The sequence below is a fragment of the Esox lucius genome, chromosome 8 (genome assembly GCF_011004845.1).
Source record: "Esox lucius isolate fEsoLuc1 chromosome 8, fEsoLuc1.pri, whole genome shotgun sequence".
In the NCBI taxonomy this organism is placed as follows: domain Eukaryota; kingdom Metazoa; phylum Chordata; class Actinopteri; order Esociformes; family Esocidae; genus Esox; species Esox lucius.
Genome location: NC_047576.1, coordinates 18,096,553 through 18,384,910, shown reverse-complemented (window position 1 = coordinate 18,384,910; position 288,358 = coordinate 18,096,553). Strand labels below are relative to the sequence as shown.

Genomic DNA, 288,358 nt, shown 5'->3' with positions numbered 1-288,358 from the left:
AAACTCGGGATCTGATGGTGCCTTTTGGATTCACGCCTTCTTTGACACATCCTTATAATCAAATTGTGCACCTATGTGGGTATGGTTTATACATTGGATTAAACAACGTCATATATAGTTTTACATCCTAAATTTTCATGATCTTATCATCTGTGTAACTCGTATTTTGTACGAACTATTTCTAGGCGTCAAGCATATCAAGCCATTACCATGACGATCGATTAAATAATGTTAATATTTTAAAGCGTTTGATAAAATGTTGAAGTGGATCAATTCAATACAATTATTTCATTTATTTTTCATCATGTGTTATTTCATGATGGCCTGCAGAAAACTAAACATTATACATGTTCTCTCTACTAAGCTTTAGCATTACACATTATTGTATGTTTATATGTAATATATAAACTTAATTACAAAAGCATTAAATATGGTTAGTATTTAGGGTACCCATGTGTTTGTGTTTATTAGATATTTGTTGTTAATTTAATACATATCTTTATGTATCAACTTACTTTGTTCAGGATCCTCACGGTTTATATAACATATTAGGGCACATCATAATTTCTTAAACTCAAATAGACTACTTATTAATTGGGCAATTCACCAGTACCGAGATTATTACATTGAATGTCAAAAAATGTAGGTTAATGTCGTCTCTATTAGGTAGCCTAATTAAAGGTGCAGATAACAGCAGCGGGGAAACAGATGGCATTTGCTTACTGTGATTTAGTAGGTAAACAATGAGCAGTGAGCCGCAGGTCCCCATGCTGAAAACGCAGCGCCTAAAAGGGCGCGGAGCAGAGTGGAACATGCACCTCTGTGGTGATCAAAAAAATATATATTTATAATATGCTCTGGGTTATAGAAGTAAACCACAGTTTTTGGTTTGGTAAATTGTTTTGAAATTAACAGTCCTATCATGTAAATATAAACCGACATCTGTCAGAATAAAATGTATATTGTATCCCATGTAACCAAGGATTGAAAGGTTTGCTGGATCGGTATTTGATGTTTGCATCAGTCCTTATTCAAAATTATAAATTGAATAGTTTGAACTCTGAATGCTTATTGGTTTGGGTGAATGCTTGGTATAAGACCCAGACCACTGTATGGCTGTGACATCACTTCACCTTTTACTGATCTAATTAGTAACCCATTGATAACAGCAAAAATGTAACTCAGAGGTTTCTGGTATATTGGTAATATTCCCCAGCTAAGGGCTGTATCCCTCTCCGATGAATCCACAACCAATAATTTCTAACTTCACACTTAAACTATTCACTTCACCACTACCAAAGCACCCCCTGACCTTCACATTGCCTCCACCATGCTCAACAGATGGCGTCAAGCCCTCCTCCAGCATCTTTGGTCTGTGTTTCACAAATGTACTTCTATGTTATCTGAGCACCTCAAACTTAGATGTGTCTGTCCATAACACTTTTTCCCAGTCTTCTTCTCTCCAGTGTCTGTGTTCTTTTGCCCATCTTAATCTTTTTTTTTTTTTAATTGGCTCCTCTGAGATATGGCTTTTTCTTTGCCACTCTGCCTAGAAGGCCCGCATCCCAGAGTCACCTCTTTGCTGTGGATGTTGAGACTGGTGTTTTGTGGGTATTATTTAATGAAGCTGCCAGTTGAGGACCTGTGATAGCTTCTGTTTCTCAAACTAGACATTTTAATGTATTTTTCCACTTGCTCGGTTGTGCACTGGGACCTCCAACTCAATTATATTGGTTAGAGTCAGTTTGCGCTGTTCTGTGAAGGGAGTAGCGCACAACGTTATACAAGACTTTCAGTTACTTGTCAGTTTTTCTCATTGAATAGCTCTCATTTCTCAGAACAAGAATAGGCTGATAAGTTTCAGAAGAAGGTTTTTTGTTTCTGTCCATTATTAGCCTGTAATCAAACTCACAATTGCTAATGCTCAAGGCCATTTTTATTGCTTGTTTAATCAGCACAACACTTTTCAGCTGTGCTAACAATTGCAAAAGGGTTTTCTAATGATCAATTAGTCTTTTATGAAAGTCTTGGATTAGGAAACACAACGTGCCATGGGAACACAGGACTGATGGTTGCTTATAATGGGCCTCTGTACACCAACATATATATTCTATTTCCAGCTATAATAGTCATTTACAACATTAACAATGTTCACACTGTATTTCTGATCAATTTGATGTTATTTTAATGGACTAAAACATTTCTAAGTGACCCCAAACGTTTGAATGGTTTTGTATGTCTTCTGAACATTTCAGGGTAGATTTGGCTTAATGTAAATGGGGCAGGGTGAAATAATCTTTCAAAAAGAGGTGAGGGGGGCTGTGGTAACAATACAAATGTAGATGTAGGCTAGAATACAAAAAGTTGTGACAGCAATTTTATTTGAATAACATTTCTGCAAAATGTAAATACAATTATAGATTTATATTTGCAATGACAACCCCTCATGCTCACAAAGCTGTGTGATAAGTTGAAAACGTGCACACTGTTCCTTGCCCTTTCAGAATATAATTTACTGCATTAGGCAAACTGGGCTAGACAGTTGGCTAGCTTGCTTGTTTGGTTTGTTATACATTTAGTTATTTTCATGAACTGAAGTTTAATCTCAGTAGAACAACAAAAGTCCATAGTCACAGGGTTTCAAAACATTTGAGAATATCAAAAATGTGTGCAGATAATTTTCAGGCCGCTACTAAGCAAAAGCTAACTTGAGCCACCCAACATTTGATTATAATTTATTTTTATTTGACACATTAAATAGTGTTAGTTATTGGACAAAGACCCAAACAAAGCGTCATTTCATAGATACAGTGTTTTGTGGACCAACAGACTGAAGATTGACTCATAGAAAGTAGCATGCTAACAATGTTGCAGAGGCTTGGGGACAATTCTAAATGTTCCAGTGCAGCACATGAAGTTGAAAATGTCACATCAAAAGCTAGCTAGCTAACTAGCTGTTGCAGAGATAAACCTTCACACCTGCAGCGTCAATGCGCTCGTGTACACCGGAAGTAAATGTATATTGGAATGTTGCGCTAGCCTTCCATCGTTGCATTGCTGAGCGTATTTTGTGTTGTACTACTTGAATTACAAAACATATCCAGGAATGCATATACAAGTTTGAGGATTGAGTCCTTGTTTACACCTACAGAGTCAAGCCTCAAATCTTACAGTAAGTACTGTCGCTAGGGGCAGTAGTACATGCATTTAGATGTTAATCTGGGATGGTGAGCGATTGTAAACGCCACTGAATCAGAATCCAATGCTTTTGAGTTTGTCGGAATTGATAAAACGTGCTTACTTTGGTGTTAACTACAGTATAACTATTATCCTCTTAAACTTTACCCTAAACTACTTTCATTGACGATTTACTTGTGGAATCCCTGGAGAGACATAAGAGTAATGACGACATAAAAGGTGGTCAACCAACATCCAACACAGAGTTCGTTCCCTTGGTCTATGCAAAACCCTACAAAATTGTTGTAAACAGCTGTTTTATAGTCTAGACTGGCTCTTAGCAGTATAAAGAAATGCCCAAAATTTGAGGCTTGAAATAACGTATTTCTCGTGTGATTGTTTTGAAGTTTAGGTTAAAGTTTAAGAGGATAATCATTTTACTGTAGTTATCTCTTGAAGTTTGTTTTGACAATAACATTGAAGGCTCAAAGTAGGCTACGTGGAAGCGATAAAAACAGCTTTCACTGCTAGTAAAAAACAGACTTCATGGCTAGTATGTTAGCCCTCTCAAGCTAGCTCAAACTAGGTCCTCAGTTTTATGGGATATTGTTGACAGTAGTGAATTGTGGATAATTTATTAGATATGAGAATCGGTTTAATATATTTTTTTAAAACACGTTTTTAAAGTTTAAGCTAACCAGGTGGTGACAACTAAGGCGTAGTAGACACTTGTTTAAAACAGTAGCATGCTTTGGTAAGTTAACTAATTTTACAGAACCTTAATGTATTAAACTTTTTGGTTATTACATTTGGTTAATAGTAGGCAATCCTATAAGCATGTGGTTTAAGTCTAAAATAAAATGGGCTGAAACATGGAACAACATCTAGAGAAGCATCAAGCAGGCCTATATTACCATAAAATATTATAATCTGGATTCTCTCATGGTTTCCAATTAAATGCTGAAGCGCAATTAAAAGTGACTGTGGACATTTAAGAAGTTCAACATTCTTTGAACAGTTCATTAGGCCTATGCATCAAAAGCCGAACCGAGGCTTTTATTTCTTTAAGAAAGGATACAAATGACGGGTTTTACACCTTTTTACATGGCCACAAAAGGAATGCTTGACCCAACATATGTAGCAGCATGCTTCTGCTCCCGCTGCACCCTGGAGAGGTATTATAGCGACCTCATTCGCTGTTTTACCACGGCTGGACCCGGATTGCCTCCTGGGGTCTACGACTGAAATCACATGCAGGTCGTTCTTGCATTATGGGGGTATTTGTACAGGGCATTTCGGAAATAATTAATAAATGTACTTGACTAATTGAAATATAGTTTAAGAATATGGTATCTTATTATGGTAACAATTGTGCATGGGTGGTTTACCCTAAGTGAGACATTTTAGGTGTTCCTAAATTAGGACTTTTTTTAAATCGATGGCACACAATTCTTCAGAAATGATTTACTATATCTAGATTATCTAAATTGATTTACACCAACACACAATATAAACACTGACCAATGGAAGATATGACATATCCTACTAAAAGGGCGTGATTCCTACCCACTTTGCATTCATTTCTTGAATCACTTTGTGGCAAATGCTTTGTAAAAATACTTTTATATATTAATTCATTTTTTTAATAGCTCTCCCCCGGATAATCTTTAATTATGAATATGGAAACACCAATAGCAGAAAACCTAGAAAATAATTGTATTGATTTATACAGATTGAATACATTTGTCCACTCTTGCTTTCAGAAAAAAATCTCTAAATCTTAAGTCACCTCTACACTTCAATGAGACAAGCCATTTTCTATTCCCCAATTTTAACAATGTATAGAAATAGCCTATATGTTTTGTAGCATTTTCGCTTATTAGACAACTGTAATATTTAAATACAACCTTAACAAAACAAAAAACGTGATGTTTAAAAAGATGTTACAAAGCCAAGGTACAGCCTTAACCACCGCAATTCAAGAATGACCCATAGTCTTTTGCAATTGACACAGGTTGGAGTAGCTGTTACACGAGGGTATTTGCCTACGTAAGCGGCACAGTGTTTGGGAATACCAAACAAGTGCGTGTATACGCTTCATCTGCTCACGGAGTGCTCATTATGTTGTTAACCTCTATGGCTCTTCCTTTGACGATGGAGATGAAGAGAATGGTGGCATTTTCCCAATTATTGAGAGTAGTTCCAGAAGAAACGCTTGAGCTCTTTCCTCACCCTTGAGGCACTGCACAGCACGCATTTCCAAGAAGGGATAACACCAACATTGCGTATATTAAGTTCTCACTGACAAACATTTTACTTACCTCTGAGTGCGGGCAGGCAACCTCTAAAGTCACACGGACTTTAATAGACTAGACGTTTATTTTGCCCTTATGGCTGGTTGGCACTGCAGAGGAAACGGGCTATCGTTCTTCAGTCTTAAGGATATAAATCTGTTTCATTCAATACATGTATCAAACAGATTTTCTTAGCGCTACATCCACCAACACAAATAGGACAGTGCGCTTAATATCAACATAATTATTGACGCTAATACAGTTCTCTTTCATTATTTAAAAAAATATCTGGTATATTTTCTCACCTTAAAATATATAATGATAAAGGCAGTATTAAGACAACTCTAAGCTCATTTTTAATTAAGAACAACCAAATAATACAATAAAATTTTCACCAAACTTTTCATACATATGGAATTGCATAACATGTTTATATAAAGTAATTACATTTACATTCCATTTTGCACTTTTATTTTGACTTGATTATCTAACATTTTCCCATCAAACTGACCTTTAGAGAATCTTTGGTGAATCTATATATTTTGAACTAGTTTGTTTAATAAAAACATTGAGAAAGATTATGTGAAGAGTGTATGGTGATACTGTGATCAGACTCGAACGCACAACTCCAAGAGTCATGCTCTTGCAAACTGAGTCAAAGGACCATTACTATACATATAGTAAGGACCGTACAGTACATTATTACAATACAGGTGGGTGATGTCTGAATGCCATGAGCGTTAACCATCCTTATTCAGTGTTGGATTCATCATGCCAAACGGTTTATACCCAGGTGGATGAACAATTAGGGTATTTGTTGCGATGTCAGTGAGAACCGAAGGACACATTCATAGGACACGTTTTATGCAAACTACTGTGTAACAAATCTTTTTAATTTCTTTCGTTTATTGCAGTCCCGATATGGTAATAGCCTATTATAATACTTTTGATCAATAATAGAATAAAAACAATATAAACATTTAAAGAACCATATTATACCATGTACCTTGCATTTTTTGTATATTGAGAGGTTAAAACAGCTACATTGAGAAAATATCAAAAGTTTGTGTTTTTGTGATTAAAACGATGTACTAAATTTCGCAGTAAATATATATTTTGAACAATTGGTTGTGTTTAAAGATTGTCTGTAAACAACTTAACTGTAAGGGTTTGAATGCATTACATATGTGATTTTATATTCACTACGTATTTATATAGTAGACTTAATACAATTACATTCAACTAATGTAATATACAGCTATTCTGCGCAACCAGTTTTTACAAGTCAACAGTTTTAGTAGTAGTGTGTATACGTGTGCGCGAGCGTTTGTGTGTTAGATCCGCACAGCCAATTAAAATGCAGACTCTATCCTTCCACATCTGCCTCTTTTGCAAACGAATGGCACAGAAAAGAAGGTAGCCCATGAATGGTCGTTCATTGAGATCACAGATGGAGTATGGGTTTTTGCTAGAAATTTGAGAAACACCATTGTCCCCAATCAAAACTCAATGTGTTCGCCTACAATGGTCTGGGCTTTGAGCTCTACAGATTCAATTGGCCTTGTTTTTTAAACTTGAAGTGTTCAGTACAAAGACTGGCCCCCTAAATGTCACAACCGCGCTGGTTCCAAGTGTGGCTCTCCTCAACATGGTGTTTAAAAGAAAAAGAACACAATTATGAAGCAATAATTACTCTGCTTCACTTAGCACGCCACTACTCCTATTCAAAACCCTTTAGCCCTGTTTAATGCGTCAGACCTATTCCAGATCATTCAAATGCCACAAGTTCATTTTCTCCCTTTTAAAAAAAAAAGCCTATAAATGGATTTCTGAATCTTTAAATAAATGAATGTTCCATTTATTTGCAATTTTAGTCAGCTCAATTAAAACGTTTGTTTAATCCACACAACAGTCAAATAAGCGTTTAGTTCACTGAGCCTAAAAGAAAACACTCACCTGTAGTGGTTATAGTCAAGTCGCGGACTTTCATAATAACCAGGCCTACGTTACAGGTCATTCGGAAAGTATTCAGACCCTTTGACCTCATTCACATTTTAATACGTTACTGGGTTTTTTGATATATTGAAGTTAAAATGTGAAGAAAGTTAAGTGTCCAAATAATAACCGGTCATGTTAGGCTGCTACAGGATGTAAAGCAACAATACTCTTCTAGTAAAGTTCTAGTAATAGCTAAAATGCAAAGGTGTAAAAGTATTTGTCTGTATTCACCAGGTGAGGGAAGTTTCTAATTAAGACCTAAATCACCAGGTAAATGGAGTTCATTTAGGAGCCCAACGCGGAGTTTTGCTATAGTGTGTAGAAAATTGTGTCCAAACGGTATCAAGTTTCTGTGTATTTGTCACTTATAGCCTACCGTTTTTCCCGCAATTGACCACCGCGTGGTAGATCTGGAATATGCGGGTATAAATTCAAACGCTATGGAAATTATTATGCAAACTAACATAAGTCTAGTTTTTTATTCTCTCTCATAATGTAAACAAGCCCTTAATTTGGAACTTACCTCACCTGGTGAAAACAGCCAAGTACTGGTCAACACTAGGGAAGTACTTTTACTTTGTACCTTTTACACTTCTGCTTAAAACGCTCTAGTTTCTCATGAAGCCAGTTATTGGGGAATCAGACAGATATGGGCAGCATGGTTGGCTATTCATACCGTGATAAATCGCAAGCAGGAAAATGGAACATCAAGTCTTACATTATTAGGCTAATGGAATAATTGCTTCTTTAAATGTTTTCTTGGCATCATATAAGATCTTGTGATGGAGCCTGTGGGGTTGCATTAAAAACGGAATCAAAAAAGAACGTGGACTGATTTAGAAAGCCACCTACAGTCCATATAAACTATGAAACGATAATCGGGAAATCATTATTTTAAACGTAGGCTACTGTTTCTGATTCAAAGTTTGTACATCGTCTGGTTGCAAATATAAATAATCTAAAAAAGTTACATTTGGTTAACAAAACCACAATTACAGTCAGCGTTAAATATTGACCTACCAGGAGGAGATTGCAATAAAAAAACATTCGAACATGTTATTTTTGTCTATTGCCTAGCAAACATTTAATGTCGAACTCAAATGTTTAATTTTAACTAAATAAACATGTCTAAACAAAATTTATCTCGAGTAAAATTAACGATCAACAATAATAAAATGATAACTCTTAATTTCCATTGTGGTGTTCGTCACTATGTTGTGCTGTTCAGCTACATGTGTTTGATATTTCAGCTAGGCTAAATTATACTTTTTCAACATTGACATAAAATAACTATTTTAACTAATAACTTATCTATTTTGGGGAATGAACATTAATTATACTTGAGGTATACAATACGTCATTGATTAGAAAAGCTGTCCCCTAATCTTATTGACGCTTTTGATGACCCATCCTCCACCTCCCTACACTCAGTGTCCCACGCACAAGCACTTTCGCTCTATCTCTGTCTCTATGTACTTGCGTGGGTGTTTGCGTGTTTTTCACACACACACACACACACACACACACACACACACACACACACACACACACACACACACACACACACACACACACACACACACACTCTCACACACACACACACACACACACACACACACACACACAGAACAAGAAGCCCAGAGAGAAATGAGCCCCCTTTTGTGCCCAACAGTTTAAGCTGCATAGATTCAGTTTCTTTGGCGCTCATCGAGTGCCAACGTCTCTGAGAAAGTAAACTTTGAGTGACCCTCCAGGTTAGTTTAGTCTGGGATCCTACCATAGCTGGGTGAGTGGATTTAAAAAGCGGGATGCTATGGTATCACAGCTTACTTCAAAGCGGAGATCACTTGCGTCAGGAATTCTGTCCCCTCACCAGGGGGCAACATTCTTGACCCTGGAAGACTGGTTAAACATTATTGAACGCTTCCCTTTTGTTAGGAAAGAATGAAGTCACCACCTGATGTTGCCACCAGTGAATCTGTGTCACATGAAGCCTGAGAACAAGTCCATTGTCACAGCCACATTTTCAAAATGTGATGTTTAGCAGTGGTGGCATTAGTTAAAGATAAGACCGTGATTGACAGCCACCAAGGTCAAGACTGATTGAGACATCCTAAGGTTTACCAAGATGCCAAAAAAACTGTGTCCATCTCCTGGAAGTTCAATTTAACAGACATCCCTTCAATGAAATTCACCAACCCGCTGTTTAATGGGACGTTATATTGTTGCACTGGGTAAAATGACACGTTTTTAGAATTATTCAGCAAAAAACGTTTGTCGTTCATTGAGGTTGCTTTCAGGTATACATTGTATACAATGTTTTGTGTGTTCGTTTTAATGTATAATCTCTAACTTTTATTATTTTTATTACTGCTATCATATTTTCTATTTGTTGTGGTTTTGTTAACCAGTTCGAAATTAATCATGCTTTTCAAATTAGGTTGGGATACGGACACATTGCAACGGTAAAAAAATAAAAAAAATAAAACATACGCATACAGTGGAAATAATGTAGAGATAATTATTAGTGGTCATGTAACCACGTACTTATTGCAAAACAGTACAGTTAAGACCTACCAAAATTAGATGACATGTTCGAACAAGTTGAGTATAATAATATCCAAATTACATTTCCGACTGAAACATCATCATTAGTTGCAGCTGTACAAATTATACGCCCAAGTAAATTAGAGAATCATTCCACGATTGAAACTGTAATCACACATCAGATGAGTTGCACATTCCACATAGCTCCCTGGGGACAAAGGCCTGACAAGGATACATCCGTCTCTTGCTTAAGAGCACCCAGTTCTTGTTCAAGGAAATCATTACCTTCCAGTAAATTCTTATGTCTTAAGCTCTGTTGAGAATAACCATAGGTATACTACTATAGTAGGGTGCCACTAGATCCAATATAAAGCTAACTTGGAAGTGCCCACTTCTTACCCGCAAGTTCCTAAAATCTAAGATGTGCAGGGCTGCATCTCACCTGAAGATTAAGTTCTTCAGGGAAGTTCGTAGCTTTGACAGTTCTGTTTTGCCAGTGTATAAGAATCAGTTTTCATATACATGTAAACCCTGATCATTAAATTAGGACTAAAATACTGCGAGTGTCTGGGCATAGTATGTTACTTACAGTGTGTGTGGTGTCTAGTCAGGCAGTGAAGGGGAAACGACAGTGATGCACGCTCAGCTGTCTCACCATGCCGGCGCACACATCAGTCTGGGGAAGTCTGACTGAATGAACAGATTAAACATTCAAATTCCTTGCGTGAGAACCAAGAAAGCGCTGGGAATGTTGTAGAGGGCTGCAACAGAGTGGGGATATTGTCTCTCCACTTAGAGGTCAAATGCACATTATATGGCATGAAGTATTTCTGCATATGCTGGGTTTTCTCACCATCCCATTTTAGCAACGACCCAGCGCCTTTTCTCCTGTCTGATGCACACTGCATGAGCTCCTGTTCCACCTTAATGACTGACCTGCCAACCAAATAAGAGTGCCAGAAATACACAATCTATTCTGGTCATTTCATTAGAGGCATGCATTGAGATCACTAATCCTGATTCCTGAAACCTGCCTCTTTGATAAAAGAATGGGTCCTAAGCGAACAGGAGGGTTCTACTGTTCGGCCCACTGTGCCGGCTAAAACTTTGCCTTTTGCTGTAAAAAGAACGCCATTACAGATGGAGAGATAAGCCTATAAGCTCGTAGCTGAATGAGAAAATTAGCCTTTGTGGCAGATAATACCAGAAGATGTCTGGAAAATATTGCCTTAAAAAAACAAGAGGTTTCATTCAGTTGGGGACTGGCTTTCAATACCCGCTATCAAACTTACATTTTTCGTAAAACAAAAAATATTGGTTTAAGAAGCGCACGTGAATAGTTTCCATATACCAATAAAAAAAATCAGGTTGTGTTGCCATAGCATTTAAAGCTCTGAAGATAGTTGCACCTGGGCTTTAACCAAACAGTTCACAAACAAGCCTACAGCTCCATGAAGGTAATGTGGATAGGCCTACGCTTGATATTGATTTCACTTGTCAAACGGCTACTAAACATCAATAATGTGGCCAGAGACAGACCCCTGATTATTATTTGAACCGCGCACGTCACGAAGAACTCACTAAGAAGACTAAAAAGCTCAAAACCTAACTGTAGCCTAAAAAACTGTATGCATGTTTTGTATTTTGAGAATAACAGGACCTTAATAATTGTTTCCAGTTTTTGGATGGTTATAATTTATACATAAATTTCCACCTCAATTGATTGCATAATTAACTTTACTGAACAAAATCTCCTGTTAAAACTGAGAATGGAAAGTGTGTAACAAGGTCGAAAACCCTATCAGGAAATGGACACTGGCCGTTAACCATATTTATGGCAAAGACATTGTTACCGAAAAGCTAATATGCCTACTGACGGTTGATCCTAAGAAAAAAATTGTCCGTTCTCTTTGAGAAGTGCACCATAAAACATAAACTAATAATACGTTTCATTACATTCCGTTATAAAGTAAATGTTTAACTTTAAAATAAAACAGAAAATAGCGAACGTCTCTTAAATAGGCTACATTTAACAGGGCTGACAATAAACATAACTCAGCAATAAATCCCATTATTACAGGGAAAGGAAGCTTGTGTGCAACAAGGAGTAGCCTGAGAAAATGTCCAAAGGGTAGCTTGACCAAATTATTTGACTAATAGATGACAATTTCCTTTACTTAAGGAGTTTAGCAATTGTTTATTTCTATTCAAAAGCAAATGCATTGAGTTCTCCATGGCTGTGCAAATTCTGATATATTTTTTGTTGTCCAATCAGATAATGTGAAAAAAATCATTGAGAAAAAAAAGACCAGAATTGGTCAACATGTCTAAAAAAAAAAGTCCATGTGGTCTTTATTAAAAGGCCACTTCATTTATAGGAACATAATGTCTGCACACATCTACTTGTGTGCAGACATTTAATCTACTTGTCTACATCTACTTAATGTTTTCATATTAGATAATATAACTGGTGGTCAATCATAAACTAGGTCACTAGGAACACTGACCTTCATCCAAACTTGTTTCTTCCGAATCTCTCAAATGTTTAAACTAAGCAAATTCAGGCTGCATAGCGGCATGTAGTCTTCAACCACCCCAGAAAGGTTGACCAGGTCTACAGTACCTTATTTTCCCCTGCCCGGTATTGTTAGCTAATGGAGATAAGCATGCTACACACATGCAAAGTCAAACACATAACCTACTATTCATAAATTATATTCTTTACATAAAAATGGTCCATAGACTACAGGCCAATAGACAATGCATGTCTTAAATAATTTAACAGTTTTAATGTGAAATAAAACATAAGCTGATGTTGTGGTCTCTTCGACAAATCCCAGTCATAATGACTCAGGTGAAAATTAAGGAATCGCCAAAGGTGTAAAAATAAACCTCAAAATACAAAGTAATGACAGATTTACTAAATGATTAGCCTATCCATCTTTCCACCACAGCTCCTCAAAACATCCCAGTCAAATCTGTATTAGTATTACTTAAATTGGTAAAGTCACACAATTAAGGCCACAATAATGACAACACAACTGAAAATGATGCGTGTGTGCCCAAGTGCATGTTTCAAGAGAGTGCTGGCTCAGACAGATGTATGTTCATATATATTTTATATAATGTATATCAAACTAAAACAAATACAGCATCAAACTTAAAAAGGATCAAGAAAAATAAAGGGACAGTTGGGTGTGGAGCATTTTGAAATTAAAAACCAGGGCTGGTTGAAGCAGAGCAGGAACATCAAGCCTTTTCTTGCTGCTCCTGGGGGGTCCATTATAGGCTGAGGGAGGGGGTGGGCAATGAGGTTAGGGGCCGAATGCAGGTGGAGATGAGATAGTCCAGCGTCCTCCAGGAAATGTCTCTTTGCTTTTTTTAAATTTCTTATTCAAACACAAAAACATGTCTAAAAAGGCAGCTGTACTGTAGTGGGAAGTCCTTGTCCACGATGCTGTTCTTCTACTCAAGAGTTTCTTTTTATATTATACTGTAAGAGTGTGGGCAGAGAAAACCAGAACACGCAATTAAGTTTGTGATGTGGTGGAGAGGTGTTTGGCTATGTGCTTGTGGGAGCATCTCTGCACATAGGAGCACACTAGGCATTCTTGCACCTTGTACAGGCTGAGAAGCATCAGTGTGTGGGGGGACGGGGATATTTTAAGGGTGGTTGTGTGGGAGTTGTGTATTGTATGTTGTGTACTGTGTGTGTTTGAGAGTTCACAAGTGTGTGAGGGTGGGCTGTATCTGCAGACCGACTGGGACCATGCTAGGGTGTTTCACTACTTGTCCAGCCTGTCCCATCACCACACATGGCAAGGCCAGTCAGTCCTACTCTTTAGCTTCCAGAAAAAGGGTCTCCTGAGGGAAAAGTTTGGCCTCCAGTAAAGATGAGTCTGGGTCTAGCTGGGTGATCTGTAGAGGAGAAACGACAACGAGGAAACCATGAGGCCACATTCAAACAGGATACATGACAGTCAATCCACAGTCATGACTGGGGTCAGCAGATAGCCTAGCATTTAATGCATCTGACCGGTAACTGAAAGTTTGCTGGATCAAATCTCAAAGTGATCTGTTGTTCTACCGTTGAACTTAATTCAGCCAGAAATCACCACGTTTTAGTTGAACCATTTATTAGAACATGCAAAACAATTTATACCGGTCTTGGCGTCACATGATCATGTATACGATACTACTAATAACGATATCCACACCATAATATCATTAATAGCAATCCCTTAGGCAATGAGCAAGGTTGCAGTACTGATCCCCCCATGAAAAGGAAACACACAACCAAACAGGTGGAGGCGGGTGTTGGGTGGGTTTGCACCAGCATGGTAGTAGACCAGCACACAGACTGAGTGAGTAACCTGATGATTAAATGGTCAGTATGAAATCTGATATTGTGATTGGTGTGATCCCAGGCGTCAGCAAATACGTCGCTGACCAATGACCACTCAGGTTTCCTGTCTGAACTGGCTATGCTAATTTTCTCCTGTAAGTTGCTCTGGGTATGTGTGTTTATTGATTGACTAAAATGTAAAAAAAGAAAAAAGTATATTCTAGCTTGAGTTTCCTTTAGCCTGTGTTACCTTCAGCTGCAGAATGGAGAAGTATTACAATGCAAAGTATAAATAACCAACCAGTCCAATTCTGAATCTTTATACACTTCAACACTACTACCTTGCGATGCAAAAAGTCAATGTCCAACATGCAAACAGTACCGGAAAAGTGTTAGCACAGCCAGCTTGTGGGTTATGTCACAGAGGCAGTAATGCAATCATCTATTCCGGTGGCCAGTGCTATGTTTCCCACAGATCCATCTAATATCTGGTTTTGTGAAACGTCCATCAACATGAAACTGCTGGGGAGTCAACAACCTGCCTTGAACAACGTGTTACAACGAATGAACTTTCACTATTGAACGAATGACCTAACAAAACAATGTCAGGTAAATGGTCATGTTCAAGAGCCGCATATACAGTATCAGTACAGCGTCAAGGTATTAAACATTCAAATCCAGGTTGAGCGCAGAGCGAGACAGTGATAATGCTGTGCCATCTATAATTCAGCTAATTTCGTTAGCTCTGTTGACACATGGGTAACCCATGTTGTTTAACATGAGGCGACCTTGCCTCCTCGCTTTTGAGGGTTAATCACCGGGGGTCTCTTGTTACATAGGCCCCTGGTCGTCCCCTTCCCCACACCTGGGCCCTCTGTCTGTTTTGACGTGGGGACCAGTCCAGGGCTTATCTGCTGCCTGTGGTGACAACCTCTGATTAGACCTCCTATTATGATCACTGGGGTGGTAATTAACTAGCAGGCCTCAGACAGCCCGCGTAGGAAGGTCAGAGTTCGCCTCACAGTGATGAGACCATCCCAACAAAGACGGATTAGGAGGAGAAAACACCTCTAGATAATGCCATGGCTGAGGGACCTTTGACGAGGCTGAAACATGAGCACTGACACCAAGTCAAACGCCCTCCACCCCTGTCCAACTAGAGTCGGATCTATGACTTTCTGGATAGATCTCTATCCATCACTGCTATGTTTGGGGGAGCAAGCAGTTGTACATTGACATACATGGGTCCCTGTATGCATGGTACAGGCAGCTGATCACACATTTATTAGGAAAGACATGCTTAAAGGGTCGGCGTACTAAACTAAAATGAATGAAACATTATCAACCAACACATACAGTAGCATTTGATATTACTTGATTCACTCCATTCCTGACATTTAATGAGTCATCTTCCCCAGGCTCCTGTCATGCATGTTGACGTGCTGTGCCAACAGCCAGATCCAACACTCTAACATGACATCTCATTGGCTTTTGTTCTAACACAGACACGGTAATAAACAATCCTTTCCTCAAAACAAATCATTTTCAAATGAGTCATTTTTCCAATACCCATTTAGTCATCGAAACCTAACCTTCAGGAGAGCTAGATAAAGTAGCTCATTTCAAAGCTTTGACGCCAGGGGTTCAAAAGAGGAGCAATAATTAATCCGCAAATACAGTCACTCCCAGAGGAATTGGGGGGGGGGGGGGTTGTCACACCAACAGATGCACTTTGACTTCATATCACCCTCATTTCATGTGTTATTTGCGCTCCTCGCTCCTAAGCTTGACTGGAGGGCATTGGGTCACACAGGGAGGGGGTGTCATGTCGAACCTGTGCAACGCATCACGGTGAGACAAAAGGAAGATGGCGTGCCACTAACAGATTACATCCCAGCGGGTGGACGCCTTCTTCCCACCTTCTTGCTCAATATGAAAAAAATGGCAGCTATGCAAATGAACCTGGCAGGCTGTTATGATACCACAGCGTCAGGTATAAGTAAATGAGGGCTAAGCGAGCCGCGGCTGGGTGCGAGCGCGAAGGTTAGCGTGTGCAGAGACTGAAGAGCATCTGACAAAAAGAGAAAGCAGAGAAACAAGATGCCACAATGACACAGGAGACCAGCACCATCGCTGATTGTTTACATTGTTATCCAATTAACAGACCATAAGCATTGAGGCGTCTGTCAACAAACAAAGCTGTTGTTTTTCCTCTCCACGCTGCATCGTGATACCCTTTCCATATTCTCACTGGTCTGGCTCACCCTAGACCCCATGAATTCCCCCCCCCCCTGACTGAGACACACAGCAGCGAGGTAGAGACTGACAATACAGTGTTATTTGTGATATGGCTAATAAAAGCATATTCTAAATGAACTGTTTGATTTGTGAAAATGCTAAATCAATGAATTTGTACTGTATGACATGTAACCCTAATTATTCTTATAATTTTCTCTGGACCATGAGTGTCTGTTTAATGATTAAAATGTAAAATATTTAGATTGACAATTCAAATTCTAAGGACTACAAGTGACTGGCTCTAAATCCAATGGGGAAAAGGAAGGAATTTGCAACGGCTGCATGGCATCAGACACTGGAAAAACAGTTGGAAATTAAAATGCATGTTCTATAACTTCATAGAAAACCCAGTTAATTCCAAGGAGAACAGACAGCGATAACATGGTTGTGTGGTTAAGTGGCCTGAAAAATACTGCTTAGCAGGGACGAGATAAAGATGAGTCTCCCACTGCTTTTATGAAAACATGTATTTACTGATGTTAAAATGTTCGAGTTCGAGCACTGTAGTAATGGGCACTCACTAAAATGTTGCTTAACTTATTAGGGTGTTTTCACATATAGTTCTCTTTAAAATAACTGATCCCAGTCCACTTCCAACTGAACTCTGGAATTAAAAAAAGAACAGTTGTCTTTGTATTCACACTGCCCTTGCCTCAAAATGAGAACTCAAGATTTGTTGGTATACTTCACCTCCTCTTTGCATTCACTAAACATTTGCTACAATTTCTACCCATTCACATTAAAACTCAGGTGAAATTTATGGTAGATCCAAAGGGTCAAAATGGGCTTAGTGCAGTTGCCTTGAGAGGTGGTCTAAGTTTGGTCCGTTTCAGGGGCTGTTTTAAGGGGTCTGGGTTCCTTTGAAATGTTCACAAGGCACAAAAATGTAAGTGAGCCGCACCGAGTCCTCAGATTGGCTGAAAGTGTGAAAACACCCTTAGTCTATTTTTATTCTTAGCATTTAACCCACTGACAGTGTCAAGAAAAAGGCAGGTGATGCCTAAGGGAAGAGAGACAGGTGGTCAGGGAGGAGAGAATTAGAAGGGACCTGTCAGTTTCTTACAGGATTCATTTCAGAAGACTAAAAGAGAAACTGCAATATGCATTTTGTGTAAAACTGAAAACTCAAGTGTTCAGCAAGTAACCTTTCATTATAAATTTAAAGTAAAAAAAAAAGTGTGGCTGTCAATCTTAAGTTAATGTTTGCAATTAATTCAAAATGCTAAGCACCGCACATTTTCTTGTCACCATAAACACGTTTTTCTTTTTTGAGCCTAAGAATCATCCATAGCCAGTGCTTGACTTGAGAGAGTTTACATTATTTTACAACAGCGTACCATTAACTTTGTAGGCGCTTGACCTGAGTGGTTCACAGGTACAAATGAATGCCAGTAGGCATTGTAAACTGTGTTTACATGCAACAAAACCCTCTCTCTCCTTACATCCCCCAAAACCATCTACCTACAAAAAACCAGTGAACAACCAGGTGCCCCCCCCCCGAGCAAAGCATTAACGTCATCGCCAGTCCGGTTTCCGCCAAAAGATATTCTAATTGTGGAACAGGAATGCTGTGCATAAATGACAGGTTTCTCATTATAATTTTATAGATCAACATCTCTAGCCACCTTGACCACGTTATGCATTTCATCACATTTGGGAATCATTTAATGAAGACAAGTATTTGGTTGTGGGCAATCATCCATCAGGAACACTTGTGTTAGCAGGCCACCTGAACCCCACTCTAACCCCAGTTCAGCCTAAAAATCAAAAGGTCAATACTTTGAAAAGCTGAGGTGTGATACAGTGTTGGATCAAATGCCTGCACATCCAACTGCTCTGTGTGATTTAAATGGGCTAAAAATAAATGCTGCACTTATCATGGTAATTTGAAGCGAGAAATTAAAGGGCAGTGACAATTTGGTCTAATGGACTGACTTGGAACAAGCCAGCTCCTGCACTTATTTAATTTCAAGACAAACACTGTCCATAATTTACAATTTAAAAAAATTATGTATTTAACATAATGCACAGCTTTTTAAGACCAAATTTGAACAAATTCTAAAATTGAAAATAATCATGATTAATGACAGAAGACAATTATTTTAATCATATGACAGCACCATACAAAAGTAATAGAAAACCGCAATTACTAGAACCAAAACTCCAAAAAGCACTAATCACTTGTATTTTAGTACAGATAAACCAGGTGTGGTACATAACTACATAACTAATCTGTTGTGGGTACTTCTAAGAGGGTTTGGAAGATTCCTTTATAATCCGTTGAAGCAGTGTTTTCTCGTGTGCTTGATGATGTTGATGGCAGATAATCCTTTAACCCTTTCACGCACTCATCCTAACAGGCCTCACACAGTGGCCAAACAAACACCGAGCACAACGAGATACCACCTTGCTAGAGAGATGTACTATTGTGGTCAATGTCAAACTAGTGATCACCCACTTGGTATAACCCTGAATAGGCTATGAGCAGCACTAATAGATATTCAAGCTCAACAAGGACGAATATGGTTCAGTGCATTAACACCAAGATCTTGTTGTATCCCACAGGAAACATTGTAGACCTACCATTGAACAGACATTTCACACTCTGATTATATATATATATATAGGAAGTATATATTGGAAGGATTGGATTTCTAGATTTGATTTAACATGAATGAAAATCTTTAATTTAGGAATATTTCATCCTGTGTCTGAGAGTCTGATATCACATCTCACAACATTAGGTATTAACTCCCTGTCACTGTCTTTCATGTTATGATTTCAACATGTTTACCATAACACGATTAACACTTAAGCTGACGTTAAAATAAATACTCCAAATCACCTCATTATTATGAAAAAAACCCCAAACATTTGATATCTTGAGAGGTAAGTGAAAAAATAAACGGTCAGTTTTCAACATAATCCAACGTGCAGCTGAAATAACGCATTTTTAAAGAAGCAATTTAGGTTCTATGTTAATTAAAACCAAATAACTTGTCTGTTTTAAAGTTGTGTTGTCAAGTGTTTATTTGGCCAATTACAAAAGCAGTGGGAGATCATTACGGGCTTCCAGGAACGATGACAACACGTGGAGAATGGGCGTGAACAGCCCACTTCAAAGCAAGCCGCTTCCAGACTTGAAGAGAGTGGGATGGATGGCAGGAGGGTAAAGGGAGGGAATGAGGTTCCACAGGGGAACAGGCCCGGAGCTTTTAACTTCTCTGGATGAGGGAGACAATCTGCTCTCACAAGTCTCCTGTATGCTGCCTAGAGCAAAACCAATGCAAAGACAGAAACATACAGTGCCTACAGAGGGAGAGTGACTACACGATTAATGCGGTGCAGTGGGTCTATGAGAGCTACTTGAACTAGAGCTTTATATACAGTGCTTTTGGATATTATGCATGTCCATTCACTTTCTCCACATTTTGTTGTGTTATATATTTAATTTATCATTGATTAAATATTTGCAGAAAGGTACTAAAAGACTGAAAAGAGCATAAGCATTCAGACCTTTTATTCACTACTTTGTAGAAGCTCCAATGGCAGTGATCATAGCTTTGAGTCTTCTTTGGTGTGCCTCTACCACCTTGGCACACCTGTATTTGGGAAGTTTGTCACATTCATCCTAGTACAGTAGAGTTCCTTTCAAGCTGGCAGATTGGATGGGGAGCATCGGTGAATTGCCCACAGATGTTCAATGGGATTCTAGTTCGGGGTTTGGCTGGGCCAATGAAGGACATTCACACACACTTGTGCCAAAGCCACTTCAGCATTATCACTTTGTCATAAAATTGTGTGTAGGTTGATGGCAAAAAGTATTTAATGAAGTCTGTAACAACACGATGTGGAGAAAGTAAAGTGGTCTGAATACTTTCTGGAGGCCCTGTATGGCCCATGAAGCTATAAGCCAACATGCAGTAATAAAGGTGGAAGATGATATTGGGGAAAGTTTCCTTGGAAGAGAACCCATTTGGAAGTCTTATCAATGAACTGCAATTGTTCTTCCTGTGCACCACTGTTTCAGATTAGAACCTAACCAAGAGGTGTAGATGTGATGTCTGTTGGACACAAGGATCATTTTCATTGCACTGTTTATTTTACATTCAGTTTTGTCTAAACTGTTCTAGCCTATGGTACTCTTCCAGCATTTCATTTGAAGAAACCTGGAACATCAATTATGGTGAGGTGAAACCTGGTGGAAAGTACAGTATCGCAATCTGAAGAAAAATATCCTGTGCAGACTGTTTGGGTGTCTAAAATCTCTTGGGAAGACTGAGCTGATTTAACACACGCTTGGAACAACTAAGTACCTGGACAAGATATGTATATACCGGTTCCAGCAAGTATTAACAGAAGGGGTAACAAACACCAAAACAAAAACGTTCAATAACTGACAACGCAGCCAAACAAAAGAAAAGTAATAAAGTCAGAAAGGTGTTTTCCCTTTCTCCTAATCATCCGCTTAATTGCTTTCTTATTGCTGGCAATTACCTTGAGTAGTCGCACATGGGAAGGAGAGATGGAGTTAAAAAATGTGTGGTGTATTAAAAATGCAATAGTGGTACATCCGCTAATCCAGGCAGAGCAACAGTGGGAGCGTGTGGAGGAGATGGAGGCTCCTTTTTAATTAGAGAGGAGAGCTGGGGGATTAGATGGACTGGGCACTGTGTTCAGATGTACAAACACACACTGGCACAGTCTGCTAGTCTGTGCACCAAATGGCAATTCAATAAAGTTATGCGCTCAGGATCTAAAACGCGTTTTGGTTGCATATGCGACCAGGAGTAATATTTTTGGTGCAATTTGCCTTAGGGTTTGTGTTGTAGTGATAAGGATTAGCTATAATTTGGTCTACCGAGTGCTACAGAGAAGAAAAAAGTGGGTGCAGATCTGTGCCACCATTACTGAAGCGGAAAATGTATTTCCCTAATTCAGGGTATTCAATTAAAATGTAACATGGTCCAGTCACCAAAATGTCCTCAACATCAAAGGTCCAAACCATCATAATGAGCTGGGAGTTTTCCGTGCCCTCACCTGACTTTGCTGCATTGGTTTCCTCAAAATATCTGCCTTGTTTCATAGTGCCGCTTAACATTTCTGCTTTTTATAATTGCCACTGTCTCAGAAGAATTAAGACAGACTGATCTGGCAATTCTGCAGGAGGAATAAAGGCATTTATCTGTCTATTAATCTTTGAAAGCTCAATTTTCAGTGTCGACTTTCCTAACTTTTGAGTAAGACATAGCTGCTGTCGTTCTGTCATCTTTCGTTTGTGCTTTTGCTACTGTGGTGAACATAGCTTTATATTAAATCGTAAATAATCATTTTCTTTCATTGGCTGAATTGCAATAGTGATTGAAATGAAGCAAGGGATTGAACAATACAATTGTCTAGACCCGCCCATGTCCCATGAGATGTCTAAACTGTGCCCGAAGTGGAAAAATATAGAAGCTCCGTCAATATTATTAATTTATGACAAATTTGGAGATGTCCGGATCGAACCATCGTTTGGTCTAGACCTGGACCAGGGTCTGCTAATTGGTGATAACTGCTCTAGTTGAACAAGGCCAAAATATCTGTCCTATATTAGCGGTGCACATTTTAGATCTCTGTGTAGCAGGATCATTAGCACGGCATTTGAAGTTCTGTCATGTTGCTTATTTTCTAGGGCATAACATGTGCCTTAGTTCTCACAGGAGTTGCTAAAATACCATGATTGCAGTGGACAGCTTAACACTACGAAAGAGGGCCTTAAAGTGCAGCGGTATCGTGAAAGTCTGTGTATATCAGTCATGTTACCTACATATTACTTTGTAAAGCACAACATGTCCTTCAAAAGAAGCTACAATTCATATATGGTGGCAAGCAATGATCAATCTTTTTAACTCTTTTACTAAATTGCATCTGGTGGCCCCAGCTTGAGTTATGGGCACCAATGCTACCAATCATTTTATTTTATTTATGTAGAGCCTTGAGGAAACTACTGAAGAATAGTGCAAGATGGAGGGAATAATAAAAAAAACAGCAATGAACTCCCCTCTCTTCTGTTTTTTGCCTAATGTCCATCCAAAAATCCTTTCAATGTTTGCTCTCTGCCAGAAACACTTGCTTACTTTCTTTGATTTTAATTCTCAAGACAAAACTATGAATCTTTGGATTTTTAAGTACGCATGAAAGTTGTGATTAGAGCATGTATATTCTTGAATAGATTAATGTGTGTGTGCTTGTCTGCGCGTACTGTGCTTGTGTGTTGTGAGCTAGCGAGAGATAAGTGTTTTTACCACTAAGTTCCCCAAAGACAGGGATGGCAAGCTGCCTGGACACGCCTGCAACACGCACAACCACCCACCCACACAAACACACCCATCCCCACACAAACACACCCATCCCCACACAAACACAACCACCCACCCACACAAACACAACCACCCGCCAGCATGCACCTTGATTTTGTTTCCGGCACTCCAATTAAACAGGTAGTTAAAACAACGCTCATTAGCTACCTGCCACAGCCCAGAGCATGGTCAGCAGCTCCAATTACTGAAACCAGAACTCTGGTGTGTTACATGGAGAAACTGCTGTAAGAGGACACTGCTGACTGTATCCTTAGTAGCTGTTTTGTGCACACGTGCAGGCTCTTAATTAATATTCACCAAATGATAAATGCACTTGTGGATAGATAAAAACACTCAGACGTGCGTGCGCACACATTTCTCATTAGCCCACCATGGCTTTTAATTATGCAGCCATCCCCTAACTATCCGAACAGTCACACTCTTTGGGCACTGGGGATTGAGATGAGCAACAAACGCGAGCCACTTGGTGGGGGTGAGCCAATTATTACTGTGGATTCCTCCTGCGGAGATGCTACATAATGATTTGGGGATCGCTGAGTGGGGCTGCTGAGTTTCTGATGACTGCTCAGCGCAAAGCGAGTTAACACCTGGACACACGCAAAGAAAGCTAAACATAGGGGGTTAAATTAACATGGTTTGACTGCATATTTGTTAGCAAAGGCAGCTTCCAATGTATGCATTCATGGGTTATGTCTTGTGAACATTTCCTTTCTCTGGGCTGTGCTCACGTTTCTGCGGGGGAAGGTGGTGAGCAGTTTGAAGTCGTCCAACGGGTAACCCTTGGAGGCCACAAAGTCAAACAGGACCTGCAGCTTGGTGCTGCCCAGGAAGCGGCGCACCAGAAACTCTCCGCTGGGGGTTCGGATACGCAGCTTGCTAATTAGCTCTCCTCCCTCTTCTGCAGGCTCTGGTGGCAGGGCGTGCTCCAATGAGAGGCGGATGGCCTAGACAAATGGAAAAGGGACAAAGAAAGCAGAGAACAGAAGGGGGTGATTATTCAGTCAGACAATGACATTATTTTAAGGTGCAAATTATGTCCTTGATACGTCTACATACACTCTGATATGAATGACATGGATTTATTCTGTTACTGTCTGGTAACAATACATAGTGCAAAAAAAATAACTGGAAATGTGAAAATGTCATTTAACAAGTCAACATATGTACTTATTGGTATGTAAAAAGTATTTCATTATTTGAACTGCTTCTCCAAAGCATGTAAGATAGTCTTAACGTGTCCTTCATGAAGAAAAAAAAGGAAAATGCTAACTCTTGCAGAGGTAAACGAGCTAACTGCCCAGAATGAAAAGAGGCTTTCCTCATCAACATTAATCAGGTCTCCAGTGTCACAGAGCAAGACCTGCTGCTCCCCAGGGCCCTTTACCTCCAGCTTGTTGTTCCTGTTTTGACAGTGGGTAGCATATGCTGTGACAACACATGGCAGCTTTATTTACAGACCATAATGCAATTATATTTCATAAAAGTGTACAACAGTAGCTCATTAGCAGCTCCGGGCTTTGAGCAGGCGCGTGCCGGAGGCGATCCCTCAGGTAGGGGCCTGGTAAAACAGCCCCCACCCCACCCCTGGGGCCCCTCCGCGGCTCACGGCACTATGGCGTCACTGAAACCGCACGCCTCAACTCAGGGCCCTGCTACGCACAAAGAGCACTTCGGAGCATCGCCCACAGAAAACAAACACCACCACAACGGGGGGGGGGGGGGGGGGGGGGGCAGAGATGGCAAGTAGCTGTGCACCTGACAGTAGCTGCATGGGGCCCATGCTACCGGTAAATAATGACATCACCGCCCCTCCCCCTATGTTACTACCTCTTCTTTTCATCTCCCTACAGGCACAAAGACACAAAATCACAGAAGGCATTCCCTCTTTGTGTGTGTTACTACTGCAGGGTTTGTTTTCCTGTGCTGCCTGCGGGGGCATTGTGGAGGGCAGGCAAGGCAGGAGATGTTGGGGCTGACTGGAGAGCCTGGTCTGTGGATACAGAGCAGGTTGGGATTGCCACATAAGTGGATGGGTGAAAGGCAGGTACCTTGGCTGGGCTCCAGGTGCAGGACACCCTGCCGGCCTTGTTTACTCACACAGGTTTTGGAACCGTGACTGGTGAACGGCACACAGCACTGAATGGTTGGGACAGCTGCTGCCCTTCTTACACAGCATACAGACACACAGGCTCCGTTGAATATCTCCCATCTTTCTACCTGACCGATCCAGCAACAGCAGCAGCAGCGGGTGAAAGAGCGAAACAATCTGGAAATAGTTGTGTTTCTAAAGGGATAGTTGACTCAAACAATGCAATTTTATTGGTTTCATTAGCACACAAGTAGTAATACCATTCCATTTGAACAGTCAAGTTCAGATCACTGAGGACAGAGCAAGAACTTCCAGTTGGTGGTTTGCAATACTAAAAGACTGCTTTTCACTTAACAATCCCACTAGCCCTGTTTGATTATATCCTGCGTTTTTGTAAGGTCAGGGGATATTCTTGAAGTTCTGACAAACTGTGGTAATTTTTTTTCAAATCAAGCTTTATGTAAATATTCAGGACTTGTGAAAGCCTGTCTGGCGTACACAACCAGGGCATACACACTAAGACCTCTTTGTACCTCGCTACTCAAGTGATAATGGTTGCAATATATAGAAAGTGGACAAAAAACAAACAAAAAAACTAATTCTATAACAATATCAAGGACCTAATAAGAGTAGGGCCAGCCTTTGCCTTCAGTACAGCTCCAAACCGGTCCTGAACTGTGTGTAGTGGAATAGTGCACCATTCAAGAAAAGCCTCCAGTTCTTTAGGAGATAAAGGCCAAAATCTAGAACGAGCTCTGCTTTACAGAACGTCCCATTAAGGCTCATTGATGTTCAGATCTGGTGATTGGGGAGGCCATGAAAGCCATTCCTTTGATGTCATCCTGGTGTTCATTCAAACTCTTGAATTGGTTCAGGAGTGTGTGTGGAGGCATTAACATCATGGAATACAGAAACATCATGAACACTGTTTGCACCACAGAGTGCATCTAGTCCTGTAAAATGGTCTCATTTACCTTGGTCGTTATATAACCATGCAGAGGAATCATCGGACCTAGGAGTACACATTCACCACTTTTTCATTATCAATACAGATTCAAAATACTGAACTCTGAGTATCTGCTGATACCGAGTACTGATTGGATACTCCCATGTGCTATGATTGCAAGAACTGTTTGACATGACTGAAGTCTTTATTAAAGAAAAATTCACAATATTTAAGAACAACATCAAATCGTATTCAAATTTGTTCAAATACACTTCATGAACACTCCAAGATAGAGTAACGAATTTGTGGAAATTCTATAACAATGCAGTATGGGATAATGAATACTTATTGGAAAAATAATACACTGCAAAGAAAACTAGGCATGTGGCAAACAGCCAAATTTCCTTTATGTTTATACAGACAATTTCTTATCAGAATGTTTTGAATCATAATATTCTATTTGAATTGGCATGTTAAGCTTGTTATCATTCAATCACATTTTAAAGTGATGTATTCTCAATTGGCCTGGCTTTTTCTAGCATCAGCTGGCTTTGGCCAACTTCACTAGCTGGCGTTAGTTGGCTGGGGTTAACTAGTTAGCTTAAGCTTCTCTACTGTCAACCCTTGAAACACTTGCTTCGGAAAATTCGCAACTTCTAGTTTTACAAGTGGTTTCAATTATAAAGTGGTTACAGACTGCAAACATTAGAGAGGTTGTGGAGTTCACTACGCACAGCATGGGTTTATGGCACATTGTTAGGACAATCTGTTTTGGGGCATCGGCTTAATACATAGACTTGCCATCACCGATCACATTTTTTGCCAGTATTGGACACATTTTCAACACCAGTATCGATACCTAATCGGACCGTATGATTCCCACAAGATGGCTGCCCAATATTTAACAGTTGGCAGCAGACATTGTGAAGACATCCTTTAGCTTTCTCTAAACTTAAACCCGTCTAGATGTAGGAAGGAAGAGTATTCCGATCAGTACTCGGTTTCGGCAGATACTCAGAGTTCAGTATTTGGAATCTGTATCCACAATGAAAAAGTGGTAATTGTGCACCCCTGGGCCCGATGATTCCTCAGCATGGTTAAATCATCAGACCATAGAACTTTTCCCCCCCAGTACTTAGGGGTCCAGGTTGTGTGCTCCATACACCAAGTGATGATTCTTTGTGCAATGACTTTGGATTCCAGCAGATTCCATTTTATTTTACGGCACTGCTGTAAATTCCAATTTTGTGAAGCTCACAATGTATAGTTTTTGTTGAGACAGGGTTATATGATTGAATGATTGATTGAATTCTTTGGTAATTTCAGAGATTGTATTTTAGGGAACTAAGCAACTGTCCTGGTAAGTGTCTTTCTTCCCCTGTTAGTCAGCTTTGACTTGCGACCATCATTCCTATTTGTACATGTTCGGCATGGCTTTCATGATTGTTTTTGTGGTCACCTTGACAAGTTGAATACTATTACAATGTTTGTGACCGATGCACCTGCATTTAAGACATTCACTATTTGGTCTAAAAGGGGGGGCGGTGATGTCATTGAAAACTAAAATATCAAAGCGCTTACTGTTCTTTTTTAGCTGACACATGCTAATCGGCAGTCAACCTAATGATATGGCCATTTCAAAGTAACAGTCTTTTCCATGTGGTGTTTCCACTATTTTGTCCACACACTAATGTGTGGATGTGTCAGTGGTTTATAACTAGTAGTCTTTCTTACGGGTTGTTTGTCCGAGTCTCTCCAGTTGAGGAGAGTGGGGGCACCCCTCTTGTCCCTGAGGTTTCATTACTGACTCCACCAGTGTCTCCCAGTCTCCTTGCTCATCATTAAACACACCACATGCCCTACTATCTGCCGCACTTGACCGGGCAACCACCTAAGCAGCCAAACGCATCCACGGACCAGGTGACAATATACCAGGGAATATCAGGGTAAAAAGCTTTTGCTTTTAGATGCCACAAAAAGTTAAGTCTGTCTGATATAAAAGAAAAGGATGTGGTGTTTAATGCATGTAAACAACAGAGGGGCCATTATGGGATATCATATTTCAGAATATCTACACTGTTGCATACAAGTAGGGTCTGCTGGGCGGAGATGAAACCATGGCAATGGGTGAGAGGAATACAGTGATATAATTAAGACCGGATAGACAGGGCTTTTGTCCCGGGCTGTTTAACTAATGTGACAAATCATCTCAGCTAGCTGGTTCACCTGATCCCTGGTGTTTGCTGCTGAGTAAACAGCCAATCAGCTAGCTAAAAGGAGCTATAACCACAGCATCCACCAATGATTTTGCACTGCCATAATTGTTTTTCTTTGTCCGGGTGTGCTTTGTGCTGCCCCTTTTGTTCACTTGGTTTCAATATGAGCTTGTGTGTTGTACGGCATTTAAAAAGGACAATAACGTCTCTGTATGACAAGCTTAACAGGGATAGGCCTTACTGTACACACTGGAGATTTGCACATGTCTCTGTCTCTCTAGCCCCGCCGCGGGTATCATGTGTTAGCATACACTCCATAAATAACAAAAACATCTACATTTCCAACATGCAGCAAGACGACAAATCATATATATACATACACACACACACACACACACACATATATATATATATATACACACACACATATACACAGTGGCTTTGGAAAGTATTTAGACCCTTTCACTACCCTTGCATTAAGTCGTTATACACCTAATTTATATTTCATTACATTCATTTTTAACCGTCAACCTACACACAATTCCCCATAATTACAAAGCGAAAACACGTTTTTAGAAAGGTGTGCCAATTTATCAAAACACCTCATGTACATTGGCATTCAGACCAATGACCGTCCAAATTGAGTTCAGATGCCTAATTTGGCTTATGTTCATTCTTGAGAAGGCTCAAAAAGTTGATTGGAGTTCAGCCATGGCAAATTCAAATGATTGGACATGATTTAAAAAGACACAGCTGTAAGGTCCTAGACTTCTCTAGGGTTGGGTATAGTTTCAATTTCATCGATTCCAATTCCGATTCAGACTCTGCTTATCGAATCCCGGTTCTGATTCCATTATTTTTGGGAGAGAAGAAATACAACATATTTCAAGAATAGACTTTTATTCTTTGCACATTTAGGCTATAATCTGTCAATTGTGACAGGATTCAGGAGGGTTTCTTTTTTACCTTAATATATAATAAATATTTCTTATAAGGAATGACCAACAAAAACAATTAAAACCCAAAATGATTTAAATAATTGAAAAATATAACCTAAACGAAGGAGATTCAACTGTAGCGAACAGATGTACAGCAACCCCTTCACCACATATCTTCCACTATCTCCTTGCTCATCGTCCCCTTCATGGGTAAATGAAAATATTTTCTAGAGGGGGGTCAATGGGGTTGAACCGGAGGTTTAATGGTGCTCTCTGAACTTGTATCTAAGAAAAATATAAGAATAATTTGCAGACATAATTCCTTTACCCTCAATATGAAAGGCTTATGAGAATGGAGAGAGAATGGAGCTGAGGGACATATTGTTGTCTAGCTAAGTTACTGTGATAAGCGGGCTTTCTAGTTTTAAAGAAAGAAATTACAAGCAAGCTGGGTAGGTGACATTAATTTACCCACAGACCAGTTGGTAGGTTATATATCTCTTCTGAGCCTGGGTCCTCTATAGGTTTCTTCTTAAATGTTGGCATTCTTAGGGAGTTTTTCCTAGCCAGTGAAATTCAAAACTACTGTTATTTATTGTTTTGTAAAAGCACTTTGTGACATCTGCTGATGTAACAAGGGCTTTATAAATTATAAAAATATATTTATTTATATATTTATTGAATTTATAATATAATAATTATATATATTCATGGATACCAAGCTAGCTTTGTATCCATGAACATTAGTATAGTATGCTCAGTTTAGCTAGCTAGCTAAGTTAGCGTGCAACAGTCAGTATCCTCCATGTTGGCTAGCTCAATGTGGTTGCAATTGATGTCTAAGTAACAATAAGTTGATATGCTAAATTTGAGGATTAAAACTATTAGGCCTGAATGCCAACTGCTATGTCTGGTGAAAACAAAGTACCGCTCATAAACTGGCTAATACAATCCTCATGTTGAAGCATGGTGGTGGGAGGAACATGCTGTCAGAAAATCTTCCCAGCAACAGTAACTGGGAGAATGATCCTAGAAGACATACACTCTACATATACTCTACACACAGAAACATACCAGCTACTATTAGGAATTATAACAAAATTCCTAATGCAGGGGCCGCCAGCCGTTTGGGGCATGACAGCTACTTTAAATCAACCGAACCATGTTCATATCCACGGGCCACATTATTCCCTCCCCTGATTTTCCCTAGATCCTTAGTCAACAAGAGAAAGAACTGGAGGTTTTCTGTTGATATAGTGTACCTGGTCAAATAAGGATTCATAAACTACTCAAAAAAAATTGTTGATTCTTATGAACATTTTCTCAAATTATATAATTTCTTCAAAACCAACTGTTTTGAGATGTTTTTGTGGATTTGTCTATATTAGTATTACAAATATTTAGCCAGCAAAATGAAATGGATGTCAATTTCAATCACTCAATTACATTAGAAAAAAAATATAGCTTTTGCGTGTAATTGTCCTTTAATAGTAAATCCGTCCCAATTGCACTTGCACTAGCAAGGTCTGTCTTTGATGAATCCTTATTCTTCTTATGCAGTCATTTTATACAAATAAGTCAAATAAGATGTACCTACAAGAACAATTAAGATTTACTTACTCATTATACACTCCTGCAAGGCGACATGTGTTTTCAGTGTTACAGCATTATCTAAGTTGGACATTATTGTTAAAATAAAACAAAAATTGTGAAATTAGACATGATTCATGTTCTTACCTCTTTCTCATCATCTGCTTCTTTCTGGATCTGTTGCAGACGAAGCTGTTCTGCCTGCTCTCTCTCTTGGGCTTCTCTCTGAAACAAGAGAAATCCATTTGTCTACATCCAGCCCTATTGGTTTTTAGTTTGCCACCAAAAAAAAGTCAAAATGTATCCTCAAAAACCCTCCAATATTGAAATAAGAATGGATCCATGTCATTGTTTTATAGGTGTTTGAGAGAATGGCAAACCTTTTTACGGTCAGCCTCTAAAGACAGCTGGTAGGCCTCATCCTGCTCCCTCTTCACCATTTCCCTGGCTTCACGTTCATCCTGGATAGAGAAGAGACCATGTCAGAAAGACTACAAAGACTATGAAGTTGTGAGGTTAACAATAAAACCAATGACAATGAGAAACACCTAGAGGAAGAACAAAGTTGCTTCCTCGATCTCCCACATGTAATATTGTGCTGGGTTGATATGCTGTGATATGGAGCAGAACTCAATGCTTTCTGGGGTTCGGCAGACAAGGCTGGAAAGAGTAGCATGGTGGGAGAAGGGAATCTATTTGGGCCTTGACTTCTTTAACAGACCTCATGGCTCTTTTCTTCCCCTCAGATTTCCTGTTTGTACATAGGCAGACGGATGCCTTTCTACACGCTGGGTCCAAGAGGCTTTCTAAAGCATGGGGACAAGAACGGTTTCCATTGTGTCAGCACAGGCATTTGTTTTGGAGCTTGGGAGACTACGTTTTCTTTTCTGAACAGGGACTATGTGCCGGCGATGTGAAAAGGTGAAGCTATTGAGGGATTTGTACGCCGGGCAGGGGGGAGTGGTCAGTGGTTGCATTGAAGTCTGAAAATGAAAAGGATACACTTTCCTTTATCCTAAAAAAAGATATATGTCCTTGAACAGACACGAGGCTGCACATGCATAGTAGCCTTGGAGGATGACAAAAGAATAAAAGGTCACTTATCGTTAAGTGCATTTGCCCCAAGTCACGCGATAACGGCTACTGTAATGTACTTGGTTCTATAAATCAAACAATTACTCATACACTGAAATAACATGGAACAAACAATATAAACAATGCTTTTACCGTTTTGTTACCACACACAATGCACAGGGACACTGTAAACAGACATGCAGTAGGGACTCCTTGCCTTCCTTTACCCAGTATTGTCTTAAACAAAACAACAACTTACTATCAGGTATTAAAAGAGGTCAAAGTAAAACACTAAAAAGCATTAGCTAAATAGTAATGCCCAGGTATTTCCTGCTACTGATGCAAACATAATTGGCTGTGAAAAGTCAATAGCTATGGCCTAACTAAACAGATAGACAGGGTGTGTCTGAGGCTGTCAAGTTCGTTTGAATCTGTGTGAAAGTATCTTTTTGGCTCGACTGCTCTCTACCCACCTCCCGGGCACGTCAGTCAGTCAGAGTGGAATGCCACTGATGTTGGCAGATGTCTGCGGTGTCTGGGCTGGTCCTCAGAGGACCGAGGAAGTGGGAGCAGGGACAGCCACAGACAGTGTATGCACCGGAGTTTAGAGCAGTCTGGGGTTATTGCGATATGCTAGTGGGAGACCATTGTAAACACATAGACAGAGAGTCACCCTGAGTCAGCCTTTGCAACGAGACACTGGGCCACAGGTTCAGAGGCTTGGGAGACCTCAGCCGAAAGAAAATCTCTTCATGAACTCTTCAGTCCACATGGCAAAGGACAAACTGACCATTTATCACCCATGGATAGGTGATAAAAATATTTTGTAACCAAGTCAATGGCGTGACACTCATTAGATATCCAGGGGCAGTTTTTCCAGTGATCTAGAAACATTTCTATGTCACAAGGTGTCTTTGACATTTCGCACATATACTAACCTGTAACTTGCAAAGAAAGAGGGTGGAGTTCTGAATACATATAGCCAAGAATGTCATCTCTGAACAATGCTCTGAACAATATCTTGTTTTAGGTGAACGAAGATTAACTGTACAATTATCTGACCAACAGCATGACTAATATTGGCTAACTGGACCTACAAAAATGTAGGATAAAAGTTACAAAATTAGCATTTTAGTGAAGCGACATAGCAAGTCGTGTCACATCAAATGTTTGAAAAACATGATTAACACCAGGATTGACAAGTTCACTTCACAGCAGAGATGGGACAGGGTCTGACATTTGCAGGATGTGGTAGCAGATTCCTGTGGTTATTAATCACTCCGGTACATTACCCCCTTCATGGTAATTTGTTCTACTGATTTGTGAAATTATCACTTCACATTTCCCTCAGTCCCGTCAGACTTGTGTAATTATCCCAACCAGTGACTATGAGGGAGCAGGATCGCTTATCAAGATGCCAATTCAGTCAGAAAATGCTTTGTCAAGTACAGAAACAGTCTTTCCCCTTTATGTCCCTAATTGGTGATTTGTACTCACATTTGTATATCAATAAGCCAAGATAGAAATATAGCAATTAGAATTTTTGACCCATGTATGCATCTCAACAAAATTGTAATTGAAATGAAATACATACATTAAATGCAATACATTATTATTTTGGCATTTTTGTAAAAGTCAGACAAAATAAATGTTCAGTGCTGCAGCGATCTAAGTCATTACTCTGCAGTACAGCAGTGTCACAGTGGCAAGGTATTCGCATATTGGTTGTAGTATACCAGCAAGGCCTGGTGGATCAGCACTGGGTGGAATTAAAGTGTTGACTGGCATGTCTGACAGAAAGACATGGTTTCAGGACTCCAGACAGATTCCATTCAAGTCAAGCACGGACTATGGATGGTTCTGAGGCTCAAAAAAGAAAAATGTGTAAACAGCGACCCAACAAAATTGACAGCGTTAAGCATTTCAAATTAAATGCAAGTGTTAATACAGAGCTTTACAGTGTTTAAAAAAAGGGAATAGCTACCTGAAAATTCCCATCTCTACTATTAAGTGGTTGAAACCAGCTAAAGCTGTGGGGAACCTGGTTGGAAGAGGATATAAGTGGATTTTCTCCACAATCACAGTGAGGTGGATATTCTGAAAGAAAAAAAAATCTTGGGATCACAATTTCTTGACAATTACAATTAAACCTCACCTCCATGCCAACAACGTATTTGGAGAGCTTGCCAGAAAAAAGCCTCTATTTTCATCCAAAAAACATGATCTGGAGTTGGATAAATTTCATTAGAATTTGACTGATTAAAGCTGGATTCTATAGTTAGATGTCTTCATGAGAATAGAGATTTATGTTAAGGCAAGATGTTAAAAGTTTGATGACATGTAATGTTACTTCTGCAGTTCATCACAATTTTGCAATGGCCATCCCAGTCCCTGACCTTAACCCCATTAAAAACCTCTCAGGTGATATGATGACAGCTCGAAGGACTACGAAAAATCTGTACAGTTTCTGCATAGAAGAATTGCCTTCAATCCCCTGCTACGTTCTTCTACCTCACCTGACATTATAATAAAAGATTGTTGAATTTACAAGTGGAGGAAAAAGTACTAAAGTACTAAATGTTTACCTGTATTAAAGGCTAGATCTCTCTCTTATTGAGTGTAAGATTAAGGTGATAAATACTGCTGGGTATCAGCATTGCTCTCCGGATTTGATTTCGATTCATAAGGTCCCGATTCAATTTGATTTCGATTAAATTATATATACTTATAATTACAATACTCCTTATAAGAGAGATTCTTAAGGTATTTATCCTCTAGCCTATATAACATGGTAGATTACTATAGATTAACGCTAAACATTGATGACCAGGCCCAAGGCCTTCTTTTTTTTGCAAAAAATATTAATAATTAAAAAGTACTTTTATAAGCTACCATGAAATAAAGAGAAATTAGCTGAGGCTCGGACTTGTCTTTCTAAACTGTGCAAGTCCAGAAGAGAACTTTAATAAAAATAAGTTTAAATGATCTGTAATATCATAGAGGTCTGCTGGGTCAGTCTGTCCTGTCTTGATCTTAGCTACAACACTACCCCCACAACCAATGTACTCTTATAATCTTCACCCAGCAAAGTCACAAGAGAACTTGGCACCCCTCAGTCTGGTTCCTCTCTAGGTTCCTTCCTAATTTTGGAATGATCTGAATTTGCGATTTCAGATCACCCTTACAAGTATCACAATAACATTCATTTGGCTGTATACTCAAAATGTTTGGGTTTAAAATGAAACAGTGCTATGAGTTTTAAGTAGATAGCCTCAGCATTTGAGGTTATTTGCCTTATCTGTCCAGAAGACACTTCCCAGAACTCGGCAGGCTGTTTTTGACAAAATGTAACATAGCTGGCCTGTATTTATTTTTTTTAAAGGTAAATTAGTCGTTTGCACCTAACCTATGTAGAGCTGGTTAAGCATTCTGTGGATGGGAGTGGCTGACAGATCTATGACTATGTTGTGGGGAGTGCTGCAGATCTTTTTCTTTCTTCATAATAGTGAGCATGTGCAGTCTCATTATGGCTTGCATGACTTTCATTGACACCCATTTGGTCCTCGAGTTGACACACACCAATAGCAGACTCCAAAAGTAAAGCCTAGAAGGAAGACTAGACATCAGTATATATTATGCCTGCACAAATGATGTGACCGAAGATACCCAACTAAACACAAACATGTTGTCCCAACACTTTTGGTGCCCTGAAATGTCACCATGGGTGACAAATTAATGGAAAACCAAAGTTAGTGTCTCAATAAGGTGTTGTGCCAAAACAAGCCACCAGAACAGCTTGAACAAGTCTATGCCAAGGTTCAATCTATGCAGGTTTTCCCTTAATGTCATCTGGTTTTCCCTTAATGTCACCTGGTTTTCTGGTTTACCCTTAATGTCACCTGGTTTTCTGGTTTACCCTTAATGTCATCCGTCTGCATGAAAACAAACACCCTCATACAAAAGCTGAATCTACACCCTAATATGATAGTCATTGTTTGATTTAGAATTCAAACTCATGTGTACAGCCTAAAAAAACAATTCTTTCGGTACCAATAACTACTGAGGACAGACAGTATTGACATTTTCAGCATTCAGTAAAATGAAATAAAAGGTGTAGCAACCATCAACTGAATAAGAACATTTCAGTTCATGTCCAAATCTGTCAATGACTACAATAGCAAGGTAATTAACCAAGCTTCTTCCAATGAAAACTGTCACTTAATGATTCACAGTTCTCTAGACCTGCTGCACTGTCCAGTGGGTCTCAGGCATGACATAAGGTGGGGTGACATGTGCAAATAGCGTACATACTTCTTGTTGCTTACTGCTCCAAAGGATTTATGTTTAAAGGCTACGCCTAATTGGAATCCCAGTTACAGACAGAAGTGTCAACACTAATCTGCTCACCTAGAGTTAGCTAGCCCTCTGGCAGTAACAAGAACAACACTAATTTCATACATTTCCCAAGACATGGATGCTGTAACAAAACTAATTAACCACTTAAAGGCCACTAAACTAGTATTGATAAAAACCCAATATGATTCCTCTTTACACATTTCTCTTATGACCTACAGTAGAGGTATGAGAATGACTGTTCTGAGAAGTACTTGACAATCTTCAGGAAATAATCTACTAATCTGTTAAAAAGAGGCTACTTCAGGTGTCTCATACAGACAATAACCAGTTGGTGACTATATTATTCTCTATCCCACAAAGAGTGAATGGTTTAAAAATAAGTGAAACTGTAAAGTTCCTTTCCCGTGGCACGTTTGGCATGTTGGTCTGAGCCTGCTGCGTGTCAGTTTGTGCTCCTCCTTCACTTAATTCGTCCCTACTGCCTAAAATAGTTTAAAGACACAAATAAAAGGCAGTTCTCTGTATTCACTCAGAACACATACACCACACCATATGATTGGATCAACGTTATGATCTAACATACACCCCCCCCACACACATTCTGACCTGTTTAAATGGTCACAGACAACCCCAGAAAAATACCTTTCTTTGGTATTTGATGTTGAGTAAATATCTGTCCACGAGTTGTGACAGAAAAAAACAACATTCATAAGGTCAGGTGAAAGTCTTTGACAGAGAAAGATCCCAGCCATACTGTCACCAGAATCCTGTCCTCACATGAAAGAACACAGCCTTTCTTCTCGAGAGAGGAGTTTGAAATGTGTTTGTCGACTTTCTATTGGATTAAAGAGGCAATGGACAGAGCAGGGTGAAAGAGAAGAGTTTGTATCGTGCTTTCATTGTGAAGACCATAGGCACAGTCAACTAAAACAAAATGGGAGGGATATTAATTGTGCTTACGACCCCTGGCCCCAGACGAAAGGGCCTCTCAGATGTATGTATTCTTTGCTTTGGTGCTAATCAGAGCTGGTGGCAGTCACAATGCATTCCGATTTGTCTCAGCATGTCCCTGTTTAGCTCCCCAGCAAACTATGGCATAACTCTATGAGAACGGTTCAAATGGCACAATAATTGGCCACCTGTGAAGAAACAAATTGTGATATATTTTTCATGTCTATGGCCTAATCATAGCTTACATTTCAAACATCTACTCCACAGGAAGACTGCGTTCCTGTGAGCTGTCAGAGTGCCTCAACCATACCTCATCCTTGATATCCTCTTGCTGCTGTGCTGTGAAGATTTCCATTGCACCCATTAGCCTCATCATCAACTCGTCCACCGTTGTGTTGCCTTCAAAAAAAAGTTTAAATAATTATCGTTTAAGAAATAAAAAATGCATTATAGGATGTTTTTCCTCTCCAGTAACAGAACTACATAAAAAAATTTTTTAAATTATAAAGTAATCTGAAAACATTTTATGGCCGTTCCTAAAGACTTGTTTCAACCAAAATGTGACAATTGTTTAACCTGTTTACATTTTCTTGTGCCTTTATGCAGGTATTACCTTGAATAACGTTTAAAACCTCATTTGACGTCCTCTTTCCCATGACAATAAGGAGCAGAGGAAACTGATCAGTCTTGTATGTCCGAATGGTCTGTGCCACCACGCTCCCAAAGTGCCTCGTGCACATGGTGAGTAGTCTGGGAGAGAAAAAGATGGGACAGACATTTTTCACACAAACGTCACTTGAAAGTAGTACACAGCTTTGAGCATTAAAGACTCCAAAAACCAATTCTACCTTTTTCTTCCAGGAGACGACCCTGTCTTAATAGGAGCGGGAGGCAAATTAGTATTCCCCACCAGAGGTAAGAAATTGATAGGGCAGAGAGGATTTTTTTTTCCATTACAAAGACAGAACTTTAAATTAACATTTCACCAGAATGAAAAAGGGTAGCAGGCAGGCCCTCTGAGCTTACCGTAAATGTCATAATATTAATGATTTGCTCTGGAGTGAATGCAAATATAGATTGGCTTTTTTCCCGCCTTTTAATAAGATCTGCTTTAATAACGAGAAGAAAACTGGAATGGGTGTAGGAAGAGGTCAGAAAAAAAAAATAGGTATGGAGTGAGCGGTCTGATCGGCGGTGCTACTCATTAATCATGAATTCAAAGTTAAGAGAGCTAGTTGCGTTACCTACTTTCCCAAACATGGAATAGGATAGTGGCCGACTCTGTGCTTAACACGGGAAGCAAGAGGACCAACTGGAGATTGGCATTCCGGGAAAATATTAGGTATTTTCAACCACAATCCTTAAACCTAACATTACTCTAACCCCAAATCAACACCAAATAGCTTGTGCAGTTGCTGATGGGTTCTGACCAGTCTTTTGTACACTCTGCTGCGGTTAGGGAAAGGGCTCCTCTGCCTGATGTTCAGATGATGTCCTTTCTGTAGATTGGGCCATGAAAAGGCCTAACCACAGCCAAGCCAAAACAATGAACAGGGGTAATTCTAACCTTTCAAAGAGGACTTTAGAACAATTGCCAGGGTTACTGAGAAACCCAATCTTAATTCCTTTTTTAAACACAAGACAGCCTCCATGGGTCCAATCGTACACCTCGGCAGTCAATACAAAACAGAAATGCTGTCTCAAGGGAACCAGAAAATCTGCACACAAATAATTCAACGGCTTCCAAACACTCCTAAAATATTTTTAAAAAACTCTCAAGTAAACCAAAACAGTAGATTTTTTTTTTTGCTGCACAATAACTAGGTACAGATACAGCATCACAAATTAAGGGTGAAAATCCTGTCTGAGGCTCAGGAAGTAAAAATGTAACAGAGAACAGGAGTTGAGAAGTTCATTGCGGTCTCTTTCAGCCATAACATATTTGTAAAGAATGTAACCTATAACTTAGCACAGCATCCTTAAGGGATTTTTCTTTTTTACTACTGGAAACATCTGGTCCTTATGCATCAGACTATGGCTGGTTTGGTAATGAGTGACAAGTTCTAATTCAGCAAACTCTCTTCCTCTCAGCACAGGCAAATGTTAAATGTTTCCCTGCACTGTCAGGTTCACTTCTTTACGTTTAAAGTCATGCGTGAGATGTTGAGAGACTGCTGCAAGCGCATATCCACTCCGTTAAGCATCCAACAAGCTCTCGGGCGTGCATTAGCCAACCATGTGGAATAGGAACCGGATATTATTCACAGAAAACAGATACTTTATGTGCAGGCATGTTCAGAATGGAAAATAGCATTTCTCATGAGATTCTCATTTTCTGAAAGCACAGGAAAGATGAAAAAAATAACATTCTTCATGTGAAGGAGATGTACTTTTTGGGAGCGCTCAGTTTTTGGTCCATTTCTACATCTACAGCTCCGGAAAACATTAAGAGACGACTGCACCTTTTTCTTTCCTTTCCAAAAATTTTCCACACATTTTTTTTTTCCTCACTCAAAACCTTCCTTTTCGACTTTTTCAAAAAAGTTGCAGTGGTTTAAAAATCTTCCGGAGCTGTATCTGGTGTTTACTGAAGTGTTTATTCTCAATTCACAGTCTCTAATACACTTGTAAGAAACAGAAAACAGATCAAACAATGATCACACAATTGTAACTATACCTTATATTACCGAATATAATAACTGTGTAGCATTCCTATAAGACTAAAACACAACATCACTGAATAAATGTGTGAGGAATCATTTACAAAATTTTACCTGTGAAACAAAATCTTTGCTGTGCCATTATGCATTATTTCAGTGTAATTTAATTTACGTGGATATGTTGTTTCAAAATTGTTAGTATTTTGAAAAACGGACAGTGAACACTTTTTGGATCAGGTGTTGCTAACAAACTTTAGTATAGCCTACTTATTTTTGCTAGTGGTGTGCTGTTCAATAACCTGCAAGTGAAACATGAAAGCAAAACATCCATGAAAGATGTACAGTTTCAAGCATGTTTTTCATAAGTCCAATATTTGCTGTGCATTAGAGCTTCATTGTTTGTGGTATTTTCATCAATATTTCCCATGGGTGACAATTACATTGACATGTTTTCAGCGGATCTGGTAAGCATAATTAATCATTCAGCAAAAAGGACTGTGAGAATACAGGGGCAAACAAACAAATTTTACGCTATATGGGGCACTAGGAGTTCAACTTAATAGCCACTGTGACTCATGCCAATCACCAGTCACTCAGGATCAACCTAAGAGCGTGAGAATGTGTGAATAACGTGCGCGTGCGTTAAAGCGAGTAGGAGTGCACATTATGAAAAGCTCCAGATGTTGCCGGTCTTTAATCTGCAATAAAAAGGCTCAGCTGGGGCAAAAAGCAAGAAGCAAAGGAAGAAGGGGAGCGGAATGAGAGAAGGAATATCGTTAAAGAAAAAGAAAGGAAAAAAAAAAAAGAAGTGAGGTCAGTGTCTGAGCACCCCCCCCAAACAGTCTTTCTTAAACGCCTCCTACCAGGGGGTGGGCTTAGCCCTGAAGTCTAGTGGAAGGAAAATCTGGGGCCTGCCCCGGAGCAAGAGGCTGCTGCTGGGCCCCAATCAAACCTCCATCTGGCTACCGGCCGGGCTGCTCTCCTCCTCCCTACGGCAGAAAAATCATCACACCTGGGCTTCCTGAGCCATTCTTTCTCTTGGTTAGAAGAGGGGCAATGCTGAATTTTGGGGTCAATAGTTGAGGGCTTGAGAGGGCAGTTGGTTAATGCTGAACACTAGGAGTCACATACCAGGACAGTCACCACACAGGTGGAGAATTAGGAGTCGCAAACTGCTGTGAAAACTGACAAGTTGTGGGATTGTGGAGGAGGTAATTGACAAAATAGACATTCTCCCTGGCGAAGCTTCATAGGAGCCTTTTTCCCCCAACTGACCCCTCCATTGAGTGAGATTAGTGAAGACTGCCCAATCGGCGCCTCATACCACAAACAACTGCTTTTGTAAGCATACAACCCCCCGCATGAAGAGGCTTGAGTTAAAGAGAATGAGAGTGGTGTGTGTGTGTGTGTGTGTGGTGAGGGGGTTTGTTCTCAGCTATTAAGATGTCATCTGTTTCTCAGACAATCTTTGAAACTCCGTTGTTTTCAGGTCTACTGTGGTAGAGTCTTGACAGAAGGGCTTTGAGCGCTCTGACATACCTGGCTTTGTTAGCTTCTCTAGTGACATCCCAGGCCCATGCGATGAAGTTCTGGCTTAGATAGGACACTATGGACTCTGCGCACATCATCTGGGAGCAGAACACGTTGCTGAGCACGCTCTCGTCGTTGTGGAGGTAGATGGCCAGCAGTTTTCTCTGTGGAGAATGAAGTACAGGTGTGGTTTTATTTTTATAAGCTGCATGGGGATTGAGAAGCCAACGGCCCAGCCCCTGGAACACCAGAGGCTTTGCTAGACAGACCCCAAGGAAGGTGGATAGAGATCTCAGTTATCTTTACTTTGAAGGGAAATATTTCTCAAAAGAAGTCTGCAAGTGAAGACACAGAAATCCAATACGCAGGGAGTAAAGCTTTGGGCGTTGAGAAAAACAAATTATTTTACACCATATTCCAAAGGCCTTCTCTTGCCTGCTCAGGTAAGCACCAGGAGGTAGACAATATTGAAGCTCAAAATTCAAGTAGTCTGACACTATCATGCGAGCAACAGATTTGCAGGCCTCAATGGCAACTAATTAAAAAAGCAAACATAAAAGGTTCTCTTGGATGATTTAGGCAATAAAGCCTTCTAAATTACAGAACTTTCTCTCAACTTTCTTTCTGACCCCAATGTTCTGGTGGGGGCGGGTGGTGGTTTCAGGAGTTATACACCCAAAAGGAAAATCCTTACAGGCAGAAAAGTGAGGGAAAGTAAAAGAAAGTTGTGGTGTGGCCTGTGCAGAAAAGGAGAGAGTGAGCACTGCTGTGTTTGCTCAGCGATTAGAGGTTTAGAATAAGCTCCCGGGTTCCTAGCGGGAAGGAGCTTGGGACTCATTCAGCGGCCCAATTGAACGCCCTGAAAAGATTAAACACTCATGCTGAGAAGACAAGCAAATGCAGCCTTGAGAGGAGAGGTTCCCCCCCACCTTATACCCTCAATCTCCTAAAAAAAATACTAAATGAGATACGCACACACCCTCACTCACACTAGTCTATGTATCTGCACATACTAGCACAGCCGCGCACAGCCAACATCTCGTCGCCCTGCAACTTTTAGAAAGGCCTAAGTGGATATATAACACTGATTACCGATTCCCGCTTTTGACCTAAACCGGGTTGTTCCCCCCAAGTCTCTCACCACGTCCCCTATCTTATTTCGCGTTTCATCTTTTGTAGTGCTTTTCTAAGTTGGGGACAAATCACCTGTAAAACCAAATTACTAGGTTCAACATAGACTAGAAAGTGACCCGAAAGGCCTTCTTTATGTAGTGGGGTCCTCCCACCTGTTCACAACTCAGGAGGAGGAGTGTGAAGAAGCTCGGGAACACCAATCCATTCTGTGAGTTAGCCTTTAGGCGTCTTCACAGAGCGTCATTCCAGTGTATGGGCTTGAACTGTCCATCTCCTGGCAAAGTCTACAGCCACGTGAAACAGGCAGCCGTTGGGCAAGGACCAGAACGGGGTCAGGATGCATCCTGATGGTTTGTGTCCAGTCTGGACTGTATGAATATCTTCAACATGAGCAGGATCTCTCCTACGCTGTCAGTTGAATACTGACAGACAACTGACAGACGCGGGGCGTTGGAGAACAGCTCACAACTCTTCTTCAACCACACAACCCAGACGAGAGTTGTAATAATGCAACATGACACCAGTGAAAAAACAAACAAACGGGAATTTGTTTTGTTAGTACATGTCCTAAGAAAGGAAAGTAAATATACACCTGACTGATAAACTCGGCCCGTGATAAATATAAGGCAATATTATCATCTTTAATAGCCTCTCATTTTCATTAGTCTCATTCAGTTTATGTATTTGTGTTGTGGGAGGGCGTTTTTTTTTTTTTAATTACAGCTAGTGTCAGGGAGCGGAGGAACTGGGTGAAAGTGATCATCCATAGCAGCCTCAAGAAAAGCAAACACTTCAAAATGAAGAGCTCAAATTACTGCTCGTCTGACCCCATGTACCAAGGACATGCCTTCAGATCAATGCTTTAACAGATGGTGGGTACATGATTGAACTAATTGAAAACATTATTTTGGGTTCTTTGTTCAATTAAGTTAAATTGTATTTAAAGCCATTCATATTTAGAGACATAACTAGGAAAAATGTGTGAATACAATAGCATTAAATGGCAGACTTAATTAAAATATGAATCCTGAGTCTTTACACACAAAATATCATCATGAAGTAAATTGAAATATCCTTCTTTGCTTCAGTTCCCCCACCTGGAACTGTACTAATAGAAACAAATGTAAAAATATATTTGTATTGAGACCTACATATGAAATAGCCAGGGCAGGGTGGGGCGGAAAGAAATGTGTAGGTTCATTTCCCTGTCTGAGGTATCGATATCTCCTCTCCCCTCTCTTCATTGCTCTTTTGCTAAACTATGGGGGATTTAGGCGGATACTAGAGTGTGATAAAACCCTCACCCCGACACTGCTATGAATTTTGATGTGTGTCTTTGTGCAAGCGGGAGAGCGGGGTTACTCCAATTAACCGCACCGTTAAGGGGATTTGAGGGGGTGCACTGGCAATGATGGGTGGCCTGTCTGAAGGGCCTTACCACTGATCCCCTGGAGGGCTCAGCGGCCCAAAGCATTTTCATTAAGGCTGGATTGAGGCGCATCTCCCCCTCCAGAAACACTTAATCAAATGTAGTGTTTTACTTAGTGATTATCCCACCAGCCTTTGAGAGTGAGACAGATTCCTCTGCAAAAGCTCTCCCGGGTCCTCTCCTCCTTTCGAACACCTAATATATTATGCAGCAATGACAAGACCAAGTAGCAATGACAAGACCAAGTAGCAATGACAAGACCAAGTAGCAATGACAAGAAAAAGATTTTAGACCAGGGTGGTGGTGGTTGGGGAGAGGACTCCCAGTGGTCACAAAAGCACGAGTAAGATTTGTGTTTCTCCATTCTCTCATCAGGTGGTCAGCTGCATGTGTCCCTTCATATTTATTTTTCATTGACACAGTGTACAGTCTCTGGCTGCACCAAAGAGCGCTCCGTAGAGAGAGGGGCCATATTGTGCTGGCTTATGGAAAGGGATATCAGCTGGTAGGCAGACGAGAGGCCAACGAAGCATTCGCCTCATGGTCTAAACCCCCCCCCCCCCCCCCAAACATCTTGATGTGTTCTCCCATACTAATAAGAAGGTAATCCACACAAGCTGTCAGTTGATACAAGCCTCCACGGAAAATATGAAGAGAAAAAAAAAATAGGGGCTAGAAATAGGCGTCAGCAGTCCTGATGAAAAATAAGGTTTATGATTAGAATCAAACAGTCGCTCTTAGGGAACAAGTTCCAACGTACGATGTCAACCTTTAAGTTCATAAAGAAAAATGAATAAGCATAGACAATGGTTGTGTAGTATAAGGCCCTGTGGGGGCACACTAGGAACACCATATTGTTACTCACATCTCTAGCTTTGCCATAGAAGGCCTCTTGAGCTGCCGCCTCCAAACTCCCAATGAAGAACACCGGATGACATTCCCCATACCTGCGAAAAAGAACCCAAAGAACCCAATCCATGACTGTTTTCCTTACGAGAAGAATCCCCTTCAATGGCAACGATTACATAAAAACGTACCTTGTTGAAAATTCGGCAGTAAAGTGCAGTAAGGCATCTCCTTCATTTTCACTGTTCTCAGGCACTGCAGAGAGAGACAGTCAAATTAATTAGCAGTTAAACACAAACTAAATCGAGTGTTAGCGTCAAGCCAAGCAAGGTGCGTACTCATAGGGGCTTTCCGACATCCTGTAGAAGACCCCATTCCGAACATCTCTGACTCGTCAACTCCAAATTCCGATGCATCCTCAAAGTCGTCACCTTCACTGTCACTCACCATGTGGACATCTGCACACTACAAACACATTTACTTTAGTGTTGTTGACATATCAACAAACAATATCTAAAAAGGCCAAATGTGTGTTTGTTTTTGTGTGTGTGTGTGTGTTTCTCAACCTCCTCGGTGGGCTCTTGGTTGTTGGCTGGTGAGGACCTACGACACACACTTAGGTGATGGCAGGGGTAGCTTATTCCAGAGGCAGCTAATGTCATCTGTGGATATAAAAGAAAAATATAAACTCTCTATGCATAAACATTTGAACTAATAAAAAAAATAACAAGGAGCACAGATACAGATGGAAGACTTTACTGTCACACAGTCACATAGCATATCATTCCTTCTGCACAGGTCAGCTTCAGTCTGTTACAGTGCAGTAGCCACGCACCAAAACTGAAGCTGGAGTTGTGCATGAGAGCTAAGCCCTTTCCGTTATTGCTGCAATTGACCCACTAAGCTGTCTAGTTTCTTGATCTATGCATTTCCCTGAGCAAACAATCAACTTTCGCTTTGAACCTTTATAGGGTAAAATAAATACTGCACAGAATTTGATTCACTGCAATGATCAGACCAAATCAAAGTTTGTCAGCCTGTTAAGGGGAAGCACAAAAAATCCAAAAATAAAAATTCATCGAATTATAGACTCTGGAAATGCCACCAACAGCAACCAATCCAAATATTTTTTAACACGAGGTCATCATGACTTTTATGTGGGTTTGGATTTCAAAACTTGATCCATTTGAATGGTAATAAATGAGGCAGAGACTGACCGGCTCACACTACACAGTGCCTTGGACGTGTCCACCTAGGACTCTTGGCCTACGGCCCTGTGCCTGTGGAATCACTTGGGTCTGCCATGATTCTGTTTCGCCTTGTATGCGCCCACTCAGCATTAATATTGAATAATCCAAAACCTATTCACACAAATGCTGTCCTGCAATGTGTTGTTTGAAAAACCCGTTTTGCTAAATTAATTGCTCTGAAACTTTGCGAGAAAGACACACGCTGGTAATAGGTAGTTACATTTATAAAAAGAAAATGGCACAGTAGCCCAAATGTTGCCATTCACTAGTGACATAAGCTGACTTAGCTAATGTGGCCTGCTTCTTCAATGTCTTCAAGCTTTTACTTGCTGGCTTCACTAGGAACAAACTGATGGAAATGTGTTAGTTGGTAAATTTAAGCACTGAAACAGCAAGTTGCAGGTTTTGATTTATTTATGATAGTTAAATAAAGTAAAGTAGTGACAGTTTACTGATGAAATTGTGGACAACATTCTCTGCAAGCAGCCCAGAACATAATCAGCAGTAGCAGCTGACATGGTCTGGAGTCCACATAAAGAAATACTGCACCAATCCTTAACTAAATGTAAAGTTGCATGACGAAAAACAATAAAATCTAAATGCCACAGTGACTGAAGAGGGACAGGCAGAAATGGCCATTGCTAAGGTGCTCTAGAAGTGTCTCTGCAACAGGATTTTGCAATGCAAATGCAGAGCTCTATTGGAAATTAATATTTACCATTCTGTTGAACTGAAATGTATTCAGGAAAAGATCATGAAGAATCTCTGTTCAGCCCACCATAAAAGCTTTTTTTTATTAAAGCATTACAAAACACACCAGAGAGGAATAGAATCAGAACATGACCACAATAGAAGCACATCAATAACAATATCAAAAATCAGGAATTTAAGCATTACGGTTAGAAACCTAGCATAAACAATTACCATTCAGCAACACTGTTTTAGTCAGTTCATAATCAACAACAGAAAGCCAGGTTACAGTTAAGAATAGAGTAAAAATTTAAATGTACCTACGGGTTCAACGCTTTAAAAAGTTGTGGCATTAACTGAAGGTTTAAACCAAATGCAGTGATTGACACATGGACAGATAAAAGGGAGAGTCCCGGGCCGCCAACAGCATGGGATGGTAATCTTTGCTATTGTCAGGTGCTCTAACCAACAAAGGCCAGCTGGTAATTGTTGAATCAGGAGCCGATTACATGCAACGGCAATTGAGTTTCAAAAGCAGAGTGAATGCTGGAGTTTTCCACATCTCTTTTAAAGTGATTCAGCCAAAGAACAGTGTAACCACTAGACCTCATCCGACACATGATTTGTAGGGCAGCTAAAAGCAGAACAGCATATCCAAATATTGTAGATTCTCACTTGCTATAGCAGTTTCAATGCAGCAAAAGGCATGGGAAACATGCAGGACAGCCAATAAAAGCAGCAGCAAAGTCAGTTAAGTCATGTTACCATCAGATTGTGCCATTTTACAAAACAGCCTTCCCACGTGGCCTTGCAAGTTCGATGGCCCACACATACTGACATGACAGATTGTGTTTCTTGTCTTTCACAACTAATTAAAAGCAAATGTACTTTACAGAAAGAGGCCCAGATTGCAATGACTGGGACAGCTGAAGAGTACTGGAACACCTAGGAAGAACACTTAGCAGAATTGCCTCACATTGTTCATGTAACAAAAAATATCCTACGACTAATTCCGTAGCGGGTTAATTGTTTGATAGTACAATATTACAGTACATATAGTACATATTTTTCTTACTAGCCAAGTTGCCACTACCAATTTAAATGTAATTGAATGGAAATCTGTATATTGAGTCAGGAAGACACACTGTCGGCATGAAAGAGAACACTGCCAAACAGCGCTCCATAGACAGCCAAGTGATGTTGGAAAATGATCGGCACAGGGGTTTGAGAGGCTAGCCCATTGAGCAGAACGGAGATGAGGCCTTTGAGATGTAGAGGAATGCCCTGCTCTTTTCTTTCACCTCTCCAATAGAGTGGCAATCAAACGTGAGAATTTAACAACGGCTGAGCGGACCCCCTTGACAATAAGAGGCTTTCCTCCTTCAATGCCCTAATGTGTGTATAAATAAAGTTTATCACTTCCCCTGTCAACAGGGGATCTTGAGAGGAGGGATGAAATGTTTGCCGAACAACAGAAAGAGAAAGTTGAGCGCGTCCAAGCCAGGCTCCAACCAATGCCTCTTCCACTGATGCTGCGGGACAAGTGCAGCTACCCGGTTGTGGCGGAACGCCGAGGGGCACAGGGGAGAGGTTAACAATCCATCCCCCCCTTAAACCACTGACCTTCTCCTCCATCCACACACAAAGAACAAGCTCCTCTTTTTTGGATTCTTTTAATTAACACTTGCATTGAAGCTTCTAAGCATCAGGGAGCAATGCAAGGAAAGAATTCTCTCCCTCTCCGTCCCACCCCCCCCTTCGCTGCCTCTCTTTCTTTCCCTCTCTCGCTCTTTCTCTTTCTGTTTCTTTTTTTGTCAGGCAGTGTTTGGATTAGGTCTCTGGCTGTGAGTGTGAGATAATTACCACTGACAGCTGCACTGACGGCACCCAGAGCCCCAATACCACCTTGTTCAACAACTCTTTGATGAACAGGGATAACAGAGCTCGAGAAAGAGAAAATAAAGATGGAGGAGTAGGGAAGAAAAGAATAAAGACGCCCCACCCTAAACACCTGTTGGTCCCTTTCAGGTTCCTCCTTGCCTGCTGCAGATACGTCAATCCTGATTAGAATCAGGGGTCTTGCACCAAGTGTGTTCGGTTCACTCAGGCAACTCTGTGATCACCGGCTTCTCCACAGAAAGTCACAATAGGGTTAGGGTTAGGTTAGGCATTGGGAAGAGATGAAGTGCCTGGACAACAGAGGGAGACATTGGGAAGAGATGAAGTGCTTGGACAACAGAGGGAGACATTGGGAAGAGATGAAGTGCCTGGACAACAGAGGGAGACATGTGGACCAGAGACAGCAGCCCAGGCCTCTGAATCCACCTTATTTTTATTAAAAGTACTAAATGCATTGATATTTTAGAAATTAGTAAATTACTCATTATGATTTCCCCCAAAACATTCTGAAATGGCACAAGAACACCTGTCTGTGATTCTGTTCGTGTGCCTTGTGATACTGTTCTATAAGCTGCAATGATGCTACTGAAAATGTTGGTATAAATTAAAATATACATATAACAAGAAAATATGCATAAATATAATTAAAAACATTTCCTGGTAGACTGGCAAGAACAACCTTGTGGCCTCTGGATGTAAGAATAGTTATGCGCTTATAACATCCATTTATGTATTTATTTTTTTAGAAATGTGAATTAAAAATAAGTTGCCATTAAAACAATTAACCCTAAATTTGAGGACAAACCGAAGATGTTGATCTTGGGACGTTTTGACTTCAGACATCCCCACTGGGAAGCAGGTAGTATGACTGTTAGAACCTGACCAGTAACCAAATGGTTGCTAGATAGTACTTCCACAATAAAATATGCCATTCTGCTCTTATGGATAAACCATTTGCATGCACAGTTTCCTTATTACTTGGGACTTGACAGTTCCCAGTTCTGCTATCCTCGGGTGGGCGGGGGGGTGATTATAAGCAGGAGATGGATAGTTTGAGCCTACACAGTCTTCCCTCCGCGGAGCGTATGTCTTTTTCACTGGCCATCCTGAATGTCATAGGAAGACGGCAATAACACAGGGGGCTCTGTCTCAGCTTATCACTGAGCCCTGTCGCTACGGCAACCAGCAGGCCTCAATAAGGCAGCATGGGCCTGTCAACCAGAGAATCCATTAAAAGCCCGGAGGCGAGGAGCCGGGCTCGGAGCCCTTGGAGTGGCTGCATTAATACATTAGCAAACACCATGAAACACTGGATAAATGTCAGCAATTATGGCGGCAGCGCAAAAAAAAGAAATGGATTCTAATAAGGATGTCCGGCTTTCTGTCAATCACTCCCACAGGTGTGGGATCGCCCTGTCAATCAGAATGGCCACCCTCTCAATCCCCATGACAGCAATTGTGATAAATCTTTTGTACGGTTCCTGAGCTCTTATAAGTCGCTCTGTATACACAAGTCTGCTAAATCACTAAAATGTATCAGGCACCCTAGATAATACATCTAAATGAGTATCACCCTCCTGTTACTGGGGACAAGTAGGTTGCATGTCTGCAAAAATATACCTTCCTTCATCAAAATACTGGACTGAATAACATTGCCAATCTAACTGGTTTTTTAATTTTTATTCCTGCAATGTTTTCAACCAAATGTAACGCTTACCTTTTGAGGATGAATACACAATTAAGGCACAGTATCAGGGAGGTGCAGCACCGAAACAAAAAACAAGTTCTCCCACAGATGTGCTCTTAACCAATTTGTTTTCATACTGTAGAAAGAGCCATCAGAACCACCCTTGAGGTTCTACATTGCTTAGTGTCAGGCACAATTATAAAACAGCAGTAGGTAAATAAGGTAATTAATTAGCTCATCTATAATTAGAGAAATCAAAGCTTTGAAGCAATGTTTTTAACCTCCTCAAGGATATAAATGAAAGTGGGTCTTGGTAATTGGTTGCCAAATGAATGTGTGTATTCAAGGGGCTAGCAAAGTACCCAGCTGAGCTTGAGAACTCACCTTTAATTCGGCAGAGCTGCTCCAGCAGAGTAGAACTGCTGTGCCATCACCATTATAAGGAATGTTATCTAACAACAGTAGGTCTTAATCTCAGGTCTTTAATTATAAAATGGTCTAGTGGAAAACTAGTAATAAAGCCTCTCCGTTTAAACAATATTCATCTCGAAAATGTAAAATGATAACAGTGTAAAAGCACATTCTCACACCGAAACTATAAGTGAGTACTCAGGCTGAGAATAATGAAAGCTGAGCCTTGTAGTCATTCATTCTGACTCCTTGAAAATGTCATTTTAAGCCATGGCCGACCATGTTTATTGGTACAAATCCCCTGAGATGAGGCAGGGTTAATAAGATATGCAATGAAACAGCTCGACTGGCATGAAAGGGCTTTTTCTGTAATGCACAGAGACATTTCAATAAGGATCTGGGCTAGAAGGCCATTATTGCAGTCAATGCCTTTAATATCTCCACCCAGGAAACATAGGAGCAGTGAGAAACCTCAGCTAGGCTATGGCCAGGCACAAGATGATGACATACAGCCATTTTCTGTTCATCCACAAGCTACCACGGAGCGTTGGTCAAGCCAAAGTTCATGGATAAAACAGTCACACTCATATTCTGGAATACTGAGTTCAAAGGGCTGTGGGCGAAAAGTGATATTGGACAATTTACAGGACAGACTTGGCTAGAATGATAGGGAGGATAACAATGAACCACATGTGAGTGCTTTTGACTACTGTGCTTACTTTAAGGCACACAGATGAAACAATTTGCAAAGAAGAGCAAGTAGACATTTTTGTCGGCCTTTCAGGAAAAAATTGTTGCATTTGCTTTTGTAAGAGAGCAACCAAGCACATCTTAAATCACAATTTAAAAGGTGAAGTTCTACATAGAACAACATTAAACAATCGCATTTGGTACATTTGCCATTGATTGCAACGCATTGTGAAAATGCCTGGGCAGATAGAACAGACGGTGGTGTGGGAGCACGCGCAGGAATAGACCCGCAGGAAGGAACGCACTATCCATCCTTCCACCTGGCTAGAGTTCACAGGTTGCCAAGAAACCACAAGAAGTAGGAGCAGTAGTAGAGCGCGAGAACACAAGGCAACCGAACGGATCCATGAACCCCCCCAAACCAAGACAGGATTGGATTCCCAATGACATAGCTAACTGCAAGGCAGTGACTTCACCGCTGCGACATTCAAGGAAACAAAAATGTCCAACAAAATTATAGTTTGAACTTTGAAGTATCAACTACAAGCAGAAAACAAGCGAAAAAAAGGCCACACGCAAACATGGGAACTTACCATTTAAAAACAAAACAAGAACAAAGTGTGGGTACTGTTCATTCCATTTGTTGAATATAATATTTTAATATAGACTGGAAACAAAAGATAATGAAGACTGAGTTGCCAGGTACCAACAATAATTTAAAGAACAGTTTTTTAATCAGCTGAACAAAACTTGTCCTACTACATTAAAACATAGGAAAAAGAAATATCCTTATTTTAGTTATGTGCTGGAAAAGCTAAACCTAGTGATTATATAGGCAACAACATATTGCTATAAGATCTAATAAAACCACAACAGCAAAGATACAATTGAAGACTAACAAAATGCGTGCATTTCGGGGGGGATGGGGGATTCTCAGGGCTCAGTGTGAGGGACGCTTCTGATCACTGACTAAGTTCAGCTGAATGGCTGGGATGCGTGACCCCAGGCTGGAGAGGTCAGTGACACTCAATAATGTGAGCTTTAATGTCCACAGATAGAAGGACACGGGGGGACCGTCTTTGACATCTTAATTAGTTTCAACATCTTACTTTTAGACTGGACAGATGGTTTTAGCATTGACAATGCTGAACAGTTACTCTTAATTTGGATTCAATACATATTGTTAAAATAATAGGCTTCGGTCCAACCTTCGTTGAATAGTTTAACAAGGTCTTGAACCTTCTTAAATCATGACACCGATACGGAACAGATATGGAACTACAAGTCAAATAGGCCAGTCAGAAGACCATTCCTTCTCTACTAGCAAAAGGTGTTGAGAGGATATTGCTCTGGTTGAAAAGACCTGCAAAAGGGCCAGAGAAAACATACAGAGTGGTTCCCACACCCAAGTATGAGAGAGACGCGTTTCTGTTCTTTACCGAATCGTCAGATGCCGTAGCAGGCCAGCCCTCCCACTGTTGGTGCCGCACAGGGATGTTTGTCAGGTCTGAAACATTCCTCTTCACCTGGAAGAGATGACAACAGCAAACCATTAGGACATAAACCGTTTCTCAATCATCAAACATGAATGAACTGAACCCTTTTATGAAAATCTGAAAGAAAATTATTCCAACTGCAAATAGACTACCAGACTAGACAAATCAACAGTAAATGCATTATGAAAAAAACAAGAAACGGTGTGTGTCATTGACATGGCTTAGATTGTTCATTTTACACAACTACTTTACAGGGGACAGGGCGACAACCGCACACTACAGCGTCATTGGGAATAACAAAGATGGAAGAGGGAAGGCACAGGGCATTAGGCAGAGAATGAGCCCTGTGTTAACGGCATTCCGAGGATGCCTCACTTAATGCCCAAGTACAACAGAACCACGCTCTGAAATGAACAGTATTTCTCTTCTCCCATTCATGCGCGGTGTATCTGCACTTAATAACATTCCGTGCTTTTAAACAGTTAGCAGCGTCCCAGAGGGCCATGGTCCGCCATCCCAACCCTGTTGGTTTAAAGCCCAACGCCAGCCTGATGTGCGGAGGGCGAGGGTGATCAAAGCAGGTGTCGTCTGAGTGCGCCGGCCGCGAGATTCTAGTGAATTAGGCCTGCAGAATGCACTACCCTGCGGGGCCAGATACTGATGCTGAGCAAACGAGCCATTGTAGTAGAAAGCTCCCTCCACACACAACCAAATCCTACCTCGGACACTCAGAGAGGGCGATGTATCCTTGGCGAGACGGAGGTCTCGTGCCCATAGAGGTGGAAAGTCGAAGAACGTTACAAAAACAGAGGATGTCAACTGAAGCATGGAGAGCTGGTCTGGAGGGAGTGAGTCAACCGTCACATTCAAACAAGGCTATATGCAATTTCCAAAAACTGCAAATATCAAGCTGGCCTGAACCAAAAGGTTTATGAGGTAAATTACAGTCCAAAATCTACTACCATTTCAGCAATGACTGAGTACCACCTTCCCAACTGGAACACTTATCCACGTGGGATACAAGTTAACAGTTCTTTGTTGGAAAGGTTACATGGTAATAAGCAGACGTGCCTAAAACTGCCTTCTGAAAGTATACACACCAGATATGGCTAACATAGGATGACAATATTCAAACCGGTTTTGCCCCTCTCTGAAGCAGGACAATGGTCTCAGACACACACATGTGCACAGTGCCTTCCTTTATGAAGTGGAGTGGGGTCAGGCCGGGTGGCCAGTGTTATTACAGACTGTAATATCTGTGTTTGACCAGAGGACTACAGGGATTTCTCCTCCAAGCGATGACCGCCAGGTAGGCGCAAACACTAGCGCCCAGCTGTAATGAAGCGTTTCCAGGCAGAGGTTAAGGCAACCTCAGAGAAACAACAAACTAAAGGCCAGACAGAGGTCCAGCTGAGCTCCAGATTGCGACCATTTAGCAGCATTTTGCTAATCTTGTACATTGGCTGTGAAAGTTAAATTTTTTTATGTTTTCATTTAAGTCACTAAAGCCTCTGCTCGGCAAGTTTTTCTTGAGCCTACCTCTTTGAATGAAGACTCACTTCATCTCCTCCTCAACAGTTCCAGATTTTTAAAAAATGTAACACTTATGGGGGGGGGGGTATGCAGAATATGCATTGACTGTTGCGAGTGCAGTCCTCATTTGGGTAGTCGAGCAGCTTAACACTTCAAAAAATATATATATATTTAAAGGGGCACTGTGTAGAATCCAGCCCCTGATGTTTACAAGACCGAATTAAAACAAAAAGATAACTTGTCCCCTACTCTTCACTTACCTAACAAAACCAAGCTAGTCCAGGGTGAGGGAGAAAGTACGTGTCTGTCAAGCGTATGAGGAGACTACATATCAATGCAAACGGATAACCAGAATGATGAGAAAGTTTCATCTAACTTAAATCTCATTGATGCCTTCCGGTTAATAATGCCTGGACGTTATGCTAAAAGTGTTTTAATCTGACCTATGGCGGATTTAAATACAGTTCACAATACAGTGGTTGATACAATCAATGTGTTTTATATTTGTAATTAATTTGCTTATTTTATTTTTCCCTTTGGTTTTATGGACTTTTTCATGTTGACCAGTGGCAAAACCTAATTAAACACAACTGCATTTCATGTGGCTGGCAAAATAAAATCTGAAATAGTCCAAGGGCAGTGACTATTTGAGAGCTACTATACAACTCTGGAAAAAATTAAGAAACAATTGCACCTTTTTCTTTCCTTTCCAGAAAGTTGAAAGGTAAGGTTTTGAGTGAGAATTGTTAATAGAAACAATAGAATTGTTCAATTGGTAGTGGTTTTTTAATTTCAACCCTTCTGTTCCTCACTCAAAACCTTCCTTTTCGACTTTTTTGGAAAGGAAAGAAAAAGGTGCAGTGGTCTCTTAATTTTTTCCAGAGCTGTATGTTGTAGCATAGACAAATCGAATGAGAACAGTACTCACAATACAGGATGTGCATTTTGCACACTCCTTATATTAATAGAATAGAAAACATTCTGATTGCAAAACGAATTTTAAAAATGACTTAACATTAAAAAAGTAACAGTAATAGCTGCTTCCGAAAGTTATTTTGTAAAACATTTTTACAATGTAGGCCAAATTCAAATAAAATTAATAAAGAAGAAATAATGATTAATACTAGTGGTATCAAACAATTATAGTACTTACTCTAGATTTACTGCTATTTTCTGTTTAAAAAGCAGTGCATTGTTAAAAACATACTGTGTTTTAGAGTAAACTATGGACAGTGCTTAACTTGTAATTAAATACACGCAGAAGCGGTCTCTTTCGGCCCATTGGACCAGGTTTTGTCACCACCCAAACATTTCAGATTTTGCTAGTAGTATATGTTGGGCGGAAAAGCTAATAGCGGCAACTTTAAAATGACCAATACCCAGCTGCAGAAAAACAGTTAGGGCAGGTACCGCACTCCAGACAACTACTGCTCAAGTCACGCACTAAGATATTTCTGAGGTTCAAAAAAGAAGTGGCAACAGCGATAACATTCCATAACGCAACCAATTTTTACCAAATAATTGATTCATACATTTTTTTCTCAATTGAATGCTGAATATATTGGGTGCAACCAACATTTTGAACTGTTTAACCCAACTGAAAAATAGTACTTGCACAAATACCAAGAGGGAAAACACAGGATTGTCATAGCAACCTAACCAGGCCTACTCTATCAGGTCAGCTCAATATAGTACTTTTACCCTTTGTTCATTAGCTCACATATTTCACAAGTTTCAAAACAATATGCTAAAGTTTTCTGAAGCCGCTATAATGAGGGTTCAACCTATCACATTGCATTCCACATATTTTGATATGAACACAGAGGAGAAAAAAAAAAGGATAAAAAACGAATCAAAAGTTTCATGATATGGAGTTGATAAGATAATGACATCACGGTTTAAACAAAGCATCTTTAAACAAGGGGAAAGTTGGGAAAAAAGAGAATTGACAATTAGGCTAATCATGTTTGCTTATAGTGGCCATCTTGGTTAATTCTCTCTGAAGCTGCCCTAAAATATATATCAACATAAGATCAGGATTACTTTTGCTATTGATATCTGGCTAAATGGAGCCAAAATTAACTATTCATGATGGTTTAATTCCATCTCTATGTACTAGTCTTATGCCTCGCATTCAGATCTAATGAAAACCCCAATTGGCCAAAACAGGAAACAAGTAGTGCTTTCAACAAAGCAACCCACCACTACTTTTGCTGACCAAGACAATATTAAAATCTACTTTTCAAATACAAAAACATCTGATTACCAGTAAGGCCAATAATATGATACACTGAAAGCAGTGTTGTCTAATGCTGCCCCCTGTCTGCAATTGAACTGTACTCCCTCTCTAATAGCAGCTTTATTTCCTATTTTATTAGGAACTCAACTAGATTCTGCTCCACTCTCTTCCAATCTAACAGATTATAGTACACTGGCTTTACCAGATACAGTATAACATTTGGAAAATGTGTAACATTAAAATGTAAACATGTATGCCTAATAATCAGAGAGCTCTGCCCATAACGGTAATAGCAGGAAAATGGATTCAGACAATGAATTAATATAGTTGGAGAACAATGCTTTGAGGGGGTGTCATTTTGCATTATCCCATTTTATCAGGAAATTGATTGACAAATTATCCACAGTAATTATACATTTTTAAATTAAAGTTTTAATAACATACAGAAATCCCCTTTCCTGCTGTTAGGGCTAAGAGCAGCATGTACTCCATATCACAGTAGTGGGCAGATATACACAGAAACATTAATGATCCAATCATTCTAAATGCCAAGTAGTAGTAATCCGTGGCTGGAACCGAATCAAAGAGAAGAAAGGGTTGCCGTTAAACAGTCACAAGCTCCCCAGCACCAGATGCCTTTCATTCAGTCTCTACCCTCTCCATCTCTCCTTCTTTCTTTTTTGTCCTCCGTTGATCTATCCAGCTGCGGAGTGGAAAACGGCAAGAGGCTGCAGAAATCCCCCGGACAACTCGTCTGGTCACGGACACTCCAGACCCATCGGGCCACCCCTATTCTACCCGCCACTTTCCTGGCAAACATTTGCTCTGCGGCTTAGCGTACCCCCACATTTTGGCTGGGAATGCCAATCAGAGCCCAAGCCCTGAGGCCGAACTGTGGTGAGCAGGAGAGGGGAGCAGTTCCATGGGAGCCACAAGGCAAAGCCAGAGCTTTTGGCAAAGACAAACAAGAGGACAGGACTCTCGCTCCATTGATATGCACAAGCAGAGACCATCGAGTAGTCTTCGACTAAGACAAAAGAGGATGAGGGGGGAAAAAGACGGTTTGCAGTGGGCTCCATATGTGGCGATGTAGGGAACAGAATGCGAGAAATGGGGGGCTGCGTCTACGAGTGTGGTGTTGCTTCTTTGTTGCATTCTTATTTGGTCTTTTACATCCAATGAATGCAATCCCTTATGTTAGATCTTTCATTCAGCCAAGTAAATGAATAGGCAACTAAAACGATATAGTTCCCAGCACTGCTCGTTTTAAGAGTTTGTGTGGTTTGAGAAAGTATTCGGGAATCCCTTTGATGCTCTCCAGGCCAAATGCAGTTTTCCACCTGTGGCTAGCACACTTGTTTTTTGAACCATCATCTGCATTCTGCTTCAACCTTTACACATTTATGGCAACAAAAAGAGAGTGTACATGTGCCGCTGACTAAACAGTAAATATGTGCCCAACACGCAGTCAACCATTGATAGACGTATGGGGGACAGAATGCCTAAAGACAAGCATGCGTTAAGGACACCGAGGCCCGTTTGAATCTGCTTTGTCCCCTCTCCGGCTCCCCCACCAAGCTACCAACTCTTCCTTCGTGCTTTTCCCCCCTCCCCGCCCCCTCTTCACAACGGGGACCCCTCCCCAGTGTTTGTAATCCCAGCAGAAACACTTAAGGTTCACAGTGGGCGCTCATCAAAACCATCTGCCTGAGGAAGGGGAGAAGGACGCCCCCTGCTCCACTGCTGCTGTAATAATCTCTTCAATTAGCACCATTACAAACCCGTCAAGTGCGGCTGATTACAGTAATGGTGACCAGCGCCATACACGCGGCGGTAAAGGAGCGCGGGGGACGCCGGGGCCCATGAAACCAATGACTGGTACACACGCAGCGCCACACAACAATACTGTCGGCCTGTCTGGAGCCAGGCTAATTATAAAGGACGAAACCATAACCAGTCACTGGTCTGGAGCAGGGCTAATTATAAAGGACGAAACCATAACCAGTCACTGGTCTGGAGCAGGGCTAATTATAAAGGACGAAACCATAACCAGTCACTGGTCTGGAGCAGGGCTAATTATAAAGGACGAAACCATAACCAGTCACTGGTCTGGAGCAGGGCTAATTATAAAGGACGAAACCATAACCAGTCACTGGTCTGGAGCAGGGCTAATTATAAAGGACGAAACCATAACCAGTCACTGGTCTGGAGCAGGGCTAATTATAAAGGACGAAACCATAACCAGTCACTGGTCTGGAGCAGGGCTAATTATAAAGGACGAAACCATAACCAGTCACTGGTCTGGAGCAGGGCTAATTATAAAGGACGAAACCATAACCAGTCACTGGTCTGGAGCAGGGCTAATTATAAAGGACGAAACCATAACCAGTCACTGGTCTGGAGCAGGGCTAATTATAAAGGACGAAACCATAACCAGTCACTGGTCTGGAGCAGGGCTAATTATAAAGGACGAAACCATAACCAGTCACTGGTCTGGAGCAGGGCTAATTATAAAGGACGAAACCATAACCAGTCACTGGTCTGGAGCAGGGCTAATTATAAAGGACGAAACCATAACCAGTCACTGGTCTGGAGCAGGGCTAATTATAAAGGACGAAACCATAACCAGTCACTGGTCTGGAGCAGGGCTAATTATAAAGGACGAAACCATAACCAGTCACTGGTCTGGAGCAGGGCTAATTATAAAGGAGGAAATCATAACCAGTCACTGGGGCTTTAGCATCACCATTCACCGGCAGTGGAAACAGCGCCAGACATTCGCAGAATAATGTGAAGAACAATAATTTTACATTTATCGATCAGGGTTGCTTCCGAGCCTTGTTCTGTCAGGGGCCGGGGCAGTTTCAACATTTTAACTTGGTGCCTTACAAATCAAACTTTCACTAAGGCAACTCCTAGAGTGCACTTTGTAGCCCATGTTATTTGTTGGAGAGGAGGGGTTCCAGTGACATTTTCATTCCATGAGGAGCTTATAACATTTATGCTGGACCCCACTACCTGTTGTGAATAATTAATGGAGACGTTTCAGATGACACTCACACTCACTCAAACGTGAGATGAACAAGAGGGTGAGGAGAATCCTTATAAGGTCTTCGTCTTCTGAGCTATATTCAGCAAAAAACGTCCAGAGAGTAGAGGATGGAGTGCTGGAGATCGGTCAGACGAGGATGGAGCGTTCCAGCCACCCAAGGACCGAGGTGCAGCTGAAACTGTTCTAAAGGGGCAAACGGGCAGCCGGGGCCCATTATGAATATTTCATCTGCTACCGAACCCAGTGTTTGGTTTCATATAGAGGAAAATGAGCAGCCCCCCCGTTCCCTGCCCCCACGGTCACCCCCTCAACACAAACACATTTCTACCCAATGTTGTCTTCAAATGCCAAATTGTCCTCAGAGCAAACAGCTTTCGGCGATTAGACAGTCTCTGGCTGTGTGGACCTGATGGATAGATAATCTTGGGGAGGAAATAAAATAATATCTAACCCTCTGTTGAGGTGGAGCAGTCAGAAAATTGCAGCACAGCTGTGTGTGAACAATTGTGCGGGAACCTGGGAACATTGGTGGTGAATATTGACATATGCTTTCCCACTGAAGCAACAGGGGCCAAACATCTGGATTGTAGTCATTGTTTAGAAGAACTGTACAATTAACTGGAATATATGCTTTCCTACTTAGTTATGGCAGTATGTTCAATAAGGACATATTTCAATATGTGAAACCTTACAACCATAGCTTGAAGCCCTTCTGCTACATACTGGATTTCATGCGACCGAATAAGACCCACCTCCTGTATGGTCCTGCTGCCAGGGAAGTTGAGACTGTAGTCTCTCTGGGCTTCACGGTGGTTGATGACGAGCAGAAAGTTCTGATTTAACGACTCCTGAAGAACACTAGAGAGGGAAGAATAAAAATCAATTAAAAAAAACACAGCAACGTCACAGTCAAGCAGGGAACAAGCCGAGACTAGTCAGATATTTAGCCCTGCCGTGAGGCGTCTCCCTGCCTCTCCCCCTGGTCCCCACACGCCCCGCCCCTGTCTCTGTCCAGACAGGCCTGGCTTGGTGCTGGATCCCACTGCTTCCTGACCTGGCGGGGGGGGGGGGGGGGGTCAGTACACAGGGTCACAGCAGTCACATCACAGAACTTGGTCACGGCCCCCTCAGCATGTGGCCAGTCTGGGAGTCAAGGGCGCGTACTGATATGCCAGAGGGTCTTTCGTCAGTTTATTCTACTGCATGTCAGGTTATTTCAATTTTATTATCCAGTATTTAAGCTTTTCTGATAGACATTCAGGAAAGACAGCAGAGATTCTTTCGAGCAGTGGGCAGGATTCAAAACCATGCTACAGCATTGCATGTGCAGTGGATGAAGCCACTTCGAACATCAGCCCACCCTTGGCCAATGGCAGTGTTATTTTTTGGGGGTCAGTTGGAAGTTTCCGGGTTCTAGAATGCCGCTTGAAGCGACAATATATAAACTCTCTCTTCAAAGAGATTCAAGAGTTGGCAGCTTCACTTATAATAAATGTTGAGGTTAAGTAGCAGTTTGAGCAAACGTTCTGCCCGCGTTCGTGAATATGAATTGGTAGCTTAGCCCAGGCCATGCAGTTAATCATAGCTCAATTGAAGCAAAAGAGGAGAGTCAGAATTAATATGTAGCGCACGCATTAATTTTGCAATCACTGCCTTAATCTGCATAGATCTGGACGAGCTTATGTTAACAGAAGCTCAAATTTACTGTAATGACAGCGTATTTACATTGACTAAAACTACGAAATCAATATGTAAATGTAATGTTTGTTGTAGCTAACTAGGATGATTGGAAATATGTGGTGTGGAAAGACCCGATGCATATGTAATGGGCTGAACAGAGAGGAAAGTGGCAAGAACAGAGATTCACACAAAGGCGGCTCTAGCTAATATCACTATGATTTGTTTGGAAACAGTCCTGATTGTTGCTGGCAGACTGAACAGCAGAAAGGGGGGATATAAATGGGTAGATGAGTTGTAGCATTCCCATAAGCTATTGTGAAGATGGCAATAATATTATGTGGACTTACGGCTTTGCACAGTAAACACTTTGAACAGGAGCGCACTGTGTGGCCCATACTGGGAGACATTTATCTCTTCTGCAACTTAGCTTCCTACAATTGGTTTTGCTATAAAACCTATGGTAGAGGATCTTATAGTGAGGGCGGGGGGGGGGTCATGCGTTTTCATCGGCTGCTGCTGCCCTCACATGAAAGAAACTGGCCCCAGTCTATGGTCCTCTCAGGGGTACTTGACACGTCATGAGCTACTCTGAGTAAAATGTCACTTAACTTTATAGACAGAAAATAAACCGTTTTCCTGGAGGGAAGTCTCAACAGATTGGTTTCATTTTGAGATAAGCCGCATTGAGGGTCCCCAAGCACAGAGCAGACACACAGACCTTATTAAACTAGCCCTGAGAGACAGCAGTGGAGAGAGAGAGAGAGAGAGAGAGAGAGAGAGAGAGAGAGAGAGAGACACTTTTCCCAAAGCACTTCTGTAAAATGCACTGTTTTGCCCTTTTTATGTTTGTTTTTTCAAGCCATTTGGACCACTGAAAAAGTTCATTAACAAAAATATGCAGACTCATTTGGGACGTTATCGTCTAAAAAGGGGAAGCTAAAGCCAAACACACTTACATAATACGTCCACATTCTGCATCGCTACAAAAAATAAATAATCATCAGTAGTCTAATTTGTGTCTCAGGTCCAATCAGCACACTGATTGTTAAATTTCCATTGTTTTCTTTTTGTGCCAAGCCAGCATCCGCAGCATTAGTTTCTCAGAGGGGATGAGAGACTGGGAATAAAGGGGGGCGAAAAATAAACACCCAAAGCTTAATTTTAATTTTACATTCTGAGTTCAAATTAGAATCACCTTCAATAAACATACTTCCCGGAAGCAACAGAAAAAGATGAGTCGTGTTAAAATATTCATCACCCTACATTATTTATGCAAGAGATTAGCGCTTTCTATATCCTCCTGTATTCACTGTCAGTCAACACAGACACTCGGGAACATTCGTTTGGCTTCAGAGTGGATCTCTGTAACTACATTTGAGGAGGGAGAGCTTGTCTGAAATCACCAAAGCCCCCCAATTTATTTATAATCAAACAGAAGATTCAAATGAGGGGGGGCTGGTTATATGGAGAACTATTTGAAGAGTCTGTTTGGTTTAGGTGTGCAGAGATGTGCTATGAAGTAATTGCCTACTGTGGCTTTTATTTGTTAAGTTAGCTTTTATTTTCAGAATCGGCTCCCAATGATGACACTCAGATATGTGAATTAAATCAAAGGTAAAGCAATCTGTTTTAAACTCAAGCAAGGAGTAGATTAAATATGGGCGTAAGTACTCCAGGCACAGTCATGCACACACTAAGTAGTTCCTAAATACTGATGGCCTATAACTAGATTCTCAACAGACGTGTCTAGGGTATCTGCCTTACAAAATAAAACTAATATGCCAGACTTAATTTGAACAGCTATAATAGCAGGTGTAAAGTGTTCATAAAATTAAATGTATACTTCAACAAATACTTTCTGCAACCGCACTACATTCAACTTAGAGCTGAATGTATTAGCAGAGCAATTTAACAGATGTTGCCATCTCAAAAAGTGAGCTTGCCAACATTCTTCATCAAGAAGAATGTCAATCTGTACTTGAACAAGACAGTTAACCCTAACTGCTCCCAGGGCAGCAGCCTGCCCCACTCCAATGGGAGGGTTTAAAGCAGAACTACAACACAGGTTTGCAACTGACTAAAAGAGTATGAGTAATATGGAATTATGGACCATATAGTCATGTCGTTCCCTTGCCCCATAACAGTATTTATGAGTTAGCATGAAATATTGTTCCATGTGGTATAAAACATGGCCCATGCTGGTAAGACACATTCTGCCCAGGTAAGTTTCGTATTTTGGGGAATTTTAACACAGCGAACGGTAGAGTGACGTGGAATGGGAGGAATAGACTAGGAGCTTGGTGACTGCGCTGCAAACGGCGGTTATTTTTAAATGTTGCGGTGCTAACAGCTTGCCTGCCCTCTACGCAGGAGGCCTGCTCCTCTGAGCGCTGCGATCTGTCACCCTGTTCCAGTGGCAAAAAATGACAACAGGATCGCCACACGCCACCGCCAACTCCCCGCTACTCCAACCAAAATAGTTTACGCAGGATAATGGGGTCCCGACTCGAGAACTCCCGAGAATTAAAGCAGTTAAGAAACGAGAACGTCTCGCCAATTGAAAAACCAAGCGGTGTGCTCAGTTCAGCCAGAGAAGGGGTTCTTTACTTACTGGTTGTCAGAGCAGCACAGCCCATGGCAGCAGTGCGATATCAGTCCCCTACACGTCTGTGATATGTTACAAAACTCCACCCGCATGAGGCACTGCAATACTTGACCCATGCCTGTAAAGTGCCTGCTGTTGTGTGTCCTGTTCATTGGGCTCTGAGGGGGAAACGCGGAAGGGGTGGGGAAGATTACACGGGTTGTATTTCGGCCGCAGCCCTCTTGGCCGACGCCACAGCGGTGTAGTCGGAGAAGCTTTTCATAATGGATGACCGTGCAACGTGTCACTCTACACAGCAACCCCACTGGGCCTGACGGCATCCCTAATCAACACAGATCATTAACCAGACACGGCCCCTCCTGTTACAGGGCACCACAGACACACATCCACAGACACTAAGGAGCATCAACAAATTACAGAGACATTTTGTCTTCTAGCCTTTACCCACTGTGTTCATTCTCTACGTTTGGATAAACCTGAAAAGTTTCTTGCTAAAGTATGCTTGAATAAATAATATGAAATAGGTGCCTCAATATACCAAATCCGGACAAGTCTTATAAGTTGAGAGGAAAACTGGTGAGCATTATCTCAATGAATGGAACATCCTGATTAGAATGAACGTCAACTGTCTGATACAGATGAAAAATCTGATCAGACACAAAATCAGCTCTTGTGATGGGATTATAGCTCAATGATGAGTAGTTTGGCATTTTGGAATGAAAGGTCACGAAAACCTCTTTGGATGCAGAAAGCTTGGCAGAACGACCTTCAAGAGTGGCTTAATAGATCCCCCCATCATTGAATAAAATGTATTTATAGCTATTACATAAGCAAAAGACGGTTCTCCTATTTGGACAGGAAGTGAACTTTTTCGGAAACAGAATAAGGCTCTGAAATGGCTACAAACAGAGCAATGAAAGTCCTTATTTACACTACACAGACTATTGCAGTAGCCTTTCGTTTCAAATGTCAGAATAAATGACAAAACCTCCTGCGCACAAGACTCAAATATCTTTGCAAATATTCAAATCTAATGGACAATATTCATGGGGTGGTATATACTGTGCTCCAGAAACAATTTAATCATCACTAAGGGTATAGTGCCACCTGGTGTTCAGAAAGCATGAAAAGGATATGGTGGCAGTGTTGCGCCAGTGAGGAAAGGCAGGAATCATGCTGCAGAAACATGAACATGGCGAGTGCCATTAGTTACCTGTTTTGGCTGGTGCTGGCTGAGGGTGCGATGTCTGGGGTCAGCACGTACAGGCTATTGTTCTTGGGCAGGTGCAAACTTCGCAGAACAGTCTGCAGACACAGGGACAAACCAACAATGAACACACAGTTAGATGCTCCATCTGTTCACACAAAATGGGTGTGGGTGACATTTGTGAAACCTCATACGGTGTGTTACAAAAAGGAAATAAAAAGTTTGCCAAGAGATTGTGTAAACGTGCTTAATTTCAAGAGGCAAGACATTACAGAAACCTGGGGTGTAGATTTAGGGGAGGGTGACGACCCCCCCCCCCCCCCATACACAATACAAACCCACGCCCTTGACTGAAACAATTATTTTGAGCGTAATCCTCACACTGTCTGAGACGTCTCCAGATTTCCAACCCTTAAGCTGCATTTTTGATACAGGGACCTGAAGCTCTGTCTCAAGAATCTGTTTGATTTCCCCTACAACAAGAAAAAGAAGAAACAGTTGCTACAATATGAAGCAATGGAAGTTCAACATTTCACCATAAGATGGCAGTACAACAAAAGGTGTGATATCTAAAAATGAAATTCCGGCTATAATTTATTGTGATGTAAATTTGAACTACATCCCTCATTATACTTAGAAGTGACAACACCGAGTTCTCAGTAACAACCATATTTCCGGTGAAAACAGAAAGGGTGTGTGGTTTGTTGGCCCATGGAGTCTCAGTACATGATAAGATGTGTGTGGTGAGTGTTCTCTCACCAACTGCGCTGCCCTCTTCAACAACAACTTCAACCGTGCGCTGGCGGTACTCCACCCGGAAGTTGAGCATGCGCGACTGCCGCTCAACAATGTGTCGGGAGGGAAGGACAGGGCAGAATGCCGAGGAGGAGGGAGAGGAGGAGGAAGATGAGGAAGAAGCTGGTGGAACTGCTGCTGTCTCGGCTGCTGCTTGGCTGTGAGGCCCAAAGGTGTTGGCTTGGGACGCCTCGCTGGAGAAGTTGCTGTGGGTTGAGATGAGTCAGATGAAGCATGACGAACATGAGAAAGCATGCTGTAAAGCAGATAATTGTATTGGAATGTACAGTCTGTGTAAAACAATGAAATCAAAAAACTGAAAAACACCTTGTTGGTGTTAGACCACATACTGTGCATGCAATTAATTATCATCTACAACACACTGTTAATGTTTGTCTGCCAAGAGACTATAGAGAAGGGCTATTCAACTCCAATCCTGTAGGGCCAAAACACTTGTGGTTTGCTGGTTTTCAGACCTGAGAAAATTATGTTATTACAAACCAGGTGACTTAACCCCCTCAACATAATATTCTAAAGAGGAAAATGTTTTTAGGGGGCCTAACCACAAATCTAACCCTTTTCGGGGGAAAACATCACTAGTTGGGCATTTGAAACGGACAAGAAAGAAAATGGACTCGTTACTTCAGCCATGATACGTTCAGTTCTGTTCCCTTCATTGACTAAATGGACATGTTCAACTGCTTGTCTATACAGGCAGCATAGCTACCGACACTGAAACACAGATTTAACGATACAGCACTAGAAAATGGAGTCAACACTATTAGCCTTGAAAACGAGGCTCTCTGGAATTTGAGGTGTATGTGGGTACACGACAGTGTTCACATTTAGAAATGAGTCCTAATACAAAGCCAGAGCAGAAAATAAAGAGTTTGAGTGATACATATTCATGATGGTAATTTTGGCAATAGTGAAATGCTTTTGCACTGCCATGCCTTTACAGACCTGAAAGACACCAGATGGTTGTGTAGTGTATTTTGGCAATGTTTTGAAGCATCCGATGATGCTTCAAAACATGAGCAGTATATGGTTCAGGTCGCCATTAAAAAAGCCAAACCTCAGAAAATGAACTTCAACAACTCTATGATGCTCCAACACTAAGTGGAAAATAAGGTAAATAACATTCTAGATGGTGAAAATGATAGAATAGCCTACACAGTTACCCTATATGCAAATAAAGTTTGTCCAAAACTAGTGAATGAATGCATATACAACTGAGGAGTTTATGCTGGCAAATCAGAGGTCTACTCAGATTAATCGCTTTAATAGTATTCAACCTAACAATTCAATCACAGAAAAGTTGCTTATTACCCTACAGAATAAAAAATACATTTGGAAAGAAAACTACTCATATTACAAAGAATGAAAGATAATGTCATAGAAATCTTGAAACACTGGGCGGTTAGTTTATATGTAAGAAAAACAATAATATTCTGCAATTTGAACGGCTACATAACCTCAACAATTCCAAGCTCAATACATTCTGGTAATCCTTGATGGACAGCATTATTCAAACATCATCTCTGATTTTACAAGACATTATTTCAAGCCAATTTTTGTACAGCCTGAGTCATGCCTGTTGCTTCTCTGTGGTCAGACAGTTTCAAGAAGAGCTGCACACAAACATTGAAATACCACGAAATCCAGTGTGAAAACAAGCAATACCCAAAACCCCCTTCTAAAGCATAAACAAGAGCTGCTCAGCAGCAATACAAACAGTTTCAGAGTCAGCGTAAACTGGCTTTACGGCCTGAATAATATGGGCCGGGCCCAACAGACGCGGAATTGTCTGCCCCGGGGCAAAATCTGTCTTTTTTTGCTGCAGAGGCTAGAGACACAAAACGTCTTTTTTTTCCTCAGCCCCTCTCTCCCTCTCCATGTCTAGGCCCTGAATTCCCCGGAGCCCCCGTCCCACATGGCAGTAAATAATGTATTTTCTCTCCCAACCAGGACAAAGGCGCTTCTCTTTTCCTCAGGGGGTCAGCGCATATCGCACTGGGAGAGTGAGCAGGGTGCCAGGGTCTTGCACAAAGGCTGTATTTATCCCACCTGATTACAATACCAAAAGGTTAAAAACGTTGGGGTTCTGAGGGCATGGAGGAAATCGTTACAGGATGAACTCAATGCTTAACCGTAAGGGCATTAAAACAACAAACATCATATCATATGCAGAACCCAGAGGTTAGGTTTGGATTAAGCACAGCAGAGAAAAATGCTTGCAAACAAAGGTGAGAGATGGAGACTGAATGGCAGGTGGAACATACTGCGATCATGGAGAGCAGATATTTCCTGTTGGCAATAAGCAAGGGTCAAACCCTCAAAGGCAGCATGACCAAATAAATGTCCATCAGAGATCTGCAAATCATATAATTGATTAGATAAATGATGACGATAACTGATGTTAAATAAAATACATTGGAAAACCAATGCAGAATGTTTTTCACATCCTGTGTGCAAACCTGGAGTCACTTTTATGCACATGCATCATAGATGTTGTTGGTGTGGTTGAGAACGGCATATTTTAGACAATATTACAAGATCCAGAGCCTACAGGTTCTGTTCTCACTCATCCTGAAAGGCACTCATCTGGTGTTGCAGGTCTAAACAATTCCCTGTCATTGTGTTGCAGCAAAAAAATCCAATCAAGGTCCAGGGTTGAATATCCCTGATGTAAACCAATGCAGTTTAGTGAGCAATTCCTATCCATTCATGAGACTATATTTCGAAGGTCTTATGAACAGGCTCTGAAGCTGCTGTGGTACAGCCCCACCTGTTGTCAACAGAAAGAACTGAAACATTTTTATTTCTCAAAGATTACTTCCTATAATTTGTTATCTATGAACATAGCATCTTCCTAAATTGCATATCATTTGTGTTAGGGTTTTATTTCATGTTCATTGGTCCCTGCTTTGCTGCTTCAGACTGAGTTCTGCCGATTCGAATTCACAGTAGTAGGCCATAGGCTAAGCGTGAATGTGGGGCTAGCCCCTCTCTCACAATGCAATGTACAATGTACGTGTGAAAATATTAATAAGCATGCTCAAAATGTTAGTTTGATCAATGTAGATCACACAAATTTGATGCCAAGGGGGGCTGACAGGCGGTAGCCCCACTACAGCGTCATTTTTTATTTCAGACCTGATTGGCTGTTTGTCTGGCGCCAACATTAGTCACCAAGAAGAGCGAGGAGGGTAGGTCGTCTTAGCTAGCTTGATAGATCACAAACACAAAATAACTTGAGAAAATGAATAGTGGATTTCATACTCGAGCACCGGTTTGAAACCCCTTAATTTGGAGGAGAAACTTGAAGTAAAGCAACTTGGCACCCATCAGCCACGGGATACTGTCATCAATCAAACTTGCTGGTGAAAAGTAACCGCAGGTTTAACGTGGAGTGGTTTTTGAAGAAAAAGTGGCTAACGGTTAGCATACAAAAAAAAGCACTTCTGTTTTCCATGCCTGATATTTGGTGGAGATGGTACTTGGTCGAGGACGGGTTACAAAGATTTGAAAGATCTTTCTGAGAGGATTGCAAATCATGAAAGCAGCGAAAGTCATCTGAACAATGCTGTGAAGTTGGGCTGTGACATTTACCCTTCCAAGTACACCCAAGTTGACAGTGCATACAGGCGCTCCATTGAGCAGCATAAACAGGTGGAGGAAAACAGGTACGTTCTCAGTTGGATCATAACGTATTAAACTGTGTGTAAAATGTGAAACTGTACTGCGAGGGCATGACAAGTAAGTGGACTTCCTGAATCCTGGAATATTCAGATGCATTTTCGAGACTGGAGGTACTGATCCGAAAAGGACAAGATCCCGGATACAGGCGGCCGAAATGAGCTTTCTCCGCAGGGTGGCTGGGCGATCCCTTAGAGATAGGGTCCTCCACATCGAGAGGGGTCAGCTGAGGTGGCTTGGGCATCTGTTTCGGATGGGAGGAAACCCCGGGGAAGTTCTAGGATACGCTGGAGGGACTATGTCTCCCGGCTGGCCTGGGAATGCCTCGGTGTCCACCCGGAAGAGCTGGAGGAAGTGCCTAGGGAGAGGGAAGTCTGGGCATCTCTGCTTAGACTGCTGCCCCCACGACCCGGCCCCGGATAAGCGGAAAGAAAATGATTATGATAATTTTTGAGACTGTGTGAGGGCGATTCGAGACTTCAGAGGCACCATGATGCTCAGCCCATCTTCAAAGGGACATCTAGCACTGTACAAAATTAACTGTTAGACTATGTATGAAGTGTACAGGGAGGAGATAGCCGAGCAAGTGGACGAGACATCATTTGTTGCCATACAGGCAACTGATTTCTCCTGTAAAGCACAAATGGTGGTTGTGTTGCGATACGTTGCCTGACAATACAGTGACAGAGAGGTTTTTGGAGTCTGTGGAAGTCAAAGATAAAACTGGACTGAACTTTAAAAGTAGAACTTTCAATGCAGTTTGGGAAAACCTCAAACTCCAGGGCTGAGCCTTTCTGCAGCTGCTGGATTTTTTCCCCCTTCCTTATGCCAGAAGTTGCCAGAACTCTGCAAAAAGCATCAATGCATGTGGGATTAGCAGTTCTCTCACCCGTTTCAAGGAGAATGTCTAGAATATGCGGAAGCAAACTGATGAATGGGCTGCCACCATTCACAATGGAACAGACGAGCCAGGGCGACGAGTAACCAACACAGCGCCGGTGATGGAGGCATGTGACACAGTCAGGTGGAGCAGAGAACAACCCAGAGGAGGCTTTTGCTGAGACCGTCACTTTGCTGAAAATGATCATAACACTTATGACGACATCCGAGTCAGAGAGGAACTTTTCCACCTTGAAGAGGGTAAAAACCTTCACTCGCAATACCATGGGACAGCCGTGACTCAACGCCTTGGTCATGTTGTCCATTGAAAGCCAGCTGATTCAGCAGCTATATGACTTATTTCCCAAAGTCATTGAAAAGTTTGCCCATAGGAAGAACTGCCGTAATAATAAACAATTATCGCGATCTAAGCCAGATCACACCAATCTTTTTCCACAATATTTTGATTCCAAAATCATGTTTCCATTCTGACTAAGGGATTTTTACGCCAATGTTATAAACTCCTCAACAAATACCACACCAATTAAGTCCACTTGCGTGGCGAGCAAGTGGTTTGTGGGGCAATGTGAGGGATCCGAGAGGCAAAGATCATTACGCAAATCAACGCGCCTATCACTGGGGTCTGACCAATCACAGGATTTTGTGTAGGTGGTCGTGAAATGCTTTCCGTTCAATTAAAAGAACAGATAACTCCACAATTCAAGTTCAATTGTTTGCTTTTGCGGTCCTAAAAAATGAAAAACATTTAGTAGCACTGATGGGATTCCCAGAGCTGTACGACTGCAAGCTATTTTACTACAGAGACGCAAACAAAGAAAATGCAGCATGAAGACAGGTGGCCAAAATGGTGTTTCTGGTGCCAATATTAGATAGCTAGCTACTTTAGCTGACTGGTGGCTACTTAAGTCTAGTAAGCTGGTTTGCAAGCTGGCATTACAGGTTGTCAGATTAACATCAAGGAGGCATAAGTATTAAAATGTCTATTCCAATTTTAACTATTGTAATAAGATGACTTTCCTTCATACAAATGTGCTATGCTCAAACCTTGATACATAGCTTTACAGTACCTGCTGTTATGGCACTAGCACGGCCACAGATGCTCAAAAGCGAAGCACGAAGCACTCTGTTCTCGCAAACAGTGAGAAGGTACCGAATGTACCGGGTGGGGGTCAATCTGCATTTTGGCTTATCGCTTGATTCACTCATCGCTAGCCGCTTGTGGGCATGAATACTGTTATGCATCAATGCCGGGAATTCAAGTTTACTAGCTCCTGTACAGCTAGCTAGTTAGTACAGTTACATAGTAGTAGTAGTAGTAGTAGTAGTAGTAGTAGTAGTAGTAGTAGTAGTAGTAGTAGTAGTAGTAGTAGTAGTAGTAGTAGTAGTAGTAGTAGTAGTAGGTCAATCCACATAAACAATTATTATGTTTATGTAACTCAAAATTGCTCTATATGCTTTAGCAGCTGCTGAAGCTACTACTATTAATAGTGTTGTAGGAGCTGGCTATGTAGCTAATGTTTGCCTATTTGATTAATACGTAGCTTCATAATATCAAATGAAATGTCTTCCCGTTAATTAGTAGTATTCCCAACCAATTATATGATACATTTTTTGTCCATTTTGCTAGAAGAAAGATTGTACGGTAGCAACTAAAGGGAATGGAAAAGGGAACCAGCGGAAAAGTGTACCGATAACGCCTTCTCTGATAGGCTGTTGCCCATCGCAGGCAAGCAAAATTCGTCTCACGGGAACATTCACACAAATTTCAACAGTTCTGCGGAAAGTAATAGACACAGATTGTTTAGAGAAAATGATTTGCTTCTTAATTTCAGTATGTTTAGTAAGTCCAGAAATATTTGGACACCGACACAATTTTCATAATTTTGGCTCTGTACACACCACAACAATGGATTTGAAATGAAACAACCGAGATGCAATTGAAGTGCAGACTTGCAGCTTTAATTCAAGGGGTTGAACAAAAATATATTGGACTCAAGGAGTAAAAAAAAAAAAAGTTAGCGGATTACAAATACTTTGAAAACATAACTATTGGATTACTTCAATTGAAAAAGATTAGGTGGGTGAAATAATGACATGTTGAATGTTTGAGTTAATTATTTAATGTTATAAAAACAGTTATTTGAACCAAAATATGAATTGCGTGCCTTAGTTGTGTGTGACATCATCATGCGCGCAAAGGGGGACGCGCATAACCTGTTTAGTGACGGAGGAAGTGCTAGTTAAAATGTCTCCGGTTTTGGTTGGTTGGATGGCTGGTAAAAACAGAGTATATCTTCGATAATATTAACAGAGTCATATAAAATCTTATTTAGTTATCTACTCGACACATAATTCTCAGATCAATGATTGGCAATAGGCCTACCTCTCATTTTCAAGTTTCAAGGTTTGTCTGTCAAATGCACCGAACAACACAGCCATGACGAGTTAAACCGTATAACTTTTACAGGAATTGTTTAATAGATTAGGCATCTATTTGTTAGATACCTGTAACATGGCGCTGCCTTCAAGATAAAACATTATATTGAATTTACTACGACTTTTGAGGAAGCACTCTGCCAAATGATGATTATTTGCATTTGACGTGGCCACATCAACTGTGTCCATACAGGTAAGGCCATGTGAGTCTTCTTGATTTGCATCTCTGAACATTTTGTTCATTAGTTATCATTGGCTGCTGATGTAATTTCCTTTAAAAGGAACCCTGACTATTAAAATACATAGGCCTAAATATGCTACAATTGCTCTCTCCTACAAAAAAAAACTGTTCGAAACACAAAGTATTTTCGTTATTTAAAAAATCCTCACATTGTATTACAGAATTTGAACTACGAAGGCAGCCATTATTTTTTGCGTGCAAAATGCATTCTGGGTCGATGACGTGTAATGGTTGTGTTCAGATTGAGAGGTGAGCTAATGGTGTTAAATTTAACTGTAGCAACAGCCGAAAAGTGAATATAATGCCACATTGTGCAGTGTTTGGTTGTAGTCTCCAGTCCAAAGGCAACAAGGGGAGTGATGTAAGCTGCTAGTGGACGAGTACAACTCCCTAAAGACCTACTGTCAAAACGTAGCTGTTACGTTGGAAAAACACTAGACGCAGCGCAGCTGGTACAACCTTTACACGTCACTACCTAGAATGCATTGAGACATACATAAACATGGCGGCCTACGAGTGAACGGATTTTCAGCGTTTTTTAACAAAAACATTGAGTGTTTTTGTACCACCTTTTTAAAAAAAAAACAACAATGTCATTACCCTTTGAGTAATTGCCATTTATTTATCAACAATGTTTTGAAGCAATTAAAAACATTAATAAAACACAACAGAACAGGCTTGAGCATCAATAGATTTTGGGTTATGTTCAGATAAAAAGTCAGATTCTGGAAGATCGAAGTTTATTGGATTAATTGGAATGACTGAATATCTGACTGTCCTTTAGCGTGTAGAGATGTAGCCCAATCATAGTGAAGTAAAAAGCAATGATTTAGAAACCCATTTCCAAATGCTCTGTACACAACCCATATGGTACAATGCAAATTCCGTTTTTGGCCAGCTACAGTGGGGAGAAAAAGCATTTGATACACTGACGATTTTGCAGGTTTTCCAACTTAAAAACTACAAAGCTCTACATGCTTTGAATCATAGGTACACTTCAAATGTGAGTGACAGAATCTAAAACAAAAATCCAGAAAATCACACTGATTTTTTCATTATGAATTTGCATTTTATTGCATGACATAAGTAATTGATCACCTACCAACCAGTAAGAATTGCGGCTCTCACAGACCTGTTAGTTCTTCCTTTACGAAGCCCTCCTGTTCTCCACTCATTACCTGTATTAACTGCACCTGTTTGAACTCGTTACCTGTATAAAAGACACCTGTCCACACACTCAATCAAACAGACTCCAACCTCTCCACAACAGCCAAGACCAGAGAGCTGTGTAAGGACATCAGGGATAAAATTGTAGACCTGCACAAGGCTGGGATGGGCTACAGAACAATAGGCAAGCAGTTGAGAAGGCAACAACTGTTGGCACAATTATGAGAAAATGGAAGAAGTTCAAGATGACGGTCAATCTCCCTCGGTCTGGGGCTCCATGCAAGATCTCACCTCGTGGGGCATCAATGATCATGAGGAAGGTGAGTGATCAGCCCAGAACTACACGGCAGGACCTGGTCAATGACCCGAAGAGAGCTGGGACCACAGTCACAAAGAAAACCATTAGTAACACTACACCGTCATGGATTAAAATCCTGCAGCGCACGCAAGCTCCCCCTGCTCAAGCCAGTGCATGTCCAGGCCCATCTGAAGTTAGCCAATAACCATCTGGATGATCCAGAGGAGGAATGGGAGAAGGTCAGGTGGTCTGATGAAACAAAAATAGAGCTTTTTGATCTAAACTCCACTCTCAACGAACCGAAACACACCGCCAGGGCAACGAAGAAGTAAGAAGCATCTCAAGGTCCTGGAGTGGCCTACCCAGTCTCCAGACCTGAACCCATTAGAAAATCTTTGGAGGGAGCTGAAAGTCTGTATTGCCCAGCGACAGCCCCGAAACCTGAAGGATCTGGAGAAGGTCTGTATGGAGGAGTGCGCCAAAATCCCTGCTGCAGTGTGTGCAAACCTGGTCAAGAACTACAGGAAATGTATGATCTCTGTCATTGCAAACAAAGGTTTCTCTATCAAATATTAAGTTCTGCTTTTCTGATGTATCAAATGTCATGCAATAAAATGCAAATTAATTACTTAAAAATCATACAATGTGACTTACGGGATTTTTGTTCTAGATTTCGTCACTCACAGTTGAAGTGTACCTATGATAATTACAGACCTCTACATGCTTTGTAAGTGGGAAAACCTGCAAAATCGGCAGTGTATCAAATACTTGTTCTCCCCACTGTATGTAAACTCTAACACTGACTGATCCTGCAAAGGGTGTTCAGTTGATTATAGGCTATTCCTATTTGTTTTCCAATGCCTTTTAATATGAAAGTATCTAGTTACGTTACTGATTACAAATGTGGACCGGTAACTTGTAACTAACAGATTACATTTAAAAAGTAACCTACCCAACCCTGTTTGTCAAGAATCCTTTGCAGGCAATGACTGCTTGAAGTCTGGAACGCATGGACATCAACTGCTGGATTTTCTCCTTTGTGATGCTTTATCAGACCTTTTTCTGCAGCTGTCTTCAGTGGTTTTGTCTTCAACAAGTGAAATGTATGCTCGATCGGATTGAGATCAGGTGATTGACTAGGCCAATGCAAAATATTCACCTTCTTTGCCTTAAACTCCTGGGTTGCTTTCACAGTATGTTTTGCGTCAACTTCTTGAGAAATGCCATCCTTGTCAAAATGTCGACAGTTCAACAATTTGTTCTCACCCCTAGTTTACACCATGTGGTGAACCCTCTGTATTTGCTCTCATGCAGTCTTCTCTTTATGGTAGATAATGATATGCCTAACTCCTGGAGAGTGTTCTTCACTTGGCTGGATGTTGTGAAGGGGTTTTTCTTTACCATGCAAAGAATCTTATGATCATCCACCACTGTTGCTTCTCTAGGTGCACTAGAGAAGCAACAGCAAGACAACCCCCAAAAGGGGGATGGTTTTTCAGGTGGTGGCCACACACAATTGCTTTCTCCTTTTCCACCATGGCTGATTCTTCACTCGTTTTGCTAGTGTCTTTGTTAATACTGGTAGCATGAGGCGGTACCTGCAGCCCATTCAGTTTGCACAGGCAGCCCAGCTCTTCCTGGATGGCACATCCATACTTGCCTTCGCTTGAAGGTTTGCTGTGTCTCCTAGTACAGTCTCTAGAGCATGGAGGAGATACCAGGAAATGGGCTGCTACATGAGGAGAGATGGACAGGGCCACAGAAGGGCATCAACCCAACAGCAGGATCAATATCTGCTCATTTGGGTGAGGAGGAATAGGAGGAGCACTGCCAGAACCCTACAAAAGGGCTATTGGTGAGCATGTTTCTCACCAAACTGTCAGAAACAGACTCCATGAAGGTGGCATGAGGGCCCAACGACCTCTAGAGGGACCGTTGCTCACAGCCCAGCACCATGCAGATCGATTGGCATTCGCCAGAGAACACATCGTGCTGGACAATGCCCATCCTCATGTGGCCAGAGTGTGTAGGTAGTTCCTGGATGACAAAGGCATTGATGCCATTGACTGGCCCTCACGTTCCCCAGACCTGAATCCAATTAAGAAGTTCTGAGACGTTATGTATCAATGTGTCAGACCCCACCAAGTAGCGCCACAGACTGTCCAGGAGCTCACTGATGATCTGATCCAGGTCTGGGAGGAGATCCCCCAGGACAACATCCGCTGTGTCATCAGGAGCATGCCCAGACATTGTCGGGAGTCCATACAAGCACGTGGGGGCCATACACACTACTGAGTCACATTAAGAGTTGCTGTAATGAAATTCACACAAGTTGGAACAGCATGTGATTTCAAATGTTTACATTTATTTTTGGTGTGAGTTTGATCCTGTCCTCAATCGGTGGGTGACTGTTGTTACTTCATTTTGTTCTCAACAAATTATAATGTACAGCAAAGATTTTGAACTTTAATATATTTTCATTCATCAACACCCGATGTGCGAATTCAGTGTTCCATAAATTTTTTTGAGCAGTGTATATAGCCTAGCTAGCCTTCTGGAAAGACAATGTTGTGTTGATGCAAAAACAGACAATGGCTTGTTGGTTTGCCATGCATGTTAGTGGACATTTCTCCGTAGCCTGATCTCATCATGAATTCTGTTTAGACCTAAAAGGATAGTTCGTCCAAAAATCCTATTTCGGTGACAGTCCCTTTACTACCAGTTGGTCCTTCAGGCACAGAGTCATTTTTTAAAAACAATCCATTATTCAGATCTTTCTCAGTCAGCAATTAGCATTATTAGCATAATTCAAATTAATGAATGTAAACCATACGTACCTTCATTGCAAAGCTATATTGCAAGTGGAAAACTACTCTAAAACACCCCAAACTAAGCGGTGTTGTTTACCTCAAAGAACATGACAACAATATAGTTTTGTTCACAATTATATCCACCCACGCAATTGTTCGTAAAGAGTATATACACAGTAAATGAAAGTTAGTATTCGCTAGCTAGAAAGCATATTACATATTTTGTCTTTGATATTTACGGACAGTCACCTTGGCGACGGTGAACATGTTAAACCCCAACCCATGCCCAGAATAAACAGAGGATATAGCAATCAGAAGTATTACTTACAATCAGTCTTGTTCTTACGAGTTGAACTAGGTAAAACAAAATGCATTCACCTTTAGCCCTCTTCTAAGTGAACGGGGGCCATGATCCTCCGTATTAAAATGTTTTTTGCAAAAATGTGTTTGCCCTGTTGGCGAAGTTGATCCATTGATTCTCCCACAATATGACTCGGGAGAGGCATTGTCCCAAATGCAGAGCGGATAGAATTTAATTAACTCAAGATCCACAAGCAGGCAAACATGCAGGCAGAAGTTGACATGGCACACAACATCTACATAGTAAGAATTAAGAAACATATAAAGCAAAAATATAGCAAAAAATAGCAATAACATACAATATATAAGTGGAAACTAGCATGTTGAGGTTAAAGTTCATGCTCACCTCAATGACATCACTACCGAAGAACAGAAGCTGGGTATAGTGGCTATCGGAAATAGTTTGCTAGTGCCAGTTCGAATTCAGCCAATTCTGACGGCGGCGTCGTCAGTGTGCAGTTTTTTCTTTTAAAGCGACAGATTACTGAATGTAGTTTTAAAGTGTTTTGGAGTAGCTTTCCGCTTGCAATGCAGCTTTGCAATAAAGGTACAAACCATTTCCATTAATTAATTTGGACAATGCTATAACGCTAATTACAGACTGGGACAGAGCTTAATAATGGATCATTTGGGAAAAAAATGACACTATAGGCCTTCTGGAAAATTTGTTGGGAAGTGAAATTTCTGAGAAATATGATTTTTGGATGAACTATCCCTTTAAGCACTGAAAAAGCCAAAGTGCCATGCATTTGTAGATTATATAATAACTGTGTTACTACTACTTTTCCTGCTTTTGAGTTTTCACACTCGCAATTATTTACACAAAAACAACAAAATAAGGAGTTCCAAGTCCATGTCAGAGGGCAAATCACATCAAAAGACCATTCTTTTTGTGGTCTGGAAGAAAATAGGGACTAAATGTTAGAGTAGCTTTAAAAGCAGTTAAGCAGCTAAATCAGTTTAACATCTGGTTCCAGGCAAAAAAAAATACAGTACAGTTTTTAAATACTGTGCATTCACATGAATTATCATTCAAAACTCAAACAAAAATAATGTAAACCTAAGCTATAGATAGCCTCCCACACACAGGTCACATACAAGTGCAAGAACACCCAAAATGGCCACACATCATGCAACCGGAAAAAGGCTAACATCTAAAAAGGCATTCCTGGTCTAAACTTAAAGTGGGAACATTTAAACATCTACTTCTGGAGGCCAACAGGCAGCACAGACATGAGACAAGACATGGAGCACGCCTAAATAAGTAGGTGAGTGTATATGAAACAAATGTATCAGTAATGCAACATCCCTAAACATTACCTCAAAACATTACCCATGCACACATTACTACACATTATACTGACAAAAGAAAAACAACAAAATATGAATTTACTAGAAATATGGACTTGCCAAATAATTTACAAAGAAAAATAAATAGCACACAATCTTCATGAACAACAGAGTCAGCTTTGTCACAATTGCGGGTCTGGAACTATCATTTTACATCTAGTGCGCAAAGAGTATGTTGGTAAAGCAACGGTTCTAAACCGCTGATTCCATTTCAAAGAAATAGCTATTAGTGTATTGGTTAGAGCACTGAGCCTGTAACCAAATGGTTGCCAAACAACTTAACAGGGAAAAAAACATGTTGTCCCCTTGAGTAAGGCACTTAATCCATAAACTTTCCTGTTAGCCTCTACGGATAAAAGTGCCAGCTAAACAACTAGTTTGCAAAAATGAAAAATAAATAAATGACTTACATATGCTAAGTTCTACATGCAGACATATTACTAGAAAGAAAACTACCAGATAACATCAGGTTTGCCAGTTAAAGCAAATATAGGCAAAACTAGGGTGAGATAAGGTCCATGATTAGATAGCCGTAGGCTTGCATTTTTCTTGACACAATGTAATGTGCTTTCAGAATTGTTCAGCGAGCTACTCTTGCAATCAAATGTTTAGAGACCCCCAAGGTTGAAAAAAAACAGTTGTTCTACAGCATGCATCTAGATGGCACTACATGTCTATTCAACGTGAAGCAGGGCGCAGGCTTTGGGCTAAGAGAAGGACTCCAGCTGGCTTTGGTCACCTCAATGGAGCCGTTTACTGAGGAGGAGTGCCATCCTACGAGAGCAGTCTGGTGCCAGCCACTTAGTATACGGGCTGGCTGCAAGTCACGCTGCCAGGCTCCATTCATAATTATGCATGCCCTTAAGAAAGCCATGTTCTCATACCCAAAGTCTTCACAAAGTAAAAAAAAAAAAAAAAGAAAAAAAAAGTTTAACCGAATGTGCCCAGCTTGAATGTGTTGTTCTTCAGCTCAATGTATTCATGAGTGCTGACCGACCGTTGAGCAAAAACGTGGGCCACAATGCCTTTTAGAGACTTTCTTCTCTGTTAGTAACTGTTTTAATTCCAGCTTTTGGCAAGACATTCCACTAAATTTAAATTTTCAAATGTTGCATCTTTTGCACATAGATTTATAACATTCTTGCTTTTGTTACTCAAAAAACTGTACTCAAAAAATACCAAATAATATTGCAGCTTAATCTGTGAAATTCATCTTCCTACCAATTTCAATTTAAAGACATGGCAAGCCTACAACCTCCTCACTTTGGGTATCACCTCAATCTCCAACTACCACCTAAGATTGGTCTTTAACCTGATTGCACTGACCAGCAATGGGCCAGAGGTTTGGTTGTTTGATTTACAGCTACTTTGGTGTTGCAATCTTGAGTGAGAAATTAGATCCACAGCCTCTATTAGATCCACAGCCTTGATCTCTACAATAATTGCAGTTTGCACAGGAGAAGGTACGAGAACACATTTCCAAAACAGCACTTCCTAACTCAAGAAGACCGTGTAAGATATCCATGAAACTGATTGATATCAAATGGTTACAATGCATAAAGCTACTGCAAGGCTGATTCACCAGTAAACAAACATTATACTATATATAACCTTCCCAAACCTGACTATGATCTGAAGCAGAATGCATTTGCAGAATAATCGTGGTCTTTTATGTTGTAGTATCATGAAAAGATAAGTGCCAAAATGTGCTTTCATGGTAAATTATATGAGTCCCTATGACATTTCCTATGATATCATTTTAAGCAGAATTTCATACAAAAGCAAAACAAGGTTTTCATGGCCTTTACATCAACTGTGCTCAGAGGAAGTACATTAAGACATTGTTCTGTAGTTTGAAGCAGTTGGCCACAATGTACTTTTCTGAGAATGTTTTAATATAAGGACAGGGTACAGCTTGAGAAAAATGTAAATTGTTAATCATTTTCAGGCAGTCCTGTTTCAATGAGAAATACTTGATTTAGCATCCATAGTTTGTGTGAATTTGACTGCGGCAATTAATTGTAATTGTAATTTTTTCTTAGGTTAAAATCTTACTAGGCAATATGATCTAAACAGAGCAGAGTAGGGGATATAGAGAAAGGCAAAATTTTTACATCAATTACTAAATGTGCACAGCAAAAACTTAATTGACTCAACTTTAAATGTAATTTCTGGCATATTACCTTTGCAAGATCCCATTCTCTTGTGGTATGACTCCATTTATAGCCGCCTGTAAAGAGATTTAAAAAAAAAATACAGAATAAAATATTGTGCTGCAACTTATAACATAAATGAAGGCATGCATGTTCCATCTTCAAAGACAGTAATGCATTTGTCCTCTTGCTCAGTTGCGCACCGGGGCCTCCCACTCCTCTTTCTATTCTGGTTAGAGCCAGTATGCAGGGATTTTCCAGCAAATAAAACTCAAAGGCGGCTGCCTTCCCAAAATCACGCACCGCCACTGTTTGTCAGCATGGTAAAACATAATTTTGCGCTCATACGCTAAAAAGCCTACAAGTTATATACTGCAGCGAATGTGACCATAAGAGGAAACCTTTTCATATTGTCAGTGTTGCCAGACGTGTAGGTTTCCCCAACAACTGTGCTATTTTTAATGGGCTTGGACGGGTCGATTTACAGGTAAGGTTGTAAAGATATAGCGTTTGTGCAGATTTCATGGTTTACTGTCAATGATCTGGCAAACTTGCATACCGGTCCTGACATTGCGGAGATGAGTAACATCGGTTTGTGAGACAGACAAAGATGACTGGTGAAAAGACAATTAGATTAGGGATTGTTGGCGACTGTCCAACAACATTTGATATGCAATATAAGGCGTAAAAATATACAATTAACATATTTAAGTCGCTAACAATATAAATATATTGATATGTAAAGAATAGATTTATTGCTTGGTTTTTCATTGCTATTGCATTAGGGAGGACATTGTAGTGTGCATTAGCTGCTCAAGTGGACATGGAAAACAGTAATTTTTTTTTTTAAGTGGCCAGTTATTATATGAAGTCTATCACAGAGGGGCGTCTGGTAGTGCGCAGGGTAGTGGGGGTTGGGGCACCGCCTTTGACTAATATCAGGTATTCGCAGTTCTGTGAAGGGTGTAGTGACATTCAGTTTCTTGGCAATTTCACACATAGAACAGCCTTAATTTCCCAGAACAAGAATGGACTGATGAGTTTCAGAAGAAAGAAAATATTAGCAAACAATACAAAATAGGAACACAGGATTGATTTTGCTGATAAGGGGCCTATGGAGAAATTCCATGAAAAAATCTGCAGTTTCCAGCTACAACAGTCATTTACAACTTTAACAATGTCTACACTGTATTTTTGATAAACATGATGTTATTTTAATGGACAAAAAATGTCCATTATTTCATAAAAAAGGAAAAATACAAGTGTCCCCAAACCCTTGAACAGTAGTGTATATGCATGGATGCTTTTTCATTAATCAAATTTGGACCACGCAAAGGGAATGTAGTGCAAGCTACTGTATAGGCACTAGTACCCAAGCGATATGACACGGATTACAATCGCATGGGAACAGATCATTGATAAGAGGGCAAACATGCCTTGGAGAAAATGAGCTGATCCTTTTTAGGGGAACGGTCGAGAATTGTGAGAGCAGCAAGAGGACAATGCTTGACGCGAGCAGTTTTGACCAATTGTTAGGCAAACTATGGAAAAGAGGGCTATAGAACACAAATGTCCAGCAGCATTTCAAAAACGATACTGAATGTACTGGAAACAAAGGATATTAACAGGTGTGAATGTGTGAGTAACGGTCAAAAATAACTAACTATCATTGTGATTTTATTTTTGTTTTGTTCAAAAAAGCTGTGTAGGTGGGTGAAGCCACAAGTCCAAGAGGCAATGACTGACTCTTTTAAACACTTGTTCGCTGTCCTGTCCTAGCACACAGGGCTCTTTTGTCAATTCTGCTCAACCTAACAGCACCAAAAAAGAACTGAAAGTCATCACATTTACAGGTACGTCTAACCGCTTCTTAGGCTCTGCTTACTTGCTTTGAATAGCAGCCTGCAAAATGAAGAGCTCCCAACTAAAAGCCCACACCCATTCAACACGCACTTCACAATAAAGGGTTACATAATTGAAAAAACAGAAAACCAATCCACAAAAGATACCTTTCATAACCTTCACATCACACCTGACAAGAGACATTCTTTATGGCCAGCTTAAAGCCAATACCCGAAATGCAGGGAAACAGTGCCACTATTCGCAACATACAGTTTTGGTATCTGCAACATTTGTTCATTCAAAATGGAATTACAGTAATTATAAAGCACCAGTGCTTAGAGCTGTAATGCAACATAATTAGGCATAGCCTAGTCAGGTTCAACATTTAGACTAAGCCTTTGTCAAAGTTATGAGCAAAATATTTGGAAGTAAGGTCTTCCGTTTCATATACAAATGTCTTAATTTCCTACCTAAACATACATGACAATATTAGATTTTCTTTTGATAAGTTATGGCAGACGATATATAAAAACAAATTCCCAATTCTGTGGAAATTAAGCTAAATCCTCCAAAATATACCATATATTTCTGGACAAAACAGTTTCACTGACATTGCCAATATCGAATGTGCATGCTCAGTGACTGCATTGGTTATCACCTATGATCTACAGACTTAATTAGATGAATTCTCAATGCAACATGACCTTCCCAATGCCAAGTACATTTTATTTAAAACATAGGCTATTGTTTGGGCCTCAAGTGCGCTGATATTGAGCCTATCCAGGCTGGAAAACATTAGGAACACAGATTTTAAGAAAACTGTTGGCTACATTATAACTACAAAAAAAGGTTGTTCTTCATAAACAGCTTAGATTTATAGCTTGTGGTGATTTTTACACCAAAATAAATAATAAGAGTAAACTAAATGGGTCAGTCAAACTGACTTGCTAATATTATCAGAATAAATCTAGACCAATAGCTGGCTAACATATTTCAAACACAGCATATAATTGTACACAAGCTAGTGATTGATAAGTAAAGAAAGACCAATGTGTACAGTACAGGTAATTAGGTTTAAAACAATGCGCACAATAATAAAGCCATTAACACTCGCCTTCTGTTTTCAGCTATAATCTTTGCAGCGTTCTTTAAAATCTCTTTACAAAGTATTTTTTAAAATCTTTTCTCAGCCCAGCCATAGACAACAGCATTCCTCCATTTCCAATATTACAAAAATACAAGCATTAGGCATAGTCATAATATTCTCATAAAAAAGCTGTTTCAGTCTATATCACAGTTACAATTATAGTACACTAAGCTAGCCAACCACCCCTGTTCCCCCAAGCAAAAGCTAATGTGGATAATTACAGTAACATAATTTACTTGTTCACAAACAAGGTCCAAAGTAAAGGTCAAAACATCCGATACCTAGGCGAACTATATCTGTGAAATACTTAACCGATGCCCAGGGGATCTACCACATTTTGGTGAAATAAATATCCAACCTGAGGTCTAATATACGGTTGGTCCTGTGGTACCCCTAAAGTTGTCCTGTGGTATCTGTTATCAAGACATTCACAGCAGATTGGACTTGCTTGTCCAGCCCAACTCACAGATGCTCAAACGGATTGAGAACTGGGGAATTTGGAGGCAAGGGCAACACCATGAACTCTTCATCATGTTCCTCAAACCATTCCCAAACAATGTGTGCATTGTGGCAGGGCATATTATCCTGCTGAAAGAAGCCACTGCCATCGGGGAATACCATTGCCATGAAGGGGTGTACCTGGTCTGCAATGATGTTTAGGTAGGCAGCACGTGTCAAATTGATGTCCACATGAATCCCAGGGACAGTACACCTTCAGTAGACTTCTGTTGGTTTTGACCAGACAGGATAACCTTTGTTGCCCTTGCGCATCGATTAGACTTGGGCATCCAAAACCTGTCGCCAGTTTGTCCCTCTGACCACTGTGGGTGGGTAGTCACCCCGGCTGACTGGGAGCACCCCACAAGCCCTGGTGTTGCAGAGATACTCTGACCCAGTCGCCTGGCCATAACAATATGGCCCTTGTCAAAGTCGCTCAGGTCTTTACTCCTGCCTATTTCTCCTGCATCCAACTAGTTTATTATGATAACTGATTGCTCACTTACCATGTAATCTACCCTTGACATGAGATGATCAATGTTATTTGCTCAACCTGTGAGTGATCAATATTTTGGCTCATCACGGCATGTCAGATGAGAGAATCTAAAATGTATCCGGATCAAATTAATCAGAATGACAGAAAATGACTTATTTTGGTGCAAGCGGTCACATTGTTTGGCAGTATATGTTTATGCTTCACATGGAATTTCAGTTATGGCTTTACTGCTCTAGTACATTAGTGGGCCTGTACATAAATGTCTATAAAAGCAAATAGGATGTCTGAAAGTAGGCTGGAATAATTATATGAATGGCCCTACAGGGCTGCAGTCTGTGTTTTACATTTTTTGTGATTGTGAGTAATACATAGCAAAACTATAGCCACCACAGCAATAAACTTTTTAGTTAGACACTTATGTAGATAAACAGTTGTAATTACACTGTTCTTAAGGTTATTGAGCTCCTGGTGCTATTGTATTAATGAGCAACTTACAACACAATGTCCTCACAGACAGAGCAAGCCAATGAATACAGCCCACTATGCAGACCAGCCATGCGAGCAGCTTCAGCGTGTGTATGGTCTTCAGTAGAGGAAAGGGAGTGTTCAATTCTGTGTGCTTTACCTTAGCTTACCAAAGTGGATTGTTGAAAAATTTGTTTACAGCCAGAAACTTCCCAGAGCCAGCATTAGTTTTTTTTATTGTTTTGATTACGTCTGCGGTGGTTTTTAATGTAACCATTGATTAGATAGTAGCTATGAGCTTGTATTGTCTGATAACTGTGAGACTTATTACAGTTTGCTGGGGGAACAGTGACAATGGTAAGTACTTCAATAGTTTAACAGCTACAGAAAAAAGGGTCAGAGATCTTTAAGAAACCCCTGGACTAGTCAATAGGCTGACCGGGTGCATGTTTGATCATTTCAATGGCAACAATAAAAAGTTGATACATCCATTTAAAAGGATATAATTGAGTAATGTTCATATAACCAAGAATACTGATGAACTTACCACTAAATCCCAATTATTGAGTTCTAAAAGAGTGATAGCCTCTGCAATGTTGTCAATGCCAGTGCAAGCCTGTCAGAAAAAAAGAAACAGAGGATAAAACACACAGACAAATAGGAAGTGTAAATGAGCTGCTATGAGGCTGACTGAGCACCAGAGTTGTGGGTTTAATCACTGCATTAGGTACATGCAATATGCTGATATGTGACACTGGACATGTAGTACTATAGCCTAAATCCCTTGGATAAAAGTCTCCAGAAAGAAAACTAATATTACTGATTCTTCTGGACAACTTTTTATAAACTGATCAGCACTGGCAAATGTGTTCATGGCATTATGAAGGGCTGGGGGAACAACAGTATCAATATTATACAACATATCAGGAGATAGTATCACAATTATTTCCCCACAACATTATATCAATACACCATACATTTTTATTAACGCCAAGAATACATTTTTATTAACACCAAATACACCAAAAATTTGGCATTGGCAGGTGGAATATCTCTCTAGCCACGCTGGCAGGAGGTCACATAGTGCTCTACTCACTTGCTTTTATGGGATAGAAAAATACTCTGAAGTTGAGTATTTGCAAGCTGTGATTTATATCACAAGAAATCTACCATCAATGCCTGCAAAGTATTTCTGAGGTTTAGTTTAATGGCGGTACTATTTCAACTATGCGCAGCAATGGCATCAACTATGTGCACACTGTACTGTAGCCTACTGGAGTAGAGCACTTAAAGATTCATTCCCAGTGAAATATTTTATACTGTAAAATCTCCTCAAGTAAGAGTGTCTTGGTTATTTACATAGATTTGTCCACATCTGGTGAGTTTTCAATGACAGTTTGAGTTGAAACTGCTAATGAGGACATTCAATTACTAACAGTAGTCAGATTCAAGCTAAGGATTAGCAGCGCAAAACGTTCACACACGGATGAAAACAGTTTTTTCCATTAACACAGTACCCTCCTTTCTGTAATATTTTGGCTTTAACTCCCAGGTCGGTTTCAAAATTGAACAGTAATATGTTAATTTTTACAAGTTATACTTTCATTCTTTAGGGATCATTAAACAGCATATGCATCTATTTTGTGTTTTATAGTGCGACGTCCTAATTAAAATGTTAATCACATTATTGAAGGTTTCATTTACATATTGGCTGCTATTTGTTCAATAACTGCAATTGATAAAGGTTTTTAACTAGCTGGAGGCCTCCCTTCAAATGTGTGTGATGAACACTATTCATAATTGTTCATCTGCACAAGTAAAAGTTTTGAATTAAATCAACTGACTAAATTAAGTCAGTTAATTAAATTAGGTGAAGTGTAGTGAAGTTTTGCAATGTTTTTCCTTATGTGTATGATAAGCAATGACAAAAAGGAATTGAGAAAATTATAATCAATCGCACTATATCACAATACTGAATATATAACCAACAAAGAATTGCAATATCAACACTTCATGTCCCAAGTATCAAGATGATATTACATTGTGAGATCCCAGATAATTCCCAACCCTAGTATTGAGATTGGTTTTATAGCAAATTTACAAACAGCGCCACGTTATGCTAGAGATACACTGACATTAGCTTTGCTTCAGTAGTAGTGTTTCACCAGAGCACAATTCTTTCAATGAACATCTGTTAATGATATGAAGAGTTGATGCGACTTCAAAAAGCTAAAAAAATAGCAATTATAATGAAGTCAAAATGTAGTGAAGGATTATTATATAAACTACAGCATGTATTTAACATTTCGGTTCTAAATGTAGATGTAAATCCTTTATAGAATTAGACTAGAAGGCCTTTGATTTTTGTTTGGATAGGGTCCATAGTCAAATTCCAATTAATGGTTGGATGCAGGTAAGAGGTTTTAATATTTATACATAACCAGAACAACCGGAATTCAAGTTTTCCAATTCGCCTGTTTTGGATGAAGAACATAAATTCCACATACGTGCATTTCTAATACTCAAAACAGAGTAACAGTTTAACTGAAAATATATATTTTTTTCAATCTTTAATCCTATTTTCATAATGTTCCTTGAAGAACTGTCTGGGGGGAAAAAAGATTTATTGACTATATGAATATCTATTATTACAGGTATCCTATATATTAACACCTCAAGTGATATGATTGAGATTTTTCTATTACTTCGCTTAAAGTAACAAACCAAAGAAAATACTATATTCTGAAACTAATTTACCAGATTTCAATCTTACCTTTATAAAATCAACCAAAGGATGTGTTTCGGAAAAGCATTTATAAAATTTTGATTTAATTTGTTGCCAAATGCTTACACGCGTATCTGACAACCTGTTAGCCTTGTCTCATTCGTAAAAGTCCAACAAATTGCGATAAATTACCTACATAAATCAGCTACCAATACTAGTTTCACAAGCCTTCACAATACTGTTTACCATGTATCAACTAACCTGGCCTAACATTAATTAATTTAAAGCTAAAATAATGTGGTCAATCATTCAGTATTTCAGTGCCATGGGTGATTATATTTTAATTGCCTGATCACATTTTCAGTGATGTACTGTACAGACATTGATTCGATGTCCTACAGTTTTTTTTGTGGCCTTGTTGTTATTCAACCTGGAAGTTATCATGATGAGGTTTCATTTTTACGTTAACTAGCTAGCTTGCCAAATACATTTACCTACTTGACTAATCATCACCAAGTTGCATATTGTCAACCATATTCCAAATCCAGTTTTCAAACACTAACTATATTTACAGAGCTTAGAAACAAAGCAAAAAGTCTGAGTGATGTCATTTGCCAGCCGTTTTAATAGTGACCATGCAAGTTAGCTGGCTATCTAGCTAGCTATCTAGCTAGCTAAGCCAACACACATTAAACAACTGTGTCAGTATTTTTTTTTTTACAATTAATAATGTCTACATGGGCATCGACCGAATATCACCAAGCTAACTAGCCCGTTGATAATTAATTTAACGTTTGAATAGGCACTGTACTGGAGCTATGTACAGTAGGGGTTCAGCTTTGTTGTTAGCTTACGCTAGCTATGGGCTACCTAGCAACTAGCTAGCGTAGAGGGTAGCTTATTGACGTATGTATAGACTATAGAAAGCTACCCATGGCATAGTTACATACGGTACTATTATTTTGATAGCTGGCTAGCCAGTCAGTCAGTTAACCTCCAATATACATTTAGGGACTGACACCCGTACGAAATTATTTTCAACACTGTATATTTACAGTGCCGAACACCGGTCTTGCGTCTTAATGATTAAAAAAAACTTATTGATACGCGGGCAGTGCAGTGGTGCATACTAGATGGTTTGGACGTTCTTTAGCAAGGTTAGCTATCTAGCTACATTCAGTAACTACCCTAATGTGTTTGCCATGTCTCCTGGAGAAACTCAGCACTGTTGATAAACACTGCCAATTGATATGTTATGAAATATTTAACAAAATGCTAAATATACTAACTACATTACAACCTGAGGAAACTGGAAACCCACCTGAAAGTCAGCCAGAATAATTTCTCTGTCCATGTTGCTATCGGAGGCCATCGCAGTGACTGACTACACGCTATTCTTCTTCTACCGTTTGCTTTGCTTTCTCGCCTCACTCACTCAAGCAAAGGGTGACTAAGATATCATGTAAATATTGTCCTAAGTAAACAAACAAAAAACACAGTAAATTCAAGACATTAATATGCGGCAGGTTCGTATGGTGCAAAAGCCGCCTGGGTTGGGTTGTAGAGCTTAATGATTTTCAATTCTCTGTTATCGTCACTTTTTCAGGTCAGTATTCACGTCTATATCTTCGATTTACGGCAATTGCAAAGTGAGGTTTGTTCATTTTGCCGCAATGTTCAGAACGTTGCAGATAGAAGTGTAGCGAGCGAACGACGCTGTAAATATTTTGTCGGACTTAAAATAGCAGATTGCCAGTTGAATAATTAAATATTATGCACATTCTTGTCAGTTTCAAAAAATCTACCACTCTTTGTCACCATGTCAATTATTGCCAATGCAGACAGGAGAGATGACAGGTCAGGTCCAGAATGATTTCAATCCACTTTCACTGACGAAAATATTAGAGGAGTTGAACTTTTCACAGGCCAATGGAAGCGTTACACCAACTAGAATACATAGCCTGCATGGATGACCAATTTATTTTGACGGCCCTTAAAATGAGAATCGGTTTATTGCACAGAGCTTCCCGGGAAACTTAGACCTCATCTTTCTACAACGAGTTTAGAAGTTGCACATTTCAGAGTTCCCAAGTTCCAAGTGGTTGTGATGGAATCAGGGGACTGGAGAGCCCACAATGAGCAGCAAATTCTGGGAAAATAAAGACAAGGATTGCACTCCTTCAAATAGTGAATGGGTTTCTAATTCCCAAACAAACTCAATTCCCTTCTTCCTCCACTCCCCCCTCAGCCCTCCAATGCCACATGGCCATTTGGACTAAATGTGTCCCAATTGCCGGGATAGCGAAAAAGGATCAAAATTGTCGGGTTCATCTAGCTTCCATGAGTGATGTGGAATTCCATAAGGTACCGGGTTATAGTTCATACCCTACCGTTCAGAAGTTTGGGGTCACTTAGAAATTGTCCTTGTTTTTTAAAGAAAAGCCTTTTTTGTCCATTAAAATAACATAAAACAAATTGATGCAAATACAGTATAGACATTGTTAATGTTGTAAATTACTACTGTAGCTGGAAACGGCAGATTTTCAATGTAATATCTACACTTACCTAAAGGATTATTAGGAACACCATACTAATACTGTGTTTGACCCCCTTTCGCCTTCAGAACTGCCTTCATTCTACGTGGCATTGATTCAACAAGGTGCTGAAAGCATTCTTTAGAAATGTTGGCCCATATTGATAGGATAGCATCTTGCAGTTGATGGAGATTTGTGGGATGCACATCCAGGGAACGAAGATGCTCTATTGGGTTGAAATCTGGTGACTGTGGGGGCCATTTCAGTACAGTGAACTCAATGTCATGTTCAAGAAACCAATTTGAAATGATTCGAGCTTTGTGACATGATGCATTATCCTGCTGGAAGTAGCCATCAGAGGATGGGTACATGGGGGTCATAAAGGGATGGACATGGTCAGAAAAAATGCTCAGGTAGGCCGTGGCATTTAAACGATGCCCAATTGGCACTAAGGGGCCTAAAGTGTGCCAAGAAAACATCCCCCACACCATCAAACCAACACCACCAGCCTGCACAGTGGTAACAAGGAATGATGGATCTATGTTCTCACTCTGTTTACGCCAAATTCTGACTCTACCATCTGAATGTCTCAACAGAAATCGAGACTCATCAGACCAGGCAACATTCTTCCAGTCTTCAACTGTCCAATTTTGGTGAGCTCGTGCAAATTCTAGCCTCTTTTTCCTATTTGTAGTGGAGATGAGTGGTACCCGGTGGGGTCTTCTGCTGCTGTAGCCCATCCGCCTCAAGGTTGTGCGTGTTGTGGCTTCACAAATGCTGCATACCTCGGTTGTAACGAGTGGTTATTTCAGTCAAAGTTGCTCTTCTATCAGCTAGAATCAGTTGGCCCATTCTCCTCTGACCTCTAACATCAACAAGGCATTTTCGCCCACAGGACTGCCGCATACTGGATGTTTTTCCCTTTTCACACCATTCTTTGTAAACCCTAGAAATGGTTGTGCGTGAAATTCCCAGTAACTGAGCAGATTGTGAAATACTCAGACCGGCCCGTCTGACACCAACAACCATGCCACGCTCAAAATTTCTTAAATCACCTTTCTTTCCCATTCTGACATTCAGTTTGGAGTTCAGGAGATTGCCTTGACCAGGACCACACCCCTACATGCATTGACGCAACTGCCATGTGATTGGCTGATTAGATAATTGCATTAATGAGAAATTGAACAGGTGTTCCTAATAATCCTATAGGTGAGTGTATATAGGCTTACAGAGGCCCATTATCAGCAACCATCACTCCTGTCTGTGTGTGTGTGTGTGTGTGTGTGTGTGTGTGTGTGTGTGTGTGTGTGTGTGTGTGTGTGTGTGTGTGTGTGTGTGTGTGTGTGTGTGTGTGTGTGTGTGTGTGTGTGTGTGTGTGTGTGTGTGTGTGTGTGTGTCTGTCTGTCTGTGTGTGATGGCCAGGTATAGTTTACCATCGGGTGTGAGCACTGGGATTGTTTGTGGCCCTCTCCCCTGCTTTGAGGGTCACACCTTCCTGGATCATGCAGGAGATGTAGCCTGAAATTCATCAACACACACAGACTGCCATTAAAGATGATGGAGGACACTCAGGAAATGGGAGGAAGACTGAGTGCAATTGAGTTCAATCAATGTTGTTGGCTTTGGATTTGTGTTCTCCTAAGAGCATGGGAACTAGCAAGAATGTCCTGGTTGAGCAAGCAGTATGATAAACAACCAGTATTGGATTGGATAAAATATGTCTTAATCTTTTTCTATACTGCATTTATTGTGGAGTTTTTACAATGAGGCAATGACATAACCGCAATAAAAGTTTAGTATAAATAACTAACAAGAAAATACTTTTACAGAGGTAAATATGTTGTTCTTGCTAGCATGTTTATATAGAAAACATTTAAGATTTTGAAGTTGGGATAGCCTGAACATGCAAAGAATACTGTTGGTTTAGTGTCTTCAGGTTGAAATTGTCAGAGGGTGTCAGGTTTGGGGACCACACGATTTCGTCTCTGCTCTTTGCGGATGATGTTGTTGTGTTGGCCCCTTCAAGCCAGGACCTTCGGCATGCACTTGGACGGTTTGCAGCCGAGAGTGAAGCGGTGGGGATGAAAATCAGTACCTCCAAATCCGAGGCCATGGTCCTCAGTCGGAAAAGGGTGGCTTGCCCACTTCAGGTTGGTGGAGAGTGCCTGCCTCAAGTGGAGGAGTTTAAGTATCTAGGGGTCCTGTTCACGAGTGAGGGAAGGATGGAACGGGAGATTGACAGACGGATCGGTGCACCTTCTGCAGTAATGCGGTCAATGTATCGGTCTGTCGTGGTGAAGAAAGAGCTGAGCCTCAAGGCGAAGCTCTCGATTTACCGGTCAATCTACGTTCCTACTCTCACCTATGGTCATGAGCTTTGGGTCATGACCGAAAGAACAAGATCCCGGATACAGGCGGCCGAAATGAGCTTTCTCCGCAGGGTGGCTGGGCGATCCCTTAGAGATAGGGTGAGAAGCTTGGTCACCCGGGAGGAGCTCAGAGTAGAGCCGCTGCTCCTCCACATCGAGAGGGGTCAGCTGAGGTGGCTTGGACATCTGTTTCGGATGCCTCCGGAACGCCTTCCTGGGAAGGTGTTCCGGTCCCGTCCCACCGGGAGGAGACCCCGGGGAAGACCTAGGACACGCTGGAGGGACTATGTCTCCCGGCCGGCCTGGGAACGCCTCGGTGTCCCCCCGGAAGAGCTGGAGGAAGTGTCTGGGGAGAGGGAAGTCTGGGCATCCCTGCTTAGACTGCTGCCCCCGCGACCCGGCCCCGGATAAGCGGAAGAAGATGATGATGATGATGAGGTTGAAATTGTCAAGAGAAACGGTTGATGGATTCATGTATGCTAATTATGCTTATTAAAATAGTCAAAGTTGGCCAATATTTTAGTTTTAAGATAGGGATAGTCTAAAACTTGAGCAGTTCAATAGATACTATAGTCAGGTAATGTATTTGTATTATTATTATTAATTAATATAGTCTTAATTGATACATGTTTATAAGAATTTTTATCATTGGATAACCTGAACAGCTGAAACAGAGAGGGTATTGTGTTTCAAGCTATATTGGTTCGAAGGTTACTATTAATGGATTAATTTATTCATCTTACAGCAGGATGAAAGATCTATTATTATTAGAAATAGAGCATTGTCTATTTCTAATAATAATAATATATTTAATTTAAAGCAGCTTTCAAGGAAACCAAAGACACTGTAAAACAGTGTTCTTCAACCCTGCTCCTGGACACCCCCTTGCCCTGCATGTTTTAGATCTCTCCCTGCCCTAACATACAGTGGATATAAAAAGTCTACACACCCCTGTTAAAATGCCAGGTTTTTGTGATGTAAAAGAATGATACAAAGATAAATCATGTCAGAACTTTTTCCACTTGTAATGTGACCTATAATGTGAACAATTCAATTTAAAAGTGAAATCTTTGAGGGGGAAAAATGAAAAATAAAAACATTACATTAACATGGTTGCATAAGTGTGCACACCTTCTTATAACTGGGGATGTGGCTGTGTTCAGAATTAAACAATCACATTCAAAAAATGCTATATAGAAGTCATTACACACCTGGCATCATTTAAAGTTACTCTGATTAATCACAAATAAAGTTTAGCTGTTCTAGTAGGATTCTTAGTTGCAACTAGGTTCTGCAGCTCTCTGAGATGCAACTAGGTTCTTAGTTGCATCTCAGAGCAAAAACCTTGGTCCACAGAGAGCTTCCAAAGCATCAGAGGGATCTCATTGTTGAAAGATATCAGTCATTCCAAAGCAGATATACCATGGAACACAGTGAAGACAGTCATCATCAAGTGGAGAAAATATGGTACAGCAGAGACATTACCAAGAACTGGACGTCCCTCTGAAATGTCTGAAAAGGCGAGAAGAAAAAAACATTAAGTCCATCAAGGGCACGTGGGAAAATGTGTTATGGTCTGATGAAACCAAGGTTGAACTTTTTGGCCATAATTCCAAAAGGTATGTTTGGCACAAAAACAACACTCCACATCACCCAAAGTACACCATACCCACAGTGAAGCATGGTGGTGACAGCATCATGCTTTGTAGCTGTATGTCTTCAGCCGGTATAAGGGCCTTAGTCAGGGTGGAGGGAATTATGAACAGTTCCAAATACCAGGCAATTTTGGCACAAAACCTTCAGGAGTCTGTAAGAAAGCTGAAGATGGAGTTCACCTTTCAGCACGACAACGACCCAAAGCACACATCCAAATCCACAATAGCATGGCTTCACCACAAGAAGATTAACGTTTTGGAATGGCCCAGCCAGTGCCCAGACCTGAATCCAGTTGAACATCTGTGGGTGATCTGAAGAAGGCTGTGCACAGGAGATGTCCTCGCAATCTGACAGATTTGGAGTGCTTTTGCAAAGAAGAGTGGAACATATTGCCACATCAAGATGTGCCATGCTAATAGACTCCTACCCAAAAAGACTGAGTGCTGTAATAAAATCAAAAGGTGCTTCAACAAAGTAGTAGTTTAAGGGTGTGTACACTTATGCAACCAAGTTATTGTGAGTTTTTTATTTTTCCCCCTCGAAGATTTCAGTTTGTTTTTCAATTGAATTGTTCACGTTATAGGTCACATTAAAGGTGGAAAATGTTCTGACATGATTTATCTTTGTCTCATTCTTTTACATCACAAGAACCTGGCATTTTACAGGGGTGTGTAGACTTTTTATATCCACTGAAGGACTTGAAGAGCTGATCATTTGAATCAGGAGTGACAGAGCAGGGACAGATCTAAAACATGAAGGGCGGGGGACGCCCAGGAGCAGGCTTGAGAAATAGTGCATAAAAAAATATTAAAATAAAAAAGATGCAGCAAACAATTCAAATGTTCATATTTTTCGTAGGAAATGGGGTGTTACTTTAACCACAATTGTTGAGGAGTTCACCTTTCTAACTCAACCATTAATGCAACTACACTTTAATAATTGATCTACTGAAATCTATGAATATGTTAAAGTAAAAATGTGTTTTTCCATCTATATTAGTATTAGTAATTTTATAAGATGGCCTGTTGGTGTAGTGGTGTTGCTGTAAATGGTTAGCTAACTGATAGGGATTATAGATTCAACATCCCTTTGAACCTCTTTCATGTCATGCTGTGTCAGTGCCACAGAGTTTCATGCATCAAAATATGTTTTTCCCACTCATCTACATACCATACCCCTCACATTAAAGGGAAACTTAAGTGAAAAAAAGAATACACACTACATAAAAAATACAAAAGCTCTGTTAAGTTCCAAGGGGAGTGTTGATGGAGAGCAATCTTCAAGTCATTACACACATTTTCAATTGGATTTAGGTTGAGGCTCTCACTGGACCACTCAAGAATAATAACCTTTTCAATGGTCACCAATCCTGTTCCCGGAGAGCTCCTTTCGTATATGTTTCACTCCACACACAAACACTTTAAGCTGGTGTAGTTTCCTGTTTCCTTTGGGAAGTTTGGGAAACAATGCTTGTGTCATAGAAATTGTTTTCAAATACACTGCACAGTAGAACACCAAGTCAATTAAACATCAGGGATATCAATCTGTCCAGTTAGGATGCATAAGCAATTGTGAATCAATGTCACCTGTTTCAGTGCAAATGAAAGTGACAACAGGTGCACTGGAGAGGCAACAGCAAGACAACCCCTAAAAAGGGAATGGTTTTGCAGGTGGTGGCCACAAACAATTGCTCTCTCCTTATCCTTCCTGACTGATTCTTCTATAGTTTTTTGTTTTGTTAGGGTCCGTGTCACTACTGGTTGCATGAGGAGGCACCTGCAGCCCATTCAGGTTCCACAGGCAGCCCAGCTCCTCTAGGATGGCACATCCAAACGTGCTGTCGCAAGAAGGTTTGCTGTGTCTCTCAGTACAGTTTCAAGAGCATGGAGGAGATACTAGGAGACAGGCCGTTACATGAGGAGAGCTGGACAGGGCTGTAGGAGGGCATCAACCCAGCAGCTGGACTGGTATCTGCTCATTTGTGTGAGGAGGAACAGGAGGAGCACTGACAGAGCCCTACAAAATGACCTCCAGCGGGCTACTCGTGTGCATGTCAGAAACAGACTCCATGAGGGTGGCATGAGGGCCCAATGTCCTCTAGTGGGAACGTTATGTTGCCTGCAACATCATCCAGCATGACCAGTTTGGCGGTGGGTCAGTATTGGTTTTGGGAGGCATATCCTTGGATGGTCGCACAGACCTCCATGTGTTTGCCAACAGTACCCTGACTGATTTTAGGTACCGGGATGAAATCCTCAGACCCATCGTCAGACCTTACACTGGTGCAGTGGGCCCTGGGTTCCTCCTCGTGCAGGACAATGCCAGGCCTCATGTTGCCAGAGTGTGTAGGCAGTTCCTGGTTGATGAAGGTATTGATGCCATAGACTGGCACTCATGTTCCCCAGACCTGAATCCAATTGAGAACCTCTGTTATGTATTGGTGCATCCAACACCACCAAGTAGCGCCACAGACTGTCCAGGAGCTCACTGATGCCCTGATCCAGGTCTGGGAGGAGATCCCCCAGGACACCCTTCCGTCGTATCATCAGGAGCATGCCCAGATGTGGTCGGGAGTCCATACAGGCACATGGGGGTCATACACACTACTGAGTCACATTATGAGTTGCCGTGATGAAATTCATACATGTTGGAACAGCCTGTGATTTCAATTGTTTACTTAGATTTTCGTTGTGAGTTTGAATCCACACCTCAATCGGTTGGTGATTTTGGTTTGCACTGACCGTTGTTACTTCATTATTTTATTTTTTTAAATTAGGAATTAGTGCAGATGCAAACATTTGTGAACCCCAAGTTGCATTTGTTGAATCAAGTTTTAAAGTATATCAGGTGGGTAAATAATTGGGTACCAAATGAACCAATCAAAGGAGGGATCTGTACGAAAGAGTTTAGACAGGACTTGGATAGAGACAAGAAACATAGTCGGTGTGGTGTTATTGATACAATTTAATGTAAAACACATCATGCCAAAAGGAAAGAAGATCTGAGGCCATCAGGATGAGTGTAGTGAGAGCATGTCAGTCTGTGGAAGACTAACCAACCATCTCAACCAGATTTGAGCTCTATCAGTCCAAAATGCCTAGATACAGTGTTTAGCTGTGGTATACTGGCAATATTCCACAAATCACTGAGGTGCTTTATTACTATTATGAACCAACACAACAGTCTCATATACCATGGCTATCAGCCCATTAGCATTTAGGATTCAAAGCAACCGCTAAATAATCTTACATAAAAATATATAAATGGAGAAATATTGCCATATTATGGTATTCATAAATGTATTATAACTATTAATAGATCAATTAATACATAGTAGATAAATAGTATGAAGTTGGGAGGGTGAAGTCCTAAGGTAGTATTGTTTTTGTCCAATCAGAAATGCCTGAAATCTCTATAGCAATGCAGTCCAAAATAATAATAACATAATATCATTACATAATAGCAAAATTCTTCTCAAGAATCACATAGGCCTACTATAGCAATCACATAAGGCAAATGGTAATGGAGAAAGCTAACAATAGGTAGCTAACAAACAACATCTTTTAATCCAAATTTCAAGTAGTTACATATTATAGTAATGCCAGAAATATTCTCAAACTAAACTGCACAAATATCCATGTGAGGGATTCTTGCAGCCAACTGAAAACGTATAACAGTAACTTTCGGTGTACATTCGGTTACCATGGAAACACGAGTTCTCCTCAGTATCCAAAATAAAATACAGTTAGATCAATCATTTATTTAAAATGTAATTATGTTTAACAAATATAACAGGCTTTAATACAAATCTGTAATTGACCTTCGAATCCCGAGTCGAATGAAGCATGATGGCCACGAATCTCGGGTTGGTGTGATATATTATGTGAAATGCCGACTCTATCCGAATTTATATGACAAGATCACAAGATGGTGATAATAATAATAGATCATTATAATAGCAATAGCTTTTGGTTCTAGACGTATTTGAGCTTGCATCTCTCTTTTCCGTATGTCCTGTTGGAGCTCCGGCCTACTGAACTTACAACACTGATTCAGTTGGCAGTTTTTCAAGGTTCAAGTAGCTTATTTACAGCGAATTAAATGGAGATATGCGATCCAATAGAGTGTTGTGAAAGAATTGGAAAAATATTACGTTTATCGTCAATTATTCATGTGAAGCATTAAATGGGCAACCAATGATTAATAGGCTACAGCTTCTGTTGTTTTGGTTGTATGCCGTCATTAAAATAGCTTGCTATTGCTTACCTAAATGGCTAGGATATATCATTTCTAACTATTCATCTGTTCATTTCCACGTTTGTAAACTAGATTTTTGGTGGCTAGTTTATAACCCTTAAGATAATGTAACTTAGAAGGGTGAGCTGCTATTTTGAAAGGCAAGGAAATGTTAGCCTTGATTTTAGCCAATGACAGACATTCCACGTTTAGCTCCACCCACAAGAAGAAAATCGAAATATCAAGTCGTTTTATAGTTTATGTGGGGAAAAAAGAAAAAACAAAATAACCAGTCAAAATCCGTTTTGGTAAAAAAACGAAATAACGGATTAACAAGCGTGTTTCTTGTTTCTGCTTGATTCGTTTTGATGGGACAAGGAATTATACTCACGTACGCGGATCATTGACTACATAGCGCAAGATCTAACGTTAACCACGGAGTTTCTGAGGTGTTTCGGTGGGGTGAACGTTAGATCTTGCACTCCGTAGTTTATTCCCTATTTTGATGATCACGGTTTTAGGTCCCGCCCTCCTCCCGCTAAATTCCGTATTTCAAAAGTTAGTGATGTCAAGAACAGCGGTTTTCCCTCTAAAGGCTACTGTCTGCCAGTGCCAAATAATCTAATGAGTGAACTTATTCAACAAATAATGGCGAGGGGTAAGAAGCGGTTGCAGCTTGGATAATGTTATTTGAGGCTACCCTATACATTTTAGTCGAGGTAGAAAATAGTGTAGAATGTATAAATGTAACTGTAAGCTAGGCTACGTACTACACTGACTATTAGGCTATACACCTACCCATCAAATGCTTATTTCGGGGTGAACTTGAAATGACGCTAAGCACTCTAAACTTCGAGCTGTGATTTATTTAATTTATATACCTACCTTAGCCAGTTTAGTAGCCTAACCATTTGCTGAAGTGCTCAGCGGAAAAATAGATACTTTTTTAAATCATTGTTACAGCGCCCGTTCTGAACAAAAACGCGCATAATGAACTAAAAAGGACGACGTCCAGACCGTGTATAATGATTTGAAATCGGGCGGGAAGTTTAGGGTACATAAACTCTGAACAGCTGTCTCTTCAAATGTCATTGGATAGCTATTGTTAGAATTATTACTCATCCTGGGACTGGTAGAGAGTAAGTTGGCATTCAGACGCACATTCAAGTCCTATTCGAAACCAGTCTTCGTGGATACAGTTGCAGAAAATAAGTAACGTTTTTGGGAGCATCAGACCAGCCTTTTTGACAGTTGCATCTAGCCTGTGTTGTCCGTCCCAAGGTGAAGTGCTGTTGAAAGGCGTCTGAATTGCCTAATTATATGAATTTTTACTCATGGTCGATGTTGACACTGAATGCGAGTTGTAGCAATGTGTTCGAGGTATAGCCTATAAACCCTTCTCACGTTTGAAAACAGAATAGGATCATATATGATGGGATTTAGCTACCTAGTTATTGCAGAGTTTGATAAAATCGCCTGGAGTAACGCGGCTGTATGAATTTACAATTTCCTTGAAATGTAGCCTATTTTAGAATCTAAAACGTTGTTGGCTGCACGTAGACAAGTATAAGTAATTCAGCTCTTCGGGCTGAATGACTAGAATTGGTGTAATATAAATACAATATTTAAGGAACGTGATGAAGACAGTAGAGTAGCCAACATTTGATTTGCAAATGGCGTGACATCCCTGTTTTCCGTGCTGATGCAAGTTGTTACAGTGGGATGGTGTTAGAAGAGGCGGACCCTGGCAGTGGCGCAAAATACCCAGCAAACAGGGGGACGTCCTAAGGACATTCTTGATAGCTTCCGTTTTGTCCCTTAAAATGTTTTATTGCTTTAATGATCGTCCTGTACTTTCCCAGGGCATCGTTAAAGACTATGTCTGGGCCTTTTTTCAGGACATTATCAAGACAATCTTGACAAACTTGCAAACAAAATAGTCCCACGGATGTTGCTAAGGACGTTTTTAGGAAATTCTTGGAACATTGTTTCATAGTCCCCTAAAGGTTCAGTCTAGTTCACAACTGGTCCCAAGGAGATCCCGGAGGAGATTTTGAAGACATTCGTGAGACGTGTCTTGGTCACAGATTTTTTGTGTGTGACAGTCTCAGGTGTCTTAAAACAAGAAATTAAATGATACGGGTAGGGGTATGCTTTTGAGCAAAAAACATGTAATTATCTTTGCTCATTGACAGTCTGATTACATTTGTCATCACTACTGACTTTTTTATGACCCCACATGGGATTTGAACTCAAATCCTCTCAATTGTTTGTATCCTGTCCCAAAGTTTGTAGAATTTCCCTATACTTGAATTACCTAAAATGCATCTTATCTGCAGTTAGTGAAATAAATCCAACTGCACTGCTATTTTCGTAATCTGATTTTTTCATCAATGATTAAACTTTAATTTAAATATCTTAGCTATATTGTTGCTGCCAAGGCGATATTAGAAAAACGTCCACGTGTTAAAAAGTCCTTCCATAAAAAGTAAAAGAAAGGTCGTTGTCTATGTCAAAACGTTCTGAGGACTTCTTGGGACCATTTATGATGTTGTTGGGACTTCCTTATGACTTATGTATGTTTCCTGGGTATTTACTACACTTTCGCTGTTAAGTTGCGTGTCTCACAACCAACACTTAACCTACCATCAAAATCGTCCACACCTAAATGCTACCTTAGAGTCAACGTTTTTAAGCGGAATCGTTTAAACGTTTTTAATTGTTTTGTCCACCAAGAATGGCTGGAGAGGCAAACATACTGAGCAGTGCGTCAGCAAGAGGAGACTTAGCAGACGTTGAGATGTTATTACAGAACGGAACAGATGTTAATGAAAACAATGTATTTGGCAGGACACCGTTACAGGTTGGTTATGCATTTTCTTTTACGAACGTGTACTTCTTTAATCACTGTTTAGTCTGTTTTATGGATATTGACTAAAACTAATACATCTTAGCAAATTTGTGAATTATTATAATGTGAGCTATATCACCGTGCTTTTTTGACAAATGTGGTAAAAGTCACCGGAACCTGCAATTTCTATAACAATTCAAAGTTTTATAACAATTCATAATATAAGTAGGCCTAGGCCTATTCTTGCTGCAGCTGATTTTCAACGAATAGCCCAGGGCTATGTTGGATGTAATCGATTTTTGCATGATTTATGAATCTGAGGGCATCAAAGTGCCTTAATTTAGATATTTTTCACCGCTGATCTGATGATCAAAATAACGGTTAGTGAAACCTCAAAATATGTTGACCAAAAAATATCATATACATGATCATTTATCGGACATGATTAATCTCGAAAAACATACTTAAACAACTGCAATGCAATAGACTGTATGAGTATTTGACACATTCTTTAAACTAGGCCTCATAGTAGAGCAGACTCTTGTCTTGATGAGGATGTTCAGTCTGGTATAAACACGTGTCCATCATTGAGTCCTGTGGTTACATTCTGATTTAGCTTAATAAACATACTATGTAGGCCTATAAATACAATTTGGTCCTGTAGAATGTTGGCGCATAATTTCAATTAGGTACTGTAGACTGGAAAGGCATCTGAGAGGTGTCTTTGTCAATGAAGAAAATAACGTGCATTTTTTAAAAATATGATGCCAACATCTATAATAAGCGTTGACACTCCTCTCTTCCAAATGGGAAAAAAATATTTTAGAATAGATTCCATATCTAAAGGAATGATAGATTTGCTAAGAGGTACCATAGCTCGGTACAACAGAGTCGTTGGAAGTATGGAAATATATCCAGCCATTACAATAATTCGCTTTGCATGCGTCTGATAAAATCACTACAATTTAAAGTGTTCGGATGTTTATCAAAAGGTAGGTAATTATAGGTAGTAGATTAATATATTTGTAAAATGATGAACTCGCTATGGCTGAAATTGTGTTGCGGTTTTTTATCGTTTCCTATTTATTTTCCAGTATTGTCTACGTCTTTGCATGTAAATTGTGGTTTAATTTAGCTGTGCTTTCTACCACATCAAATTTGTTTATAAATATAAATATTACAATAACATATATATTTTTCATTTTATTTTACAGGTGATGAAACTTGGTAACCCAGCCATCGCGGCAGCGCTCCTGAAGGCAAACGCAAATCCAAACGTCCGTGATCAAGTCAAAGGTCTCACAGTCTGTCATGACGCTGCACGTGATGGGTACGCTGATACTCTTCGCGTATTGGTGGATCATGGGGCAGATGTCAATCTCCTGGACCACGATGGTAATCTGCCATTGCATCTTGCGGCAAGAGAAGGCCATCTTGAAGTTGTTCAGATACTTTTTTGTATTACGATGGACGTGGAAAGACGCAACTCCGAAGGCCACACACCTTATGATTTGGCAAATTTGAACCATAGAGAATCCATTGCGCAATACATTCAGACGCACATTAATTTATAAGTATACAGTACATAAAACAGTGTTGACTAGGATTGCATTCTACAGGAGAAAGGGGGAGAACATAATCTACCTCTCTGATTACAATGTGTTTGGATGTTCTTCAGACATGATATCCTCAATAGGCCTATCATGAACTCAGGGGAGTTATATTTCCTATAGTCAGATTCCATGGTCTAATTGCACAGGATTGGGCTCCAGTATGCTACATTTCGGAATTAATGTGACCAGACCACATTGAACAATCATTTGAATCCATTTAGCCTATTGTGTAGCCTAATTATGTAAGGCCCTAAACATTATACTAATAACTCAACATTTCGAACTGCAACTGAATTATACATTTGAATAATGCATTCTGGCGAAATAATGGGTACCATCTGATTTGATTGAAATTATTCTTATTTGAGATGCGTGTTTAATCATTAAATTACATTCAAATTAAATGAGGAACATACTATTTACTTGAAAACCGTTCAGGCTGTAACAAATAGGCTAAATAGAAGACAATATAGCCCAGAAGCTTACGCTTGTGCATCACATGTATTATTTATTTTCTCTTGCTATTTTGACATCTCCTGTCCATCCAGAGCATTGGTCATAAATTACGAATTGATGGTAGCCAGGAGGTTTGGCTATTCTCTTCGATTTTTATTGCACTTGTAAATAATGAAATAATAGCTTACATTTTGTAACTACTGTGAAATCATGCGCTTGCTAATAACACTGTGGATTTACTTAGTACCAAAGACAGGCACTGACAACATAGATCAGCATTATCCTAGGCCTACCTACGTAAGCCTACCTTTGTTAATTTTTTTCTGATTGGATTTTAGTTTCTTCGTTTTAATGTATTGTCGTCTGTTTAAGAAAATTCTAATCAATGTTATGTCGTGTCTTCTCATTGATGATACAAATGTATACATTTTCCCCAATAATTAGACTTTTAGATTCTATATATTTTAGTCCTACTGTCATAACCAAAGCACCATGACTGGCCCATGCAATATTGACTTCACTCGCATTCAATGAAAATTAGGTATTTTCCTCTGCTTCACTCTATCTCTCACTTTCAGTTTTAATCAGAGACTCCATTGATATGGTTTAGGTTATATCATAAATAAAGGGTGTTGTAATTCAACCAGAGTATCAAATAAAATTATCCACCCACATTTAAATGAAAAAAAGTATTTTGATTACCCTATTCAAACTGATAAAATTATCAATATATTGCAGCAGGCCTCAAAATTATAGTAAGTTACTTATGCTCATTACACACGTGGGATCACGTTATTTGATATGACAATGAAATCCTGGTATTTACACATTTTACAGGACTTAAAACATCCAATATACGATTGCATAAAAGTCTAATGGAAACAAAATAATAATAATAATGATAAGATTCTGGATTTCAAAAGTTCCTATGGAGTTTATTTTTTTTCTTCAGAATTGATAAGAATCTGGTAGATACCAACATTAGCATTAATGGGTTCTGTCTTTCAGATTGCTGTTGGATTTACATTTGTGTTCACATACATGTTTCTTTTCAATATTTTATAGGATATCTTATCTCATATATCTGTTTAAATAAATGTATTTTCAGAAGTGTACAAAAACCGCGTGCCCTTTGTTCCAATTTAGTGTGCTTCAGTCTAGTAGGATTGAGACATTTCTAAATGACGAGTAATATCTGCAGGAGTGTATAGGCTATACTCACCACCCAACTTTTTTTCAACGTGATGTGGGTAATATTTTCAAATGTGGGTAATATTTGGTCTAGAGTCTTCTATAAGATGAAAACCTTTATTTATGAACTCCAAAACATGTCCAGAAATGTGTTGACCTAAAAGGTTACAACTGCCTTTTCAACCACTTGAAAGAATGAAATATAATGTCCGATATGTTGTATTTATACAACAACTTAATGCTTTGCATATGACCTGGATATTTATGGAAATAACATTAAAAGGACAGCGGATGAAGATGAGATGTGACATTAAAAGGACAGACATCATTATCAATGCTGTTTAAGATACTGCACAGATTATTAGAGAAATTATGAATATCTCTACCCCAGTAAGCATACACATGTCAAAATTACCCTCTAAACCCCAATGCATTGACATTACTCAAAACCTTTGAGGAAACCACTCTTAGAGATAATTTATTGTCATGTTTTTGAGAGTGAATTGTATTGTACTACCCTTGGTGGTATCTTTTTAATGACAGAGACGTGGCTGCTCAATTCGATTTCAGTCCTATGGCCCGCTACAAGAGATATTTTAGGTAAATGTTATTATTACTAAGTCTTAACGACAGTACATAAAATATCTTAAGGATAGTTTTTTATCTAACTTTGCATAATACAAGCCCACATCAGGGGCCTCATTAGTCAAATATTACGTAAAAATGACCTACATTCGTTTTTTCCCGGTGATAAATACCATAGCGATCTGCAATACCTTTGCTGTGTGCATTTTAAAAATGCACACATTAATCATTCAATATCAAAATCATTCCTGTGAGTAATATAACACGCCATAGGTTGCATAAAATACAACAACAGAAACCAATCTCTGATTTGTCGGAGATTGAGTTTGATAGAGAAACAGGTGCTATAATGTGACATGTTGAGGGAATTACAGTATTCATTTTTGGATCGCTCTGTAATGGCTCGCATCACCAGTAAAAATGAATACTTCGCTCAAGAGATGACAATCAGTATAATTCAAGTATCTTTAGCATTGTGAAATTGTGTTATTCTAATGAATATATTCAGCAATCACGAGTAGGCCTCCCATCCTAACTGCTCCCTTTTGTAGCCTAATTTCATCATTATTGTTACGTATGAACGAGTCATGCGTTCCACCTTACCATCTGCAAATTAAGAGAGTGGAATGCTCTGCTTTGATGTCGTTCTGGGTGCCGTTTATTCCTTTGATCGTTTTATAAAGTTCTTAATGTAAAATAAAATTATGAGATGCCAGATAACATCCTGCAGAAGTGTTCATTGACAATGGTAGATGGCACCGACATGACCACCATAATTGCATTGGTTACCTTTGTTTGCCTCTGCTATATACTGGATAGGCAAACAAAGGTAACCAAAGCATTTGTCCAGGATATATATACCGCAAATACGATATCTGCTGTGCCAGTATTTTCATTTCCTTAAGAAATGTCCAATCTTTTTCCAGAAATGTGCTCTCTAAACTACAGCTTAGGGCAAATATTAAATCGGAGCAACAGCCAACTCCCATTCGATTTCTCATAATCTGAGTCTGTTCAATTATTGAAGTGGCTATAATCTAAAAAAAAAAAAAGACAGTACTTTAGTAGGGAAATGATCATAAATCTACAAATAAACGGTCGTGGTCAAATTACATGAAACACCGTTGCATGAATTCACAATGAAAAAAAAATATTTACATCGAAACTTTAGGCCTAATGATTTTGAAACATATTTTCCTATAAACTACTCTGCGTTCGTTTTGACAAGCATTTCCCACCAATTGGTACTCGGTATGCATGGTCATGGCTGTGCGTAAATTTACATTCTAAAAGCATTCTAAAGCAAAAGTTCATATTGGTAAATCACACACTTTGCTAAGAAATTATTGCTTTGTGTGTAGCCACCTTTAATAAATTAGCATCCTGGCCTCCAACAAAGTCATTATTTAACGATGTTATTTATGCATTTTATATTTTATTAGATGGATACAGTCGTGGCCGCGGGAAAATGTTTCGAGCAGAGGCTGCTGTGAAATTTAAGTGATACAGAAGACGCACGGTAGACGCGTGCCTGGACGGCCGACGCTTGATCGAGGAACACAGGCCGAGGACTTCGATAGAGTATTGGAAAGTTAGATTTTTTGCTGAGCAAGTAGGGCCCAGATTCAAATCCATGATATGTACATGTGCACTAGACCGCATGTAAATATCATGCCTGGCATCTTAGACCACTTGGAAAATATGGTTGCAGAATTCCTGTAACCTTCCTTGATGTACAATAGTCTAGTATTTCTGCTTACCCTCACGTTTCCAACTAAAGCTACCAAAAATCATGCCTTCCTCTGACCTTGATTCTTTACTGAAGATGAGCATGTTTCTTACTAAGTTAATTCTATACGCAAAGGGGCATGTTCATTTGAGTAATATATTTCAGTGCTTTTGGCTATGACATACATCGCAAGTCATTTAGCAAATGCTCTTATTCTTTTTGGAATGATTTAATATAATGAAAAAACCAAAAACTATAAATTTTTTAAGTTAACCAGCTGGCTAACTTATTCATCCAGCTTCATAGTAGAGTGTCCTGGGGTTAAACGCCTCCATGGATTACACGCCCCACAAAATGATTTTGACATACATTTATCCTATTCTTTGTAATTAAGAAAACATTGTCATGTGATGTGATGAAGTTAGACCTCTAAACTGATTTTTGATATGTCAGTAGGAAGACCTTAGGCTAAGTAATCCAAAATTGTGATAACAAAAAATCCACAAAAATGATAATACCTTTTTATAGCAATCCTGTTTTTTGTGGCGATCATGTTTGGTGCTAAATGCCCCCTCTCCTTTGGGGCAAAATGCCCTGGGGTGTATTTTTCCTCAGAATATATTGGTAAAATATAACAAAAAATGTGCTGAAATAAAACAAAAGTTCAGGATTTAGCCTAATATAAGTTGTTTTTAGTTTAATAGCTTGTTTACTGAGCATATATTAACATTTAATATAATAGGCCTATCAAATGGCACTGACATTGAATGAATATCTCATTATTATTGATTTAATGTTTTTTAATCTAATGCTTTCCTATGGTTAAAGAAACAAATTTAAGAATAGTCATCAGAATTTATTTGAAATTGTAATAAATGTTATACACAGGTTTTTTTTTTAGTTTTGTTAACTCACTTAAATACTGCTATCAAGATATATTTTATTCAGTGGTATAGATTACATTGATAGAATGATTTTCCACCTAAATATGGAATAAATCTTAATAAAAAAAAAACAGGAGGCATTTAACCCCATAGGGAGGGGCATTTCATCCTGATAGTGGTGTAAAATGCCCCATGTACATAGATTGGCATTTGATTAAATGAAGTTGCAATAAAATAGAATAATTCCGCCCAAAACCCTTTTTTCTAAATGTATTTGTCCGACTATAGTCAATATGTTCATATGAAATCTGACCAAACATTGCTTTTTTTAAGGCAGAAAAAACAGATTTCCCTTAAGGGGGGCATTTTCTATATACCTAATATGTTTGTTGTTACGTTATCTAAAAAATTCTTTATGAACATTGTGGCAGGCATAAAATACAGTTGAACGTTAATATTTGAAACTGTGCTGTCCGTCACACCACTATTGTGTATATTCTTACAATGTTAGTATTTTAATTGCCATGTCAATAGTCTCTTGAACTGAACTGAACCACTGAGAGAACACAAACTCTGTGTGATTTCCTAATAGGGCTGTCTAAGTTGCCCTGTGACCCACTGCGCGTAGTGTCAATATACATCCACACATCCCTGACATACTGTTGGTGCAACTCCTGGTCTTTTTACACCGCTGGGAATAGGGGATTCAAAATTATTTCAACATGAAGAAAGAATCTGGAGAGGCTTATTTCTGTGTCCTCGCCAACTATTGGTACATGACCTTAAACTACACTGGCATTTTAATATTGAATCTTTCTCATAGATACAGTGAAATTTTACTTGTTAACTATTAAGTGGTCATCCATGACATCCTGTTTTTCTGGGCTATAAGTGGTGACACAGGCTAAATTCCCTCATCATGGGAAAGGGCAGAGGACACAAAACTGAAATGAGATTAAAGGTTGTTGAATCAGGCAATGGCCAAAAAAGATAGGTACACACTTGAAAATATCCATCTCCACTATTTGGGCAGTAATTAAGAAATGTAAAACTATTGGAGCTGTGATGAACCAGGCATGTTTGAAGTAGCCAAAAATTATTTAAAGATTACACGTTGAGAATTGAAGAAGTTAATTACATCTGGGGGTCGAATCCCCAAAACTATTACATTTGATGCCACCCCCATGCCATGCCGAGTTATTCAGAAGGGCAGCATTTATGTCCATGCTAGAAGGGCCAGACACTGGTTGATGTTTTTCATTTATGGCTGCAATGCAAAAACGTTACTTGGAAGAACAGCATTTACCAGCTGTGAAAAAGACCTTGGTCTCAGTAGATTTCTCTGCATAAAGGTAAAATAAAACAGAAGGGTTGTAACAACATATTTGTTTTACGACAAAATGATTCAACTATTATTATATGGCATAGTATTTTTTTTGGTGGGGGTTCCTTTCGGTTTGAGCCAACTATGACCGGGTGAAAGTAGTTCTTAACTAATTTGTGAAGGTAATAAAGCAGTCAAGTCCAAAACCCACACTCAACCCAGCATGGAACAGCAGCCTGTTTGGACTACTGCAGTACTATCTTCATGAAGGACATTCGTGTAGCAGATACATTTTTATTGTGTAAACCAGAGGTTCTCAAACTAGGGGTCACAACTCCATGTGGGGTCACCTGATATGAAAAAGGGGTCCTGGGAGAATGTTTTAAAACTGACTCTCATGGTTTCAAATAAAAAAAATAAAGATTATATAATTTTTCTTCACATGGTTGGGGTTGTGAGAATTTTTAGATATCGAAATGGGGGCGACGGCCAAAAAAGTAAACAAACGAAAGTCCTAATTGTCACATGCTACCTTCCCGAGGTTAGGTGGTCCACTTTCCTGAGATACTCCCCGTGGCGACTGACTCACTCAGTGTATTGGAGTGTAATGAGCGGTGACATATGAAATGTGGTCCTGCTCCATGCTCCATGCATACAAACAGAATAAGAATTGTTGTTGGGAAGCAACTAAAAACCTCATGTTGGCACTGAAACAATCCTACTTTCACCATAAACAGGACTTTGACAGAGAATGCCATGTTAAACAACATTGTGAGTTTGTAAACCTTCCAGGTCAGTGAAAGCCTTCCAGGTCAGAGGTTGTTGGTTCTAATCCCAACGCTGATGAAAAAGATGTGGTTCTGACCAAGACACAGGTTCTTGCTGGGAGTCTAGCACAATACTATTAGCCTGAAGCAAGTTTTCCTTTTAGGGACTAATAACATTTGTCTCTCCATGTATTTGAAATCACCATCATTAGAAACCATTGGAGTCCAGGGATGTACCATTCATCCACTGTGGTTAAATACAATCTGCTGTGTGTCTTATACAGCTCTGGAAAAAATTAAGAGACCATTGCACCTTTTTCTCTCCTTTCCAAAAAAGTTGAAAAGGAAAGTTTTGAGTGAGGAACAGAAGCGTTCAAGTTGCAGTGGTCTCTTTATTTTAACCCTTCTGTTCCTTACTCAAAACTTTCCTTAACAACTTTTTTGGAAAGGAAAGAAAAAGGTGCAGTGGTCTCTTAATTTGTTCCAGAGCTGTATGTAAAGCAAATGTCTTTTTTCTATTACATTTTGAGTCCACATTGTTTCTTGATCTAATGGAGATATTAGTTGTGGTCTGGCAATGGAGGCAGATTGTCATATTACCTCCCTCTACTGGACAGATGTTCAATTACAAGTTAAAAATGTGCTGGTTGGCTTAGTATCTTCTGGAAATGTAGGAACATCTAAAAACAGCACAGACTGCTTGTGTTGGGAGGGTTTGCAAGCCAGAATACATTTTTGGCTCAAATCTGTTTCAAAGAACCCATGAAATGAATCACATGTTCAATAGCATAGTTTCATTTAATATTTGCCAATAGTACATATGTATACATAACAAAGAAAATTCTCACAGGGATCCACACAAACACACTTTACATGCCTTACATACTGTATATCTGATGGTATTGCTGTGCACATCTCCAATGTATGTTGTTGGAGGCTGCAGATAACAGGAAGTGCACAATTACATTGTTGATTTACAATTTCCATTATTTTAGCCTCTTCAAAAGTAATGGGCAATGGGTCCTTCATTGTCCATGTCTGGCCTCTATATCAGCTAAAGTTGGTCTCATGCCAGCCTAGGAGCCAATCAACAACCATCGTTTTAGACCTAAGGCAGTAGACCTCCACATTGAATGGAGATTCAAAAAATAAGTAAAAGTACTGTGCAAAAACTAGTGCCCCTCCCCATTCTCTCTATAACAAAAATAGAGACCAGTCTTACTATGGCAACATATGTGCAAAGAGCATAGGCCTGCCTTCCAATTATTACTAGTCCTCTGAATGACAAAGAGATTAATTGTCTGGAATGAGGGCTAGACTGAGTAATAAGTTACTACATCCTTTGTGAAGTAGATAATGTACCCCACCTCCAAAAATAGATTAACATGTCACTTGTGCTTTCACAGTAATATACAGGAAATTCAAATATCCCCCCAAATGAAATCAGCTTTTGAGAGTTTCGTATCTCAAATACGTTTTGATAAAATTATATCTCATAGTAATCATTTAGCATGAAGCTGACTTGCCCCCAAAGAAATACAAATGTTTCCCTAAAAACACAAAATAATTGGACATGACAAAAACCATAAACATTATTTTAACAACTTTTTGCTAAACTAATTGTGCTGATTAAATGGTAGTTAACCGACCTTGGCATGTGAAGATAATACATTAAGGATGTCTTTCTAGATTTAAGTATGAAAATCCATAAAGTCTTTAAAAAAAAGAAAGAGCATTATTTACAAGCAGAATAAGGTAATACATACAGTTAAGCCCAAAAGTATTCATTCCCATGCCAAATTTTGAGCCATAGTGAATTTTTATTTGACCAATAGGTTTCTTCTGGCTGCAAATGACCTCAGCGCGTGACAAAACACAGCAAGACATTGTGCTGGAGACAAATTAATAACGTAACCATTTCTGTTTTAACCATGACTTGCCGTTGACTAGTAACTGACTAGAGAACTGCTGTTCAGCTGTTCTCAGTTTATAGGTAATTAGAATGCTCTCTCATGGTGGAAATTACAAGACTATTTTAAATGGTATAGAAACTTGCATTATCGCAAAAAATTTGCTACAAATTGAAGGGGTATGTATAATGTTGGAAATAGTTACGTTATTCATTTGTATCTCCAGCACAATCTCTTAGTGTGTTTTGTCACTTGTTTGTCATTTTCAGCCAAAATAGAAATTCACTATGGTTCAAAAGTCACAGAAATACACTCTGCTGTACTAAAATCAAAGTTGGCGTGGTGGTTAGCTTTGATATTCAAACTCTTTGCACAACAATCCATTTATTATTCTGATCTAATAAATAAACTCAAGGGCGTTTAACTAAATGTAGGCATTTTAAAATAACTCAATGACTCCAGTGTGTATGCTTTAGTGTAGGATATGGATTACAAGACTAGGAATTAGGTGACGGTGATAGTTGAATATACTGGTATGGAACACAATGTGCAATCTAAAAAGTGGTAAACAAGAGCAGTAAAGATGGAATATGAATATGTTTAGGAGGCCTAATACTTGGAAATAATGCAGACCCGAAACCTTGTCATCCAATATCACTTTTGAACTGATCCATCATTAGTCTAAGAAACTAATTAAGTATGAAGTCAACTTCAGGCAAACTGATCCAAGGGTCACTGTGTAAAAAAAAATAAAAAATAATATGTGTTGCAGATACTGAACGGGGTGAAATTTGCATTTATTTTAAACCACTTGAGAGCATAATAATGCTAATCTCTTCCACTAAAACTTGAACAAAAGCACAGGTTCTTCTGGCTTGTGTGTATTACAGTCTGCTCATCTGCATTTGTAAATATAATCTACTGAGCCCTTAGGATGACTCAAAGAACAGACGTTGAGTTGAACACAATGTTGAGGGAATGGGCTTTGGTTGATATCAAAGTGTGGATGGAAGGTGACGTGTTACGCTAAGAACCTCCTCTTGATCACCATTATCCAAAGTCCTTCCCTAGCCTGACATATCCTGTCCAGCAGGCTTGGCCAGTGGGTCCCAGCAGAGTTCTTGGTTAGTCATCCAACCACCTTTGGCGAACCATTACCACCACGTGGCCCTAAAAAGCTCCCCGGTGATGCAAGTGCTGTCATCTGGGCTTGCAGGTGCTAAGTGTGTGTGTGTGTGTGTGTGTGTGGGGGGGGGTGTTAAGTCAGAACAGTGACAAGCAGGGAGGATGTTGTAGAGGGCCGTTGGCGTTCCTCAATTGGTTTCGTAGGAGGAGAGCAGAGCAGCATCCACAGGCTCCATGCAGGAGGGACAGGTGAAGGAGCGCATCAGCCAGTCGTCTATACAGTCCATGTGGTAGATGTGCATGCAGGGCAGGAACCGGATGGGGTCCCCGTACACGAAGTCCATCATGCAGATCACACACCTGCATGGATGGGGATTCAAAAATCTTTGTGTTATGTGGGATTTTCTAATCGGTTATAAATGGTCCTCCAAAATGATTTTTAATAACCACTTTTAATACTAAACTGTTAATCATGAAGGAAATACAAAATAAATTGTATTTAAGTGTCTGAAATACTTTTTATATTTTATGTACTATTCAAAGCTACTTTAATTATACTAATTTTGCTTTTTATGTTTTATATGTGAGCAAATGTCAAGAAGCTCTAATTATTTGTATCTGTTGATTGGTATTCATTCATTGCAAATCAATATTCACCCGGAAGTGAAATGCAGATTACGCAGACACCTAATGGTCATTCAGCAAGAGGCCATGATTCAACATTAAAAATGTTTTTCATGTTGTGTTTGAGTGCATTCACTGTTGGTAATACTCACTCTCTGATTTTCTTCTCAGAGCTGTCACTTCCTGCATCATACACTCCCTTGGGGAGGTGGTGGATGAGGCCAATGCGCTGGGCAATGCGGACCTGCTCGTCCTCGGTCAGCTGGCTGGCTAGACGGGCCTGACCCGGCGTGGGGTGGTAGACTGGCAGGTGGAGCTGTTCCTGCAAGGCCACAGCGGCATAGCAATGACAGTTAACAGAGATAGAGTCACCTGTGCAATGAAAAAGGGGCTTTCCTGAACAGGGTTTATGTGCAAGGAAGAAATTCTGGTGTGAAGGGTATACAGGGGTAAACAGAGCCACAAGCTGTGGGTAGCGCTGTGCAAATTCCTAGAACAAAGGCCAGATTAGAGTAAAGCACCCACATTGCCCAATCACTAGTTTCATAACATTCAAAGGGTGTACTGGAACAGCAGCTTGTTTGTTGTGTACAGTGCAATGCCTTATTGCCATTACAACATTTTCACATTTAAAACTACCAGGTTAGAGACCCTAATGATGAAACAGCAATGCCCATTTGCAATATGCTTATTGCCCTCACCCCAGTTGAAAGGCTGACCGACTCAAAAATAAAAATCTCGCTAGGTAATTTCTCCAACTTGGTAAGTGACAGAGGGCAGTGTCCTGTGTTCTGACCTAAAAAGAATGTTGTCTCACTCTGGCACACAGTGCGTTAGGGGCAACTGGGAGACTCAGGTTTCCCTGTCTTGATTAAAAACACATATCAACCTTGATTGATAGATATACCCATACCATCTAAGAACTTAACCACTACATCAGAAGTGGTTTGAAATGACAGATCCAGCAGGTGGCAATCTTTCCCAAGTCTTTCAGTCCAAAAAGGGAAGACATGGGTATTTTCAATTCAATCACTGGAACTGAGAAAAAGCTGTTACCCATGTGTGAAGGTAACTTGGTGATTTCTATCAGACTTCATTGGGTTGTGGTTGAATGGCAACTCACAGTCTAAATATACACTCACCTAAAGGATTATTAGGAACACCATACTAATACTGTGTTTGACCCCCTTTCGCCTTCAGAACTGCCTTCATTCTACGTGGCATTGATTCAACAAGGTGCTGAAAGCATTCTTTAGAAATGTTGGCCCATATTGATAGGATAGTATCTTGCAGGTGATGAAGATTTGTGGGATGCACATCCAGGGCACGAAGCTCCCGTTCCACCACATCCCAAAGATGCTCTATTGGGTTGAGATCTGGTGACTGTGGGGGCCATTTCAGTACAGTGAACTCATTGTCATGTTCAAGAAACCAATGCTCAGGTAGGCTGTGGCATTTAAACGATGCCCAATTGGCACTAAGGGGCCTAAAGTGGGCCAAGAAAACATCCCCCACACCATTACACCACGACCACCAGCCTGCACAGTGGTAACAAGGCATGATGGATCCATGTTCTCATTCTGTTTACGCCAAATTCTGACTCTACCATCTGAATGTCTCAACAGAAATCGAGACTCATCAGACCAGGCAACATTCTTCCAGTCATCAACTGTCCAATTTTGGTGAGCTCGTGCAAATTGTAGCTTCTTTTTCCTATTTGTAGTGGAGATGAGAGGTACCAGGTGGGGTCTTCTGCTGTTGTAGCCCATCCGCCTCAAGGTTGTGCGTGTTGTGGCTTCACAAATGCTTTGCTGCATACCTCGGTTGTAACGAGTGGTTATTTCAGTCAAAGTTTCTCTTCTATCAGCTTGAATCAGTCGGCCCATTTTCCTCTGACCTCTAGCATCAACAAGGCATTTTCGCCCACAGGACTGCCGCATACTGGATGTTTTTCCCTTTTCACACCATTCTTTGTAAACCCTAGAAATGGTTGTGCGTGAAAATCCCAGTAACTGAGCAGATTGTGAAATACTCAGACCGGCCCGTCTGGCACCAACAACCATGCCACGCTCAAAATTGCTTAAATCATGTTTCTTTCCCATTCTGACATTCAGTTTGGAGTTCAGGAGATTGTCTTGACCAAGACCACACCCCTAAATGCATTGAAGCAACTGCCATGTGATTGGTTGATTAGATAATTGCATTCATGAGAAATTGAACAGGTGTTCCTAATAATCCTTTAGGTGAGTGTATATGCTGCACCCGACACCAATCCTCATCATGATCTAGAGAATGGAAACGTATAGAGTCAGCGATTCTTCACTGGTCTACAATAGTAAATACATTGGACATTTTATTATGACTCAATACGATAAACATTATTTTTCTTTTTACAAATTTGTCTATGTACTTAAACTGAATGATAAGTTTTCTGCACACTACATTAAGGAGCAACACCTTTTTTCTAAGCAATTAGAAAGGCAGACAGCATTTTCTAAGAATACACTGTACTACATCGGCAGTCTTTTCCTTTTTTTTCTGGCACACATTCTAAAGACCTCAATTAATGTGTTTGCAGATTAATATAGCAAGCATTGCAACACAGAAATTAATCCCTGTAGTAAGACCAGGGAATCTAAAGCTGGAGAGAATGCTACTTGCCCTAAATAGATGTTATTTAAAGTGACAACCTCTCCAGACTAATACTGAATATACCCTAGCATTTAGAAATAAGAGAAACAATCCTATTCCCAATCACGTTGGAAGAGATCATGTTAATCGAATACCATTCCATTTCGAAGGTTCCACTAATTACACCTAACTAGTAAGAAAGTAGGCCTGTTATGTTTCATGTTTCTACTAGTATTTATGTGAATACACAAGATATCACACATTCAATTAAACCATGGTTCCCTCCCAACAAGGCAACATTATAAATAAATAAGGACACAGTGGTAATAAAGATATTAGTGTGAATAAAGGATGCAAAAATAGTAAAATATGGAGTAAAATATATCAGCATATCAGGTAAGGAAATAAAGATGTTTAAAATGTGCAGTAGTAAACACTAAGTCTAAAAATGAATGAAAAGTAAAAAGGAGCCTAGTAGCAACAGTTAGGAAGTTTGTGTGGGTGGTCAGGCAGTCCAGTGTCGATCAGCCTAACGGCTGGCATATAGAAGCTGTTTTTGGGTATTCCTGTCATGAAACAGAAAGAATCAACACATTGAGTTTCAATGCTATCCATCTGTTAGCGGATCACAACAACAGTCTAAACTAGAGCCTGGTTGTAGGATCTGGGACAGGCTACAATGCACATCATGTGATGTGTGGTCAGACGTTCACTCAGACAGACAATCTCTGCGGTGTATGTCTGAGTGAAAAAAATGTTGATGGGATAATGGCAAGGCATGGATGACTGGAAACAAATAAGCACATTATTTGCCAAAACATTAGAGCAGGCTGAAAGCAGTACTTAAAACATCCGAACATGTTCCAACCTCAGACTGCAATTCTCTTGGAATCTGTTTAAGCATGAGTGATTAAGGGATCACAGTACTACATGGCCTTATACTATAAGGTTGAAATTACATTGTGAAATGGTGAACATTTTGAAAAGAAAGCTTGGAATTTCAGCCTGTCAGGGTGGGATGGTACTTCAGGCTATTTGCATGTCACAAGGCTGAATGTGCATGGAAATCTCTTAACTTTCTTTACAATAAATGATGAATATATAAAATTATCAACTAAAACAAATCATAAAATATAGGTCTGCGCAAGCAAGATATGGGTTGAGAGTCAAATAAAATGACAGGATATCAATTTTCAACCCTGCAGTATCTTCTCCCCACCCACAGGCAGACAGAAAATGAAAGTGTAAGTGTCTTCTCACCTCCACGAGGTCTGGTGTGAGGCAGCTGCATCTGTGTTGGGGCAGCACTGGGGTCAAAAGGTCAAAGTGCAACAATCCACACTCTATGCACCTGGGGGGGGGCAGCTGGGACGTGACAGCTTGGCCGCTCGTTAGGAAATCCTTGGGGTTATGAAGGGGGCAGGAACAGGACACGGTCCTTCTCCCTGTTGTCCCGTTTCACTCAGAAAGTCTGTCCGGAACGGACACCCTTCAATTAACTAATCAGCTAGCAAGCCGCTGTTATCCGATTTAGGGCCTCTCAAGACCGAAACAAGACTCAAGTGCCTGTGGCACTTAGTGTTATTAAAAAGCAGGGCAGTAATCACATCCTCTTCATGAGGGTAAAGTGGACAGACTCGGCACCCACTGAGAGAGAGTGAGAGCAGAGAGAGAGCAGAGAGAGAGCAGAGAGAGAATACTAAGCCACCACACAGTTCTGTGTGCACTTCCAAGCCCCAAGGCAGCCAGGCACTTAGCAGACAAAACAGGCTGCTGGCATGTCTCCACAGAGAGAGGAGACAGGCACACAGACAGACAGTGAGAGAATTGCGAGTTGGGATGTGAGAGAGCAAATGGGAGAGAATTGGCATGAGAACGGGCTTGGGCCTGTGGCCGTCCCAACCACCCTCTCCCACCTCCCTTCTGCTCATGCAAACACGCCTTTCATCCCACAGTTTGAATTCCAGGCTGTGCGCCCGTAACCCCAACACTCCCCCAGTGGCTTCCCCCAGGGGGACGAACAATGACAGGCTGCCCATCTGCCCTGTCTGGAGTCATGGCGCTGGAGCACGACTCCCGGAGAGGCACTGCAACTGCGTGACAAGCGGCTCTCTCCACCCTTTTTCGGGAACAAACTAAACGGAGCGGATAAGTCCGAGCCCCTGCTGAACACTCACTTCTCTTCGGCCTGCTTTTCAACAGTAGTGTCATCAGCGAAGCCAAGGGCAAAGTGCTGCTTTCAAAATGAATCCTCCTGTGGAAGAGGCATGAATCAGGCCTGCCACAGTTAGTAGCATGACTTGCAATATCCCCTTCCGAAAACAACGCCGCGAACTGCAGCCCGCTCGCTGTACTAGACAATATGTCGGGGGGGGGGGGGGGGCAGAGTGCAACCGTGGCATTAGTTGAGTATGACCTAAGCGTCCTGTAGTGTAGCATGCACTCTGGTAGCACACACCAGGGGAGGGGGGAAACCAACACTGGATGCCGTGTTGAGTTATCTTACAGAGGCTTGCAAACAGATAGGTCCTATCACGAGTCTGTCAGAATAGCTAGATGTCACATCATAATCCACATAAGAACGAATACTGCCATGGAAACGTTTGTATTGCTTGCACCCGATTTCAAAGTTAACCCCACTCAAGCCACCCGACCGGTGGTCATTCACACACACAACAGGGAGTGCGAAGCTCTTGGTTAGGTCGTAGATCGAACAGCCAGTCAGAGCCGAACACAGTCATAGATTAGTAGCAGGCGGTACCAGAGCACACAGCGGGACCTCTGAAGCAGGAACAGTAAACACAACACTGTCAGCTGGCCGCCTTCTTGGTCAAGGCTGGCAAAGGCCTGTTTGTTTGTCCTTGCTGCTGCCGGAGTTAGCGTGTCACAGTTATATATATGCATAATCTGGGAAGGTTGTTGTCATGTTTTTATATGAGACAGAGTGACTCATGAACAGGCCCCATATTTAGTCAGTACAGTGTTGGCCTGTGAGATCACTGTACTGTATCACTGAAGAGAATTGTTTCCATCAAAGCACAAGTAAGACAATTTAGCATTGCATTTTCACTGGTAGAAAAAAAATAACTTACTACAAAAAATACAATTGGTTACTTTATTTTAAATCAACAACAGGTTTTTTTATTCATAATAAAAAATCTGTATATATACACATGTACATAAACATATCCAAAAACAGTACACTTTTCCAAAGCAGTAGTGGTAGTTCCACAGAACATATTGAACAAGGTTACATCAATATGATGGTTGTGGTGTCACTTTTTATTATCTTTACCCCATTTTCCCCAATTCTGTTTGGTCAAATTCAGGATAATGCCCTTGCATCATCACAACAAACCCACATCAAGTGTGCGAGAGTCCAGGTTCATGACTTGGGTCCTCTGTTGTACATTTCCCCAAGCAATTTTGCTTCTCAGACTACTTACTCAACCAGAAAGCTTTCGGTGAAACCTGCCCACTTGAGGATGACACTTTCCCCAGCCACAAAGAATGAGATTTTATTTTAGCAGATGTGTCATGGTTTTGTAACTCAAAACCGGTTTCATGACTATCGCCACTGTTCATTTCACTATCGCCATGGCTTAGCGAAGTCAGCATCTATCCCACTCGAAGCTACGTTTGTTATTCATATTACTTTATCTTTGCTTTTCCCTTACTCTTTCCCTCAGACAGCAGGTCTGACAGCTCATTAGAGAGCACCTCCAAAGCAAACTTTTCCTTTTCCTGGTCCAAAATAAGCTTGCAGGCACCAAGCAAAAAAAGAAAAACGCTGACAAGACGTCCAATCACCGGAGCAGTGTCTGTGAAATACTGCATGTTCTCACCTCCTTCATGCCTCAACAGCCTTTTTCCTTCAGTTCCCTCTGGGACTCATGACATCTCTGAGGGGAGATTTGGTGTTCGTTTTCCGTCTAGGGGCAGCACATGCTGAAAGTGAGTTTTAGACCAGACTCTTCCCTCCAACCCTGGCACACACAGCCAGGGACAGGCCATTTCATGTCAGAGAGGTGTTCGATCCAATGAGGTCAGACTTGAAAACAAACTGACAACAGGATAATGGCCTTTGTGCTAGGCTGAACGTGATCAATAAAGCAAGGTCTCTGCTCCATTACTGGTTAAGGAAGAAAAAAGACCCATGGATGAGTCATGACAGGGAAGCTAAAATGGTGGGTCCTGCTGCTCAGCCCAGGCCTATCCCGGGGTTCCACAGAGATGCCCCCTCCCACCCACTAACAAGTACAGGTAGTTATCTGCTTTGGCCCAGTCGGATGAGTCAGCAGCACTCTCGCCAGCTGCTTTCCAAATATCTGCCTGCTCCGCACACCCTTTTCTCTCCCGACGGCCCCCACAGAGTGACAGTGGGGGAAGGCCATTTACCTCTGCTCATGCCGCAACGAAGGACCACAGAAACCCAATCTCCAATAAACAGCTCTTATGAGCTGGTTTTCAAGGTGGACCGGTTGGTCTTGTTTAGTGCTTCCCACTGCAGTTTTTTTGTTGTTGTTGTGATGCCCACTTTCTGATTATGGACTGCTTTAGCTGCAGGGCAACAGGGCATGTTCCAGAGAATTGAGGTTTGAGATGGGCGTCCTCCATCGTACATTATCACTGTTCTGCTTCTTATTACACAGCTCACTCAAATGCACCCCTCAGCAAACAACCAATAGTCAGTGGAGCGTGATGAGACATGCCAGTTGGGTCTGATTTCCACGTGTCCACCCATGGCAGCAATAAGCCCATTTATGTTACTCTCTGCTGAACCCCTTCTGGCACTTGAACTCATGTGCACCACTCTGGGTCCCAAAAGCAAATGTTTTTGTGAATGAGTTACCTGTTGTCACTAAAAGCACTGAAGTTTCCAGTGTTGGGTAGAGGTCTAGATAAAAATAAAAAGTGTATATTGAGAGTATAGCCCTTTCCATCACAGAAGTTAAGATTAATCATTGCATTAGCCAGACACGTTCTGATATTACAGAAAGGCCATTACCAAGAGTCATTATGACCCTGTGTGATAACATTTGAAGATATTTTAAGCGTTGTAAGAGACACTTAAATCCAATTTAATTTCCTGTTTGCGTTTCAAGCATCCTAAAATTAGCTGCATACAGCACGTTTGGGAACTCACCTTTGGTATTCTCATAAATATCGTGGTTTAAAAGTTGCCTAGGAAGAGATCATTGCTGTGCCTAGAAACGACCAAGGAGGCACACTGCTGTGCATTGAAAGCCAGTGTACAGCAGTTGAAAGAAACCAGTAAATTAGTTTAGCAAAGCACTCCACTGTGCCACAACTATTATATCTATTCAATTCGAGCTCCCATAATTCAATGTCTCAATTGTTCTTAAGATGTGTTACCACAGCCAGGGCTTATCTGTGAATCTTGGCAACATATGACTAATGGTTTGATTGTTACAGACATTTGCGATCACAAAGTAAAGATTATGCAGGAGGACATAAGAAATGAAGACTTGCAGCTCCGAGGCTGTCCAAACAAACCAGGGGCGGGTCTCTTTTAAAGAGAAAATACTATTGAAAACTTTTACCCAAGGCAAGCGTGTAGATTTTAAATAATGTGCACCCTAAAGCAGGTTTCTGGCCATCCTTTGTTTAAACCATTGTTCAAACAAACCTCATAACATTGAAATATCCAACAAGAGCCTCAGCTGTTTAACCAGGATATTGCACAACGCTGCCTCCTATTCAATCGGTTACAGGAAAATCAACTCCAGACGGTTAAATTGCAGCCCTTTCTATTCCTTCCCCATTCTGGACCTAAGGATAGACTCTTTAGGAATTCTGAAAAGATGAACGAGGCTTCTGGTGGTTTTTATTTTAGGGGTTTTTACATTAGATATTTGGTGCGGGTAAATCTGCATTTCTGTGCTAGTGTAAAAAGAAAATGCTTACGTTTGTATAATCAAAGGGCGTCATATGCCATTGCCTTGGTATTTAAACTGTTCAATGGTTTTTCGACATCTTTGTATTTAGGTGACATAAAAACATGACTTCTTTATTCAGTTCTGCACTCAGCGTTAACATCATAGGGAGGAAAGCTTTCTACCTGTTGGTTGGTAATTGTTTTGAATGTCAATATGTAAAGCAGAAAGACATACTCTTAAAAGAGAACATCACTATTATATAATGATGGTTTTGATTTCAGTATTTGTATATTTTTCTTTGTAAAGCACACTGAATGTATGAATTGTGCTATATAAATAAACTTGCTTGCGTGCTACAAAGATTGCTCACCTTAAAAGATGTCTCAGAAGAGATCCATAGTTCAGTTCTTTTAAGAGCCATTACAATTATTAGCCACCACTACCCAAAAAATATTTGAAAGTAATGGGACAGTGTAATAATAAATCAAAAAGAAAAATGCATTGATGTTACTTAAAGCAAAAACAGACTATTGTTATTGAGCAGTGTCTGAAGTGAGCAGAAGTGTGCAGTGGTTGTTTAAAGAAAACCAAACAATGGATGAACAGTTTCTCTTGGCCCACAGACTACTTTCAGGGTTAAGGCGTTGAAATAATTCAACATCAAGATTTAAAAGACCGCATCAACAACATCAATTTGCCCACTAAAAGGGTTAACAGCTGCAGAGAAGCATATCCAATGGCATTTAACGCCAAGAGTCCTGAAGAAATGTTTTACCTGCGCATTACAGATTTCTTGACTTCTCTTCAATGCGAGTAGAGGAAGCAATACAGACTTCTTCCTTGTGGTGTCTCAAGGAGGAGCAAACATAGCTACTGAGTAGTAAGTAAACATTTATTTTGCTATCCTGACAAAATGTAACATTGAACAACACCTCCAAGACTGAGAAATAGAAAATGTATAGAAATGTCTCAGTTCAGTCAATTTAATGTAGATTGCTGGAGAAAATAAACAGATCCGTTAGGGTAAGGTATGCCTTCTCATTGATTGTAATGTGTCTATTAGGAACACCTGTTCAATTTCTCATTAATGCAATTATCTAATCAACCAATCACATGGCAGTTGCCTCAATGCATTTAGGGGTGTGGTCCTGGTCAAGACAATCTCCTGAACTCCAAACTGAATGTCAGAATGGAAAGGAAGGTGATTTAAGCAATTTTGAGCATGGCATGGTTGTTGGTGCCAGACGGGCCGGTCTGAGTATTTCACGATCTGCTCAGTTAATGGGATTTTCACACACAACCATTTCTAGGGTTTACAAAGAATGGTGTGAAAAGGGAAAAACATCCAGTATGTGGCAGTCCTGTGGGCGAAAATGCCTTGTTGATGCTAGAGGTCAGAGGAGAATGGGCCGACTGATTCAAGCTGATAGAAGAGCAACTTTGACTGAAATAATCACTCGTTACAACCGAGGTATGCAGCAAAGCATTTGTGAAGCCACAACATGCACAACCTTGAGGCAGATGGGCTACAACAGCAGAAGACCCCACCGGGTACCACTCATCTCCACTACAAATATGAAAAAGAGGCCATCATGCCTTGTTACCACTGTGCAGGCTGGTGGTGGTGGTGTAATGGTGTGGGGGATGTTTTCTTGGCACACTTTAGGCCCCTTAGTGCCAATTGGGCATGGTTTAAATGCCACGGCCTACCTGAGCATTGTTTCTGACCATGTCCATCCCTTTATGACCACCATGTACCCATCCTCTGATGGCTACTTCCAGCAGGATGATGCACCATGTCACAAAGCTAGAATAATTTCAAATTGGTTTCTTGAACATGACAATGAGTTCACTGTACTGAAATGGCCCCCACAGTCACCAGATCTCAACCCAATAGAGCATATTTGGGATGTGGTGGAACGGGAGCTTCGTGCCCTGGATGTGCATCCCACAAATCTCCATCAATTGCAAGATGCTATCCTATCAATATGGGCCAACATTTCTAAAGAATGCTTTCAGCACCTTGTTGAATCAATGCCACGTAGAATTAAGGCAGTTCTGAAGGCAAAAGGGGGTCAAACACGGTATTTTTATGGTGTTCCTAATAATCCTTTAGGTGAGTGTATGTCTCTAACATTTCAATTTTGGAGATCCTGCTGGCCAAAGAATTCCACAGAGGCGGTTAAAGCCCTGTCAATTGTGGTAGATGACACCCATGGCAATGAGAGCCTTACTGAAAGAGTTGAGATCTGGATCTCCAGTTCTGTGCAGAAATCCTCACATTTTAGATAGGGCATTAACCTGTTAACACTCATTACTTCCAAGCTAACAACTTGCACGACATGAATGGCTTACAGAGTAATAATTTTTTTTGAGTACAGTAAAGTTGATGACTAGCAATAAAATAATCTTGTGCCATTTTCTAAAAAAGAACAGCTAACAGCTGCTGTGTTTTCCCTTGAACAGTAGGCTATAAACTAGGGCTGCAACAACTAATCGATAAACCGAAAACGTCAATAATAAAAATTGTTGGCAACGAACATCATCATCGATTAATTGAGTCTGTATCAAACATAGCAAAACATTAGGAAAGATGGCAGAGGCTACAGCAGAGGGAAGTCACCTACGACGTAAAACTTCAAAAGTATGTGACCACTTTAAAGAATTCTACGAAACCCTTTGTTGCCAAATTTGCAAAGCAGAGCTCTCATTGAACCGGAGCATGACTGCATTTAAAGAGAAGACAATTTCCATTAACAGTATCAGTCAAAACACTCAACCAGCTTCATGATATCCTGGAATGCTTTTCCAACAGCCTTGAAAATGATATAATGATAACCCTTTAGTTTTTGCACATGTTCTTATTTGTTTTAGAACTACAGCCTACAATTGTTTAAATGAAGGCATCGTAAAAACACTGAAAACTTTTGTTTTAAATAAAACACTTGCATTTAATTCTGGAATTTATATATTTTTTTCAATCCGATTAATCCAAGCAGTAATCAACAGATTAATCGATTATCAAAATAGTTGTTAGTTGCAGCCTGACTATAAACGACATTCCAGGTCTGGAGAATGAACAGCTTCAGACTCTTTTTGCTGTATCAATACTAAGTTGTTCTCATTACATGCATTGCTACATTGGCACTTGTGTCCCTAGTCCCTTGTAATGGGTTATTATGGTGCTGCCATCTATAATGTAGAAAGCTTGAAGTCTGACCGAAATTAAGCTGCAGCTACAGTATAAACTTGTGATCATAAATATAACAAATCGAGATACAAAGGGGTATAACAGTACTATTTCAACGTTAGTTTATAAGGACAGCAAGTTTATGGTTGTGTGGGGCAGTGATACACAATGAAAGGCGGTGTGTAAAGTTATCTGCATACAGGCAATATCCACTGGCCATATTCCAAAGTAATTATTATGGCTGACTGTTTACATTAACATACCAAAAACAAATGGCTGGCAAGCAAGCAAACTCCTTGTTTTCACTTCGGGCAACCACCTGGCAGTTCCACGTAAAGTAATAGTTGCTTGGCATAACGAATCGTGATAAACGAGTAGAGGTATTTAAATACTAAATAACTATTAAAGTAGCTGACCTTAGCAGACAGTACCACGTAAAATAACAACAGTTATCACACTGAACACTGAAAAACAAGTAGAGGTATTTAAATACTACAGACAACACTGCAAAGGCAGCTGACCTTACCAGAAAACTATTCAGCTAGTACTGTACGCAACATTATTAGTTAGCTAGCTAATTCGGGTGACCTACCTGGTACGGCGGTGGGGGTTCCTGATCTGGATCTGCCCCGTCACCAAAACTAGCTCTATCCGATTGTGATTCATGAAGCAAGGAAATATCATCCGAGGTTGGTGATTTTAGGCAATTTCCCATCTCCTCATCAAACTCCTTTTGTCGCTTTGCAACGTCAATGGACCTATTTCTCTAACCTTTCAGTAGATATGTGCACCGTATGCAAATCAATGCTGTTGGCTTCTACACATTACAAATGATCTAACAAGCCACGAGAGCTGTAATGTTCAATAAAAACAAAACATCACCACACAAAGAGCCTGGCTAGCCAGCTAGCTGTTTGACACCCTCACGCTGAAGAACATATGTCTAATGGTGATTTAAGTTGTTCTCCAGCTAGCTAACTAAAACACCTCTCACAAACACCTGTTCTAAGTTGTAATTTAACAGTGCTAAAACTCTAATTATTAATGTTCAAAAACCGAATTCTCCTTTTCAGATTGAAGACCAGAAAAGGGACTTCCCAGCCTTAACAAACGATGGCAACATTAAACTCCGCCCCGCGATTAACAGGCCAATCAACTGATTTCTGTTTTGAGGAAGCTCTCCTCTGTCTCACCAATCATATTGGTGTTAAAATGATGTCACTTGAGGTGCGTTTAGATTGCTTGAACGTTTAAAGACTCAAGCTTTGTCAACATTTAACATGAATTACAATGTAATAAGTATGTATGGTCATGGCCAAAAGTATTGATATCCCTCTCCAAAAGTAAGCTGAAATGTACCTTCACTTTATTTCACTGTTAATATTTACCTCCACTTTATTTCACAGTTAATATTACAGAAGCTTGATTAAGAAGCTAATATATCTTTTGAAATCATAAAAATAAACAGAAATCACGTTAATCAAATGTCAATATTTAATAGTAAAGCCTTTGGCCAAAATAACTGCAATCAAGAACTTCCTACAGCCATGGATGAGCTTGCTGCACTTCTTTACTGACAGTTTGACCCACTCTTTTGCAAACTGCTCAATTTCTCCCAGAGTTGAAAGGTGCCACCCAGCCGTTGTTTCCTAATCTCTCCATAGGTTTTGATGGGATTTAAATATGAACGTATTGATGACCACTTTAGAACAGTCCGCCTTTTTCCCCTGAACTATTCCTGGGTGCTTTTTGAAGAGTGTTTGAGGTAATTGTCCCCCGGAATATCCATTACCTTTTTCAGAGACTCAGGTTTCTGACACTGGGTTTGAAATTGCAGGGTTTTGTTGGCAAACTGCAAAAGCAGCCAGGTTCTCCTGGGTCTCCTCCCGTACAAACCCTTTCACTGAGTTGGCGACGGTGATGTGCAAGTTAAAATTGTTGTACCTCTGAATTTTACCTTTTAGAATTTCTCAGTCGAATAATCTCAGATTTAATAAATTAGCCAACAGCTAATTGCTTTAGAATTGGGGTGTTGGTCCTGCTGCAAGGAGAACTGCAGTCCAAGTGAGCCAGTTGCTTTTTTCGCTTGGATCACTCTGGTTCCTGTTCACCCAAATACCCTTTCCAGAAGTCTGCAGGCTATGTTTTGGTATTTTTTAAGACGTGCATTTTTTGAGGCTAACTAATATTTTTGCACTTCACAGTTTTGCCTCTGTTGGTCAGCTGCTGAAAAATTCTGCAAATGGTAGTGTCTGACACATTTGTGTGTACCTCCTGCAGTGTTCCTGGTCTATTGGACAGTTCTTTGTCCTTTTTTCTTTATTATGGTGAGTATTCTTTGGTAATCCTCTATTGGGGTCCTCTTTGGTCTTAGCAGTTGATTTTGGCATCCCTAATGTTTTGGCTATGTCTCTGATTGATTTGTTTTGATTTATCTGCATCATGATGCCTTAAATTGAAACTTGTTTGGTCCTTGTGGTTTCAGACAGCAGCAACTACTTAATAACAAAAATCTGTGAAACCAATTATCCAAATATTTTTATTACCATACAAGACATGCTGATAGTTCTGAATGGTTCATCTGATATGTACATTGGATATAAAAAGTATACACACCCCTGTTAAAAGGCCAGGTGTTTGTGATGTAAAAGAATGAGACAAAGATAAATCAAGTCAGAACTTTTTCCACTTTTAATGTGACCTACAATGTGAACAATTCAATTGAAAAACAAACTGAATTATTCAGGGGGAAAAATTAAAAATAAAAACCTGGTTGCATAAGTGTGCACACCCTCTTATAACTGGGGATGTGGTTGTGTTCAGAATTAACCAATCACATTCAAACTCATGTTAAATAGAAGTCATTACACACCTGCCATCATTTCAAGTGACTCTGATTAATCACAAATAAAGTTCAGCTGTTCTAGTAGCCTTTTCCTGACATTTGCTTAGTTGCATCTCAGAGCAAAAGCCATGATCTGCAGAAAGCTTCCAAAGCATCAGAGGGATCTCATTGTTGAAAGATATCAGTCAGGAGAAGGGTAACAATTTTTTTTCAAAGCATTAGATATACCATGGAACACAGTAAAGACAGTCATCATCAAGTGGAGAAAATATAGCACAACAGAGACATTACCAATAACTGGACATCCCTCCCATATTTATGATAAGACAAGAAGAAAACTGGTCAGGGAGGCTTCCAAGAAGCCCACTGAAACATTAAAGGAACTGCAGGATTTTCTGGCAAGTACTGGCTGTGTTCTACATGTGACAACAATCTCCCGTATTCTTCATATGAATGGGCTATGGGGTAGGGTGGCAAGACAGAAGCCTTTTCTTACAAAGATAAACGTCCAAGCCTGGCTGAAGTTTGCAAAAACAAACATCAAGTCTCCGATTCCCACAAGCATGTGTGAAAATGTGTCATGGTCTGATGAAATCAAGGTTGAACCTTTTGGCCATAATTCCAAAAGGTATTTTTGGTGCAAAAACAACACTGCACATCACCCAAGAACACCATACCCACAGTGAAGCATGGTGGTGGCAGCATCATACTTTGGAGCTGTTTTTCTTCAGCTGGAACCGGGGCCTTATGAACAGTTCCAAATACCAGGCAATTTTGCACAAAACCTTCAGGTGTCCATTAGAAAGCTGAAGATGAAGAGGAAGTTCACCTTTCAGCAAGACAACAACCCAAAGCACACATCCAAATCCACAAAAGCATGTCTTCACCAGAAGAAGATTAATGTTTTGGAATGGCCCAGCCAGAGCCCAGACCTGAATATAATTGAACATCTGTGGGGTGATCTGAAGAGGGCTGTGCAAAGGAGATGTCCTTGCAATCTGACAGATTTGGAGCGCTTTTGCAAAGAAGAGTGGGTAAATATTGCCACGTCAAGATGTGCCATGTAATACATTCAAAAGGTGCTTCAACAAAGTATTAGTTTAAGGATGTGCACACTTATGCAACCAGGATATTTTGAGTTTTTTATTTTTCCCCCTCAAAGATTTCAGTTTTTTTTTATTGAATTGTTCATGTTATAGGTCACATTAAAGGTGGAAAAGTTCTGACGTGATTTATCTTATTTTACATCACAACAACCTGGCATTTAAACAGGGGTGTGTAGACTTTTTATATCCACTGTTTGTAAATATCTTTAAATTATAGCAGTGCCGGCTCTAGCCTTTTGGAGTACTCAGCTAAAACATATTTACCACAGTTTAAATCATTATGGACTACGCTCTTTTCTAACCATTTAATTTAGGTACATTTCAGCTCTATTTTATTGTACAAAATAAAAAATATGGAAACCATTAAAGACTGATGTCATCATTCTACATACACAATCTTGAGGAAATCTCAAGTATCTTTCATGAGATGATTGTTTTGATTTTGAGTATTATTTTACATACAAACATACACTGATCGGCCATAACATTATGACCACCTGCCTAATATTGTGTAGGTCCCCCTTTTGCCGCCAAAACAGTCCTGACCCGTTGAGGCATGGACTACACAAAACCTCTGAAGGTGTGCTGTGGTATCTGGCACCAAGATGTTAGCAGCAGATCCTTTAAGTCCTGTAAGTTACGAGGTGGGGCCTCCATGGATCGGACCTGTTTGTCCAGCACATCACACAGATGCTCGATTGGATTGAGATCTGAGAGTCCAAGTCAACACAATGAACTCGTTCTTCAAACCATTCCTGATACATTTTTGTTTTGTGGCAGGGCGTATTATCCCGCTGAGAGAGGCCAATGCCATCAGGGATTACCGTTGCCATGAAAGGGTGCACATGGTCTGCAACAAGGCTCAGGTAGGTGGTACGTGTCAAAGTAACATCCACATGAATGGCAGGACCCAAGGTTTCCCAGCAGAACATTGCCCAAAAGATCACACTGCCTCCGCCAGCTTGCCTCCTTCCCATAGTGCATCCTGGTGCCATGTGTTCTCCAGGTAAGCGACGCACACACACCCAGCCATCCACGTGATGTAAAACGAAACGTGATTCCTCAGACCAGGCCACCTACTTCCATTGTTCCATGGTCCAGTTCTGATGCTCACATGCCCATTGTAGGTGCTTTCAGCAGTGGTACAGGGGTCAGCATGGGCACACTGACTGGTCTGCGGCTACACAGCCCCATACACAACAAACTGTGATGCACTTTGTGTTCTGACACCTTCCTATCAGTACCAGCATGGAGTATCTACATAGGTCCACTATTAGCAACCACCACTCCTGTGTTCCAATGGCACGTTATATTTGCTAATCCAAGTTAGAAAACCCTTTTGCAATTATGTTAGCATATCTGAAAACTGTTTTGCTGATTAAAGAACCAATACATTTTCAGTATTTTCAGCATCAGTGTTTGTGGGTTTAATTACAGACTCAAAATGGCCAGAAACAAATAACTTTCTTCTGAAACTCATCAGTCTATTCCTGTTCTGAGAAATGAAGACTATTCCATGCAAGAAATTGTCAAGAAACTGAAGATCTCATACACCGCTGTGTACTACTCTCTTCACAGAACAGCATAAGCTGGTTCTAACCAGAGTAGAAAGAGAAATGGGAGGCCTCAGTGCACAACTGAGCAAGAGGACGAATACATAAGGTGTCTAGTTTGAGAAGCCGACGCCAGTCACAGATCCTCAAGAGGCGACTCCGGGAAGCTGGCCTTCTAGGCAGAGTTCTTTCTCACTCCAGTGTCTGTGTTCTTTTGCCCATCTTAATCTTTTCTTTTTATTAGCCAGTCTGAGATACGTCTTTTTCTTTGTAACTCCGCCTAGAAGGCCAGCATCCAGGAGTCTCCTCTTCACTGTTGACATTGACACTGGTATTTTGTGGGCACTATTTAATGAAGCTGCCAGTTGGCGACTTGTGATGTGTCTGTTTCTGGCCTCCGATACACATCACTCAAAGGGGTTCTGCATCTTTACACACTGCTCATCCAGCCAGGTAGTCGCCAGCACATAGAATCCGTCACGATGACACTGTTGTACTGTGAGGCATTGAAGCAACTCTGAGTTTTTAAAAATGTCAAATATCGAGGAAAATCAATCCTGACACACCATATGGGTCATTGCTGGAGGCAGATATGTTCTGCATGAGGAAAACTCTAATTACATTAAAATAATCCCTATGTCACTAATGGTGAATGGAAATAAGGGTTTAGTGAGACTGCTCATAACAGAAACCACCTATAGGGAAACTGGTGCTTTTCTTGTTTAACTAAGTTACACGTTTCTTTATGCTTATCTTATTCCAAAAGGAAACATCTTTTGCTGGACTTATTTGATCATTCAAATCAAAGAAGAGTCCAGTGATCTTCTTCATTTCGAACCCAATGATAACCATAATCTACTATTTGATCATTTTATCTTAAATGAAAAAACAAATACAATATGTACAGGTCCAGGAATTTCAATCTGCTCAGTAGCCATGCTCCACATGATATGCTGACCAAAACATCACAGTGCCAATAAGATTGGTTGTACACTTTATATCAGTAAATTCAAAACAACAACAAAACATGAACATGTCTGATAATCATTTGAACATCCCAAAATAAGATAATCTCTCCATATAAAAAAAAATCTATTTAAATATTTCCTCAACCCTTTAGAAAACTCTACATTGACTCCTGGTCAATTTCTTTCACCCCAAAGCTTATTCTAAGTATTAACACAAACACTCTAATTACAATATTTAAACTGAACACAATTCTAATGTTTGGGTTTAGATACTAATTTTTTTGTAAATGGAGTTTAAATAATCATAGAACATGTAAAAACCAATTTGTTTTATTACAAATTACATACACTGTTTTTAGCTAAATTATTACACAGGAACATAACTATTCAATGTACAACAACTCCCTGTAAGCCATTCTTGTAATTGTTGATGTTGGAACTGTATATTTATATATAGAAGGCTCTAGTGGTTGTCAACATTTCACTCACTACATATGGAACTGGCAGCCTGGCGTTCCTGTGTCAAAGACTAGTTTGTCTGAGCTCAAGTACTGTTGGATTGCATCCATGTGAAGAGAAAAAGGAAGGATTTTGCCTTTCTAAAAGACACATTCATCTGTCCACTTAAAACGGGACAATTCTGTAAAAGGCGCCATTACAGTTAATAAATTAAACACAGGAAAATTCACCCCCTACCATCACACTTGTATTCCTGCAACGTGAGTTTGCATGGCTGGACAATTTTACTTTGTGCAAATGACTGTAGGCACAATTTCCCAAATTCTTGGTAGGACTGGTCATGCAGTCCTTCACAGAAATTGCTCGAGTTGATCCAATGTGCCAAAACTTCACTTGAAATGTTCAGTGTGAAGAAAGGAAGGAAAAATTTAAATATATGTCTAGAACCAGTAGAAGAAGCACATAAAGAAGTTAGAGCAGGACCTTATCTGCCATTATATACGCTCAATCCAAGACAGACATTGTCCAAGATTGGCCACAGTGCTTTTAGTAAAGTAGCCATCAACTGCTCAGATATGTTACATAACCCCTCATGACGTATTTGTCAGCAAATGTATTTATGCTAGCGAGTGAGAACGTTCCGTATGGGTGTCTAATCACAGGTTTTCGCAGTTGACTGATAAGACCCTGTTCATCTCCATTCACCAGTGTGCTGTTCTATATTGCATCCCTATTTTATTTGTCTTAGTAAACACTAGTGTCTGTACGCTTCAAACCTTTCAGTATACAGTTTGTGTAGTGTTGCGTATCTTTCTGAAAGCTCGATGTCTGGCCACTCAAAGGCAGTCCAGATTGATGTCTTGCTTGCTGCTGGTTGTGGATGGTCCTTGCTACAATGGGTTATGCACTGTGACGTCTGGACATTGTCCCTGTTTTCTGGCCCCTACCAGCTAGGGGCTGGACGGGATGGTGTTTATCCCATTCTCGCCTGTGCCCTTGGCCTTATGCAAAGCAGCCTGGATACGGAAGTGTGTCCTCGATTCCATGGAGTAGTTTTTGTAATTTTGCCTGTGAATATTGGGAGACAGAACAGAATAATTAAAAGGGTTGATAATTATGCTGAATGTACAAACTCGATTCCAAAAAAGTTGGGACACTGTACAACTGTGAATAAAAACAGAATGCAATGATGTGGAAGTTTCAAATTTCAATATTATATTCAGAATACAAATTAGATGACATATCAAATGTTTAAACTGAGAAAATGTATCACTTTAAGGGAAAAATAAGTTGATTTTAAATTTCATGGCATCAACACATTTCAAAAAATTTGGGACAAGGCCATGTTTACCACTGTGTGGCATCCCCTCTTCTTTTTATAACAGACTGCAAACGTCTGGGGACTGAGGAGACAAGTTGCTCAAGTTTATGAATAGGAATGTTGTCCCATTCTTGTCTAATACAGGCTTTTAGTTGTTCAATTGTCTTAGGTCTTCTTTGTAGCATCTTCCTCTTTATGATGTGCCAAATGTTTTCTATGGGTGAAAGATCTGGACTGCAGGCTGGCTATTTCAGTACCCGGATCCTTCTTCTATGCAGCCATGACATTGTAATTCATGCAGTATGTGGTCTGGCATTGTCATGTTGGAAAATGCAAGGTCTTCCCTGAAAGAGACAACATCTGGATGGGAGCATATGTTGTTCTAGAACTTGGATATAACTGTCAGCATTGATGGTGCCTCTCCATATGTGTAGGCTGCCCATGCCACACGCACTCATGCAACCCCATACCATCAGAGATACAGGCTTCTGAACTGAGCGCTGATAACAACTTGGGTTGTCCTTGTCCTCTTTAGTCCGGATGACATAGCGTCCCAGTTTTCCAAAATGAACTTAAAATTTTGATTCGTCTGACCACAGAACACTTTTCCACTTTGCCACAGTCCATTTTAAATTATCCTTGGCCCAGAGAGTTTTAGCCGGCATAGAGTTTTAGCCGGCAACGGCGAATGGCACGGTGGATTGTGTTCACCGACAATGTTTTCTGGAAGTATTCCTGAGCCCATGTTGTGATTTCCATTACAGTATCATTCCTGTATGTGATGCAGTGCCATCTGAGGGCCCGAAGATCACGGGCATCCAGTTTGGTTTTCCAGCCTTGACCCTTACGCACAGAGATTGTTCCAGATTCTCTGAATCTTTGGATGATATTATGCACTGAAGATGATGATAAATTCAAACCCTCTGCCCATCTTGACTTCTGAGAGACACTGCCACTCTGAGAGGCTCTTTTTATACCCAATCATGTTGCCAATTGACATAATAAGTTGCAAATTGGTCCTCCAGCTGTTCCTTATCTGTACATTTAACTTTTCCGGCCTCTTATTGCTACCTGTCCCAACTTTTTTAGAATGTGTAGCTCTCATTAAATCCAAAATGAGCCAGTATTTGGCATGACATTACAAAATGTCTCACTTTCAACATTCGATATGTTATCTATATTCTATTGTGAATTAAATATACATTTATGAGATTTCTAAATTATTGCATTCCTTTTTTACTCACAATTTGTACAGTGTCCCAACTTTTTTGGAATCTGATTTGTATATCTGCATAGAAGTCTTGAAAAGTGATTTTACTGATTTGCATGTTTGTAAATGATGCGTTACCACTAGACCAATACCTGCACAGGTTGAAACATGTCACCAAACTACTATATTGGGATTAGTAAAGATAATGATTTTGTGTATTGATCAAGACACTCACTTGGCTGTCTCCAGGAGTTTGATGCCCTCCTCCTTCCTTCCTTGTTCCAAACACAGCAGACCGTGCTCCAGCAGTGCATTGGGAACCAAGTAGTGGTCAAACTTGATCTGTGTTTCACTGACAAGAGTTAAAATACACAAGAAATCAGGATTTAAACCAGAAGGGGCCTAAGGAAGTATTTGCTCAGCTTATAAGGAGTATTGAACGAGTAGGTCTCTACTACTGTAATATCAGGGAAAGTTCACTATGTGTGGAGACAGCTGAGTGATTTTCTTTGTGGTCTACTTATTGCCCTGGCACAGCAGAGGGGGCTCCACAAAATAAAACTGGTCGGTTGAAAAGCACAAAAGTAGCCTAAAGCAAGCCGTTCTCTCAGTTTGCATACCAGAGGTGATGGAGGAATTGTGTGCCAGAATGCCTCCAAAAAGGGGGAGTGGACCATTTATCCACTGGTTTTGGTATGTGCTGAATGTGTGTGTGTGGTGCTCACTTGCAGAGGACAAGGGTGAAGTAGTGTTCAGCCTCTTCCTGGTGTCCCAGGTGCTTCAGACACAGACCCCTAAGAAGGCTCACCAGGCACTGGTCATCTATGGAGAACTCTGTCCCTGAACCATACAACATACAATCCTCAGTCTCAAAAGTATTCACCCACCTTGGACTTCTCTAAAAAAAATGTGTGCTACAACATGAAATCAAAATGGATTTAATTATGAGTTTTTGCCACTGATCAACACATAAAAGTCCATTTATGTCCATTAGTGAAATCTTGTTCTAAATTAATTTTATAATATAAAACAGAAAATAACTGATTGCATAAGTATTCACCTCCTCTGCTAAGACATCTGAATAAGCTCTGGTGCAACCAATTGTCTTTAGAAGTTATGTAATTAGATGAATGGAGTCAATGCAATGAAGGTGTTTCACACGAACTCCAAACCAAAACTACATCATGAAGATGATAGGAACATTCAAAGCAAATCCAGCATAAGGTTTCTCAAAAGCACGAATGAGCGGGATATTAGAAGGTATTGAATACGGCACAACAATAAGTCTCTCCTAAACAGGCCATCTTCAAAAGTATCCAGGCGAGAAGGGCATTACTCAGGGAGGCCCGCAAGAGGCCTGCGGGAACTGTAAAGGAGTTCCAGTCTTCCACGGCTGAGCTGGGAGACCCTATGCTGTGCATACTGCAACAAAAGCCCTGGTGCTTCAGCAAACTGGCCTTTATGGGAGAGTGGCCAAAAAAAACAACTCAGATCTTGGCTAGTTAGCCAGACGGCATGTGGGAGACTCTGAGAACAAGTAAAACATGATTCAATGGTCTGATGACACCGGAATACAGCTTTTCAGCCTTAACTCTAATTGCTATGTTTGGCGCAAGCCCAGTCAAAGCTCAGACCTCAATGCAACTGAAAATATGTGAAAAGAGTTAAAAATTGCTGTTCACCAAAACTCCTCATCCAACTTGACAGAGCTTGAGCAGTTTTTGTGTGTCCAGATGTGCAAAGCTGGTAGAGATTTATCCATCAAGAGTCATGGGTGTAAATGCTGCCAAAGGTGCCTCTATCAAATATTAACAAAAAAAGGGGGTGAATACTAATGTAATCAATTATTTCCTGTATTATAATTAATTTAGAAAAATGTGTAGATGTAATTTTTAACATTCACATTAGAAACCTTTTGGCATTGATCAGTGGCAAACACTGATTAAATCTTTTTAGAGGGCAAAATAAGTCCAAGGGGGATGAATACCTTTGAGAGATACTGTATATTTCTGCACTATTGCAATAACAACACAATAAAACAGCTGATCTAAGTTCAGTTGTTCATGATATTCCAAAATTCATTTGTAGAGGCAATGTGAACTCTCCAGGAGAGGTTTGTGTTACTTGGACTACTGTCGAGCTTCACTTGTGCATCATCCAGTGTTTTCAGCATGCCCTCCGTCAGGTCTTTGTGTTTTCCTATGACTGTATAACCATTCCAGATGTACATCATCTCCTGCAAAGGACAGACATGGCCACAGGATCTCACAAAAATCCCCATTCTTACAGTAGAACTATTATATTGTCTGATACAGCACAGCTGTCAGGATTTAGGAATCAAACCAGCCTGTTATTAATATCTGATACACGACAGATTTCAGCCAATCAGCATTAACAGCTGAAACCACCTGGTTTATAATACCCTATAATTACACTGAAGTATCAAGTCAGATCCTCCTTCTCCTTTTCAAGTAATTGTGCTGTACTGACCAGCGGAGGTGCAGGTAGTGTTATAGGGTTCTCAGACAGGTAGCGACGAGCTTTTCGGATTGCAAACTTCTCAGTTGGCAAAGACTTTCCAGCTATTTTCTGCTTAAGCCCATGTACCTGCCTGGAATAGATAAATAATAGATCATATAATATATTAAGATGACCAGGTAGAAAACATTTTACAAAGCACAAAGCATCAAGGTTTGTTCGGTTGTGGATACCTACCTGAACAGCATAACCTCGCACTCCCCGAACGGTTGGCATTCCTCCTTGGTCAGCATGCTGAGGTAGGCACCCTTCATATATGCATACGTTGCCTGGAGGGAAATGTGCAAGTGCTAAAACTGTAGGCATCAACATACAGTAAATGTGGCCCTCGAGAGACAATGTACACATTAAAAGTGTATAACATGCAAATCTACATTCTGTTCTGACTTAGTCGCTTGTCCCAGCAATACATTATTAATTATTCGCTGCCACCTCTACCAATATGTACATGGACCTAAAGAACCTTTACTTGAACACAACAGTTAAAGTATCCTAAAAGGCATTCACTTTAAGTTATATTCTTCAAGAAACCATGGTTAAATACTATGAAATATCATTAACATATAACTGCAAACACGTATGTAGCAACTGCAGATTGCCCCTTTCAAGTTAATCACGGTCATATTCCTTATTTTAAAAAGATGTTGCCAATTGTATCTCTTTACTGATGTTGCCAATCTCTTTACTGGATTTCCTAATAAAACATTCGGTTCTACAGTGCCTACGAATTAACAAACACAGTAAATATCAGGATGTCCCACCTTGGACCAGGCATTCTCTTTGCTGAGCAGATCAGCGTAGAAGTAGGCCATTTTCCAATGCCGCTTGTATGTGAAACACCACATCAGCTCCCAGTAGCACATGTGATGGAACTGCTTCCACTGCTGCTGTGCTTCACAGCACTCTTCAAAGCGCTCTATAGCCTGGTACACGCACACCCATACATCCACACACACACACACACCCACACACGTGTGAATACTGTTCAAATGCAACTCAAAACTAAATCTGAATACATGTGACAGCTGGCTTGGTTTGTTGTTAAAACATAGAATAACATTCTTAGAATGATTGATCCACACTCACAGCATCCAGGTTTCCTTTGATAACTTCAATTCGACCAGCGAAGAATAAGAAGATCGACCCCTAAAAACAACACAAGCACATTTGAACCAATCAGCATTCAGGGCTCAAACCACCCGGTTTAAACTTGTCATTATATTACGGTTTTCAGCCAATCATCAGCCAGGCCCTGAAACACCCTGTTTTTAATGCCCACCCATTTCACTAAAACAACAGAACTGAAATATGATTGTAGTGTTCTGCTAAAGATGCAGACTAAGGTTCTCTCTGACCTTAGGATAATGTTTGAGATAGGGCTGAAGGAGTTTCTCTGCATCCTCCACATCTCCCTCCCCAGTGCCTACAAGTCATGGGGAGTAAAAGACACATTTAATTCGAGGCTAGTTTAATGCACTGATGGAAAAAAAATCACCCTTTCCCGTAGAAGGGACCACTGACTAGAATGTGTCTAGGCTACAGGGCTCGCCAGCAGATGGAAACGTCTGACTGATAACCAGGGTTGTGGATAAATGTGTAATTTCTTAAATGTATTCAATTTAAACATCATATTTGAATTGGTCAGACTCTTGGCTCAGTTTAGAATTGACCCAAACCCTGGTGGTAATGTCTGATAACGTTCGCCTCTCTCTCACCCAGGATGAAGCTCATGAAGGTGTGGTAGCAGAGCAGCAGCATGTTACACAGGAAGGACCTGAAGGTTTGACCTGCTGAGCCCTCGGTCAGCTGCTGCAGTCCAAACTCCTGCCAACACAAACAGCACAAAGTCCATCCAGTCCAGCCCGGTATCTCACACACATCATCTCAGGGCCACCAAGGAAAACAGTGGGAGGCTTGTACCTTATTGCCAGAGAAACCTACAAACTCCAGCAGCCTGAGGGTCCGAGTGGGTAACATGGAGATCATCTGTAAACAGAACGGGAAACGCAGGAGTGCGGAGGGACAAGGAGATGAGATTACATGTTGGTCCAATCAGGGCAATAGCATGCATTGCATTACACTGAGTTGCTTTCTATCCAATCTCAGGTGGGCAAAACTTTTTTTTTAATTAAGGTTTTGGTTTAAAAAAAACAACACTCCAGACCACACACAAACTTAAAAAAACTAGATAACATGAATACAGTATAGTGTAGCAATTAATTTGATAATAACTGCCCACATTACTTTTGACCAATATCAAATAAGGTCCTGGGTGGTACTGTGTGGTACTTAAATTCTGATGTGGTGCTTGACCCAAAATGACATGAAACAGTTCCCTCACCAAGTTGAAAGCTCCCACTCCAAGCTTGACCCCGCCTTGAAAATGCCCATGGTTGTCACCACTAACATATGTTGAAGATTGGAGGATCATATGAAGCTCTCTGAAATACAGATGTTTATTCTTTATAACAAACTAGGTGCTTTGAACACTAACTTTTGATTGGCTGAAAGTTGTGGTATCTTTTTTGGAAACAGCTGCATTGGTAACAGGCTTATAATACAATGTAATGTAATACAATGTAATGTAGCACAGGGTTTGTGGTATATAGTCAATATACCATTCCTAAGGGCTGTGTATAGGAACTCAGATGAGTTGTACATAAGTACAGCTTTTAGTTGTGGTATATTGTCCATTGTTTCTTAATGCTTGAAAATAGTTGAAGAATATAGGGAATACTCTATGAATCCCATGCATAACATCAAGGGTACTCACTTATATGTCTGGTAGCTATTCCTAACTTTTATTCCTCCCTTGATGAAACTTATCATGTTCTCATCCTACAGAGAAAATTGATAAATAGAACGTTAAACATTTAAGGATAACCTATATTTTAAATAAAGTCAAAATCTAGATGACTGCAACAGAGATGGTGAGTTTTAGTGGTTGATGTCATAGTAGTGACCTGAAGGAAGGTGAGTGCTGCCCTCTGTAGGAGACATTCTGCATAGCACACTTCAGCATGGAGTTCCTCTGAGTTGAAAAGGACAGCACAATTATCTCCTGACACACTAAAACCATTAAAACAGCTGACGGCTGCACAATAAACCCACACAAAATAAACACACATTAAATTGTATTCTCAGATAATGAACAACCATAATAGCTTGTAGCAAGGTGTAAAAGATTAACATCTCTCAAAAACAGACATTATACAGTTTTATAGTGGCATTTTATATCACCCTAATGGCTGGTGTGAGAAAAGGCCTGTGGCAAAACATTGGCTGTGTTTTAAAATGCGTACTTGTTGACAAAAAGTTGGTTCCTCAATTAAATATACAAGACTAATCTAACCATACTAACCTTCTGTGAAGTTTCTGTTTGTAAAGGTTGACTTTTTGCGGAACCTGGCAGAGAATACATAACCTCATTTTACTTTATTACAGACTAATTGTTTGATGAGACAGACAGACGAGTTGGTTCACAACAATCAAATCAGCCTGTGGATATGCAAGCCAAGATTCAACACACTGTAGCTGTTGAATACTTAAAAACAAAATTCAGGACAGACATTGACAGTAAGTGTTGCTAACTTGGATCAGGTTTCAGTAAAAGGAATTATTTTATTTTAATTCAATTCTGCCGTATAATAAATTGTGTATAGAGTACCACTGCATATCTGTGATTTATGGAGTAATTCTAAACATCTGGTTAACATTGTATTTGCATAGCCATCCTAAATTCATGCTAATCGGTATGGTCTATGTCATAGGGTTTCCCTCCCCCCTCAGGGTGTCAAATGGTGAGGCCAACCCAGTCCAGTCTGGGAGATTGTGTGTGTGTTAATGTGTGCATGTTCATGTTTGTGCCCTCTTTAGGATAAACATGTTTCACACTCAAACATCAAGGCTCTGTGTTACAGGCAGCTCTGAAATTCCACCAGACAACGAGAACTGAAAGGACCCATTAAGCATCTCTTCTGGGATTATCTCACAGAACATGGAGCTCACCAGCCACCTCTGATCTCCAAAACTTACCAGAGCCAAATGGATTTCCCATGTACATAGTTGTTCTTCATAGAATTAGTTAAAAATGTCTTATTTTGTAACAAAAAATATTTAAAATGTGTGCAGTGAATAATGTATGCAAGTCACTATAGATAACACCACATTCTGAATTACAATAAAAAAAGTCCAATGAACTATTAACAGATGTACAATTCATCAAGTTGTTAAATTTCACTGGTATAATTGGATTCCTCGTTTTATGATTGCACAGCTTTGATAGTGCCTCAAATAACCAGACTTTTACACAAGCCTTACCGCTGACAGACTCCCTGAGCCTCCTTCATGGTGTTTCCTGCTGCTAGGATGTGTTCCGGGTCAAATGTCATCATGGCCTGCATCTCCAGTATGGTGGCGTATGTGAGCGCGTGGTACATGCTGTCTTTTGTTCTATGAAGAAAAAGACAGCACAGAAATACTCAGCTCTGTCTTTAGTGCCTTCAGGACATCTCTCAGACTCCTTCACTACACTTGTGCCTTTCTAAATCATGTGATTTGAATTATAAATGAAGTCTATAACACAACAAAATGTGGAGAGAGTAAAGGCTCTGTATTATTGTTGTCTTCTCATAATCCAAATACTTTGCACATAAAAAAGTCCACAAAAAGTACTGCCATAGTACTGCTTTCAAAGTATTAGTGTATGATAATCTCCATTCACTATGCATTATATTTTATGTATTTTCCAAACTCTCTTCGCTTAAAGTGACAATATGTCCCCGAATTTAACATTGTGGCTTTAACATTCCACAGGCAGAACTGCTGGTCTGACTGGTTCCCAGCAGGCTCAGCCACAGAAACATTGAAAGGCTTGTCCCTAACTGGTGTGACAGAAGTCTCTTCACGGGAATGTGGCATGCCTGCATGGTTAACATTTCACAGCCACTTCACTGCCATTGATCACAAGTCACGAGTCCTCTAGAAAAAAAACATCACTTCCAATGAGGATGGGTTTGTCACAAGTGAAGATGGGGAGGGGTTCACCACTCTGTGAAAAACTGCGTGGGCAAATAGTGCAACAATTGAAGAATAATGTTTCTCATTTACAACTGCAAAGAGTTTGTGGATCACTGCGATTAAAAACAGACACGATTCTGTAGTGAAAATCACTGCATGGGCTCAGGAACACTTCCTTAAAACAATTGTCTGTGAACACAGTAAGTCGTTGCATCCACAAATGCAAGTTAAAACGCTGCCATGCAAAGAAGAAACCATATATAAAAAGATCCAAAACCGCTGCCTCCTTCTCTGGGCCCAAGCTCATTTAAGATGAACTGAGGCAAAGTGGAAAACTGTCCTGTGGTCTGAAGAATCAAAATGTTTAATTATTTTGGGGAATCATGGACGCCGCGTGGGACCATCCCGCTTCTTATCAGCACAGTTCATAAGTCAGCATCTGCGATGGTATGGGGGTGCATTAGCGCACATGGCATGGGTGACTTGCATATCTGTGAACGCACCATTAATGCTGAACAATATACACAGGTTTTGGAGCAACATAGGCTGTAATCCAGACGACATCTTTTTCAGGGAAGGCCTTGCTTTTTTCAGCAAGACAATGCCAAACCACATTCTGCACATATCACAACAGCATGGCTCCATAGTAAAATAGTCTGGGTACCAAATTATCCTGCCTGCAGTCCAGCCCTGTCACCAATTCAAAACAATTGGCACATTATGTAACAAAAATACGACAAAGGAGAACCTGAGCTGTTGAGCAGCTGATATCCTATGTCAAGCAAGAATGGGAATACATTTCACTTTCAAAACTACAGCAATTGGTCTCCTCAGTTCCCAAACGAGTATTACTATAAGAAGTAACGCAACACAGTGGTAAACATGCCTCTGTCCCAAATCGTTTGAAACGTGTTGCTGCCATCAAATTCAAACAATACTATTTCTCAGTTTCAACATTTTATATTTTGTTTTTGTACTATTTTTCAATTAAATACAGGCATAAATGGTTTGCACATTATTGCGATTTGTTTTTATTAGCATTGTATACACTTTTTTTAAAAACAGGGTTGTATTAGCCAAACAATGACGTTGTATTGGTTACCTTAATGTGACCCACTTTCACAGGTGTACTGTACATGTAAACTATATCATCAAATGTACGTCACTCTAAATACCATACAAATGTATTTAAGGGGAGACAAGCGCACTTGTGTACAGGAGAAAAATCTGCATATAAAAAACAGGACATGAATTGATTGGATGTTTGTGACTGCTGTGTGCCTTCTGCCTTGTTGACTGTTATGAAGAGGCCGGTGCAGTAACTACAACAGGCTAATCACCATCACGGTCAAATCTAATTTAATGTCCTGGAAAGATAAACAAGCCAGCCAGAGGAAAAAGCTGCTCAATTTCTACAAGCACATTCCATTTCTCTGTATATTCTTGAAATATATTTCTAGAGGTAATGGAGCCATGGTTGCTAATGACACTGCACTGTTTGTCAAAATGTTTGTTTCTCATAACTAGTGTTGCACAGTATTGCAGAAGCAAAAGCCATTCCCTCACCTTTCAATATACATGTGGTATGTACACAATCAATCCTCCCATCCACGCCCAGTATAAGGCATGCATTCAGTCATCAGGAATGAGGTGGAACTTCTACATACATGATTGGGACAGGATACTTACGTAAAGTCTACTTCTGCCAATTCTACATGGTTTAATTCACTAGCTGGCTATTTTGATGTCAACCAACTTAATTTTCTTCTTTCAAATCCAATGTTTGCATCATAATGTAGAGTGAGGTGAAAAAGAATTGTATTCACACCACTCATCGTGATGAATAAACACTCTCATTAATGATACATATTTTATTATTTTATATTACAATCATTTTGGGTAAACTTGGGTAAATCTGTAGATCTGTAGAGTTACTGTAGCTGACCCACTTATCTAGAGAAATGGATCTCCCACTTATGATAAGTGCAATGGGTTCTTTAGTGACTACAGTGAGTTGGGACACCTGTTTAATGTCCCATCCAAAGTACGGCACCCAAAGCAGGGCAATGTCCCCTTCACTGCCTGGGGCCAGTGATCTTTAGACAAAAGGGAAGAGCGCCCCCTGCTGGCCCTCCAACATCACTTCCAGCAGCATCTGGCCTCCCATCCAGGGACTGACCAGGGCCGACCCTGATCAGTTTCAGAGGCAAGGCAGCAGAAGGATGCAGGGTGTTATGCTGCTGTCAAGATGACCTATAGATAGTCATACTATCAACAAACTTTTCTGCTGATAAGCAAATGTTTGCTAAGGTTAAAGTTAGGTTTAGAATATGGTTTGGGTTAGTTGTCTAAATGTTACAGATAATCTGTAGGTACTCTTTAGAGCATACATATACAGATACAATCTTGCCGCTCTGTGTTCTGTGCCACAGAGATTCTAGAATATACCTGGGCCAGCTTGCTGCGTCAGAACGACAGCCTGAAGGAAGGAGAGGAAAGGAGAGGTAGAGCCACTGCTATTTAAGCACCAAAGGCTTACTCTACAGGTTTTTCATAGATTTTCTCTTATCAGCGTTCTCTGACACAATGCTGTGTAAACCTATTTTCAACAATGCATTAGGTAATATTAGACACAACGACACTGGTGATGTGTCAACTTTCCTCAAAGGTTATGTTTCAATGCCAAACAAAGGAAGGAATTGAAATTCCTTTACCTTTGTTCTGCCTACATAGCAAGTCAGTCTACTTTTACTAGCCAGGTCTCACTCCAGGGTGACGGCTGACATAATATGCCAAGCCTTGGTTGGTGAGGGCCAGAGGTCAGTGTGAAGGGAGACATAGAAAGTCCATCCACTGGGAGCAAAAACGTCCTTAATATTATATGTGAACACACGTGTTCAGAACTAAACCTGGAAAATAACAAGGAAACTGAGCAGGACTGTCCATAGTAAGGTCAACTGTATATTCAATGAGTTGGATGATATATGAAAGATATGCTAGGGACAGTCAAAGAAAAAACAGAAACTTTGGAGTGGCAGATTGAGAAAATATCAACTGTTATCTTTACAAGAAAGGAGAGAAATTTACAGAAAATAACAGGAAACCTGATGATGGTGTTTGAACACAATACCTTGTGGGTGTCAAAGGGGAGAGCTTATCTATTTATTATTTTAATGACCACAGAGAGTACAGTGAAGCGGCACACCAGCCTGGCAGCCAGGTTATAGGAAAGAGTTGGCAAAAGCTTTATCTGATCAGGTAACCTGGAGAGCATCAGTCAGCGAACATTGGCAGCAACACATGCAAATAACCAGTGTCCAGGTCTCTCACCTGCATCGAAGCCTAGAGAGGGCATCCTCAAAGTCATTCCTCAGGAACAGGTCAAGCGCTGCCATGCAGTCCTCCAAGTCCAAAGACAGGTCCGTCTTCTGGGACCTGAGGTACCAACAAAAAGTTAGTTTAGTATTTGTTTGAGCCGCCATTAGCCCCTGCCTGGGCAGCCAATGCTCCATCTAGCTGGGGAAGAGCGATAGGCGAAGGGCTTTCCAATTATGTATGATACATATTGATCTTAGCTAGTATCCACAACTAATGTAGGAAAAACATATTTGAAATGACAGAATTTTCTTAAACTAGTACATCATTATACCTCTGACATGAATGAGGTTTTTAATGTTCATTGAAAGAAGCTGATTATTGCCACCACGTTGGAACAAGATGTGTTTGATTATCTTATGAATGAACCAGGAAATAAATCTGTTTTGTTTTCATCTCCAGAACTAGGTGAATTGTCTAAAAGCCAAATACAGAACTGCAGTCTATAGAGCAGCATGACACAGCTTAAACTACAAAGGAGCACTTCGTTAGTCATCTACAGTCGTGAATATCTTTTCAAAAGAGCCACGTCACTTGTTCTCTCTCACAGGGAGCTCTGCTGCAGTGCCCCTGTTCTGTTTCTAGTGGGAGGGCTAGAGGAACACACACAACCTCCAAATGTTCTGTATGCAATGCATGATACTGGCCCACTTTTTCACACAGCCTGAAATGACTTCATACATGGCTTTCATTGTTCTTCTACTTATCTCAATGTTACCTGACAACCCTTCTAGATTAGTTATTCTCTGTAATGTCTCCTCAGTGAGTAGGTTTCTTAATTTGTTCTGTATCAAAGACAATTTGTTAAAATGGTTGATTTAATCCAAATAATTATTACAAAGCTGGAGTTATCTTAATCCCAAATGAACCAATCTCGATCTAAACAATAGAATATTTGTATGCACTTTCATTGATTAAAATGTTAGTTGCTGTTTTACAGCATATGTTAACTGGTAGGCAGTTTTGAAGCCATTTGTGCTCTTGTTGGTAAGATTAATAGAAAACACACAGGGTCCAAAGTCATACCCAGACAGAATACTAGGCTGATGGCTATGCAGATCAACAAACTGTAAACCGCTATGATTCTTGCTCAATGATGGTAACAAATCTATTCGCAAATTGGGATCACATCCACAATATTATAAAGTGACGCGCCAAAGCATTACTATCAGAATTCATATCAGCTACTAGCTTTGAAAGTAGTGCTCATAAGCCAAAATGGTTTCCCGTTTCATTTTACTAGGCCATTAAATATTTTGCATCCAGCATGAAATATTATAAAAACTGTCCCATTTGTATGTTACGAATAAAGTTTATAAAATATGTTAATACATTAAAACAAACTTAATCTTTAAGCCAAACAATAGAGTGGGATCTGGACAACTGAGTAGAATCTCTACAATAAGGGTGACTGACTGTCCATCCTTGACATTCCTAAAGATCAGCCATACAGAAGACCTCTTTATGCTGGAACATTGTTGAAATCTCTTAAACTATAATGAAGCTCTTAGGGTCCATAGGGAACAACAGTCCTGTATTTCCTCCCCTTCACAGGCTAATGACATAGGGATGACCATACCATCCTTCCAGCCCAATGACCACAAGCAGGCCTGTCACTTGCTGCTTAATAAAACAGTCACAATGTCACTGCCACACAAACGGTCTAGAGCAAGGGTGTCCAATTTTGACCCAGGGGCAGCATTCAGTCTTAAATTAAAACGTGTTTGATCAAATAATCCTTTATCCGTAGCTTGGGGAATGTTCGATAATCCCTGACCGTCTGTGTTTTATTTGCAGTGACTATGAGCGGGTTGGACAGACTGGACTAAAGAGTTTGAATGTAGGCCCGTTAGGTTGATATCACCACACACCGAGTCTCCTTCACATACAAATATACATGTGTGTATTCAATTAGTTATACTAAGGTACAGTACAAATACTGTGACAAATTAGGTGTTCTTAAATACATTTCAAAGGTCCATGAAGATGAATGCCTACTAGCACTGTTGCTGCTACAATCTAAAAAGTTAATATTGGTCCAGTTTCTAATCGGTAGCTAAAATCAGCCCACCACTTTTAATACAATTAGTTATTCCTTATTGAATTAACCAAAACCTGCTGACTTTCATCAGAAAATTGAATTGACTGGCATGTTTGAAAGTCAGTTTAGTGGTTTATCAAAGCCAATGATAAAAAAAAAGTGTCCAGCAGAAAGTACAGACAGAAACTAGACAGTATACGAATACTTGCTCAAGAAATATTGCTAAAGCCCAACATGTAATTTAAAACTGACGTATTATGGCCAATGTCTAATTTGTAATAAACTTATTAAGAACGTTAACCACAAATTAGAGGTCTGTCTAAAAGAATTGTTGTGATAATGTAAAAACAATGAAATGTTTTGTTCATGAAATGGTTGAGCATAGTATACACAGCATACATTGTCCATAATTCATTAATTGAAGTCAACAACTCTGCAATGCCGGTTTGTTCTGGGGGGCAACTTCCACAAGAGATCATTACTTTGAGAGATACTCAAACTCGCACATGCTCACTTGGAGGAGAACACACGCAGATGAGCAAAAGCACTCAGCCACAGTGATAAAACACTGATTTATCTGCATTCCTCATTGAAGTACTGAAGGCTGAGTTAAAGAAAGACAAACAAAGACATACTGCAGTAGAAGAAGCTGCACCTCTACTCAATGAAAACATGAGACAAAAGATGAGATGGATGTTCTATAACGTGTCCACTTTTTCCGGATACCTTTCACATAAGAGCACGCTATTGTTTCAGTTATACTCCGAAAGCTACTTCACTAAATAAAACATACTCACTACAATAGGCTTTATGTGGTTTTCCCACCTAGCTATTTCAAGATGAATGCTCTTAAGTCATTTGCTAAAATCACTAAACTGTATGTAATTTTGGAAAAATTACTTACAGTAATTACAGTATACCACACACACACACACACACACACTAAACCTCATACGCAGTATCTGTCGAAACACTACACCACGCAGCCGCATCTAGACAAACCTTACCCGTTTGACAGAGATTCAGCCTCTTCTGACATTTTCATCTGGCAGAGTGTTAGAGGGAGGTAGAGAGAGAGACAGCAAACGCAGAGGGGAACTGACTATGTCTCGGGCCTTTCCAGATGCGCAGCGTAACACTCCCCTTCAAGCGGCAGCAGAATCAGCAGCCAGCCAGGCAGGCAGAAGAGGAGAGAAAGAACCCAGCCCTTAATAAGATCAGGATGACTATCACACATTGGGAAACTAAACATCTTCCAACACCTAACACTCCGCCTCCATACATACATACGTTCGTGCATACACACACACACACACACACACACACGCACACACACACACACGCACACACACACACACGCACACACACAAGCACAGTCCTTCAACTCTCCTCCTCTTGTCCCGCCTCTTCTCATCATCACGCTCACGCTACACACTGCAGTCTTGTCTCTGATTGGCTGATGCATTAGCAGGGCTGGACTAACTGCTGTGAACTCCAGTTATATGACAAAAATGAGAAAAAAAACCCACACAGAAATCCACTCGCCACGACAGATAGGTGGAACCCCGTGTGCTGCTTCAGCTGACAACGATAGGCTAGTGCAATTCGGACAATCTGAGAAAAACAGCAGAGCTAGATATCTGAGTGCCTTAAAGAGAGAAGTACAAAATCCAACCGGTAACATTCCCGAAGAAAGATGCATTTACTGCAGTGGGTCAGGCTGACTGCTGTAGCAGAAGTGGCAAAGACGCGCTGCCCCCGATTACAGTCAGGAGTCAGGGTAACAGAGATGAGAACTACTGAGACAAGGTAAAGTCACCACAGTCAGTCAGCCTGTAAGTGAGTCATCCAAACGGAAAAAGCCAGTCACTTATCATAAGGTCTGTTTTTTGGTTATAGAGGAACATTTATCGTGAACATGGTAAATCTGTCCAAGACACGAACAAGCAGGTGAACTCAGGGGAGGAGTTCTTGACAACATCAACTGTACAGTGGCACCCAGTAGTTAAAAAAACACACACCCTCAGTCAATGTTAGTTTGTTTCCCTGCAGCAGGGAAACAGCAGACCAGCGCATCTGAGATGTTAAACATTGCCCCCATTATACATCACATCACTGCATCTTCTCATGTGTCAGTGATCATTCTACTTTAATCATCAAGTAAAGCCAGAGTTGACAACAGTACACAATGAGATTGTGTGTTATTTAGGTGTCCTGTTTGCTTGTTACTTTGACACCAAAATGTAATCAGTTGAAGTCTGAAGTCTGTAAAACATACATTCTCGGCACTAGGGCAGCATGAAGGGTTAAAATTCAGTCAAGAAACTTTTTGGGCTCCTGCTTTTTTTGATTCAGGGGAACTAACATAGATGTTTGTTATTAATGATAAAGAGAAAGCAATTCATTTTAGGAACCATGGGTTGAAAACCGGGGTCAATTCCGGGAAATGTTTCACGTTCTCTTTTCAAAGAGAACTGAATTCATTATAACACACCTACTGTAGTGACCTTTTAAGGTACTTCAGATTATCACATGTCTGACATTATCTCTGGTACACTTTGCGGCCGTGCCTAAAAAACGACTAGGCTTGTATAATAAAAAAATACAATGAACACGTTAAACATATTGGAGAACTTCAAAATCCCTCTGTAAAATTCAGAAAGAGTTTTTGTTCTGCATTGGTGAAAACATATCAGTTGTGAAAAAAGTTATAGTTGGAAAAGTTGCTTTGTTTATTGAAAATAATGCTTTTATTTATTTTATTCTTATTTATAAGATACTTACATCAATAATTCAGAAAAGCACTCTGAAAGTGTGGACAATACGGATGCTGGTACAGTCTACGTGTCTCTGGTTGTTTAAGATATTGGGAAAGGTTCCCTGTTTTACTACCCTCAGTATTCAATTTATGCTTTTTCTATTGGTCTTCATAGCAACTCCTGGCAGGCTTGGAAGTGTAGAAGATTGAGTGATTTGTCCTCCAAAGCATTTCTCATTCTGATTTTTATCACAACGGCAAATGAACGTGCAAAGAATTATCTGGCATCTTTACTTGGAGGAGAATGCATTCCCTGGCCAACAACAACAATGATTAAACTAAAGTTTGACAGGGAGATTCAGTCTACTCTGACACAACACCGGAAAGTGCTGAGCCAATTTGTTCCACCCAATGCCAATAACCTGGGAATTTATGGTGAACTGCACTTGTTTTAAAAGCAATTTGACATATACTGACCAAAGATAGCATAGCACAAGGAAATACAGATTACATTAAAAAATAACCCAAATGCCTAAGAAATGTAGACACTTCCAAATGGCCAAACCATCCCTCCATTTCTATAATGCATCTGGCAAAATTATCTTCAGATTTTCTCTTTAAGCTGGAAATGTCTAATGAAGACAGTAAGATGGTGTGGTCACAACAACAGCCAACCTTCTCGCATGCACTGATTAGAATTAAAAGATCATATGCTGAGGAATGGTGTGAGTCAATGACATGAAATTATATTGCGTTGGGTTAGCGAGAACGAAGACTGGCCCTAGTCATGGTGCCTCCCAGGAGCCCAACCAGAGATAAGATTATAGCCAGCTTCAATGAAATGTTTTCTCTGAATTATTGATACGTTGAACAGCAGGAAATAATGATGTCGTCGCCTCCCCACTGACCGCAAACTGTCAATACCCCTCCCTCAAACTACTCAACCCTCTACAGTATATCACCCAGCCACTGACCCTAAAACTTACGTTTCCGACGGTTCTGTTGAGTTGAGTGCATCTTTGTCTGGTAGCTGTAACCTGAAACAGTGGAGGCAAAATGTAGGCCACATAGACAAAAAAAGTGTTGGTAGCAATTTGAACAAGACATTATGTGTAACATAATAGTGTAAACCATAGAAATCCTGACACAACAAAGTATTTTCATTGTAGAGGCAGATTAGCCAAAACGGATTGATCACAATCAGTCATAACATCTATAAATATAATTCAATTGACCTGCTGTAAAACATCCCTAAAGAACCAAAGTCGAATTAACATAATTTCCAAATAACTAAAGTTTAGAAAACTTACGTGACATCTGTGAGCATGGAATCAAGTTCTGGTCTGTTTATGACAGACAACCTAGAAGCAAAACCATGCTGTTATGAATGACTGTATGAATCCAATCTCATTTCATACATTGTCATAATAAAGCGAAATCCACGTCACTGTCATCCATGAAAACTCACAGTTCAGGGGAACCATTGGGGTCGGCTGAGATTTCTTCCACCTGCAAGGTGTCCCTAGGGTCAACATGAAACAGACAGCTTAGTAAGAAATCTAGAGAATGTTTTTCATAACCCAAATTTGAGATCTACAATGCTCATTTCTTTCCTCTTATTTAGATTATATTTCAGTAAATTGGTCTGCCCACTGTATGTCACTTTTTATTGAGCATAAAAAGTGAATTTTTCTTATCAATATTACCTGAGAGGGAGTGGTAGCTGTCCTTGTACATATAACTCATTCCAGAATAACTACAATTGGGACTACATGTGTAATTAGATAAAGCTTGTCAGTAAGTAGCTTATGTCAGGGTTTCACAAATGATTTCGCTTGTTGGCACGATGATCCTCACAGCAGAGAAAATGCTCCTTTTTAACCTTAATTTCCATAAAGCTTATTTTGCCAGCAATTTCCTTTTTTTAATATGGTTAAAGATAGTTGAAAAGGAAAATGTAGTAGGAAAAGGCAACTGCCAATACATATTTGTTACTATGTTCTTACACAAATATTTCTTTATCGTTTTACTGGGTTGGGAAACCCTGCCCTAGATAATACTTTTACACGATTCCTACAATCTGCTTCAAAAATGTAAAACAAACGTAAGCCAAATACATTATTCAAATACGTTTTTTGCATCTTGAATCAGAATCAGAATTGTTAGGCTACACTCATCAGTAATGAAAACCGTTGAGATTATTTAAGACGGTGGCAATCTAGGTTTCCACATGGGCTATGAATATCTGTGACAACAAATACAATATATTCTATGCTACTACAGGCTGTAAAGCGAGGTTTAAAAACTTTGCTTTGCCTATTCATTGCCAACACGTGAATTTTACATTTGTTTTACTTACCCTTTGCTGTCATTTTTCTTCACACTTCGTCTCCAACCAGTTATGAAACTCATTCCACTGTGCTGAAATACAGTTAACGTACAGAATATCCAGCGAAAGTGTAGAGCCTGATAATCTTTACGTGGACATACGGTTTTACCTGGGCGCAGGTGATAATGGCCGTGTCCAGCGAGATTTTGAAAAAATGAGGAAGTACAGTAGTTATATTTGTCTTCGTTTCTCTTCTGACGGAGTTCGACCTACGCAAAAGTGAGACCTGCATTAGTCCCCTCCTGAATTTCAGTGTCCACGCCTTTAAGGTACCAACTGTTTTCCTAATGTAATTTTATGCAAATAAGCTACTGCCATTCCAAGTAAAATGTGCAAGTTTCTCAATTTTAATAATAACAAATGGAACAGTTAGAAGTGTTGATTAAATAATTACATAATTTATATGGGCGGATTTTTACCACGATATTTTGAAACAAGGCAGATATACAAAACGGTAAACATACAAAACGTACATTTTTAACAGACTTTGTTAAATAGTTTAATTAAAAATTTTAAATGCTACGTTGCAGAATTTAAAGTGGATTGACTTTTGTTTACCAGGCACTGGCAATTCCCTCTGGGTTTGGGCTCAGGACTTACATAGATTTGACAGACAAAAAGCCTAGTTATCCTACAATGTAGCCTCCACGGGTTGCTTCTGACCCTGAATTCTGATTGGCTTAAAGCAGTGGCATATGTAAGAAATAAGATGCAAAGGGTTGTGGACAAGATACCAAAGTTAAGAGCTGTACTTAGGCATGGTGCATCAGGGAGTGCCTGCACACAACACTTACCTGTGGCACGGTCTCATATACCACAGCTATCCGCCATTAAGCTTTCAAACCAACCGGTAATCAATAAGGCATGAGGGTGTGTAGTATATGGCCAATATACATTGGACATGACAAAGGACAGCTAAGAAACAGCTCTTAACTGTGGTGTATCGGCCACATGCAACACCCACTTGCGCCATATTGCTTAACTATAGCATTAACATACAGACAACCTGATTTTCCCCTAGCTGACCATTGCCTGCACCGGCACTGACCAAGGAGTAATGAGAAAGGCAGGAGGGTGAGCTCATCCATGGCGGTCAGCAAACTGTCAAACTTCTGTCCTGTAACCCTGAGAGCCTCCAACGGTGTCGTGATGACGTGGTACAGTAAGTGGATTTCAAACTGTCCCAAAAGTTTTCCAGAACCTTCTGAAATATATTTTATTTCATAGGTAGACTGAACATATACTGTAGATGCATGCCAATCGCAGTACACACATAATCTACGAGTGGCATAAACTAATGCACAAACACACAGACAGACACAACACAGTACAGGACCTAAATCCATAACCCTAACCTAAGCCTCTTAAACAAGACTATGCTAAGCATCCCCTGAGGCGTGGTGAGATTTGGCGGTATGGCCTCAGGGCTACACTAACCTTAAAACATTACCCCTAAAACAGAAAGCATTTCTAAAAGGAAGTGCCGGACACAAGTTCCTCACTTGTGTGTTTCTTCAGTTATTATACGTGTGGACATTGGGTACTCACAATTCTACCATTGCAAACTCAACAAGCAAATGTTATGGTATGCCATGGTCATCACAATACATTAATAATCTATCAGTGACCAGTCACTACTCCAAAAATGGATACCAGTCATTTGTACAGAAAGTTTCACTGTACCATAAAGTATTGTCTTTGCAAAACCATTTTCAGAAGTGCAGATAGCTTGACTGCTGTTTGCAAACATATACTGGCTTGACCACATTTCTTAACATTTACTGTGCATTTGTAAAGTATTAAGACGCCTTCACTTTTTTCCCCACATTTTGCTGTTACTGCCTTATTCTCAAAGGGAATAACTTTTTTGTTTTTATCGATATACATATAATAACCTATAATGTCCAAGCAAAACAGTTTTTTTAAGAAACAAGCTTATGTATTAAAAAGCAAACACCTGATTATGTAAGGTCCCACAGCTGACAATACAACTCAAAGTAAATACCAAGCGATGGGGTTGAAGATCTGGGGATGGGTACCAAAACATATCTGCAGCATTAAAGGTCCCCAATAACAGTGGCCTTGATCATTTCTAAATGAAAGTAGTTTGAAACTGCCCACACTCCCCATAGATCCGGCCGCCCTGCCAATCTGAATGATTGTGGGTGAAGGATCTTGGTCAGGGTAGAGACCAAGAATCTGATGGTCATTCTGACAGAGCTCCTGTGTGGAGATGGGAGAACCTTCCAGAAGGGCAAGTCTCTCTGCACTAATCAGGCCTTTATGGTAGAGTGGATAGACGAAGGACACTCCTGAGTAAAAAAGCATGACATGCAGTATGAAGAACTATGAAAGGATGATGAAATGTATTCTTTGGTCTGATGAGACCAAAATCTAACTGTTAGGCCTGAATGCCAAGCACTAGTTCTGGTGAAAACAAGGTACATAACCTGGCTAATACCTCTATACAGTGAACCTGAAAAATGTTATTTCCCTGGCACTCCCCATCCAATTTGACAGAGGTTAACAGGACCTATAAGGAAGAATGGGAAAAACTGATTAAATCCAATTGGGCAAAGCTGACATACCCAAGAAAACTTAACATACTGAACATAGGGTCTGAACACTTATGTACATTAGGTATTTCTTTGTCATTATAGGGCTTTGTGTGTGGATTTGTGGTCCAAATATTTTTTCATCAACTATAAATTAGGATTATAACAACTAAATATGGAGACAGTGAAAGAGACAGAAATTACCAAAGACACTGCATACCATTTGAAGGAATATAGACCTTTTCGTATAGTGGTCACTTTTGTTAAGCATGCACTCGTCGAAATTCAAGGGTGAGAATTCTACTTTATTTGAAATTATCACAGTAAGTGTTACCTCTTGGCTGTTCAAATCATTCTCACTGTAAACATGGTTGCTAGCTGGTCTATACCTTGAAGGGCTTGTCTACCTAGCACAGATCACATTTCCGCAAGAACCCAATGCCAACAGGTCAATGTTAACATTTTACATTCCTGGGGTTGGCAGAGCATGACCTACAGAGCCAGCATCTAAACACAGATTTTTTCGGTTGTTCTCATTATCTAGACACATTTAACTTCCAATGAAACATATATTCAAATAATTCCACACAACTCTTTTAGGGTTATCATCTGGTATATCCTCATTGTTGATGCTATTTTTACCTCTTAAATCTGCAATGCACACTTCGGTCTTCTTCCAGGGAGATTTAATAAAGCTTCAGTTGGTTTTAACTTCTTAATTATTGCCCTGATTGTGGAGATAGGGATTTTCAGATGCATAGCTATTTTATCTTAGACATTGCCTAATTTATGAAGTAAGGACAGCCTTTGGTCTTATTTAATTTCAGTTTTCTCTAAATTTCTCCATGTCAATAAAGGACTTTTCATGTGTCACCTCATATTTATACCCCACTGAAAGAAGAACTAATTTGATGTCATCCTACGGTTGTTCAGTGACATTTGAATGAGTTGACGGTCATCTCGGTCAGTTGACAGTCATTTTCACCCTCTGCCAGTCTTTAGCGTTGTTATCTCCAATGTCTGTTGCTTGAGCTTGTTCTTATGAACCGCCGTCTTTGGTATTTTCAGGATGGAAGCAACCGGACGCTAACTGTATCCCTCTGCCAGTAAAGCCAGAATTGAACCCTTCTTTTCCTCATTCAAAGCTTTTCTTTTCAACTATTTTGTCATGCTGAATAGTTATTTTTAACTATCCTGTAGATGTCTTAATGGTGTAGATTAAGATGTTTATAGAAATTTACTTCAGACAGATGGTATGGTATTGTGTCCCCCCCATTAGGGTGACTAATATTGCTTAACTGGACACTCAACCACATCATTGGAATACTGCATTTAGTATTTTTTTATTACGATCCCAATAATTAGCTAATAACAAAAGCAGCAGCTTATCTTCCTGATGCCCACAGTCTAGGTCTAATCTAGGTTGATTGACACTCATCCTGACAAGTATTTTAAGAGTATTATTTGAAATGTTTATATTATCCTGTATTAATATTAAAATGTTGCATTTAGCATATTGTGACCAAATACTTACAGGTAGAAAAAGGCCTACAATTAGCTGTTTTTAAATAGCCTGGAAAGTAAATAGCCTGGACATACAAAAGTGGTTTCGGATTTGAAATTTGAGAAGCATATACAAATTAAATGATATTCAAAAGTTCTGATCTCCTTCAAATACTGCACAATGGTGAAGAAACAGCACTATACAAAAAGAAATGTCTTAACTAACCAAAGTGGTCATTTATAAACATCTCTGCTGATGAACATAAACAAACCTGGCAAAAAAAGCAGGAAAGGGTTCAGGAGTTGGGCATTGGTCAGAAAACAGTCAGCTCACCTCATCTACGACAGACCCACCATTCCCTTGTAACTGTACTTTCACAGTAAAGCTTTCTTGATTAATGAAATCCTTATTCTATTTTAAATTGGAAACAAAACAACATTGCTATGTATTTCTTCAAGGTAACATTCTAGTCACATTTCACCCACCCACCAGCAAGCCATTTCTGCCTCGAATTGCTCACAGAACCAGATTCTGTAAAGTAAAACTGCCAACTTACAGAACTTCACTGACAGAAAAACAGACTTTGTACAGAACAAAGGATATTTTCCTTTGTCAGTTTTATGACTCTGAAAAGCAGTTATTCACTGTGGTATCACCTCAGTGTAACAACATAAAACAAGATGCTTAGCATCACAATGCGATAATGTGCAGCAACAGCCATTTGCTTAAAAAAAACTACTGATAGCTGTATTTAATTAAAGCTAGATGTGTTGAAAATATAAAGCATACATATATATATATATATATATATATATATATATATATATATATATATATATATACACACATTAGAAAATATGACATTGGGGGGTGACACATTTTCCTGAGGAAGTTGTGCCCAACATTATAATCTGTACCTGTTGGATTTAAGTGGAGAGAACATTCCTTAATGCTGAAGACATGGCTAACCCATTGCAGCTGTAAACAGGTAAGAAAGGTGTCATTTCGTTTAAGATTTTCATGACATTTAGAACCAATTTACAGTTTCAATCAAAAGTATTGGCACTGTTGCACATCATTAAGAAATATTAGAAAATGTTGGTGTTTTTATACAAATATTTTGGTATCCACATACTATATGAATTAGTTTGGTTTGCAGTTAAACAGAAAATATAAATCTGAATAAATTACTGAATCTTAGGTTATTAAGAAATCCTAAAAATGCCACACCATATTATTGGCACCTTTAGGAAGTCATCAGAAATAATTACAATTCAAACAAGTGGTTGTCCTTTACTTCAGAATTAAACAGAAGTGTAAGATGCCTGTGAAAATAACTAATCCAGCCAGTTTGAATTGAGAAAAATACTTATTCTCCTGTTTTGTGTACCGCAATGAGCATGGAGAAAAAATATATCCTAATTGTCTGAGGAGGAAAGACAATATTGTAAATAAACATGGGCAGAGACCTTGATGTTCCTGTTCCATTGTACATTCGTTCTCAAGAAGTTTAAGGACCATTCCACTGTAGCCAACCATCCTGAATGTGGCTGCAAGAGAAAACCAGTGGAGTGTTCTGAAAAAAGTAGCGTGGGACATCCTTTAAATCTGGGAGAACTACTGTAGAGCATATGTCATAAGAGTGGGTAAAACTGCAAGCACAGGTGTAGAATGTTTATCCATGGCTATAAGAAGCACTTCATTGCAGATTTGGCAGTTTGGATTTAGAAGCAAAGGTTCTGCAATACTAGTGAAATAAATAATTATGTTAACAAATACATTTGTGCATTTTGACACATTTAAATGAGTAATTCCAAGACAGTGCAAGGGTGCCAATACTTTGGTCACAGCTGTACAAATGCCAGCTATTCTAGTAGGGATGTTCTTCACACAAGTATTTCACCCAGGCTGTATCCAGTTTCTTGTTAATAATTCATTCTTTATATGCTTTTTCAGCTTAAAATACAGTTTTTTTCCCTGTACAACCAACCTGTTTCCAGATTTGTGACATCGCATCTGTGTACAGAACATTACTTCATGAACCCAATAGATCTTCACAAACTGTATCAGTGGGTAGCGTAAATTATATTTCAAGACAATGAAAAGCGGGCTACACTTGACACTACATGCAGAGGTATGGATGTAAACTGACAGAAATAGTGGTTTTACTGTTTTTGTTCTTTTTAGCACCTGTACAACCCTCAGCACTGCAATAAGACTTAACAGAGATTATTAGGAGGAGGTCAAGAAAGGTTAATGGTCAGACTTAGATGTTACACGTTTTTTTTAACAAGATGGTTATTATTTTTCCTTCAAATACTGAGCATGCAAGTCTTTTTTCACTGCCTGTTTGGCAAAGATAAACACACAGATGAAAGTTCATAGAAAAGGTGAACGACCTATAATAAATTGTGGGATTAGAAAAATATACAGGGAAAAAAACTGCTTTCGGGAATATGGGGTCCTGGGTCCTTTGCTAAGGGCTGTCAGGTCCCTGTACGACCGAAGCAGGAGCTTGGTCCGCATTGCCGGCAGTAAGTCAGACTTGTTCCCTGTGCATGTTGGACTCCGGCAGGGCTGCCCTTTGTCACCGGTTCTGTTCGTAATTTTTATGGACAGAATTTCTAGGCGCAGCCAGGGGCCGGAGGGTGTCAGGTTTGGGGACCACACGATTTCGTCTCTGCTCTTTGCGGATGATGTTGTCGTGTTGGCCCCTTCAAGCCAGGACCTCCAGCATGCACTTGGACGGTTTGCAGCCGAGTGTGAAGCGGTGGGGATGAAAATCAGTACCTCCAAATCCGAGGCCATGGTCATCAGTCGGAAAAGAGTGGCTTGCCCACTTCAGGTTGGTGGAGAGTGCCTGCCTCAAGTGGAGGAGTTTAAGTATCTAGGGGTCCTGTTCACGAGTGAGGGAAGGATGGAACGGGAGATTGACAGACGGATCGGTGCAGCTTCTGCAGTAATGCGGTCGATGTATCGGTCTGTCGTGGTGAAGAAAGAGCTGAGCCGTAAGGCGAAGCTCTCGATTTACCGGTCAATCTACGTTCCTACTCTCACCTATGGTCATGAGCTTTGGGTCATGACCGAAAGGACAAGATCCCGGATACAGGCGGCCGAAATGAGCTTTCTCCGCAGGGTGGCTGGGCGATCCCTTAGAGATAGGGTGAGAAGCTCGGTCACCCGGGAGGAGCTCAGAGTAGAGCCGCTGCTCCTCCACATCGAGAGGGGTCAGCTGAGGTGGCTTGGGCATCTGTTTCGGATGCCTCCGGAACGCCTTCCTGGGAAGGTGTTCCGGTCCCGTCCCACCGGGAAGAGACCCCGGGGAAGACCTAGGACACGCTGGAGGGACTATGTCTCCCGGCTGGCCTGGGAACGCCTCGGTGTCCCCCCGGAAGAGCTGGAGGAAGTGTCTGGGGAGAGGGAAGTCTGGGCATCCCTGCTTAGACTGCTGCCCCCGCGACCCGGCCCCGGATTAAGCGGAAGATGATGCGATGCGATGCGATTAGAAAAATATGCAAAACTTCTGTAGATGTCTGACACCCTGGATTAAGGTACCCTATTATTTGATGCCTACAATTATCATCATAAAATGGCTACTCAGTTTGGCGAATTCTGACATGCACTACAGGAACGCAGGATCAATAAGTTAGCCAGCTAACTTTAATAAACAAACAGAAATATCTCCTGATTTTCTAGTTTATTTCAGAAAGCTGAATTTCAATATGATTTTGGTTTAACATTCTATTATCTATCATGCCAATTTTAAGTTGAATATTTTTTTTTATTTTTTTTTTAAAGCTGTCTAACTATCTAGCTTACCTCTCAGGTGATCTCTATTCATATCCATACACAGACACTAACAAGACCCCAGCTCTGACATGGAAGCCAATCAAGAATTTGGATACTACTATGGATAAAAGCTTTGGATATATAACTGAAATGTAAATGACAGATTAATCACAATTTAGCTTTGGCTTATACCTTGATGAATTACTCTTTTAGTAACTTGATAGAAGTTAATTATTACCCAATCATCATCATCATTCCCCCATAACAAAATGAAATAATAAAATCGGGAGTCTGAAGAACAGGTAATATCCATTTTGTGTATGCCATTTTTATATTTTATAACTTTGAATCTTTGACATTCAATCTCTGGGATTTTTTTTTTTGAAACCATAAGTGCTGAATATTATCTGTCTAGGTGTGAGCAAGCATCTACAAGACCCTTGCAAATGAAGGCAGACCTTTTGCAGTTTGTTCGGTGTGGTCAAGGCATCAACAGAACCATTACATCTATACTTGACAATCTCTGTCTATTTACTGTACCAGGACGGCTACTGAAGTCAGAGGACATCATAGTTCCACTCCCACAACTCAACCAAACACCAAAATATTAGGATTTATTAAATAGACAAACTTGAAAAATGCCTATGAGTGAAACAAGATTAAGTGGTGGAGGGAGACTGGCGGAGGCCAATACTCCAACTCTCTTAATTGGGTCCAAGTGGCAGGCCATTTAGTTCAATTCTCCCACCACTTCCCCCTTCATTTGGTGCTGGCTGGGGTCACGCAGAGTATCCAGGATTGTTTCAGGAAAACTCTGACTTGCTTAGGGCGATGGCCAGCTCCAGATCCTCTTGCTCCTGTTGAGTTAGTCTGGCCAGGCGCTCCTTTTCCTCCCGCTCACTCTCCCTCTTCGCCCACTCAATCATGTCCTCCTCAGTGTGGTACTGCTGCTTAACACCACATCAAAACACACATGCATAGACACACAGCACAGCCTGGTCAGAACCCCTTAAGAGATACAGAAAAATGCTATTCTACACACCTACAAACACACATTTTTATCTATTCCTGTTGGGACAATTATTCATATTTACAATTCTATTTTTCCTCAAACCCTAAAAACAACCCCAATTGTAAATGTACCTTCAACTTAATCAAGACTGGCGACATGTGGCTTGTTGCACAGGTTCATAAAAACATGATTATACACACAATGCGCTGCATCAAGCCAGATCCCTGCGCTGTATTTAGCCAGGTCCCTGCACAAGCCTGCTATAATGTGTTGATTTTGGAAATAAATCTAATGTGTTTGCTCCAGATCAATTATTTGGGCTGGGATTGAGTAGCCAGAATTGAGTAATGGCTGTAATGCATGTCTGCATCTAACAGGGATAAACACATTCATAGGTCAATGTCAGTAGCAACACAGATCATGCAAATATCTACACAGCTGGATGCCACAACCTGGTATGTTAGTTTATAATACTTAAGACAACAGACATTATACAGTGACAAGCATGCATGGCTTTGCAGTGTCTGATCTATACCAATGTAAAGGATCATTTAATTTATTTTCCAACTTAAAAGGTTCCTCAGCCTGAAAATACTGTAGCATATGACTCAAGAGAAACTGTTATCAAGGGTACCGTTTTCTATAAGCAATCCATTGCAAACATCAGCTAATTTTAGCCACGCCAGCAGAAAATTAAGTACTGAGTATGTGTAAGCATGTTTTACAAAAACCCCAAAACAGTTGAAATACTCTCTTTGGTGTAGAGAGTTACTTAGTTACGATTTGTTAAAAAGTAAAAAAAACTATTCATGCTCAGACTGTCAAACATTGCCATGGCAGTTTAAAGAAAACAAAACCATGAATTCTAGTTTCTCTGGACCCAATGACAACCTTCAGGAAGAGGAAGCACTGAACATCAAGTTGGAAAAAAGTGAAATTGTATAGTAGTGCCACGTTGACCGCTGAATGTGTATCACTGAAAGGTCAAAAAAGCAGATGCCGGAGGGGTTCTAGAGAGGGAGATCCTGTCCAGCCAGGCATGGAGAACAACCATGACATTATGAGTATTTCAGGTTTTCTAAGACCTTTTTCACTTATAGTGTTGACTGTCAAGGTGAAGTTCCATTCAAAACACGTGGCTATTTCTACTGGTATGAGCATAAGGTCAATCAAACTGTAATTCCTGTTTAGCCCCTGGCTTTGCGCAGTTGAAGTGATACATTGAGAGTTAAACGCATTTATCACTGGAAATAGCCAGGTGTTTTGATATTGATTCGTTTTTTTGTTGAGATGAATGCCAACAATTTCAAGGGAAAAATGAAATATGCCATTAAGGAAGATTGGCAATGGTCATTATTGAAGGGTGTTGGATCTGGCCCATATATCAATCATGAGTTTTGCCTTTAAGGAGGGCAAAACTGAAGTGTACTAGAGTAAACTTCAGTAACTGAACCAAATGTGATGTAGGCTGTGTATAGTTATTTCATACAAATGTTGATCCTCTAACTTGTGTATGTCAGTAGATCTGTCGAAGCAGATTCGTTATTCACATGGATTATAAAATGCCTGGTAAGTGATGGAACATGGCAATAAATAACTGGGGAATGCTTAAAAAAAAGATTGTAACATTTTACCTGCATCAAAGACAAATTAAACCAAACATTTTTTTCATTTTAGTTTCAATAGTCATTGATGCATGGAGTAAACAAGTAAAACCCACAAGAAAAACCCCTTTTTACTCTTATTCTTACCAGGTAAATTGCCTGAAAACACATTCTCATCCCAGCAACAACCTGGCAGCAAACCTTAAGAGACAGAGCGAAAAATTCCTAGCTTGCAAAAAAGGATTTGACCAAGCAACCATTTGGTTACTCTCCAGATGCCTGATAGACTACTTGCCATCCATAAATGCTTACGAGGGGTTGGTCAAACTAGGTCTGTGAATTCAAAACAATGCGATTGTTGATTTTCCACAGGATAATTCAATCCCGGATTCAACTGCACCAGTTGCGCCGTCATCATATGCTAACAGCAGCAATGTTTGCCAAATCAAACAGATGGAACCCAGAGATGGAGATGTACCCTTCATTAGACTGATTTAATTCCCTCTCAGTGAGGTCATCTGTGCCGACTGGGGCCAAGGGTGAATGGTGGCATGAAGAGTGATTCCGGTCAGAGAGAGACAGTGATGCAGGAGGCAATTGGGGGGGGGGGGGGTCATTGGGAGCCAGCCAATCAATCACGAGGAGACGATTAGTACGGGCAGGGGTCATGCGGGGTGAAGTCAGAGGAAGTCAAAGCTTTTATCCGTCCTGTGGTTGAGCTAGATGTACTAATCACGAAAGCCAAAGCGAGCCACCTAGCCTTTCCATCCAAAGCCAACTACAGGCCAATGAGGGCCTTTCAGTGTGCGGTGTCCTATACAATAATTTGTCTGTCTAAAGTGAACACCGTTACTTACAGTGAATCAGTGAAAATAATTTCCATTAGTAATAAATTAGGATGTTTACTGATATACATCTACACTATTTAAGGAATAAAGTTCAGCAGTGCAAGACTTTCTATGGGGAAATCGATTCCTAAGGCTCCAAACCTTTACATAAAGTAACATAACATTGGTAATGAAAGAACAATGAAATGTATAATGGAGCACAAATATACCACAAAAAGGTAAACCAAAATACAGTCATGACTCCTCTTTGGTAAAACAAAGGAAAGCATTTGAAATATTTAAATATCAAATAGACACTAATGTTCAAAATTTGTGGTTACTTGGAAATGTCCTTGTTTTTGAATACAATTGTGTCTATTAAAATAACAAAATTGTTCTGAAATACATTGTAGACATTGTTAATGTTGTAAATGACTCTTGTAGCTGGGAACAGATAATTTTTTATGGGATATCTACATATGCGTAAATAGACTAATTATCAGCACCCATCAGTCCTGTGTTCCAATGGCACGTTCTGTCTGCTAATCCAAGTTTATCATTCTAAAAGGGTGATTGATCATTAGATATTCACAAAATGGTTATGTAAGCACAGTTGAAAACTGTGCTGATAAAAGAAGCAATATAACTGGCCTATGTATAAATAAAACTGTCCTATGTATATATAAAACTGAATGCCTGTGTACACAACATCAGCAATGTCCACACTGTATTTCTGAACAATTTGTTATTGATTTTTGTTATTTTAAATGGACAAAATTAGATTTCATTCAAAAATAAGGACATTTCTAAGTGACCCTAAACTTTTGAATGGTAGCGTATGTACAGTAAACATATATAGAATATAAATATATTTCTCCTTAGGGAGGTTTGGGATTTTGGCTATGGATGGAGGCTAAGGCTGCTGTTTGGAGGATGGGGCTTGGGACCAAGGAAACGGGGAGGGGCGGGGGCTAGTCACTGGCAGGTGGGGGAGAGGGGGTGGTGCTCACTTTGTCAAAGCTGGCAAATCGGTCAGGGTCCCGTGCGGGCTGGAGGGGTGAGGATGGGGCGAAGGGATCCTGGGCAGCGTCCTTAGCAGGTTGGGAGAAAGGGGGCTCTCCTGAGCCCTTTGGCAGAAAGGGGCCCCTTCTGTGGAACGAGTCAGACGACTCTGATCTGGAGATGGAGGACCTCTTACCTGCATGCGTGCGCACGCAGACACAAACACGCAGACACACCACAACCAAAGAGCGCTCAGCAACAGACGAAAAGCCCAAGGAAGAAGTCCTAAAAGTCCTATCAAGCAGTCTAAAAAGAACACGAAAGAAAGAAAAATAGAAGTGTGGGACTGACCTGGGGGCGGAGGGGGAGGTCTGGTGGGTGTTCCCGTCTTGGGAGGCAAGGCTGGGGGGGTGTCGGGGCTACTGGGCTGACTATCCCCCATAAAGAGGTTCTTGTTGGATGAGGCGAAGGATTCGCCACCGTTTGACTATGGGAAGAAAAGAAAGCTACTGGATGTCGAGAAAATATTTACCTCAGGGCCGGATTGAAAAAACGTGACAGCCCTACTTTACACTACCCTACTAGGTGGTTTCCTGGTTGTGTACAGTGGGGAGAACAAGATTTTGCAGGTTTTCCTACTTACAAAGCATGTAAAGGTCTGTAATTTCTATCATAGGTACTCTTCAACTGTGAGAGACGGAATCCAGAAAATCACATTGTATGATTTTTAAATAATTAATTTGCATTTTATTGCATGACATACGTATTTGATCACCTATCATGCAGTAAGAATTCCGGCTCTCACATACCTGTTAGTTCTTCCTTTAAGAAGCCCTCCTGTTCTCCACTCATTACCTGTATTAACTGTACCTGTTTGAACTCATTACCTGTATAAAAGACACCTGTCCACACACTCAAACAGACTCCAACCTCTCCACAATGGCCCAGACCAGAGAGCTGTGTAAGGACATCAGGGATTAAATTGTAGACCTGCACAAGGCTGGGATGGGCTACAGAACAATAGGCAAGCGCTTGGTGAGAAGGGAACAACTGTTGGCGCAATTATTAGGAAATGAAAGAAGTTCAAGATGACGGTCAATCTCCCTCGGTCTGGTGCTCCATGCAAGATCTCACCTCATGAGGCATCAATGATCATGAAGAAGGTATGGGATCAGCCCAGAACTACACGGCAGGACCTGGTCAATGACCTGAAGAGAGCTGGGACCACAGTCTCAAAGAAAACCATTAGTAACACACTACGCCGTCATGGATTAAAATCCTGCAGTGCACGCAAGGTCCCCCAGCTCAAGCCAGCGCATGTCCAAGCCCGTCTGAAGTTTGCCAATGACCATCTGGATGATCCAGAGGAGGAATGGGAGAAGGTCATGTGGTCTGATGAGACAAAACTAGAGCTTTTTGGTCTAAACTCCACTCGCCGTGTTTGGAGGAAGAAGAAGGATGAGTATACCCCCAAAAACACCATCCCAACCGTGAAGCATGGAGGTGGAAACATCATTCTTTGGGGATCCTTTTCTGCAAAGGGGACAGAATGACTGCACCGTATTGAGGGGAGGATGGATGGGGCCATGTATCGCGAGATCAAGAGCATTGAAGATGGGTCGTGGCTGGGTCTTCCAGCATGACAACGACCCGAAACACAGCCAGGGCAACTAATGGCTCTGTACAAAGCATCTCAAGGTCCTGGAGTGGCCTAGCCAGTCTCCAGACCTGAACCCAATAGAAAATCTTTGGAGGGAGCTGAAAGTCCGTACTGCCCAGTGACAGCCCCGAAACCTGAAGGATCTGGAGAAGGTCTGTATCGAGGAGTGGGACAAAATCCCTGCTGCAGTGTGTGCAAACCTGGTCAAGAACTATAGGAAACGTATGATTTCTGTAATTGCAAACAAAGGTTTCTGTACCAAATATTAATTCTGCTTTTCTGATGTATCTAATACCTATGCCATGCAATAAAATGCAAATTAATTACTTAATCATACAATGTGATTTTTAGATTCAGTCACTCACAGTTGAAGAGTACCTATGATAAAAATTACAGACTTCTACATGCTTTGTAAGTGGGAAAACCTGCAAAATCGGCAGTGTATCAAATACTTGTTCTCCCCACTGTAGCTCAGTTAGCACTCATTCTGTAAACATGCTACCAATCAACTAAAACCTTACCTTGGCCAGGGCGCTGAAGTCGGCAAATCCTTCTCCAAATGACTCGTTGCCGAACACAGCAGCAAAGGGATCTGGAGGACAGACCCACATACATACATGAGGTTCAGCCTGGCAGGGTACTACCCCAGGCCCTCCTAGCCACACATCTTTCCCTGCAGGCTTACCTGGATCGGAGCCAGGATCTACTGCGGTACCTCCAGGGGCAAAAGGGTCGTTAGATGCTGCCGAGTGATCCTTCTGGGAGACAAAAAGCCAAATACATCTGTTATGAGGCTGCTGTAGACAGCTGGAAGAATGAAGAGAACAAATACGAAGTCATTCCTCATTTCCATGCTCAGCCTGGTTCTTCCTGGAAGCATATTTAACCCTAAGTGCTGGGGCAGGGGAAAGGTTTTGGGCGGGGGTTGGGGGGGCTTGGAGAGACAGGCTCCCTGGGGGAGTTTTCTTAATCCCGCAGCCGGACTGAGACTGCACTCTCAGTGGGACCGTACGTTGGCTGGATGAAACGCAGAAACACAGCTCCCCGGTCCAGAAAAACTAACAGACCTCACTCCACATGTGACCCTGATCTAAAATGTATCTGTCATGAATTTGGCATTTGTTGATATTGGCTGAATGTGGCTAAAGCCCAAGGCATACGGATAGTCCCGCACCGTGCTACCACTTACTGTGGGGACCTCAGAGCCAGGCGGGGAGCAGCTGAAGGGATCTGGTCCTGCTGTGCCCTGGGAGCCAAACAAGTCAGCCTCAGCCGTTTTGGATGCGAATGGGTCGTCGTCTACATCGCTGACCTTGGCACTGAAGGGGTCCCTGGATGCCGTGTTGTTGGATTTGGAGCTGAAGGGGTCAGGTCCTGCGGTATTGTTGAGCGGAGCGGCGAACAGGTTGGGCTCTGCTAGGAGGCCAGCACTGCCGCCAAAGGGGTCGCCGGGGGTGAAGGGGTCAGCCGACAGGAAGGGAGCAGCCGAAGACTGCTTGAAGAAAGCGTCAGCAGCAAAGGGATCTGTGCCCTTAAATGGATCCCCTCCAAATGGGTCTGTTGATAAAACTGTTACACATTTTGACATTCGAATCTTTGGGAGCAATGCATTTTTTTTTTTAAATGATATTAACGAGACTCACTCACCAGACACACCGGCCTTTCCAAACGGATCATCTTTAAACGGATCATCTGCACAGAGAAAACCACTGGGCTCAACTTTCATTACTCTCATAGGTACGTCAAATATGTAATTGCTGCTGTTAAGTGTACTATCTGGGATGTGAAGGGGTAAGCTCACGGTCAATGAAGGGGTCTGACTTGAAGAAGTCCAGGCCAGGGAGTGGTGGTGGGGTGGTCTGTGGAGGTAGAGAAGGGGGCGTAGTCTGGGGAGGCTCAGTGGACCCTGTTCTCCTTTCTGGCTCTGGGGATTCCATCTGTTGAGCAGATCCAGGTGATCAGGCCAATAGTACTTTAGCAAAGTCGCAACACAATATCCACAAATAAAATCCACATTTTAGTTGTTGGCGAAATTCAATCATGGGGGAACAGATGGCATAAAAACTGTGTGACATTAATGTACAGAAAGATAGTATTTTCTAAATGAGCAGTAGGCCAGACATTAACCCACGCTGCAGATTACTTGTGTGCTGGAGGCGGTGGCATTGCCAGCTGGACCAGCCAGGGCCACAACAAAAATAGCTTATGCTATACTGACAGTAATTATTGGACAACCGCACAGCTGGTTCAGGACAGCTGAAGATTGAAATATGTCCTCCATTCCTGTCTCGACACACCTTGTGAACTTATACCACTGCACAATCGAGAGCATTCTGACCAACTATGCCACAGTGTGGCCGCCCGGAAGGCCCTGCAAAGGGTGGTGAACACCGCCCGGGCACATCACTTGTGCCCAGCTCCCAGCCATCGTAGACCACCAGCGCAAGCAGTGTCTGTGTAGGGCACGTGGGATCACCAGAGACCCTTCACATCCTTCGTTCCCACACCAGCAGGCTCAGGAACAGTTTCTTTCCATCTACTGTAACCCTGCTGAACTCTGTCACCCATCACTAACCATACCCACCCGCCCACCGCTTAGTACCACCTCTCAGGGACCTTGTTGCAATACTCCCTTGTACTACTGGACACTGACACTGCCTTGTAAAGTCTGATACGTTTTAATTTGTTTCAGGAGCTTCATTGCTGCTATCCCAGCTTCTCAGTTGCACATACTACCGAACACCTCCAACTTGCTCAATTGCACAGTCAGAATTACCATATGTACTTTCATTTGCCTTCTTTGCACATCTATACATCCCACTTGTAACATACACTATACTTAACACTTGTACATTTCCTGCCCTCTTCTATTTGCACTCCTGGTTAGATGCTAACTGCATTTTGTTGTACAGTACTCATACTATCTAATCTAATCAATCAGGAAGTATTCTCTGGTTTGGAGGAGTCTGCCTTCCTCAGGTTAACAACCACAATTGAGTTGGCGTGCATCTATCCAATTCAATGTGTACCTTGGGAGTGCTAGCTTTAAACGACAGCTCATCTTCTTCCTCATCTTCTTCGTCCTCTTCATCCACCACTGCTTCAACTTCGGCTGTAGGACTGCGGTGTTCTTGAAGGGTGGGAGCAACAGGACTAAGGCGCTCCTAAGAAAACAGAAGGGGAACAGGATGACAACGTCAGACCCCATGATGACATGCAATGACATACAAGATATTTAACAAGTTAAATATATTGCCTTCACAAGGTTGTCCTGTTGTACTGGCCAGGTAGTAAATGGTAGGCTGTTATAGAGGTCCTCGAAGGCATCAGACTTGGGCTCCGGTTCCTCTAACATGTTACGCCTCTCCTTTACTTCCAGCTGTTCTTCTATGGGTTCGACTGGCTCCATCAGAGGCTGGCTGGCTGGCCGCTCCACCTTCAGTTTCTCGGGCTGTTCGTGGTGGTGCCGCTCTTCTGTGGTACCGTTCACCAGGACAGGCACTGGGTCGTCCTCCAGGGCCCTCTTCCAACTGAGCTGGGCCGTGACCGTCCGCTCCTCCAGCTGGAGATCACTCAGCCTCTGCTGCACCTGCACTCAACCAACAGAGACATTAGAGACAGGTGAGCGATGAGCAAGACAGGGATTACAAAAAAGGGAAGAAACAAAAAGAAAGAGAGAAATGGAGCGAGAGAAAGAGGAGTTCTGTAAGTATTAGTTATGCAATAGTGTCTTTTCGAAGTCCAGTGACACTACTTTAAAGAGAGAACAGAGTTTCCTTTCCTGCCAGTGAGGATTTTGCACCACCCCATCACCGTTGAAGTAAAGACGGTGGGTCTGAATGGACCCACCTGAGAGACCTGGGAGAAGGAGTCCCGGACAGAGTCCTGCAGAGGGGAGAGCTGCTCCCGCGCTGCCTGCACCTTCTCCTCCAGCTGCTGGGTCTCCTCCTGCAGCCGCAGCAGCTCCTCCCTGGCCTGGACCAGCTGCTCCTCATACTCCTCGATTCTCTGCTCCTGCTCAGTGTGCTCCGCCTGCAGCGACGAGATCTACGCCCAGGAGAGACAACACAGTAGCTATTGACCGGTCCCTCTCTGAAGGGGACTCCGGTGTGAGGCTGTACGAGGTCGACGGCAGTCTCACCAGCTGGTTCTCGTGGCTGCACTGCTGGCGGATGAGGCCCAGCTGCTCCTCGAGGGCACTCTTCTGTTGGTCCAGGTCCTCCAGAGCCTCCTGGACCTGCTGGCGCTGAGACTGCAGCCGCTGCAGCTCTCCGCTCTCCTTCTGCACCTCCTTCTGCAGCTCCTGAGAAGGGCAAGGACAAGTCACACAACAGCTGGAGGAAGAGAGAAATGTGATGAATAAGGAAAAAAAGACTAGGCCTAGTGGGCAGACGAGATTAGTCAATCCGTCGTGACTGCCAGGATACACTGAAATGTCTATGAATAGATATCTCAGCCTTGGAGGTCCATACAGAAGAAAAATAAATAAATCTATTTGAGCATACCCCAAAGACGCCGTCACATTGATTTAGTGTTCATGCGTACATGATGTTTCGGAAAGTGTCAGGTAAAACTGAAATCAGATGCTCCTCAACACGGGCTGCAAAGGATGGACAAATGAATGATGTGTTCACCCGTGGCCTCGGAGTAGCAGCCACACTTCAAGCTGTCGTTTGAAGCAGCCAGGCCATCACAGCCCAAAATAGAAGCCATTTTTAGACCCAGCTTCTGCACTGTACCAAGGAAATCCAGCCCTGGTCTCCTCATCGTTAAGGTTGACTTATATAAGAAACATGGATTCAAGACCAGCTTATTAACACGCTAACCTCTTGTTGTTTTCTCTTTGTTTAAAATACATAATTTCACAATAACTAGTGACGGATTAAACATAGTATAGTGAAAAATCATGTTTAATCAAGTCGAATTGTATTATTTGGCCTTTATTTTTGGTAAAATCTCAATTGCCAATTGTGCATTGAATATTGTATCATATTTAAATGTTCTATGGGTCAGTGAATTTGTTGCCCCTTTATGGACAAATGTGTCAAAAGTGGAGCTTTAGCTTATTGGGCTACAAAGGTCCCATTACAGGTGGCCGAAACAAATCAAAGATCCATGTGACGTTTTCTGGAGGTACTGCTGCATACTGATCAAGAACCCTCACCATTGTTTGATGGAACTATATTTTGCTGCTCTGTGTCACAGAATTCTAAAATCTTAACCGAGAGGTCCAATAATTCCAGAGCGCATTGTGCATATTCGTATTCAGCAGAATCTCTGGTCCAAAACAACTGAAGATGGTGAGTGCATGCATTGTTGTACTGGTAGAACAGGTTTCCTATTGTGAACAATATATTGATGCTGGTTAATTAGCAATAGCTAGGCCATGCAGATTTGTTGAACCCCTTGGGTAAACAAACAGAGATGCCTCTCTTCAGCTAATCATAGCCTTCTACACCCAAGGCCAAAAACAATACAAACAAACCTGTAGATTTGTAGTTTGATCACATAGGTTGAACTCTGGTAATTTTAAAGTTGAACTTAAAACGTTAATAAAGTCAGGGAGACTGCTGGGAGTCAATAAAATACAAGTTGAGATCAGATAATGACATCCAGTTATTATAATACAAAAATGCAACAGGATAATCAAACACGATGAAGGATTACATTGTTTTGTAATGAATTGCACACCAGTTCCAACCAAAAAAAAAAGTCATTCTGCTTTGAATCCAACTCCTAATTGGAGTTTCCTGCCTGGTTGGCCCTGTCCGAGGTGATGTGCAGACAGCAGCCGCAGTGTCTCCAAAAAGACAGACCTCCCCCTGTAGTCTGGTTCCTCTCTAGGTTTCTTCCTAGGTTCCAATCCTACTAGAGAGTTTCTCACTCCTCCATTCAGAACTTAAAATCAGCAATATTATTTATTTATTTTTACCATGAACTGCTTGTTTAAAAGTTCCTTCCACAACATCAAATATATTTAAATACCAAGACATTATTCGTTACATGTGCTTATGCATCGAATCATTTTAATAATAATTTTCTTGCTGCATCACCTAACCATGCTTTAGTTTTCATGGACTAATGGCTTGACATTCTCCTTCAAATTAATTGATACAAAAATGCATGGTTCTTGTAAGGACACCAAACTCTCCAGATCATGGAAGCACACTACCACCACGGTGCTTGAATTTGGTTTCAGGTCTTTAGCAATGCAGTGTTTGGTTTTGTAAGACGTCACAGTACTTGAAGTGTTTTGACTTTTGAGTAATCTATCCATGAACATTTTTCCAAAACCTATAAAGCCACTTGTTTAATTTATTATATAGCTAAGATCAACAAAAGGGTTGGGGTCAATTTAATTTCACTGAAAATAGTCCCTTACTGAAAAGCATTGAAGTGAATTGGAACTTGTGTACATCCTAAACTGACTGGAAAACAATATGAAAAGACCAACCGTGGATGAACAGTAAACAAACTGAAGGTAGTGAGAAGGAATGGTAGGCAGGAGGTTTATGTTACCTGGACTTCGCTGGTCCTTTCCCTGATTCGCTCTTCCTTCTCTTTAATTTCCTGTTCCACGGTGCCTTTCTCCCTGGAAGACCAGCATAGCAAACAGGAATATTTAATCACAGTGGAGACCGAGGGCACCCCCAGCCAAGCTACCACCCCACCACCGCCAGCTTCAACAGCCAACAGCTCCTCTCCCTGCACCACCATCCTGATTCTGCTACACCAGACCACACACCAGATAAAGCCTGCAGCAACCGCCTTGGGCGAGAGAGCCTGCGCGCGCGTGTGTGTGTGTGGACTTGTTCTGGAAGACGGGAGAAAAGAAGAGAGGACTGTGCGCAGATGGCTGCCTGGAGGAAGTGACAGTGATTCAGCTGAGAATCAGAGAGAGGGGGAGGGGGAGGTATGACGCTCCATACCTCCGATCATTTGCTCCGGTCAATTCACATACACGAATTGACAGAAGCAATCCCCCCTCCCTTTCTTGCAGTCATTTGAGAAAAGATAGATTTTTAGAAGGTTATTTTTCTGGATTTTGCCCTTCGAATAGGATTATATTCAAATAAATATAATTGAATGGAATGGAATAGACTGGAATTATTTTTAAAATACCAAGTCATTCTATTAGAGCTTTACCAATTCACAACAATAAAGTAAATTATTTTGTAAGGCAGGAACCAGAAATGCCAAAATGCAACCTGGAAACATTACTCAGAGTGATCAAATATTTGATGTTTATATCCATCCAGGGCAGATTACTGAACAGATACCCAATAGTATAGATAAAAAGGTAGATAAAATCGATAAGACAGAAATCTTTTTATTGCATTATCATGTAATAAATCATAATTTAGAAAACAACTTTGTTTTGGTTTTTTGCTGACAATGAACATGTTAATTGCTGGTTTAAGCCACACAAATGAAAAGCTGTTAGGGCACAAAGTGGTGCCCAGGCTGACTACATTCTGACCGTATTTAGACACTCTGACTGGCAACTATCCAGAAACAACATTTGTAAACATGCAATGCACTTAGAGGCATTGCTCGCAAAAATAAGACAATGTTGGTTTCAGATGAAGAACACTACTACATCCAGGGGCAACTAGCGCTTACCTTTCCCTAGTGACGGCAGCACTTTGGCGCTTCCAGCAACCGCAAAAACCATGAATCATCTTTGCAGCTTCCCGTGCTCTATCACCAATGGGACGCGAAGTTCCTCACATTTGTTTCCTCCTCTTTCCTAATCAACTTTAAACATACTTGCTGTCTACATACTGATGGAGACAACTACATTCATGCATCTTCTCTCGTCTTTGTTTTACAGAAAAAGGAAGTAGCTACAAATAAACTGTGAAGAGATTGGTATTTCCCCCCTGTGACCAAGCTGCAGTATCTGTTCTGGGGCATCCTCAGCAGATGATACTAGATAGTCTACACTCTGGACATTTAACGAACCACCCTGGTTCTCCCAAAACAGCAGGACCGGTCATGCTTCCAGGTCTATCTGCCGTCCATAAACAGCAAGCACACCTTGACAGATATGTTAACCTGACATTCCCTGAAACTGTATTTCCAGACATGGGAAGTCAGCAATATACACCAACACAACACCGAAACAGTAATGTGGAACTAACCCTTCTCTAAAATGCTGTTCGACGTATAGGTGAAAATAATTGACACTCACCTTTGTAGGTCAACAATCTCATTGCTGAGCGAGTCCAGTTCCTTGATGGCGGAGAAGTCTGCAGCCAGATTAGCAGCGTTGCTCTTATGGAGGGAGCAGATCAATCAAAGTAGAAAGAAATAAAAATTAGACATTTGTTTAGGCTCCACCCATGTCAGGGTGGGTTTGGTGACCAGGCGCACACTACAACGAATGTATTTCTAAACATATGATCGATGGAATGGCAAACAACAACATGGAATAACTGGGCCTCCAGCTAAAAGGGCAACTCATTTAAATCTCACCAGTTAAATCAAACCCATTTTGCTGAATATAGAGGAAAATGTAAAAAAGATGGTGCATACAAGATGTGTTTAATAAAAGCTAATGTGTGAGACAATTAAAGCATATTCACATGCACACAAATGGGATGAAAAGGGCACTAAAGATGACTACCACTATCGAAGATGGAAGCAACCGGTAGGTAAAGGAAAATATCATGAAGCGGGGGGGGGGGTGAAGTCAAACACGCAGGAGAGTCCCCAGCCAAAGGGAGATCCCACCTTGTGTACAATGCATGACTCATGAGGAAGAACGCAAAGAGACAGCACACACAGAGACACACGGCGGCAAGCTAGAAAACAAAAATCCCACAGACCAGAGGAGAAGGAGGGGAAAGGATTAGTCAAACATTGGGAAAAAGACAATCTCAGAACAATCTGCATCGCCGTCAACAGGCGTACTGGACAACACACACTTCCTAGCACGTCATCACATAAATACACTCCATCCAAATGAAGAAAGGTCGTTTAGAATTGGCAGATGTTTTGTTCCAATTGCTAAGAAAGAGCTGAATGCTGCAATGGTAGAAATAAATTACCTGTTTGGCGGCTAGGCTCAGTCTGTCGGAGGGGGGGACCATTTCGGGGGAGAGGTTCTGAGGTGGGTCCACACCCTTGGTCAATTTCTGGTGGATTAAATGCAGCGCTAGTGCAAACTGTTCCCGGGTTAGTTTCCCCATGTCCCCAATGTCACAGAGCTCCCTGTGGAAAACAGTTGAGCACAATACAACAGAAAAATCAATTTCATACCTCCGGCAATGTACAAGCATAAAGCTGACTACAACTATGGCCTGGTTTCCCAGACCTGTATAAATCCTAATGCTGCTCTAATTGAGTAACTTCAGTGAAAGAGCTTTAAATGTAAGATCTAGTTTACTCAAAGTCCAGAAACCAGCCACGTATTAACAATGTTCAATGAACTGCTAATGAGTTATTGTGTTCATATGGTGGTACATGGACACAAGTTTTACATCCTGTGCCATTTTAGCAGTCTGAGCCTCCGGGCACTGGTCTGAATCTGTCAAAGGGGTATTCTAGTAGACCATCACTGACCTTTCCTCATTGTTCTATTGAATGAAAAAGAAATTGGGGCTTACATAAAAAATTGGGACTTCAAAAACATAAAGGAACATAGTGATATGTCTTACCAGATGCGTGCCAGTGTGGCGGAGGGCAAGCCAGTCTTTAAGAAAATATCTCGGACTTCAGGCCCAGAGACAAGGCCATCCATATCGAGATCAGTCTTCGCAAACACCTCATCATACTTTGCTTTGTCTGACAGAGACACAACCCACTAAAGAGCCAGAGAGATTAAAAAGGTGTGGGGTTACAATTCTTACCGCCCCACCTTCATTCCTTCACTGGAAGATGAACAGTGCACTCACAGTGACTGGGGCCGTGGGTGGTTTGGAGGGCAGAGTTTTGGACCCGGAAACAGAGGAGCGTCTTTCTTTGATGGAGGGGGGTGAGGGTAAAAGGGGCATCACAGGGGGTACAGAAACCGGCTTTTTCCTCTTGGAGGGGGGGACTAGGGGCGCAGGCAGAGACATAGGAACAGGCTCTCCCTCCAAAGCCCTGTAGACCAAGTACATGGCCTAATGATGGAGAACAGATGCATGTAAATACACCACTTACATAAATCCAACATAAATCTGTCTACCAAGACATTCAATAAGATCAGGGAGGTGCAATGACACCCAATTACTTACTGAGAAGCACACCAAATCTTACAGCATAGTCCAGATTTCATGCTTGCGCATACTTACGACAGCAAGGATCTGGCCATAGCATACGCTCGTAAAATGCGAGAACTCAAAATATAGCTCAACCCTGATTCAAACAGAGCTCTGTTTTAAGATAAAGGATCCTTGATTCAAAGCAAAGACAAGGAAGCTTTGAGTGTTCATGCATGTAATTCTAATGAAATAAATATAAATCAGAGAATACTGTCAACATAGGACTCACCTAGGGTAATGCAAAAATATATACGACATTGACAGTTACTGACATGCTACACTTGTCATGACTTCCCATAATTATTGACCCATTACTTACCACAGCAAACTCATCTCTGTCAAGCATACCATCTCTGTCCAAGTCACTCAGTTCCCATACCTGCAACATTAAAAGGTACATTCAGCCTCAGTATCTAAAAGAGTGTAAAATAGGCCAGTCATGCATTAACAGTGTTTCAGTGTCATGCACACAAAAAACAATCCTGTCAAGCTTGGAAAAGCAGCAGTAATGTGTTACACAAGAGCACCCCCGAGTGGGCATCTGGGCATTTACTTGGTGCAAACCACCACAACTCATTCATTATGACCCCTGCAGATGTCAGACTTACCCTTCCTAGAACATCTACTGGAAGTTTGGAGTTGAGCAGCACTGGTTTGACCTTCTCCCCGGACAGCATGCCATTAACAGGGGAGAGGCTGTCAAAGATGGCATCAAATTTCAGCTTCTCTTCCATCTGGAAATTCCAAGAAACAGTAAATGTATATGATTCAAGGTATGTTAGATTAGCACAATCGATAGAAAATCCTAATAAACACAATTAGATTGATTGCGTGAGTTTCACAACTCCCATGAAATGGCTTTGATAAAAAGATTTAAATAGATTTAATAGCCAACCTGTTGCTTGTTTCGGCTTTCATTATTAGTGACCACGACACAATGACCGGAATACATTTGAGAGGTAGTAACCAGTTCGTCTCACCTTAACCACCCACGGGCTGTCAATGGACACTCCCCCAGGTAGAAGTGGGCTGCTTGTGTCATGCTGAGGAGAGAAAGAGCTCCATTATCAACAAAGGTGACATTTTAAGCTGAAAGCCCATTAAAATACATTATGAGATATAGATATGGCCTTGTCAGGGATGATTGTACTTACAAACTTTGGCGGAGGAACAGCCAAATGGAGATTCTTGATCGCCACCTCCAGTCCATTTTGGGCACAGGCCACCAATCGAAGAGCAATGAAGAATTGCTTATGGGTACCAGACAAGAAGTGATTTCGGGTTAGCCTTGCATAATAATCCTTCCTTTGTTTCAGCAACCTTTGAAAGCTTTTAAGACACTGGAAATCAACGAGACAAAAGCGGCCTTACCTGTTTGTTAAGGCAACCCTTCCGTTCTGAATCTGCTAAATCCCAGATCTAACAAGAATATTTATAAATCAGTTAAATAATATAAATGAGTCAAAAAGGTTCCCACAAATGACCCTCCAGCGTAAGCTCCATAGCTGGGATGTCTGGCCATCAGCCGAGTCACTTAGAATCCTACCTTGCCCAGGACGAGGTCCGCTAGGCCTGACCTCTTCAGGAACAAGGCTGCATCTGCAGCAGACACCCGCCCACTACCAGAGGGGTCAACCTGCACCACAGGACAGAACATTCAGCACTAGAAAGAACCATAAAAGTGCCACATACTCAGCAAATATGTAACAAGTGCAAAAATAAGAGCATTGTTCATTTAGTAAAACAGGCGGGGCCCCTTGTAGCTCCGTCTGTAAAACACAGAGCATTTAACGGCAGGACTGCACGTTCGATTCCCAAAAAGAGCCAGTATGCTGGGGGGAAAAAACGCACCAAATGCTCTGAATGAGACGATCCGCTCAGTGACCTACATGTATGCTTTGAGTACAGGAAAATACTAAGGAATCAATGCTTTTCTTTTAGTGCAGCGTCTAAACACTTCAATTATTTGAGCCTCTAAGGAGAGTTGTCATTAATTCATGAAGGAGCCTCCTCCTGTGTGGAGTACATCACACAGTGGAGAAAAAGGGCCTGGAGAAATGTTCTGTGCAGCTCTGCGGCTACCGGCGAATGCGGCAGAGCCTTTCCAACCCTATCTGGTGCACTCCGATGTGAACGGCCCTGACAAGCTATCTGGTGTGTCAGAGTGCCTCAACAACTAAAAAACAACTACCGGTTTGGTACAATGGCATTGTCCCCTTAATTGTTTTTTATTATACATCACAAAAAGACCATGGTGAAATGTGGTCTTACCTGTCGATAATATTTGTCATAGATAGAATTTCCACTTGAGAGCTGTGGAAATAGATGTGAAATGCAACATGTGATTATTGGACTATGAAGAGAGACAGACTTTCATTATATCAAGCCAGACATTAACGTGTTATAAACCGTGTGGTTCAAATTATGAACGCTGATTGTCTGAAAGCTGTGGTATATGAGATTATACCATGGCATCACTTTTTTAATGTTCTAAATGGGCTAGTAACTAGTTGATAAGAGCAAATACCACACCTTTCTATCTAATTGATTAATTATACAGTCAAATGACTGGCCAAAGTCAACAATACATAGGATTTCTAAATAGAAATGGTGTTGGTGTTAAAAGAAAACGCTTGACCTACGCTATATCAAGGTGCATGCACAAGCTAGTTACAAACCCTGGCCACCGTCTGGCACCCTTTAGACCCACAAACTGAGATCCACAGGTGGTTGTTTGACTTTTGGCCAAGTAATCCATTGCACTTGCAGCTGCCAAAGCAAGTCAAATAAGTTACAGTCTCTAGTTTATTTTCCATGAAAAACCAAGACAATGTTCAAATTTAATTCAGGCTACACAAAAACATTCAGACAAAAATACTGTCACACTTCTTCAATCCTGTGTGCATGCTTCCGGAGACAAAGTCCTTGAAAGGTAAAAGCCTTAGTCTGCAAGTAACAGGCTCAACAACACAGTTGGGCCTCTAGTACATATGTTACACTATTAATGCTAAAACAACAAACATGAAATTGGGAAAGGAGAGTAATCAGAGATCCTTTAAAGATGTTATCCCATATTGTTTTGAAATACCATCTTATCTTTGAAACAGCTAATCCTAATAAATGGGAAAGGTTGAAGGAGCAGATGGACTCACTTCCTGATGCACACTTCCTGTGGTTCCTGATGATGCACCCATAATGGGAGTGTTCTACCAGTGGCTTAAAATGTTATGCTTTTGTCCTTTGTAATTTAACTGCCAAAAGTAATTCATATTAAAGAAAGAGATGACTAATATTAATGTAGAATTTCAGCAACATACGAATTGAAAGAGGATGATAAAAAATGCTCTAGGTATTCTATAATCAATTGATACGCTCATAATGAGATTGCCTTTTACTTCAATAGTCAATTAATTATTTATCTATCAACAGCCCTTCCCATTTTCTCCGGCAAACAATTGTGTCCCTGGAAATGTTGGTGGCCCAAACACTGAGTCTTTGTGTGACTAATTGCACAGCAGTCAACACACAAATCATTCTCTTCACAATACACGGCAGATAGTTACTAACATTTTATAGCGCTGTTGGATCTACAGTACTTTCTTATCTCCCACTAACAGAACTGAGCTGCCAAGAAATTGCACCAACAGTTAAAAGCAACTCCAGTCGTTTGCCTATATACTATCACAGCATAGGCACACAAAATATCTGCAAACCGTGGGACATTTTACAACTTATGGAATAAATACATACTTAGTATGCCTTCCGTTGAAATAATCATCGTGCCAATATTATAACTACTCGTACGTAACTTATTAGATTCGTACTGTGTACGTAGCTAACATGTTAACTTAGATATTAATGATAACTATTACCTTTAGCATGGGGATGTTAGCCTAACGTTAAAAATGGCTTAGACAATAACACAACTCTGGTAAATGATTTACCAACGAATCGCCAGAAAACGAACGCTGTAGTAAATGTCAATGTGATAACCAAAACATAAAATGTTGTCGTTAGCGAAATCTTCTGCAATAGATATTGCTGGCCAATACAAGTGCAGTGTCATATCGAACAACGGGCGGGTACTTCCTCTTTTTGCTAGCTAGCTAAGAATGATTATTGTAATATCTAAAGTAACTACAGTAACTATAAAACACATTTCCAAACTGACAATGAAAACAGGATAGTTATCGTCACCTACATAGATAACACTAACTGTAAACATGTGTCCCCGGCTAGTACAGACAGTACCTACAATATTATTACGTTAACGTCGTTAGCTAGCTAAAGAGTAAAGTAGGTTGCACCTAGCTATCCGACTATGTTACAAGATCACAAAGCATAGTCTGAGCGTGAACTCAAAATCTAGATAATTAGCAGGATAATGTTGTCTAAAAGTAACGACAGACGAACAACAACTACACACACATGACGAACAGCAAAACACTGACATTTGATTTGATTATCGAGAGCGTTTTCATTTGAAGAACAAGAAGGAAAGTTAGCTAGCTGGGTAAAGGAGTGACTACAGTGGATAAAATGAAAATAAGCAGACAACGCAAAAGTTATGGGTACCATCCAATCATTCCAAAATTGACAACAAACAAGCAGTTAATGTTAGCCTGGCTAACTACGCCCTTGCGCAGTCCCTAAAGAGATAATGCAGAAACTTTTTCCAGTTATAGCCTGGGGAGAACTTCCAAAGGAGTTTAACAGACCGCGTCAAACACTGGTTGTTATCTATACATATCCTCTAACAGTCCACAAACGAAATTATAAAATGAGCACATGGGTCCTAAGCATTATTCATCGTTAATTTAGAGTTAAACGACAGGGTTACCTGAGTCAGGGAGAGACTGGCAGCCATAGTGTTTCTGTTCCCACTACTACATTCTGCGTTGCGATAGATTAGAGTGGAGGCTTTAAAACGTGGCACTGGAGTTCTTGTACGGGTACTGGAATGGGTCGTTGGCTCTACTTTTTCAGATGGTGCTGCGACTGTCAGCAGTACAGTAGTGCACTGTTGTGAATGTGATTAAGAATTTTATACCATTCAAAAGGAACCGCGTGTGAACTAGTTGTGGTGCAACGCTGGACTATTATTCCCAGTAGGTTGTAGTTGATCTACAACAGTATCGATTTACCCTACTCACATTACAAACAACAGGAACGTAAAAATACAAATCTATAACGAGAAATCAACAGCAAATCAGTTACTTCCTTTTTTTCAATTATATTGGACTGTCACTTCTGTCTCAGATACAGACCCGGCCCCCACTTACATAATAGAAAATATGTTTTACAAAAGAGCCAACTTCCAATCAGCACCACTTTCACAGCTTGGTAACAGTTAATGGTACATCAGTGCAGACAAATTGGCATTAAGAACCATACTCTAAATAAATTGACATTACCCACATGATGATCAAAAGCCAGGCATCACGCTCTGTTTTAGAATATGTCAACAGCTGTACATATGCAACCTAATCTTTGTTTTTGAAAGTTTTCCTTTATTTGATTTACGGGAACTTGAGTTTGCTTCAATAGTTCCATTAGCTAAAACTATTCCTACCCAGTGCTCAAGTACAGAAATACCCAAATCAAGCACCCCATGTGCAGAAGACCTGCTGAAAACAAAAGCATGAAACCTTGGCACCACTTTCACACCATGCCCAAAACACAAGAGGGGGATAAATTCCATCCTAACCCCATATACATCCTTGGAGTACAACCACCTACCAGACATTGCACTAATAAGACAAACAAAACACTGAGGTAAACAATAATGTCAGGAAGTTAGATGGTCCATATCCTTAAATATGAAAAAATGTGTTTAGCAGAAGATCATTGTTTTCATCTCTTGTAACATCTCCAACCTTGACAAATACGAACTCCCATAGTTTATTAACAGTACACAGAAACATAACAGATAACTGCTGTCCTTAATTTTTGCCCATCCCTTGTCATGTAAACAAAACAGTAGCTTCCAAACTTAAAATCGTCAGCTTCAATCATTAGCAAAATGTCCAAGAAAGTCCTGCCTTAAACCTTGCACAGACAGGCTTCCTTGTCAAGATGTTCCTTTGAGTTTATAACTCATCCTTGAGTTTAGAGTCTGTTTCTTCCTCCTCTTCTCTGTCCTCCTCATCCTCTTCATCTTCATAATCCTCCTCATCCTCCTCTTCTTCTTCTTTGTCTTCCTCATCTTCCTCCTTTTTATTCATCCCTTCCTCACGTTTCTTTCTTTCTTCTTCTTCCTGACTTTCCTTCATCTTCTTTTCGGGGTCCTGCGTGGACAGCCAAAAGTCCCAGTTGTTGACAGAGTAATAGATAGTACATACATAACCTTTTAGAGGCTGTATTATATGACAACATAATGTAAACATAGCATTCAACGTTTTTGCGGGAAAAACTAGAGGTCATCGACTAACCTTTGTTTCACCCCAAGTCTCGTTCCCTACTTCTTCTGCCAACTTTGGATCATTGGTGATGAGGAAATTATCAAAAACAGTACCAGACTTCACCTGTAAGATTATTAAAAAGGTAGGGTGTTAATTTAGTAATTGGTTAAAGTTAAACATTACACAGTGTTGTACATTAATTAAAGACCGTACCTGCCACAAATCCAATCCAATCACCCCTACGCTGTCATATTTGTAGATTTCAGCGTCAGCGGTATAGTCTGGGTTATCAATTTCAGGGTGTACCCATTTGCCCTTGTAGGCGGGATTGTCAATCTGTTTGGGTTTCCATTCCCCCTGGGAACAATGCAATAAAGGAACATAGTTCACTAGGCAGATATTTCTTAAAGAATAGTCGGAAACAACTTGTCTAGTCTAATTGTTATGGCCATTAACACCAAACAACCATGGCAGCCTACCTTAAAATCAGGGTTGGTGATCATGGGAGGCTCCCATTCACCATCCATCTCATCGTCCCAGTCATCAGGCTTCTTGGCATCAGGATCTGGAATGTTCTCAGCCACATCCCAGTCCTAAATGAAATATTTGCTTAACAATGCCAATTGTTGTACAAATGCATTTTTTTAGACTAGTGTGTTGTCCAAACATACCTCTGGCTTCTTATCCTCCGGATCATCTATTTTCTCATTATCATCCCAGTCATCTGGTTTCTCTGCATCAGGGTCCTTGATCTTCTTTGGGGGAAGAAAGTCCCAGTCCTCTTCCAGGCTTCCAGACTCCACTTTCTTGTTGTCAATCTTAACTTCATATGTGTTATCCGGATTGACTACCAGTGTATAGAGGTGGGTATATTCGTCATCCTAAGGAAAAACACAAGCATAACACTATGCAGATCAGCTAAAATGTTATCAGAACTCACATTTATAAGAAAGTCCAATGCTATTGAAAGGTCTTACAGAGAAAACAGCTACATATTTCTCACACACACAACGCAGTGGTGCAACTTTTGAAATAGTTCCTTTGCTACAAAAGTGCTTATCACCTTGCATCTGATGTCTTTGTTGATCAAGTGATTCTTGCCTTTGTAGTGGAAGATAACATGGACTTTCTTAGTACCTGGACCACAGATGTCAGGACCTAAATCGGAGAAAACACAGGAATGTAACTGGACCCACAGGAATGTGCAGGAACTCAAACCAGCCAATTTGTGGTAAAACAAGCATTCAAGAAGCATTCAACAAGCATTTCAGTATGGTGAGATCAAATCTGGGAATAACTAGGGTGATCTCAAAATATATCAGAATATTGACAAGTGGTCCATTTATCCATCAAAACCATCTGTATATTTTAGGCTACACTCCAATGTTGTCGCTTAAAAATAGAATGATGTAGACACTCACCAAACATGATGTTGTACGTGGAATCTCCATGCATTTCCTCCTGGTTGAGATCAGCTGGGAACAGCTTGATGTAACCCCCACCACAATCAATGTTCTGTTCATGTTTCACAGTGAACTGGATTACCAGTGGCTGGTCTTTGTTGCTGAAGGACTCAAAGCGGGAGGATGCAGAGTAAAAGCGAGCATCCTGGCTGGTTTGAAGACCTAAAATGTTTAAGATGCATTACGAATACTTCACAAACGCTCAGGGCAAGCCAACTCAAACGTTAACCTATGAGTTACCGCCATATGCATACACAAGATCCAATGCTGGATCTTAAATGTACAAATTACATAAGCCTTTGGTCTCTTACCTTTGTCTTTTTCTACATCGCCATAGAATTTCCCAGCACTGAGAACAAACTTGCCATAGTCTGACTTGTGTTTCGATTCCACCCATCGGCTTTTCCAGGCATCTGCAAAATGTCCATTAAAATTCAAGGATAAGTCAAATGGACAGAGAGGGCCAAGTATGGTCGATCTGGGAGACGGACAGAGCAGGAAAAATCCGTGCAACCCTATTCATGGTAGTCGATTCATTTTAGAATAGCATCACTAATCTACTATGTTAATATTATATCGATTTTGTGCATGTCAAGTTGCTGGACCCCAATCCAACCTAGTCCAATCGTCACATTCCACATTTTCAAAAAACAAGAAAACACAGGTAATATAGTTATTTATACACAACAGTATTTATACACATCAACTTACCCCCATCTTCAAATTGTTCTCGGAAATAAACAGAAGACTCTCCAAATGTTGATGCGATGGATGCCACCACCAAAAGCAACGACACGGTCGTCATTTTGCCTTGCAATTACTTAGAACTAAATACTAATAACTACATACATATGCTGCGTGTAGCAATACCAATTGCTATGTATTGTTGTGTGCTTTTTTTGTCAAACTCGTGACCTAAAACGCTACACCAAGCAGCCTCAAATTCTTCTGTTTGCAACTGATGGGTTCCTCTAGCTTCAGAACAGATGTCTGGTTTCCATTGGACAGTAGCTTGAGGAGGAAGCGTAAGAACTTCCAACCAATCGAATTCATTGAAAAAAGCATATGACGAATTGTTTTAACCAATGCCAGTTGACCACGCGTTTGCATGACACACACCCCGCAACAGCCGAATTAACTGAGACACTTGATATTGCTCTCACGGTGCACACACAGGATATGTGAGCGGAGATTACACATACTCTGTTGAGTGGGTCTAAAAAAATTCCACCTACCCGGCATGCCAGAGAATCAAAAGTAAGTGCACAGTTTGTCATAAATCCCACGTGACGTCACACAACGTAGTGGCGCTATCTTCAGAACCATTATGTCCATTGCGGTCCATTGCTTAACGCAGGCAGGGGTATAAGATATTTACTGTAGAGTAGAGTGGGGTAAAATGAGCCAGTGGGTAAGTTGACCCACCCCTGTATCTAGACAACTGTGCACAATTTCTGCCATGTGACCATATATTCAGGAAGAAACCATATTATCCAACTGTTCGTGATGAAGAAAGGCGAATGGGAAAAGTGTATTTTCCACCCAAAAACTGTTTTGTGATTGTCAAAGTAAATTTTTTACAATTATTATGACTGTTAAGTCAAAGCAAATGTTTTCAGGTTTAAACATATGTATCATACATGTTGGTGAATTGCCACTGTATTAAAACGTGAAGGATTAGCCCTCAATTGCTAGGAACTTTTTTCCAAAGTGGTGACTGTGGGGCAAGATGAACCAAGGGCTCTGGGGAAAGCTGAACCAATGGTTCACTTTGCCCCACCATGAAATAAATTTTTGGCATATCAAATATTATTTCAATGTAAAACTGCATACCTGACAATTTATTTATTTTAATTATCGTAGAAAAGCTATCATGCCACTAATCATTTAGCTATACATCTGTGCACATCTGTCATTGCATAATGTAACGTCAATACATGTCATGGGAAATCAGCTCTAATTTCTAACATAACACACACATTTTACCTACAACCCATTTCCAAAAAAAGTTGGTACACTGCGTTAAATACAAATAAAAACAGAATACAATGATGTGCAAATCATTTAATCCCTATATTTAATTGGAAAGAGCACAAAGACAACATATCAAATGCTAAACCAGAGAAATGTTATCGGTTTTGGAGAATTATATGTCCATTTTGAATTTAATACCAGGAACACACATTTTTTGGGATAGGGGTATGTTTATTACTCTGTTGCATCTCCTCTTCGTTTAACAACACTCTGTAAGCATTTGGGAATTGAGGAGACCAGCTGCTCTAGTTTCGAAAGAGAAATGTCTTCCTGTTCGGTGTCTCCTACGTTGTATTTTTAATTTCATAATTCGCCAAATGTTTTCAATGGGTGACAGGTGTGGAACGCAGGCAGGACAGTTTAGCACCCGGACTCTTTTACTACAGAGCCATGCTGTTGTAATACTTGCAGAATGTGGTTTGGCAATGCCTTGCTGAAATAAGCAGAGACGTGGGCATTTCTGAAATAAGAAAAGACGTTGTCTGGTTTTTGAACTGTGTACTGATAATAAGCCAGATGGTCCCTTTCCTTTTTTGCCCGGACGACGCCGTGTCCATGATTCCCAAAAATAATTTCAAATTTTGATTTTCATAACACAGGACAGTTTTCCACTTTGCCTAGTCCATCCTAAATTAACTTGTGCCCAGAGAAGGCGGCTGTGTTTCTGGATCTTGTAAATATGTAGTTCTTCTTTGCATGGTAGAGTTTTAACTTGCATTTGTGAATGCAGCAACAAACTGCGTTCACGGACAATGTTTTTCGGAAGTGTTCCTGAGCCCATGCAATGATTTCCACTACAGAATCGTCAGTTTTTATGCAGTCCCGCCTGACGGTCCCAAAGATCATGGCCATCCAAAATTGGTTTCCGCTTTGTCCCTTGTATACAGAGATTTCTCCGGATTCTCAGAATTCTTTTATAATATTATGTACTGTAGATTATAAGATTCCCAAACTGCAATTTTACGTTGAGAAAAGTTTTTCTTAAACCTTTGCACAATTTGCCCGTCTTTCACAGAGTGGTGCACCGCTCCCCATCTTTACTTCTGAAAGACTTATCCTCCCTGGGATTTTCTTTTTATACCCAATCATGTTACCGACCTATTGCCAATTAACCAGATTAGCTATGCAATGTTCCACCAGGTTCATTTTTGTTTCTTTTATTGCCCCGTCACAGTTTTGTGAAACATGTTGCTGGCATCAAGTTCAAAGTGGGCATATATCTTTCAAGGAACAATCATATTTTTCAGTTTGAACACAGGGTTTAAATGATTTGCCCATCTTTGCATTCTGTTTATATTTACATTTTACACAGTGTCCCAACTTTTTTGGAAACAGGGTTGTAAGGGGTGTTAACCTGGTAATAGACAACATTTAGATCTTGGGCAAAGTAGCTTATTGAATACTACCAATAGCCTAGGCCAAAAAGGAAATTGTTTTAGTGGATCAGTCCAATTTAACCCGATTATTCCTTTTGTAATGTAATAGGACTGTTTTGTATTCAAATTTGTCCTCATAACAATGTTTGAATATTACAAAATAAACTAGAGATTGTTTTTACTTTTTCTTCAAAATAATTTAAATATGACTTAAAATCTGCAGTTATACAGAAATATATAATATGTGAATTTTTACGGTAGTTTATTAGGAGATTTTCTATCCTCTGCACTGTCCCTTGGATTGGAGATGGGATAATTACCCTGATTGAACTGAAATATTGTAAATTGTTTCACCTCCTATAAACACTGAAACTATTTGGTTGTCTTTATATTGCTAAATGTTACTTTTAAGAAATTAAGCCAACTGTTTGGAAAAGGAGAATGCATTATTAAGTCTTTTGAAATTGTGTCCAGGTTTTAATTAAAAAAACAGGATTGATGAATTTAACCCCAGATAGATCAACCGTTCCCTTACCCTGGTGGTCATATTTTCAAAGCCCTTAATTGGTGTCATTTCACCTGACAGGGGACATCCTGAAATTAGGGTAGATGTATAGGTTTTATTTCTGTCTCTTGTCCGCTTGTCTATGTGAGAACTTAAGTAAAACTTGGCTCAACTTATCCCACTCTCCCCTACTACTAGCATAAAAACAAGCAAAAATGGCCTGTAGATATCTGTAAATAATGTTTTAGGTTAATATAACAAATAATATTTGTTTACAGAATTAATCAGTGATTTACTTTTTCCTCATTAAACCCTCTCGCTAGTCCGTCTATCAGCTTGTTTTAACTTGTAATCTTATTATACTTGCTTTAGACACAGTACTATCCTTCCTAGTCTAGACTACAAACCCGATTCCAAGAAAGTTGGGACACTGTACAAATTGTGAGTAAAAAAGGAATGGAATAATTTACAAATCTCATAAACTTATATTTAATTCACAATAGAATATAGATAACATATCAAATGTTGAAAGTGAGACATTTTGTCTCACTTGCCAAATATTGGCTAATTTCATGAGGGCTACATAAATATAACAGCTGGAGGACCAATTTGCAACTTATTAACTCTGTGCGTAAGGGTCAAGGCCGGAAAACCATACTGGATGCCCGTGATCTTCGGGCCCTCAGACGGCACTGCATCACATACAGGAATGATACTGTAATGGAAATCACAGCATGGGCTCAGGAATACTTTCAGAAAACATTGTCGGTGAACACAATCCACCGTGCCATTCGCCGTTGCCGGCTAAAACTCTATAGGTCAAAAAAGAAGCTGTATCTAAACAGGATCCAGAAGCACAGGCGTTTTCTCTGGGCCAAGGATCATTTAAAATGGACTGTGGCAAAGTGGAAAAGTGTTCTGTGGTCAGACTAATCAAAATTGTAAGTTCATTTTGGAAAACTGGGATGCCATGTCATCCGGAGTAAAGAAAGGACAACCCAAGTTGTTATCAGCACTCAGTTCAGAAGCCTGCATCTCTGATGGTATGGGGTTGCATGAGTGCGTGTGGCATGGACAGCCTACACATCTGGAAAGGTACCATCAATGCTGACAGTTATATCCAAGTTCTAGAACAACATATGCTCCCATCCAGACGTTGTCTCTTTCAGGGAAAACCTTGCATTTTCCAACATGACAATCCCAGACCACATACTGCATCAATTACAATGTCATGGCTGCATAGAAGAAGGTTACTGAAATAGCCAGCCTGCAGTCCAGATCTTTCACCCATAGAAAATATTTGGCGCATCATAAAGAGGAAGGTGCGACAAAGAAGACCTAAGACAGTTAAGCAACTAGAAGCCTGTATTAGACAAGAATGGGACAACATTCCTATTCATTAACTTGAACAACTTGTCTCCTCAGTCCCCAGACATTTGCAGTCTGTTATAAAAAGAAGAGGGGATGCCACACAGTGGTAAACATGGCCTTGTCCCAACTTTTTTGAGATGTGTTGATGCCATGAAATTTAAAATCAACTTATTTTTCCCTTAAAGTGATACATTTTCTCAGTTTAAACATTTGATATGTCATCTATGTTGTATTCTGAATAAAATACTGAAATTTGAAACTTCCACATCATTGCTTTCTGTTTTTATTCACAATTGTACCGTGTCCCAACTTTTTTGGAATCGGGTTTGTAATTAATACTATACCGGTCTCATTTGCTAAGGACAGACAAAGAGAGAAGTCATGTTTTTGTTTAGAGATAGGATTCTACACAGTGCCTTGTTAACTATAAATCTGTAAATAATGTTGACATTCTTGGATAATCAAGTCATGGTTCAGTAGTGTTGTAAGGTCTGGGCTTCTGGGAATTCAGTCCGGGTCTTTTGATACAATTCCAAAAATATATATATAATTTAATAGCCAACTAATGTATGATAGTGAGTCTACATATAGATTGTGCACATACAAATAGAAAATTACACATTCAGCACAAAATAGTTTTAAAAAATGTGTTAGCTGCAAAAGTAGCAAACTGCAACATTATTAGGTGGTAAATCCATAGGTGATTTTAAAGGCTGACTATGAGGGTAGCAGTAAGCAAAATCCCTCTCTATTCACAGTCAGCAATTTATCCATGTAAGTGATAATCCACTTAAGGAGCACTCATTGTCTGTTTATAAAAGACCGTATTCATGATGCAAGTTGGTCTTTAAGTCAACCACTGGAGGTGAAAATACATTGATTATGATTGCATATTTTAACATTTGACAGTAAATAAACTGAATAATCAATATTTAAAAACAAGTTTTTTAATTTTCAGAAAATAACTTGTATTTGCCTATTCTGAGTGTCCCTACACCACTGCCACTTACATACCTTAGTTTAACACTCAATAATATAAGGAAAATGGAAATTAAATAGCAAAAAATAAGAAGGGCACAGTATTATAAGCAACATCATAGGCAGAATATTCAGAATTCAGTTTTTACAGTGAATAAAGCTACATACAATTTAAACATTGAGAGAAGACTTGAATATCATAACACAAAGTACAGACTTGCTGACATGACAATGAGCTATTTTGTGCAAGTTAACACATTCCATTCGACAAAAAAAGCATTCTTGGACTTGCAACTTATATCAATTAAATGCAACAGTCAATACTTCAGGATGAAAACAATTGTAGGGTTACAATACATATTACACTCACATCTTCAAAAGGTTGTTAATCATTTGGAATTCACAGGCTATTTAGTTCAAGTGTTTTAACAACGTAAGCTGTATTATTGCACATAATTATTTCAAACCTCAGTTATAGTTATTCAGCAGATAGGAAATAAAATAATTTATTCAACTTCAACAGCGCTTTTCATTATAGAATATAATCACAAAGCACATGAAAAAGCAAAATAAAATAAAAGAACTACGATAAAGACAGATCTGAAGATCCACAGTAGCCAGCGTGATCATCAAGAGGAACAAGGCCCGAGCAGAGTGTGCACAAATGTGTTCAACGAGGAAGACGAGCAGGTCCTCCAGAGGCAGGCAGCACAGCCCATCCAGCTCTTGGTCCCCCAGCACCCCGCCATCTCTGCCATCCGACTGTGACTTCTCCAAAGCCGTCGACCCGCCCTCCACTTACACCCTGTCCTCTTCGATGTCCGGTCCCAACCTGAAGGAATCCAAGTCAAAGAAGTCGCTCCCCAAGCTGATCACAATCACAACGGTTCAGTTCTCCCAAAACTTAAAAAAAACACTCCAGAGTAGATCTGAATGTCCTTCATTTCAGTCCTTTGTAGATCTCCAGATAATAGGTGAAAGCTCAGTGCAGGTTTTTAATACAAATATTCAAAAGAAAATCAACTAGCTCCACTGAGTTGATTGCAGAAAAGTACAATTTCTGTTCAATATTTACAGATGAAAGGGAAAAAATATAAGATGTTCAGCAACTCAAAAACGAAAAGTTATTCAAGAAAAATCAATAAAAGCCTAGGCTGCCATAAAGGCACCATGGCAACTGGAATCTAATATCTCACTGTAGCCTGGGAATGTTTAGTCAACCTGTAAAATAAGCAATCTATGTGCCAATCTAGAAATAATATTCAATTGGTATAAAAAGGAGCAATTATCTTGTATCTAGTGTATTGTAATATACAATATTGCTTTGGGATTCAAAGTGCCATCTGCTAGTTGTAACATATCCTCAGTGATAAGAAATAAAGACGTTCATGCACTAACACTACAGAGTTCACCTGAGCTTGACTTAAAATCAGTGCATAATTAGCAGGATGAAATGAAAATTTTTTATAATAGAAGGACAGAATGTTACTAGAGCCAGATGTCATATACTTCCTTTCTTGGCAGTGTAGTGTGACAAACACACCATGTCTGATCAACATGCGCCATTGTAACAATGTTCAATATGTCAGCAAGACCATTTTTGCTAAAACACTGTTTTCTGGACTGTATTAGTCTTTTTAGGGGAGAAAGAAATTGATCCTCTGTGGTATGGATTTGCAGCCTTGGGAAGAGAATAACCTCTCCTCCTTCGGAACATACAGCATAGCCTTTGCTACTTCATCCAGGGTTTCCTCATCTGGTTCAAGACCCCGCGCTGAATAGGCATCACGTGCACAGAGCTTGACATGACGGTACTCCAGTGGCAAGAAGGGCACAAAGAAGTCAATAAGGTGGCCTGACATTAGCTCACTCTGTGCGAAGCCCCCTGGAAAGCAGACAGACTGTTAAATCAAGAATTCAGGTGTTTGCATGGCAATACGTGGAACTTAAAGGTCCTGTAATTGAAAACATTTTAAGGAAATTCTGATGTGTCAGCAAACTATGCGTTGTGTTCACAGTATAGTGTCGATGAGAAAGGCATATTCATTATTGCCAGTGAAAACGTTTTTGCTTCAATTAACGTGTTGACAATAGGTAACTGCAACTCCCATGTACAGTATGTTCACAAATCATTCACGGTGCAACAATTTTTTAAAACCTACTATATTTGGGCCACAAATGTAAGTTCTTTCAAGTCCTATGTGTCTGTGGCTACAACCAAATGGGCAAATGCATGAAATAGCCAGTTCAACAACTAAAAAATATGTTAAAAGAATGATGCGTTTGCAGTAACTGGATTGAGTTAAAGTTTTTATATAAATATAACTCAATTTTAAGGGGATTTTTTTGTATCTTAAAGAGTAACACCACCGTCTAGCTTTGAGCACTGACTGTGCCGCTAGGCCTTCCTGTTCTTCTACCACTGAACCCACTCCTGTTCTTCTACAGCTTAACCCACCTAAATATAATAAAAAATAGCGGTATATATAGTGGTTGTACCATTTGACATTTTGTGGGAAGTAAAAAAAAAACTGTAAAGTATTCCATTTCACATAACATCCTTCCCTAATACCATTTATAATAAGCATTTTTCTGCTTTTGTATGAAGGAAATCTTACAAAACGGCACCTTTAAATGGCATTAGTTCACACTGTTAAGATAAAGAAAAAGAAGATTTCATATACAACTAAAATGTAACTTCTGAAAACCTTACTTATCAAGCAACCATTTATATTAATGAAAATGAGTGTGAGTAACTGTACATCCACTTCTGGTACCTTCAGACTCCATAGCTTCAGCTCGTAGACGATGTTCCAAATCCTCCATCCCAATGTCCTCTCGGTTCTGCCCTGAGTGCCAGAAGTCCAACGCCACATCATTGATGGTTGCCCCACCAATATTACTATGGACAAATATTACAGCATATCTTGGTTAGGGAGAACCTCTGATACCTTTACCCATGACTTGAATAGCTAAAGGGGAATGTTCACTGGATTTTACATATGACCTTAACTCTCTGCTACTAGTTGAAAGCAAGTTTTTATTTTTTTCAATTTTTTTATGATTACTTTTGAAAGTTATCCCTTGCCAAAGATATTAAACAAACATGAGTGCAGCATTACCAAAATTACATACTATTCTTATCTAATAAGAGTTTATTTGGAGTACTTTGGCAAGTTTAACATGCATAGACAATTTCATAATACATTGCAGAAGCCATACAATCTGAAAAACAGCTTTTTCCCCTGTAACAAAATAAAATATATTTTTGAGGGAACAACCCACAAGGCCTTATATCAAAATGGGTCAACTTCCTCTATGTTTCTTTACATGAGGAGATCTTACAGAAATGTACATTAAATGAATTGCGAACCTGAGGAATAAGAAGACAGCCCTCCTGTAGCTGACCCCATCCACGTTATCATAATGGTCCATATAGGGCTTAATGGCATCTATAAGGCCTGGGTGCAGTTTCTCAGCCTCATCAAAGATGAAAAGTGTCTGTGGACAACGCAGCACCATGTCCCGAATAGCTTCTCTGAGCTGGCCCTGGAAGTGAGCAAAAAAATATCACAACCTAGCCCCTCTCACCTGGTGTTTGATGTATTCTAGAGATATAAATAAAGACATTCCCTGTACTGACATTGTTTTATAGACCAACAATTTGAAACAATGTGCTGAGTTTGGATTAACTTTTTTTTTTTTACTTCTTAAAATGTGTAATCAACGGCGTCAGTATTTGTTGAATCAGTAATAGTATGCATCATTATGCAATTTAACAAAACTTCTCTAACTTAATGTTGCAACCACCTTCCCTTGGAGGCTAGGATAGAGAATCTCTGCCTATCCTCAGAAAACATCTGAAAACCTTTTCCTAGAGCAGTGGCTCCCAACCTTTTTCAGTTACTGTACCCACAAAAAGAATTCGCACTGCTTGGAGTACCCCTGAAGTAACCCCTCATGTTCATTTCACTAGTAAGTCTATGGTGTCATGAGTGTTTTCAAGTACCCCCTATGGAAAGGCCAAGTACCCCCAGGGGTCCTAGTACCCCTGGTTGGGAACCACTGTCCTAGAGTACTTAAAAAAGTTCCACTACCACCACCTCTGTGGTCTGTTGTAGTTTTACAGCTGAACACTAAGTGGGTTCAGCTATAGAATAACTTTCCTTTTTGTTATATTTTAATTGGTTTTAGAGCACTTTCTTTTGCCGATCAACTAATTCATTGATTAGAATGTACTTTCTACCAAGTTGAATGGTTGTTTCACCTATCTCTCTTAAACGTATGCTACTATAATCGCTGCGGATAAGAATCTGCTAAACGACTACAATGTAAATGAGCAGAGTTTGCAATAGTTACCTAGCTGGTGAGTACTGCGAATTTCTATTCGAATAGTGACTTGGAAATATATAGGCTATATCTATGTTTAAATTTCGTTTTATAAACCAAATATTCAGCTAGCATAGCCTTAGCCTAATGGATGTTGACAGTGCGACGCAAAACAAGGTATTTCAAAATATATTATCCCAAATTTCCAACATGAAATTATTTTCTACACGTTTCTGGCAAAGATTAGTTATATCCTTGCCATCTACGCTTACCTTGTACGTGTCAACCAGTCTGGCATGGGGGAAGTGGAATGGGGCAATGAACAGACGCACACATTCGCTCTTTACTCCGTCCCGGTACAAGTTGTCAGCTACAATCCGGGCTACAAAGTTCTTGCCCGTTCCAGACCACCCATGGAAGGACAGTGTCAATGGCTTATTGGAATCAGGGTCATTGACGAAGCCTTGCACAGCCTTTAGAACTACAGACTGGGCAATGTGCTGCCCATGAAGCTTAAACTGTAGATCATTAGCCAGACCTGGGGGTGAAATAAGCAAATTCCGGACAAAAGTAGCAAGACAGCACAAAAAATACAAAGCTGATGAACAGACTGATATATTTGTACAATGAATTCATACCTGTAATATTATTTGTTATCCGACAATCCCCTGACTCACAGCACTGCCCCAGGCTGCAATACCACTGAGACAGCAAACTCATGTAATCTTGAGGGAATCCTGCCCACGGGTTCTTAGTAGGTACTGAAAGGTGTACCGTTGAAATAGCGTCAGTTTTAATAAGGTAGTGGTTACAATCCATCGAATTTACCTAAACAGTGCTACCGACAATTTAAATTGATTCATAATTTGACATCCAATCGGTTTTAGAATACGTTGGCTATTCAGTGTCAGTCTTTTACAGAAATACGCGTCTCAACCTACAGAACTGATCGTATGAACAGGACTGACTACATCGCTCTGGTGCGGCGGATATTTGACTACACTAGTATTGCCGGAGCGGACTCTATATTCATAGTTCTGCAGAACGCACCTTCCAGAAGAAAACTACAGTACCTTGTTGAGTTGCATCATCTTGATTCGGTTGACACTCGCCCTCCCATATGTTACAATAAACATAATTGAAATAATAGGTAGATGCATTTGAAATAATTTCAAATTGAAAGAGATGTGCCTTAGCAACAGCCCAAAATAAGGGCAATAACGCGTAGAAAAACATCAGCGCTTCCGTACTTGTGAGGTTGTCAAACCCTTACACCGGCCTACGAAGCAAGCAGAGCCCATTCCTCCAGTTTCATCTCAAAGGAAACACAGGAAATAGTCCTCATTTTGCGACGTCACATCCCGTGACAGACGCGTCACGAGGAATTACCCGGTTTAGCCACGCATGCTAGGCCTGAACGATCCACCAGCCATTAATACATTGATGCAGGTTAAAACGCAATCTTCAAAGTAAGGACTAGCCTCACTACAGGTCAGTCTTACTCAATACACACGATAACATGCGGAAATCACATTTGAGAATCCAATAGACGTATATGAAGTACACTAAAAATAAACAAATCATTCACCACTTGGACTAACCAGGTAGAGACAAAGGGATTTGGAAAAATATTTTATTGAAATACTCAGATCAAACAATGACTTGCATGACAGAATTACAAGACCACATCCATGAACTGTGGTAATCCCAACATGTCGTCGAGGTCTAACCATACCTAGGGACACAAAAGAGAACTAAGGACCACAAAAAGCCAACACAAACCAAAGCCAGAAATATTTAACCTCAGAAATAAAATGGAACGGTATGGTAATAATCACAGAAGTCATTTGGCAGAATGTTTTCATCACAGGTTGAGAAAATGTAACAGTTATTATTGTCTATGCTCACCATGTTCCATACACCCACAGATGGCATGCAATTGTGATGTCACCTAGGATGATTAGAGCATTAGAAATGTCACAAGACACAGTATTAAGCCACAAACATCACGGTTCCTCAGTTAAAATTATGTCCACATAACAATTCAGGTCAGACATTTGTAAACATCACAGAAAGAGTCAAGTGGACTAAGCAAAAGTAATACATACTAACATTTGAGACAACTCCACCGGCCATCAGACATGCCTTCCTTCCTGCAAATACATGCAAATAATTATAAAGTGTCTCCCATTGCCATCTGGAAGGTTTCGTTACATGCAATATAGATCAGAGTGTGTAACAATATTATGTCCTCAACAAGATCAGAGACCTGATTCAATGTCATCCTTTCAAATTGCATCTTAAGTCACATTCTTTAGTACATTTAGTGCTCACCTAGATCAACCGTCAAACATCAGCACTGCATCCAGGTTCTAGTCTTGTCTGAAAAGACAAAGGATTAAATCAAAGCAATCTACGTTTCCTAAAAGCCACATTAACAACAATCGTAATCAGAGTGTGTAACATTGTCATCAAGATCAGAGACCTGATTAGAAGTCATCCTTTCAGATTGCACTGTCTTTCAAAGAAGAGTAGGCCATTGTGGCTTACCTATTCAGCCATACAGCAATGCCACGTAAGATCCACCTGTACCAAGTCCTCAGGACCTGGAAGGAGTCCTGTAGAGCGAGCTAGTTAGACTTGGTATTCAATGCAGTGAAACAATTTTTTATTTATTAAAGATACATCAGATAGGAGCGAAAGACAATGCTGAATATTCATCATCAATTGTCAGCTGAACTATGTGGTCATCATGGTATCAGTGTTAATGCAGTATTATTTATATTTAAAAAAAGTACCTTTGTAGATGCGACATTTGTACCACCAGTCCTTTCCAGACATTTGTACCACCAGTCCTTTCCAGTCTTCTGGAGGAAAATACATAGAATACATTAGAATCTTTGAGCAGTGATGGGACAGATGGGTGAACACCCTAAGTTGACACATCAGATAGGAGCGAAAGACAATGCTGATTGTTCTTCATGGTTATTCTGCTGAACTATGCGGTCATCATTATATCATGTATAGTAGGCGTGTTCGTCAAGTAGATAGGGTGGCTTACATTGACAACAGGTTCTGGGGCTCATGGCTCATGTAGACAGCCTGCAGGCAAAACATTTTTTATTATTCAGGTTTAGAGATGAAAGCCTAAAAGCACTGCAGTACACTGTGTCAGTAAAAACATTTCTTTCATTCTTTTTCAGAGAGATTCCCATTGTTTTTTTAACAATCATCATTTACAGCGTGCAATATGACAGTTGTACAATATTAAGTATACCTACCCAGATAGTACAACCAGGATCTGCAACTGAAATTGCAAAAACAGAAGATCAAAAAAGCTATCAAGGCGTTTTTATACCAGTGAGTCATGTCAATTACTGAACCTCAGAACATGCAATTGGTGGTTGCAGATTCGTCATCCTGACATGTCAAGAGTAGCAAATGGAGTCATCAGGGGCACAATTCCACGTTCTGTGATTACTGCTGGTGTTCGGTATGATCCGATATTTACCAACATACCTTATTCTGCATGCTTGACATCATGGGGGCTTTAGTTCTCATCAATACTACAAAAACAAGACAGAACAGTCACCGAAAAGTAGGTAGTACCAAAAGGATATAACATTCAAGTTAGGCCCCAACACAGACTTCCTTGGAAATAACTCGTCCAATGATAAACATCCGCTTTCATCAAGTTACTGTAACTAGTCATTCTGACTGCAAAAATGCCCTTACCGATTGTAGGCTTCGAACCCCGCAAAAGGATCCTGAATGATAAGACAAGGTGTTAAGACAAGTTGACAAAACATACCAATAAACACGGGACACGACTAGTCTAGGGCAACTAAGTTGAATTCCATGCAGTCAGAATGGTTGGCATTTCCTCAGTATAATTCAGATGTCCCTACCAACACTTATTTCATCATATGAACATGGGTGCCCTAGTTTTCCAGATCATTCCGCAGTCACGTTCAGGCGGACAAGAATTACCCACACGTGATTATGACATTAGCTAGTCAAAATGACACATTTTTAACAATAAGAGGTAATCCACATGTGGTAACTTACTACATATTTGCAATGGTAGTAACTAGTTACATCTACAATCCAAAACGACGACACGTGGTCAATTAAATACGTCGACTGACTAGCATAAAACGAGTTAGCTACAAGATCAGTACACAATAAAACAATTAAGCAAACCAAAAACTAACACTAACGACATACGCTCTAAAAAATAAAAAACTCTAACAGTTGTCGTTGACTCGAACACGTTCAACTACAGTATTAAGTCGAAGACAAACATAAGACATTACCTTACACCAGACTCTTGAGAGAAGAAGGAGACCGAAACTAGGGTGCAGGCTGTATTTATACGGAAGGATTCGCATGGGTTTTTGGGAAACGTTACCGTTGTCTTCTGTGATTGGCCAAAAATATATAGTTTTCTTTGATTGGTTTAGCGATTTTCAAGTAGCCAATAATAACGTAGGAAACTACAGAAGACCCAGAGGAAACTTTTATAGGTTCTATTGTTTCTGCCCCCTAGGGGTGGGAGATACAATTAATGTTATTTTCTATCCGTTTGAGAGTAATATGAATGTTTAGTAACCAGATACTAACATGAACACTTGTAAAAGTATTCTTGTGTACAAAAAGTGACAATCTGTCATTTCTACAATGAAAATGAGTGAACGCGGAGAACAAAACATACATTTGAAAGCCTTCGCATTACATGAACTATCACAAACTACCTAGCCTCGCACAGCCGCCTCATCCGGCTAGCTTAATCGGGCCAATAAACGCACTTTCATGGGTCTGGTCTAGGTGCCTTTGATGCGCAGATGTCCGTGACAAAGACCGCAATAATCGTTTTCAGACATGTTAGCAAGCTACACGCGATCTCCGTGTTTGATTACTGTTGCTCAACAGGACTATTGTAGTGAATTACGGCGCCTTGGTAGGCCTACAACGCCATGTGCGTTGTTGGTTTGATTAATTTCCAGGACCATCCAATCGCATTTGAATTAACGTTTCTCTGCGACCGTTGGAAACGCCCCATGCCCAAATCATTTGACTCACAGCGGGACTGATATCTGGGTAGCGTTTAAATGTAAGCTCGTGGGGTCAGGCGGTTTTGCGATGCTATAAACTACCTATTTAATAAGAAAAATCCATGGCCAAAGGAGCAACAACCAACAAATGCATATACTATAATATTATGCTCTTCAAGAAATAACCAACATTTCCTATGATCTGTTCAAATTATAAAAATAGCTTCTTATTATCACGAGACAGTACATACATACAGTACCTATATAATGCCTGCCTCTGAAACGGGTCAGTCAGTGAACATTGCCTCTGTCATCAGGAGTATTTGCCTGTGTATAGGCTATAGTTTATATTTGAACAGTTTACTGGAAGACACTGAATATTGTGTGAAATATTGCAAAGGTACCCTGTGCCAAAATAAGCCTCCACTGCAAAAGAAAACACTCCCTCCCACCAATCACTATGGCAGAAGTCATTTACAATCCTAAACCATCAGCTGTATTTCACTTTTTGTGCTTAATCAGGATCGGATACACATTAAGTTTAATTAAAAAAAAGTATGACTGGTTGTGTACACCTGATATCAGTATATTAATATGAGGATCAGTTCTCAAAAAAGAAACCCCAGAATCTGAAGCAGGTATAGTTTGGTATCGATCCACCAATCCCCATTACACCTGAACATTTTCGTGCTTTAGAAACAATATGACTAAAACGTCATCTTGTTGGTGCATGTTCATTTCATCAAAACCATTACAAGTTCAACCGATCAGCATCAAACAACATTCATGAAGGTAGCGTGCACAACTATAATGCAACTATCGGATAATGAGCAGAAGGGCATTTTCCCCCCAACCTACAATATGATGGAGTATAGTTAATCATAATGCTGTTTGATATTTATTATGGCACTTCAACTGCCAGTAATGCTCCAGCAACTAACTTTTTTTTAAAGGGTGGGAAAACAGAACACAGACGTAAACTCATGGAGATTTAATATTATGCAGCAATAAACATGAAAATTGGATACAATCAATGGTTAAGATGCAAAGGAAATAAAAAATACATTTTTTTGATTCATGAGTGATACTTGGTGACACTGAAAATGTATGGCAAGGCCTCAATTTAATATGAATGTACAAACACATGACATGAAAGAAAACAATGGCTTTTGAGTTTGTAACCTCTGTAAATTCTAATATTAGAAGATGCATTATTTACCTACTTCAGAAAGAAAAATATGTTGAGTGTGCTCTATATCTCTCTACAAATTATTTCAGTCACTGGTTGACAACACCTTTGTGCAGACCAAAATGTCAATTTCATGTTCTGTATAACCTTGCCTAACTGACTTAAAACATCATAGGCAAGAATGAACTGATCTGACAACATTGCACATAATGACCTCACTAAAGATAATCCACAAGCGTATGTTTTTTAAGCTCAAAGGAAGATCTTTTAGGTACTAAAATCCAGGCATCTGCTTTTTAAAACAATGTTGCACTGAATTGGCCTGAATTGTTTAATTATAATGCACACATTAGACCATTATGCACACCTAATAAACAATATATCATCATCATCATCTAACCTGGGTGTACATTTTATACCCTGAACACACTAGCAGCACTTAATTAACAAAACCTACTCTCAGTAAAGCTCCTTAGTATGTTACCCAATTGTCATACATTTGTTCATGAATGCCGCAAAGGGAAATAACATGGAGATGACCCCACTTCACTGGCTCCACACTTCTGTCCGTCTTGCAAACGTACACTTGTTGGGTTATTCCTCTTGAGCCAAAAAACCAACAAAAAAACATACACTGGTTAGGAAAAAACAAGGATGTCAGTACCTGGGAAAAGGCAATGTTGAATGTAGAAGGGAAATGGAATGATTCCAGATGGGTCACCATAGAGTATCTTCAAATGTGTACTATTGCCAGAAAGAGTGAGAGGAAATAATAAGAGAATATATACATATATATTCATCATATTTATCTATATATAAACAGCTGTAGCTAGTTGTAGAGCAAGCCAAGTTGTCCCCCTTGTGAATCCACCATAAGGCCATCGTCGAACTCCTGGAGGTACAGCTTTCATTCCTCAGTTACCAGTTTCCCTGAGATATAGAACGCTGTGTTTTTTTCAAGGATTGTTCGATCAAAACACCCTCCCCCCCAAGGAAAAGGACAGGAACCTTGAGGGAACCTCCTGTCAGATTGTGAAGGGCTTGTTTGTGTAGCATTGGAATAGTTTTTGTAATGCCTTTTTTAGTTGTTTGGGAGGTGGAGAGGTGTTGGGCGTAGCGTTGGCTAAACAAGTAATAATTTTTTTACATCAAAGATTTTTGTTCTTGATTTCATTCAACTTTATCTTCTAAAATGCAAAGCAGTGTACATGTTCAATCATCAGTCATTCCAAGGCTTGGATACGAAGTGGTTTTGCAAAAGAGTTCTTATTAAGACTCTGAGATTTGTCTCTGGCTTCAGTGCCGCTGTGATCCTGTTCTTTTCAGTAGAGGCTCGTCGTAGACCCAGCACTCCCCATCCTCGTGGAACAACTGCAGGGAGTAAACATGGGAGACTTAAACACTGGCAACTATAGATGTACTTTAAAAACGGGTGAAATTGACAACTATCGTGCGGAGCAAGCGGACGCCCAATGAGTAGCACACCACAAGCTCTATCGACACAATGGACCCAGTGAACTTGACACGGACTAGGTGCCCCGTTGATACTGCTGCCAAGGCTTCGGGAGACAATGAGAAGAACAGGCACCCTCACCCTAGTTTCCCACTGCATCTCGTTCTCCTTGCGCTCCCTGGCCTCAGCCCTCTGTTTCTCCTCCAGCCGGTGCTTTGCCTCTGTGGCCGCATCGATGTCCCTCGCCTTCAGACTGACTGTTACATCCTTCCACAGACTGGGGGGTGGATCAAACACAACCGGCGACCTTTAGTGCCTGGCTAGACTGATAGCTGTACTGAACAGGAGTGAAAGGGGATGCTGCTACCCCCCACAGAAAGGGGACTGAAGAGAATACAGGAAACATCCACTTTTTTGCTGTACTTGTGTGACTGTGATAATACAAAGACTTCCTCACCTGCGAGACTCGTACTCCAGCTGATCCTCCAATTTCCTCACCTTCTTCTTGATACAGCCCATTTTCTTGGTGTCAATGAATAAAGAGTTTTCCTGGATGCAGGACACAGAAAGCTAGAGCTTAATGTGTATTCAATTTTAGAGCATTCTATACTGCTAACAATGTATGAAGTTTAGCTGCAATGAGCAAGTGTTTTGACATCTGTAAAACAGCAGTACCTGGCTGTCAAATCACCTAAGTAACAACAATGCCATCTAGCAGCAGAGCTCCCATTTTTAAAAACTCACCCCAGATGCCCACTTGGCATACATCACGCCATTCCACTCTCCTTCAATGGAACAAAATGACTTCTTGTCATTGGGAGGACTGCAAACAAACATTTTGTAGTAAGAACTAAAATCACAAGGAACAATTCCCACATGCTACCGTGAGCATAGTTAATTAAGCAGGAACAGGCTAACGTTGTAAGATAATTTTTTTTTTTTTATAATAACACACATGCCTCCCAAGTGTGCTTAAATGTAAAAGTGAGGTTGTGAAATGATGTGATAAAGATATCCTCTTACAAGATCTCAGCAGTGATCCTGTGCTTCTTGCCACCATAGAAGGGCTTGGTGTGGAACACAATGCTGGCACTGTAGCCTGTTTTGGAGCAGATGATGTTACACTCTCCACCCAGCTCCACCCATGGGACAGTCAGGATGGACCTGGAGAGAGAAGCAGCAACCCACTACATGTCAGATCAGGGGAAAACAAAAGAACATGCACTTACCAGTTCATACACAGGCACTTTCAATTCATGGTATAACTTGTCTGAGCTGTGCTGGGGGGGGGCGCTGGGGGGTATCTTGAGCACTGTGATGAAATGAAGAAGTGCAATGCTCTAACCACCAGGCTAAACAGGAACCTACCTGCCATATCCATTGGGGAAAGTGAGTATGTAGTGTTCATCATGTTCCAGACAGGAGACACAGCCTGAAGCACAGATGGCAAAAGCACAAGACTTAACAGCTTCTCAAAGTGTGTGGAAACACAAACATTTACAGAGCAATAGCAGTAATCCATATGTAGCAGTTGGTCGATGTATAACGTATTGTGCAGTAACAAAAGCACAACTTAAAGCTTAAAGAACCCTCTCACCCTGGCCAATATTGTGTACTCCAATGGACATCCCTAAGAACTTGGACTTGGTCCAAATGTGGGCATTGAACTGGATCTTTTTGCTGAGACACTCGGCGTAGAATGCAGAAACTAGGAGGAAAAGGTAAGGAAAGAGCATGTGACATGTGGCTCTTGAACCGACTGAGTGCCATTTTGACCAGAAGGGGAGACTTACTGGGGGGATGATGAGAGACCTGCTCTGCTACAAAAGACACACTGTTGGCTGGAGCCCATGGCACTGGTCCCTCTAATGAAGGCTCCTGGAGGAGGTGGGAGAAGAGGTCAAGGTTTAACTTGGACAAAAAAAGAAATACTAAAGAAAAGAAAAGTAAAAATCAACAAAACGAGTATATAAATGTAGGCTTGTGAAAATCTACTGGCCGTTGTTGCTGTGCCGTCGAGGGGGATCGGTCAATACTCACTGTTGAGGGATGCTCGTCACTCTCTGAAGGCAAGTCCCAGTGGCAGAAGAAGACTTCTCCAAGGATGGGGTTATAAGGCTTCTTGGCCACGGAGCTTTTCCTCCCTGCGTGGAAGGCGGACATGTACCACTTCACCACCTGTACCATACGTTCCTTGGGCTCCGGCTGATCTGCGATACTGAAGATGAAAACATCAGTTGTCAAACCACCACTCTGGGTCAAACGTTAATAATCCCTACCTAAACACCACCACTCTGGGTCAAACGTTAATAATCCCTACCTAAACACCACAACTCTGGGTCAAACGTTAATAATCCCTACCTAAACACCACAACTCTGGGTCAAACGTTAATAATCCCTACCTAAACACCACCACTCTGGGTCAAATGTTAATAATCCCTACCTAAACACCACCACTCTGGGTCAAACGTTAATAATCCCTACCTAAACACCACCACTCTGGGTCAAACGTTAATAATCCCTACCTAAACACCACCACTCTGGGTCAAACGTTAATTATCCCTACCTAAACACCACCACTCTGGGTCAAACGTTAATAATCCCTACCTAAACACCACAACTCTGGGTCAAACGTTAATAATCCCTACCTAAACACCACCACTCTGGGTCAAATGTTAATAATCCCTACCTAAACACCACCACTCTGGGTCAAACGTTAATAATCCCTACCTAAACACCACAACTCTGGGTCAAACGTTAATAATCCCTACCTAAACACCACCACTCTGGGTCAAACGTTAATTATCCCTACCTAAACACCACCACTCTGGGTCAAACGTTAATAATCCCTACCTAAACACCACAACTCTGGGTCAAACGTTAATAATCCCTACCTAAACACCACCACTCTGGGTCAAACGTTAATAATCCCTACCTAAACACCACCACTCTGGGTCAAACGTTAATAATCCCTACCTAAACACCACCACTCTGGGTCAAACGTTAATAATCCCTACCTAAACACCACCACTCTGGGTCAAACGTTAATTATCCCTACCTAAACACCACCACTCTGGGTCAAACGTTAATAATCCCTACCTAAACACTGATCTGTGCAGAATGCCCCTGATGGGAAGGGCTAAAGAGAACTAATAGAAGTGTACCTGACAAACAAATCGGGGTGTGCAAAAAAGTCAGCATACATCTCCAGCAAAGACCTCCTCTCCAAGATAAATGTGGGCAGGACCACCTGAGGGGAGAGAAGACAGAAGGTACAAACAAAATAGCAGTCAGCAGGAGACAAAGATTGAGGGGCAGACAGCCCGGCAGATACACAGACGGGCAGGCAGCCCAGCAGATACACAGACGGGCAGGCAGCCCGGCAGATACACAGACGGACAGGCAGCCAACCAGATACACAGACGGACAGGCAGCCAACCAGATACACAGACGGACAGGCAGCCAACCAGATACACAGACGGACAGGCAGCCCGGCAGATACACAGACGGGCAGGCAGCCCGGCAGATACACAGACGGGCAGGCAGCCAACCAGATACACAGACGGACAGGCAGCCAACCAGATACACAGACAGGCAGCCAGATACACAGACAGGCAGCCAGATACACAGACAGGCAGCCAGATACACAGACAGGCAGCCAGATACACAGACAGCCAGCCAGATACACAGACAGCCAGCCAGATACACAGACAGCCAGCCAGATACACAGACAGACAGATACACAGACAGACAGACACACAGACAGACAGATACACAGACAGACAGACACACAGACAGACAGACACACAGACAGACAGATACACAGACAGACAGCCAGTCATATAAGTCTTACCTTGGTGAGGTCCATGCCCAGTCTCACCTGGGACAGCAGGTGCATGATGACACTCTTATGCTCCTCAACAGACTCCCCCTGATCCTCTGCCTCATCATCATGGCTGTCAAATTGATCTGGCCAGAGCAGACACGTTCAAAACACCAGCAGCAGGCCACAAATCACACAGGACATACTTTTTCAAGTTAAGGTAGTTAATTTCAGAAAACAAACAGCCAAAGCTAAAATAGGCTGCGTGCTGTTGCGGCTCCAAAAACCCAGGTGGTTGTTGGGTCTGGCTGGCTGCACGGATAAATGGGTCAGTGAACGTGTTGGTATAAGTGTTCATGTGTCATCATCACCTGCTTCGGTGGTCCCATTGGACATGGAGGAATCGAGGGACTCGTTGGTGTCGGGTCGCTTCAGCACCGTTCCACCCTCGCTGTGAGACAACGCAGTCGGGGCCCTTGAGGGGCTGAAAGGCGGCAGGATGGAGGACAAGATGAAACGATACACAGAGGGAGATATTGAGAGAGGCAAAGAAACAAACAGCTTATTAACTCCTAGGCAAAACAAATCTTTGAAGACATCAAATCGAAAAACACAGGCCGGACACAACACAATCAGCTTAGGATGTTCAACAGACAACTTGGGGCATGAAAAACAGTCAGCCTGATTCTCAGAAAACATCTCTTATTGATAGACAGTCTGCGATCATTAAATGAACGTCTCTCCTGGTATGACAACCACGGAGCTACACTTACTCTAGTAAGTGTTTGGGAGATGTGCTGTTCTGGTAGAACTCATCCGCGTCGTAGAACTCGTCTTCGCTGCTCGAGTACGAAAAGTCCGGAACTGAGTGCGAGGGGATGGTCATATGACTGGGGGAGGGCACACTGCTGCTGGGGGCCGAGGGGCCACTCCCTGACAGAAAAGAGTAATTGAGGAAAAAATAAAATAATAATAAAATGTAGGTTTAAGTCATCTGACAGATGCTATTACCGAGAGCGACTAACAGTAGTGAGTGGATACATTTGAATACATTTTTATGTTATATTATTATTCTCACCGGCCCCAAGTGAGAAATAAACCTACAACACTGCCATTAAAGCACAATGCTTTTTCCTAAGTGAGCCACAGGGTAAGGAAGGAGAAAGGGAGACCGAAAGACAGAAAGAGATTGAGAGAAAGAGAGGGGGAGGTGTGTGTGTGCGTGGGGTGGGGGTCACAGCTGAGACTACAAAAAGGCAAAAATCAATGAATAAAGTGATCATATGTGCACCATGTGTCTTTTCATACTGTTCCCACATTGTTAGGGAAACCGTGAGGAGTTTGTTCGTTGCATAACCCCTCCTGCAGTGTGATGTGCTCCCAGGCTTCTTCCTTAGTGCACAGCACAGCAGTTATTTAGCAGCATCAGCAGGAATGGAAACTGGCGGGACCCTCCGACCCAGAGGAATAATGATACATGGAGAGATTACCCAGTGTGCTTGGTTTCTCCATATACTCCAGACATTTGGACTGGTAAATAGCACTTCCTGTTGCCAACAGTAGTTTGTAGCAAGGGACACATACTCTTTTGAGCATTAGAATAAATGACAAAATGTCTGAAGTAGTCATAGTGTAACTGTACTATGTGGGGTTTCACAAATCTACACAAAGTCAATACTGTTATTGATGTGGTGACTGAGGCTTCCCTGCTGAGTGGTTGCTCAAGCCTCCAAATGTTAGGTATCAATCTAGAATGGAATGTTTGTCCAAATGAATGGTTCTTGCCAGGCTTGCTAAGCTGAGACCTGAAGGGAGATGACCTCTGACCTGTGCTGTTGGGAGTCGGAGTCTGCAGGCTGCCCATCACTGTGACCACAGGCCCAACTGGGAGAGTGGAGGGCCGCTGCTCTCCTTTACAAATCTGGGAGCCATCTAAGGGAGGAACGGAGACATAAGGAAAAGCAGAACGCTTTGGCATTAGAACAACACTGCTTTATGATGCAACAGATAGAATTTCATTAGATGCTTGCTAGCTTGTCAAAACTGGCAAAGCAGTGTCTGTCAGACAACCACCAAACTTCGCAGTCATGGGGGTCTAGACTGTGGGATCGGATGTGTGTCTGGCGTCTGACGAAGACATTTCAATTACACTCCATTAGGAAAAGTGAATGGGCAAGCAGGCATGCTGAGAGAGATGGAAGCACACCAGGGGGCACTGTAGTGCACAAAAGTCCCTTTAAAACAAACTGAAAAATATGAAATAAATAGATTCAAGTGTGACCTCTGAAAAAAGGTCATGACAGCTTGTTTATGCAATATTACTATGGACTCAAGGGGATTCTGAGGTACAGATCTTAATGATACAACTCTGTAGACGATATTGTGCTTTATTTACTGTACCTGTGGGGAGTGTGGTCTGTGTTGGCATGGCTAAGTTGACTAAAGAGTTCTCCGGGGGAGGCTGATATATTCCATCCACTGGGTTGATGGTGCTCTGTACAGAGCAAGACAAAACAGTGCACGTCTTAAAAGCATAAAAAAGCATTTGTGACATATTGCTCTAGACCTGCAGTTTGTAGTAGCACTTAAAATACACAAAATAAAATGCACACTAGAAAGATTAATCCCCTTTAAATCTGCTTCTGGAAAATATTGATTGAAGTTCAATATTTCATATCTAAATGCACATTTTACAGTGAATAGTGAAAGTTCTCACACCACTACTGCAGTCTTCACATTCTGATTCAGCTGAATTATATTCCAACTGATGTACTGCCTATTATTCCAAATTTTCAAAGTGAAGAAAATACAACACTTACAAATGAATACAAAATAAATATTGCATTTCATATCTTCACAACCCTGAGTTAGTCTTCAATCTTGCTTTCATATTTCATCTCTCTCCAGTCACCGCTAGTGACAAGAATACCGTCCTGCCACCACAATACTAAGACATACAGGTATAAAAGTATTTGGACAGTGACCAATATTTTGTTATACTGGCTCTGTTTCAGCACTTTGGATTTTTAACTATAGGGTATAACATTTAATGTAAGCTGTAATTCAAGACAATTTCCATTCTTTCCTAATCAAATGAAAATACAGCATGTTTTTGTGCACGGTCCCCTAATTTTATGATATCAAAAAGTATTTGGACAGGAATGTTCCAAAATGCGGCTTAGTTGGTCTGACTCCTGACGTAAATCTCCTTAACCTGCAACATGATTTGAATGTTGCAGTCCATCAATGACTCAAATCAACTGTACTGAGCTTGAGTGAGTGTTGCCCTGAGAGTTATGCAAATGTAAATGGTTTTAATGAAGAACATCATTAAAACATTTCATAACTCTATTTCCCGCAAAATGGGTGTCCACCCAGTATTGGGATTTCTTTGAAAAATGTAGCGTAGCTTCTGAAGATCAGCAGAAAAACTAAAACGTTCAAATGTAATATTAAAGACAACAAAATGCGAAGACTGCATTCGGGATGTAGACAGTCACTAGTAACTGTGTATGACAACATTCATATTAACTAGCATCTTTTCATTCTGGTAAAATATGACAACACACATTCTAGATAACTGCAGATACTGGTAGTATAATTGTTTCCTGGGACGAGAAAACCAATTTTATTTGTATTTGGCCTTTATCTTTATCGTCAGTGACCTATATAACCCCTTGTCTCTAGCACACTGGTCGGAATTAGAGGAGAGGCCAAAAGTCACCAAGAAGTTTGCAGTCTGGGAACACCGCAGTGTTGTGGAAGCCACATGCTGAGTGAGGTATGATGGAGGAGATTAAAGGAGAGACAATGGTCTGAAGGTCAGTGCAGGGACATTTCATTACTACTCTACTGAGCAGACAGAAGTCACTACTCGAACCAAGGAACGTAACAGACATGGAAGTAGAAGTTGTAAACTGGTCAAGGAAAACAAAGGCATGCAGTGAAGGGCACAAAGTACTCTCTGATCTTTAAATCTAGGGTCACAACGAGATTTGGGAGAAGATTTCTTTGGGGAAAGGATTTCTTTCTTTAGTTTCCATTCAACACCCCTACCCACCCCTTCTTGAAAGTAAGGCAGCCGCTTCAAATTACATCCAACTACAGAAATCGTGACGCTCTGTCATAGAGAGGCCTGCGTGGCCTCACAAGCTACAGATGAAATGGACAGCGAAGGATGACTCGGGGAATGGCAGACGGTGAAGGAGTTGGAGCCAGAGAGTGCTTATGTTGTGGTTGAAGGTTCTACAGTTCCAATGTTAATGGTGAAGGATGTAACCCTGGTTATTAGAACGGCCTGGTGGACTGATCCTTTGGGATTCCTACTTAAAAATGTCTATGGAAAGAGAGTAAAGCCAGTAAGCAGGCCTGGACGAGTTTTAAGTCAATTTGTCCTTGATGGTTCAATAGGCATGCACAGTAAGGAAAAATCGATGGGGATTTGGTGGAGTGGGACACGGACACGCGGACACACTCGCGCACACACACACACACGAAGCAGAAGGATGATATTTGTCTAAAAGGAGGCGTAATATGAGAAAAGTTCCCAACTTATCAGCAGAAAAGCAAAAGGGCATTTCAGTTGTGAAAGGGAGAGCCGTGTTGCAAAGAAAATAGTACTAAATGAAAAAGCAACTAATTAAATCAATTATATATACATGCACTGATACGAAATGAATTCCTTTTTTTCTATAGTATAGAGTGAACTAAGCGGAAAAGAAGGACAGAGGTTTGGTTGATTTTGGATTTTTCTCATGGACAGAGAACGTCAGAACTTACTATCAGTCCGTTTGCGTGTTGCTGTTCGTTACTTTGATCCTTAAAATTTTGAAAAGAAAACGTTACTTGAGGAAGATTCAGCTGTTTGTATGTGGTGATGATGATGATGATGATATTTGATTTGAGCTTGATAGGAGCTTCTCTTTCAACCATCAGGCCATTAGAAAGTGATAGCATTTGTAATGCTAACAATTAACACAAGTTGTATGGGCACATTATCATGTGCATCTGAAAATCACCTCTCCGAAACCTTAAACATGTAACCCACTTGAATGTATGCACCAAGATGCCAACAATAAACAACCTAAGGCATGGTCAAAAACAAGCAATGCACAGTGATGTGGTCTTACAACAATAAAATAACCATGATGCAATGAGTGCCAAAACACAGCCCAATGAATTAATCCTTTTTACCTTGGCAATCTGCAGCAATACAATACAGTGCTTGATGGACTCTACCATACTCTGAAAAGAGGAACCAAACAGAATTAGACACTTCAAGGAGGTGATTGTGAAAAAACCTGAGGAAATTAAGAAAAAAAAAAGGGTTACACTTACACACGTGGTTTCCTTCAAATTTTCTATTTTCTATAAAGAAGATAAACATGGTTACAAAATGAATGCCTCAACGTGTGGTTGAGAGTTAGAATACTAAAAAGGTGCAATTTAAAAATAGATTTGTGACTCAGCAGTTTTTACTTGTCAGTAGCTGACAGGAAACTTTAACAAATTCCATGGTTTCCCAGAAATCCTGGTCAGAGGATTCAGGATTTACTGGTTATTCCCTTCTGATTCAAGGAAATCCTCCAACCGGGATTTTGAGAAAATTAGGGAATTAATTTAGAGTTCACATATTTTGTGAGGATCAGGAACTCACTCTAGCTAGCTACGTTTCACATTCACAACAGAATAAAATGTTATAAACTAACAACCAAAAAAAACTGACATGATGATCGCAAAATCACACCCACTGATACGGAAAATGTCATCTCACTGAGTCATTCGTTCAGGCATCGTGTACACAGAATAAACAAGAGATCTCACTCACTCTGCGTGAATCATCTTCTTTGCAGTCCTTGATTTTGTCATCGAAGAGCTGGAATAGAAAGGGGATAGAATCTAAAGCTGAGCTGAACAGGATAAGTTCAAATCATGAGCCGCGTAGAAACCCATCCGTCCACGAGGCAGTGGCAAGTCAGTCCCAGATAATATTAGTCACCTAAATGTGGAGAAGTCTCACCTTTAACTGATCAATTAGAATCTGTAGGTATGCATCAGCCTCAGCAAGTTTCTTATCGAAGTCTTGGACACTCGGGACAAATCCTGTCTCTGCCTCCTAAAGTAAAATAAATAAAAAGACATTCTCGGTCAAACATTACAGGACAGGGGTATACTATGAAAAACTATTTTGACCAGTGCCTGTACTCTAAAAGTATTTTGGCAAAAAAAAAGAACAGCTCCTGGTGGGGCTCTGAAAAAGCCTGTTGTGACAGCACAAACCTAACAACAGTTAGGGAGAAGTTTCCAGAATTGCACTGTAGCCTAAGTGGATAGATAGGAATAGTTGAACTAGCATTGTTCGAAATGGTACATAAAAGGCTTTGCCTGCTAGATTGCCTACCTAGTTGAACAAATGTTTAGGCCTCAGCAAAACTGAATCAAGAAACTCAGAGCAAAAGGGAATTAAGTTATGAAGTCAACAGGACTACATCTACGTAACAGCATATTTTGAAAGGGGGAGAATTCTTACCTTCCTGACCTACAGGGTGAACAACCTTCCAAGCCCTGAGGCTTCCATAATTATCCACAGACGGTCACAGATCATTTCATTACATAATATCCATTAGGTGATCATCGCAGAACAGATGTGACCCAATGCCTAACCGATAAAATGCTATTCCTTGAACATAACTACAAAACACAGAAATGAAAGTCCTCACCAACTTCCTCAAATACAATACCTCATAATTGGTGCTTAACCAAAGAAGTCAGGCCGTACAATATCAATCTTACAAAACTTCCACAAGTACTATGCATGCCAACAACAAGTAACAGCAAGCATACTCCCCTTCCTGAGTGCAGTTTTGACCTCACGTTTTGTTATGGTCTGACAGAGGCCTTTGGACGATGCCAGTTTCTCAACTGGACTGGATCATCGTACAGGGAGGTGAAGAAAAAAAAATAACTAACTTTACTGAGACCAAAGTCTGGTCAGTTTTTTTTTTTTTTTACTTCAGGATCAAAGGTGGCTTGCTATCAATAGAAGCAAGTTTCTTACAGTTGCTGGCCAAAGAGGTGCATGAGCAAAAAACATCTGCTCAGGCTAGACTAAAAGAATAGTCCTCTTTCAATGTGTGGGGGAAGAGGAGGTTGGCATTACAGTTCTTTAGTGCTTGGGGGCAACCAGACAGAAAAATATGTAGGCCTTTGTTTCCTCCTCTCTAGTGGGCACTGTCTCTGCAGTGTGGGGACGGGTAATCTCATGGGTAATTTCTTTTGTATGACGTGGAAAGCAGAAATCCACACAGCTTTGTTTCGTTCTAAAACCAAATCATCTTCAGGGTTTATTGATTCCCCAAATAGAATGTGAATTACCAAACAGTTTGTACAAATTCTGGTCCAAAAGTCATTCCCTGTTTAGTTTTGTTTGACAGAACAAGGAAGGACCTACCTGAATTTGTCAAACAGAAACTCTTTTGGACAAAATGCTTAGCAAAACAAATGCTTTGATTGGTTTATTGAATACACACCTGGTGTATTGGTCTGGCTTTTACATTTTGACAGAAATTGAACAGGCAGTGAATGCCTGGTATCAAATCCAACGTAGGTTCAGGATCTGTCATTGACATCAAGCCCCTTAAGGGGAAAAGCATTCTCTAGGTCATTTTGACCATAGCAGTAGAGCTACCTTGGTCACAGACTAAGAAATCACACATCAAGGCTTTCGTTTCACACCTGTGAGAATCATTATTGTTTAAGCACCTGCATCCAAAACACAAAACAGTTTTCAGCATCTGAATTCCTATCAGACATTGTTTATCTGTCCGTCTGTTCAAAATCGTTCCATTGCAAATTTACATAGGGGAAGTTGTACAGTAGGCGAATTATGATACCAAACACTGAGCATGGCTCATTGAGCGTGGCTTGGGTTGTATTTCAGGTTAAAAAACAGTAAAGAACACACTACAATATTTGACCCCACAAATGCAAAGGGACAAAAAAAAGCCTATGGCACTACAAAAATACAAAAAGTGTCTGTCTTACTTGCTCTCGGTTGTCAACAGACATCCCCATTACTGTGATGGAAGTGGATGTTTCTGCTTCACTAGAGCAGCTTATGAACCCATAGGACGTTCATTTAGGATTGTGACTGAGTAAACATGCCAAAGCTGCAATCTGTTCCTAAAAGAGCTTCCTCTGACCAGACAATCCCTCCCTGCGCTAGTCACCAAACCCCACAAATCACCAGATGAATAATAAAGAAAACCCCTAAAAGCTTATCCAATCTAACCCACTCCTTCACTTTGGTTTCTGCACAGCATGACCCAGTTAGGGACTCCATCAGCACCCCCCCCCCCCACCCCAGTCTGGTACTCACAGGATGCCGAGCTCTGAGGGACATGCCTCGTATGACTATACAGGCCAAAGCTGACCCTAAAAGCTCCTCTCACTCCTCTGCTCAAACGGCCCGGCGGTCGGTGTGCTCCCTGCTCTCCAGACTGCCAACCGAAACAGCCAACGCCAAAATAGCCTGGCACATGTGTGTTTCTAAATCAGCTGAGCGCCAGTGTTCGCAGGCAAAGTTAATCCACGGCTCTCCTCTCTTTCTCTCTCTGACAGGAAGTGTACACACTTCCTTACAAACGAAATAACAGAAAGGATAAGAAAAAAAACGGCAGCTGAATCAACAACAGCTGCCTTGATTGGATAAAGCTGCTGGGCAGATGTCTGGGTGAGTAAGCGGGGCTCTGATTTGTTCTGGGTCACATGATGTCGCTATGACTCCACAGTGTTTGCAAGCAGGCAGATACACGCAGACAGTCAGCAGTGCTTTTTTTTCCCCTTCTTCACAGGGAGGGCGGGGACTGGAGAGACTGAGGCAGACGGGAGGGGTTACAGAACGGAGTAGTCAGTTTAGAATTAAAAGAACAGAAGGTACATAACTGCAGGGAAGAATTAAGGTAGGTGATAGAAAGTATATTTGCAACCAATTCAAAGGGCACAGCCTAAATTAGAGTTGTAAATATGCCGTTCAGAGAGCAACATAAGCCTAACAAACAGAACCCTCTTCAAACAAGAAAAAACAAGACTCCCCTCACCAGCACCAGCCAAACAACACCGTTCCCTGTGGGCTCAACTGCATAGGGACACCCATTCAACTGCATAGGGACACCCATTCAACTGCATAGGGACACCCATTCAACTGCATAGGGACACCCATTCAACTGCATAGGGACACCCATTCAACTGCATAGGGACACCCATTCAACTGCATAGGGACACCCATTCAACTGCAGAGGGACACCCATTCTACTGCAGAGGGACACCCATTCTACTGCAGAGGGACACCCATTCTACTGCAGAGGGACACCCATTCTACTGCAGAGGGACACCCATTCTACTGCAGAGGGACACCCATTCTACTGCAGAGGGACACCCATTCTACTGCAGAGGGACACCCATTCAACTGCAGAGGGACACCCATTCAACTGCAGAGGGACACCCATTCAACTGCAGAGGGACACCCATTCTACTGCCGAGGGACACACATTCTACTGCAGAGGGACACCCATTCTACTGCAGAGGGACACCCATTCTACTGCAGAGGGACACCCATTCTACTGCAGAGGGACACCCATTCTACTGCAGAGGGACACCCATTCTACTGCAGAGGGACACCCATTCTACTGCAGAGGGACACCCATTCTACTGCAGAGGGACACCCATTCTACTGCAGAGGGACACCCATTCTACTGCATAAGGCCAACCATTCAACTCAAACTCCTTAGAATACTTCTTAACCATTTCACTGATTAGAACATGAATGCCTTAACCAGCAAACAGTGTCTTAGTCCTAAAAGTCTGGATGGGTTTGACAGGGGTATGATACTAACTCAGTATCTCAATCTCCTGCATCACTAAAGCCTCAACAAATAGCTAGAATCTTTTTGACTAAAGTTTCTCAACCCGCAAAAAAGTATTAATCTCTTTAACCAAACTTGAGGGCTTAGCACTGGTAGACCCATTATCATTTTTATGAAGCTAGTGGAAACCAAGTTATCAGTGACTTACCCGCAATTGTAGAGTGTGTCGTAGAATAGTCCCTTCTAAGGCATTGATCCACTTCTCCCGTTCATCTGCATCTCGTGCTGCGAGAGGAAACACACACAACACAGTCCAGACTTGAAGTATTACAGGGTAAAGGAAAACGTTTAACCTAGTAGCAGCCAAGAAGCTACCACAAGAACTAAAACACTATCTATGCTATTCTTGGCCAAGCAGTTCACCAAGGTGCTGATTTGTGCTGTGCCTTGCAGCTGCTGAGGGTGGTTCTTTAACCCTCTGTGTACATCGCTGGGCAGGAGAGTAGCAAGGCGGGTCTCCTGGCGAGAGACCCGTCCTGTTGCCTGGCTAGGCTGCACCCTAGACGCAGAAGACACAGAGCAAACAAAGCCTCTGATATTTACACTGTTGAGACCAGAGGCGAAGGGCCTTCCACACGGACTACAACGAGAGAGAAGACGCTCGAATGGTGGCTGCGGGAAATGAACAGGAGCTGGTGGGGGAATTCATTATTAATCGCATAATCATGTCTGTTCAGTTACTGTGAAACAAGTCTGAAAGGGATTTTTGTTGCATGTCTTCAAATAATTTATGAGAAAACCATAAAAGACAAGAAGGCGACCCTTCTGATTGCAATCTAGCAAACAGCATTTCAGAAGCATGGAATAAGCACAATATATAAACTATATAAGTCTGAGGTCACTTAGAAATGTCCTTGTTTTCGAAAGAAAAGCAATATTTATTTATTTTTTAAAAGACCATTAACATAACATCAAATTGATCAGAAACACAATGTACTTATCAGAAATACAGTGTAGACATTGTTAATGTTGTAAATGACTATTGTAGCTGGAAACGGTTGATTTTTAATGGAATATCTACATAGGCGTAGAGGCCCATTATCAGCAACCATCACTCCTGTGTTCCAAAGGCACGTTGTGTTTGCTAATCCAAGTTCATAATTTTAAAAGGCTAATTGATCATTAGAAAACCATTTTGCAATTATGTTAGTACAATGAAAACTGTTGATTGCTGATTAAAGAAGCAATAAAGCTGGCCTTCTTTAGACTAGTTGAGTATCTTAAGCATCAGCGTCTCTGGGTTCTGTTAGAGGCTCAAAATGGCCATAAACTAAGAACTTTCTTCTTAAACTCATCTTGTTCTGAGAAATGAAGGCTATTCCAAGCGAGAAATTGCCAAGAAACTGAAGATCTCTGTTCTATGCCCTTCACAGGAGAGGCGAACTGGCTCTAACCAGAATAGAAAGAGAAGTGGAAGGCCCATGAAGTCAAATACATTAGAGTGGCTAGCTTGAAGAAACAGACGCCTCACAGGACCTCAACTGGCAGCTACATTAAATAGTACCCAGCAAAACACCAGTCTCAACATCAATAGTGAAGAGGAGACTCCACGACGGAGGCCTTCTAGGTAGAGTTGCAAAGAAAAAGACATCTCAGACTGGCCAATAAAAAGAAAAAAAGATTAAATTGGACAAAAGAACACAGACACTGGACTGAGGAAGATTGGGGGGAAGAAATTGTTGGACGGACGAAGGTTTGGGGTGCTCGGATCACAAAGAACATTCATGAGACGCAGACCAAATGAAAAGATCCTGGAGGAGATCTGTCAAGCATGGTGGAAGCAATGTGATGGTCTGGGTGAAGTGGGAGATTTGAACAGGTTAAAAGGGATATTGAAGAAGGAAGGCTATCACTCCATTTTGCATATCCTGTGGGTGGCGCTTGATTGGAGACAATGATCCAAAGCACAGCCCCAAACTATGAAAGAACTATTTAGGTAAAAAGCAGTCAGATGGTATTCTGTTTATAATGGAGTGGCCAGCACAATTACCGGATCTCAACCCTATTGAGTTGTTGTGGGAGCAGCTTGATCGTATGGTACATAAGAAATGCCCATCAAGCCAATTCAACTTCTGGGAGGTGCTTAAGGAAGCATGGGGTGAAATCTCTTCACATTACCTCAACAAACTGACAACTAGAATGCCAAAGGTCTGCAAGGCTGTAAAAGCTGCAAATGGAGGATTCTTTGACAAAAGGACACTTCTGAACAGGGATCTACAGGTACATCTAAAAAATACCTGAATATTGTGGGGTTTTTTTTCTCCATAATTCAAAACTAAAAGTGACACCTTTATATATTCTAGAATCTATAATATATGAATCTAGATTAATTACACAAAGTGAAACCTTTCATGCCTTTTTTGTTTCACTCTTGATGATTACGATTTACAGCTCATGGAAATCAAAAATCAATAACTCAAAATATCAGAATAAAAAATGTACGATAGATATGTCAATTTTTTTTCAAACTATTTGAGATGCACCTGTATATAAAAAGGAATTGATCAAAACAACTGTAAATCATGGAAAATCCTGTATTTCATTACAGATGGTAACTGCGGGCATTAAGAAAGTGTAAAATACAGTGTACCCAGATGATTGATGGAAAAGAGGTCTACATGAAAGCCCAGAAGCTTTTAAAGACATTAGCGCCAGCCAGGGCTCATAGTAAACCCTCCCTGCATCGTCTCATCCCCTTCTCACCTTTGGTCCTGGCTAATCAAATTCAAGCACACTTTGCTCAGTAAAACCTTTCTATAGATGCACATTTACCTCTTAAGTCAAAATGTGATCAATCTGTAGTGACAATGGAATGATACAAACAACATCCCCTCCATTTATAATACACTGCCCTGTAATTAGAAACAGTAAAGCTATCTTTTTTTATGTATTACAAAAGTCTAGACTTGGCATTTGCCTTTGGAGTATGTCAAAATGAGAACTAAAGGTGTAAAGGAATATCAAGGAAGCCATTATGAGGCTGAATAAAACATCAGAAACATTAACATCAAAAATCAAAAACACAGCTTAGAAAATCATTGAAAAAAAAGAAAAAAAAGAAAAAGTGTCCACTGTTGAAACAAGGTACCTAACAGCTCAACCCTCCGGACTGGACAAAAACTTTTTTGGGGCTTAAGCTGACTGCACCATGGCCCACCCAGACCTTGTGGGCATCCCTGCCTGGTGTTGAGGGGGTTCACCAGTATGCCATTTCTTAGATGTTAGCCACTACCATCTGCAGAAGGCATTAGTATCCATTATCCTAAAGAAGGTAAAATGCAAATGACGAGACCAGAACATGTACCACAACTTTGGGAAGAGAATAAACTGTGAAAAAATAAACTATCCAAGGTCAACAGTATACCAAATGTGAAACTGCTGGAGAGGGTGATACGGCTTGGGCATGTATGGATGCCAATGAAACTGGCACACTTGCCTCGGTGGTGTCACTGCTTACGTCAGAAGCAGAATTCATTCTCAAGTGTGCAGAAACATTGTCTGGTAAAGCAAATTACTCCAAAATAACTGGATGGATTTTCCTCAAACAGCAATACAAAGACACTAAACATACTGCCATGTGTGTAGAATATGATCAATCTCCAACAAACAAACTGTTCTTTCAGTAAGACTCTTTGCTTTCCTCAGACTGATAGCATACTATTTAGACTTACGACCTAGATGCATGGCATGTAACCACGAACTAATGAAGCATCCGTCTAAAGCTCTTTGTGTGATCGTTCAGTCAATTCTAACACCCATCTGTGACCAGCAGACAAATAATGTGCCATCCCTGTGTTATATTTACTGTGCAATCTCAATGTGGCTACAGCCAACTAGCTGAGAGATGAAGTCACATGCGGATACCATTACTAGCTTCAGTCTTTTAATTCTTCAAATGTAACGTTATTTTGCGCCTGCCAATAATGTGACATATAACTATTGGATTATGGGCTTCATCCACCCTGGAAAAGGGCAAACTAATCTGCACTTCACTCTGCGGGGCCCCTGGTCACTTTTAGCATGCCGCAACCAAGGTTTGAACAACTGATGACAACATCTCAGCTATTCCCAATTAGAGAAATTTGCATCACTGTGATATACACAAGCTATAGGCATTGACGAACAACATCCAGTCATTAACAGGAATATATAATACATTGATCACCATCCTGTGGAGCAATTGTCCTGTAACGTACACCAACAAATTAGTTTGGTAACACCATGGATCTATCTTCCTTCATTCCAATAACAGAAACTAGGGACATTTGTTTAACAGTTGTAACAGTTGGCTTGAGGCTTAGGAAGGTCAGAAACCTGTGCAGAGCCCAAACAGCCCATTATGGCACCTTCTCACAACCCAATTAGTTCCTAATGCTTCCCCTCAACTGAGCAGGGTGGAGTTGCTCCTCAGGCTGAAAGCAAAGTGCAACTCCTGGGCCATTAGCACACAAAAAACAGGTAATTTCCCAAAGCATGTCTTATTATTGAGAGCCAGGCCAGAAAGATAAAGACCAGAGGAGAGGCCTGAAAGCTTTCTGCAAGGTGACAATGGTCTGAGTGGCATTGATGTTGCGTAACAAGCATATGGCTCAATTACCTCCAGGTTAATGACTATTATAATGCTCAACACCCCCATGTCACCCTCCAAGGGGTGTGAATTATTCACAGTTCACTTCTTCTGCCACTCACCCATGGCTACATGAATGTAATCTTGTAAATGGAAAGAGAAGCTAGATGTTAGGCAACACATTTTGTGGTCAACATAATTAAGTACCAGGCCTATCTTAATGTGTGAGTGTGGGGGGGGGGGGGGGGTTGCTTTGCGGTGTGCGTCAATGCTTGTTTTTCACAGGTAGAAAGACAAAAAGCAGATTTCTGCTGTAAAAGGTTTATATTCTGTCCTGGCATCAGGACAGAATATAAACTACTGTAGCTGACTCTGGAGTAACTCCGGGGAAGATGTGAAGACAACGCATTTTATCACCAGCCCAGTCACACACAGCCTCAAACTCACATTTACCACAGAGCAGTGCTCCACTTTGGCGGTAGTTCACTGGAGCAGAGTGAGGTCCTTACCAGCACTTAAAATATCCTAATATCCTACAGACTGAATTCCTTTTCCTCTGAAAGAGGTCTCCTGCACCTAAATTCAAACAGCACCACACCAGAAATCTGAACCGGCATCTATTAGAGGCCAAGTCCAGCCTCGTATTTCCCCTGAGTCTTCCGAGGTAAAGTCAATATCCGGCCTCACACTTTCAACGTACAAGCGGCGCTATACTCCCAAGACTGTGTGTGCCAGAAACACCAGCTAGATACCTACTTGACAACAGCAAACCTTATCGTCATAGGTTTGGCTGAAACACTCAGCAGTTTCCAAGGCTAAACATATTTGCCTGTATGAAGCCAGGTAGAGCTCTTTAGTGCACATGCAGAAGCTGGGAATTAGTGGTGAAACACTGGGCCTTAAAGGGCTCTCGTGCTGCTCGGATGCTCAGCCAGGAAAAGATATTGATTGATTACGGATGCTCACCTAAATAGAAATACAAACCCTCTCCCTTCCTCTCTCTGCAGGCCAAGTACCTCACTCATTCTGTGCTCTGGTCTTCCTCTTTCGATACAGCCCCCTTTTCCCTGGTTGGCCAGCCGCAGTGCCACACCAGAATAAACATGTAACATCTGCTGGACCGGGGAAAAGGATGCACATAACCAAATAAAGCATCTCATGTAGGGAAAATCTGGGGGAGAAGCACACATATCGTAGTTTTCTAGGCAGTTGTAAATTAGTATGGACCTTACAGTGATAAAGGTGTCAGACATTTTATTCCTCAAGGCTTGCGTGGCAGATGTGCATATTTGACTTGAAACATGATTAAATACAGCTGGTGGGTGGTTAAATTATATAATATTGTTTATCGAGAAAAAACTAAACCTCGCTCTTTAACATCTAAAATTAGATTAAAAGTATGAACCTAAATGGCCTACAAAGAGGTCCTTGAAAAAAACCTGATGCACACTGCACAGGACCTCAGGCTGCAGCAAAGATGAATCTTTCAGCACAACATCGACCTGAAGCACACTGCCAAGACAATGCTGGCGTGGCTTCAGGAGAAGTCAGGGAAAGTTCTTGAGTGGCACAGCCAAAGCCAGGACCCATTTGAACATATGTGGGAGAGACCTGAATATCACAGTTCACAGATGCTCCCCATCCAATCTGACTTGGGAGGACCTACAAGGACAAATGAGATAAACTGCCAAAATCCAGGCATGCAAAGCTGGTGCAGGCATACCCAAGATGCCTCAAATCTGTGACTGACCAAAGGTGCAAAGTATAAAATAAAGGGTCTGAATACACCAGTTTTGAAAAAATAACACACTTTCACATTGTCATTAGAGGGTTTTGTGTGTAGATTGATAGCACAAAAAATCCACGTAAAAAAAGTTAAACAAAATGTAGAGAACACAGTTTAAATATTTCCCGAAGGCACTGTAGGGGCCAATAAGTTTCCAAATAGATGTTGCATGACTAACTGAGGTAAGTTTAGTCATTCTACTCATAACTTATGCACATGTAAACAATATATAACAAATCAATCCGAAAATGCCAAAAAACTTCCCCCGGACTACATCTTTAAGAAAGTTTGCCATCAAGTTAGCACATCTTACAATTCCCTAAGAAACAACCCGCTATAAACTATCTAAACAGAGCAGTGAAATTAACATACCTATTAACTGATTAACAGAAAGATGTTTATCCCAGTCTATAGTCTGTGTCAGTTTTCATAAGTATCAGAAATCCTCCAAGTATATACGTTTAGCAAATGCCACGGAGAAAGAAGCACTCCCGGAACCTGTTTCGTTAAACCATGAAGCCATTTGAAACCCTTTCCAAAAAGCAGAATAAAATGATAACACTTCCTCGCTAAGCAACCACCATTAAAAAAGGAAACTGAAACAAGCGATAACCTGCTCAAAGAAACATTCCAGTGCAAATGAGTAGGGAAGGGTAACTACCAGTGCCTCACAGAGTCACGCCCTTTGACCTGCATTACAGTACTCCCATGCATGCAGCATCTTACCCTTTCTATTGTAGAGCCACAGCATACAGTTTCGGAACATAGCAATGAGAAAGGGCATGGAGGAGGTGGAAATGGGCCCACCGTTGACCACGTGCTGGTGGGGACGAACGTGGTGGTTGCTTTGTGTATGTGTGGGGAGGGTGGTTGGAGGCGTGAAGATGGAGAGGTGTCAGGGTGGAAGAGGTTAGAGACCTGGAGGACAGAGGTCCTCTGGATGTGGAGAGACGCTGCAGCTGCTGCCCGGAGTGGGGTGGGGGGGTGGGGTAATGGGCTGAAGGGGACCTGGGGGGGGGCCCCAGTCCGGTCTCTGTCGAGCAGTGTTCAGGGTGGGGAGCGGTAGTGCAGACAGCTCAGCAATATTCCTTTATTCCCAGAGGCGGCAGAAAATGAAGAAAAAGACAAAGAGCCTTCCTCTCCTTGACCCATTAGAGGAGTCCGGGGTGTGGAGTAAATCTTGATTTAGACCCTACCTATTTTACTTTTACTTTGCAAAGCTGCCAGATTGCGATATACTGCTTGACAGAAGGTTACCGAAAAGAGAAGATGAGCCATTCAGATGCCTAGAGCTTTACGAGTGCTTCGAGTCTGCATGCGATGGCGTTGCCGACAGAATAATCCCTTAAAAAAAACAGGAAAGAGCAGAGAGAGAGTGAGAGAGAGCGAGAGAGAGAGCGAGAGAGAGCGCTACAAAGAAAGCGTGCATTAGAGCAGCTGGCAGCATGCAGTTATTGACAGGTTCACTACAAACGTCCAGGACGTCGAAGGGGGTGAGAGGGATGAGAGAAGCAGGACGAAGAAGAGGGCGAGACTCACCTTGAAAATGGAAAGTCTTCTGGTCTACAGTGATGGTGAAGGTGCTGTCGTCTTCATCGTCGATTCCTATCACAGCTCCCTGGAAGAGAGAAGGAAGCGGGGGCAGTGAGACTGAGGGGAGACGTCACTGTATCACACACCCCCTGAGGCTTGGCCGGATGAAGTGAAAGAGTAAGGAAAAGGGCAAGAATGGAAGGGAAAAAACCCCGAACATCTAATAACTGCGGTGTGAAACCTGCCTTTTAAAATAAAAGCGCATGTCATTTTATGTTACCAAAACCAATTACGCAATTGATCAGAAATCGGCACAAAGACTTTCCATGTACTGTGGGTGATGTGTGGTCTATACTCTTCTGTAACAAAAGCCATGGATTAGCTGTGGAAATGGAGTTGCTCAGAACTACACTCTTTCGTGCTATTAATCCAGGAGCTTCTGCATATTTCCAACCCCCATATTTCCAAACAAACGTGCTTGGTGTTTCTCTGCTCATTCAAGATCTGGTCCACCTGTTGCAGTTAATGTCTTCGCCTCATTTCCAAACAGAAAAATGTAAAGTACAGAGAAAGCAGAAAAAGTTTTTGTTATTTAATTTTGGAATGTTCAAATACCTGCAGTGGGTTCCCAAAATCTTGGACATCAAAACAAGGTTGGTCTGCTGGGAAGGCTTTTCACTAGATGTTGGAACATTGCTCCAGGGATTTCCATCCATTCAGCCACACAAGCATTAGTGAAGTTGGGCACTGATGTTGGGCGATCAGCCAAGCTCACATTGGACATTCCAATGAATCCCAAAGGTGTTAGATGGGGCTCATGTCTGGGTTCTGAGCAGGCCGATCTAGTCTCCCACACCTATCTTGATAAACCATTTCTGTATGAGCCTCACTTTTTGCATTGGGGCTCGGTCATGCTGAAACAGTACAGGGCCTTCCCCAAATTGTCAACACAAAAATGGGAGCACAGAAAAGTCTAGAATGTCACTGTACGCTTTAGCGTTAACAGTTTCCTTCAATGGAACTAAAGGGTCTAGCCCAAACTATGCAAAAAAATACCAAACCGTTATTCCTCTACCAACAAACTTTACAGTTGGTACTACACTTTCAGGCAGGTAGGGTTCTCCTGTCATCCCCCAAACCCATATTGGTCTGCCAGACTGTCAGATGGTGAAGCATGATTCATCACTCCAGAGAATTACTTTCCACTGCTCCAGAATCCAAAAGCAGGGGGCTTTACATCACCCCAGCTGACGCTTGGCATAGAGCATGGCTACAGAAAGCCATTCCATGAAGCTCCCGGCGAACAGTTCTGAGGTTGCTTCCAGAGTTAGTTTGCAATACAGTAGACTGTTGTAACTGAAGACAGACAAGTTTTACACGCTACGTAATCTTCTGTGGCCTACTACATCAAAACTGAGCTGTGGCGGCTACTAGATGTTTCCACTTCACAATAACACATTTGACCAAGGTGGCTCCAGCAGGGTAGACATTTGATGAACTGACTTGTTGGAAAGGTGACAGCCTATGACAGTGCCATGTTGAAAAAGCTTATGAGTTCAGTCTATTATAATGTTTGTCTATGGAAATGGCATTGCCTGATTTTATTCAGCGGTCGGCAATGGGTGTGAATGGAATAGTCAAATCCACTCATTTGAAGGGTTTTTCATGTACTTCTGCCATGTAGTGGTTTTTTATTTCAGCAACTCAGGCAGCATAACTGTAACAATTATTTCACCAGTGTAGATGCACAGATATACAGCTATAGAATGACCACCAAAGGGTGAGTTAAGAACTTTTGAAGGGAGTAACGGGGCGGTTCAGAAACAGATAAGTGCAAAGCGTAGTACGAACAGTAGTACGAGCAGCATATTGCAACAATTAGTGTCTTTAGAAACAGTTGCACAAAATCCTGTTGAAAAGGAGAACGTCTGCAAGCATGATCTCCATGTAAGGTGGACCGCTGCATGTATCAACAAGGATGTTGAGGATTACCTAACTTCCATCAAGTTGATTCTGGAGTAACAACACACCCAATGATCCTAAGCAGCTCTGGAGTAACAACATGTCCCAACATCCTAGGCAGCTCTGGAGTCACAACATGTGACATCAATGTGAATTATGAGTCGTATACTTTGTATAAGGTGAAAGTAGTGACATGTAAAACTGTTCACCATTTAAAATGTTGCCACTAAACACATTCACATTTAACAAACGCATACCGACAAATAAAAAAATTATATGGAAGTAATTATACATTTTATATATATTTTTTTATTATTGTAAATTATGTATTTTATAACTACCAAATAAGTCATTCAAATACTGGTTCTGACATGTCATGTAAAGTATTTTAAATATTTAAACCAGTCTCTTAACCGCTTTATGTATCAGACCTGAGTTATAGACAAATCATTTGGAATGTGTTGTGCATTTAGTCTGTGTGTGTCTGAGCACTAGAATAACAATTTAACACAAGCCAAAGTGATATTTCCACCCCCAAAAATATTTAGTACTAATGTAAAATAACATAAAAAGCTAGGCCACTAATCATAGTTAATGTTTAATACAATTCTATGAATCAGAAACATTAATAAACCAACTTTGCCAGTGAATAATTTCTTGAGACTTTTTAAAAATAACCAGAGTAAGGCCATGCATAGATATGATAAAAATGCTCATCTGAAAGAGGAACAATGGAACAAAATACAATTGGCCTGCAAGGATCAATAGACACACTACATTAAAAACATTCTTAACAGTCTATTCCAAGTGACAGTCGGCCAAAAAATCTAATGCTGCCATCTAGAGGAAATATTTTCACACAGACCAGTTGCAGGTGCTTCGCCTACATAAAGCTTAACATTTGCATAGCCAGAGAAAGACAGCAACAGAAAATGAGATTGGAAAAATAGCTACTCAATCAGCAAGCATGTTTCCCTCTAAGCACATACACTGAACACAATTTTAAACGCAACACTTTTGTTTTTGCCCCCATTTATCATGAGCTGAACTCAAAGATCTAAGACTTTCTCTATGTACACAAAAGACCTCTCTCAAATGTTGTTCACAAATCTGTCTAAATCTGTGTTAGTGAGCACTACTCCTTTGCCAAGATAATCCATCCACTTCACAGGTGTGGCATATCAAGATACTGATTAGACAGCATGATTATTGCACAGGTGCGCCTTAACCACAATTTGCCTCACGCAGTGCAACATAGAGTTGATCAGGTTGTTGATTGTGGCCTGTGGAATGTTGGTCCACTCCTTTTCAATGGCTGTGCAAAGTTGCTGAATATAGGCAGGACCTGGAACATGCTGTCATATACGCCGATCCAGGGCATCCCAAACATGCTCAATGGGTGACATGTCCGGTAAGTATTCTGGCTATGCAAGAACTGGGATGTTTTCATCTTCCAGGAATTGTGTACAGATCCTTGCAACATGGGGCCAACCATTATGCTGCAACATGAGGTGATGGTCATGGACGAATAGCACAACAATGGGCCTCAGGATCTTTTCACAGTATCTCTGTGCATTTGAAATGCCATCAATAAAATGCACCTGTGTTCGTTGTCCATAACACACGCCTGCCCATACCATAACCCCACCGCCACCATGGGCCACTCGATCCACAACGTTGACATCAGCAAACCGCTCACCCACACGACGCCATACGTCTGCCATCTGCCCTCTACAGTGAAAACCAGGATTCATCCGTGAAGAGAACACCTCTCCAAAGTGCCAGACACCCTCGAATGTGAGGATTTGCCCACTCAAGTCAGTTACGATAAACTGCAGTCAGGTCGAGACCCCGATGAGGACGACGAACGTGCAGATGAGCTTCCCTGAGACGATTTCTGGCAGTTTGTGTCTGGGTGGCTGGTCTCAGACGATATTGGAGGTGAAGATGCTGGATGTGGAGGTCCTGGACTGGTGTGGTTACACATGGTCTGCGGTTGTGAGCCCGGTTGGATGTACTGCCAAATTCTCTGAAACGCCTTTGACGGCTTATGGTAGAGAAATGAACATTCAATTCAGGGACAACAGCTCTGGTGGACATTCCTGCAGTCAGCATGCCAATTGCACGCTCCCTCAAAACTTGTGGCATCTTAGCTTCAGAGGCGTGTACATTTACCAAAATATGTGCTTGGATGTTCTTTATACATCTACAGAAGCCATTAAGAACATCTTAAATGAAGTTATTCTTGTTAAAACTCCCTCAGAAAATATAATGCGGAATACATGTGTGATATGGCAGGACTATATTAAAAATTAACCATCTACTCTGTGGCCACTTCACTAGGAACACCTAGTATCATCGCCCTTTTGACTCAAAAACAGACTAAATTCTTCCGCATGGATTCAACAAGGTGCTGGAAACATCCCTGCAGAATTTTCAGCCACACATTAATCTCATCCCATTCCATCTCATCCCAAATGTGCCATTAGATTAAGATTAAACCACTCATGTATGTGAAAGAAGCTTGGGATGATGCATTCTTTGTGACATTGTCCTAGAAAATGGAAAAATGCATTTGGAAATGTGCAGACTACAACCATAAATGGATGCACATGGGCAACAAAAAATTAAATTGTTATAAATGGACCTAATGCCTGCCAAGAAAACACTCCCAACACCAATACACAACCAACCAGTACCACTGACTAAAGGCAGGATGGAACTTGAATACATGCTGTTTCCACCAAATTCTGGCAGTACCATCTGTATGTTGCAACAGAAATCAAGATTCTCAGACAAGGCAAAGTTTTTCCAGTCTAGAAATCATCCAGTTTGTGATCATGTGCCCAATGTAGCCTAATCTTCCTGTTCTTAGAGGACAGGAGTGGAACCCTCTGCTCGCCTAGGGATGAAACAGTTACCGGTTTCACAATAAATCATGGTAAAATTCCCGCCGGTTAGTATTACCTTTTGAAATTGAAATTATCATTAAAACCGTGTCTGATTACCATGGTTTGAAAAACTCATGGTAAGTACATTGAAGATGACCAAATCTGAAGTGTGATCATATTTTGGGTTTTACAAGAGTGCTGAAAGAAATTTAATCGAGGATGGTCACCCTGTCCGCAGAACATGCAAAAACATGCATATTGCATTACTTGTGTTGTGTTTATATGCACATTTGATTTTCTTAAGGTCGTGTTCATTAAAACCAGCATTAGGAAACTTTTACCTCTCATGGCCACATGGGGCCACCATTTAATCTCTACTCACCTCTGTTGTGTAGAGTAGTTTGAGTATTTTTGTCCTTTCTGTTGGCTTCAACAAATCTGGCCATTCTCCGCTGACCTCTCAAATTAAGGGATTTTTGCCCACAGAGGTGCCACTCACTGGATGTTTATAGTTCATAAGTATGTGTAAACTCCAGAAAATGTAGTTAAAACCCGAGAAGGAAAACTGTCAGAGATGTTGGAACCACCACATTTGGAACCAACAATTATAACAGTGGAAAAAGCATAGATCACCAGTCCTCCCCATTCTAATGTTTGGTCAAACAACAACTGAACATTCTGACCAAGTCTGCATGCTTCATATTGAGTTGCAGCAACGTAATTCGCTGTTTGGGTTAATGAGCAAGTGTTCCTAATGAAGTGGCCACTGAGTGCAAGTAGTATGCCTTCCTTCAAATGAAAACCCCACAAAATATACTAACATCATTTAATGTCCAGGAAGGTAAATTTAAGCTCATATGCATAGTCTTGCATGCATATTTTGTTCAAAATTTTTCTAAAATGTTGATACAAAAAAAAAGGTGGTCAGACTGTAGATATTTTTGTGGATTGTACAAGTAGATGAAAGATGAGTCAAAGAAGGAACTATACCCAGCATGGGCCTCATTATGCCTGATGGAAACCAAATGCTACATTTCACAGCAAGTATCTCAAGGGTCAAGAATGGTGAAGGGAGTGTCATGGTTTAATGATGTTTGGCTCATTCAGAACATGGGCTCTTAGGACGCCATCATGGAAGGAACAAGACATTATTCAGTGTTCTCCAGGGACGCACAGATTTAACAGCCTGCAATCGGGACGGACGATTATAGGCAAAACATATAATCATCTGTATTGGCCGGTTGCTTAAAAATGGCAGATAATTTCAGACTGACTGTGCGTGTTGATTATGCCCCAGTACATTTTATTTACACCCTTATAAACATACACTACCGTACAAAGGTTTGGGGTCACATAGAACAATCCTTGTTTTTGAAAGAAAAGCAAGTTTTGTCCACTCAAATAACATCCAACTGATCAGAAATACAGTGTAGACATTGTTAATATTGTAAATTACTATTGTATCTGGAAACTGATGACTTTCAGTGGAATATCTACATAGGCGTACAGAGGCCCACTATCAGCAACCATCAGTCCTATGTTCCAATGGCACGTTGTGTTTGCTAATAAAAGTTTATCATTTAATTGATCATTTGAAAACCCTTTTGAGATTGCTTGCACCACTGAAAACTGCTGTGCTGATTAAAGAAGCAATAAAACTGTCCTTCTTTAGACTAGTTGAGTATCTTAAGCATCAATGGGGTTATGGGTTGGGTTAAAGGCTAAAAATGAACTTTCTTCTGAAACTCATAAGTCTTTACTTGTTTTGAGAAAAGAAGGCAATTCCAAAGGAGAAATTGCCAAGAAACTGAAGATCTCGTACAACGCAACTACTCTTTTCACAGAACAGTGCAAACTGACTCTAATCAGAGCCTGAGGAGTGGGAGACCCCAGTGCACAATTGAACAAGAGGACAAACACATCAGTGTCTCGTTTGAGAAACAGAAACCTTGATTAGCAGCTTCATTAAATAGTACCTTCAAAACACGAGTCTCAACCGCAACAATGAACTCTGCCTTCCAGGCAGAATGCTTCATCTGTCCAGTGTCTGTGTTCTTTTGCCCATCTTAATCTTATTTTTTATTGGCCAGTCTGAGATACAGCCTTTTCTTTGCATCTCTGCCTAAAAGGCCAACCACCCGGAGTTTAGGATGTGGTAGCTGGCTTTGTATAGTATTCATCCTACCTGTAGTTGTCCAATCTACGCCTTCTGCTGAAGTTTCAAACATTCTAAAATACATTTTCATCAAGAATTCAGCATTTTCTTATGTTCATTTCAGAATCTGTATAATTTTGGAAATGTATAATTATTTATACATTTATTTTCAATTAGAATTCTTATTCAGCCAAGCATTTTCTTTGCCATGGCATGTATGTTTGGAACCAGTACTTACAAATGTCCACAATGCTGGAAAATCCCAGAAATTTGTGGCAATAGGAGATATTTACTCCAACTTAGCGCAGATAATGGAGGTGCCACAAGATACTGAATAAAGGGTTTCACATTTTTGCACACATGAAATCTGCTATTACAAAGGATTATTAATTTCTTTACCAATGTACCCTGGCATTTAATAAATAAAACTGCAACTCTGAGAATACTTTTAATTTCAACAATTTGAACCAGTACTTACAAACTCAGATTTTTCCTGCAAATTTCCATAATGCTGGAAAATCCCAGAAAATAACTTGGTTGAAAGTTGTATGTCGGTTAACACGAATGTAAGTAGCCCATATCTAGCTTACCTCTGTTAATTAAAATCAGTCTGAATTTATTCAGTCTATTTTTTTTGTTGAGAGGAGAGGTTTAGCTTAACCGGCTAGCATGCAACGGTTTAACAGTTGTGTTGGTAGGACAGTCATGGCATACAGCTGCGATTGTAAGCCATGGGTATTGAAAGAGTTAATGCTTACAGTAGGCCAGAGTTAAATGTTGGTGTGAGCAAAGCTAGTCCAAAGCCATTATTTCCCTTTAGGCATGGATAGCGAGGTCATTGAAAAATGCAGCGTATAAATGCCAATGACTTTAATCAGGCCCAACAACACGAACCAGGTCCTTACCCTTAGTCTCACACAGCCTCTTCGGGAGCCCCGCATCATCTTGTCCTTAGACTGGAAATAAAAATATATAAAATTAGGTTTTATGAATACTACACAAAGCATATTATGTACACAAACCTTACCATAGTTTAAAGTTAATTCAACTTTCCAGAGGACATTTCTGGGCAAAGCATGTAAATAGCAAGGCCAACATTCTCAGATTGTAAATTACTGCATGACATGACACCACTATCTTTAGGAGTGAGCAAGGGAAATTTCTGACTGTCAGCAAGATTCATGATGTGGCACAATGGCAAATAAGTACTTGCTGTTGAATGGCCATATACTGCATATGACCAATACGTCAGCCTAAACTTGGCTTTGTCTTATGAGGTTACTTACTATTACAGTAAACTGGGAAAGTATGGCTGGGTGAGAAAACTAATTAAATTAAGATAACAGCTCATTTTGTTCCCGTGCGTTCCTGCGGATAAGCTTTTAGAGGTAAAGAAAAAGAATAAGCAATGTCCGACAAACATGGAATGGAAGGATTTTAATATGATTCCACATCACTGAACATACTTGTTAACGTAGTAATTACACTTATTGAATGCTCACACAATATCACATGTAATGAATATCACAGAAAATCACTAGGATGTATGCTATTACGGCGCTGTATAGCAGACAGGGGATCCCTTCCTGCCACAACATTTAGGTCCGGACTCTGACTAGACCATTCCAAACCTTTACATTTTTTGATCCTCAACCGTTCTGATGGGCTGATTTTCCAGTAGAATTCTCTAAAACAGAGAAGAGTAAGGATGCACCAATATGAAAACTGTTGGCCGATACCGACAGCTGATAGAGTGCACCTTGAAGTATGTGAACACCTTGAGCAAGGGCATCTTTGTAGTGTTCACATGAAATCTTTACTTAATCAAAACCAAACATGATTTAAATCTGATATAACAGGTTTATAGTAACCAAATCTTTTAAGTGGAAATTATGTAATAGACCAACAAAATTAAAAAGGAATTCATGCAGGTGTGAAAATAATTGAAGGCCAATTTGCATTTGTTAAACGAAGTAGTTATTTAGAAATCTGGTCAGTTTTGTGTTACCCACACAGGTGAATTTAAAGTACACCATACTGAGAGGAGAGCAGATCTCAGAGTTCATCAGGAAGAGAGTAGTGAGAGCACATCAGTCTTGACTAGGCTATAAAACCAGCTAAAAAAAGATTTGAGTTACAATGGTCCACTGTGAGGCAAATAATTAACAAATGGAGAGAATTTATTAGGACAATAACTCAGTCGAGAAGAAGACGCCCTTCCAAAATAATGACCCAAAACTTTCTTGGAAATACACTGAAGAATGTCTCAGGAGAAAGAAGAGGTGTTTTGCATTGGCCAATTCAAAGTCCTGACCTTAATCCAAACAAGATGCGGTGGTAGGACCTGAGGACCCCTCAAACCTCACTCAGTTGGCCAAGTTATGTAAAGAGAACTATGAAAAAAATCTCCCCCAAAAATGGACAGAAACTGATTAGTGGCAATAGGAGATGTTTACTCCAACTTAGTGCAGATAATTCTGATGATACTTTTAGTTTCAACAAATGCCAATTAAATCAAATAAATGTCATCATTCTATATATTGTATTAACAAGAGTGCCACAAAAGTACAAATAATTGAAAAATAAGTAGACACTCATTCTGTAATTGTACATTATGCAATGCCCTGATATCAATGTAGTAAACAAGAAATTAGACTTCAACAATATCGCAACAGAGAATAAACATTAATAAAACAATATGACAATTGAAAAAAATTATTATAGAAATAACTGGAGCATATTGGATGCCTATAGTTGGAAATAATGAATTTAAAAGCCATTGGTTGGTAAAGACTATTACATTGGTTTGACTATAATCTGCCAGTTGTTGGCCAATATATCTCTATGAAATCTCATATACAAAAGTATTCAAACAGAATTTTATAGAAGTGCCTCTGGCAATGAGCACTGCTTCAAGTCTGTGTCTGAGCTCGCTCCGGATCACATTTTCTTCAAGGACCTCTTTGTATTACACGCAGTTCATCCTTCCTTTAATCCGGACCCGTCTCCAAGTGTGACCACCATCAGAGAAAAGTATTGGTCAAGTGATAAGCGGTACCTTGTTCTGCCAGATGTAGCTTTTGGCCATCAGGACTAATAGTTTGATTTTGGTCGAAGCAGAACAGAGAATTTTTTTTCTCATGTTCTTTTATGTTTTTGTACTATCATATATTTTTCTTTGTAAAGCACATTGAATTGCTTTGATGTATGAATTGTGCTATATAAATAAACTTGCTTGCTTTAGAGTCCTTCAAGCAGCATTAATTTGCCTTTTACTCAGGAATGGCGTGTCTATCCACTCTAACATAAAGACCCGGGGGCGTATTTACAAAACATTTTATCTTACCACTGTTTAGGACTCCTAAACAGCACTAAAAGTTCCTAGTTACGAGTTTCCTTCTAAAACCTATTCACAAAGTGGCTAAGATCAAATTTCACTAAGAAATGGGAAGATCAAAGAGAAATATTAAGCAATACAAAACTGTAGAATGATGTGGCATGTTGCCCTATTAAAACAAATAGATTAAAAAAATGTAAGCTAAGTGTGATACTGATTAAACATGAAATCAAAATGGTGTGCTGATTAGTCAAGATATCTTCAGCCAGTTGTCAGCCTCTTACATGTCTGTCAGCTCAAAGATATGTGCTAAATCCTTGTAAATCTAAGGAGTACACTCGCTAAATGTTCCTTGTCTCCTGCTCCGTTTAAACTTATGAGGACATGAGGTCTTGGCCCCCACCTCTGGAGAACCAGACTCGAAAGAATTGTTGCTGTCCCTTTCTGAAGTCCTCCTGGTTGTGTTGCAGATCCAGACCATACCTGAGGATTCCAGCTGCCATTCTGGCATCATGCCATCTGGTCATGCTTCTGACCTGGATTAGTTTTTATAGATTCTGGACACAGCCCACATGCATCTATAAACAATAATAACTTGTACTCTTAAAATGTTTACCCTGCACAGCCAGAAGAGGACTGGTCATAATTTTGTCCCATGTTTAGCAGCAACTACATCGGGTGGTCCAGCTACGGCCATGAAGTCGGCTTAGTTTTTTTTGTAGTTAGTTGGCAAATGAGGAAACTATGATTTCTCGGACGATATGGGTCTGGAGAGGACATTTATTGTTTGATGTAATATTCTACTGACAGGTGACAGATATGTAGTTCGTCCGCGCTGCATAGCTGCATTTTCCCTGTGGCCAATCACAACCTTGATCTCCAGTGTTATTAGGGTGTTTCTGTTTTTTGGTGAAGAGACAGTATCCCTGACTAGCTCTACTATGATCATAATATCCTCGCGATTAAGGTGAAACCTTTTTAAAAGCTCAGTATGATTAAATGTTGACATAAAACGTTGACATAATCACGATGGCAGATGGTCTGCAGTAGCTTTTAGGATTGTTTGTAATTTGGTTTTAGTGATTTAGGAGTACTCTTGACTACTCCTATATTTTCACGGATTTAGGAGATCTGTGAAATCTTTATGAAATACTATTAGGCCAAAAATGTAGGAGTCCTAAAGTTAGGACTGATACAAGCATTAACTCCTAAATGAGCAATTTAGGAGCTACTTCAGCCTTAGGATGTTTTGTGAATACGGCCCCTGATTGATGTAGTGCTGTAAAGATGGTAATCCCATCTCTGCAGAGAAATAATTAAGTTCTATTAGAGTACTGCAATAATTGAGACAAGGATGAAGATAGGGCATCAATCTAATTTTACACCCTTGTAGGTCCATGTTGCAGTTGTTACCATAAAATAGGCGATACGATTTTGAACGCTACTCATCTTAGCCTACAAACCAATGCAGCAGGGGATAGGACTTAAACAAGGTATGAAGGGTTTACTGGAATTAATATTTCTTGATTAGCATACGCCCATTCGATTTTGTTGTTCTGGTAACGCCCATACAATTTCAAAAAAAGAAAACGACTTTAATTAAATATTCATTGAATAGACACCTGCAAATAGTGGATAGTTACTTAAATAGTAGAATTAAGTGGCCTAAGGTAGTCACAAAGTGGGTGAATGTTGTCGACTACACCTATCGCCGGTCACCCGTGTAGTTTAGCAATCCAAAACATTCCTGACTTCGACCATTATTACAGTAGAGAACAAACACGCTTGTTAACAAAAGAAATGAAGGGCAATGCCTAAGTATTGACAATAGACTACGGTGAATTCCACTAAAATGCTGTTCTATTACGCAGGCTAAGCACTAAATATAAATTAAGTGTTCACACTGTTTCCTACCCTTAGACCAAAATTGCTAACTACAGAGTATCTCGATGAGTTTAGTTAACAACCTAGCTAGCTGTGTAACCTTGTCTCCCCTTTACTGACATCATGTAAATACTCCTGTTACGATGCACGTAATGTCACGAAATATCAAGAAAGTCGAACTGACAGTAACACACTGACAATAAAATTGATAGCCTACAAGATCAGAAATTATGCACACTCTAGCTAGTTAGCAACAGAGAAGCGAACACTGCGCTAGCAAACGACTCAGGATTCCAGGAAGTAAAGAAAATACTGGCATTTAATTTGCTAGTTGGTCCTCTAGCATGCATATGATTTGTCAGTAATGGATCTGTCACGAAAATGTCCTGCCCTTTACTGCCAGCTGAGATTCCCAACTCCTGGCATACACAGCAGGCCGCTGTCCCTGCTTCAGGACTCGGTTCTATGATGCGTTGACAAATAGTACTACCAGACACCAGATTATCGGTATATATATTAAAAATAACAAGAAAATACACACCGTATAGTATGACAGTAAGCCCGCATTGTAATCCAAAACAAACCAACGATACTGCCAACCTTTCATGAGGTTAGTCCATTTGCTCAGCGGCCCCTCCATGATGGACGCCATCTTTACACTTGGCTAAGATTCTGTGGGAGGAGACAGTAAGGTGAAATCGTTGTACGTCAGGGAATGGAAGACTTCTAACAGCTGACAGTGACAAACATTTCCAAACCTATCATTTGAAAGCATTTTTTTTGTACTATATGTGCACTTTTAACTTCATGTAAAAACAAATGTTTTTATGTACATGTTATTACATTACATTAAAATAAAAAGCATTAGGATTAAAATACGTTCTGTATGGTTTTATTTGTTTGGGACATCATGGCATGTTCACATCTTAACTCGGTTCATGTTAATAAGAAAGAAAATTGAAGAATTTTCATGACATTTTACTTTTGGTAGCGTTGATAATGCCTCACTCAATCAAGGTGTAAGTTGGTTGTGCAAAATGTTTCTAGTAAATCAGCAAATGCAGCAAGACATCCGAAAATGTGTGTAGTGCAATATTACATTTCTTCACACATAGTAATATGGAAGTAGTTAGTATGTATTATCCAGTTTGTAACATCCCTGTTGAATCTGGTTTGATACAATGGGTCATTCAAATACTAGAAACAAAAAGTGTTCCAGTGCTATATTGAGAGATTAATCACATGCCACAAAACGACCCAGCCACTAGTTCCGCCTGAGCTATCATTATATTAAAATCAAGATAGTTCATGTCCTTCCATCCATCGTATTCAATTTTCAGTACTGTACTTTGAATACTGACCTTATTAGTTGTTGTGAATGCAACAGGTTTTTGTCATCAGCCTCTGATCAAACAAGTATAGTAATCTTTCAGAAATGAGCTCAATGTTGCGCTCTCTGGACAGATCTTTTGATTCTTCACAAATCAAAAAAGAACCTTATAATTGTTCAACATTTTATTTATGTACATCAAGTGTAACACTGATAAAGAGAACTTCACAGTAATATACTATATGTGAGCTTTAAATTTAAAAACACACAAAATGTTTTTTATGTTAGAATTTTTACTTTTTATCCCTGTTAAATTCACATATTCAAAATGAAGTGTATTCCTTTCTCATTGCACACATAGAATTGTAGATGAAGTGGCCTTTGGTATAGGATGCAAACATACAATTTCTTCAGCACTGTTGTCATTAAAAATAAGAACTTCAGGATCCCCCCAAAATGTACAAAATAAATACAGCAACAATAAATAAAGATGACAAAGATGAATAGAAACAAAATGGATAGAAACAAAAACAATATAATGAGCACAATCCAAAATGTAATCAATTGCTTGCAAAAATGATTGCAACCACTGCAAACTCTTTGATTCTTGTAGCTTGATGTTCCTTGTTCCACTCTAGCTTGAACAATAACAATACGATATGCAAATAAGACTGTCACCAGCCGATGTATTTGTGAGGTACTTGTCTCACTCGAGCAGTTTGGCAATCAAGCACAACAGAGACATAATCTAACCATAAATAAGGGCAAGAATCAAATTAACGGAAGGCCAAATTGGTAAGTAATCATTAAGAATGTCGAAGACAAAGTGGAGGATGCAGAGAGTTTAATAGTTCAAATCCTTAAGACTACAGAGCAGCTTTAGGGAAGTGCACCAGAAAGACTTGCATTTGTGTCGCTAGTTTTTTCAAAACAAAATACTTATTGTGCAACTCTGTCAGAGAAGCAGAGCTATGTAGGGTAACAGATATGGACCAATCGAAGACCAATACGTTTCTCATCAACTGTCCATCTATTATAATACAGGAGACAAATTGCACATTTTATTTTCAAGTTTGAGTCTTAACCATTTACACCCAGTAATAGAAACATGTCGTAGTGATATTTAAACATGGCCATGGTCTTATAGCAAAATGTGTCATCTAAAAACCAAACCATAAGATATTTACAATTACACATCGCTGTATATCCGTTTCTTGACTTAGTGCACTGTACATTAAATAACATTCACAAAAGGCACCATGAATCATTGGAAAAACATTGCTGTATCCAGTAGCAAGAAAATAAAAAGAAATACCTCATTCTTTTGATTTGAACCTCACAGTGTAAAGAAACAACAACTTGTTTCATGACATCCTATTATCAAGAGGACCTGTGAATGACCAGAGGCACGCTGAAGCCCCCACGCTCGATCAGTTAGGTGATGTACCAAAAAACAGACAAGGAATGAAATGTGAAGGAATATTGGCTGTCATACATGGTGCTATTAGAGATTATACAAAGACAATATGCAATATACCAACTCATGTCTACTACATCATAGGCTTTATCCAGTGTACACTCAGCATGTTTCCAACATCAAGTGGGCTTTGGAGGATTTTTCAGTATAGGTCATCACAAGCTCTTTTCTTTGAATTGCTTGATTCATTAGCCACATTTTTGTTTAAAAGAAAGGATTTGCAGGTGCTTGTTGCATTTGTGAACAATAAATCAAACCGGATGAAATGACTTCCAACTATCTGAAATGTTGGCGTAGAAATGATAAAATACCATGTGAAAGGGAGATAGCAAGGGTGTTCATCACTACAAAACTGTAATGTCAATATTGAAACAATGACCAAAGGAAGATGACAACTCTTGCAGGTGGATAATCCAATATTTTCATTATTTAAAAAAAAAAAGAAAAAGAGAATACATTCATTTTGCAGATGTTCAGATGGGGTAGGGGGCCTCAGGCCTGCAATACGCCTCCTACTGTTCCTGTCCATTGTCAAATACATAAGCAAATGTGACCTTGAACTTTTCCTGGATATGGAATTAGGTAAATATTTACATAACATTTTTTTTTTATTTGTTTTATATGTCTGTGCTTTTAATAAAAAAAAACAATAATTTAAAATTCAAGTTCATACTTAAACATTCTAAAGTTAAAACCAAATAATGTACAAACAAATCACTCATGTGCTAGAGACATACTGCAGTTTGTGTTGATCAGTATTTTGTCAAGGAGTAGCAGTATTTGCAGATTTCCAATCACTTAATCTTTAGGCACTGTCCAATGACACTTAGAAGCACTGTCCCTGACAATCTGCTTATGTGCTACCCTGCACACATCTTACATTTCTCATAAGCTGTGAACATCTAGATACATGTGCGAGGGAATACGGACATAAATATAGAAATGCTTGCATTTTCCCTTCAGATAGTAAGTGGAAACATGTAACTGAAATAAATGAACTAAATCAAATGGAAGAGGAAGTACACCTGATTAAGTGCAACACTCATCTAAAGAGGCATCCCATACTAGTTGGAACTAGGAAATTTCAGACTTGGAAACTGGTTGTAGACAATACCGCGGCGTGATATACAAATGAACAAATCAGATCTTCAAATCAGAGTTTTGTTATTCAAACTAGTACTTGAAGCAGCCTTTCCCAAGGCCAGGTGATAATCGTTTCTCAAAAGTGAAGTGTTGTCACTGGGACTTAATTGTTGCCAGGTAAAATGCGGGGAATATCCCACATAGAGTCAAAGGCATAAAAAGAATGATGACATATGCCAAATTACTTGAACAAATCTGTGGGGCTGAATACATAGGCAATATACTAGACATTCAGTTAAAAGAAAGGCCTTTAAACCTAGTGGAAAAGTTGAAACATGGGCCAAAACAGTTACTTGGGGTAAAATGAACCACATCGAGTTTGGTATCAACGATGTTTATGTACAAAGGTCAGAACAGTGCTCCTCACTGGCATTTGAGAAAGAGTTGACTGTAAACAATGACCCAATTCGTAGTGATTTTCTGAGGTACTTCTGAGATTGTTCTCCATGTCCCCAAAATGCGAATAGACCAGAACATAATAAGGGGGAATACAACGGAAAATGTTTGGACCAGGTCCAATGGCTACCTCTGAACCATATCACTGATTTCCTTGATGCAAGTGTGCAAGTTGTCCAAGGCAGGGCTAAGTCCCGGTCCCCCGAAAGTCCCTCCAGAGGAGGATGACGCCCGCAGCTCCTGCAGGCTAAGCTCTAACTTGCCCACAGCCTCCCGGAAGGCAAACTTGTTCCGCATCTGTGGGATGCAGTCTACATAGCCTGAGCAGTACTCTAGCAGCTGGTGGCCGGCATCCAGGACCTGGCTGCTGGAAGACGGCTCAGGGCTGCTGTGGAGAGCTCCGCTCAGGCACTCGGCACACTCCAGCAGAATCTCTTTACTGAGCTTCTCCGGTTGAACCCTTTCGGTCTGCTGCCGAGTCCGACGCAAAGGCTTGGAGCCGCCAGAGGGCGCGTTGGGGGAGGCAGTGCTGGCGGCACCATTGGACATTTTAGTGGGGGTGGTGTTAGTGCTGTTGGAAGAAAGGGGAGGCACTTGCGGCGGCGGCACGGACGGTCGCCCAGTTCCCACATCCCTGGCCCGGCCCGGCCTTTTCACTCCGTCCCCGTTGACCTCTGGAGTCCCCCCGACCTGCTCCTCCCCGTCACCACTGTAGGTGTGCCCGAGGAGGCGCAGGGTGGGAGGGGGAGGGGGAGCGCATTTGGGCTTTACGAGCCGCGGCCTGTCACGATCTGCCTGATGATCCATCAGCAGTTTGAAGCGGTTGCCCTGAGAATCCACTCCGACCAGGTGCGCGTCAGGCGGGCCGTGTTTGAGTGTGGGAGAGATCAGCACCGGGACCTTGTGGTTGTGCGGCACCGCGGACGGGCCTGCTCCCGCTGGTTTAGACGGGGACGACCACGCCTGCCGGTCCTGTCCTCCCGTATCGTGACCCCGACCGTCTGAATCGAGCTCGCTCCCAACCCCAGGTGCCCTCACTGCCCCGGAGCCCGTCCCCACCCCTCGGGGAAGCAGCTTGGCTTTTGGCCTGTCCCTGATCTGAGCTGTGCCCTCGTCCATCTTTCGGAGCGGCGTTTCCGAGGCACCCGGGGCCCCGTTCTCTGGCTGCGAGGTGGTGGACGCGGTGCGCTCCAGGGGAGGTTTACTGCGGTTCCTGGGTAACGTCAGAGCCATCCTCTCCAGGTCTGGCAGCCCTGCGGACATGGACGAGGTGGAGTTGGACCTTGGGAAGGGCTTGGTCCCCCCAACCCCCTCCTCGGTCCCGGAAGACTTTCCAGTCCTTAACCCTAAGGTCTTTTTGATGAGCCGGGGGGTGAAGAAGCCAGCCAAGCCTGCCCAGCTGCTGCTGCTCCCCACCTGCGAGGCTGGAGGCCCAGGAGCCTGGTTAGCCTTTTGTCCAAAAGTGGCCCCGCAGCAGCGTGACTGGATGTGGTTCCCCTCCCCGTGGGACGGCGAGAAGCCCAGGCCATCCACCTGGACAGCAGGAGGAGGGGCACCAAATCCAGCCGCGGGCTCGTATTTCTTGTGTGGCTGGGTCTCCATCTCTCGGAAGGAGCTGCTCCGCTTGGGTGGTGTGGGCAGGTTCTGCTGCAGCTGGGAGGAGGGAGAGGAGGAGGACGACGGCTTTTTCTTCATGAAGGAGCTGAAGAAGCCGGCCTTCCGGTCCCGTGTGAATGTGGTCTCTTGGGCCTCTTCCAAAAGGCTGCTGGGAGATTTGTCCCTCTGCTTCCGAGGCAGAGCAGGGGAGCTGCCCGACCGCCCATCCCCTGCCAGCAGAGTGGCCGCCAGACCTGCAGACGACAAAGGACACGGATTTAGAAGAGCGGTCTTCTATTAGCTGCTGACAGCGCCAATTTATTCACGGTCAATATATACCATGCATAGCCATTACTGTTACACTAATGTTGCAGTGCTACTCAGGAGTCAAAGCTGCCCTACTACAGTAAGGGATGAGAGCCACAGAAAGCCCAGCGGCAATCAGAATCAGCAAGAGGTCACCATTTTGTCCACACCACTCAATTTGTCTTATTTCCCAGTGTTTGTTACGTTATATTTTATGTGATTGTTGACCAACTATACTTGAATTCTGAAAGGATGTCATAAATGAGTATGTTGCCTTGTGGTGCACACATCTATCTAATGAGTATGTTGTCTGGATATGCTGCCTTCTGGTGCACACATCTATCTAATGGGTATTTTGCCACTGATGCACAAATCTACTATCTAATGAGTATGTTGCCTGGGGAAGTCTGGATATGCTGCCTTCTGGTGCACACATCTATCTAATGAGTATGTTGCCTGGGGTGGTCTGAATATGCTGCCTTCTGGTGCACACATCTATCTAATGAGTATGTTGCCTGGGGTGGTCTGAATATGCTGCCTTCTGGTGTACACATCTATCTAATGAGTATGTTGCCTGGGGAAGTCTGGATATGCTGCCTTCTGGTGCACACATCTATCTAATGAGTATGTTGCCTGTGGAAGTCTGGATATGCTGCCTTCTGGTGTACACATCTATCTAATGAGTATGTTGCCTGGGGAAGTCTGGATATGCTGCCTTCTGGTGCACACATCTATCTAATGAGTATGTTGCCTGTGGAAGTCTGGATATGCTGCCTTCTGGTGTACACATCTATCTAATGAGTATGTTGCCTGGGGAAGTCTGGATATGCTGCCTTCTGGTGTACACATCTATCTAATGAGTATGTTGCCTGGGGAAGTCTGGATATGCTGCCTTCTGGTGTACACATCTATCTAATGAGTATGTTGCCTTCTGGTGCACACATCTATCTAATGAGTATGTTGCCTTCTGGTGCACACATCTATCTAATGAGTATGTTGCCTGGGGTGGTCTGGATATGCTGCCTTGTGGTGCAAATGTTCTAAAATCATTAAAAATAAATTACTTTTAATTACCGGACGCTCATATATAGTGACTTACAGTCGTGAGTGCATACGTTTTCATAATTTTTATAAATACTGGTACATAAATACTGGTACAACATAAAAACACTTTATTGACACAACACCAAAGACAACCTGGCAAAAAATATGAAAATGATTTGTTCTTGGGGGCCGGGCAATTTTGATCAAGCTACTGATGAATGCTGCATTTTGAGTTTTAACACATTTTGATGCAGATAATGCGGTAGGGAGAATTCAGCGCCCCCAATCCTCACACTAATGTGAATGAGAGATGGCAAGCCAGACAGACTTAAATACAGATGCAGTACAAACAGTCCTATTTACCCAACCGTGTTTAATCGTGTCTAGGAAGAAGATTGGATGGAGATTAATTGGTTTATGGTGTTATGCAGATCCTTGGGGAATTACATACGGGAGAGGATTACCAATGCCTTTAACAGGAACCCCTCATCTGGTGCAAAGGCATTTTATCAAATGGCCCATTCCTTATGTATCCTGTTCATATGACACAAAACTTGAAACCTGAAGTGCTTAAAGTGTTGGGGCCGGACAAGGCAAGAGTCCCCACCGCATATTGACCATAAGGCTACTATGTACATCACAGATAAATAATTAAGTGAGAAATGATAAGGGACCACTCTGTAAAGCAGGAGGAGAGGGTGCGTTGTGATGGCGTAAAGTAGTAGTGACGTTATGGCGTGGTGGACCCTGGAACATTCAGTCTACCGGGTACACAGTTGCCACTTTCCTCAGCCTGCGGGCGTGGCGGCGGGCAAGGTGGGTACCTGTTGGGCCGTGCGTGCTGGGCTCCTGCCTGCCGTCCACCCCTCCCTCAATGTTCTCCTTGTTCTCGGTGTGCTTCTTGAGCGTGCGTGACTTGGAGGGCAGGAGGGGCGTGTCGTGGCCGAAGGGGTGCATCGAGGGCCCGTGGCCGGAGGAGGCCGTCTTGCACAGCTCCTCTGCAACCTCTGCCACAGCAGGGGGAAAGGGAGGATTACATTAAATCGACATCCATGTTGATTCGATTTCTAGAAACACTGGAGTTTAGTGGCGGAACTGCGGAAATCAATGCAGGTTTGTGGTGCTTCGCTGAAAACCCTGTGTTCTCCCTGCACTTTTCTCACCTCAGGGCTCATGATCTTTACTTCAATATGACCTTCTTTTGCGGTCTCCCTAATAGCACCAGGCAGGCTATAGAACTCTCAAAGGCTTTACACAGATGTTCGCGCACCACCAAAGGCCATTCTCCCTCTAATGCCAACAAGTGCATGCTCTGAAGTGCAGAAAATGACTGACTTTAATGGTGCCAGGCATTAGAACAATATACCTTTCATTGGAGGGACATGTATCCAAAAGCATTCAAGCCCTGGGGGCAGTAAATCGTGACCATACGTATCGAAAGGGTACCTTCTGAGATGCTAGAGTCATGGAACATAGTCTCAAAGGCCTGGTGGGTCTCCGCGAATGAGGGCCGGTCCATCGGGCTCCACTGCCAGCCTGAAATCACATCAAAAGTTACCTGCCTGGGCTACTTCTATTTTTGCCCATCGGATCTAGTGCTATATGCTTGACAAGCTGTAAGGTGAATGGATGACTGTGTGTGGGAGTGTGTGCGGTGACCATGCTCACAGGCTCTCATCAGCTCGTAGACCTTAGGAGGACAGCCCTCAGGCTGCTCCATGCGGTAGCCTTTCTCCAGCAGGTCATACACCTGGGACAGGTCGATGCCAGGGTAGGGAGACATGCCATATGTCGCGATTTCCCACAGCAGCACTCCGAAGGCTGTGGGGAGGGACATATCGTTCAACGAGTAGAGAGTAAATACACAATGACCAATGTACGCATCTATAAACTGGTTCAAATCCTGAATGCTGCTTGGTTAAGGGCCATGGTATAAGAGACTGTACACCACATCTATGACATTACTTTCTACTGCTCTGAGTGCATTGGTAAGCAGTTTACAACAAGGCATCTCAAGTGTTTCTGGTATACTGCCAATAAGGCACAGCTAAGCACTATATCCAGGGACACACCATAGCCCCTTATGTTATTTGATCCCTGAATACAAACTGACATGTCCCCCCTTGTATGTCCTCAATAAGGCAAAAAGTATCCCTAATATATTAGTGCTATTTCAGTGGTCATTGAATATTTAGTGTGTTTGTGATGACGACCAACTCACCCCACACATCTGACTTGATGGAGAAAGTGTTGTAGGCCAGGCTTTCGGGGGCCGTCCACTTAATGGGGAACTTGGCTCCGGCGTGCGCCGTGTACGTGTCCCCCGTCATCAGCCTGCTCAGGCCGAAGTCCGCCACCTTCACCACGCTGTTCTCCCCCACCAGGCAGTTCCTGGCCGCCAGGTCCCGATGGATGAAGTTCTTCTTCTCCAGGTACTCCATGGCGGATGAGATCTGGGTGGCCATATAGAGCAGCACCACGGCATTCACTTCCTCCCGGTCACACTCACGCAGGTAATCCAGTAGGTTGCCGTGGGGCATGTACTCGGTCACAATGTAAAACGGGGGCTCCAGAGTACACACACCTAGACGGAAGCAAGACAGTTAAGAAGGAACTAAGCCTCAGAAGAGCACCAAAAGCCAGACAAGAATGGGCAGAACGGTGTGCTTTTGAAAAGTAGGACAGGCATGTTGTAAGGACCACAAACCTAACAGCTGCACCAGGTTGGGGTGTTTAACCTCCTTCATGACTCCTGCCTCTTTCAGGAACTCCTCCACCTCCATAGTGTCCTCCTGGAAGGTAAACAAGAAGGTCAATATTGACTGGATTTATTCAAAATTTTAGCATGACCCCAAGTTGAATGGAAGAAGTTAAAACTGTAATGTCTTCTGATAGGGTGTCATGTCGGTTTAATAAAACCATCCGCCACCAGGGGGTGACAATCAACCACTAAACAACCCAACTGTTCTGGTTATCACTGAAAATGATTGGTTCTTTATTCACCTGCCAAATATATATACATATTTTTTTAAATAAATTACATGATTCTGTAGCCAGAGTAAGCAATCTGTTCTAGAAAACACTTCTGATCTTGAATCTCTCCTTATAATCAGGGAGTGCAGTTAACTACCTGGTAGAAACAAAAGACAGCAGGGTTTCGGGCCTCCAGGACTGACGTTGCCTAACCACTGCCATAAAGACTTTCACCAAACATAGACAAAGGAGAAAGCTCACAGTCAAACACAATCTTTATAGAAGGGACTAGCCTTGAGTGTTTTGACTGCCACGGTGAGGTTGTACTTCTTCCAGACCCCCACGTACACCTCGCCGTACTGGCCCCCGCCCAGCTTGTGCTTCATGGTGATGTCGGTGCGCTCCATCTCCCACTTGTCGTGGATGGGCGACACGCCGTAGACGGTGGGCTTGTTGCACTTGGGCGCCGGGTAGTGGAGCGTGGTGACCAGGCCGTCGGCCACAGTGGAGTGGTGGTGAACCAGCTCGGCCAAGGTGCTGAAGCGGCTCTCCGCTGTGACGTACACCTGGCGGGGGACAAACTGGGATCAGAAAGTAGAGACATACGACGGAGCAGTTTCAAGCCAACGTGAAGAACACTTGTGGATGAAGATGTGAAATGTAATTAAAGGAGGAGAGCTTAAGACGTAAATTCACATGACAAATCCAAAAATGAGAAAAGAAAATCTACTCGAGGGGGGTGGGGGAAACCTTGTCGTTCTATTTTAGCTACAAACATGTAGCTTTCTGACACACCCATTTTTCAGTCTGTTAAACACATAAGAGAACATTACAACCAGTCCTTCTCACCATCTAATTCCTGCCCTCATTCATTCACAACTGGATTGTCCTGTTAATTGTTCAGTCATTGAGCATTACTATTTCTCAATGAACTATATGCTTCATTGTCAGGATAAGTCTATACACTTGCTTAGGAATTTATTTGCGATAAGTGAACCCAGGTCACCGGTTCTAATAACAACGTGTCTGTGAGCAAAGAACTTGATCCAAATCATTCCTTCAAGAGGCTCCAGATAAGAGCATCTACCATAAGCAAGTGATCCTAGTCTGTGAGCCCCGGTCCCCAGAACTACCTTGCCATCTGAAGCGGTGTTAATGCGGTAGTGGTAGACTCGTCCCTCGTAGCGCAAGGAGATGGACAGCTGACCGGGGCTGCTCTCGCTCTCCCGGACCAGGAAGCTGCCGTTGATGAGGCTACTGAGAAGATACTCTGCAGCGCTGCGCGACACGGGCCCGTGGTACCAGCTGTGCTTCTCCAGACTGTTGACGGGCGTGATGTAGTTGCTGGGGACCCATCCCTGGCCGTTCTTCGAGCGTACCTCGCTCCACTCACCATTCTGGTTGTAGCCAAGCACCCTTAGCTTCTCGCCTGGGCACAGAGGGACAAGAGAAGTCAATCAAAAGGACACCTTTAACCATTTACAACAACTTTAGGAGACTGGCACCTGTTGAAGCATCAGGCTTTTCCAGATTCATTCATAGGATTTAAAACAGGCCTCATTAAAGCCATGGCTAGGATTTACCAGGGAAATTTATACTTTGGTCTGGTCCTTGAGCATGGCACTTCACCCTAATTACTCCAAAGTCATTGCTGTAAATGAGAATGATTAGACAGTCATACTAACTTGGTAAAATAAGGTTAAAGAAATTATAAAACCATAGAATACTGCTAAACACTTCTGTACAGATAATTTTTTTACCCATTTCTAATTGGTGCCTCATTTAATACATTGCCAAAAGGCAGGTCAGGGCAATGATGAAAGGATAATGACAGTGAGCAACGAACGGACAAGGCCTATAGATGGGAATGGCTGCACGGCCAGGCTTTCTGCTATGACTTCTCTCTCCTCCCTGTCCCTCTCCCTCGTTCTCCTATTCCCAAGCACTCCCTCTACACAGCACAGACTACACCGAAAATGCTGCGGGCCTTGTGCCCTCCGGTGCAAAAACAAGCCATAGCTACAGGCTCCATTCCCCCCGGTAGCCAGTAAAAACGACATTAGGCCGGTTTAAACAGTGTCCTCAGCGGCGCATCATGTGAAGCCGGAGAGCTGGCCTCAGAATGTTTTTTTTAATCTGGATGTCAGGCGAAGATTACAGTCATGTAGAATGGCATTGATCTGAGTTGGAGCTTAAACAGGGTGGGGTTGCTAAGTCCTGCTCTCTGATCACACCCTGCAGGCTTGATCCACCTGTTGTTATTACAGTTGAAAGGATTCCACATTAAAAGCGTTCGAGCCAAAGAAGGAAGTGGGAGGGCTGGCCCGGCCTGCCTCTCTGTTGGGCATGCGGTGACTCACAACTTAAGCATTAGCTCCATCTCAACGCAATGGCCTTGGGGCGACTGATGGAAGCAGGCATCGTCTTACACTATTTCTCCATATTTAGACCATGTTACATTCAAAATCATGTCACGCACTCGCCCTAAAAGATTCATATATTAAGATTTTTTCCCTGGGAGGCAGCTCTTTGATCAGTTAAACGCTACTGGGATAACCGATACAGATTCAGCGAAGGAGTAGGACCAGACGGATTGGAATAAGGGATGGTGATGGTGGGATGGTGAGGTGAAACTGCCCCTCCCTGCAGATTTGGGCACGAGTCATCGTTTAGATAAGGAGTGGTGTGATGATGCAGTAATGAGGAACATACCTTTAGTGATGCTCAGCGTGTTGTCGCCACTGGCGACAAAATCATAAAGTGCAACAAACAGATTGGGGTCGCTCTCTGCTGCGCCCAGCAGGTTCTCCTTGGAGCTCCAGCGCACCGCCTCAGTCAATGCCGCCGAGTCAAGACCAAAGGGCCGGTGGAGGGCCTCTGAGGAGAGAGAGTGAGAGCAGTTGGTGAGTGGTTCAGTAAAAGCCAACCTGCCTATGAGCTCTGTGGAAATCACACAGACATAAACTGTGAGTAAACAATGTCACAGGTGCACAGAATAAACACCATATAACACCATATAAACGCCATATAACAAAAACAGACCAAAACCGGCATCCCTTTCTAATATCCTACTTTGCCAAATTTCCCCATTACGCCCACATGTTGTTTTCTTTCCTTTAACAATCTGCTCAAAACAACATTGAAACTAAACCATTCATTTTCCAGTGTTAGTCTCAAACCAGCCGTTGTCCAGGGAAACAGGAGCCTGAAACTATATGGACAGAGAAAGAGAGCCTGGTGGAAGGAGTATCTACCTGAGAGTCCAGGCTCCTTCTCATCCTCTTCCTCATTAGACAGCTGGCAGGTCAGCCTTACAAACTCTTCGTCAAAACTGCTGCTGGGTTGAAGGGTCAAGTACATAATAAGCCCTACTTACTGTATAGTACTCTAGAGAAAGAGGCACTAGTGTCCACTTTCCATATACTAACCAGAGATCCAAGGACTAAGGTCTTACAGAATGAGAGAGTTTCCACTTTGGCCTTCTTTTTCCCCTCCCGCCTGTATATGAAGACTATACAAGCTGAGGGGAGGGGCTAAGACGGCCCGCGTGGCCTGACGAGATACTGCGGGGCATTCACGCCTACATAACATTCCTGAGCCTTGCTCGCTCACAGGGCTCTTCGACAGCTGCCAACAACCTCTAAAGCGTGTCTGGGCAGCTGCTGAGCTAGGCTCATGGACTGCCAGGATGAGAGGAAGACAAAACAAACCCACAAAAAGAAAGAGCAGAATAAAATAGGGGAATGAACATCAAAGTGACACTACAGGAGTGAATTCATGTGAATCCTTCACGTCATATGGAAAAGACAACTCATTCTGCTAGTGTAAATATAGTAAAAGGAGGGATGACTGTCTAGCCATGTCCAAAGACGTACGCCTTCTGTACAGTAATTGAATGGCATCACCTGTGTCTGTCTTTAGGGGTCCGTGGCTAATAGTTTCTGGTAAATACACCGTACCAGTCAAAAGTTTGGACATGCCAAAATCAAAATGTTTAAATGCCCTGTTTTCTAGTATTTAATTAAATGCATGTTAAGAAAGATTTGTGTAGGTGTTTGTACTACTTAAAATTTTGACAGTTAAATTAAAATGACCAAAATACCGGTCATTGATCTACACGATCACTAATAAATCGGTATTGGCATCGGCACAAAAAACAAACCAAAAATATCGGACAACCTCTATTATCAATGTCAGCCAGCTTTAGGTCACGGCCAGCTAAACTTCTACAGTGCCCTCCACTAATGTTGGCAACCATGGGAAATACGAGCAAAAGTCTGTAAAAAAATAATTACTTGCTGTTTGTCCTCTAGGTATTTCATTGAGAATATTCACAAAAACAAACGTTTAATTGAAGTAAAATGATTGAAAAAATAAATGTGAAATAAATTTAATATTTTTCACCGGAGTGATTAGGATCACTTAACTGGTAAGCCATGATTTCCTGTTTCACGGTGGTATAAATAAGCCCAAATTCCCAGAGTCCATTGCTCTGGGAAGGACCTGAGAATAAAGTAGTGTGACAAAAGGTTATTGAGCATCACAAATCAGGAAAGGCCAAAAAAATCTGGATGAAAATGTCCAATTCCACTATCGGGGAATAATTAACAATTTTAAAGCCACAGAATTTACTAACCATCGACATGAAAGACGACATGCGTCTACATTGATTCCACGCACAGTGAGCAGAATGTTGAGTGGCCAAAGAACCTACAAGGATCACAGCTGGAGAACTGCAGATGTTAATTGGGTCTTGGAGTCAGAAGGTCTCCAAAACTACGGACATCACCTAGATTGCCATAAAAATGCCTATGCAGTGAACAAACTCAAGCGCCAACAGTTTGTCAAACGTTACAGAGACCAAATTAGAGCTTGTTATAAACAAACACCAGAGGTGAGTTTAACGTAGGCAGAACTATAGCTATGCAGAAAAGTAACGCAAAAAAAGTGTTCAATGACCACAAAATCTAAATGTAGCCATGGCCATCCCAGTCCCATAGCCCAAACCCCATAGAAAACCAGTGCGATGAGCTGAAGAGGAGACTCCACACGCATGGCCCTTAAGGATCTGGAGAAATTCTGCATGGAGGAATGGTCTCAGTTCCCTTGCCATGTGCTCTCCAACCTCAATATGCATTAAAGAAGAATCAGAGCTGATTTCTTGGCAAAGGGAGGTTGCACAAAGTATTAAATTAAAGGTTGCCAATAATTGTGGCACACATACACTTGAGAAAAATATTAGTTTTATGATAAGCATACATTTCTTTCTTGAAATTATTTAACTTTAAAGTTTTCTTTAAACATTTTAACAAAAAGATCAAGAGGATAAACAAATATATTATTTAATCACAGCACGCTTTGTTCATTTTTAACAAGGGTACCAATATTGCTATAGAAAATGGAAGCATGGATAAGTTTGTCCATTGACAAACTCATGAAAATAAAACAAAAAACTATATTCTACACAAAGAAAAAGCACTTTCTGACCAGTCAAAGAAGTAATGCATGCTGCAACGAAACCAAATAGTTCATCTCCAAATCTAGCCTAATGAGTTGAACGTGTCAAATATGGAGTTATACTCCAAGTACGGAGTTCTTTCTTTCACTCTGGTCCAGTGTAGCTCAGTATTATGTTTGATGCTTGCGAAGCCAGGGAAGATTTGATTCCCCACAGGGGACCAGTACAGGGGTGAAAGTATGGATGTATATGGATGCAACTAAGTTGCCCTGGACTAAGGGCTCCATTCAGAATATTAAGCAAGCAAACTCTGAACACCATACACCACAAGGCTGCAGTACAAGTCAGGTGTGCAGAGTTTCCGCTGTTAAATATTACGCACATACGCGTACACGCACACACGCACGTACGCACGCACATATTAACGTAAAGAAGATCTTTAAGAACTAAATCCCCAAAACAATGTCTTTGCATCATGCCCCAATTATTTGTTTTAATGTCAGTTATATAAAAACAGAATAAGCAAAAACATATGTAGAATCTTAGAAAATTAGCTTTAAGCTGTTAGTAGTATTATGATAAAATGTCAAGAACTGCACAAAACTTTAAACACTAAAATTATCTACACAATATGCTAAGTATTATATCATTTTAAAAGTTACCACATCTAACCTACACAAAGCCTTTCTTAAAAAATAAAATAAAAAATAAGGCAAAACACATGACTCCTGATCTCCCTTCTGCAAAAGTCCTCCACTCTAACTTTGCCAATGCAACTGAGAAAAAACCTAGAGAAAACACAGTAAAAACCCAACATTTGCCCACCTTTGTTTCCCAACAGTATATGCTGCAAGTCGGTTGCAGTCAACTGGCTCAGCCATAGCTCCCAGTACATCATCCACTGTTTCAGGTCAGCCAGGGCGCTCCCAGTACAACAGACAGACAGGCGTCTGACCAGCTCCTTCTCCGTCCAAACTTCTCCACAGAAGGAGTGGGCGAGCGAGTCACAGAGACCCCCCACACGTTTTATTTATTCACCCTGCTTGAGTGAATTTTGGCGTCTGAAGCACTACAAATAGGTTCCGGGCTGGGCTAGGTTTGCTTTTTTGACCCAGAAGCTTCCACTCTCACTTTTGGTGTGGCTTTCAGAATTCAGTATTTCCAAGGCCAATGTGGGAAATAAAATCCATGGTCATGGTTCTTTGTGGCAAAAGCCCACTGTGGGAGGGAAAGAGGAGTTCGCTGTGGTGCGTGACACAGAGGAAAACCAAGCTCACTGTGGGAGGTGAGTTGTGGTGAAAGTCTCTTGAGTAACGGAACACTGTGTCGGGGGGAGCAGTCCTCAGGTTCGCAGCAGATGGCTGCTCTAGTGGACCCATGGGAATGGGGACCAGTGCCACATGCTGAAACGTAGTCATAGTGTGCGGATGCAGAACAACCTGAGGGGGGGGGGGGGGGGGGGGGGGGCGGTCAGTGGGCCAACAACTGCCACAGGGCCTGAAGGGCCCAAAGTCAGAAGAATACAGATCGTGCATATCTTAATAAAACACAACGGCAGCATGCTCACAAGCGGGTCGCTCACAATTTCTGCCATCACTGCCGACCTCAAGCCTTTTTCCCAGGGATTGCAAGACTGTTTCATAAATTGTTGAAGCCAGTGAGATAACGGCTTCATTTCAATGTATTTATTAAATCATTTTCACAGACTGCTGAATAAACGGCTTCAAAACATGCTGATGTCTCATTCTGACAGCTATTGAGAAGTGCTCCCCAGGTGTGGACGACTTCAGACTGATCCACACCAGTTGGCATGGGATGCATGGGGTACGTCGTGTGCCTGTCAGCGTGCCTGTATGTGCGCATGTGCGCGCATGTGTCTTTGAGGACTTGAGACAGCAAACCAGGACCAGTGTTTGGGTATGAGCAGCAGGCATGGCTTCAGTCCCAGACAGCTGAGACAGTGGTGCCCCCAAACCTGCTTCAGCTCAATGGGCACATTGAGAGGGACTGACCCCCTCTGGTCACCCCACCCCACCCGTTCCCGCAGCTGTTGGTTGGTCCTATGCATGCATTTGACAGCTGAACCAGCCACCTCTGCAAATCACAGTGGTCTGTAGTATTGTACGGCAGAACAGAAACTTCTGTACCATTTAGAAACTTTTTAGGGGTAAGACATTTTGATCTTCAAAAGATCAGTGCAGTCTCTATGATATTGACCACAATAGTCCATTAAAATGATTTGAAACTGAAAAAGGGGAAAAGGTATTCCGCTAAGAAAATAAGTATCTTAATGTATGCTACATAAATAATTGTCCTACATGTCCAAGTGTATGTGATAGATTATACACATACAGAATGAATCCCTCAACCAATGCTGAGATAAATGTTGCCAAACTTTAGTTACATGTCAGTCACGTTTGACAAACGTATGATTATTAATATTTACATCAAAAGGCTTGATTATGTTACTACTTGTTAGGCTGCAGCACATTTGTTCTGAAAATAACATTTAAATGATTAAAAACACATTTTATTTCATAGCCCAAAACACTCAGATGCCACTGAAACCTTGCAGCATTTTTTTACATTAGCCACTCCACGTTATGTAACGCAGGCACAAACCTTCTGCATGTTCAGGTATTACCACTCAAAAAGTTAAATGGATATTATCTTTTCTTTGACATGAATTTAATTTTTCGTTAACTGCACTTCAGAACATTAACACGTAGCTAAGGCTCTGCAGCACTTCTAATGTGAATACTTGATAGTATGTTGACATAAGCTAGCTGTTGTGAACAATCTTCATTCCTGATAATCAATAGCCATATGATGCCGCCCCCCAAGTGTCATTTATCTAAATAAAACATTTGTAGTGTAAAAACACCCTTAAGAACATGGAATAATACAGCACAACATTCAAAGTCCTGGGACTATTTTTAGCCCCATTGCAAAACAAACCCACATTATGGCCATAAATACCTCCTGAATGATCAGAGCTTACAGAGAGAGAGCAAGAGGAAATGATAACAATAAGCTGAGACAATGTCACGGATGAGAGGCGCATACAACACACCACGAGACAAATCCTGTTGCTGCCGGCCTAGGAAATTAATGACAGATGAACTCAGACAGAAAGGGTTCTAACTGGAGTTTCAATGGGTCAGAACAGAACGGGACAGACAGCCCTTTAGCTGTTAGAACAGTGGGTCAGAGATGATAGACAGACATTTGGCTGTAATAACATATCAGATAGAACTTTTGCTGGAAAAACAGGTACTTTGAACAGCAGGAGAAAGAGTGGGTCAGAGTGGACAGACAGGTCTAATCTGTCTGTAGGTGCAACATGTCTCCAACTCAACTCTGTACAGGCCAGTTGTACCTACAGACAGATGCACCAGTATAGTGGACAGTCTGGCTGGCGGAAGCCATCTGTTGTGTTGTTGTAAATTAGGACAGGACGCACAATAACCACCATTCACAAAACACACAAGTGTGGGGAGGCCATTTCTAGTCATTTGTATTACAAAAAGTGCATTGTCATGCTTCATTTATTACATCTACAGATAAAGTGAGCATTAGCGTCAACATGACAAGTCTTCCATGGCATCACAATTCAACACCACAGGGGGGTTGAGACACATTGTTCAACACCAGTGGGCGTTAATGGCTAACTGTCGGAGGCAGGTCAGTATTCGGGGCATAACCTACAGGATCTGAGACCGCTTCTACACTGCTTATTCTTAAACTGGATAGACCCACAGCACAAGTGCTAACATTTCATAAATGCTGCTAACCAACTACTTTCAACAAATTTGACCCATGTAACAATGTGGACAGTCACGGTTCGGTAGCATTTCAGCACAGCACTAAAATATACTGTCAACAGTTTCTGAAGATCAGTTTTAAGTTTGTGGCCAAAGTTGGAAAAGAAGTTGTGTTGTTTCTTTGCATTTACATGTTAATCCAGGATATTGACTCTGGGGTGCTCCTGGCATGGATGTGTCAACAAGTTTGAGGTGTTAGCATCTGTGCAGGTCACTTTTGTCAAGCAGTGGCGACAGAGTTGATGTTTCATCAACCAATCTCTTTCCATTACCAGTGGTCTACACAGGAATACCAAAATGCAGGCAAACTGGAGATTGCAACAAGGTTTTAAAGTTAGTTCAGTTAGTTTTTAGAGTCGTATTGGGGGACCTGAGATGCAACGCTCAATCAATCAAAAACATGATTCTTCTCCTTGGTAAAACATACATTTTTAAGAATGCATCAGTGGACTCCTTGAGCCTTGACAGATTCAAATATGTTGTAAAAAATCATAGTAAGAGTGAGAAATACACTAACCTTAAGGATTATTAGGAACAACTGTTCAATTTCTCATTAATGCAATTATTTAATCAAACAATCACATGGCCGTTGCTTCAATGCATTTAGGGGTGTGGTCTTGGTCAAGACAATCTCCTGAACTCCAAAATGAATGTCAGAATGGGAAAGAAAGGTGATCTCCACTCATCTCCACTACAAATAGGAAAAAGAGGCTACAATTTACACGAGCTCACCAAAATTGGACAGTTGAAGACTGGAAGAATGTTGCCTGGACTGATGAGTCTCGATTTCTGTTGAGACATTCAGATGGTAGAGTCAGAATTTGGCGTAAACAGAATGAGAACATGGATCCATCATGCCTTGTTACCACTGTGCAGGCTGGTGGTGGTGGTGTAATGGTGTGGTGGATGTTTTCTTGGCCCACGTTAGGCCCCTTAGTGCCAATTGGGCATTGTTTAAATGCCACGGCCTACCTGATCATTGTTTCTGACCATGTCCATCCCTTTATGACCACCACGTACCCATCCTCTGATGGCTACTTCCAGCAGGATAATGCACCATGTCACAAAGCTCCAATCATTTCAAATTGGTTTCTTGAACATGACAATGAGTTCACTGTACTGAAATGGCCCCAACAGTCAGCAGATCTCAACCCAATAGAGCATCGTTGGGATGTGGTGGAACGGAAGCTTCGTGCCCTGGATGTGCATCCCACAAAGCACCATCAACTGCAAGATGCTATCCTATCAATATGGGCCAACATTTCTAAAGAATGCTTTCAGCACCTTGTTGAATCATTGCCACGTAGAATTAATGAATTTTTTTTAGTCTACTAGGACAAATGGTTGCCTCTTTAGAATCTAGAGGGATGGAACTAACTACTAGAATAAAATTAGTGTATAAATAAGTGTGTGTATATACAGTGTCTCACAGAAGTGAGTACACTAAAAAAAATTATTTAATTATATATATTTTCATGTGACAACACTGAAGAAATGAAAGTTTGCTACAATGTAAAGTAGTGAGTGTACAGCTTGTATTACAGTGTAAATTTGTGGCCCTCAAAATAACTCAACACAGCAATTAATGTCTAAAACGCTGGCAACAAAAGTGAGTACACCCCTAAGTGAAAATGTACAAATTGGACCCAATTAGCCATTTTCCCTCCCCTGTGTCATGTGACTCATTAGTGTTACATGGTCTCAGGTGTGAATGGGAAGCAGGTGTTAAATTTGGTGTTATCGCTCTCACACTCCCGCATACTGGTCAATGGAAGTTCAACATGGCACCTCGTGGCAGAGAACTCTAAGGATCTGAAAAAAATAACTGTTGCTCTACATAGAGATGGCCTAGGCTATAAGAAGATTGCCAAGACCCTGAAACTGATCTGCAGCACGGTGGCTAAGACCATACAGCGGTTTAACAGGACAGGTTCCACTCAGAACAGGCCTCGCCATGGTCGACCAAAGAAGTTGAGTGCACGTGCTCAGCATCTTATCCAGAGGTTGACTTTGGGAAATAGATGTATGAGTGCTGCAAGCATTGCTGCAGAGGTTGAAGGGGTGGGGGGGTCAGCCTGTCACTGCTCAGACCATATGCCGCACACTGCATCAAATTGGTCTGCATGGCTGTCATCCCAGAAGGAAGCCTCCTCTAAAGATGATGCACAAGGAAGCCCGCAAACAGTTTGCTGAAGACAAGCAGACTAAGGACATGGATTACTGGAACCAAAATTGGAAGACCAAAATAAAAGTATTTGGTTAAGATGGTGCCAGGCGTGTGTGGCGGCAACCAGGTGAGGAGTACAAAGACAAGTGTGTCTTGCCTACAATCAAGCATGGTGGTGGAAGTGTCATGGTCTGGGGCTGCATGAGTGCTGCTGGCACTGGAGAGCTACAGTTCATTGAGGGAACCATGAATGCCAACATTTACTTTGACATACTGTGGCAGAGCATGATCCCCTGCCTTCGGAGACTGGGTCGCTCGCCGTGTTTGGAGGAAGAAGAAAGATGAGTACAACCCCAAGAACACCATTCCAATCGTGAAGCATGGAGGTGGAAACATCATTCTTTGGGGATGCTGTTCTGCAAAGGGGACAGGACGACTGCACCGTATTGAGAGGAGGATGGATGGGGCCATGTATTGCGAGATCTTGGCCAACAACCTCCTGCCCTCAGTAAGAACATTGAAGATGGGTCGGGGCTGGGTCTTCCAGCATGACAACGACCCGAAACACACAGCCAGGGCAACTAAGGAGTGGCTCCGTAAGAAGCATCTCAAGGTCCTGGAGTGGCTTAGCCAGTCTCCAGACCTGAACCCAATAGAAAATATTTGGAGGGAGCTGAAAGTCCGTATTGGCTAGCGACAGCCCCGAAACCTGAAGGATCTGGAGAAGGTCTGTATGGAGGAGTGGGCCAAAATCCCTGCTGCAGTGTGTGCAAACCTGGTCAAGAACTATAGGAAATGTATGATCTCTGTAATTGCAAACAAAGGTTTCTGTACCAAATATTAAGTTCTGCTTTTCTGATGTATGAAATACTTATGTCATGCAATAAAATGCAAATTAATTACTTAAAAATCATACAATGTGATTTCCTGGATTTTTGTTTCAGATTCCATCACTCACAGTTGAAGAGTACCTATGATAGGAATTTACATCTTTTCATTATACAAATGTGTCTGAAAAATGTGGGCGGTTTTGGCTCGTGCTCTGGGGGATTTTGCATGCTGTGGCATGTGGGTGGTGCACCTTTTTACGGTTACCATGATGAAATCGCTGTGTGCTACGGGCTGCTCGGGAAGTATTCTTGCGACATACATTGGATATAAGAAGTCTGCACACCTCTGTTTTAGGATGTAAAAGAATGAGACAAAGATAAATCATGTCAGAACTTTTTCCACTTTTAATGTGACCTATAATGTGAACAATTCAATTGAAAAACAAACTGAAATCTTCAAGGGGGAAAAATAAAAAGCTTACAATATCCTGGTTGCATAAGTGTGCACACCCTCTTATAACTGGGGATGTGGCTGTGTTCAGAATTAACCAATTCTGGCCATAATTCCAAACGGTATGTTTGGCGGAAAAACAACACTGCACATCACCCAACAAACACCATACCCACAATGAAGCATGGTGGTGGCAGCATCATGCTTTGGGGTCTGTTTTTCTCCAGCTGGAACAGGGGCCTTAGACAGGGTGGAGGGAATTATGAACAGTTCCAAATACCAGGCATTTTTGGTACAAAACCTTCAGGCATCTGTTAGAAAGCTGAAGATGAAGATCCCCTTTCAGCACAACAACGACCCAAAGCACACATCCAAATCCACAAAAGCATGGCTTCACCAGAAGAAGACCAATGTTTTGGAATGGCCCAGCCAGAGCCCAGACCTGAATCCAAATGAACATCTGTGGGGTGATCTAAAGAAGGCTGTGCACAGGAGATGTCCTTGCAATCTGACAGATTTGGAGCACTTTTGCAAAGAAGAGTAAGCAAATATTGCCATGTTAGGTTGGCCCATGCTAAAAGAATCCTACCCAAAAAGACTGAGTGCTGTGGTAAAATCAAAAGGTGCTTCAACAAAGTATTAAGTTTAAGGGTGTGCACACTTGTGCAACCAGATTGAGAGTTTTTTTTTCCTCTCTCAAAGATTTCAATTTGTTTTTCAATTGAATTGTTCACATTATATGTCACATTAAATGTGGAAAAGGTTCTGACATGATATCTCATTCTTTTACATCACAAGAACCTGGCATTTTAACAGGGGTGAGTAGACTTTTTATATCCACTGTATATTACATCCTCCAATCCACACTGATATGTGACCTGAAGTGTCGACAGTGAAGAGGGCTGGTTAGCCAATGATGAATAAGATCCCAACTGTCGTACTGGGACAATCGAAGATAGGTACTGTCGTGCATGTGGTCACAATCCACAATATACAATATACATACTTGTACGTAACCCAGAAACGGGATCGGTGCTGAACAAATAGCCCAATGACTAGACCAAGAACATGTGGTGCTTCCCAGGTCCGGGGAGGTTGTCGAGAGTCACTCAGACAAATGCACTGGATTCCCAAATGCACACATTGTTACAGTCTCACTCAAGACTGGTGCAACAACCCACGTGCCGATTGATTTTGTGGTTTTCCTGGAGCATGGACCCTCACATCCCCTGGATATAAAAGCAAGGGATGCCGCACCACTAACATAGTATTGTGTTTGTCTGTATTTTGTGTTCGTTTTTGAGGTGTGTGAACTTATGCATTAGAAAAAGAAGGGAAAAAAGAGTGGGTGCAGAAATGACTGATTGACAGTAATGACTTATCTGCACAAAAAATAAAACAATTTGGAGAATTTGACTATGTTGGTTTATCAATAAATACCAGTTTGCCATTGTAGAACTAGCGGTTACTCAAAGTTCTGCACACATATCAATTGTTGAAAAATAAACAACATTCATAGAAATTTTGATAACGTTGTAGACACAGGCTCCTGTCTAAATAGAATATTCAAATATGTTGATTTCATTAAAGAGGAATTCAAAACAGCGTAACTAGCTATTTATTGAGGAAAGAAATTTGGGTTCACATGAATTGTAAAGTGCCCCCTTATTGCACTAATGAATACGGGTATTATAACAGTCCAATTAATTAGCATAGTGTTTCTTAATTAGAAATTTAATTTTGTAATTGTACTGTCGTAAAGGAACAGCTTGAGCATGATCCGTACAGATTTGAGTGGCTTTAGTGGTGGGTGGCTGAACAAACGAATGGAGGTGAACAGCACCAAAGTCCTGTTGGTCTTGTCAGAACTGTAGCCGTGCTAACAGCGGAGAGCCCCCACCCTACTCATAGACCCCACCCTACACATCTACATCCTGGTGCCATAAATCACTGCAAGCATATAATAGGACTAGAGGGAGCTTGGACACACCGTGCGCCATTCATTCAGCTCCGCTCCACTAAGAAGCATGCAACAATTACAAACATGCACAAAGGGCAATGGTGTGTAAATCAGCCCTTCTGATGACAGAGCCCCAGCCCACACGGGCCTTTTAATTGGCTATGGTGGACTAAGTGGGACCCAACTCCCCTCCCCCCAGGCTTCACAACATTAAGTGGTGGGCTATATATATATATCTCTCTGTAGAGGACAAGGGGGTCTTGCACCATGCCTCAAATCCATTATTTCCTTAAAAACATATACACACAGAAAAACCTGAAATATCCCTGATTGAGACGTGTTCCTTTCTGACACACACATCTGATCCAAGGATATGACCAAAACAGAAAGGAAACACAACAGCCTAAGTGCGTTAATTTGTTCTTGCACAATGCCTAGTAACACAGTTACATCATGTTCATTTCAGAATCCACCCGGAAAGACTGAGTCCAACATACAGTACCTGCAGGCTGGTAAAAGTCATGGGCTTTTACATTGCTCCTTACACATGCCCGCTCTCGTTTTGTTTTCAATCGGTTCATCAGAATATTCAAAGGGGAACAGCCAAAAGATTAACCTATTCAAATGGCCACACTCCTCTAAAAACACATTGCACTTAAACAGTTCTCACCCTGTCTGAACGGACCTCACCCCATCTCAAACATATCACTATACTGAATCCCTGTCAGGTGTGAAGCTGGTCATTTGGGGAGGAGATACCGCGGTCAGTTTCAATACATATATACATTTCTATACTAGACACCATGGGAATTGAATCGTGTTTTTGCAAACACAGTGCTCTTACCAACTGAGCAACATGGTACCTTGCATAAAAGACTGGATCATCAAGGGACTGTTGTTGGCCTTTATGTAACCTCTGTGAAGCTAATTGGATTTTTCAGTTTGGATTATCTGAAATCCTTGCTCCCCCTGGCAGGGTTTGGCAGTATTTATACAAGAGAATCAAGCGGACACCAAGGTATCGTGCTCTAAGCTTGATTCCATTAAGAACACTTTCCATCATTCAAGTGGCAAATTAAAGCTTATAATAACCACTACACACTATTAAAAACACCTTAAAATAAAAGTTAGTGATCGTTTTAGAACTTATACAAAATTCCAGGGGGCTTAATGAATCAGTAAAACAGATACTGAGGAGAAATGAGGAACTGTAAAACATCACTGAAAATCTTATAACAGGCAGCTTCACTACTAGAAGGAATGGGGTGCATTTTCCTCTATTGGGGAGAAAAACTGAATATGTGAACTGACACATCACATAATCAGCAAGAGAAAGGCTCTTAGGTACACTTATGCCACAATTCCACTGGAGCTTTACCCCGGTAACAGGACGACACCAGTGATTGGAGCTCAACTTTCCTGTTTGGACTACAGTTTAGTATGAAGGACTTAAGGAGGGGCTCAGAGAGGGAGGGAAGAGTAAACGATTAACATGATTTGGTTTTCTGGTTCAAAATAAAAAGCAATATTTTTCTGTTGATAAAATAAACACCACGCTCAGTTTGTTATATTTCAGTGTTTGAACTCGAGTAATAAAAGTAATTTATTCCTCAAACACATGCGACCGGCTCCTTCACAACCTATACTTGTGACAAATGCAACTGTAAGCCAGTGTATTCATAATTTCGTTTTTGTCAAAACTATCTACCTTTAATAGAAGGATTTGGGAGCCATTTTTGGTCATTTTGTGTCGTTATAGGTTCAGCAGGCTATGCCTTTGTTGCTTTACTTTATTTAATCAGGGATCTGTTTGTTAGATCCGATGAAAATCATTATGAGAAGCCTAAATTAAATGATTCACATTGCTAATTGAATAGCATAACACGCCTCGTTTTTACAGCACGTAAAGTGTCAACCCGCTCTAAGACCTAAAGGCTGGGGTTTGCACCTAGTGAGAGCCGGGCTACTCGGCCATGGCTTCTGGCCGGTTGGTGCTGGTCCGTGTCAATGGAAACAGAAACATTTCTAGACTTTAGGGTAAAACACCAGTGTTTGGCACCAGTGGAAACAAGGCAGTAGTCCATCACACTATCTAAAGGGGGCTTGTCTATAAACCCATTCCACATGTACAAGTAGACCACCCGTCTGTGGTGGTAACCTTACATTTACGTGCAGCTCAACCATGCATTTAAAATGAACTTCACTCATAACAAAACTCACGCCATAAAGCCAAACTAAAATGAACTCTCTGAAAAATTACTTGAAAAGCCAATGGATTCTAAATAAATACAGGAATACTACAAAGGAGGTTCACAATTTGTTCCTGGAGACAGAAAGGCAGTAGAGATTACATTTCCTGAAATTGCACCTCTAGACCTAAGATGCATTCTCATGATTGGCTGAGCCAAGTCACATGAGAAGGAATATCACAACTAACTCTCTGAAGGATTACACTACAGTCTAGGGTGTATGCTGAACAAGCCCTTTGGTTAGGAGTTACATGCACAGGATTTCTATTTACATTACCCATACTATCATTAGATGCGGAGGTAGAACAATGGATTCAGCCAGTGATTACATTTACAGGCTCAGTTCACTCAGAGAATCATCTTAAGGCCGCTTTGTAGAGTAAAAATCCAAGCTCCTGGGTTATTATGGTGGATACCGCCCTCTTTAAAAAAACAAAAAGACTTTGCATCCAGAAAGTATTTGAATTGTCTATAAAGGTTCCTGCCATAGAATGGCAATAAGACTGTAGCTATCTGAACATCTAGGAGCCTCCTGAAGCATTCAATGCCACAATCAAGTCATGGTAAACGGCCACAAATAAAACAATGAATAATTGGTTGACCCTTTGTGTCTCATATACTTAATCACTTTCTTTTAGACACTGTTTCTGCTGCTTAGAGCTGCCCTTTGTTATGTCATCTGATCACACATGGAAAAAGATGGAGGACAATTCTGTTTTTATGGAGACTGTCTAGAAGTAGCGCAGTAATATCCTTTATGCCAGCCCCAGGGTACCAATGTTTTTGCCCAGGGAATCGCAATATTTTTTTTAACCATGGAGTTGCCTAAAATATTGTCTTGGTTTCAGGCAGACGAAAACCTCCTATTTCTTCAGGATCTGTGATTGTCTGGGCATCATGTGCCATGGCTCACGGCACCCGATCCAAAACAGAGAGAAGACCTTGTTCAACAAACCCCTCAGGTTGAGGGCCAAGGGAGCTCCGGTTCCAGAGAGGCAAATCTGTTGGAGGTTAATATACTCCCGGTCCTGTTCCGATTCTTTGTTCCCAATTTGTAGATGTAGGAGGCTGCTGTTTTCATCTCTAGGTCACATTCTTCCAAGGCTGGAGCCTCCAGCCAGCAATGTGAACGGGGATATCCAGCTCCTCAAGACACTATACCTGCACTACTCTCAGATAAGGATCTATTCTGTGATGAGGGCACAGGAAGCACTGGCCAGTCAGACAGAAATGCAACATGGCAGGAAAACTTTCAGTACACTTGGGACACTGTGCAGGCACAGGTGTTTAAAAAGAGAACACTCCTGTTGGTTTTCACTCCAGTAGCTCCAGCAAAAATGATCATTAATTGGTTAAGGGTAGCCAGTACATTTTTCTATAATCATCTTCCATAGAATTACTTTTGTAATAAAATTCAGGAAGCACCTCATTTCACGACACAGCACAAAGTAAAGGGCTCCATGGTGAGCAAATAAAAACAAACAACTGGTGTGATCGCGGGACAGCAGTGAGGTTCCAACAGACAGGTCTCACTGCATTGTGGGATCAACAAAAAAAATACAGAAATTGGATTAAAAAGAGACTGTCGATAACAAAAAATTGCTTAGGATTCAAAAATGTGGCATGGAGTCAATTTCAGATGGCAAAACAAACAAAGGCCTCTGCAATGAGTAGTCTGCAGTTGTGTTGTACTGGGTGTGACTGACATCATCCACCACAAAAGCAAGATCAAACAGGAGCCCAAGGGGAGGCCCGGCTCAACACAGAGAGGAGAGCTTTGTGGGAGGGTCTTGCCCAATCAGTTGGGGCAGTTGTAACTGACTAATCACTGTAGTTCCTGAAAATGGTGCAGTCTGTTTCCACTATGCTTGGTGATTCATTTTCAATTTAAAAAGTAGGCTGAATTTCTCCCATCCATAATTTCATACTGTCTAAACCCTGATTATTTCATTCCAGCGTGATCAGGAAAGTTGAGGATCAAGACCGGTCCACTGAAGCAAATCTTGCCAAGACAATCTGTAATCAATCCCACTGCTCCCTCAACCAGAAAATAGAAGTTGGAACCTCTGAGGATAGCGCATTTTCAAGCCAACAAGCACAACTGAGCTTGTAGGAACTCAACCTACCACAAGAGGTTACTAGACTAGTTCTGTCCAACATCCAGCCCAATAAATTAGAAACAAGGCTGAGCCCTTTGACGTTCCCCAAAGCACTGTAAAAGTGCCATAACCACAATTAGAACCCAGGTTGCAATAGCAGAGCAAAGCTACTCTTTTTAGAAGCACACTTGAGAGATTCTAACCTAGTCTGAATGTTGCTTTCAGCCAGGCCGAAGACACAAACTTCCAGTGTCACTCAAATTGACTCAACCCAGCCCGGGATGGAACACCTGAACAGAACACCACCAGTGAACCAGTGAAAGATTTCACCCGTTACCCTACCACATTATAGCCACAACCACTTCTAAGAGTCAAAGAGTCAAATGCTAAAGAGAGTATGGGTCATCTGGTATGACTGCAGGAGGAACTGAGGGGCGGCAGATAGGGTAGTGGTGTGTTAAGACTGTAACAGAAAGGTCGCTGGTTAAAATCCCTGAGCCCATCAGGCGAAAAGGCTGTGGCTGCACCCTTGACCAAGGCACTTTATCTAAAATAATCCTGTATGTGACTCTGGATCCAAGTGCCCGCTAAATTAGTAAAACGTTAAATTCAGACATTTAACTACTTGGGAAGATGACTAACCAAACTTGGTTAGTGGACAGATGAGGACATAACCCAGGTTGCGGCAGGAGTTTCATTAGGAGTCTGAGCTTTGTGGTCCTGTGTGGGTTGACAGTTGACACAAGAGCCTGGTGAGTTTTTTGGCACTGTGCTAAGAGACCTGGGAGCCTTTCAACACACCCTGTGTCATCACATTAATAGAAAAGAAGCACAAACATGGAGGGATTCAGAAAACATTTTATATTTTCAGCACTAGCCCTATAGAGTTTTTAAACTCCATTCCCACTGATCCCATAGGCAGGCCACCAAAAATTGACCGGCACAGTGACGAAGCACAGCATTAAAACACTTGACTACCCCCCAGTTCATAATGGCTTCAACTTTAGGGAAAACGGGCCCTCTCAGTGGCTACGCTCCTTCGGGCACATCCCCACGACTCAACACAAGAGATGGGGGAGAAGGCCCCGGCATGGACACGTGAACGGCCAGATTAAGGACGACTCTGGCACGTGATTAAACCGAAGGGGAAGATGAGGGAGGATGGGAAGGATTATCCCGGGTACAAGCAGTGCTCAATTTCAACACTGCTAAGATGACACAGAGCGAGAGAGAGAGGATTAAGGATTTCAGATGAGCTCTGGGCACAGAGAGGCAAGTGTTGTCTGTGATGAGGCTGATAGTGGATAAAGACAGGGCCCCGCTGTGGGAGAAGGGTCCAAAGCCAGGGGCCTGGATCACTGAATAACCACTGACTGAGCAGTCAGCCACCAACACAAGTCCTGGGACTCGACTAACACCCAACCTGTCCTGCATGCCCAACGAATGTAGCGTGATGGTTCAGCCTAGGTTGCACAACAGAGACGGTAAACAACTTGGCATTCGGTGCTACAAACAAAGTACGACAAACTGGTTTGTGCGGGCATGTAGGCGCTCGCCCCGTTTGTCGCCGCCTGCAACACCAGTACCGTCAGTCCCAACGTAAATCTGTTTCTCTGGTTAATCCTGTGTTCAATTAAAAACAGAAGAATGAGTTCTGTAGGGACAGGGCGAACGCGGGTATGGGTAACATGGTCATAGAGAGCCAGGCTTGGACACTGCCTTTAGTCTCCAGCCTTGTTTTTTCACAAGTCCGCCACATTCAGGGAAGGTTGAATAATGAATGAAGCAGCCACTCCAGAATATTCTGTCCACCGCCATAATCAATGTACTTAATGATATGTACGAAAAAGCATACACCACCCTAGTCATTCATATGCCCTGCACTAACAGTCATGAGAATGAGATGGCTCCTTCTAGTGGCTGAAGACCAAAACTCTGGGTTGACCTGCTGGGTGGGGGAGAGGACCCAATCAAAGACAAGACTACAGAAGGAAATTCTAACTTCATTATAAACACACGTTACGAAACACCTCAATGATTAGCATTGCAGGATTTAGGTTTGATGGGTGAGGCCTTCACACGTATTTAAAAAATTGGATTTCTTTAATCCAATTTCATCCCTAATGCAAATCAGCTTAGGTAAGCCTGTCAGGGATCATAGGCAGATGATCCTCTGTCCTGTATGCAATGGACTTTACTATATTTTATGAATGCAGGAAGATAGGAGGTGTTGCGAAATACAACTGGACCATGTCCGAATCAAGAATCTCATACCCTAAATGTAAACCTGCTGTTCTGTTTATGGACTTGCGTCACCAGCTGCATCACACAGCAACCCACTGCTGACCTGCCTTTGCTGCAAAGCAGGGTTGGAACCCGTTGTTCCAAGGATGGGGAATCATATGGGGAGTACAGCATAGGAAAACGTAGGTCTCACGAGATCCCAATGTTTAGGCCACCGGCTTTCTGACGGGACGTTGAAACGAGCGTCCTGACTCTCCATGGTCCCTAAAGAAACCCCACAGCACTTATTGTAACGGAAGGGGTGTAAACCCCACTGTGTTGGCTCAATCTCCACACGTCCAGCTAAAGATTCCCTCTATTGATATGGCTCATTCATCCCCTCTCCTCCCTGTAACTATTCTCCAGATTGTCGCTGTAAAATAGAACTACTTCTTAGTCAGTCAATTTACTTGTCAAAACAACAGTTGGTAAAAAGGTCAGCACTTTACAAATTAAGTAGGGCCAAAAGATGGAGCTAAATAAGATGCCATAGCTCCAAGCAAGCGACTAAATGGGAATTCTACCATCAATAGGTGTTACACTGGGTACCTTCTAAACTCCTGATGTAATCTGGTGGAATGCAAACCTTTCTGAGCTTCCAGTAAAACAATAAATTTAACATCCTTAAGATCCAGATTATCACTGCCTGAGTCACGAAGGCTTTAGTTGTGATAGCACTGCAAAGATTAACTTCTAAAAGCCAGAGACAATGAATAAATAATAAAGGAGCACCAAAATGGCACAGTGACCCAACAGGGACTTGCTGAGTCACCTAGCTTATGGGGGGTCAGTAAGACGCAGAGGCCACTGATTCAGAAAAAATGGTGTATTATATGGCCCAGGTCCCCACAGTGAATCACTTCCTTTTGGCAGAGAGATAAATAGATGGACACACAGACACATAGCAAGCACACACTCAGTCACACACACTAAAAGGATATATGCACAGTATCAAATGCCATATTATCATTGTGTCATTGTCCTTTCATTTAGAAAAAAAAATTGTTGGCCTAGATCTTTTACCACTGACAAACCACATACAAAGACCTGCTATTCAATACTGAAAGGTCTAAAAGCCTATCTCCAAATATTTCTTGCAAAATAATAACTTCCTTAACACAGCCTTAGTAAGATAACTAAACCAGATGTACAGGGACAGAATCCAATGACCAGACAAAGGCATCTAAGATATTGACAATCTGCTGACTTCACTTCCACTGCCCAACGGTATATCAAAACACTCCTTATACTTAATAGTGGGACTGCATCAAATAGCCTAGCCTTACAATACTCCTCCTTAGTCAAGGAGAAAGAGTGGCCAAGGCAAGACCGTTCACACCTCTATAAAACCGTGTGGATATTACAAGGTAACAGACTCAAAACGTGACTTTGCATCCAGCTTTAAAAACAGAAAACTTGACATTTGAAAGACCTGACAGCGTGCACTTTGCATTTCCAGCTGAACGGATTCATTGTGGAGATTTGACAGGTCTCTCTTTCCCCCTGGTGAAGAGCTGAAAAAACAACTACTGGACAAGCCATACTCTTGCGCCATTCCTATCACATCTGATTCCAAACAAGAATTTGACTGACCTTCCCTCAGGCAAGACTAAGCTGAACTGAAACAGTTTGGATAGCTTAGTTGTTGGAATTGTAGAAGGACACAGCTTTGCCAAAACAACCATAATATCCACCTCAACTTTAATATATTGCTCATGGTCTTACAGAAACCAATAACTTATAGACTACACCTTAGCAATTAGTTGTAGTTCAAAGAGTGCTGGGTTGACCAAACATGATAATGCTTTCAGCTTAGGAAGATGCTTACCGATTACCTTCTCTTGACCTAATCATGAGTGTGACTGACACAAAGCAGTCCTGGATACAGGGACACATAGCAAGATTGACCTCATTGAGAATTAAAAAAAAAGCAACATCTATACATGAAAGTGTGAGCCAGGAATATGCTTGTTTATGGTCAGTTACATAAACATGAATCAAAATGCTACTATTTCACAGCAATTGTCTGCCGAGTACACTACACAGTAACTGAGCATGTGAAAACCACTGCAGGCTGAAATATGAGACTGTTGTGGCTGCCAAAGCGAGTTAATGGAGTTGAATTGCCACTGCATCCTTGGTGGCAGAGATCACTGTTTAACAATAGAGGCGTATTCATACATGTAACAATTCTGCAACAAATCACAATCGTATTGGCCATTTTACCAAAACGATCTAATGTGATTTGTCGAAACCAAGTTTTTGATGGAAATCTGAAGTGTTGCCTGCGTAAAGAGAGCTTGTGTGGCCACTGGCCAGAAGTGTGTGGACGCTTGCTACTAGCAGCTGTGCAGTCATAATTGTTCTTTTTCCAACTCAGGTCTCAGAACAACCCTCATTAGTAGTACATACTACTGTTACCTTACCATGTTGGTGCCAACTATATGCGCACGCGCGCGCACACACTCCATTTAGAACATTTCATGGCGTCAACTTCAAGTTGTACTATACATAATAATTAACGAGGACGTATTAAAACCCAATAAGACGAACAAACTGGCTTACCGTACAACTGGAACTGGCAATGATGGTTTTGTATTTCCGCTAACCAGTCGTTGTGGGGCACTCAAGATAGTAAACTAGTGTACTACTGCACTAGCTAGCTTAGCACGTTAGCTAGGAAGCAACCGCCAGATAAATAAATCAGACTAATATTTGACATACCCGTCTATAAAATTAACTAGCCATTTCAAAATGTCATGTGGCTATTTTACCTGAATGCTGTGTGAATATATTAATTGCTGGGTCCGGGACGTTTACTGCAGATACCCTGCCTGGCGGCGTTCCGGTGCTGCTGACTTCCCGGGGTCTCCTCCCCGCGCTTCCCCTGTTTCCCTTCCCCGAGTGTTGCTGCTGCTGTTGCGGTGGGGGTGGTGGTTGGAGCCCTGTAGATGCCCCATCACCAACGCGGCCTACTTGTTGTCCCATTCCCGCAGTTCGGTGTAAAGATGTTCGGGAAGAAGCTAGCCAACCCTGTACAATCTTGGTTCACATCCCCGAACTATGGAGCGGCCTGTTCCAAATAGTCTTCCTCGACCCCCTATTCACCACTCGACTCCTAGCTAGTTAGCTAGCTAACTGGTTAGCTCGATACTACTAGCTATTGGTAAGAAACACACTCGCCTTGCCTCAAACAATAAAGCAAGTCTGACAAATCACTGAAAACAACTCCCTGTCCGTGGGATGGCGAAGCAGAAATTGTTGGTCCCCCACGTCCTAGTTTATACGAAATATGGACCCTTTCAGGGTCGTTTCGCCGTGCCCCGGCCACTGCGCGCCCCCTCTGCCGCCGCCATCTTTACCGCAGAATAGAGCTTTATATTTCGCAGGGGGGTTTCACCACACTCCCTAACTCACATTCATCCTAATGTCCCCAACGTTACCAGTACTCCGAACCACTAGGCGGACAGGCTGACGACAAACTACAGTATAGTTTAAGCTTCCCTGGACTAACTACATCACTTTTGAGTAAAGTAACATAAAAAAAGGACTAACGTTAGACTGTAGTATTAACGTACTGTGGTATTATGGAAATATTGTTGTGATATAGCAATTTCTCCAATAAAACGAGATAAAAAGGAATAGTCAGAAAGTTATGTTGGCAGTGACAGACCATTCATACTCATAACCACCGACAAGACATGACAGCTTACGTAATTCTAGTTTCATGCCTGTTCTCATTTATTCTCTTTTGCATATACCTACTGAAACGTACGGGACAGATTTTTTGGACGTTGATTACATGTCTTGAATTTAAAACATTTATCACGAATCATTTCTGTAAATTCATGCATATTTTGTATTGTCTTGCGATGGTAACCTTTCCAGTAGTTTTCGGAACGTAGGTCTAAAACTGATTTCTTGGAAGTAAAACATTCAGCAGTCGAAATTCCAACACTGGATATTTTTAACACGTTTTGCACCAAGATTTAACTTTTAACCTATCTAATAATTCCTAATACACATTGTGTATTATAATATCTTTGTGTATTATGACATCTTGCAAAACACATATTTCTAAGTATATTTTTTGAAACACCATAACTTCGTAAATTGAAACTTCGGAAAGTTTTTTTCTCTGTTCAAAAATAGAAATGTATGTATCACTAATAAAAACAAATATCGGAAGATATCACAACAAGCTCAAAGTTTGCAGCATGGCTTTTGACAGCAATAAAACGACACCACAAAATACATTTAACACCACAGCAACGTCTACCTATGGAAATTCTAGTCTTTCGATAGTGATGCTCATGCAGTAGAATATCGATGTAATGTTTGCAGCGCCATCTAGTGGGTAACATCACAATGGTTAATCAGGTTTCAATTACAAATATATCTCAATCAAAACTTTCTGACAAAGAAAATTACGAGGTTTCATTACAACACCATTTTTAAGATCGTTTAAGTGGAAATAATACCATGCTGAACAAGCATGGATGATGGACGTATGCTTAATCCAAAACAGACCCCTGAAGAAGTAACCGTATGCACTTTAGTAGATCAGAGTGGTTAGGAGCAGAAAATAGAGAAGTTTAAAGGACGGGTGACTATAACATTTCTATTAAGGAAAATCAATTAAGGCTCCAGAATATTTTTATGTTATCAATCGCGTAGGATTTCAAATTGTATCCTTCCTGATGACCTGGGCAGCCAAATGATGGCTAAAGGTAATTCAAGCGCTGATGGTGTGGAGGGAGGAGTTTGACCTGACTCAATCTTGGTCATCAGAATAAAAGACAATAAGTGTCCCATGCAGTAAACACTAGAGCCATCTACCCTTCCCATGGACATACATTCCCGCCCAATTCAAAGCCATACAATTAATTGCTAATTATGTAATAATTGACAAAATCAAATAATACAGTTAAGTTAAAATATATCAGTTGAACCTATTAATATTAACATGACAAAATGTACATCAATTTCAGCACTAATCAAGTGAATACATTCATTAATCACATTACAATTGTTAACACTGGAGTAGCCAGCTGAAACAGCAGTATAATTTCTACCAGTTCTACCCCAGTTGTATATCTGATGTGTGAAGCATCCATAGTCACAGTTAATGAGCAGGTAATGTAAAAATAAACCAGGGATTAAATAATCCAGAAAAATATTAAAAGAAATAGTTCACCCAAATGACCAAGTAAACCAAACATATGGATGTCCTTAATTTAAAAAAATTCTATAGAAAAGAATTGACAGCAATACATATTACCATTTGGAAATCATGCCAGGGAAAGTAAACCAAAGTATTGATTTCACTCATGATTCCTACATAGACTGCTTGTATGGTAATGGTAATAACACCTCAAATTCACCCAAATATGTAATTTGGGTGAATTATCCCTTTAAATCCATGTTCTGTATCACAACAGATTTTTTTCCCCAATTAGTCATCACACAGGCAGCTTTCTCCAGCATCTCTACAGGATCTAGTCATTTTTATGCCAACTACAGTAGTTAGTGTACCATAAAGTGCAACCAAAATAAAGATCTATACACATCCAAGAGACATTTCTCACTAGATACAAAACACAGATTTATTATCTTTCTGAACTTGTAGCACCACCTGCAACTAGACAGACATTTCTAAGATGCATGTTTCCCTGATTCAACAACAAAGAAAGCATTTGCAAGAACAGTAAAAATATTTAGCAGCATTTTCCATTAACCAAGCAGTAATTCAGACAATGTAATCATCACAAACCAACATTTCTAGCTAGCCCAGGTGGGGAAACACAGATTAGTTTTTATTTTAAAGAATCACTTTAAATAGACAATAGTAATACAATAAATATATTTATGTAAGACTGCACATCTAACAAAACATTCATAATAATAACAATAATACATTTTATTTGGGGGACACCTTTCAAAACAGCTTACATAAATAGGGGCCTATATAGGGGAGTTAACCAATTTATAGGTCATAGAACCATCCTTAGCATTCAAACTAGTAAATCACAGCAAACAAAGCTTCATTTTGTTTGCTAACATCTCAAAATGATTGTACACACCCTAGTGAGAAGTAGATACAAAAGAGATTCTGAACATTTGAAATCTGTATGTTTATTGTGACATAAATTAAACATTGTTTAGGAAAATTGGTCAATAATCTGCATGCTTGTTATTAAACTTTTATGCAAAGCGGTCATTTCACGATTAATCATACTGATGTTGAAAATTGATTTTAAAGAGCATGATCATTTCACCCAAGCAAAAATACCCTTCATATGTAAACTTGGCTTCTGACAAAATTGTCATTGTCCTAATTAAGGCATCTTTGTGAATGACATCAAACTAAAATGGCAGTTTTGCCATTATATTTCTCACCCACACCATGGTCTTTCAAAATCACAAATCAAGCCAATCATTCAGATTACTGTAAACAAAAAAAAATTAACTATGGCAAAAAGGCTTGAAAGAAACAGGAGCTTGTGCTCTTCCTAAACCCATTATATTTGCAGTTTCTGTTGGTCCCGTGAGTATATTTAGCCTACATGCAAGTTCATAATTTGATATTAAACCGATTAAGGTCACAATCAAAGTAAGCATACCCAATAAAATCCCTGAATTTCTGATCAATCTTTCAAAATGGTAGAATATAGAAATGGCATAAATTAGAGTTCCAGCAGTGTATCTGTTCTGCAGATGTTCCAGCACCAGCAGTGTAAGCCCCCTAAGAAGAGTGAAGTGAGTTTGGAAAAAGAGGATGTATGCTACTTTGATACAGCTCACATACAATCGTTTTGTCCCAACTCAAAATCAAGTAGGCTTTTCCAACAATAACATGGTTGCTGTTGTAGAACCTTTATTTTGATAAGTGATTTTCTTCATTGAAATTCCATTCTCAGGTAGCCTGACCTTCCTTGCAAGGTATTGTATTAATGTAACTATAATATAGTCACAGCCACTCAAGAGTCCACTGCTGGCTTAGTGTGCAGATGACAGCTCCAGGATCGCGGTTTCAGCAGCTGTAGGAAAGATGGCTGAAAAAAAGAAAGCAAATATATAGCCCGTAAAGGCCAGGTTTCTTTCATTTTAACGGACATGAAATTAGGTTAAATAAAATATTTTTCAAGAGGTTGTGTTTACCTCCTCTACAGGGCAGTAGCGCTGTGCGTACCACTCCTGGGAGTAGAGGCATATGATAACCCCCTGACCCAGGAACAGAGCGGTCCACATGATCACATTCCAAATTGGTCCTTTTCTCCGGTCATGAAGAACAAAGTTGAACACCACTGACAGAAGTTAAGAAAGGGGAAGAAAAAAAAGACAACAAAGAGCAGTTATTCAAAGGAAAAAATATGCTAGTATGCAGAAAAACTGGTTTCTTTGTTTTGTTATGTCATGCCTTTAGTTCTGTACTCAATGTACAGTTTCTTACTTCCAAAGCACATGAATAGGCAGAAGAGTACTGGGTAGAAGAAGCCGAAGCAGATAGCCAGGATGTACTCATGCACCACAGCAGACACAGTGAACACCAAAAACATGCCTCCCGCACGAAACCTCTTCCTTGACATCTGTCAGAACGTGAAGAGAAAGGTTCAGTGTGAAGAGAATTGTGATTTTTTTATTTTATTTATCCACATTGTTCACCACATGGTTCAAATTGAAAAGAGCTTGTTTAAAGGTTACAGTGGCCACAAACTGGAGGGACATTTCATACAAGCATTGTAAAAGACATTAACACTAATTGCAACAATCACACAACACTCACCCATAGGAAGTCACAATATACATAGTAGTACAGCCAGTCATGAACAACCACATTCCAGGTGCGGTAGTAATTGGCAAAAGATGTAGAGTTCCACCAATCCTGTAAAGTAAATAAAAAATGTAAAAAACTTTGACCAGTGTCGTATGGAAATGGCGCTTCCCTTTCCGTCTGTCACTTTGAAATTATACATACCGAAGAATCGCAAGTCAATATTCAATCACATCTTCAAGGCCAAAGAGGGATCGAGTCTGACTGGCCTTCCAGGTGATCTAAAGACGGTTTGGCCTCTTTCCTACTTTAGTCGGACTAGTTTCTTAAACAACAAGCTCACTTTTCAGCTTCAGCTTAACTGTCCATTTCAGATATGCCCCTATCAGACACTGCTGCTGGATGGCAGGTCTCTAAAGTTTTACTTGCTGTAGGTATAACTGACCATAGTTAGGCTAGTGCTAACTATAAGGAAAATCTCAAGTTGGAAAAAGCAAACGACCAACATGAATGTCTCTGTTGTCCCCCCGACTTTGACTTTGATCTGATTTAATGCATACTGGACATGGACCCATACCATATCACAGTCTCAGCCAGTCAACAGAAAATCTTACTACGCAGTAAGTATAACTCCAGGACAGCCATCAAATCTGGGATTTGGTCAGGGAATCCCTTATTGACACGTAATCATTTGTTGGGTAATGCTCCAAAGCATCGCTGGATGGACATCCCCCTTAGCAAAAGTCCAGTTTCAGCAGGCTTGCCACGAGTCACGGTTTCTGTCAAATAGTGTATTTCTATATTTCGTCTGTGACATTCGTATACAAGCTCATTCATCCCAAATAACTTACAGCCTTTTGACCTTTTAGCCATTTTCCTCTCAAGTTCCCCATTTGCATGGTGCATGAATTACACACAAACTGACCAGTCCCCAAGTGTTATGCAACCATCTTTGCCCATGCTGCCATGCCAGCTCCAACAGGGCATTGTCTAAACAACAGCCGCCTCACTGGTCTGCGGCAACATATGACATCAGAGGGGGAGAGTTGTCTAGCAACTTGCGCACACTTGAAGTGTCAGCATTGTGGGCACTGTTTAAAGGGTTGACCGGGCAGATATCTGTGCTGCGGCAAACGGGGCATTATCTTTAACATTTGTCAGGATTTATTGCCTCCATGTCACAGCTGCTGGCTTAGTGCAGTACGCTATCAGATGGGGCTGGAGTGAGTGAATAAGAATCATGTGGAAATAGGTAGCCCAAGATTCCGTTTTGCTTTTGGGAACCGCTTTGACAGCGCAAGTTGGTTCCCCTTGGGAATGCTGCTGTGGGCCTGGGGAATGACTGTATTACCCCATGTGTGGTACTGAAAGAACCGTCAGTTATGTCTGTAACCCCAGCTTCCTGGCCTGGTCTGGAGCTTGCGGAGAGGAGACAAAATCCTAACTACAATGTGAAATCTATCATCATCGCTAGCTAAGCAACTTAATGTAACCGAATTTCCATGACTGCAATACAGCAGACTTGGGCAGTAGTGATGACTGTGGCTTTACTGTACAATAGTTGGCCAATGATGAAGTCAACATGTAACCTGACACAGGAAAAGGCACTTGCTAATATACCTTGTAAAACATCCTGTCAGCAAACCGCAGCATCTCAGCAAAAGCGTTGAGCCAGCAGTGCAGGAAGGCAAAAAAAGCTAAGAAGAGAACCAGAACTCCTAGAGGGAGAAAACACACAGGGATGTCAGCGTATACATTTCCTGCCATTTATCAAACTACTTCAATAGCAATATAGGTGGAAGATAAAACAAGAGTTTAATGCCAGTGGGAGAAGCTTAGCTGTGAGTGACACCACATCATTCGGGTTTACCTGGCAGGATAGAGTTAAACACGCACAGGACCATGGCCCGCGGGTCAAACAACTGCCGGCTGATGCTACGGAACTGAGGGATGCAGAGGCGCACAAACACATAGTAGGCATAGAAGAGACAGCCTAGAACCTGAAACGAGAGAGAAAAAGGACGCTCAAACTGATCTTCTGGTGTAGAGGATTCAATAAGTTTAGACACCAATTGAATGCAACACCCAACTGAGATTTCACTTGTAAACCAACCCCTGGAAACTGGAGAGATGTGGGGGACTACCACACTGGGCACCCTAGAGATTAAAGGGTGTACTGGTCTTGAATCCTAACTGACTCGTCCCTACTGACTTTTTCGGGGGGGCCCTCCACTGTCACGTGTTGCTGACAGAACTTTGACAGTGACTTCTGAAGACTGGCAAAGGGATCCATAAACCCCGTCAGGACACATTAAAGTATATCATGTTTTACGTTAACATTAAAAAAGAATGACATTTAAATGAAAAAAATCTTGTTGTGTCCTGTTGATGCTTAAGGAATAAACTACAGCAACCATGAAACATTTCAGTTAGGTGGTCATCTTCACAGGTGTCAGGTCTCAAAATTAGACAATCAAATGTTTGTGTCGTGAAACTAGGCAAGTCGTGTTCACTCCCTTAGCTTGGAAACATGTGGCAGTAGTGCATGTGAATGCACAAACAGAGGGCTGAAGACAAGGGGTTCACTTGGGATTTAGCAACAAACGTTTCCCCATACTGGCTCGGGAATCCAATCTAACAGCATAGTTACAGGTCAGATGTTTTAACAGCCAGTCTGCTGCCTCTTCATCTTTTGATCAATGTCTTCAAATATGAACAGGCAGTCAATAACATACCTGTAGAAATTTAGTTGCCACATAGCTCCATCTGATGATGGGATTTCTGCAAAGGCAAACCAGATGGAGTTTAGTAACTAAAATCATTTTAGCAAAATGGTGCTCCAACACACAAGAGGCCTTTAAACTAACAACACTGATTCAGGGATTCACAAACCGATTCATTGTTCCCCACAACAAATGTTACATACTTGTTTGAACCAAAACTGGTAACTGATTCAATTACACAAAGATGATTAATTTATTAAATTATGAGGTGGGTTAAAATAGAAAACGTCTGGCGAAAGGTTTGGGAAACCCTGCATTATAAAACCATTTACCTGGGATATTTATCTCTGTAGATAAGGGTGGGAGCAAAGAGGAAGTAGATGTAGTTGCTCAGCTGTGGGATGACCGTTGAGACTGGGGAGGAGTCTGGCAAACCGATAAGGAAGAACTGAATACATTTGAAAACGTAAAATATCAAAATCTCTATAGTTTTAAACGCATAACTGCTTACTGCTTTTGTCTTTTGCCAAAGCCAGAACTTTGGGGACATTCTCCCTGATAAAAGAGTAGGCCTTCATCATCAGACGCACCTACGGAGAAACAGAACAAGTTTAGGAAAATAAACAAATGACCATGGACAGTAGACTATATAAAATAATGAACTTATGTCTCAGGCAGGCCAGAATTTGGATTACCTGCTCCAGGATGATGATGAAGCAGGATGCAGGGGGAAAGCCGTTCCTCACCACCACAAAGGTGGGCAGGAAGCCCAGGCCCAGGCCCTGGTACAGCAGAAACAGAGAGCCCAGCAGTAGAGAGTGAGCGCTGCTGGGACTTGACTCGTGGTAGTGAGAGGCCCAGGAGTGGAACAGGCTATAGGGTACCACGAGCACAGACAGGAACATGCAGATCCAGGTAATGACTACCAGGGGGAACTGTCCGAACACATAGACCAGCAGGTCAAAGTCGAGCACAAGCCTGGGGAAAGAGGGGGTAAGGATGAGTCAATATGCCTTGAAGAAATTAAGTAGATGTTGGAAAATGTTAGCATTCATGTTTTAGAACAGAATTCTTTATCATTTATCACAAGTATCTCAAACTAGAGAAGCACAGAACTGCAGATTTGGGTGATGGTTACCACCGTTAAATATGTATTAGTATTTTAAAGACAAACAGTGGCGCTTGTTATAAACTTTTATTTTTCATGATCAGGCAATTAATGAAATTAATGTATATTTCACCCTAAGCCCTAATGAATGGGAATAGAAGGCTATTTATGTTGTTACACTTACATTATAGAGAACACATCTTCATTTATAGCAATGACCTGGGAGTCACTCTGACTGCCTTTTGGTAAGAACCCACGCTACACCTCACCTGCCTTCATCAATGAAGTCGACGACTAGAGTGCTGATGATGAAGAGGATGAGCAGGGCTATGAACATGTGGTAGATGGTCCGGATGTGGTTCACTTCAAACAGTTCACTGTCGAAACAAGAGGGAACACGCTGATAGCACAACAATACAGAACGGGCAGCATTTCACGGAAAGCAGAGGCCTAAGGAAGATGTGTAACACTACCACAGAGGCTGCCCGCTTTAAATGTGTCCCAGTTCTCAAAACAAATTCATCTTTTCATACTGCATCTATCCAAAAAAAAGCATAAATGTTGGAAATATATATTATACATTATTTTAGTGGAAGCACAATGTATGCAGTGTTTGAAAACGTTTTTTAGGCTATAAGCAGTTACGTAATTCCAGTTTGAATGCCACTTACTCTAACAATGACCTACGGACCACAAACTGTTTACCGTGGCCCTGAGTTGATCCTTGAAGATGCCTGCCAGAACAGGAAAATCAAAAAACAATGAAAAACATTAAGTGTGAAACTGAAGACAATAGATGTTATTGAGCTAACATTAAGTTAGTTATTACTGAAGTGTCATTTTAATAGTCGTTCACATATAAAGTGAAAAGGGGACAGCGGCGGGGCCAGTACCTAAGCTTACTCTGCTCCTTATCAGACAGAGGGGAGAAAACAGCAGGGACAGGAGCAGGCTCCAGGCTGGCCGACTCCTCTATCAGACTGTCCATGAACTCCAACACCTGGCAGTCAAACTGCTTCATCAGGCCAGACTTCAAGTGCTACAGAGAGAGACAGAAAGAGATTCAGGCATTCAGGTAAAAACATTTAATAAAAAAAATAGTTTTCTAGGCCTCATTAGCGACACTCTACCCTTGTCATGAGATTAAAATGGAACTTTCAATGCCACTGACGCCAAATGTATCAATAGGAATATAAATAAAATCAGTAATCAAGGAGGCATACAGTGTGGAGAAATTAAAAAGGATGGTGGTTATGTAATGTATATTTAATTAATATCATAGAGAAATCTGTAGAGAGGTTAGGTGACACCCAGACAATAACATCAGCTCAGTCTCTATTTGTCTTTCATAATGCAAATAACGTTCTCAACTAGTATTACCCAGGAACAGAAATTAAACCAGGCGATGTCGGTCATCATTTTCATTATGATTTTTTTTCCTGCCTAAATACAATTTGGAAAACAATGAAGTCTACTTCAGTCTGTTAAAAAAAAAAAAAACGGATGCTTGGGAGGAATTTTCAGCAAGACAATGAGGTGACTGTCCAAGATTGATCCAGAGGAAATCTGGATCTCAGACCCATTGAGAATCTGTAGCGCTATTTGAAAATGGTGGTCCAAAACAGTCTTCCAACCTAGTTAAACAACAGAGCAAATCTGCCAAGAATAATGAACCACATCATTTCAAAATGGTGTCAAAGCTGATTACATACGTAGCCCCAAATTCATAAAGCTTTTATTGCAGTGAAAGTGATTCTATTTTCCCAACAAAATAAATGGCGCCTTACAATAATTGATTGCGTTTCAGTGTTTTAAAAGAAAATATTGAACAGAAGAAAATTTCAATATAATATTTGTAATTCAGGAATATGAAAGAATTGGTCAGGGTATATACTGTATATTGTATGGTACTCAGACCCCATGCAATCCATCTAAAAACCTCCATTGGGCTACATAACAGGTGGGACATTTTCATTTCACTACTACCTGTACAATACATGTTGTGAATAGAAAAGTTCAAAGTCTTCTTAATATGACTGTTAATTAACACCCTTTTCAATTGGCCTTTGTAGCTTTCACATCAATTTTGTTTGGTCCCCTGGAGTTGACCCCAACAATGTATTTCAGTTTTGTTATGCAATACAAACCAACTGAAATAGGAAAAAGGACATTTGGTTTGTACCTCATACTGTAAAAGCTGAAATGCTGCTTGTTCTACTTTCAGAATAGGAGAGGGATGCAGCTTGGCCTTTGACATCACTTTGGCCCAATCCCTGTTAGCCATTTATCCAATTAAAAAAATAATGATTTTAAAATGTAAAACAAATCACTAAGGCAAAGCAGATTGCTGGGGTTTAAAAGGATATGATTGCAGCTCACAAAGGCTTAAGGGAGATAGAGTCAGTTCAGTAGGGATTTGGCAGTGAAGAAGTATGGCAAAAAACACTGGCTGTTTTGCTGTATACACATTCAAACACAATGACATAAAGCTAACTATGTTGAATCACTGGGAGTGAATCATTGGGTGACAACAGATTACAATGCTAGGAAGTGTGACATCAGCATTGAGTAGCATTCACTAGATAAGCCTCACCTCCGCTTTTCTCTTCAGTTGGAGTTTCTTGCTGAGGAGTTGCTCCGACTCCATTTTTCCTGACATAAATAGATAACATTAATTCACTACAAAAAACATTTACAGAATTAACTGGTTTGCTTGCAAGCTTGTTTATGTTAAAAAGGTTTATGACTGTTGAAAAAAATTAAATTGTTTGGTCTTTCTAGCGTGAACAGTTAAAAAATAAATGTTATAAGCTGACAAAACAATGTCAAATTAGGCTAATTAATATATAGTCAATACATGTTCAAGGACTAAGTTGGATTAGCCTAAGTATGAAATTAAGATGATTATGTCTCTTCAGCTTGAACGACTCAGACTTAAATGCTCTGTCAGGGTTAATTAATGCTAGTAATGCAAAGTAATATAATCTGTTTAAGAAATGTAAAGTGCATTCAGACGTAATTCAGAATGTGCGTAGTTTGCCATCAATCTACAATAACCTATAATGACAAAGTATATATATTTTTTTTAAATGTTTCCTTCTTTTTAAAATAAAAAATAAAATATGTCTTATGTACAGAAGTATTCAGAACCTCTATTCAATACTTAGCAGAAGTGCCTAGTGTGTGGCCCAGTGCCTTTGGCGCACAACAGCAGTTGTCACAAAGTGCTTTTATACACACCCAGCCCAAAACCCCAAAGAGCAAGCAACAATAGTTCATGCACAGTGGCTAGGAAAAACTCCCTTGTAGGGTCCAAAATTAGGAAGAAACCTAGAGAGGAACCAGACTCTGAGGGGTGCTGGGAGAGATTTTAAAAGTACATAACCTTATTTTGGCATAATCAGAAGACCAGCATGTCAATAAATGCAAGTGTGCTGTGATCAGAGTCCTTAAACAGAATCCAAGTCCACAGCATAACCAGGTAGACAGAAAAATCTGAAGCTCTGTTGGAGTGGCCATTTGGATTCGTGGTCACATCCCTGACCAAAGCTTGTATTCCCCAGTTACTGTATTTTGCCGGATAGCTAGCTCTAGGATGAGTCAGATTTCTTACAATTCACAATGGAACAAACTATTTCAGTTTGTTCCATTGTGAATTGGAACAAATGCATTTTTTCAATAACCCCATGTGTATGCATCAACATAATTTTTTTGGGGGGGGGTTTTTGGACTTCATGGCCTGGTTTTTGCTGACATGCAATGTGAATACCATAAATAGCAGACATGTGGGTGTGCCTTTCTACGTCACATCCACTTAAATTAATAGTCAATTACGTTTTTGTGACTTGTAAAGGACGATCAAAGGACACAGGATACATCGGAGCTCAGTTGGTGTCATAGCTCAAAATGCTCAAAGTGTCATGGCAAAGGTTCTGAATATACAGGTGCTGGTCATATAATTAGAATATCATCAAAAAGTTGATTTATTTCAGTAATTCCATTCAAAAAGTGAAACATATTCTATTCATTCATTACACACAGACTGATATATTTCAAATGTTTGTTTCTTTTAATTGTGATTATTATAAATGACAACTAATTAAAATCCCAAATTCAGTATCTCAGAAAATTTGAATATTGTGAAAAGGTTCAATATTGAAGACACCTGGTGCCACACACTAATCAGCTAATTAACTCAAAACACCTGCAAAGGCCTTTAAATGGTCTCTCAGTCTAGTTCTGTAGGCAACACAATCATGGGGAAGACACAAAAGGTTATTGCTAAAGAGGCTGGCTGTTCACAGAGCTCTGTGTCCAAGCACATTAATAGAGAGGCGAAGGGAAGGAAAAGATGGGGTAGAAAAAAGTGTACAAGCAGTAGGGATAACCACACCCTGGAGAGGATTGTGAAACAAAATCCATTCAAAAATGTGGGGGGGATTCACAAAGACTGGACTACAGCTGGAGTCAGTGCTTCAAGAACCACCACGCACAGACGTATGCAAGACATGGGTTTCAGCTGTCGCATTCCTTGTGTCAAGCCACTCCTGAACAAGACACAGCGTCAGAAGCGTCTTGCCTGGACTAAAGACAAAAAGGACTGGACTGCTGCTGAGTGGTCCAAAGTTATGTTCTCTGATGAAAGTCAATTTTGCATTTCCTTTGGAAATCCAGGTCCCAGAGTCTGGACATGCTCATACTATTCAGTTGGCCAACATTTCTAAAAATCCATTTTTTTGTATTGGTCTTAAGTAATAATCAAATTTTCGGAGATACTGAATTTGGGATTTTAATTAGTTGTCAGTTATAATAATCACAACTAAAAGAAATAAACATTTGAAATATCAGTCTGTGTGTAATGAATGAATATAATATAAGTTTCACTTTTTGAATGGAATTACTGAAATAAACTTTTTGATGATATTCTAATTATATGACCAGCACCTGTATATGTAAGCTACATGAGAGATTTCCATTTTTCATTCATTTTCCTGTCATTATGGAGTCCTGTATATAGATTTACAACACAAAACAATAATCAATTAGAAATTACGTTTATCACACAACAAAATGTGGAGATATTGAAGGCACTGTACATATATTAGGGAATGCATACATTTAGTATATATGGATGATTAGACTGCCATATTATGAGGGCTGGAATTTCCATGAGGGTTAATACTTCTATTTTTTGATACATGTCATGGGATCTAGGACACTTAGTTAACATCACATCTGAAAGACAGAACCCAGTGGACAATGTCCCCTTTACTGCCCTGGGTCATTGGAATTAGTATTGAGACCAGAGTGCCCCCTACTGACCCCCATAATACAATTTCTAGCAGGATCTGGTCTCCTATACAGGGTCCCAACTAGGACCAACCCTGCTTAGCTTCAGATGCAAGCCAGCCTTACAGGTGCTCAGATCCAGACTCATTAACTAATGTCCTGGGCGTGTAGTCAGTCAAGAAAGGGAAGCCAGGCAAATAAACTACAGTATACTGTAGCCTGGATGTGGTTTCACAGAAAACCAGTGACAGCGGAACGCTGTTGCCAAATAATTCTGATATGGCATTTTCATTCGTAGTGAACTAGGTCACAGGACAGATCACAGAAGTTTCATGTGGGACTCAGTCATTTGTGAGTAACTGAATTCTGGCCTCAACTTTAAACAGCAGGAAAAGGAAGTGTCCCTGTGACCTTTTTAACACACCCAGGACTGACTAACTGTGCTTGGGGTTAATACAGGTTATCTAAATTCAGACTTAAGATTAGGGTTGGACCATTGACTATGAGCAAACAAAAAAAAAACTTGATTGTGAAATTTGAATGCTGAACCCATGACATATGAACTGAATAATTGTTTTCCTGTTAAAGTGTCCTCAACAGGATAAGTCTCATCCTCTGTAAGCATACTCACTGCAACACAGCTGTGTATTATTTAGCTCGTATTCTCTCACCATTGTTGTGGATTTCTCCATTGCAATGGGTCTCTCCATTGCTTGTCTCTCCAATGCCCTTTCCACCCATGTCGTTCTGTTCTGGAAAGGCGGGCATCTGGGGTGATCTGCGGCAATGCGAGAATTGGCCATCTTCGCACTTCATCCTGTTAGGAAACAACAAAATCAACCACTTTGATTAACACAATAAATTCAGAAACCCATATTTTTTGTTACCTGACAAGATCTCCACAGATTGATAGTAACAGTTAAAGGCAACATCAGAATTTGATGAAAGAGGATGTCATTATGTGAAAACATTAAGGCTGCAAATTAAACAGTGACAGTCAAGGTCTGGTCTCTTCACCTTATTGAAAATGTGAAAGACCTGGGTGCGTTCAGTTCGCCTCAACGTTTGCCATTTTGCGTGAGGGTTTTTTACTGACGATTTAGTCAAAATAATAATACACAATATGTCAGGTTAACTTTGGAACAAACTAACAAGCACTCAGGAGAAGTTTGCCTAGTATTCAATAAACCTAGCCTCTTCTCTCCCGAGACCTGTACGCATTGCTTGAACGCTGTACATAGCCAATCACACACATGCGGCAAATGAACAATTGAATCAAGGAACAAGTTCCAAAATATGTTTTTTTTTATCAATATTCAGAGGTTCCAGCAACAGAAAACATGACAGCCATTGTGAGAGCTAGCTAACGTTACTGAAGCTAGCTGAGAGCTTGTCTGTCAAGTTCCGCATGGGAAGGTTGTTTTGATTAGCTAAAAACGAAATATGCAAGGTAGATTCATGTCAACTCACCCGTCAACTGAGCCGTGTTTTGACAATTTACAGTAAGTAACCCGCGTATTGATAGCTGTGTCACTACTAAGTATTTTTCTTCTGCAAATTTCATCACATTCATTCTCAACTCCAATGTTGCGAACGACGGTGTGAGGATAAGTGATGGGAAGTCTCTCCTCCTTTTCTACGTCACCGCCCCGCCTCCAAAAAAGGAGAGGGATACGTAAGTAAAGCCCAAATTCGAATCATGAAGTCACTAGACCTACTTCCCTTTAGACCAGTATCATGACTTGGGTGATGTGCGTCATATGCTAAAGTGTGGTGAATTCAATGTCTAGTGTGGATTTGGATCAATTTGGGAAATAACATTTTATTTTCTTTGCCAACTAAGAATCTTTAACAGGCGAACTCACAGTTAGTGTCTAGGGGTTTAATAAACATATCATTTTTG

General features: G+C 40.9%; 10 protein-coding genes, 1 long non-coding RNA gene and 6 other non-coding genes across 34 annotated transcripts; 1 reads left to right on the top strand and 16 right to left on the bottom strand.

Annotated features, from left to right (window-relative positions):
- Positions 1–13,111: 13,111 nt before the first annotated feature.
- On the bottom strand, positions 13,112–90,232 carry faf1 (Fas (TNFRSF6) associated factor 1). The gene is made up of 19 exons (XM_010897800.5): positions 89,923–90,232; positions 86,424–86,492; positions 81,459–81,505; positions 65,979–66,220; positions 65,601–65,692; positions 65,226–65,317; positions 60,480–60,585; positions 52,847–52,933; positions 45,347–45,442; positions 45,119–45,245; positions 44,972–45,035; positions 44,800–44,881; positions 41,381–41,535; positions 37,795–37,931; positions 37,492–37,580; positions 31,181–31,261; positions 30,948–31,025; positions 23,750–23,965; positions 13,112–13,934 (listed from the first exon to the last, which is right to left on the bottom strand). The coding sequence occupies exons 1-19, from the start codon at positions 89,971–89,973 to the stop codon at positions 13,851–13,853; spliced, it is 1,995 nt and encodes a 664-aa protein (XP_010896102.1). The 5' UTR covers positions 89,974–90,232; the 3' UTR covers positions 13,112–13,850.
- A 9,726-nt stretch (positions 90,233–99,958) lies between these two features.
- On the top strand, positions 99,959–108,523 carry cdkn2c (cyclin-dependent kinase inhibitor 2C (p18, inhibits CDK4)). 3 transcript variants are annotated; one of them, XM_010897796.3, is made up of 3 exons: positions 99,959–100,054; positions 102,133–102,259; positions 103,462–105,342. In XM_010897796.3, exons 2-3 carry the CDS (start codon positions 102,134–102,136, stop codon positions 103,819–103,821), a joined length of 486 nt encoding a protein of 161 aa, XP_010896098.1. In that variant the 5' UTR covers positions 99,959–100,054; position 102,133; the 3' UTR covers positions 103,822–105,342. The 3 variants fall into 3 exon arrangements, with proteins under 3 accessions (XP_010896098.1, XP_010896100.1, XP_010896101.1); XM_010897798.3 differs by lacking the exon at positions 99,959–100,054 and adding an exon at positions 100,565–100,677; XM_010897799.3 differs by lacking the exon at positions 99,959–100,054 and adding an exon at positions 107,535–108,523 and having other exon boundaries at positions 101,908–102,259; positions 103,462–103,642.
- Positions 108,524–111,575: 3,052 nt separating this feature from the next.
- rnf11b (ring finger protein 11b) lies at positions 111,576–127,298 on the bottom strand. Its single transcript, XM_010897795.4, has 3 exons — positions 126,769–127,298; positions 114,608–114,777; positions 111,576–114,191 (listed from the first exon to the last, which is right to left on the bottom strand). The coding sequence occupies exons 1-3, from the start codon at positions 126,889–126,891 to the stop codon at positions 114,020–114,022; spliced, it is 465 nt and encodes a 154-aa protein (XP_010896097.1). The 5' UTR covers positions 126,892–127,298; the 3' UTR covers positions 111,576–114,019.
- A 5,364-nt stretch (positions 127,299–132,662) lies between these two features.
- On the bottom strand, positions 132,663–154,048 carry ttc39a (tetratricopeptide repeat domain 39A). 3 transcript variants are annotated; one of them, XM_020049403.2, is made up of 22 exons: positions 153,868–154,048; positions 153,729–153,790; positions 152,838–152,891; positions 152,680–152,730; positions 152,356–152,406; positions 146,526–146,630; positions 142,497–142,628; positions 141,538–141,581; positions 141,140–141,207; positions 140,950–141,014; positions 140,518–140,617; positions 140,097–140,162; positions 139,892–140,000; positions 139,532–139,599; positions 139,263–139,322; positions 138,938–139,099; positions 138,354–138,445; positions 138,129–138,249; positions 137,763–137,874; positions 136,364–136,478; positions 135,874–135,990; positions 132,663–134,175 (listed from the first exon to the last, which is right to left on the bottom strand). In XM_020049403.2, the coding sequence occupies exons 1-22, from the start codon at positions 153,988–153,990 to the stop codon at positions 134,058–134,060; spliced, it is 1,995 nt and encodes a 664-aa protein (XP_019904962.2). In that variant the 5' UTR covers positions 153,991–154,048; the 3' UTR covers positions 132,663–134,057. The 3 variants fall into 3 exon arrangements, with proteins under 3 accessions (XP_019904962.2, XP_034149784.1, XP_019904963.1); XM_034293893.1 differs by lacking the exons at positions 152,680–152,730; positions 152,838–152,891; positions 153,729–153,790; positions 153,868–154,048 and adding an exon at positions 149,619–149,754; XM_020049404.2 differs by lacking the exons at positions 152,356–152,406; positions 152,680–152,730; positions 152,838–152,891; positions 153,729–153,790; positions 153,868–154,048 and adding an exon at positions 149,619–150,221.
- A 7,518-nt stretch (positions 154,049–161,566) lies between these two features.
- eps15 (epidermal growth factor receptor pathway substrate 15) lies at positions 161,567–183,351 on the bottom strand. Of its 8 annotated transcripts, none has more exons than XM_010897789.4 (25): positions 182,802–183,351; positions 180,233–180,274; positions 179,508–179,597; positions 179,333–179,380; positions 179,116–179,211; positions 178,942–179,004; positions 178,570–178,695; positions 178,281–178,340; positions 177,611–177,820; positions 177,374–177,519; positions 176,765–176,927; positions 175,906–175,988; positions 174,231–174,303; positions 171,853–172,014; positions 171,561–171,758; positions 170,968–171,300; positions 170,741–170,875; positions 169,513–169,648; positions 169,359–169,403; positions 168,901–169,280; positions 168,397–168,469; positions 168,233–168,303; positions 166,403–166,538; positions 166,060–166,247; positions 161,567–162,556 (listed from the first exon to the last, which is right to left on the bottom strand). In XM_010897789.4, the coding sequence occupies exons 1-25, from the start codon at positions 182,826–182,828 to the stop codon at positions 162,410–162,412; spliced, it is 3,231 nt and encodes a 1,076-aa protein (XP_010896091.2). In that variant the 5' UTR covers positions 182,829–183,351; the 3' UTR covers positions 161,567–162,409. The 8 variants fall into 8 exon arrangements, with proteins under 8 accessions (XP_010896091.2, XP_019904633.2, XP_019904629.2 ...); XM_020049074.3 differs by lacking the exon at positions 182,802–183,351 and adding an exon at positions 181,834–182,774; XM_020049070.3 differs by lacking the exon at positions 182,802–183,351 and adding an exon at positions 180,640–181,780.
- A 487-nt stretch (positions 183,352–183,838) lies between these two features.
- On the bottom strand, positions 183,839–186,811 carry calr (calreticulin). Its single transcript, XM_010897784.4, has 9 exons — positions 186,537–186,811; positions 186,137–186,238; positions 185,784–185,987; positions 185,426–185,520; positions 185,034–185,243; positions 184,842–184,955; positions 184,576–184,719; positions 184,393–184,485; positions 183,839–184,248 (listed from the first exon to the last, which is right to left on the bottom strand). Exons 1-9 carry the CDS (start codon positions 186,628–186,630, stop codon positions 184,051–184,053), a joined length of 1,254 nt encoding a protein of 417 aa, XP_010896086.2. The 5' UTR covers positions 186,631–186,811; the 3' UTR covers positions 183,839–184,050.
- Positions 186,812–192,042: 5,231 nt separating this feature from the next.
- On the bottom strand, positions 192,043–197,759 carry tor3a (torsin family 3, member A). Of its 2 annotated transcripts, none has more exons than XM_010897781.4 (6): positions 197,492–197,759; positions 197,057–197,179; positions 196,691–196,956; positions 195,463–195,638; positions 194,867–194,991; positions 192,043–193,974 (listed from the first exon to the last, which is right to left on the bottom strand). In XM_010897781.4, the coding sequence occupies exons 1-6, from the start codon at positions 197,652–197,654 to the stop codon at positions 193,727–193,729; spliced, it is 1,101 nt and encodes a 366-aa protein (XP_010896083.1). In that variant the 5' UTR covers positions 197,655–197,759; the 3' UTR covers positions 192,043–193,726. The 2 variants fall into 2 exon arrangements, with proteins under 2 accessions (XP_010896083.1, XP_034149775.1); XM_034293884.1 differs by having other exon boundaries at positions 197,469–197,575.
- A 275-nt stretch (positions 197,760–198,034) lies between these two features.
- On the bottom strand, positions 198,035–200,802 carry LOC105026370. Of its 3 annotated transcripts, none has more exons than XR_829189.3 (11): positions 200,735–200,802; positions 200,154–200,185; positions 199,938–199,984; positions 199,700–199,725; positions 199,480–199,520; positions 199,217–199,285; positions 198,969–199,036; positions 198,753–198,800; positions 198,527–198,571; positions 198,327–198,369; positions 198,035–198,153 (listed from the first exon to the last, which is right to left on the bottom strand). It is a non-coding gene; the product is annotated as an uncharacterized LOC105026370 (long non-coding RNA). The 3 variants fall into 3 exon arrangements; XR_002197057.2 differs by having other exon boundaries at positions 198,531–198,571; positions 199,217–199,282; XR_829188.3 differs by having other exon boundaries at positions 198,531–198,571; positions 200,735–200,801.
- LOC114839678 lies at positions 198,218–198,291 on the bottom strand. Its single transcript, XR_003782066.1, has one exon. It is a non-coding gene; the product is annotated as a small nucleolar RNA SNORD47 (small nucleolar RNA).
- On the bottom strand, positions 198,431–198,490 carry LOC114839684. The gene has a single exon (XR_003782072.2). It is a non-coding gene; the product is annotated as a small nucleolar RNA SNORD78 (small nucleolar RNA).
- On the bottom strand, positions 199,097–199,180 carry LOC114839680. The gene has a single exon (XR_003782068.1). It is a non-coding gene; the product is annotated as a small nucleolar RNA snR60/Z15/Z230/Z193/J17 (small nucleolar RNA).
- Positions 199,356–199,439, bottom strand: LOC114839681. The gene has a single exon (XR_003782069.1). It is a non-coding gene; the product is annotated as a small nucleolar RNA snR60/Z15/Z230/Z193/J17 (small nucleolar RNA).
- On the bottom strand, positions 199,583–199,662 carry LOC114839674. The gene has a single exon (XR_003782062.1). It is a non-coding gene; the product is annotated as a small nucleolar RNA SNORD79 (small nucleolar RNA).
- Positions 200,274–200,355, bottom strand: LOC114839679. The gene has a single exon (XR_003782067.1). It is a non-coding gene; the product is annotated as a small nucleolar RNA SNORD74 (small nucleolar RNA).
- A 1,774-nt stretch (positions 200,803–202,576) lies between the features above and the next one.
- On the bottom strand, positions 202,577–238,693 carry osbpl9 (oxysterol binding protein-like 9). Of its 3 annotated transcripts, XM_013135037.3 has the most exons (24): positions 238,517–238,692; positions 233,660–233,710; positions 225,753–225,831; positions 218,009–218,085; positions 213,957–214,052; positions 213,765–213,812; positions 213,275–213,304; positions 213,131–213,181; positions 212,717–212,755; positions 210,338–210,431; positions 209,765–209,869; positions 208,711–208,870; positions 208,309–208,421; positions 207,968–208,083; positions 207,279–207,364; positions 206,155–206,332; positions 205,908–205,992; positions 205,712–205,822; positions 205,483–205,546; positions 205,138–205,278; positions 204,859–204,937; positions 204,572–204,663; positions 204,256–204,391; positions 202,577–204,032 (listed from the first exon to the last, which is right to left on the bottom strand). In XM_013135037.3, exons 1-24 carry the CDS (start codon positions 238,625–238,627, stop codon positions 203,958–203,960), a joined length of 2,217 nt encoding a protein of 738 aa, XP_012990491.1. In that variant the 5' UTR covers positions 238,628–238,692; the 3' UTR covers positions 202,577–203,957. The 3 variants fall into 3 exon arrangements, with proteins under 3 accessions (XP_012990491.1, XP_012990492.1, XP_012990493.1); XM_013135038.3 differs by lacking the exon at positions 212,717–212,755 and having other exon boundaries at positions 238,517–238,693; XM_013135039.3 differs by lacking the exons at positions 218,009–218,085; positions 225,753–225,831; positions 233,660–233,710; positions 238,517–238,692 and adding an exon at positions 216,315–216,566.
- A 960-nt stretch (positions 238,694–239,653) lies between these two features.
- abl2 (c-abl oncogene 2, non-receptor tyrosine kinase) lies at positions 239,654–273,245 on the bottom strand. 2 transcript variants are annotated; one of them, XM_010897778.3, is made up of 10 exons: positions 272,336–273,245; positions 250,953–251,117; positions 249,374–249,669; positions 248,534–248,806; positions 247,975–248,059; positions 247,489–247,851; positions 246,936–247,088; positions 246,714–246,803; positions 246,092–246,274; positions 239,654–244,171 (listed from the first exon to the last, which is right to left on the bottom strand). In XM_010897778.3, exons 1-10 carry the CDS (start codon positions 272,547–272,549, stop codon positions 242,448–242,450), a joined length of 3,546 nt encoding a protein of 1,181 aa, XP_010896080.2. In that variant the 5' UTR covers positions 272,550–273,245; the 3' UTR covers positions 239,654–242,447. The 2 variants fall into 2 exon arrangements, with proteins under 2 accessions (XP_010896080.2, XP_010896081.2); XM_010897779.3 differs by lacking the exon at positions 272,336–273,245 and adding an exon at positions 251,495–251,779.
- Positions 273,246–275,356: 2,111 nt separating this feature from the next.
- Positions 275,357–288,092, bottom strand: soat1 (sterol O-acyltransferase 1). The gene is made up of 16 exons (XM_010897777.3): positions 287,926–288,092; positions 287,127–287,272; positions 283,760–283,818; positions 282,060–282,205; positions 281,838–281,900; positions 281,436–281,543; positions 280,754–281,036; positions 280,570–280,648; positions 280,391–280,484; positions 280,071–280,116; positions 279,206–279,335; positions 278,956–279,053; positions 277,348–277,446; positions 277,015–277,150; positions 276,723–276,868; positions 275,357–276,616 (listed from the first exon to the last, which is right to left on the bottom strand). The coding sequence occupies exons 2-16, from the start codon at positions 287,269–287,271 to the stop codon at positions 276,542–276,544; spliced, it is 1,707 nt and encodes a 568-aa protein (XP_010896079.1). The 5' UTR covers position 287,272; positions 287,926–288,092; the 3' UTR covers positions 275,357–276,541.
- Positions 288,093–288,358: the final 266 nt, after the last annotated feature.

Excerpts from the sequence above, each read along its gene's own strand:
- soat1 (XM_010897777.3), bottom strand. The coding sequence starts at position 287,271 with ATGAAGTGCGAAGATGGCCAATTCTCGCATTGCCGCAGATCACCCCAG. Across the intron at positions 280,485-280,569 it reads TTTGGCAAAAGACAAAAGCA|ACTCCTCCCCAGTCTCAACG; the intron begins GTAAGCAGTTAT and ends TCGGTTTGCCAG. Across the intron at positions 276,617-276,722 it reads GCTACTGCCCTGTAGAGGAG|CCATCTTTCCTACAGCTGCT; the intron begins GTAAACACAACC and ends TCTTTTTTTCAG.
- rnf11b (XM_010897795.4), bottom strand. The coding sequence starts at position 126,891 with ATGGGAAATTGCCTAAAATCACCAACCTCGGATGATATTTCCTTGCTT. Across the intron at positions 114,778-126,768 it reads AACCCCCACCGCCGTACCAG|GAACAGCTCCACCTGCCAGT; the intron begins GTAGGTCACCCG and ends GTGGCCTTGCAG. Across the intron at positions 114,192-114,607 it reads TCTGAGAAGAAAATCAGAGA|GTGTGTGATCTGCATGATGG; the intron begins GTGAGTATTACC and ends CCATCCATGCAG.
- ttc39a (XM_020049403.2), bottom strand. The coding sequence starts at position 153,990 with ATGCAGGTCTCACTTTTGCGTAGGTCGAACTCCGTCAGAAGAGAAACG. Across the intron at positions 153,791-153,867 it reads CCATTATCACCTGCGCCCAG|CACAGTGGAATGAGTTTCAT; the intron begins GTAAAACCGTAT and ends ACTGTATTTCAG. Across the intron at positions 138,446-138,937 it reads AAGAGAATGCCTGGTCCAAG|GCAACGTATGCATATATGAA; the intron begins GTGGGACATCCT and ends ATTTCCCTCCAG.
- faf1 (XM_010897800.5), bottom strand. The coding sequence starts at position 89,973 with ATGGCCTCCGATAGCAACATGGACAGAGAAATTATTCTGGCTGACTTT. Across the intron at positions 65,693-65,978 it reads TGAAGAGGGCAGCGCAGTTG|GGGAAATCAAACAGATTCTT; the intron begins GTGAGAGAACAC and ends TTCTTGTTGTAG. Across the intron at positions 31,262-37,491 it reads AAGAGGATATCAAGGATGAG|GATGAACGTGAAGCCAGGGA; the intron begins GTATGGTTGAGG and ends TTCTCTATCCAG.
- abl2 (XM_010897778.3), bottom strand. The coding sequence starts at position 272,549 with ATGGGACAACAAGTAGGCCGCGTTGGTGATGGGGCATCTACAGGGCTC. Across the intron at positions 247,089-247,488 it reads CATCAAGTCAGATGTGTGGG|CCTTCGGAGTGCTGCTGTGG; the intron begins GTGAGTTGGTCG and ends CCCTCCCCACAG. Across the intron at positions 246,275-246,713 it reads TGACTCTAGCATCTCAGAAG|AGGTTGCAGAGGAGCTGTGC; the intron begins GTACCCTTTCGA and ends CTGCTGTGGCAG.
- osbpl9 (XM_013135037.3), bottom strand. The coding sequence starts at position 238,627 with ATGGCGTCCATCATGGAGGGGCCGCTGAGCAAATGGACTAACCTCATG. Across the intron at positions 213,813-213,956 it reads TTCTAATTGATCAGTTAAAG|CTCTTCGATGACAAAATCAA; the intron begins GTGAGACTTCTC and ends TTTCTATTCCAG. Across the intron at positions 210,432-212,716 it reads AACACGCAAACGGACTGATA|AGCACCATCAACCCAGTGGA; the intron begins GTAAGTTCTGAC and ends TGCTCTGTACAG.
- eps15 (XM_020049070.3), bottom strand. The coding sequence starts at position 180,777 with ATGGAAAATAAACTAGAGACTGTAACTTATTTGACTTGCTTTGGCAGC. Across the intron at positions 176,928-177,373 it reads GCCACACTGGCACGCATCTG|GGAGCTCTGTGACATTGGGG; the intron begins GTAAGACATATC and ends TGTTTTCCACAG. Across the intron at positions 175,989-176,764 it reads TGAGCCTAGCCGCCAAACAG|AGCAACGCTGCTAATCTGGC; the intron begins GTAATTTATTTC and ends TCCCTCCATAAG.
- tor3a (XM_010897781.4), bottom strand. The coding sequence starts at position 197,654 with ATGTTTTTCTACGCGTTATTGCCCTTATTTTGGGCTGTTGCTAAGGCA. Across the intron at positions 195,639-196,690 it reads GACTGGTTGACACGTACAAG|GGCCAGCTCAGAGAAGCTAT; the intron begins GTAAGCGTAGAT and ends GCTCACTTCCAG. Across the intron at positions 193,975-194,866 it reads TGAAGCTATGGAGTCTGAAG|GGGGCTTCGCACAGAGTGAG; the intron begins GTACCAGAAGTG and ends TCTGCTTTCCAG.
- calr (XM_010897784.4), bottom strand. The coding sequence starts at position 186,630 with ATGACGACCGTGTCGTTGCTTTTGGTGGTGGCATCCATCGCATCAACA. Across the intron at positions 185,244-185,425 it reads ACAAAGACATCAGATGCAAG|GATGACGAATATACCCACCT; the intron begins GTGATAAGCACT and ends GTTTTTCCTTAG. Across the intron at positions 184,486-184,575 it reads TTGGATTGGATTTGTGGCAG|GTGAAGTCTGGTACTGTTTT; the intron begins GTACGGTCTTTA and ends ATAATCTTACAG.
- cdkn2c (XM_010897796.3), top strand. The coding sequence starts at position 102,134 with ATGGCTGGAGAGGCAAACATACTGAGCAGTGCGTCAGCAAGAGGAGAC. Across the intron at positions 102,260-103,461 it reads TTGGCAGGACACCGTTACAG|GTGATGAAACTTGGTAACCC; the intron begins GTTGGTTATGCA and ends TTTATTTTACAG.